Source organism: Schistocerca piceifrons, chromosome 8 (genome assembly GCF_021461385.2).
Source record: "Schistocerca piceifrons isolate TAMUIC-IGC-003096 chromosome 8, iqSchPice1.1, whole genome shotgun sequence".
Classification (NCBI taxonomy): Eukaryota; Metazoa; Arthropoda; class Insecta; order Orthoptera; family Acrididae; genus Schistocerca; species Schistocerca piceifrons.
In genome coordinates this window covers 9,042,072-9,330,429 of record NC_060145.1, presented here as the reverse complement: position 1 = coordinate 9,330,429, position 288,358 = coordinate 9,042,072, and the positions used below count along the sequence as shown (strand labels likewise).

The following is a 288,358-nucleotide window of genomic DNA, read 5'->3' as shown; positions in this document are numbered from 1 at the left end:
ACACAACAGACCTCCGCCCTGTCCTCCAACGAGCATTCACTTGACACAATTGAAGTCGCAAATGGCGATGGGTTTGGTGTGAGTGAAATGTTCGCTACAGGGCGTCTGGATCGGAGTTGTCCTTGAAGTAACCGATGTGTAACAGTTGGTTGTGTCACAGTGGTGCCAATTGTTGCCCGGCTTGCTGCTGCAGACGCAGTGCGATACGCCGGAGCCATACGCCGAACTCGACGGTCTTCCGTATCGCTACTATCACGAGGCTCCTAGATAACAGAACGCAGCATGTCATTCTCAATGGAGAGAAGTCTTCCGAAGTAAGAGTGATTTCAGGTGTGCCGCAGGGGAGTGTCGTAGGACCGTTGCTATTCACAATATACATAAATTACCTTGTGGGTGACATCGGAAGTTCACTGAGGCTTTTGCTGTGGTGTATCGAGAGGTTGCAACAATGGAAAATTGTACTGAAATACAGGAGGATCTGCAGCGAATTGACGCATGTTGGAGGGAATGGCAATTGAATCTCACTGTAGACAAGTGTAATGTGCTGCGAATACATAGAAAGAAAGATCCCTTATCATTTAGCTACAATATAGCAGGTCAGCACCTGGAAGCAGTTAATTCCATAAATTATCTGGGAGTAGGCATTGGGAGTGATTTAAATGGAATGATCATATAAAGTTTATCGTCAGTAAAGCAGATGCCAGACTGAGATTCATTGGAAGAATCCTAAGGAAATGCAATCCGAAAACAAAGGAAGTAGGTTACAGTACGCTTGTTCTTTCATTGCTTGAATACTGCTCAGCAGTCTGGGATCCGTACGAGATAGGGTTGATAGAAGATACAGAGAAGATCCAACGGAGAGCAGCGGGCTTCGTTACAGGATCATTTAGTAATCGCGAAAGCGTTACGGAGATGTTAGATAAACTCCAGTTGAAGACTCTGCAGGAGAGACGCTCAGTAGCTCGGTACGGGCTTTTGTTGAAGTTTCGAGAACATACCTTCAACGAGGAGTCAAGCAGTATATTGCTCCCTCCTACGTATACCTCGCGAAGAGACCATGAGGATAAAATCAGAGAGATTAGAGCCCACACAGAGGCTTACCGACAATCCTTATTTTCACGAACAATACGAGACTGGAATAGAAGGGAGAACCGATAGAGGTACTCAAGGTACCCTCCGCCACACACCGTCAGGTGGCTTGCGGAGTATGGATCTAGATGTAGATGTACAAATATAGCTCTCTATGGTGTCTAGGCGGCGTCTGAGAAAAGTAACTGATTTTTATCTACTAATGTTTTTATTTTTTGCAAACGTCAATATTGTCCCCGCTAAAGTAGTTCCATTTGGCAGCAACAAACCGGCGGAATCGTCGTCCCAATCTTGGTTACACCGCTGAAAGGCTACAACTGGTAGGGCCTTTTAACATGTAGGTTACAGTCCTTTCAATGTTCTACAAGGTCCCATAATGTCGCCTTTTTGGGACATTTTTTAATTTCTGGAAAAGAAAAGTCACAAGGACTTAGATCAAGTAAATAGGGGAGCTGTGGAACAACACTACTGCCCTTTGAGGTAAAAACTTCCGTGATGGAAGTGGGCGTGTGACGTGGGACGTTGTCATGGTGCAGCATCCACTTGTCTGCAGTGTCCAATCTCGCTCAGTCCGCCCTCTTCTTGAGTCTTTCAGCGGCATCTTTGTAAAACACTTGGTTCGCAGTTTGCCCTGAAGGGAGAATTATTTATGCGCGGTACTTCCACTGTAAAAAAAAAGAAAAAAAGTATTGGCGGCCTAACTTCCCCGAATAGGGGCCTCCCGGCCAACGATGTCTTACGCTAATTTCATTTCAACATTGTTTCAATCTTTGATTTGCTCATTCGAGCTGTCTTCGGTCGAGGAGATGACTTAATGTGACACTCCTCGTTCTGCCGCTTTGTTTCAGGGCTTAGCTAAAAATTTCAGGATTTGTCACTTGTCATCACACGACTGAACCACTCGTAGTCATTGGCAGTCTTCTCAACAAGATCAACGAACGCACACCTTTTTTTCTCGATTGTCCTTGTGCTCTGTTCCGAGGTTTTTTTTTTTTGGCAACATTTTGGCACACAGCTTTTGCATGGGCAAATCTTCGGTCAAAATTTCATATAAGATGAAAGCATTTAAGTTTATTATGTCGCCCATCACACTTATTATTAAACGTCTGTCTGGTCTCACAAGAGGACGCACACGTTTTTATAGTTGAACGTCTTCCTGAGCGAGGTTCATCATCAACGTGTTTTCTGTCTTCCAGAATGATTCGTGCCAACGAAAACCTTGTGTTCATGATAAGCAATGTTATCCTTAGGCCTGTTCAAACTTTAGAAATGTCACACTAGCGCATTCCCCAAGTTCAACACATAAATTGACGGATAATGTTGCTCTAAATTTCGCTGTTCCATTTTCGTAACATACAACAAAAACACAACTTCGGTGATAGTGCTCTCCGATATTCACGTGATGGCTATACGGAGCTGAAACTCGCTCTGTGCATCTGGAAGGGATGGACACGCCGGTCTACCCAAGTAGAAGAACACAGCGTTGCCAGATCGCTCACCGTCTCCTCACTCTCATTACTTTTCTCACGCGCCTTGTATATAGTCCACCTGCATCCAGTGCTGGTTACTTTTTCTCAGGTAAAAGTTTCATTTAGAAAGCAAAGGAAAAATATATTCTACTTCTTACGGAGGATAAAGAAAGGATGCGAAAAGAACAGTTAAATGTCACATACAAAGGTATCGTAACAGACGGAATAAACCAGAATTCGTAATTCAGTGAAGGTGCGAAAGATTGTTATGGAAACGGCATTGAAATGCTGTGTAAAGAGTGCGGTGGAAGCCATATTACACGTAACACTGCAAGATCTTTCGGTATATACCTATATATAATAGTATATGAAGTTCCATCAGTATTCTGCGATCTATGTAGTCACTCGTTCCATGCCTCAGTACCTGTGGCTCTCATGGTCCCACAGGGACCCCGACAAACTAATTAAAATAATAGATACGTATGTCACACTACAGTCTTGTATGCAGCAGAAGCCTCTCAACAAATCCAAATCTCCTATATCCATTCTACACTAATTATATTACATATTTATTCTATTTTTTGCCTCTTACTTTGTGTCCGTAACATTGAATGACATGAAAGACTACAATAAAAGACACACCACTAATGCTGGAATCAGATGCTTTCTTATACATGGGAACTTCCTTTGCCCTGTATTGTGATGTGAAGGTTGTCTTACAAGCATGTGTAGGCTGCTGCAGCACATCACACTTATCTTGGTATACAATATGTAGAGAAATGTGTACGTAAGGCGTAAACCAGGAGAGACGCAGAGTCTCTCAAGACGCTTCTACCTGATGTGCCCGGCAGGGGGGAGGTTTACACTGCCTGGGGGGCCTTCAAGAGTGGCTGTAAATCACACATTATCTCCTTTTATCTCCTCAAATAAGAGCCGCTTGTCGATTTCTTAGCTGCCAGAAGCTGTAAGCGTACAGTTTTGTTCTTCTTGTGACATATGTTACTATTTCGTCCCCGTTTGTAATATTCAATTCTTGTTACTATATCAAGAATGGAAAAAGTGGTAGAAGCCGACCTCGGGGAAGATCAGTTTGGATTCCGTAGAAATGTTGGAACACGTGAGGCAATACTGACCCTACGACTTATCTTAGAAACTAGATTAAGAAAAGGCAAACCTACGTTTCTAGCATTTGTAGACTTAGAGAAAGCTTTTGACAATGTCAACCGAAATACTCTCTTTCAAATTCTGAAGGTGGCAGGAGTAAAATACAGGGAGCGAAACGCTATTTACAATTTGTACAGAAACCAGATGGCAGTTATAAGAGTCGAGGGGCATGAAAGGGAAGCAGTGGTTGGGAAGGGAGTGAGACAGGGTTGTAGCCTCTCCCCGATGTTATTCAATCTGTATATTGAGCAAGCAGTAAAGGAAACAAAAGAAAAATTCGGAGTAGGTATTAAAATCCATGGAGAAGAAATAAAAACTTTGAGGTTCGCCGATGACATTGTAATTGTGTCAGAGACAGAAAAGGACTTGGACGAGCAGTTGAACGGAATGGACAGTGTCATGAAAGGAGGGTATAAGATGAACATCAACAATAGCAAAACGAGGATAATGGAATGTAGTCGAATTAAGTCCGGTGATGCTGCGGGTATTAGATTAGGAAATGAGACACTTAAAGTAGTAAAGGAGTTTTGCTATTTGGGGAGCAAAATAACTGATGATGGTCGAAGTAGAGAAGATAGAAAATGTAGACTGGCAATGGCAAGAAAAGCGTTTCTGAAGAAGAGAAATTTGTTAACATCGAGTATAGATTTAAGTGTCAGAAAGTCGTTTCTGAAAGTATTTGTGTGGAGTGTAGCCATGTACGGAAGTGAAACATGGACGATAACTAGTTTGGACAAGAAGAGAATAGAAGCTTTCGAAATGTGGTGCTACAGAAGAATGTTGAAGATTAGATGGGTAGATCACATAACTAATGAGGAGGTATTGAATAGGATTGGGGAGAAGTTTGTGGCAGAACTTGACTAGAAGAAGGGATCGGTTGGTAGGACGTGTTCTGAGGCATCAAGGGATTACAAATTTAGTATTGGAGGGCAGCGTGGAGGGTAAAAATCGTAGAGGCAGACCAAGAGATGAATACACTAAACAGATTCAGAAGGATGTAGGTAGGTTGCAGTAGGTACTGGGAGATGAAGAAGCTTACACAGGATAGAGTAGCATGGAGAGCTGCATCAAAGCAGTCCCTGGACTGAAGACCACAACAACAACAACATATCAAGAGTAAATTTGTATTCTTTCTATGGGCTATTACAGTTCGGGAGTCCTACTTTTACTGCATACTAATAGCATTTCCTCTAGTATCTGCTTTATCTTTTTACTATAAGACAATAGTATTCTAAAGTATGGGTTTTGAGGTCGAAAGGATGGACGGGAGCTTCTTCTGAATGTGGAAAATTTTTAATTAATGCAGGTAAGTAGGAAAAACCATCCTTCAGTGTTAGACCACAGCATCAGTGATGTGCTACTTGACACAACCACGTCGATTAAATATCCAGGCGCAACGTTGCAAAGGGACGTGGAATGGAAGGAGCACGAAAGATCGATTATTGTGAAGACGAACTGGAGAATTCCAGGAAAGTGCAGCTCGTCGATAAAGGAGCTGCGTACACCGTACTTGTACTGCACCTACTCTGGGGTACTGCTCCACCGTTTGAGATCGCCATCAGATGTGATTAAAGGAAGGTATCGCAGGAATTCACAGTGTAGATTTCTTACCGAAAGGTTCCATTCTCACTCGCGAATTGCCGAAATGGTACGTGAACTCAAATGAGAATGCCTAAAGGTAAGAAGACGCTTTTTTCGCGAAACACTATTGAGAAAGTTTAGAGAACCGGCACTTCCGATAGATCACAGTGTGATTATACTGCCAGCAAAGAACATCCGCGTAAACACCGCGAAGATGAGGTAAAAGAAATTAGGGCTCCTACCGACGTATACAGACAGTCGTTTCTCCATCTCTCGATTTGCGACTGGAACAGGAAACAGAATAACTTGAAATGGACAAGGTAACTTCCGCCGTTCACCGTGTGGTGGCTTGCGGAATATCTGCATCTACATATGTATTACGCAAGCCACCGTACAAGTGCATGGCGGAGAGTATGTTGTACCACTATCAGTCTGTTCCTTTCCTGTTCCAGTGCAAACAGAGTGACGGATAAACGACTATCTATAAGCCTCTGTACGAGCACTAATTTCTCGCATGTTATGTTGCTGGTCATTACGCGAAATGTACGTTGGCGGCAGTACAATATATCTACACAGTTCTCTAAATTTCCGCAGTAGTGCCTAACGAAAAGGTCATCACCTTCCCTTCAGTGATTCCGATTCGAGTTCACAAGGCAACTCAGTAATACCTGCGTATTAATGGAACTCACCGGTAATAAATCTAGCAGCACGCCTCTAAATGCTCCGATGTCTTCCTTTAATCCGACCTGGTGAGGATTCCAGAGATTCGAGCAGTACTCAAGAATGGGTCACACTAGCGTTCTATAAACCGTATCCTTCATATATCAGCCACATTTTCCCAAAATTCTCCCAAGAAAACAAAGTCAAGTATTCGACTTCCCTGTTATCAACCTGATGTGCTCATTCCATTTCATATCGATTTGCAACGCCACGCCTAGATATTTAATCGATGTGAATGTGTGAAACAACGACCTACTAATGCAGTATTCGAACATCACATGATTGTATTTCTTACTCATCCGCATTGCCTTACATTTTTCTACGTTTAGGGCTAGCTGGCATTCAGCACACTAACTAGAAATTTTGCCTAAGTCATCTGGTATCCTTCTACAGACACCTAACGACACCTTCCCATGTACAACAGCATCATCAGCCAAGAGCAGCGGACTTATGCTTACCCTGTCCGCCAGATAATTTATGTAAACAGAAAATAACAACGGTCCTACTTCCCTGGGGCACTGCCGACGGTACCCATCTCTCTAACGAACATTCACTGTCGAGGACTAAGTACTGGGTTCTGTCACTTAAAAAGTCTTCGAGCCACTTATGTATCTGGGAACATAACCCACCTTTGTCAACAGTCTGCCGTGCGGCACCATGTAAAACGCTTTCCGGAAATCTAGGAATATGGAATCTGCCTGTTGTCCTGCATCTTTTCTTTGTAGGATATGATGTGGGAAAAGGGCAAGCTGAGTTTCGCACAACAGATGCTTTGCAAATCCGTACTGATTTGTGGAGAGAAGCTTTTTCGTCATAAGGAAGTTATTTACAATCGAACTCAGAATGTGTTCGAGAATTTTGCATGAAACCGATGTTATGTCCTCTGTTTCTTCCTCCTCTTTCTCCTCCTCCTCCTTCTTCTTCTGCACTTCGTGGATTAGGCATTCTTGCCCATTCCGGCTACACAGATTTCTGCAGCGTGTCTTCGGTCATCCTCAATCCCTTCTTCCCTTGGCATGTAATCCAGTACTGTCTTGCGAAGTTTGGTATTTTCCATTCCTTGTATGTGATCGGTCCAAATGTATTATGTAATATTTTATTTTCTTCTGAGTCTACATTAGGCTGTTTCTTACTCTCATCATTTCGTATCGTATCCATCCACTTACATTCTAAAATATTCTTTCTGTCGATTTTATTTTACTCATTTACTTTTGAGTCGACATCTAGGCTATGCTGCCATAAAACAATGTTAATAAACTCGTTACTTTATATAATTTCATTTTCGTCTTTTTTAACTTTAGTTTTAAAATTTGTTTGAATGGTCCCAGGTATACGTTGAAAATTGCTAACTTCTTGCTCAATATCCTTTCACTATAAAAACTTTTGTCACAGTCAAGATATTTGAAATTCGATACTTGTTCTAAACTATTGTTTTCTGCCGCAATCTTTGATCTGCCTGGATTCTTGTATCTGAAAGCAATAATTTTTATCTTGTGAACTGAGATTTTAAAATTAAAAAATTTATAGAAATTGTTTGAAAGATACATGCATTTCTGTAACTGTATCTTATTTAGTTGAATCGTTACTTGATCATCTGTAAATAGAAGCGTACTCTTTGATAATTTAATTCCTGTATCCACTAGCAATTTCCATTTCTTTAAAATGTCGTCAATAGAGTAGCTGATAAGCTGCACCATTGTCTACATCCTGCATTTACTAGCATCCGTTCACTTCTTTTAATTCCCTTGTCTAAGATAAGAATATTTATACAGACTCATTATTACCAAAATTAGGTGTAGTGTATAGCTCTCATTTTATACCATTTACCATAATTTCATTCGATTTATACTGTGAAACGTCCTTCTTTCCTCTATTATTTGCCTAATGGTGAAACTATTATCCATGGAAGATCTCACTCTCGTAAGTCCACTAGCCGGCCGGGGTGGCAGAGCGGTTCTAGGCGCTACAGTCTGGAACCGCGCGACCGCTACGGTCGCAGGTTCGAATCCTGCCTCGGGCATGGATGTGTGTGATGTCCTTAGGTTAGTTAGGTTTAAGTAGTTCTAACTTCTAGGGGACTGATAACCTCAGATGTTAAGTCCCACGGTGCTCAGAGCCATTTGAACCATAAGTCCACTATACTCTTCTCCTAGCAGGCAATCTGCAATAGTTTTTAATCTGTTATTTTTTATTGTGGAACATATTTTATACTCTGTATTTATAAGACTAATTCCTCTACAATTTTCACAATTTCTGCGATCTCCTATTTCGAGCTGATTTTCAACTAGAGCTGTTGGCTAAGAGTATGTATGCAGATACTGATGTACATGAATATCCACAAATTAACTGTCACAAGCTGCTATAAAAAATAATCACCAAGTTGTCTTGCGTTAAAAAAGTCAGATTGACTTAAACCTAGATTCCTCCGCTGGCCGTAAGTCCGCTGCAGAGCGTGAGAGCTACAGCTGTGGAGAAATTCCAGTCTTTTGCGCCTGGAGTATTCTGTAAGTCATTAAGAAAAAGGCGAACCGAAATATCAACACATATTCCTTGTCAGCGGACCACATGGGCCATTCAAAACTGCGACTGCTGTGAGTTCAAAACACACGAGATAACTTAGGGATATTGTGCAGATCAAGTGTCTACATTATTATACAGCGATTTAGTTACTTTGAGAGACGCACTGACAAATATTTGAGGTTAGGCGCCGATCCGTTTCCGTCTTAACCAAAAGTTTACGATGCTCCCGCTACTCGATACGCAGCAAGGAGATCACACGGGGAAGATAGTTTTTGCGAATCGTTTCAATACGAGGAACCTTTAGGACTCCTATAGGATACTTAGTTCAGTGCATTAAAAGGTTAAATGAAAGACTGGAGCGCATTGTGGACAGAACACATTAACTGCGATACCAAACTATAACCTTCCTTCCTCTTACTTTTATGAAAGACACAATATTTAGGGAGTTACACGTTCGAGGGATATGTGACATAATGCATGTGTGCATGGTCATAATGTCAGTTCAACACCCTGAGGAAGACCATTTGCAACAGTTACCACCAGTGGCGGAAACATTGTAGAATTCTGCATATTGACAATGCGGTCACATACCCTGATGATTTTGTTTTGACAATGACAACGGCCGCGAAGGCCTTGCCTTCTGTTCTTTATTACTCTATTGGCAAACTTGTAACACCAGAAAGAACATATAGAAACTGTAAAATGTATCTGACATACGACCTATGGTATGTCCAGTAGAATAAAAAAAATATGCAGCTCTCAACATTCAAATATCAATAGCTATCACTCAATCGATATATCATCAGAAATTCCTAACACAGAGCTCTTTTGTTCTTTAATCTAAATTCTGTCTCGTTAAAAGTTCTTTGTGATGTAACACAACGTACATTTTCAATTACAGCAAACAGTTTCTCGAAATTTTCTGTTTCTTACCGTACCAATCACTTTACATATATTTACTCTATCAGTTGCCATCTCGCAATTATAATTTACTCTTTCGATTTCCTTTTTCGAAACCATTCCTAACGTTGATAACATTTATTCAAAGACGGTCATCTTTTGTTCGCAGTGAATTAATTCCATCATACTTTATACGAAAGCACAGTTTATTTTAGAATTTTTTTTATAAAAGTCTGTTGAAGCGATTGAGCTATCCCAGTCGATTCAAAGTCAAAATTCCTCGGTTCATACAGTAGTTTCTCGCGAACGACAACATTTTTAGCTATCTGAATTAATTAAAATGTCAGTACGAAAACTCCGATTACGTTTCAGACCCGTTTTGCAGACGAAATCTGATTCCAGATCCATATTCCCCCAGAACAAATGCCATCATTTAATATACAGGGCTGTAAAATGTCGTTCAGTTTTCATTTTGGTACTATTTTGTTAACATTTCAGTAATTTCTTATAATTTTTAGCTGGCTGCTCACAGTGTATTGTAAACATTATTCACAGGCACACAGAACAGGCGCTCTTTGATGCATCCCCTTTTCCATTAAGAATCAATGATTTGCGCAAAAAAAGAGCCTTCAACCTAAATTAACCATATATAGAATGGTATGGGGATCAATTCGTTATTACAACGTAAAACTCTCCCGAAGATCGAAAAAAGTGACGTCACGATCTACCTAGTTAACTCCGCTGAAGACGTGCAGGTGTATGGCACATGTGCTACATGTGTAGCTAGCAGTGTGTTCCTCTGACATAATCTTAGGAGCCGGCCGGTGTCGCCGTGCGGTTCTAGGCGCTTCAGTCTGGAACCGCGTGACCGCTAAGGTCGCTGGTTCGAATCCTGCCTCGGGCATGGATGTGTGTGATGTCCTTAGGTTAGTTAGGTTTAAGTAGTTCTAAGTTCTAGGGGACTGATGACCCCCAGATGTTAAGTCTCATAGTGCTCAGAGCCATTTTTGAACCATAATCTAAGGTGAGAGAACTGATATCAACAATCTTGAATATTCAAACTGTCTCTGTGTTTGCATGTTTTAGGCTGCAAGTGATAAATAAACAAACGTTACGCAAAGATTTTCGTTTCATCCATAATACATGAGGAGAAAGAACGAGGTCAGAGCTCTAAAGTACAGGCGGATCCATGAAAGATGCAGCTCTACATATTTGTATTTATGCCAGTAACTGTTAGATAGATCGCAACACACTGAGAATGCGGAAAATAATAAAAGGTGACATTCGACAGACGTGGCAACCGAGTTTGAGATACAACTTTTTTTGCCCAGAACGGGCAGAAAGCTGCATTTCGACACCCAGTGGAGGTCGAAATCACTGTAAGCAGCATTTGTTGTTGTTGTGGTCTTCAGTCCACAGACTGGTTTGATGCAGCTCTCCATGCTACTCTATCCTGTGCAAGCTTTTTCATCTCCCAGAACCTACCGCAAACTACATCCTTCTGAATCTCTTTAGTGTATTCATGTCTTGGCTCCCTCTACGATTTTTACCCTCCACGCTGCCCTCCAATACTAAATTGGTGATCCGTTGATGCCTCAGATCATGTCCTACCAACCGATCCCTTCTCCTAGTCAAGTTGTGCCACAAACGCTTTCCTTGCCATTACCAGTCTACATTTTATATCCTCTCTACTTCGACCATCATCAGTTATTTTGCTCCCCAAATAGCAAAACGCATTTACTAATTTAAGTGTCTCATTTTCTAATATAATACCCTCGGCATCGCCCGACTTAATTCGACTACATTCCATTATCCTCGTTTTGCTTTTGTTGATGTTCATCTTACATCCTTCTTTCAAGACACTGTCCATCCCGTTCAACTGCTCTTCTGAGTCCTTTGCTGTCTCTGACAGAATTACAATGTCATCGGCGAACTTCAGAATTTTTATTTCTTCTCCGTGGATTTTAATGCCTACTCCGAATTTTTCTTTTGTTTCCTTTACTGCTTGCTCAATATACAGATTGAATAACATCAGGGACAGGCTACAACCCTGTCTCACTCCCTTCGCAACCACTGCTTCCCTTTCATGCCCCTTATAAGTGCCATCTGGTTTCTGTACAAATTGTAAATAGCCTTTCGCTCAGTGTATTTTACCATTGCCACCTTCAGATTTTGAAAGAGAGTATTCCAGTCAACATTGTCAAAAGCTTACTCTAAGTCTTCAAATGCTAGAAACGTAGGGTTGCCTTTCCTTAATCTACGTATTTTCTAAGATACGCCATACGGTCAGTATTGCCTCACGTGTTCCAACATTTGTACGGAATCCAAACTGATCTTCTACCAGTTTTTCAAAAAAATGTTCAAATGCGTGTGAAATCGTAGGGGACTTGACTGCTAAGGTCATCAGTCCCAAAGCTTACACACTACTTAACCTAAATTATCCTAAGGACAAACACACACACCCATGCCAGAGGGACGACTCGTACGTCCGCTGGAACCAGCCGCACAGTCGATGACCCAGTTTTTGCATTCGTCTGTAAAGAATTCGTGTTAGTATTTTGCAGCTGTGAACTCTGTCAACACCTGCTTTCTTTGGGCTCTCAAAGCCTGAGGGTATTTGGCCTGTCTCATACATCTTGCTCACCAGATGGTAGAATTTTGTCAGGCCTGGCTGTCCCAAGGCTCTCAGTGGTTCTAATGGAATGTTGTCTACTCCCGGGGCCTTGTTTCGACTCAGGTCTTTCAGTGCTCTGTCAAAGTCTTCATGCAGTATCATATCTTCTATTTCATCTTCATCTACATCCTCTTCAATTTCCATAATATTGTCCTCCAGTACATCGTACTTGTATAGACCCTCTATATACTGCTTCCACCTTTCTACTTTCCCTTCTTTGCTTAGAATTGGGCTTCCATCTGAGTTCTTGATATTCATGCAGGTGGTTCTCTTTTCTCCAAAGGTCTCTTTGATTTTCCTGTTGGCAGTATCTATCTTACCCATAGTGAGATCTTCATCCTTACATTTGTCCTCTAGCCATCCCTGCTTAGCCATTTTGCACTTCCTGCCGATCCCATTTTTGATACGTTTGTTTTTCTTTTTGCCGGCTTCATTTACTGCATTTAAAAATACAAATTCTGTCTTCGTCGTCGCCGAGACAGAGACACTGTGTGGCGGACTGCGACACTGGGAGTATCGCGGGCACCAGAGCTGAGCCGTGCGGGCCGGTGCTCGCCGGTGCTGCCGCCGCGCGGCGCGCCAGCGCACTAGGGCAGGGCTCGGCTCGGCTGGGCGGAGGACGCGATTCGTTTATTTCGGTGGCGCTGGCGCTGGCGGAGCGCACCTACGCGACACGGCCGCTATGAATAGAGGCGCGACGTGTCCGGGCCGTATCGGGCTCTCCGTGTCCCTGTCCCTGTCGCCGTGGCTGCAGGCTGCAACTCTGCTCTGTGACCGTACTCTCAAATTTTCCCAGTCCCACCTCTAATGGCAGGTGTTTACTAATCTGGAGCAGCACCAGATGAAGCATGTAAGTGAACATTCAAGTGCGTACATTGAGGTGGCAAAAGTCATGGGTACCTCCTAACATCGAGTCGGACCTCCTCTAGACCAGCGTAGTCATACGACATGGAACTCGATATGACATGGAATTAACGAGTCCTTGGAAGTCCGTTGCTGCCTCTGCAGCCGTCCATAACTGCGTAAGTCTTCCCGGTGCAGGATTTTGAGCACCAACTGACGTCTCGATTAGGACCCACCAGTGTAGGCTGGGATCGACGTCGGGCGATCTGGGTGGCCAAATCGTTCGCTCGACGTGTCCTAAATGTTCCGCAAACCAGTCGCGAACAGTTCTGGGCCAGTGCTGTGGGGAGTTTATAACAATCCCTCCACTGACAGTTAATTAGTTCAAAAATTATCACGTCGCTCACTCGAAATATGATCTTTTTATAGCGCAACTAAAAGGTCTTTAATGTGGAAGGTATTGCTACATCAATTGATTACAGTCACTGAAGAAAATTAACAATAACATCACTTACCTTGTATTTGAATTAAACGAAGATCTTGCTCTGGCTTTGGCTCGTAATTAAAAATGTTGTCTAGGTAGCGTGACTGTCGCCGTTGCTGTGAAAGGGGCTCGGATGTGAATTACGCTCACTTGAAGAACTTAGGAAGACAATCTTTCAGGATTAATCTGATGATTTATGTTTTTCATTGCAATGTGCTTCATACTTTTTGAAAACAATTTTCACTTGAAAGTAGCTCTTGACACTCACTTTTCACAAAAATTCACATTTATTAAACTTTTTATACTTTCGCATGTTCAAAACATTACTTCATCATACAATTCCGCAGCCGTTACTGCTCTTAATAAAACGCACAATATTTTTCATTGTCCACAACTCAGACTCATCTTTTCATTTCCAACACAAAATCAAGACTGTTCATATTCAATACAAAAACGTGACTACTCTGTACGCTTCCGCGCCAAAAGTCACAAACCACCCTCAGAGATAACAATAAGTACAAAGATATTCACACTAGATATTATATCGATTTCGACATCTCAAAATATCGACGTACATACATATAAATATGAAACCAAATTTGAATAGAGTGAAAAATATGAGACAACGTACAAAAATATTCATTAATGTACGGTATCGTAAAATAAGGTTGGCGGGTGGCAATGGTTTCGCAAATAAAGAACCATTACAAGTTGTCACCCATAAAAATTACATCTACAGATGGCTGGAGATGGTCTCAAAGTAGCCTCATAGCCATTTCTAGTCAGTGAAATCAATGAGCTACTCAGCTGGTGCAGAGGGTCCTGTCCATTCCATGTAACACCACCAGCTTGTAGTGCCTCACTGAAAACCTTGGTCCTCGGCTTCGCGGGATCTCCGCCACGCTCCAATCCTACCATCAGCTCTTACCAACTAAAGTCACACTCATCTGTCCACGCCACGGTTTTCCAGTCGTCTAGGGTCCAGAGGTGTACGGTCCAGCCGATATGGTTATGAGCCCATGAGAGGCGCTGCAGGCAACGTCTTGCTGATACTAAAGGCACTTGTGTCCGTCTTCTGCTGCCGCATCCATTGACACCATATTTCGCCGCACTGTCCTAAGGGATACGTTCGTCGTACGTCCCACCTTGATTTCTGCGGTTATTTCACGCAGTGTTGATGGTCTGTTAGCACTGGCAATTCTACGCAAACGCCACTGTTCAGGGTTGTTAAGTGAAGACCGTCAGCTATTGCGCTACTCATAGTGAGAGGTTCTTTTATTATTTATTTATTTATTTATTGTTCCGTGGGACCAAATTAAGGAGAAGTGACCATGATCATGGAAAGAGTCAATACATGAAATTATAACACGATAGTAGAAACATATAAAATGAAATATAAGAAACATATTCAGGCGACAAGTTGTAAGTTTAAATAAAGAAAATCAACCCTGTAAGACTGGAATTTGCTTAATTCTTCAGCTCTTCCAGGAGCTCCTCCACAGAATAGAAGGAGTGAGCCACGAGGAAACTCTTCAGTTTCGACTTTAAAGCGTTTGGGCTACTGCTAAGATTTTTGAGTTCTTGTGGTAGCTTATTGAAAATGGATGCAGCAGAATACTGCACTCCTTTCTGCACAAGAATCAAGGAAGTGCATTCCAAATGCAGATTTGATTTCTGCCTAGTATTAACTGAGTGAAAACTGCTAACTCTTGGGAATAAGCTAATATTGCTAACAACAAACGACATTAAAGAAAATATATACTCTGAGGGCAATATCAGAATTCCCAGACTATTGAATAGGGGTCGACAAGAGGTTCTCGAACTTACACCACATATAGCTCGAACAGCCCGTTTTTCAGCGAAAAATACCCTTTTTGAATCAGAAGAATTACCCCAAAAAATAATACCATATGACATAAGCGTATGAAAATATGCGAAGTATACTACTTTTCGTGTTGAAATGTCACTTATTTCAGATACTGTTCTAATGGTAAATAAAGCGGCATTTAGTTTCTGAACAAGATCCTGAACATGGGCTTTCCACAACAGCTTACTATCTATCCGTACGCCTAGGAACTTGAACTGTTCCGTCTCGCTTACAATATGCCCATTCTGTCTGATCAAAATATCGGTTCTTGTTGAATTGTGAGTTAGAAACTGTAAAAACTGAGTCTTACTGTGATTTAGCATCAAATTATTTTCCACAAGCCGCGAACTTATTTCATGAACTACATTATTTGATACTGTTTCAATATTACACACAAGAACCTTCACTACCAAGCTGGTGTCATCAGCAAACATAAATATTTTTGAATCACCTATAATACTAAAAGACATATCATTTATGTAAATAAGAAACAGCAGTGGCCCCAGCACCAACCCTTGGGGAACGCCCCACTTAACAGCGCCCCATTGGGACTGAACATCACTACCACTCTCAATATTGCGGAGAATTACCTTCTGCTTCTGTTCTTAAAGTAAGAGGCGAACCAATTATAAGCTGTAATGCTGAAATTTGGTATTCTCCACTCACGCTTGACGCTGTGGATCTCGGAAAACTGAAGTCCCTAACTATTTCCGAAACGGAATGTTTCATGCGCGTTCAAAGTCTGTTAGTTCCCGTCGTGCAGCCATATTCATGTCGAAAACCTTTTCACATGAATCACCTAAGTACAATTGATAACTTCGTCAATGTCCTTTTATACCTTGTGCGTGGGTCACTACTGCCACCTGTATATGCGCATATCACTATTCCATGACTTTTGTCACCTCAGTGTACGTGAATACGTATCGGGAACCTCTGTAGCCTCTTCATCAGAATAGAAACCGCAATATCGCAATGTAAAGTATTTTCCTTTCTGGCAGATAAAAGTGAGAGAAACATTAAGACTTTGATAAAAATGTGTAATACTCTCATAAACGCTTGCTTCAGGAACGACGCGCTGCAAATACAATGGCACGATGTGGTTACTAATATTACAGCTTTAGACACAATCAAGCTTTCTACCGTACTGAATTACCATCACTTAAATTCCCTAGCCATCGCACTTCACAACCCTCTGATGTATCATACGCTGGGGACTTTTGACCATTGTCATGGCTTGAAGACCGTGAATATAGTACAATGACTTCCACGCTAGAACTGGTAATGAATGTTAATTCGTGCTACGTAAAAACAGATCTGCAGTTTCGGCTCGTGGAGAGTAAAATACTTAAACGACACGACGCGATAAGGAATCGGTCGTTCTGCCTTGGAACAACGTGAGCACATTTTCCTTGTACATCTTTCCGAAAAGAATAAGATTGTCAAATAAAATTAATCTGGTAGAAACAAAAGGTTAAAACAACAGCAGACATCACTATTCATGAATGAAATGATTATTATTCCATAAATGAGGTAGGTGTTACACAGGAATCGGGTGATAGTATAAAAGTGAGCATCGAGAGGAGGGAGGCCGAGCTCCCTAAGACATCGCTTGATACTTTTTTTTTTTTGCAAATGATGATTCCTTCGTAAAATAATAAAAACACATCTTTTTATACTTTATGATACGCTTCAGGCGCCAGACTTCGATGTGGTGTTATAACTTCTCTCGTGATTGTATCATTCCTGTTAATCAAGGGTGGCGCGATTAAAAGGTAAGTTCAAACAGATTTTTCTCTATTAATACTTAAATAATAATATTAAATAGTAGCTGAACCAGGGGGAGTGGTTAATATTCAGGGGTATGACAGGAACGATCATTCGAAGCAAGGAAGTCCAGTAAACACGGGCTCTGAAATGAATACGTTAAGAGCTACGAGATCTCGTTCAGTAGAAGAGCTGAGTTTCACAGTAGTGAAAACGAACAAGTGCTCATAGCTCTTAAGTCAAGCATCTTAAAGCATATCTTTACTAGACTTTTTTGCTTCGATTGATCGATCTTGTCATATCCCTGAATATTGACCACTCCTCCTGGGACACTCTGCATACTGCCAACTCGGAAATAATTCTCTGCCCTGTTACACTACCACTCATTTTAAATAATGGTTGCCAGCCTCGCTTTGATCCGCGATACACGCTTAATCTCTTCATTATTCCGGCCTCGCGGGGTAGTCGTGCGGTCTGAGTCGTATTGCCACGGTTCACAAGGGTCCCCTCGTCGGAGGTTCGAGTCCTCCCTCGGGCATGGGTGTGTGTGTTGTTCTTAGCGTTAGTTTAAGTTAAATTAAGTAGTGCGTAAGCCTAGGGACCGATGACCTCAGCAGTTTGGTCCCATAGTCCTTACCACAAATTTCTTAATTGTTCCGAAATCAGTAATTAAAAGCCCTGCAGCTATCTAGCTACTTTCAGAAAACATGCCGACATTCCACTGCCGGCCCGAGTATATTGACCATCAACAGCTCGATACGCCGCCTCTAAGCGGCTACTAGCAGCTGTTGGGATGATCACCAGGACCGAACAGCAATTCAGTTCCGTGTCATAGGGAAGGAGTCAAGCTAAAACATCACTATCAAGTATTCACGGAGACGAATATAATTTATTGGCTTCTAGCATGGGCAGTGAAATGAAAATGAGACAGACTATATAACGAGGATAGTGCGTAGGTGTTTGTGTAGAAGTGCCCTCTATCGAGAATGAGGAAGCAACAGAGAGCTGTTACATTTGTTCGTTAGACGTGATATACGTGAGGTGAGGGAGTCGTGTGTGCGTCCCGCTTCACTGTGGAGGCCGGGAAGAGGAACAGCGAGGAGCAGTGCTGTTTTCGTGTGTGTGTGTGTGTGTGTGTGTGGAAGGAATGTCAGGAAAGAAAATCCATGCCCGAATATCTGCTGTCTATGGCGAACACAGTGTGTGACGTGCGCGTGTTTGTGTGGAATAAACGATTTCGAGAAGGCTGTGTGTCACTGAGAGACAGCAGTCGGTCGGAACAGGCTCACCGTGTCGTTACCCCTGCTGTCATTGTGTAAGTAGGCTGTTTAGGTTTTTATGCTAGCAAGGCCACGTAGCGCTCTGTATGAAAATCACTGGATGTGCTGTGTGTAGGCTGTGGTTGGCTTGCATTGTTGTTGGCTGTTGTAGTGTTGGGCAGCTGGATGTGAACAGCGCGTAGCGTTGCGCAGTTGGAGGTGAGCCGCCAGCAGTGGTGGATGTGGGGAGAGACATGGCGGAGTTTTGAGAGCGAATGATCTGGACGTGTGTCCATCAGAGACAGTAAATTTGTAAGACTGGATGTCACGAACTGCTATATATATTATGACTTTTGAACACTATTAAGGTAAATACATTGTTTGTTCTCTATCAAAATCTTTCATTTGCTAAGTATGCTACCAGTAGTTAGTGCCTTCAGTAGTTACAATCTCTTATTTAACTGGCAGTATTGGCGCTCGCTGTATTGCAGTAGTTCGAGTAACGAAGATTTTTGTGAGGTAAGTGATTCATGAAAGGTATAGATTATTGTTAGTCAGGGCCATTCTTTTGTAGGGATTACTCAAAGTAAGATTGCGTTGCGCTAAAAATATTGTGTGTCGGTTTAGTGTTGATCAGAATAGGTAAAGAGCGAAATGTCTGAGTACGTTCAGTTCTGCTCAGCTGTTTGAAAAGCAAATAATGTAAGAGGGTTATCAGCACAGTAATTCATTAATTCTTCTAAGGCGACCTTTCAATTGCAGCGGTGGATGTTGCTGCAAGAAATGACCGACGGCGGACGGTAAAAGGTATTCGGCTCGAATTGGACATCAGCGACGGTACCGCTCACGCGATGAAAACACAGAATCTGAAGTTCCGGAAAATCTGTGCGCAGTGGGTTCCCCACAGCTCGACGGAGGAGCAGTTTTTGAGCGGAATGTCAACATCACTGCGGCAGCTGGAACGACCGTTTCCTGCCCCGCACTGTCGCGGGGAACATGGTGTCATCATTTCGAGCCAAGAGTGGAAGCACAAGCATTCAGCCCCACCGAGAAAACCCGACACCATCCACGCCAGCTCCGGGAGAGTCGCGATGACTGCAAGGGTCAGCTGCTCTATGACTTTCTAGGACACGGACCCACAAGTGAGGACAGCGGTACGTGAACACTTTGCGAAAATTGAAGCGAAACGTTCAGGATCGTTGGCGGAAAACTTTAAAAATTTGAGGTAAGATCTTATGGGACCAAAGTGCTGAGGTCATCCGTCCCTAAGCTTACGCACTACGTAGTCTAACTTAAACTAGCTTACGCTGAAGACAGCACAGACAATACACACCCATGCCCGAGGGAGGACTCGAACCTCCGACGGGGGGATCTGACAAGGCGCCATAGACCGCTCGGTAACCGCGCGCGGCTGAATGTTGACGGACTGTCGGAGGGTAACGCCCGCCCACATGCTGCGAAGGTTGTTTCGACTACGCTCCAGAAGCTTCGCTGCGAAGGCCTTACACATCCTCCATATAGTCTTCATCTCTCCCAATGCGATTTCCATACTTTTCGAGCCCTGCAGAAAGGTAATCGTGGCTATAGATTCGCTTCTGACGAAGAGATGCACGGCTGACTGCAATAATGATCCCGTAGAAAACTGTAAACATTCTTCCAAGAAGGCACTGACGCCCTTGTTTCACAGTGGGATAAATGCATTAACATTTATGACGATTACTTTTTAAATAATAAACAGTTTTCTTACTTTTTCCATCTGCCTCGTCTTCATTTGACTGCCGCTTCTGAAACACCACCTTACAGCTACCTACAGGCTTCACGATGTGATGTAACGGCTCTGCTTATACATAACGAGCATGCTCCCTTAAAGACAACACTCGCCTAGAAAACCGGGAAGATCATCCCGAAACCCACCCCAGCGCACGGGAACGCACTTTTTAAATCTCTTAATTTACGTACCGCTAGATATCACTCGGTTGATCACAAAGGATCATGTTCTCCAGACTTCTGAAATACGCTGATACACTGAACTCAGTATTCCGAAATCGACAGTGGCAAGAGCGCGCCGAGAGCAGCAAATTTCACGCAATTACCTCCCACCACGGACAACGCAGAGGCCGACGGCCTTCACTTAACCAACGAAACCAGCGACGTTCGCGTAGAGTTGTCAGTGCTAACAGACAAGAAACAGTGCGTAAAATAACCGGAGAAATCAATGTATGGCGTACGAGGAACGTATCCTTTAGAACAGCGCTGCGTAATTTGGCGTCAATACCTACGGCAACTGACGACCGACGCGAGTGCCTTTGCTAACAGCACGACACACCCTGCAGCGCCTCTCGTGGCCTCGTGACCGCATCGGTTGGACTCTAGACGACTGGAAAACCGTGGTCTGGTCTGATAAGTCTCGATTTCAGTGACTGTGGTGCAGAACTCTCAAAGGAATGGACCCATTTTGTCAACAAAGCACTGTGCCTGCTGGTGGGGCTTCATAATGGTGTAGGCTGTGTTTGCATGGGATGGACTGGGCCCTCCGGTCCAGCTGAACCGATGACTGACTGTAAATGGTTATGTTCGGCTGCTTGGAAACTACCTGCATCCATCCGTGGACTTCATACTCCCAAACAACGATGGAATTATTATGGATGGAAATGCGCCATCGGACCACAGTCGTTCCCTTTTGGTTTGAAGAACATTCTGGACTATTCTGGCGAATGAGTTGGCCATCCAGGTCGCCTGACATGAATCCCATCGAAACATTTATGGAACATAATCAAGAGGTCAGTTGCGGTTCTAGGCGCTACAGTCTGGAACCGCGCGACCGCTACGGTCGCAGGTTCGAATCCTGCCTCGGGCATGGATGTGTGTGATGTCCTTAGGTAAGTTAGGTTTAAGTAGCTCTAAGTTCTAGGGGACTGATGACCTCAGAAGTTAAGTCCCATAGTGCTCAGAGCCATTTGAACCAAGAGGTCAGTTCGTGCACAGAATCCTGCAAAGGCACCTATCATGGACGGCTATGAGGCAGAATGGCTCAATATTTCTGCAGGGGACTTCCAACAACTCATGTCCATGCCGCGTCGAGTAGGTGCATCACGCCGGGCGAGGATGTACGGCCCGTCAGTAGAAGGTATGCCATGACTTTTGTCACCTCACTGTGCACTACGAAAACACCACCTCGACCCCAGCTGGCAGATTCTACATTCCACGAAAACTGTCGGTCGACCTCGTTTCGCGAGCTGACAACCGCTCCAAGAAACTGTTACATTTGGGGCTTTCATTCAACCAGAATCAGGAGCAGAATGTAGACATTTCTTTTGGCCTTTTCCTGCTCCTACATCTACATCTACATCTATACTCCGCGAGCCACCTTACGGTGTGTGGCGGAGGGTACTTATTGTACCACTATCTGATCCCCCCTTCCCTGTTCCATTCACGAATTGTGCGTGGGAAGAACGACTGCTTGTAAGTCTCCGTATTTGCTCTAATTTCTCGGATCTTTTCGTTGTGATCATTACGCGAGATATATGTGGGCGGTAGTAATATGTTGCCCATCTCTTCCCGGAATGTGCTCTCTCGTAATTTCGATAATAAACCTCTCCGTATTGCGTAACGCCTTTCTTGAAGTGTCCGCCACTGGAGCTTGTTTAGCATCTCCGTAACGCTCTCGCGCTGACTAAATGTCCCCATGACGAATCGCGCTGCTTTTCGCTGGATCATGTCTATCTCTTCTATTAATCCAACCTGGTAAGGGTCCCATACTGATGAGCAATACTCAAGAATCGGACGAACAAGCGTTTTGTAAGCTACTTCTTTCGTCGATGAGTCACATTTTCTTAGAATTCTTCCTATGAATCTCAACCTGGCGCCTGCTTTTCCCACTATTTGTTTTATGTGATCATTCCACTTCAGATCGCTCCGGATAGTAACTCCTAAGTATTTTACGGTCGTTACCGCTTCCAATGATTTACCACCTATGGCATAATCGTACTGGAATGGATTTCTGCCCCTATGTATGCGCATTATATTACATTTATCTACGTTTAGGGAAAGCTGCCAGCTGTCGCACCATGCATTAATCCTCTGCAGGTCCTCCTGGAGTACGTACGAGTCTTCTGATGTTGCTACTTTCTTGTAGACAACCGTGTCATCTGCAAATAGCCTCACGGAGCTACCGATGTTGTCAACTAAGTCATTTATGTATATTGTAAACAATAAAGGTCCTATCACGCTTCCCTGCGGTACTCCCGAAATTACCTCTACATCTGCAGATTTTGAACCGTTAAGAATGACATGTTGTGTTCTTTCTTCTAGGAAATCCTGAATCCAATCACAAACCTGGTCCGATATTCCGTAAGCTCGTATTTTTTTCACTAAACGTAAGTGCGAAACCGTATCAAATGCCTTCCTGAAGTCCAGGAATACGGCATCAATCTGCTCGCCAGTGTCTACGGCACTGTGAATTTCTTGGGCAAATAGGGCGAGCTGAGTTTCACATGATCTCTGTTTGCGGAATCCATGTTGGTTATGATGAAGGAGATTTGTATTATCTAAGAACGTCATAATACGAGAACACAAAACATGTTCCATTATTCTACAACAGATTGACGTAAGCGAAATAGGCCTATAATTATTCGCATCTGATTTATGACCCTTCTTGAAAATGGGAACGACCTGCGCTTTCTTCCAGTCCCTAGGTACTTTACGTTCTTCCAGCGATCTACGATAAATTGCTGATAGAAAGGGGGCAAGTTCTTTAGCATAATCACTGTAGAATCTTAAGGGTATCTCGTCTGGTCCGGATGCTTTTCCGCTACTAAGTGATAGCAGTTGTTTTTCAATTCCGATATCGTTTATTTCAATATTTTCCATTTTGGCGTCCGTGCGACGGCTGAAGTCAGGGACCGTGTTACGATTTTCCGCAGTGAAACAGTTTCGGAACACTGAATTCAGTATTTCTGCCTTTCTTCGGTCGTCCTCTGTTTCGGTGCCATCGTGGTCAACGAGTGACTGAATAGGGGATTTAGATCCGCTTACCGATTTTACATATGACCAAAACTTTTTAGGGTTCTTGTTTAGATTGTTTGCCAATGTTTTATGTTCGAATTCGTTGAATGCTTCTCTCATTGCTCTCTTTACGCTCTTTTTCGCTTCGTTCAGCTTTTCCTTATCAGCTATGATTCGACTACTCTTAAACCTATGATGAAGCTTTCTTTGTTTCCGTAGTACCTTTCGTACATGATTGTTATACCACGGTGGATCTTTCCCCTCGCTTTGGACCTTAGTCGGCACGAACTTATTTAAGGCGTACTGGACGATGTTCCTGAATTTTTTCCATTTTTGTTCCACATCCTCTTCCTCAGAAATGAACGTTTGATGGTGGTCACTCAGATATTCTGCGATTTGTGCCCTATCACTCTTGTTAAGCAAATGTATTTTCCTTCCTTTCTTGGCATTTCTTACTACACTTGTAGTCATTGATGCAACCACTGACTTATGATCACTGATACCCTCTTCTACATTCACGGAGTCGAAAAGTTCCGGTCTATTTGTTGCTATGAGGTCTAAAACGTTAGCTTCACGAGTTGGTTCTCTAACTATCTGCTCGAAGTAATTCTCGGACAAGGCAGTCAGGATAATGTCACAAGAGTCTCTGTCCCTGGCTCCAGTTCTGATTGTGTGACTATCCCATTCTATACCTGGTAGATTGAAGTCTCCCCCTATTACAATAGTATGATCACGAAACTTCTTCACGACGTTCTGCAGGTTCTCTCTGAGGCGCTCAACTACTACGGTTGCTGATGCAGGTGGTCTATAGAAGCATCCGACTATCATATCTGACCCACCTTTGATACTTAACCCAGATTATTTCACATTCGCATTCGCTAATAACTTCACTGGATATTATTGAATTCTTTACTGCTATAAATACTCCTCCACCATTGGCGTTTATCCTATCCTTGCGGTATATATTCCATTCTGTGTCTAGGATTTCGTTACTGTTCACTTCCGGTTCTAACCAACTTTCCGTTCCTAATACTATATGCGCACTATTTCCTTCAATAAGAGATACTAATTCAGGAACCTTGCCCTGGATACTCCTGCAGTTTACCAATATTACGTTAACTTTTCCTGTTTTTGGTCTCTGAGGACGGACGTTCTTTATCAACGATGATAATGTCCTCTCTGGTAAGCCGTCAGGTATTTTATCGTTTCGCCCAAGGGGGGGTCCCTCTAACCTAAAAAACCCCCGTGTGCACGCCACACGTACTCTGCTACCCTAGTAGCTGCTTCCGGTGTGTAGTGCACGCCTGACCTGTCTAGGGGGGCCCTACAGTTCTCCACCCAATAACGGAGGTCGATGAATTTGCAACCATTATAGTCGCAGAGTCGTCTGAGCCTCTGGTTTAGACCCTCCACACGGCTCCAAACCAGAGGACCGCGATCGACTCTGGGCACTATGCTGCAGATATTAAGCTCAGCTTGCACTCCGCGTGCGATGCTGGTTGTCTTCACCAAATCAGCCAGCCGCCGGAAGGAACCAAGGATGGCCTCAGAACCCAAGAGGCAGGCGTCATTCGTTCCGACATGTGCTACTATCTGCAGCCGGTCACACCCAGTGCGTTCAATAGCTGCCGGAAGGGCCTCCTCCACATTACGGACGAGACCCCCCGGCAAGCACACCGAGTGCACACTGGCATTCTTCCCCGACCTACCCGCTATTTTCCTAAGGGGCTCCATAACCCGCCTAACGTTGGAGCTCCCTATAACTAATAGGCCCGCCCTCTGTGACTGTCGGGACCTTGCCGGAGAATCGGCCACTGGCCCAACAGGCGAGGCATCCTGTGGTGGCTCGGAAACGATGTCATCACCACTAGGAAGCACCCCGTACCTGTTGGAAAGGGGTAAGGCAGCTGCCACGCGGCCAGATCCCACCTTCGCCTTTCGGCCAGGCACGCGCGAGCCCACCACTGTCCGCCATTCACCCTGGAGTGATGGCTGACCGGTAAGATGCTCACTGCCGGAAGACGCAGCGACATCAGGGGTTCCATGTGATTCCAAGGCCACCGAAGTAGGCATAGGTCTCACCACAGTTGCCCCAACGCCACTACGAGCCGACGCCTGCGCCTCGAGCTCGATGAGCCTAACAGACAAAGCCTCCACCTGCCCCCGAAGAGTGGCCAATTCTCCTTGCGTCCGCTCACAACAACCACAGTCCCTACACATGACTATGTTTACCCTACTCTATACGGTGACAAATTCCCAAGATAATCTTCTGATGAGCTACTCTGATAATCAAGAAACACTCACTGAAATACGAGACGCGAAAACTACGCTAGGTTTTCCCAGAAAAACTATTTAAAAGCTAAGCGCAGCAAATAAGTACAAAAACGCTTTATACAAACAGTACTCGCTGCTGCTGGTGCTCTCGCTCTGGCTGTCACAAGACAACTGCTGATTCGAGTGACTAGTGGCTAACGGCCGCGAAACAAACAAAAGACGGTTTTAGGGCGCTTTCTGTTCTAAACGATCAAGAAAACACTAAGAAATCTAACACGAAAACTACGTAAAGTTTTATCAAGAACTGTTAGTTACTATGCAGAGCAGATAAACACAAATAGAATCCCTTCCTTAGTGGAAGGTCGTAAACAAAATGCAAAATAAACGCTTTATACAAACAGTACTCGCTGCTGCTGGTGCTCTCGCTCTGGCTGTCACAAGACAACTGCTGATTCAAGTGACTAGTGGCTAACGGCCGCGAAACAAACAAAAGACGGTTTTAGGGCGCTTTCTGTTCTAAACGATCAAGAAAACACTAAGAAATCTAACACGAAAACTACGTAAAGTTTTATCAAGAACTGTTAGTTACTATGTAGAGCAGATAAACACAAATAGAATCCCTTCCTTAGTGGAAGGTCGTAAACAAAATGCAAAATAAACGCTTTATACAAACAGTACTCGCTGCTGCTGGTGCTCTCGCTCTGGCTGTCACAAGACAACTCCTGCTTGTAGAGCTTGTGTAACGTCCTGCTGCGTACGAGGACCTTCACAGGATTCTCTGTAATCGATCTGGGAAAATACTGGCCATTGTGGGGATCTCACTCGACCTAGAGCGTGTGTCATACGCACAGAAAAAAATGTTCGTATGTGTGTGAAATCTGATGGGACTTAACAGCTAAGGTCATCAGTCCTTAAGCTTACACACTACTTAACCTAAATTATCCTACTGACAAGCACACACACCCATGCCCGAGGGAGGACTCGAACCTCCGCCGGGACCAGCCGCACAGTCCGTGACTGCAGCGCCTTACACCTCTCGGCCAATCCCGAGCGGCGTATGCACAGACCACTATCCGTTTAGGGGGATTGGGGAAAGACCAACCCATCTCACCCCCACGTTGAACATCTCCTTTCACTGGATTCTAGCTCTGGTGGGGACAATAGCTACAGAGCACAGATATCAGTGGTCAGGAAACGAAACGGTAACCCCCTTTTTTTTTTACACATAACTATGTAAGGTGGCTACAATTTTGCACCTTACAAGCACTGATCTACATACTTTGCCATGATTTACAATCGGAATTCGGTATCAGTTGACAGGTTGTACATCGTATATATGAATATTTAAAGAAGAGTGACATTGTCACGTGCACCCTGTAAATAGTTGTTAACGCTTATTCCATGAAAAGTGATGGAGTGTCTTTATTATCAAAATGGCGTAATGAATGATTGCCTACACCAGCAGAGGTTGGAGCGCCAGTGGAAATGAAACGGCAGGCGTAACTCAGGCCCTGGGTGGAAAAACCCGCAAAGGTATGTTGGTCCTGCTTAACACGGGAAGTAGCCCAAGACGGACGATCGGAACACCTGAGCGCTGAAGCACAACACAGCGGCGGCCGGCCAGTTTTGTAGCAGTGCCAGAAGGAAACAGGATAATACGTCGGAAACTTGGAAAATCTTGGACGCACGAGAGAGCACGAGGAAACGTTACGTCGGAATTCATGCAGGCTGGGTCATTTCCGAGGATTTTAACTCTGAGAAGCGTACCATTGTGTGAATTCCTATTTACCGAGGATAGGTATTTCCTCGCAAACTTCCCGCACCTCTCAAACTTTCCGCGCTGGACGACAAAAGACTAAAATATGGTCGGTCGGCGTTCGGAAGAGTCTATACAGAGGGAGAATATTCCGTGGTTTCGAGAACATGATTCGCCTTCTGCAGTTACAAGGGAGGGGAGCTGAGCTTTGCTGGGAAGCCAGCGGTGGGGAGAAGATGTCTTCCGCTGTGACCGCCCGTGTTTGGTGGTCGCTCAGTATCAGCTTTTGTTGGTACAGGCGGACTTGCTGTTTTTGCTCTCAGGATATTTTATAGTCAGGACGGTTAGGCACTGTACTGTTGCGAACTTACACGATTCTGGACTTCGCCTCCTGCTAGGGAGTCATTGTTGAGTACGCAGCGTTCAGTGATTGAGAGCACTTCTTCTGCCTATACTCATGTTGAGACGTTATCTGAAGTCCGTCCTTGTGGCTGGGAGTTCGCGTTTCTTGTCGGTGGAACACAGAGAGGAGAAGACAGTATTAGATTATTCTAGTCAGAGGACCGCCTTCAGCCATCCTAGTGTTTGAAAGAGTTTTTATTTTATGGCTGGAGTTCTTCCACCGTTGCAGAGGTGTAGGATAACCGTCACTCCGACGCACCGGACGCAGTACACACGGTGGTACTACTAATTGCTTCGGCTTATTACGGCTATAAAGCTAAACAGCTGTGATCACGTAAGTTTTATTTCCACTGAGGTTGCACACCACTGTAGATCATCTTTGAAAAGTAGTCTCTTCTAGTGCTTGGTACGAAGATGATGTCAGTCATCTTGCGTTGTTTATATTGATCGCGTAGCCATAAAACGGGACAGATTTGGGCAATTTATCACTAATATTAGTTAGTAAATTCATTTGCGTCTCTTTAACTCCATTGGATATTGATATATAAACATTTATGATAAATGTAAATGGGTTTTAATCTACAATAAATGTATAAGCAGAAACAGCATTTATCTTTTTGTAGTTAATAGTTCCCTTAAACATTCATTTATGTTTATGTTGTAATTTATATGTTAAAGAGCAAGAAGGTGGAGATAATATCAGCATTAAAAGATCCTAACATCTGCTTCAGGGGGTAGTTAGACAGGGCCAAATCTTCATTTTTGCGTTCAGCATTTTCCGTTGCGCACAATCATTTTACACCCACCTTGAGTAGCATCTTGCAACTGAAGCACGACTGTTGGTTGTACAAGCAGTTCTGTATCCTTTTCCTTGTATACCCTGGACTGGACTGGACTGCTTAGAGGAGAAGGGGATTTGTGCATTCCTGTGTAGAATGCCTTATCAAATATGGGTGTCCAGCTTGCAGTTAAGAGTGTAGACTCCATTAGGAGTAACAATGCAGCAGATATGAGCCTTCGCTTTGGATTAAGAAATACCGATTCCTGTGCGGGTACAAGTACCAATAGCAACGGAACGCTCTACAAGGGACTGCTGAAGTTCAGAGTACGATGGAATACAAAGAGCTCAATCGACCAGCACCTCCAGATACCTTCGTTATATTTTCAGGCATTACGAAATGCTGTTATTGTTAACTAATATATTTACCCGCTGTCTGCATTTGCCTTTTATATCTCCTACCACAGCTTGTAATTTGAACTGATATGTTGTTTATCATCACTATATGTGGACTCAGTTCGTTGGCGTTAACTTGTGTGTACTTCACAATTTTCGTTGATACTACGTATCAAAATACTAAACAACTGGTAACCCACGAAGGTCGCGTCGATACGAGTTCTCCAGAGTCTCGCAAAAGCAATGGACTTAATTTGGAAATAGAAATCCCAAAAACTCTGCCACACGGGGTAGCCGCGCGGTCTCGGGCGCCTTGCCACGGTTCGCGCGGCTCCCCCCGTCGGAGGTTCGAGTCCTCCCTCGGGCATGGGTGTGTGTGTGTGTTGTCCATAACGCCAGTTAGTTTGAGTTAGATTATGTAGTGTGTAGGCTTAGGGACCGATGACCTCCGCAGTTTGGTCCCATAATACCTTACCACAAATTTCCAATTTTTTTCCAAAATCTCTGTACGGAGGGTAATGTCAGATGTAGTACAATGACTCGGATTTTACAGAGACCGGCACACAATTGGAGGATAGTGGAGTTTACGTTCATAGTTATTTTGAGAACTGGTGAATTCTGACATGTAAATTATTTTTCGAACATGATTGAAGGAATTCATCATCTTACTTTATTTTTCTATGAGTTACTTTTATTGTTTTATTTTTTCCTTAGATTGTTATTATTATTATTATTATTATTAAGCTGAAAAACATAAAGTGTTTCTGCATATACTACAGCTATCACGCTGCGTAATCGGAAAAGAAAAGGCAATGATCTGGCACCAACGCCCATACTCTCGACAGCTGAAATTTGGGTAATTCTCTTTCATCTTCTTCTTGGTTTTCCTAGACTTATCCTGCATTTCCATTGGGTCGGAATGTTAATCCGTATTTGGCAACGTTGTGGTAGACGGTTGTGAATGACTTTCCTATCGCCACGCCTCGCCCGGCCCCCTCATGTGACGGAGTTTGTGTACCCCACCCGTATACGTATAGGGTTGCTCATGTCGAAGCGAGCGAAAGTTTTCTAAATGTTAGCGAATCGTGTAGCTGAGGCTGTACCTGGGTGCCGGTCGGTATTCAAGTAGCCATATGTGCGAAACCGCCTAAAAACCACACCCAGGCTGCCCGCCACACTGGCTCTCGTCGTAAATCCGCCGGGTGGGTATGTTAGGGGCCGACGTGCCTCCCCGAATCCCTGAAGTGGCGTGCGTAATGCTCTTCCATAACATGCATGTCCTACAGACGGTGGAGGGGGGGGGGGGGGGCATGGCATGTACAGTTGCGTCAAACCAGTCTTCCGACATCAGACCGAAACAATAAGTCCAACTCAAATTATCAATGAATACAGAAACAATAATACCACATGATAATAAAATATATGTATAGAATAATAATATACAATGTGGTTAGAACCCGTATGAAGAGACTGTAAAGCTGTTGCAAGGTAGACTGTGCTGAGAAATAATTGTTACGAAAAATTCGATACGTTGTGTAATTTCCGAGATGACTGGCACTGAAGTTAACTAATCAGGCCATTGCGCACGCACATTCAGGCGGCCCACAAAAGGTGTTCTTCTTTTCGTTTCCGAAGACTGAACTAGAGAGTGATACGAAAACTGAATATGGGACGGTAGAAGGGATCGAACCCGAGCCAAAGGCCGAGCGGCCGTGTGTGCTGTCACCTACGCTGTGAGAACAACTGACGTTTATCGCATCTGGCGGGCCAGTGGAATTTCAACGCACAATCGCCAGTTTGGCTAACTACAATGCTAATTAACTCGGAAACGGGGCAACCCATCGATTTTTTTTTACAATTACTTATCAGCACAACCTCTCCCGCAACAAATGGAAGCTTCTCACGCTGTTTCCTGACCACTCTGTATAATCACAATAATTGTTGCTATTATTGTTTCAGAATGAATATTTCACTCTTCAGTGAAGCGGGAGGAGTTTGAAATTTCCTAACACATTAAAAGTGTTTGTGTTGGAGTCAGACTTGAACCTAGAGCCTGACATTCAAAGAGCAGTGCTCCGACCAGAGATTACAAACTAAAGTCATCTTGTGATGCAGATAACGGAACGTGAGAAATGGATTCTCCCTTAAAAAAAAAGGTGTCATTGATAAACGTTCTTCTTGCCCAATAAAGAATTCTTAGGAACCAAATTGTTCTTGAAGCGCAAATGTCTTCTAAGAAAGCAAAATTACTACCCAAAATAAGATCTGGTAGGGAAGTAAAACTATTTTCAACAGTTTTCGTAAAAAATTCATAGAAACTACAGTAATTATGAAGATAAAATCTTATTGTGAACTAAAGATTCTTTCAGAGACTAGAGATGTTTTGGAAAGCAAAATATTTTTATACTCTAAGATTTTCTAAGAAAATTAAATCTTTCTGTTGACGGTCCTCTCGTTTACTCGAGAAGAATTATTTAAATGCTGGATCCGTAGTGCGAATGCAAATGAAAGACACAGGCAACACTTTACCTACGGAAGGGCTTCTTTCTTCTCACTAATCAAATTAGGCCTACTGTTGGACCGATGATCTTTTTGCATCAGACGTCTTCATGTACCCCATCGAGCTAGACGTAGTATTATGTACTCACCATGCTCTTAGAATGGTTGGCTGAATACATAGTTTATTTACCATCCTCGTCCGACTGACAAGGGAACCACGCCTACTCGTCATCACCGATTTCGTCCAAATTTGTCGAACACCCAGGGCCGGGCCAGTTATGAAAGTGACAGAAATGGGAGCTCCAGATGACCAAAAGTGAAAAAAAGCAATTCTAGCTCGAATCTGGCGAAGCATGAGCCACTTATGTGAGCGAAGTTTCCAGGCAGCGGTTGGGCAGCGTAAAAGTTACTGACAATTAATCGGAGGGTCGTGTGTTCGATGACTATGGGGAAACTCTTTCTCCTATTTTTAATTTTGTCATCACTTACTCTATAAACAAGCAGAGATAATGCTCAGTATATTTTATTTGATGTAATTCAACCTTTTTTGTGCAGAAGAACAAATAACTTCTGTTAATTGAGTCGTGGAGAGGACAAAGAAATCCAAAAACATGCAATGAGATTTTTCAAGAAGGAGGATTGCCATTGTGTAGTACTAGAGTGATTCCTCCTATAATGCACACCGCTAGGACAACCTTGCTATGTACATATTTATCTTCAGCTAAAGAATGCGACTAAAAAGCTTCGAAACTGCTCTTATTTCTTCAAGAGTGAGAAAGAAATCACTTGGCGAGAAGACTGCATCAAAGTACGTTCCATTGTATATCAGCAGCTAACCTCACCTATATTTGGAGAAATTGCGCATTATGCTTAGTTTACTGCTAAATTATGCGATGAGAGACTAACCTTTTATGAATGTGAACCAAGGTCATTTTTGTGTGAAAACTTTAAAACATCAATGTAATTGTAAAAATGCAGCGTTTATATCGTGTGCAAGATGCTGAGAAAATTACTGCTTGCCCCGTTGTTACGCTGAATGTAACCCAAGCACAGTAAATCATCAACTCTAAAGTAATGAAAGTATCTCATGGAAACTGACTGCTCTTTGATCCAAAACCGCTAAACATTGTTTCACGATCAGTGGTTTCGACAGAAGCTTGCTGTCATCATTTGATCTACAAACGTAATAAATGTTAAATAACATTAAAAGGGGAATTTTATAATCCTATAAAAGAATTTTCCAGAAGATGGGTAATCAACTTTTTACTTTTTTGTTTTTTCATCCATTTGGGCGCGGGCGGCAGGGGAGTTAAGCTGTCAGCGTTACAGTTCTCCGCTCTTCCAAAGATGGACAATTAGAAAAAAATGAACATATATACATTTTAAAAACCCATCGCAGAAAGGTGAAGTTGTTCTGATAAAAACACTGAAGCATTACACTTCCACTTCAAATCTGAAGGACCTGCATTGGGTGAGAAGTATTCTTGGAGGAGTGTGTATGTTCAATGGGGTTGAGGAGTGTGGGTAAAAAGTAGCGGTCTGATAGGAAAACTATGGAGAAGATAGGTAGGAGTTGAGATGGAAAGTGTGAAATACAGTCGGTGTAAAAGACAGAGGGTAAAGAATAGCTTGTTGTGTGGGTAGGGCAGTGGTTACAAGAGGAAAGGGGTGAGGATTGATGGCGAGGGAAAACGAGAGAGGAGCTCTAATAGAGAGTGGCACAGGTGAGGATGAGTTGAAGTTGTTAGGAGGGATAAATGTTGGGGTGGATCTCATGGTCTGGGAGAGGGAGATGGTTACGTTGTGCTGGGATATGATATGGAGTCTGTGTACGTGTAGGGATAGAGGGACGTGTTTGTGAAGGCATGGAAGCATACCAAGATCAGTGATCAGAGGGGAGACAATGGGCTGATAGGAATCTAGTTTGTGGATAGCACAAGAGATGCGGAGGTGATCGACGTGAGCGAGCAGGGGTGGAAATTTCTGGAGATGGCAGAGGCTCCAAGTGGGGGAAGAAACGAGTGCGGAAAGCGAGACGGAGTATATACCATTCGAGAATTTGGAGTGTATAAAACTTTGGTGGGATGGACATCGATGTAACATTTGCATAACAGAGGATGGGTTGGATCAGGGTTTTGTAGGTCATGAGAATAGCGGAGATGTGTAATCCCCAAGTTCGTTCTGTTAGTAGTTTTAGCCTATTTTGGCTTTCTGATTGGTGGTTAGTAGGTTAGTTTTCCACCTTAAAGCCGATCAAGGGTTAGTCCAAGGTATTTTAGTGCATTAATTAACTAGAGAGGACGGTTGTAAATGGTAAAGTAGAAGTCATGGAGGTGCAAGGTGTAGCTGCTTTGTCCTAAAATTAATGCCTGGGTTTTGAAGCGGTTGATCTTGAGGAGCCATTGGTTACAAAAGGAAGTAAATTGATTTAGGTAGATTTCGAGGAGTCGTGGGATTTCTGGGGTGTATGGTAGAGGGCAAGGAAAGCATACTGAACGAGGTAGATTGGTGGTGGTTTGAGAGTATCAGCAGGGTAGGGGAGATAAAGGAGAGGAGAGACGATGGAGCCTTGTGGCACTCCTGCAGTGGGATGGGGAGTATGCGAACTGTTACTTTTAATAGTTACAGAGGATGGGTGATTAGACACGGAGGATGTATTAAGGTGGACATAGTTAACTGAAAGTTTGAAAAGGAGACCGGAATGATTGTGGGCTTTTTCTGTGCTGAGGGAGACAAAAGTAGCGAATTTATAGGAATTCAGTTGGTGGGATAGGAGATGGTTGAGGTGTAGGAACTGTTCATCACAGGAGATATTACGATGGAGCCAATAAACCAATTATTATTTTTTATTTGTTCTGATTTCATTCCGCTTGCCCCATACGGGCAGGGGGTAGAGGCTGGCAGTGGCACAATCCGCCGCTCATCAGCCGAGTGATATATTGAATAAAAAGATGAAAACAATACATATAACAGGTGATAAAAAGGACATAAGAGCATAAGAAGGAGAGACAGTGGGGGCTAAAATATTCACTTACATGGAGACGTTAGTGTATGACAGTTTAAAAAAAAAGCCCACATAAAGATAAAAAATGCAGCTGGCGATTCGTGGAGCACATAATATACATGGAAGTCATACACACAGGTTAAAACTTGCCGACATTGTTAAAACACACCAGTACATTGACACTTCAAAACCACTGCACGAGACAGAACACACATGACGAAGAGTAAAAACTGAAGGGAGGGGCTTGCCAAGGGAGGGGAGGCCTGAGAGGGGGGGAACGGAGGGGCAGAAGGGGGCAGCGGGGGAGGGGGGCTGGAGAGGAGGGAGGAAAAGGAAGGGGGTCTGGGGCCCACCAAGGGGCAGGAGATGGGAGGCGAGGGAGAGGGAGAGGGCAGGGAAGTCAGGAGGGAGTGCACAGACATGGAAGGGGTGCACTAGAAACGGAGGGGGTGTAGGAACGAGGAAAAAAACCGCTCAGGGGAAGGGAAAAGAAGGGGTGAGAGAGCCCTGAGGAGGGGGGGGGGGTTAGAGTTGGTAGGAGGGCTAGATAACAGGGCAAAGCTCATCATATGGGAGTGGTAGGCACTGGAAGTTGCATTGAGAAAGGAGGTGGAGGGTGTGGAGATGGAGAGAGGGTGGGATACCATGGTAAAGTCGTGGCAACAGGCTGGAGGTTGAGAGGATAGAAGACACTAGGCGGTGGGGGGATTGAGTCTGTGAATGATGTACAGGGAGCAGATGTGTTAGTCAAAAAGAGGATGAGGTCGTAGAGGATCGGTATGGGGGATGGGAGGTGGATATGGAAGGCGAGGTGAAGTGCATGGTGTTCAAGGATTTAGAGGACTTTATGGACTGTGGGTAGGCAGAAATCCAGGCGACACTGGCATAAAAAAGGCTGCGGTAGATCAAGGACTTGTAGGTGTGAAGTATGGTGGCAGGACGCAGTCCCCATGTCCAACTGGACAGGAGTTTCAGGAGGTGGAGTCATTGTTGTGGGCTTTGTGCTGGTTTGTAATGACATGGGGAGACCAGGTTATTCCCCATGGAACCCCCCCACCCCCAGTCAAATTTAATTGAAACTTCAAAAGATTATTGCGGGTCTACTAATTCAATTTGCCAAACCCAAATTATGTAGAGCCGGTTGGCAACACTATGATATTTGATGGTCGCGATACATCTTGTCTGGCACTATCAGGTTGGCATCTATCACTGTTGTCTTTATTGCCTTACATTGACTCTTGCCAATGATCCGTCGACGTCTGAGCTGTTGTATGCCTGATGGGCCAGTTACTAATTGTTTTGCGTTTTTTCACTTCCTTTTCGACGCTGTTGCAGCTCCCGTATTGGAACAGCAGTGGATCTTTTACGCTTTTGGATTCCTTTTGACGTGAGCTTTCCTTTGACTCGCGTTTTCTATAATTACCATGATATCTACGATCAGCAGAAAAACGTTCCTATCGCAGCACAAAAAAGACGAATATTTTCCTTTTATTTCAAAGACTCTTACTGAAAATGGGGTGCCACCTGTCTCATTGTACCGTCCTCAGCACCTTTAAAACTTTTCCAAAAAATTGTGGCATGCCAACATGTTTGAGCTTTTGTTAACAAACAATTCACCTCAAACTCCCACAAGCTCCCATAACTGTAAGTCGCTCACAACCACACACTCCCAGTTGGCTCACTCTATGCGCCCAACTCATTGTCATCTCATTGTGTCTGTCACTGTCTGCTGTCTCACAGCCACAGTCCCCTTCGTTCTGTTCTGCTACTACTGTCTCTTCTCACTCTCACTCTTCCCCTTTTGCTCTCTCTCTTATTGTTAATCTCTCATTTCTCCCTTTCTGCTGCTGTTGTCTCTTCTCACTGTCACAGTCTCTCTTTCTTCGTCGTTGTAATTGTCGTATACTCTGTCTCTCTTTACCACTGGCTCTCACCCATTTCTTTATTCCTCCTCCTCCCCCCCCCCCCCCCCATCCCTTTCTCCAGCTGTCTCCTCCACTCTTTTCCTAGCGCTGTTCTGTCACCGTCAACTGTGTTCCAATTCCACTGTATCCCTCTTTTTCTCTCACACTGCCATTGTTTCCTTTGCTCTTTCTATAACACAACCACCATCTACTGTCATCCAGTATTTATTACTTTTCCGTCTCATTGCCACTGCCACTGTCTTCTTCTCTCTCAGCATAAAAACGCACGAATATGTTTGCATGCGAAAATTTAGGGGGAATTTTTTAAAGGTGCTGAGAATAGTAACCTGAGGCACCTGAAACTTTTCAGACAGCCTTTTAAATAAACAGGAACACATTCGCATTTTTTGTGCTCCGATATGAGCATTATTGTTCTGGTTCCCTTCTTTTCCCTGCTCCAGCAGGGCATGTAACTCTTATGAAACGAAACGTACTGCTCAGTAAAATTTACATAGTTTGCTTAAGTGAAACTGAAATAACGCTAAACTAATTTCAAAACTCAGACCGGATTTTACATGCAAAAAAATCTGGCATGTGCTTCCGTAACACAACACGGGGTTCCCAGATGATAACTGAGAACACTTTACAGCATATTTCTCCGTGCTACGTCACTTCATAAACTAGGTATTCGCCTCACACCGAAGTTAACGTGCGTAGTTTACGTGTACAAGCAGAGTAACTTTGAACATCTGTATATCGGAAACGGATAAGGATATCAAGAAAATTTTCAAAGTTGTTCGAGGTCGGGGTCTTAGGAATATACTACAATAATTTCAGCCATGTGCTGTGCATACCGGTCTTGGAATCCCCGGCTGGGTTTTTGGTCCACTGGTGACAGCGAGAATATAGTAAAAAAACCTTTTAGTGGGGTTTTCCGAGGAACCTCACATGAACAAGTGGTGCTTCGAAAAGTCCCATCAAGTCCACCGTAGACCACATCGAATTCGAAAAGAACCAACCGATTTGCTCCATTTAGCCCAAGGGTTATCCAAAACACTTGGCGCTGCCTTTTTATCATCAACAAACGTAAGGTACGAGCACCGGAAAAACCCGTTTTTATGCAAAGCGTTTTGGAACATATTAGATACGCATGCCGTCGCATGTACATCGATTCATCTGAGATGAAAAGCAAGAGCTGCCTGTAAAAGTGGACTGGTTGACGAGTGTGGTCCTGGCGGTTCCACAGCAGCCCTTAAATCTGCGGCGAGTATTTTGTCACGTGACCTGGCGCGGTCAGATGTTTTTTTTTTTTTTTTTTTTTGGTCATCAGTCTACTGACTGGTTTGATACGGCCCGCCACGAATTCCTTTCCTGTGCTAACCTCTTCATCTCAGAGTAGCACTTGCAACTTACGTCCTCAAATATTTGCTTGACGTATTCCAATCTCTGTCTTCCTCTACAGTTTTTGCCCTCTACAGCTCCCTCTAGTACCATGGAAGTCATTCCCTCATGTCTTAGCAGATGTCCTATCATCCTGTCCCTTCTCCTTATCAGTGTTTTCCACATATTCCTTTCCTCTCCGATTCTGCGTAGAACCTCCTCATTCCTTACCTTATCAGTCCACCTAATTTTCAACATTCGTCTGTAGCACCACATCTCAAATCCTTCGATTCTCTTCTGTTCCGGTTTTCCCACAGTCCATGTTTCACTACCATACAATGCTGTACTCCAGACGTACATCCTCAGAAATTTCTTCCTCAAATTAAGGCCGGTATTTGATATTAGTAGACTTCTCTTGGCCAGAAATGCCTTTTTTGCCATAGCGAGTCTGCTTTTGATGTCCTCCTTGCTCCGTCCGTCATTGGTTATTTTACTGCCTAGGTAGCAGAATTCCTTAACTTCATTGACTTCGTGACCATCAATCCTGATGTTAAGTTTCTCGCTGTTCTCATTTCTACTACTTCTCATTACCTTCGTCTTTCTCCGATTTACTCTCAAACCATACTGTGTACTCATTAGACTGTTCATTCCGTTCAGCAGATCATTTAATTCTTCTTCACTTTCACTCAGGATAGCAATGTCATCAGCGAATCGTATCATTGATATCCTTTCACCTTGTATTTTAATTCCACTCCTGAACCTTTCTTTTATTTCCATCATTGCTTCCTCGATGTACAGATTGAAGAGTAGGGGCGAAAGGCTACAGCCTTGTCTTACACCCATCTTAATAAGAGCACTTCGTTCTTGATCGTCCACTCTTATTATTCCCTCTTGGTTGTTGTACATATTGTATATGACCCGTCTCTCCCTATAGCTTACCCCTACTTTTTTCAGAATCTCGAACAGCTTGCACCATTTTATATTGTCGAACGCATTTTCCAGGTCGACAAATCCTATGAAAGTGTCTTGATTTTTCTTTAGCCTTCCTTCCATTATTAGCCGTAACGTCAGAATTGCCTCTCTCGTCCCTTTACTTTTCCTAAAGCCAAACTGATCGTCACCTAGCGCATTCTCAATTTTCTTTTTCATTCTTCTGTATATTATTCTTGTAAGCAGCTTCGATGCATGAGCTGTTAAGCGTAATTTTGTCCATTTTTGTGAGTACTGATTTCGTGACCGTTTAATTTCGTAAAAATATAACAAACCTCCTTCAGTCACAGATTCCGACTTTTATTTCAGTACACATTGCATTTCGAGACCGGAATTCTGGTGTTCAGGTGCTTCGTCAGTCTACCTCAGTTATTAGGAACAGGTATTATTAATATGCTTCCAGCAGTGATTACGTAGTTTTTTAGTAACAGTAACTACTGGCCATTAAAATTGCTGCACCACGAAGATGACGTGCTACAGACGTGAAATTTAACCGACAGGAAGAAGATGCTGTGATATGCAAATGATTAGCTTTTCAGAGCATTCACACAAGGTTGGCGCCGGTGGCGACACCTACAACGTGCTGACATGAGGAAAGTTTCCAACCGATTTCTCATACACAAACAGCAGTTGACCGGCGTTGTCTGGTGAAACGTTGTTGTGATGCCTCGTGTAAGGAGGAGAAATGCGTACCATCACGTTTCCGACTTTGATAAAGATCGGATTGTAGCCTATCGCGATTGCGGTTTATCGTATCGGGACATAGCTGTTCGCGTTGGTCGAGATCCAATGACTCTTAGCAGAATATGGAATCGGTGGATTCAGGAGGGTAATACGTAACGCCGTGCTGGATCCCAACGGCCTCGTTTCACTAGCAGTCGAGATGACAGGCATCTTATCCGCATGGCTGTAACGGATCGTGCAGCCACGACTCGATCCCTGAGTAAACAGATGGAGACGTTTGCAAGACAACAACCATCTGCACGAACCGTTCGACGAAGTTTGCAGCAGCATGGACTATCAGCTCGGAGACCGTGGCTGCGGTTACGTTTGACACTGCATCACAGACAGGAGCGCCTGCGATGGTGTACTCAACGACGAACCTGGGTGCACGAATGGCAAAACGTCATTTTTTCGGATGAATTCACAGCATCATGATGGTCGCATACGTGTTTGGCGACATCGTGGTTAACGCACATTGGAAACGAGTATTCGTCATCGCCGTATTGGCATACATCCGGCGTGATGGTATGAGGTGCCATTGGTTACACGTCTCGGTCACCTCTTGTTCGCATTGACGGCACTTTGAACAGTGGACGTTACATTTCAGATATGTTACGACCCGTGGCTCTACTGCGAAACCCCACATTTCAGCAGGATAATACACGACCGGATGTTGCAGGTCCTGTACGGGCCTTTCTGGATACAGTAAGTGTTCGATTGCTGCCCTGGCCAGGACATTCACCAGATCTCTCACCAATTGAAAACGTCTGCTCAATGTTGGCCGAGCAACTGGTTCGTCACAATACGCCAGTCACTACTCTTGATGAACTGTGGTATCGTGCTGAAGCTGCATGGGCAGCTGTACCTGTACACGCCATCCAAGCTCTGTTTGACTCAATGCTCAGGCGTATCAAATGGTTCAAATGGCTCTGAGCACTATGGGACTTAACATCTATGGTCATCAGTCCCCTAGAACTTAGAACTACTTAAACCTAACTAACCTAAGGACAGCACACAACACCCAGCCATCACGAGGCAGAGAAAATCCCTGGTCCCTGCCGGGAATCGAACCCGGGAACTCAGGCGTATCAAGGCCGTTATTACGGCCAGAGGTGGTTGTTCTTGGTACTGATTTCTCAGGATCTATGCACCCAAATTGCGTGAAAATGTAATCATATGTCAGTTCTAGTATAATATATTTGTCCAACGAATACCAGTTTATCATTTGGATTTGTTCTTGGTGTAGCAATTTTAATGGCCAGTAGTGTATATAGTGTGTGTGTATGTTTAAGCATACTGTGACTAAGAACACGTAACCATTGCTGGGAACAGAGCAGGTTTTGAAAAATTTATGCAGACCGATTAAGCACCTAAGATGAGCCCCGAGGCAAGAAACGAAATGCGTAGTGAATAAAAAAATACGATTTGTGTCTGAGGGCGATTTCTTTTCTTTTTCACGAAAACATAATTATATTGAGTAGTACGTCGATACTGTCGACCGTATTACAAGAAAGACAATCACCATTTCTCATTATTCAGACAGGATTTTTGACTGACGCCGCTCCTAATCAGAACACCCTTTCTTTACAAACTCGCCTCACAATCTTTTCATCTGTATCAATAATTAATATTCTTCGTCTCATTACAGCCGCGCCTTGCCTCCGTCGGAGGTTCGAGTGCTGCCTCATGCATGGGTGTGTGTGTTGTCCTTAGCGTAAGTTAGTTTAAGTTAGATTAAGTAGTGTGTAAGCCTAGGGACCGATGACCTCAGCAGTTTGGTCCCACAGAAACTTACCACAAATTTTCGAAATTTCTTCTCATCACATTTCCCGTGCTTTACTGAATGTGTACATTAAACTAATAGTTTTTATCCATGTAGCGGCACTTCTCTAAATTCTGACTACCTTCGTTCGACACCGACGATTCACTGATTACATCAAAAGGCACAAAAGCGTCACCGACTGCATCAAAAGGCACAAAAGCGTCACAGACTGCATCAAAAGGCACAAAAGCGTCACCGACTGCATCAAAAGGCACAAAAGCGTCACCGACTGCATCAAAAGGCACAAAAGCGTCACCGACTGCATCAAAAGGCACAAAAGCGTCACCGACTGCATCAAAAGGCACAAAAGCGTCACCGACTGCATCAAAAGGCACAAAAGCGTCACCGACTGCATCAAAAGGCACAAAAGCGTCACCGACTGCATCAAAAGGCACAAAAGCGTCACCGACTGCATCAAAAGGCACAAAAGCGTCACCGACTGCATCAAAAGGCACAAAAGCGTCACCGACTGCATCAAAAGGCACAAAAGCGTCACCGACTGCATCAAAAGGCACAAAAGCGTCACCGACTGCATCAAAAGGCACAAAAGCGTCACCGACTGCATCAAAAGGCACAAAAGCGTCACCGACTGCATCAAAAGGCACAAAAGCGTCACCGACTGCATCAAAAGGCACAAAAGCGTCACCGACTGCATCAAAAGGCACAAAAGCGTCACCGACTGCATCAAAAGGCACAAAAGCGTCACCGACTACATCAAAAGGCACAAAAGCGTCACCGACTACATCAAAAGGCACAAAAGCGTCACCGACTACATCAAAAGGCACAAAAGCGTCGCATTGCCAACACTACAGTGTACAACCACAGAACTTCACCTCGATAGATGCAGTGGTCAGAGGTAAATTTGGTTAAAACTCGCACACTTGACTCATATTCTGGAGGACATGCAGCCATCAAGACAAATGCCGCGATGTTTCCTTAGAAAAGCGCACGGCCGATATCCTTCCCCAGTCTTCTTTAATGCGAGCTTGTACTCCGTATGTAATTAGCTAGTTGTCGACGGGACGTAAAACTCCAGTCTTCCTTTTTTTGGTTAAAACTGGGACGCTCCGGTATGTGGTACTAGCTAATTCGTAACCAATTAACAAACAGTATCACCTTTTTTTGTCCGCTTCCGTAGCTGATAGGTCAGCAGGAGTGACGACATGCCGGGGACAACGGATTCGGTTAGCAGTACTGCCACGGATTTTTGTTTTTCCTGGGTGGAACGTGCTGCCTTCAGCCGCCTGAACAACTATGTGACCGTGTGTTAGCGGCACCAGATCTGCCAACACAACAACGGCGGGAAGTGCTGTGCTCTGACCCCTATCCCTCCAGAACGTAACGACTTCTTTTTTTTACTTTTTTTTATTTTTTTAACGAAGGATGGGGTCCGTCCACGCCCACACCAACGTGGAGACCAAACCAAAAGTTCTACTGTCACCTCCGTATAACATGTTAGTTTTTGAATCAGGAGTCACAGGATGCGGGCTGTGATGTTATCCATGCGTCTGGGTAAGATTACTCATTAACATGGTCCATCAGGAGATAGAAAGTGGACGAAAACGATCGAAGGGTAGCGGTTGTAAGGGCAGAGGAAAAAAAGTGCCAAGGCAAGCGCCAAGGAAAAAAAAAACCTCTGCGACAGTAGGACGGGTAGTGAGGGCAGTAGCGGCTCGCTATCTGCGACAGTGCATGCAAGGTGTGGTTGTGTTAGTGCGAGGTATGGTGCATCGTTACCTTTGTCGTTGCTGGAGCTCGTTGTGGGGCTTGCTGCGTCCCTGCAACAGTTCAAGGTCGTTGTAGATTAGTGGGCGATCGGTCATAGATCGGCTCACAGACGGTGTAGGGTGTGTGTGTGGTTGGTTTGCGTGCTGTGTACAGTACGATGTCTCTGCGGTTGCCTGTTTTTCGGCGGGTCGAGCATCTGGGGTTACCAGTAGTAGCTGTGTTGCAGGGGCTCGCCAGTACTGTCGTGTTAGCGTGCTGTGGACCATACATGTTTAGTTCCTAGCCAATAGTGTTTTTGGTCTGTTATGCTTTCATCTACGGTTGTGGTCGTAGCTAGCCAGAGAAACGATAAACGGGTTGCGCGAGTGTCTCCAGTTATTGTACAGTCGTGTGGAAAGTTTTTAGAATACCTGCAAGATGGTATTTAGCCGATATTCCGGGTGAAGGTCCGCGATGCGTGTGTAGCGCGGAGCGTTACTTATGATTTTGAGTACTTTGTTCTGTATGAGCTGCAGACGGCGCAGGAGAGTGGGCGCAGCGTATCCCCAGACAGGGGCTGCGTACGTCATCAGGGGTCGAATAAGTGTCATGTACATGGACCTAGACACCCTCCTGTTCAGTGTGCTACGCCTGTTAAGCATAGGGTAGAGTTGTTTGAGCCTCGCGTTTGCTTTGTTCGTCACGTGTTGAATGTGGTCCCCCCAGAGTAGGTTGTGGCACCACTGGCTGATGTACGACACGGCGGTCGATCGGACCCTATTGGCCAGTCTGTTATAGATTGGTTTCTTAATTTTTGCCATTTACATTACATTGTACACTGCTGGCCACCGTAAATGCAACACCCTGGAGGAAGCATCCGAATCAAGTGAAATTTACACCATGAGTTTGCAGCGATGAGATATGCAACTGATTAGAATTTCAGCGCAGACGCACATCACGCGCGCCTGTGGCGCCACCTCATAGCGCCATTTAAGGCTTGGCGATTTCGACGAGTGTACGTTCGGCACGTGTGTTTACCTTGTGGTTGTTTCACAGGACGATCAGTTATGCCTCGTAGACAACAGGGAACATCTTTTCATCAAGTATCCGAGTTCGACAGAGGAAGGATAGTGGCTTACCGAGATTGTGGATTATCATACAGAGAAATCGCTAGTCGTGTTGGACGAAACCAAACAACTGTAATGCGGATATGTGACCGTTGGATGCAGGAGGGTACGACGGACCGACGTGGTCGATCTCATTCACCTCGGTGCACCACTGCACGTGCTGATAGGCAAATTGTGCGCATGGCAGTGACGGATCGCTCAGTGACATCCCGAACCATAGCACAGCACATTGCGTCTGTAACGCATCATCCAGTGTCTGCGCGTACCATTCGACGCCGTTTACAGCAGAGTGGTCTGTCCGCAAGACGTCCATTGCTTCGTCTACCATTGACGCAGAACCACAGACGTCTCCGTCGCCAATGGTGTGATGACAGGCGGATGTGGACGGCAGAATGGAATGACGTTGTCTTTACTGACGAGGCACGCTTCTGTCTGCAGCACCACGATGGTCGGATTCGAGTGTGGAGACACCGTGGAGAGAGGATGCTGGACAGCTGCATTATGCACCGCCACACTGGTCTTGCACCGGGTATTGTGGTATGGGGCGGTATTGGATATTACTCTCGCACGCCTCTAGTACGCATTGCCGGTACTTTAAATAGCCGGCGCTACATATCCGAGGTGCTGGAGCCAGTTGTCCTTCCTTACCTTCAGGGCTCAGCCACAGCCATATTTCAACAGGATAATGCGCGACCACACGCGGCACGCGTTGTCCAAAGGTTCTTCGTCAATAACCAGATTGAATTGCTTCCCTGGCCGGCTCGCTCTCCGGATCTTTCGCCTATAGAAAACATGTGGTCCATGGTTGCTCAACGAGTGACCCAGATTACATCCCCAGCTGCCACATCAGATGATCTTTGGCAACGTGTGGAAGCTGCTTGGGCTGCTGTACCCCAGCAACACATCCAATGTCTCTTTGACTCAATGCCGAGACGTGTGGCAGCGGTGATCTCCAACAATGGCGGCTACTCTGGCTACTGATTTTGGCAGGAACCACATGTCACAGACGTCTGTAAACGTAATCATTTGATACTTGGTCAACATGTTACCTACAAAATAAATTTTGTTGGGCTACCTCTTGTCTTTCTTGGTGTTGCATTTACGGTGGCCAGCAGTGTACTTCACAGAATTCATTGAGTTTATGATTTTTCTTAGCTCACGTCCCTAAAGGTGGGCACTCCTGGTGCATAGGTGTCAGTTGAGATAAACCAATAATTTTACCCTCAGAACATCTTCACTCTGTTTTTCAGTTCCATAGGATTCCGCCAATTAATCTCAGTTTGTAATCTGCCTTTGCACACACACACACACACACACACACACACACACACACACACCGACGCACTCGTACACATTCTTGTATTAGCTAGGGAAGCTGCAGTAAGCGCTGAAGGGAGCGGTCATTGGCGGCGGTGGAGACGCGGATTGGATAGCGTCTCCTGTTCCCAGATGGTGGCTGTGAAACGAGTGCGGGCGCGAGTATATATATACTCACACACACACACACACACGCACACACACACACACACACATGCGAGCTCGGCGGGCCGCGCTTGGAAAGCCATTACGCGTTATTTACGAGCCTCGCCGGCGGCCGCTTAAATTAAGTCAGGAGCGCCTAATTAATTTATAACAAGCGGCGCTCATAAAGCGAACAAACAGGCGGAAGGCTGGAGTGATTTATCCGGCCAGGGGTGATTATTTCTCGCACCCCCGGCTCGCATTGTTTTGCCCCGCGCCTCCCTCGCTGGCTGCTGCGGATCGCGGGGAACGCGCCGCATTTGTATCAATTACCTCCGCTCTCCTCCGTGTGCCTGTTTGTGTGTGTGTGTGTGTGTGTGTGTGTGTGTGTGTGTGTGCGCGTGCGTGTGTGCGTGACACGCCTCTTCCGGAGGCTGGGAAGCCGCCACGCCAGTCAAACACAGTTAGTGCTTCTCCAGAGTCGAGAGTGTCACGGGCAACGCCCACGAGTACTTGCCGTGAAAGACGGCTTGTCTAAGCAGTTCTGTAGGCGTAGAAGATACGGGATGTGAGAACACGCTGTAGCAGTGTTTGTGGTTGACAAAAACGTGAAAACATGCACTTTTTATACTTTACAGCGTCATGTCAGATACATCGTTATTCAGCTAGATGTCTCTAAAAGCCGGCCAAAGTGGTCGAGCGGTTCTAGGCGCTACAGTCTGGAACCACGCGACCGCTACAGTCGCAGGTTCGAATCCTGGCTCGGGTATGGATGTGTGTGATGTCCTTAGGTTAGTTAGGTTTAAGTAGTTCTAAGTTCTAGGGGACTGATGACCTAAGCAGTTAAGTCCCATAGCGCTCAGAGCCTTTTTTTTTTTTTTTTTTTTTTTTTGTCTTTAAAAATTCTCCAGATGTTCTCTCTACCACTCCTTCACTGCTTTAAAAGCCTTCCTTACAATAGGTGAATTACTTACAATACGTACGAATTACTTACGATACGTACGAATTAGCTTGTCGACAAAGCTGTCGAAATTAATACTACTACGAAAGAAACAAGGATACATATATATTCTTCATCTTATTTTTCATAGCAATATCTCCTGTTTCCATGTTATTCTGGATTAGGCAGTGTTCTTGGCAGAGGGTGGTCGGATCACATTCCTGTCACCAACTTCCCCCCCCCCCCCTCCCACCCTTCCCTCCCCCTCCCTGCCGCCAGACTGAATTTACGTACCCCATCTGTCTGTCTCTACATTTACCCCGAACGTTTTCGAAAAGTTTGCGAACCGGGTAACTTAAACCCCATATTGACCTCGTCGGATGTGTGAAACCTCCTAAAAACCGCATCCAGGCTGGCCGGAACACCAGCCCTCGTTGTTAATCCACCGCATGGATTTGATTCGGAGAAGATGAAGCTCCCCGAATCCCAGTAGCGGCGTGGTAACGCGCGCGGCATTCCACGCGGATCAGAGGATGCATGTACTGACTCGTTATTTTCGGAAAGGCTTCAGATAAAAAGTGGTAAGGAATAAAATGTGTTACACTCCTATGCGGTGTAGGACCAACTGTAGGCATAGTCGGGTAATCCACTCTCTTTTCGCAAGGTGGAGTGTAGTAACTGGGCTTGTGGCACACGTAAAAGAAGTCAGACTCAGCAACGGTGAAATCCAGAGCTGCTCATTGTAACTACTAACATTTAATTTGTATGGGTTCTATGTTAAAGAGGAAGGGAGGGAAGTGGATGAGTATCTCTATGTCGAAGTTGTTTGCAACTTTCAGAAGGTGACCATAACTCCGTTCGATGATGGGTAGCGGCAATATACGAAAGTGAAAAGAAACTGAATATATCGGTTAAAGCAGTGAACGTGCGCTATCTGATAGCCATCACATGCAAATAAACACGAAGAAAAGTGAGGTAATAACAATGATAATAGTATCAAATAGAAAACAAATGCCTAGTGCTCTGCAGAATATTATTTATTTTGTCACGAACTGGCTTTCGGCTTCTTAAGTTCTCTTTACACCGAAGCGAACTTACGGGAACGTTCAATAGCGAACGAAGATTCACTAAATGCTTGGCGTGCGTGAGCAAATGCATTCGGCTCGCGTTCGGTTCGCATACGCTTGTGTTCCCTTGTTTTCCATTCGTTGTCGGTGGAATTCTCCGAAGAGAATGTAATGTTGCTGTTAAGACACTATAGATCTGATATGTCCTTCTAGGATCCAACACATCCAAAGAACGAATGCACAAGGAGAAGAAATGTGATTGGTAGTATATTGTCGAGCCGCTTAAGGTGCAACTGGGGACGTGAAAACCGATACATTATTCATAAGTAAGTCGAAACAAGGCCTCGCGAGTAGACATCATTCCATTAGAACTACTGACAGCCATGGGAGAGCCAGTCATGACAAAACTCTACCATCTGGTGAGCAAGATGTATGAGACAGGCGAAATACCATCAGACTTCAAGAAAAATATAATAATTCCAATCCCAAAGAAAGCAGGTACGGACAGATGTGAAAATTACCGAACTATCAGTTTAATAAGTCACAGCTGCAAAATACTAACGCGAATTCTTTACAGACGAATGGAAAAACTGGTAGAAGCCGACCTCGGGGAAGATCAGTTTGGATTCCGTAAAAATGTTGGAACACGTGAGGCAATACTGACCCTAGGACTTATCTTAGAAGATAGAGTAAGGAAAGGCAAACCTACGTTTCTAGCATTTGTAGACTTAGAGAAACCATTTGACAATGTTGACTGGAATACTCTCTTTCAAATTCCGAAAATGGCAGGGGTAAAATACAGGGACCGAAAGGCTATTTACAATGTGTACAGAAACCAGATGTCAGTTCTAAGAGTGGAGCGACATCAAATGACAGTGGTTGGGAAGGGAGTGAGACAGAGTTGTAGCCTCTCCCCGGTGTCATTCAATCTGTATATTGAGCAAGCAGTAAATGAAACAAAAGAAAAATTCGGAGTAGGCATTAAAATCCACGGAGAAGAAATAAAAACTCTGAGGTTCGCCGATGACATTGTAATTCTGTCAGAGACAGCAAAGGACTTATAAGAGCAACTCAACGGAATGGACAGTGTCTTGAAAGGAGGATATAAGATGAACATCAACAAAAGCAAAACGAGTATAATGGAATGTAGTCGAATTAAGTCGGGTGATGATGAGGGAATTAATTAGAAAATGAGACTCTTATAGTAGTAAAGGAGTTTTGCTATTTAGGGAGTAAAATAACTGATGATGGTCGAAGTAGAGAGGATATAAAATGTAGACTGGCAATGGCAAGGAAATCGTTTCTGAAGAAGAGAAATTTGTTAACATCGAGTATTGATTTAAGTGTCAGGAAGTCGTTTCTGAAAGTATTTGTATGGAGTGTAGCCATGTATGGAAGTGAAACATGGACGTTAACCAGTTTGGACAAGAAGAGAATAGAAGCTTTCGAAATGTGGTGCTACAGAAGAATGCTGAAGATAAGGTGGGTAGATCACGTAACTAATGAGGAGGTATTGAATAGGATTGGGGAGAAGAGAAGTTTGTGGCACAACTTGACTAGAAGAAGGGATCGGTTTGTAGGACATGTTTTGAGGCATCAAGGGATCACAAATTTAGCATTGGAGGGCAGCGTGGAGGGTAAACATCGTAGAGGGAGACCAAGAGATGAATACACTAAGCAGATTCAGATGGATGTAGGTTGCAGTAGGTACTGGGAGATGAAGAAGCTTGCACAGGATAGAGTAGCATGGAGAGCTGCATCAAACCAGTCTCAGGACTGAAGACCACAACAACAACAACAACAATAGTAGTAAAGGAGTTCTGCTATTTGGGGAGCAAAATAACTGATGATGGTCAAAGTAGAGAGGATATAAAATGTAGACTGGCAATGGCAAGGAAAACGTTTCTGAAGAACATAAATTTGTTAACATTGAGTGTATCTACATCTACATCATTACTATGCAATTCACATTTAAGTGCTTGGCAGAGGGTTCATCGAACCACAATCATACTATCTCTCTACCATTTCACTCCCGAACAGCGCGCGGGAAAAACGAACACCTATACCTTTCTGTTCGAGCTCTGATTTCTCTTATTTTATTTTGGTGATCATTCCTACCTATGCAGGTTGGGCTCAACAAAATATTTTCGCATTCGGAAGAGAAAGTTGGTGACTGAAATTTCGTAAATAGATCTTGCCGCGACGAAAAACGTCTTTGCTTTAATGACTTCCATCCCAAATCGCGTATCATATCTGCCACACTCTCTCCCCTATTACGTGATAATACAAAACGAGCTGCCCTTTCTTGCACCCTTTCGATGTCCTCCGTCAATCCCGCCTGGTAAGGATCCCACACCGCGCAGCAATATTCTAACAGAGGACGAACGAGTGTAGTGTAAGCTGTCTCTTTAGTGGACTTGTTGCATCTTCTAAGTGTCCTGCCAATGAAACGCAACCTTTGGCTCGCCTTCCCCACAATATTATCTATGTGGTCTTTCCAATTGAAGTTGTTCGTAATTTTAACACCCAGGTATTTAGTTGAATTGACAGCCTTGAGAACTGTACTATTTATCGATTAATCGAATTCCAACGGATTTCTTTTGGAATTCATGTGGATCACCTCACACTTTTCGTTATTTAGCGTCATCTGCTACCTGCCACACCATACAGCAATCTTTTCTAAATCGCTTTGCAACTGATACTGGTCTTTGGATGACTTTACTAGTCGGTAAATTACAGCATCATCTGCGAACAACCTAAGAGAACTGCTCAGATTGTCACCCAGGTAATTTATATAGATCAGGAACAGCAGAGGTCCCAGGACGCTTCCCTTGGGAACACCTGATATCACTTCAGTTTTACTCGATGATTTGCCGTCTATTACTACGAACTGCGACCTTCCTGACAGGAAATCACGAATCCAGTCGCACAACTGAGACGATACCCCATAGGCCCGCAGCTTGATTAGAAGTCGCTTGTGAGGAACGGTGTCAAAAGCTTTCCGGAAATCTAGAAATAAGGAATCAACTTGAGATCCCCTGTCGATAGCGGCCATTACTTAGTGCGGATAAAGAGCTAGCTGCGTTGCACAAGAACGATGTTTTCTGAAGCCGTCCTAATTACGTATCAATAGATCGTTCCCTTCGAGGTGATTCATAATGTTTGAGTACAGTATATGCTCCAAAACCCTACTGCAAACCGACGTCAATGATATAGGTCTGTAGTTCGATGGATTACTCCTACTACCCTTCTTAAACACTGGTGCGACCTGCGCAATTTTCCAATCTATAGGTACAGATGTATCGGTGAGCGAGCGGTTGTATATGATTGCTAAGTAGGGAGCTATTGTATCAGCGTAATCCGAAAGGACCTAATCGGTATACATTCTGGACCTGAAGACTTACCCGTATTAAGCGATTGGAGTTGCTTCGCAACCCCTAATGTATCTACTTCTAAGAAACACATGCTAGCAGCTCTTCGTGTTTCAAATTCAGGAATGTTCCATTCGTCTTCCCTGGTGAAGGAATTTCGGAAAACTACGTTCAATAACTCCGCTTTAGCGGCACAATCGTCGGTAACAGTACCTTCGGCACTGCGCAGCGAAGGTATTGACTGCTTCTTGCCGCTTGTGTACTTTACATACGACCAGAATTTCTTGGGATTTTCTACCAAATTTCGAGAAAATGTTTCGTTGTGGAACCTATTAATGGCATCTTGCATTGAAGTCCGTGCCAAATTTTGCACGTCTGTAAATTTTAGCCAATCTTCGGGATTTCGCGTTCTTCTGAACTTCGCATGCTTTTTCCGTTGCCTCTGCAACAGCGTTCGGACCTGTTTTGTGTACCATGGGGGATCAGTTCCATCTCTTACCAATTTATGAGGTATGAATCTCTCAATTGCTGTTGCTACTATGTCTTTGAATTTGAGCCACATCTCGTCTACATTTGCATAGTCAGTTCGGAAGGAATGGAGATTGTCTCTTAGGAAGGCTTCTAGTGACATTTTATCCGCTTTTTTAAATAAAATTATTTTGCGTTTGTTTCTGTTGGATTTGGAAGAAACGGTATTGAGCCTAGCTACAACGGCCTTGTGATCACTAATCCCTGTATCAGTCATGATGCTCTCTATTAGCTCTGGATTGTTTGTGGCTAAGAGGTCAAGTGTGTTTTCGTAAACATTTACAATTCGCGTGGGTTCGTGGACTAACTGCTCGAAGTAATTTTCGGACAAAGCATTTAGGACAATCTCGGAAGATGTTTTCTGCCTACCACCGGTTTTGAACAAGTATTTTTGCCAACATATCGAGGGAAGGTTGGAGTCCCCACCAACTATAACCGTATGAGTGGGGTATTTATTTGTTTCGAGACTCAAATTTTCTCTGAACTGTTCAGCAACTATATCATCGGAGTCTTGGGGTCGGTAGAAGGAGCCAATTATTAACTTAGTTCGGCTGCTAAGTATAACCTCCACCCATAGCAAGTCGCACGGAGTGTCTACTTCGACTTCACTACAAGTTAAACCACTACTGACAGACAAACACTCCACTACCAATTCTGCCTAATCTATCTTTCCTGAACACCGTCTGAGACTTCGTAAAAATTTCTGCAGAACTTATTTCAGGCTTTAGCCAGCTTTCTGTAACTATGATGGTTTCAGCTTCTGTGCTTTCTATTAGCGCTTGAAGCTCAGGGACTTTCCCAGCACAGCTACAACAATTTACAACTACAGCTCCGACTGTTCCTTGATCCAAGCACGTCCTGTATTTGCCATGCACCCTTTGAGATTGCAGCCCACCCCGTACTTTCCGGAGGCCTGAGGCCTTATAACCTAAAAAAACCCCCAGTCCACGCCACACAGCCTCCGCTACCCGTGTAGCCCCCAGCTGAGTATTGATTTAAGTGTTAGGAAGTCGTTTCTGAAAGTATTTGTATGGAGTGTAGCCATGTATGGAAGTGAAACGTGGACAATAAGTAGTTTCGAGAAGAAGAGAATAGAAGCTTTCGAAATGTGGTGCTACAGAAGAATGTTGAAGATTGGATGGGTAGATCATATAACTAATGAGGAGGTATTGAACAGAATGGGGGAGAAGTGGAGTTTGTGGCAAAACTTGACTAGAAGAAAGGATCGGTCGGTAGGACATGTTCTGAGGCATCAAGGGAACGCCAATTAGTATTGGAGGACAGCGTGGTGGGTAAAAATCGTAGAAGGAGACCAAGAGATGAATACACTAAGCAGATTCAGTAGGATGTAGGTTGCAGTAGGTACTGGGAGATGAAGAAGCTTGCACAGGATAGAGTAGCATGGAGAGATGCATCAAACCAGTCTCAGACTGAAGACCACAACAACAACAACGTTCATAAGTTAAAGACACAAAGAAGTTAATGACATTACCTGCCAGTGGGCAGTGATTTAAATCAGTGGGGAAAGTTGAAAATTTGTACCAGACCGGGATTCGAACCCGAGTCTCCTTCTTACTAGGCAGATTCGCTGACCACTGCGCGATGTCGACACAGTGGTCATGGACCTGCATACACTACCCTAGCACACCTCCCGTCATACATAAGTTCTCGACATAGTCATACACTACCGATGTAGTGCCCCTTGCCCATCATCCTCATTACTCACGGCATTTCGGCGATTCCCGTAAGAGTTGGAGTGTGGTGTCCATCCTCACTGAAGTGAAAATTGGCCGCCCTCGCCTTGATTATATACATGGTGTCTGTTCTTTCGAACAAATCAGCCGCGTCACTTAGGTTCATGGTATTTGTAATTAGTTTTTTAAGATAAATAAAAGTGGTTTGCTCGGGATCACAGTATGTATTCTCTAATACATTATATGGCAGACATTGTTGAATAGCCAGTATGACGGCTGGTATGTGTCATGAGAGACAAGTTACCCCTGCTCCCCTATGTTAGCCTGTATCTCAAAGCAATCATTTAGTGGCTGGCTCTGAGCACTATGGGACTTAACATCTATGGTCATCAGTCCCCTAGAACTTAGAACTACTTAAACCTAACTAACCTAAGGACATCACACAACACCCAGCCATCACGAGGCAGAGAAAATCCCTGAGGCCGCCGGGAATCGAACCCGGGAACCCGGGCGTGGGAAGCGAGAACGCTACCGCACGACCACGAGATGCGGACAATCATTTAGTATCAGCTGGCAGACAACATTGGAAACTGTCGCCTACAGCCGTCCTGATGATCTTGTCAGTTGATGGTTGGAGAGACGACATCAATGTTACAGACAGTCTGCTTATACCAGTGATGTTGGCCACTGATGCATCGTGTATATGGATCGTGATAACCCCTTTACCATCAACTGAGACCTGAAGACAGCGCACTGACGCGCCGAAACTGATAGCTACACAGTAAATAAGATCATGAGGACGGCTGTAGGCGTTCCATATTCTTACAATAGTGAACGGTCATGGTCCCCCAGATTTCCAGTCAAAAGGATGGACACATACAGAAACATTATAAATGGCGACAAGGGTTACCCTTTTTGTAAAATATGGAACGTGATTTTTTTTTTACGCTGTACGTTCGCGACTTATAAAACGGCCGCCGTTCACTGTATGACTGTCAGAAAATGAAATGAAATGGACTGGAGAGTTCCTAGATAACAGTATGCAGCATGTCATTCTCAATGGAGAGAAGTCTTCCGAAATAAAAGTGATTTCAGGTGTGCCGCAGGGGAGTGTCGTAGGACCGTTGCTATTCACATTATATATAAATGACCTTGTGGATAGCATCGGAAGTTCACTGAGGCTTTTTGCTGATGATGCTGTAGTATATCGAGAGGTTGTAACACTGGAACATTGTACTGAAATGCAGGAGGATCTGCAACGAATTGACGCATGGTGCAGGGAATGGCAATTGAATCTCAATGTAGACAAGTGTAATGTGCTGCGAATACATAGAAAGTAAGTTCCTTTATCATTTAGCTGCAATATAGCAGGTCAGCAACTGCAAGCAGTTTATTTCATAAATTATCTGGGAGTAGGCATTAGGAATAATTTAAAATGGAATGACCATATAAGATCAATCATCAGTAAAGCAGATGCCAGACTGAGATTCATTGGAAGAATCCTATGGAAATGCAGTCCGAAAACAAAGGAAGTAGGTTACAACGGGCTTTTGTTAAAGTCTCGAAAACATACCTTCACCGAAGAGTCAAGCAGTATATTGCTCCCTCCTACGTATATCTCGCGAAGAGACCATGAGGATAAAACCAGAGAGATTAGAGCCCACACAGAGGCATACCGACAATCTTTCTTTCCACGAACAATACGAGACTGGAAGAACCAATAGAGGTACTCAATGTACCCCCCGCCACACACCGTCAGGTGGATTGCGGAGTATGGATGCAGGTGTAGATGTAGATGGTTCTGTTCCGGCGAGATTAGCAAACAACGTTTCCGCCTGAAGATGGCGGCCAGATGCACAGCTGAAATACTGGTTCTAGATGACCGTATGATCCGGCTGCAGAGCCATACAAAAATATCAGTAGTTAACATGACGAGAAAGTCTACGTAGTCGCAGGAACTGCTGGTGTTTCGCGATGGTCCTGTCCCTGTGTGACGTCCTTAAAGCAGGCATCTCACTGAAGTATTGAACCTGGCGCTCATTCGTAAAGCAACTGTTTGCGATGTATGCGTTTGATTTTTACCCAGAGATTACAGTGCTAAATAAAATTATGAAGCTGCTTTACACGCGTAATGCATAACACGTCCGCGCTGATGTATTACAAGCGGTCAATCAGTTCTTCTTGTCCTCGACGTAAATTGATGTTCAAACATTAGTAACGAACTGTTGCACACAAATACTACTGCGCTATTTTTACTTTGAAATACTATGTATATAAATCAAAGAAATAGTTTTGATAGTGATGATTCGGAATCTATTCATTATCCTTTAATAGCCCCTCCTTCACTTTAATGAATTGGAAGTTTCAATTCCAATTATTTATCTACCTCGGATCAAATCAGAACATTGGCAAGACGGACGACATTCACAATATTCCAGTTAAAGCAGTTTTAGGTGTTCTAATTAGACTTCCCCCCCCCCCTACCCCGCCACTTGAGTAGAACGCACGGAAGTTAAATATGACCTCGTTAAACTTTTAGAAACGTCCTTCTTTGTGATGTTGCTCAACTTGCGCCTCACATTGGCTTGAATGTTGAATGTCGGTTATATTGTCAAAGCTTTCCAAAACGTTTTGGAGAATGTCTTGAACACTTGATTAAGAGATGGAGCTCCGTTTCAATTTGCGAGACAACAACGTTGACACACTGCGGCACGACGTCCACCACTTACTCCGCCTGCTCACAACCGACTGGCGGCTTGCGCATCTGTTGTTCACAGTTGTTAGTTGAAGCAGACACCGGAGTTACCGCTCTGGCGCCGTTTGTACGCCAGGAATAAAACCAGCCTTGTAAGTTTTTGGTTGGACAATGTTCGGCCTTGACGATCTTTCAGCACTACCTGGAAGACTGGGAAGTAGTTCTGCAGAATCGTGGCTACAGTACGTTACCTCTGTCACTGGGGAACAGTCCAAACAGTGGATGCACATTCCTTTTTTTTTTTTTTTTTTTGTTTTGTTTTTTGCTCGCAGAGGAAGTTTGGCAGCAGAATCGACGAGACTAATGCATGAATGTACCGTGACACCACAGGTTTGTTATGACATCCAGAATGAGATTTTCACCCTGCAGCGGAGTGTGCGCTGATATGAAACTTCCTGGCAGATTAAAACTGTGTGCCAGACCGAGACTCGAACTCGGGAACTTCGCCGTTCTCACGGAGCTCATGGACAACTGGCTGAAGCTCCAGGTGGCACTATTCTCTCATGAAAGGATAAAGAAGCTGACGATACGGTTTGACGAATATATGAAAACCGCGAAGAGTGAAATTTGCACCCGTACTAAAACCTGTGAAATCCGTGTCCAGTGTTCCTGGGCTAGAACGTTAAGTCGCGGCTCACCTGCACCCCGGGAGTCCTAGACCACCAGAAATGCTCCGTTTGTCCGCAGTGAGGTACAGTGCCGTGCTGTCCGAGCCACGCCGGCGCTGCCATGCAAATGACCAACATCGCAAAATCGTCCTACTGCCGGAGGAAGAGCCCTTCCTATGGTCTGCATAACGATCTGCGGTACGCCCTTTCACATTCTCACATTACATTACATTGATTAAATCCTGTTTCTTCTTCTTTCGTGATGCCCATTGTATATCATTATGACAAATCATCTGATTTCGTTGTCACCTTAAAAATTTCTTTTAGATGTTACGTAAGTTATTTCATGAGCCATGCTCTGTCCACGTACTTAGTATACAGTTTTTAATGCTCATTTATCTTCTACTTCGTAATAATGACAGTCATATGCATAATTGTAATTATAAAGGAAATTATGTTCGTGTTTGGAGTCAGATATGGAGGACGTGGACATGTAGCGCTGAAAGTGGGAAGAAAAGCTATGTGGAGCTTGTCAGTTACATATGCGAATAATCCTAGTTTTATGTTATTATGAAAACGCATGTTACCTACATTACACTTACCATACTAATCCAAGGGTATGGATATGTCTTATTTTATACAAGTCGCAATCAAATGAAAACGAGAGGATTAGAAAAAAAGTAATTAAGCTGTTTATTATCCCAAAATTTGATCATACATTTATCCCACTATGAGACAAGACGGTCAGTGCCTTCATGAAAAAAATGTGTGCAGTTGCGTACGGGACCACGACTGACGCAGGCGTGCAGCTCAACCTCCGAAGCAAATCGACAGCCACGAGCCGCGCAGGACTAGCCGAGCGGTCCAGGCCGCTGCAGTCATGGACTGTGCAGCTGGTCCCGGCGGAGGTTTCGTTCTCCCTCGGGCATGGGTGTGTGTGTTTGTCCCTAGGATAATTTGGGTTAAGTAGTGTGTAAGCTTGGGGAATGATGACCTTAGCAGTTAAGTCCCATAAGATTTCACACACATTTTTTTGAGAGCCGCGAATGTCTTTCTTCAGGGCTCCAAAAATACGGAACTTGTATGGTGAGAATCGGGACTGTAGGGAGGGTGTGTAAGGGCATCCCAACGAAACTTCTGCAGCATATCAGAAGCATTCTTGACAACATGTGGGTGGGCGTTATCCTGAACCAGAATGGTGCTGTCCATCAGCATTCCTGGGCTTTGGACGTGGTGGTGCGGTTCAGTTTTTGCAAAGTGTTCACTTGCGTTGTGCGTTTATTATGGTGCTGTGCTGCAGTGATCGGCGGACCGTTGCAGTTAAGGAAAAGAGGCATTGCGACGTCCTCGGGGATGACGTGCTTGTTGTCTCGACTAAGCTGCAGACGTTTCGCTGGGAAGCCCTTATACATCCTCCACAGAATCCCTCGGCAAGCGATATCCATATTTTTGGAGTTCTGAAGAGAGAAATTCGTAGCCGCGGATTTGTTTCACACGGGAAGGTGTGCGCCTGCGTACAATTACAGTCACGCAGGCAACCCCTAACATTTTTCCTGGAGGATTCAAAATGGTTCAAATGGCTCTCAGCACTATGGGACTTAACTTCTGAGGTCATCAGTCCCCTAGAACTTAGAACTACTTAAATCTATCTAACCTAAGGACATCACGCACATCCATGCCCGAGGCGGGATTCGAACCTGCGACCATAGCGGTCGCGCGGTTCTAGACTGTAGCGCGTAGAACAGCTCGGCCACTCCGGCCGGCTCCTGAAGGGACTGACTTCCCTGTCTTACAGAAGAATGAATGTATTAACACATATGGCGATTATTTTTGAAATAATAAACAGTTTACTCATTTTTTTTCATATGTCTTGTTTGCATTTGTCTGCCTCTCATATATTGAGTTTAAAGGATGCTTTGTCAAGCAGAAGACAAACGATTTCTAAATCCGTGTTTGTAATAAGGTTTTTATCTTTTTCATTGCAGTTTGGAAGACGCGGTACCAACAAGCAAACATCACCTACATGACAAATTTTACGGAGAAAAAAGCACACTTGCAAGATACCAGTCGCAGCAATCGATATGGGCTATAATTCGGATAGTTCGCAGATATCACCCTGGATGTACAGCTTTTAGACTTTCGGGAACACCGGTTGTTTGTAACTTGCTCCGCCCCCACTGCAGCGGCTGACGCCCGAGCGCCAAGTACTGTACAGGGGAGGGGAGGCAGAAACCTGAGCTGTCCTAACCGCAGGATGCTGAAGGCGATGGGAGAGGAATGTGCAGAGAGCCATGTCTGTCCATAGTGGTTTGAAATATTGTTGGAGAACACGTGTTACTCCGAGCGAAAAATAACAAGTAATATAAATACGTAACATATCAGCCTCATCCACGTATACGTTCTGTAGTATTTTAACAATATTCTGTAAATATAAATTCGCCTCAAAATCAAAATGAATAAACGTAAGCGAGTGAAGAACTGTCACGAAATGTAGTCAATGATTTTCGATTATCAATTTAATGATGCCAACCTCGTTGAAGAATTGCGCGTCTCTTGCTAATGTACTTCACTTTAAGAGTTCCAGCTTTAAAATCCAAAGAAAATAAAGAACAAAAGCAAAATAAAATAGAGCTGAAGTACGTATTCAATGACGCATTCATTCATTTAAAAAAAAATGGTTCAAATGCCTCTGAGCACTACGGGACTTAAAATATGTGGTCATCAGTCCCCTAGAACTTAGAACTACTTAAACCTAACTAACCTAAGGACATCACACACAGCCATGCCCGAGGCAGGATGCGAATCTGCGACCGCAGCAGTCACGTGGTTCCGGACTGAGCGCCTAGAACCGCACGGCCACCACGGCCGGCTCATTCATTTCAGCCGTTGGAACTGCATTTATAAATCGCAAAATAATTAAATAAATAAATAAATAAAAATAAAAATAAACAACTAAGCAAAGAAGTCTCTAGCTGCAGCTACAGGTGAGAAAGCGTGTTTTTTGACACAACGGAACAGAAGTTCACAAGCTTCGTACTCTCTCCACTGTACAGCACTTCATGATCGGGCATTAAGCGACTGCAGTGGACAGTGAGATTGACAAGCAGTTGGCGGGCAACTTCAGAAGTTGTATATTCAGAGGATCATAACTGCATACTACCGGATTAGCGGCGCAAATAATCACGCGAGATCGATTGCTTTGGGTGATATCCAGAAAGTGTGCGAGTTTTCTCCTTAAAACGTGAGGTGAAGTCTGTAATGATTATTTGTAAATAACAATTTTGTGATTGCGTCCGACATAAGACGGAAAGAAATTACAGTGTGCTCCGATTACAGTTCTTGAACGAATGCATGCTGTCGCGGCGATATCCACTAACGAAACATTTCCGGGTCGTGTCGAGTGGTAAACTCCCCACCAGCTTGCTGCCATTGTCAAGTGGTTGACTGTCCTGTGAATGCTGCTGCCGTGCTTATGGAGCCGAGCTGCCGCCGGTGACGTCACTGGTGCTCAGTCCCACACCGTGGCGCGCCCGCCGCTTCCGCTTCAACTGCCCAATCACAGGATCACAGGCCGTAATACCGTACTCAGCTGCAATCCACTGTCTTCGTTAAGGGTGCTGTCCGATATTTTGATTTCCATTGCTTCATTTATTACGCTGTCCCAGTAGTTACTTTCGTTTAGAAATATAAGACTCGTCCGTTCTCTAATGCATGTTCCGCTACATCTGATTTTTCGGGATAGCGTAGGCGGTAAAGCGTTACATGTTTTACGCGGTGCACTTCAATGGTGCCGACAGTCTGCCCGACATAAAACTGCCCACACCCACAATGTATTTTGTATATTCCAGGTGTTCTGAGGCTTACATCCTTTTTCACACGCTTCATATGTTGCAGAATCTTCGTTGGGGGCCGGAAGACCATTTCGATTTTATGTGTCGTCAGGATCCGGCTAATCTTCTCTTTCCTCGATCCACAAATCGGGAAAAGACTCAGTCTTCTTCGTGTCTTCTTCGGAGGCCTTCTGCTGTCGTGGTTTAGATGAAACTACTTCAGAAATTTGTCTGTTATATCCGTCTTCCGCTAACCACTTGGCGTCGCTTGAAACCCAAGAATATTGTTGTGTTGGCAGAAGAGCCAACACCGTGTTATGGATGGAGGCCGAAATGCACGCGTTTTAGCTCACGCAGGCTGGCGTGAGGAGGGAAGGACTATGCTGACATGAGATCTGGAACATGACAAGGAATTAGAATTCAGAAAGCAGGCGGAATTAGTTTGATACTTAACTTTAATCTGTTAATGATGAACGTCGCTGTTGACGGCACATGATTCACAATATTATTTGTTCAGAATACAGTCTTGAAGTAATTAGTTGCAGTAACTGAATATGGCACTTTGCTAGGTCGCAGCAAATGACGTAGCTGAAGGCTATGCTAAACTGTCGTCTCTGCAATTGAGACCGTCTGTAGACAGTGAACCATCGCTAGCGAAGTCGGTTGTACAACTGGGGCGAGTGCTAGGAAGTCTCTCTAGACCTGCCGTGTGGCGGCGATCGGTCTGCAATCACTGATAGTGGCGACACGCGGGTCCGACGTATACTAACGGCTACCACCTAGCAAGTGTGGTGTCTGGCGGTGACACCACAAATATCTTATTAATTACGTGTGTAGTTCGACCATTTGCATTTCTGTCTATGAGTGCACACGTAAAACTCCTCGGGTCTTCTACCTGTCGGGCAAGTTGCAGAGTTCGACAGAGGGATTAGGGGTGCTCTCATTCGACCTTTTCTAGGCGCCAGCTTCACTGAGCTGAAAGGTCATAGGGCACAGTGCACACGACAGCAGTAAGACAGATATTTGAAGTACAGATCGCATATGAACATTGTCTATTGTTTTCTTTGTTCAGTACACTGTTGGAAGTTAATTTATGAATAGCCCTCGCAGTAAACGACGACCAGCTGCACTTACGCGGACGGACCTAGTTCCTGGTGTACTGTCCAGCTAACACTGTGATGATACGACTGATTCCGTGGGAGTTTCGCCAGCCGCCGACTGACGCCCCCGTTGTGGTGCTGCAGCGTGCCTGCAGAGCGCGGGCAAGGCCAGCTGCGGCGACTTCGGCGGCAAGGCGGCCGTCACCTCTTCCGGCGGCGGCTCCCCGGAGGCGGAGGACTGCGGCCGCGCCAGAACCGCCGCCGCCAAGGACGCGCCGGAGGCGGCGAGGGCGGGGGCGGCGCCCGTGCACCCGAAGCTGGCGGCGGCGGGCGCCGCGCTCGAGATGAAGCCGCTCTGGGACGAGTTCCACGAGCTGGGCACCGAGATGATCGTCACCAAGGCCGGCAGGTGAGCGCCCGCAACCTGTGCACCGCGCGCCGCTGCTCCCCTCCCACCGTCTCCCTGTCCCGTGCTTCAGCAACACCTTGCAGGAGCTACCCGTCTGCTAAGAAGCCGCCAATCGCAATTTCGAGGGGGCCTTCAATAAGTAAAGCAGCACATTTTTCGCTCGCAGTTTTGGTTTAAAAAGCCGGAACTTGTTGTGGGACATGGTGTAATACTCCCGCTTCATCCCCTACAGTTTCATGAAGTTCCGACAGGTGGCAGCGCTGTACGTAGCCTTCAAAATGGCACCTCTAAAGGAGGTGCGTTCCAAACAAAGAGCTCTCATTTAGTTTCTTTTGGCGGAAAACCAGAGTGTCGCAGGTATTCGTAGGCGCTTGCAGAAAGTCGACGCAGGCCTGGCAGTGAATAAAAGCACGGTGAGTCGTTGGCCAAAGTAGGCATAAAATTTTTCGCGTGAAGAGTGTGTGTATCCTAATTTCAACATTTCTTATTAACAACTGCAGAAAGCCCTTCCCTTTTCTTCTAATTGCACCAAGAAATCTTTCATACGTACGAGGGTGAGAGGATCGTTTGTCCCAAAACTCTTAGGAATACCAAAGCATTTTCCACAAAGCGCATTACCCACCCTAAAAAGATTAAAAATTAGCAAAATTCGTTAATTATTGTTTACTTATACTAATAATAAGCTCTTTAAACAGGTATTGATGGGAAAGGAGGATCCAGATCCTGAAAACATCTTGTAGCTCACTTAGCAATGTCAACACATTTTCAGTAACGTCTAATAACAGGCTGTGGGAACTTTATGACCACCACAAAAAAATTAAAAAATGCTACTTTCATTAATTGTTGTTAATCTGTACCCACAACATACTACTTGATGGGATACTGATGTATAAGTAAGGTCATGAACCTGAAAATATTGAGTATGACATTCATTAAAGAAAGTGGCACTGACCACTAAACTTAAATTTTTCGGTTAAGTTTGACTGAAAAATTAAAACATTTATGGAACCTGGTAGAAGAATTCATTACAACAATAGATTTCTTTCCGACTTTTAAATTATAAAGCAAGTGAGAAGCTTATAATATTTTCAAGAGGTGGGCCGGCCAGTGTGGCCGTGCGGTTCTAGGCGCTTCAGTCTGGAACCGCGTGCCGCTACGCTTGCAGGTTCGAATCCTGCCTCGGGCATGGATGTGTGTGATGTCCTTAGGTTAGTTAGGTTTAATTAGTTCTAAGTTCTAGGGGACTGATGACCTCAGATGTTAAGTCCCATAGTGCTTAGAGCCATTTGAACCATTTCAAGAGGTGGGAAGCATCATCGCGAGAATGTTGCACAAATCTGTCCGATTTCCCGCTTGCCGACCGGCTGGACACAGCTGTCACACCTGCGGTGTTGGACGAGCGGAAACTCTTGTTCAAGGTGGCCGACGGGTGACAATCAGACACTTCGCTGATCAACAGGACCTCTCTGTTGGTAGTGGTTGGTTGGCTGGTTTAAAAGAGGAGGGAAGGGACCAAACTACGAGGTCATCGGTGTCTGTTGGTAGTGCTGACACGCCCGGGAGTACGAATGGGTGGGGGACCCTTTAAACTGGCTGCCGAGAAGTGACCGTTTCTTGACCGTGCGCCCTGTCCACACCACGTACCTGGTAATCCCGCGGCGGTCGTACTGTTCTGCTCCACACGCTGTTGGCTTGCCTGAGATTATCTATTGAAATACACAAGCGGGTTTAGTGGAGCCACCAGGCCCCCACAACCGCACGAGAGGTCGACTGTGAAGAGCGGACAAATTGAATAGCTGGCCGGCGGCCATTAGAGAGGTAAACTGACGCGCAGAGCTCGAATGTTTATACATCGCTTTTGGTTATAAAATGCCTTCCCTTGAGTTAGGTCGCAAACATAATGCCTCATTTAATTACGTTACTACAATATACTTTTTAATTTATGAACAACTAGTCACTGTTTATGAATTTATTTTACGTACTACATGGAATCTGCCGTAGCTAAAAGTTATGTACTGGACCCCTAGCATTTTTCGCAGTTCATTTTCGATAGATGTACGCAAAATGCATCAAAATACTCGAAGATTTTCCCACTATATTAACAGATATTTTCTGACTCTACCTTGCTTTAGATTTTATGACAAGAAGTGCGTTATATATGGCATAGTGCTTTGGCAACTTACGACCAAATTATCAAGTTTCAACCTAACCTAGACCATGAAAACACTACCGATCAGCCAACTTTCTTCAAAATGATCAGAACATATAAAATGGTATTTCTGTCGGTCGGAAATCTTGCCTCCTGACAGCGTGTAACTATTTTTGCAACAGCTGTGGTTTTGAGAAAGGAAACCTGCAAATAGACGCACAGACATTATGCTAATACCGTGTTACAAAAACATTTGTTAAGCAAGTGCACTAACATACAAAACAATTTAAAATATTCACATACCTGTGAAATGTAATATTCGTTCCTTTCTCGAATTTATTTGTACAATTAATCGCTGCACAACTCTTCACCACTGTACTTCTTTTGACTGGAATGTACAGACAGTAGAATTACGAGTAACAAATACTGTATGTACTCCCCAACAAATATACAATGTTGAATCAGGGTATTCATGAACAACAATACTACGCAACACATCAGACTACAACCACTGTAATGGCGTCCAGCCGAAGGTTCAAATTATCCCGCGATTGCAGCGCCATCAGTGAGTCTAGTTATTTTTACACGGTCTTTGGGAGCCGCTCAACGTTAAAACACGACACTGTTCTACGTCTTGTATGAACAACTATATTCTCAGACGACTAAAGGAAAATCCCAGGTTGCACTGTTTACATTCTAAGTCATACATGTTTATCCCAATTAACAATCTTGATGGTTATCTGTCAACAATATCACTCAAGATGAGCGTACACGTAACCGACACGACGCGGGTGATTGTTGATGATGCGGAAGCCGAATCATCGAACGAAAGTTCTTACGCTCGTCACACATACAGATGTCTGGTAATAGTCCTACTTGACACTAGTAACGATATAGTACTGTTCGTAAAGTTAATTTTTTTCAGTTTCTTAGTTCTCAGTTGTACGAGCGTGCGCTAACCGTCGCGGCGCGGCTGATTGTTGATAATGCGGAAACGCGATGACCGAACGCACGTTCTTACGCTCCCTACAAGACACTGGCACTTAAATGATCTCTTTTATGGTGACTAATTTCTACTGATTCACATCAGTTCATTCTTGGAGACTGATCACGGCGCGGATGATCGATGCTGTGCGACACGCAACGAGAGGATACACAAATACGTTATCGGCGGCACTGCCCATTTCGTCATTACTTCTTGACGCACTTTCCTCTGAATCACTTCCATATTTCATCACTTTACTCTAATAGCATTTATACCAACACTTCGACTTCCATACTAACAATCCTTCTTACATACAGAGCTATCCACAACACAACATAACAGTTCCGTGTCCCGCACACGACTCGACAGACGCGACTGCCCGCAAAGATACTCCGCAACTAAGCCAGCGATGTGACAATACGCTTACACACTTATCCACGAGTTGGAATATTCAGAGGTGTGTACACGCTGGGTTGCCCGCCTTCTAACGGAAGATCATAAAGAGCTACGAAGAATCATCTATGCGGAATTGCATGCGCGTTACAAGGCTGATCATGACAATTTTTAGTAGAACATCGTCACAGGCGATGAAACGTGGGTTCACCACTTCGAACCGGAAACAAAACGGCAGTGCATGGACTGGCGCCTCTCCTCCCAAGGTAAAGTTCAAAGCCGCTCCGTCAGTCGCTAAAGTCATGCCGACGGTATTCTGGGACGCTGAAGGGGTTATTCTGCTTGTTGCCCTCCCACACTCTGCAACGATCAACTCTTAATCGTTTAGTGCTACCCTCAGCAAACTGAAGAAACGACTTCAGTGTGTTCCTTGGCACAAAAATGAAAACGACATTCTGCTCGTCCGTTACAGCGCAAGGCCTCACACAACTCTGCACACACAACGTCACTGGACCGTTCTTCCTCATCCACCCTACAGCCCGGACCTCCCGCCTTCCGAGTTCCATCTGTTTGATCCAATGGAGGATGCATTTTACGGGAAGCACTACGTGGGTGATGGGGAGATTATCGATGCAGAAAGACGTTGGCTCCGACGTCGAGCAGTAGAGTGGAACCGTGCGGGAATACAGGCCCTTCCAGTAGGGTGGCGCGGGGGCGCTGCATTGAACGTGCGTCACGTTCAATAACACAGTCTTGTAGCGCAGTGGGGAGTAATATGGTATACAGGGTGTTACAAAAAGGTACGGCCAAACTTTCAGGAAACATTCCTCACACACAAATAAAGAAAAGACGTTACGTGGACATGTGTCCGGAAACGCTTACTTTCCATGTTAGAGCTCATTTTAGTTTCGTCAGTATGTACTGTACTCCCTCGATTCACCACCAGTTGGCCCAATTGAAGGAAGGTAATGTTGACTTCGGTGCTTGTGTTGACATGCGACTCATTGCTCTACAGTACTAGCGTCGAGCACATCAGTACGTAGCATCAACAGGTTAGTGTTCATCACGAACGTGGTTTTGCAGTCAGTGCAATGTTTACAAATGCGGGGTTGGCAGAGGCCCATTTGATATATGGATTAGCACGGGGCAATACCCGTGGCGCGGTATGTTTGTATCGAGACAGATTTCCAGAACGAAGGTGTCCCGACAGGAAGACGTTCGAAGCAATTGATCGGCGTCTTAGGGAGCACGGAACATTCCAGGCTATGATTCGCGACTGGTGAAGACCTAGAACGACAAGGACACCTGCAATGGACGAGGCAATTCTTCGTGCAGTTGACGATAACCCTAATGTCAGCGTCAGAGAAGTTTCTGCTGTACAAGGTAAAGTTGACCACGTCACTGTATGGAGAGTGCTACGGGAGAACCAGTTGTTTCCGTACCGTGTAAAGCGTGTGCAGGCGCTATCAGCAGCTCATTGGCCTCCACGGGTACACTTCTGCGAATGGTTCATCCAATAATGTGTCAATCCTCATTTCAGTGCAAATGTTCCTTTTACGGATGAGGCTTCATTTCAACGTCATCAAACTGTAAATTTACACAATCAACATGTGTGGGCTGACGAGAATCCGCACGCAATTGCGCAGTCACGTCATCAACGCAGATTTTCTGTGAACGTTTGGGCAGGCATTGTTGGTGATGTTTCGATTGGGCCCCATGTTCTTCCACCTACGCTCAATGGAACACGTTATCATGAGTTCATACGGGATACTCTACCTGTGCAGCTAGAACATGTGCCTTTACAAGTACGACACAACATGTGGTTCATGCACGATGGAGCTCCAGCACATTTCTGTCTAAGTGTTCATACGCTTCTCAACAACAGATTCGGTGACCGATGGATTGGTAGAGGCGGAGCAATTCCATGGCCTCCACTCTCTCCTGACCTCAACCCTCTTGGCTTTCATTTATGGGGGCGTTTGAAAGCTCTTGTCTACGCAACCCCGGTACCAAATGTAAAGACTCTTCGTGCTCGTATTGTGGACGGCTGTGATACAATACGCCATTCTCCAGGGCTGCATCAGCGCATCAGGGATTCCATGCGACGGAGGGTGGATTCATGTATCCTCGCTAACGGAGGACATTTTGAACATTTCCTGTAACAAAGTGTTTGAAGTCACGCTGGTACGTTCTGTTGCTGTGTGTTTCCATTCCATGATTAATGTGATTTGAAGATAAGTAATAAAATGAGCTCTAAGATGTAAAGTAAGCGTTTCCGGACACATGTCCACATAACATATTTTCTTTCTTTGTGTGTGAGGAATGTTTCCTGAAAGTTTTGCCGTACCTTTTTGTAACACCCTGTATAAGATGCGTGAAAACTTGACACGTTGAGTGATGACTATGAATGATGCGGAGATGACACGTGCTCGTGTGGGACAGAGTCTGAACTGATCTTCGTTGTGTGTCTGCAACTGGCCAGTTGGTCAATCGTGCAACATCCAGATCTGTGGCTCAGTCGGATGTGAGAGTGGTCAGTATTGGAAACCTGAGTAAAATCAACCTGTTCTCAGAAAAAAAATTTTTGCATTACTTATTGAACGCCTCTCGTACTGTAGTGTCTTCCACTCTACTAGGCTCTTCTTTGATGAAGATGCGGACTTTCAGCGATGATACAAAGGGGCTTATGTATCAGTTAGAGAAAGGCAACATTGTTCCATAAAAGAGATGAAAAATGTACCGCGCCTGCTTGTCATTACCTATCTCAGCCAAAGTTTTGGTATATATACACGACATGGCCGGAAATGAAAGTGACGGAAGTTGGAGCTCCAGCTGGCCAAGCGTTTAGGAAGAACAGCATTTTTGGCTCGAGCCGGGCGAGGCATGGAAGTCTCCGTCGCTCTCTACATGATTAACGATGTTTACTTATTTCTTATTATGAATCTTACAACTTTTAGTACAACGCAGTCTGAGGCAACGAACAATCGTATCAGTACAGCATTACAACATTTCATTAGAAGAGGTCCAAATAGTTTTCCATCCTTCACGTAAACTACAAATTTTACAATCTCTCTTGTGGTATTTTTCATGCAAATGGTAGCAGAAAATTTAGTTTTCCATAAACATTTTTTGTTTCTTATATCTTTAGTGCTTTTTATATCTTTACGGTGTATACCTGCAGAAAACTGACAAACATTTGCATCATTTCTCCCAAAATCCATCGCCTTTTACTCTGTACATTTATCTCTACTGTGAAAGTAGAACATTAATAGTATTCATACAATGGCGATGTCCTTGAGGACAATATTATGGAAATGAAAGAGGATGTAGATAAAGATGAAATGGGAGATAGGACACTACGTGACGAGTTTGACAGAGCACCGAAAGACCTGAGTCGAAACAAGGCCCCGGGAGTAGACAACATTCCATTAGAACTACTGACGGCCTTGGGAGAGCCAGTCCTGACAAAACTCTACCATCTGGTGAGCAAGATGTACGAGACAGGCGAAATACCCTCAGACTTCAAGAAGAATATAATAATTCCAATCCCACAGAAAGCAGGTGTCAAGAGATGTGAAAATTACCGAACTATCAGTTTAATAAGTCACAGCTGCAAAATACTAACGCGAATTCTTTACAGACGAATGGAAAAACTGGTAGAAGCCGACCTCGGGGAAGATCAATTTGGATTTCGTAGAAGTGTTGGAACACGTGAGGCGATACTGACCCTACGACTTATCTTAGAAGAAAGATTAAGGAAAGGCAAACCTACGTCCTAGCATTTGTAGACACAGAGAAAGCTTTAGACAATGTTGACTGGAATACTCTCTCTCAAATTCTAAAGGTGGCAGGGTAAAGTACAGGGAGCAAAAGGCTATTTACAATGTGTACAGAAACCAGATGGCAGTTATAAGAGTCGAGGGGCACGAAAGGAAAGCAGTGTTTGGGAAGGGAGTGAGACAGGGTTGTAGCCTCTCCCCGATGTTATTCAATCTGTATATTGAGCAAGTAGTAAAGGAAACAAAAGAAAAATTTTGAGTAGGTATTAAAATCCAGATACAAGAAATAAAAAATGGCTCTGAGCACTATGGGACTCAACTTCTGAGGTCATTAGTCCCCTAGAACTTAGAACTAGTTAAACCTAACTAACCTAAGGACATCACACACATCCATGCCCGAAGCAGGATTCGAACCTGCGACCGTAGCGATCTCGCGGTTCCAGACTGCAGCGCCCAGAACCGCACGGCCACTTCGGCCGGCAAGAAATAAAAACTCTGAGGTATTTGTATGGAGTGTAGCCATGTATGGAAGTGGAACATGGACGATAAATAGTTTGGACAAGAAGAGAATAGAAGCTTTCGAAATGTGGTGCTACAGAAGAATGTTGAAGATTAGTGGGGGTAGATCATGTGACTAATGAGGAGGTATTGAATAGGATTGGGGGGAAGAGAAGTTTGTGGCACAACTTGTCTAGAAGAAGGGATCGGTTGGTAGGACATGTTCCGAGGCATCAAGGGATCACAAATGTAGCATTGGAGGGCAGCGCGGAGGGTAAAAATCGTAGAGGGAGACCAAGAGATAAATACACTAAGCAGATTCAGAAGGATGTAGGTTGCAGTAGGTACTGGGAGATGAAGAAACTTGCACAGGGTAGGGCAGCATGGAGAGCTGCATCAAACCAGTCTCAGGACTGAAGACCACAACAACAACAACAACAACATGCGGATAATCACCCTGAGAACTCGACCTTCAATGTCTTGTTGAGAGAAATACGTTGCTGAATTTACAGTATCTCTCTCTCATTGAGTGGCAGTATAGCTGGTAACCAGTGCATGACTTCAGATATCAAATACGTAAGAATTTATTTTGCTTTAAATTAAGAAGTAATTGTCTCTATACATTTTAATCGGTATGCTTGTAACAACATGCTTACTTAATATATTACAAAACACCACGCATAGAAATAGGGTTTTCCGGTGCTCATATTTAGAGCTATATTGGTGACGAAGAGGTGAGGTCAAGTTTTTTGGACAGCCCTCTGGACAGAGATCATCTGTATACCCAATAGGAGTATCGCCTTAGGGTCACTATACTACAGGGTCAAAGTTTGAATGTTACACACTTGCTCCTACGTAGGCGGATGGAGCAAATCGATTGCTTCTTTTTGCATCTGGTATGGTCTACGGTGCGCTTGATGATACTTACGGAGGCACGATTAGTTCATGGGCGATTCCTCGGAAAACCTCACAAAGAGGGTTTCTTTACTACACTTTCGTCGTCAGCGGCGAAACAAAACCCAGTCGAGGATTCCGAGACGGCTATGCATAGCAAATAGATGAAATTTTTACGATATATTCTTAAGATCCCGATGTCGAACACTTTAGAAAATTTTATATTTATTTTTATCCCTTTCCAAGGTACAGAGGTTCTAATTTTCCCTACTCGTACAAGTAAAACGTAAGCGAAAACGTAGTTTATAAAGTGACGTGGCACTGCCAAATATGGTATAAAGTGTCTCCGTTACCTTTAGGGAACCCAATCTTGTAGTACTGAAGAACATGCAAAAATTTTTTTGCACATAACATCCTATCTGAGGCGTCAAATTAGTTTAGGGTAATTTCAGTTTCACTTAAGTAAACCACTTACATGTTACTGCCCAATGCATTTCTTTTCATATCAGCGATATGCCCTGCTTCAGAAGGAAAGAGGAGGAGACCAGCGGAAAATGCTCCTATCGGCGTAAAAAAAGTGGGAATGTGTTCGTTTTTATTTAAAAGACTCTGACTGAAAAATGGGATACCAGCTGCCTCATTCTGCCTTCCTCAGTACGTTTAAAAATTTTCCCGAAAATTTTACCTTGAGAACATATTCGTGCCTTTTTATGCTGAAAGAGAGGAACACAGTGGAAGTGACAAAGAAACGGCAAAGCAATAAATACTGGAAGATACTAGACAGTGGTATCGTTGAAGGAAGAGCGAAGGAGATAATGGCAGTGTGAGAGGAAGACAGTGGCAGTGGAACATAGATTGCAGTGACAGATCAATGTTACGAAAGGAGTGAAGGAGACAGTGCCAGGAGGGGAGGAATAAGGAGAAAGAGAATGTGGTATTGGATGAGAGCCAGTGATAATGCCAGACAGGATAAATGACAATGAGGAAGGGAGAGATAGAGACAGCAGCGGCAGGAAGGAAGGAATGAGATATTAGCGGTAAGAGAAAGCAGAGGGTGACAATGACAGTGAGAGGATACTGTAGCAGTGGGACAGAACCAACGAAGGAGACTGTGGCTGTCGCACAGGAGACAATGACAGAGAGATACAAAGAGGTAATGACAGTGAGTTGGGCTGAATGAGAAAACACAACTGGAAATGAAAAGGTAAGAGGCTACTTACAGTGGAGGACTGGTGGATGTGAGTCAGTTGCAGTTAAGCGAGCTTGTGGGAGTTTGAGGTGAGCTGCATGTTACAAAAAGGGCGAAATATGCTCGGATGGGAAATTTTATAGGTGCTGAGGAAAGTAGAACTAGGCAGCTGATACCCCAGTCAGGGTCTTTTAAATAAACAGTAACATATTCACGTTTTTTGTGCTCCGAAAAGAGCGTTTTTCCTCTGGTATCAGTTCATTCTTGTTGAGTACGTCCTGAGTAGACTCGTCATTTCATCAGTATGGCATTTTTGAGCAGACACGGTTAACTCGCTAAAGAGAGGTCTTCTACGTTTGCAGCTCTTAGTTTTACGAATTACAACTTTTGCACGAAAACAGAGTCTGTGACTAGAATATAACTAAATTTGCTGATAACCTTGTCATGTAATGATTCGGCAAAACTGTCATCTTTTTTGCACCCTAGTTTTCAAGCGCTGAAAGAAGAATGTTAGTAACAAACACGTAGGGGGAAGCTAAGCACCCTGGCAGGGTGAGCTAAATGAAGCTTATCTGTTACTACGTGGGGAAGAACCGAGCAACATGCTTCTGTTTTCTACTAATGATTCAATATAAGTGTGGCCACATGTGTGAGTGTCAGTGATTAATACAGAATAAAGGAATGTATCTAATGATTTTTAGGAGGATGTCTGTTATTTGAAAGAAGATTTTCATCACGGAATTGACGTAATAACTAATGTTCCTCATAAGTAGGGCTGATGGCCTTGGTTAATCTATATTCTGGTGACATGGTATTAGCTAACCACCGAAATGATTTCATGAGGAATTCAATTACTACATATTCACGCAGGAGAATCGTACGAACGTACCGTCATTTGAGCATCAGACTGACTTCCATATAGACGACGTAATAATAAGTATCCTTGGCGTAGAAAGATTTGAAAGCAAATACGTCACCAGCTCAGAACGGAATCCGAATTATGTTTTATAAAGAATATTTTGCGGCACTGACTCCTGATCTAGTGTGGATCTACAGCGAATATCTCGCCCAGAGCAAAGTTCCAAACGATTGGAAAAAAAGCGCAGGTGGCTCCAATATATAAAAACTGTAAAAGAAGGGACCCAAAAAATTACAGACCAATGTCCCTAACATCGGTTTGCTGCAGAATCCTTGAAGATGTTCTCAGTTCGAATATCATAAATTTTCTTGAGGCCGAGAAGCTTATGTCCATGAATCAGCATGGTTTTAGAAAGTATTGCTCGTGCGAAACTCAGTTTGCCATTTTTTTCATATGATATACTTCGAACTATGGACGAAAGGCAAAAGGCAGATTGGCTGTTAACGAAGTTCCAGACATGTGAAACATGTTCACAGATATGAGAGTGGCTCGAAGACTTGTTAAGTTATAGAACCCGATATATTATCTTCGACAGCGAGTGTTCATCAGACGAGGATATCGTCAGGAGTGCCCCAGGAGGTGTGACAGGACCGCTGTTGTCCTCTGTATACATAAATGATTTAGCATACGGGGTGGGAAGGAATCTTTAGTTGTTTGCTGACGATACTGTAATATATTTTGAGATGTCGAAGTTGAGTGGCTGCAGGAGGATACAAGATGACTTAGACAAAATTTCCATACGGTGTGACGAATGGCAGCTAGCCCTAAACATGAAAAAACTGTAAGTTAATGCGAATAAGTAGGAAAAAGAGCCCCGTAATGCTCGGATACAGATTAGTAGTGTCCAGCCTGACACAGTCATGTCGTTTGAACAGCTAGGTGTAATGCTGCATGTGAGGACTGTGGTAGGGAAGGGAAATGCTCGACTCCTCTTTGTTGGGAGAATTTTAGGAAAGAGTGGTTCACCTTGCGAGGTGCTGGGGCTAGCAGTGTATTTAACACTAAATTCTAGAATCTACACATGTAAATGATGCTCTAAGCCCCCCCCCCCCTATTCTAACTCCGACTTTTGCTGTTGCACAAGGATTAAAAAATATACGCGAACTGACTGTAATCAACCCTGCAACTGGAGTAGAAAAGAGTTTGGCACCTGCAATAATTTAATTTGATAAATAAGTTAAATAAAGGAAGGTTTCATTAATGTAGTGAGAAATGATGGGTTGCTCTACCGATTAACAGAATGAAAGTTCTGTCCAAAATAACAATATGATTTATTAAGACTAAACACAAAATAATAAACAAAAACACATGAAACATTTATAATACATCAAATTGGCTCAAATTGGATACACAAACAAACGCTGTGAAGGTGAAGTTGTCCCTAAACTAGATTGTGAGGTTTATGACGAAGTGGTATGTGGAGCCAATTCCTTGCCACTCAAATCTTAAGAGAGACACACAGCTAACCCAACATTAATTGCTGCTACTCAAGACAGAACAAAGTTAGAAAAAGACGAACAGGCGCACTCTGCTGGGCTCTGATTATCATCTAGGAAAATCCCTATCTGCCGGTGCTGCGGACATACATTACCAAACTGTCTTCTTAACTGCCAGAACACGATCTGGCGTACCGGAGGCGACGGCTGGTTGCTTCGACGTCCTCGACCGAGAGGGGAGAGCCGACTACCTACAGCACCCGTACAGGCCGAACACACAACATTCCCGCCCCCACGACAGTGGCCGTGGTTAAACGTTCCAATTAGCAACTCCAAAACCGGCGGAAAATTCCACTCCATTGCCGGAGCACTACCATTCCACCAATGGACATTCTTGGCGCCAATTTCTGCGCTGATTTTGCTACGTCACGGAGCTATGTCCTGAGCAAGCCAATCACAGTTACTATTTTGCAGAAAGCGCGGGAGTTTTCCCACCACAACTGCCTGGGTACACAAGTCATTCCCACGCCTCGCTGGTAGCCCGCCAGAAAGTGTTTTCGCTAAGATTCTGCGAAGTAACGGAACCTCTAGCCCAGCCGCTATTTCAGACCCCTCCGGGCATGTCTTTTGACAATGTCGGCGTCTGCAAAGCATTCACTCGACTTCCTCACACCCGTCGGCTTAACCCTTTCCAGATCAGGAGAGCCCACCTGTCATCGGACCACCCGGGTGACGAGAGACGCTGCGTGGGAAGTCCACGTGTGAAGGAACAGCGACCCTTCACTGCAAGCAACTAGAGAGGAAAATCGTAAGATAGAAATATGAGAGGGGGCTCATGCCACCTCTCAACCTGTAAAGGAGATCGCATATAGGACGCTGGTGCGACCTGTTCTTCAGTACTGCTCCAGTGATTGGGATCCGTAGCAAGTCAGGTTAATAGAAGACATCGAAACGAGCCAGTGGCTGGCTACTCCATTTGCTACCGGTAGGTTAGAATAACGCATCATCGTTACGGAGGACCCGTTCGGGAACCCAAATGGGACTCCCTGGACGGAAGGCGACGTTCTTTTCGAGCAGCACTATTCAGAAAATTTAGAGATCCAGCATCTGCAGTTGACTATCAAACGAATCTACTGGCGATAACATACACAGCGCCGGCCGTTGTGACTGAGTGGTTCTAGGCGCTTCAGTCGGGAACCGGCCTGCTGCAACGCCCCCAGCTTCGAATCCTGCCTCAGGCATGGATCTGTGTGATATCCTTAGGTTAGTTAGGTCTAAGTAGTTCTAAGTCCAGGGGACTGATGGCCTCAGATGTTAAGTCCTACAGTGCTCAGAGCCATTTGAACCATTTTTGGACCGTTTTGAACCATATACAGAGCGTAATAAACACAAATCTACACGAAATTAGGGCTCATATGGAAGCATATACGCAGTCGTTTTTCTTTCGTTCTCTTTGCGAGCGGAACAGTTAGTAGTGGTTCAGGGTACCCTCCGACATACGCTGCACGGTGGCTTGCGGAATATCTATGTAGAGTAGTTGTAGATTTAATTCAGAAAAATCTATGCACACGAGAAAAAACTAAACACAGTAAATACCTTTATTGAAAATAACAAGAAATACATGACGCACTAAACTCTCTCAAACAAAAAAAAAAAAAAAATCGCTCTGAGCACTATGGGACTTTAACTTCTGAGGTCATCAGTCCCCTAGAACTTACAACTACTTAAACCTAAATAACCTAAGGACATCACACACATCCACGCCCGAGGCAGGATTTGAACCTGCGACCGTAGCGGTCGTGCGGTTCCAGACTGTTGCGCCTAGAACCGCTCGACCACTCTGGCCGGCTAAACTCTCTCAGTTACAAGTAATACATGTATGGTGAATTCGCAAGATTCTGGGAAACACAGGGTAAAAGAGGCGCTACTTCCAGAGGTTCCAATTGAATCGACTTTAAATGATGAGGCAGAAATAATTGCGTTACCCACGGTATTAAGGAGAGGTTTGACATTCACCAGACTCAATACGTGCACCGATTAAGTTACTAACTAAATGTACTGTAACAAACGTTGAGTCCCGAATGGCGAAAGACTTTAAATGAAACATTGAAAATCATGACTACGACAGTGAAACGACAGTAATTTGGTCGCTAGGTTTCTAAATTTTACTCCAAAGAAATCGGGTACCAGGGCCAGCGCTTACTTGTTTGACCTAGCAGAAGAGAGAAAAATTTACACACTACACCCCTCCTCTCGTCTCATAAACCTTAGAAAGAGCCACGCAACATATTACCAGACAAGGAGAGCTCTATTCTTGGCGTTAACCTAGCAGACATGAGCAAATGTTCGTTTCTCTTCTGCCACTCTGATTATTTCTTCGAAAGCGTCTTAACTCTTGCCACGACATTGGTAAACACTTTAGGTGTTGGTACGTCTGCTGGAGAGCGTAATTTCCTACTTAATCAGCAGGCTGTGAACTCTTGACTGGGGATAAACGATGACCGTCAATTTCTGAGCTGTCTCTTCTAGACTGCTGCCATGGCAGCTGTTAATAAGTGAAGTGTCCCGCCCGGCGCGTACTGCCAAAAGCGAACAATGATGAATGCCGGCCGGGCTAGTAAAGCGACTGCCGAGGGCAGAAGGTTCCGCGGAGACTCTGCTGTACACATAACGTGAGCTTTCTTGTCTGCAGAGCGCAATTCGCACGTGAAACTCGGCATTCCGAATATTACCTCTTACGAACGAAGAATTATAATTTCAATAAGATCTTGTTCCTTGACCTGTTCAGAGCGGTATCGAATTGTCTATCTAGACACTGTTAAAAGAAGTTAATTACGAGGATGACTGAAATTACTTCTCCTTACACTAAAATTACTGGCGCAAAACAGTCCAAACCGACTTATGGTCACAGCCGGCAGATGTCTCAGTCTAAGTACGATTAGTGAGAATACGCCAGCACCTTCCCAAGTTCCTTTTATTAATCTGCCTCTTTGTCGTCCTTTGTCGGTTTGGATTTTCATATTAACAGGATTAGGAAAGGAGTCAGAAGTGCGGCCATAGATTATCATTTATGAAATATGCAAACCCAAGGAATACAATGACACGCTTCTTTTTGAGAAGTTGATTATATTCGTGAAAATTTAGCAAGTGGCAAAAGCCAATGAACAATTTTGAAAAGTAAAAAGGTATGACAGGGTTCTGACAGATCTCCCCCAATGATTTTTGGTTTTCTTCTTTTGATATATGCTCTAATGGGCACAGTGGAAGAAGAAGAAGAAGAGAGAGGTTAGAGGATCTTTTGCCGGGACATACAGACTGTATCAGTTTGGCGTCCAATTAAGACAGAGATAACTGATGTAGCCTCTCGACATAGGCACCACTACACCACTCTAGTGTTACAGACATGAACAAGATCTCTGAAACATGATAGCAGTTATTTGTTTGTGGCGAAGACGATGATGGGTGTCGTCGAAAGCTCCAGGTTTTCTCCATATCTGATGTGGCAAGAATACCTTTTTTTTTTATACGAGGCGCGTTTGAAAATAAGTCCCAGTTTAAAATATGGCCGCAAGAACTTGACTGTTGCTGTACTGCACAAGCTCGCAAACCACTTTGAACTGTTTGGTATCAACAAACGCCATTACGGTGGCTTTCTCTATATGAACGTTTATTTATACGTGTTTAAAGCGGGCCAGGCGATTGAAAATGCCGCCGCTTGTGAAATATATGTTGTTAGTTGGTTCTTAAATGGAAGAGAGATTAAAGCTGCTCATTAGTGCAATGTATGGCGAAACGGTACGAATGCTGGAATGGTCATAAAATGGTATAGAACATTTAAAGATGGCCGAACAAATACGAATGATGAGAACCTAAGTCGGCGACCGTCAGTCATTAGTGATGACCTGGTGCACAAAATCGATGAAAAAATTCCAGAAGACAAATGCTAAACAATTTAGCTACTGTCTCATGTTCTGTATGAAACTTCCACCTAACTCTTACAGTATCGCAAATTAAGCGCACGATTGGTTCCAAAAATTCTGACTGACTTGTACAAAATCGATAGCTCAACCAATGCAATGACTTTCTTCCAGAGGTACTGTGTCGAAGAAACATTTTAATCAACCAGATTGTGACAATAGACGAAACATGGGTTGCTCATGTTACACCGCAATCAGAACAACAGTCCTTGGAATGGAAGCATTAAATTTCTCCCAAGAAAATGAAGTTGCAGCAAACAATTTCAGTCCGACAAAACATATGTACTGTGTTTTGCGTTAGGCAGGCTGCTTTGATCGTCGATTTTTTGCTTCGGGGTGGCAACGTCAATGCAGACAGTTACTGCATGATCTCAAAGAACCTATGCGACGCAATGCAAAAGAAAAAGCGTGGAATGTTCATTCGAGGGATCGTTTTGCTGCACGAGAATGACTGTTTCCATGTGGCTCTCCGCACTCAAGATGCTACCGCGTCATATGAATGGAAACAATGTATTACCCTCCTTACAGCCCTGATCTAGCATCTTACGACTGTTATTTGTTCCTTCATATAATTAAAGACTTTGCCGGTCAGTGCTACATCTATATCTACATGGTACTGTGGAATTCACACTGAAGTGCCTGGCAGGGGGTTCATCGAATCACTTTCGCATTGTCCACTGTTCAATTCTGTAACAGCGCGTGGGAAGAACGAACACTTAAATCTTGCCTTGCGAGCACTGATTTCTCTTATTTTATCACTTGCTCATTTCTCCTTATGTAGGTGGGTGTCAACAGAATATTTTCGCATTGGTAGGAAAAGCTGGTGACTGAAATTTTGTGTAAAGGTCTCGCGGTAACGAGAAACGCCTTTGGTTTAGTGACTGCCGCCGCAACTCGAGTACCGTATCGGTGGTACTCCCTTTATCTCATGACAATACAAAACGAGCTCTCCTCCTTTGGAGTTTTTCGATGTCCACAGTCAATCCTATCTGATATGGATCTCATACTGCGCACCAATATTCCGAAAGAGGACAGACAAGCGTAATGTAGACAGTCTTATGACATCTTCGAAGTGCGAAGTGTTCTACCAATGAAGCACCTCCCCCCCCCCCCCCCCCAAAATTGCCCGCATCTCGTGGTCGTGCGGTAGCGTTCTCGCTTCCCACGCCCGGGTTCCCGGGTTCGACTCCCGGCGGGGTCAGGGGTTTTCTCTGCCTCGTGATGGCTGGGTGTTGTGTGCTGTCCTTAGATTAGTTAGGTTTAAGTAGTTCTAAGTTCTAGGGGACTGATGACCATAGCTGTTAAGTCCCATAGTGCTCAGAGCCATTTTGAACCATTTGAACCCCCCCCCCCCCCAAATTATCTACGTGACTGTTTCAATTTGAGTACGAAGTTAAATTGACAGCTTTCAAATCTATGTGATTTATGATATAACAGTAATTCAGTTGATTTCTTTTGGCACTCTTGTGAATGACATCACACTTTTCATTGTTTAGCGTTAATTGCCACTTTTCTACACTATGTAGACATCTTGTCTACGTAAATAATTTTGCAAATTGTTTCGATCTTCTGATGACTTTACTAGACGGTAAATGACAGCATCGCCTGCAATCAGTCTATGAGTTCTTATATTGTCTTCTAAATCGTCTGCATATACACTGAAGAGCCAAAGAAACTGGTACACCTGCCAAATATCGTGTAGGGCCCCCGCGAGCACGCAGAAGTGCTGCAACACGTTGTGGCATGAACTTGACTAATGTCTGAAGTATTGCTGGAGGGAATTGACACCATGGATCGTGCAGAGATGTCCATAAATCCGTAAGAGTACCAGGGGGGGTGGAGATGTCCTCTGAACAGAACATTGCAAGGCATCCCAGGTGTGCTCAATAATGTTCATGCCTGGGAAGCTTGGTAGCCAGCGGAAGTGTTTAAACTCAGTGTTCCTGCAGCAACTCTGTAGCAATTCTAGACGTGTTGGCTGTGGCATTGTCCTGCTGAAATTGTGCAAGTCCGTCGGAATGCACAATGGACATGAATGGATGCAGATGATCAGACAGGATGCTTACACATGTGTCACCTATCAGAGTCGTATCTAGACGTATCAGGGATCCCGTATCACTCCAACTGCACACGCCCCACACCATTACAGGGCCTCGACCAGGTTGGATAGCCCCTGCTGACATGCAGTGTCCATAGATTCATGAGGCTGTGTCTACACCTGTACACGTAACTGAAAGCGGTTGCTCTTGGAATGTTAATTAACAAATCCTGGATCGTAATCTTGTTACGTTTAACTACTATTCTCATGAAAATGTGAGTATCCATGATAACAGAAGTTTCGTTTCCGAAAATCAGCTGCTGTGAAATTGTTTCACAATTCGATAAATAACTCAAATAAAAGTAAGAAAAAAATAATATCGAGACAGGAAGAAACGAACTGCCAACAACACATTTCTAAACGTAATACTAAAGAGCAACCGCCTTCAGTTATAAATCTTGATTATTAAAATGCACGATGCGTTTCGAGCCCTGGGTGCTTTGATAGCCTACGTCAACTTAACATTTCGTTTTATTCTGGACTGTTTCTGGTAGAACATTTTGACACAGCACATTTTCGAACTGAATTTGACTTATGTTCGAAAATGTGCAGTTGCAATTTCACCTATGATTCCCCCCCCCCCCCTCTCTCTCTCTCTCTCTCTCTCTCTCTATATATATATATATATATATATATATATATAGTGGACCATTGAGGGCGTGTTCGGGCCATTTTTAAATTAAAATACAGAACGTAGGTACGTTTGAACATTTTATTTCTATGTGATACATGTACCTTTGTGAACTTATCATGTCTGAGAACGCATGCTGTTGCAGCGTGATTACCTGTAAATACCACATTAATGCAATAAATGCTCAAAATGAAGTCCGTCAACCTCAATGTTCACACATGCATTGACAATGCGCTGACGCATGTTGTCAGGTGTTGTCGGTGTAACACGATAGCAAATATCCTTCAAATTTCCCAACAGAAAGAAATCCGGAGACGTCAGATCCGGTGAACGTGCGGGCCATGGTATGGTGCTTCGAGGACCAATGCACCAGCCATGAAATATGCTATTCAATACCGCTTCAACTGCACACGAGCTATGTGCCGGACATCCATCTTCTTGGAAGTACATCACCATTCTGTCATGCAGTTAAACAACTTGTAGTAACATCGGTAGAGCATTACGTAGGAAATCAGCATACATTGCGCCATTTAGATTGCCATCGATAAAATGGGGGCCAATTATCCTTCCTCCCATAATGCTGCACCATACATTAACCCGCGAAGGTCGCTGATGTTCCACTTGTCATAGCCATCGTGGATTTTCCGTTGCCCCATAGTGCATATTATGCTGGTTTACGTTACCGCTGTTGGTGAATGACGCTTCGTCGCTAAATAGAACGCGTGCAAAAAATCTGTCATCGACCTTTTTCCCCTGTGCCCAGTGGCGGAACTGTACACGACGTTCAAAGTCGTCGCCATGCAATTCCTAGTGCATAGAAATATGGTACGGGTGCAATCGATGTTGCTGTAGCATTTTCAACACCGACGCTTTTGATTCCCGATTCTCGCGCAATTTGTCTGCTACTGATGTGCGGATTAGCCGCGACAGCAGCTAAAACACCTACTTGGGCATCATCATTTGTTGCAGGTCGTGGTTGACGTTTCACATGTGTCTGAACACTTCCTGTTTCCTTAAATAACGTAACTATCCGGCGAACGGTGCGCACACTTGGATGATGTCGTCCAGGATACCGAGCAGCGTACATAGCACACGCCAGATGGGCATTTTGATCACAATAGTCATACATCAACACGATATCGACCTTTTCCGCAATTGGTAAACGGTCCATTTTAACACGGGTAGTGTATCACGAAGCAAATAGCGTTCGCACTGGCGGAATGTTACGTGATACCACGTACTTATACGTTTGTGACTATTACAGCGCCATCTGTCACTAAACGAAAGAAGTGGTCCAACTAAAACATTGATATTTCTTTACGTACTACACGATTATGTAGTAAAAAATGGGGGTTACTATTTTAAAAAACGCAGTTGATATGCGTTTGACCTACGGCAGCGCCGTCTAGCGGGCCAACCATAGCGCCATCTGGTTTCCCCCTTCAAGCTACACGAGTTTCGTTCGTTCTTTGTCATTTTTTCGTTTGATGCTTATTTCGTGAGATATTTGGTTCGGTCACTATAAATGGACCACCCTATATATATATATATATATATATATATATATATATATATATATATATATATATATATATATAAAAAGTGGGTATTTGTAAACAGACATTGTCCAGAAGCATACACCTATGACTATAAACAGCCGAGAAGTAAACGACATGTAAACTTGATGTAGACTGTCAAAGTATCTGAAGATGAGCCTCCAGAACTCGGAATGCATTTTAATAAAATTACGGTTTGTGGTTGAAGGCGGTTGTCCTTTATTGTTACGAATGTGATACAGTCATGGAAGAAACACTGCAAACAATGGGTAAAATTCAGTACGATTTACAAATTTGAATGCTACTTACTGACGTAGAAGAGACGCTACAACGAAAACGGGGTATGTTTCGTAGATAGGTGTTCCCAGAAATTTTCTAGGTCGATTTTTTTTTCTTACCAAGCCCATAAATCTGTAGACATGACATGGTATAGACTGAAACAGGGATTGAAAAGCCATCAAAACTACAATCCATCTTCTAACAACCCTACCACAACAAAGATCAAAATTTAATACTGATTGTGGTGTTACTCACGCTGCTAAATACTGCATTTTCGGGCAACAACGAAGTTATTGTGTGGCAGGTGTCATTAGAGCACAGTTAATAAAGTCGTTTCATTTAATAATGAATAAATTAGGCACTCATCTTTTCGTGTTTCCCACGCTGGTCCCGTTGTAAAATCATGGCTCAATCGTCGAAAATCTAGGTGGTGGTGATTCCAAGCTCGGAGGCAAAGAGGCCTAGGTTGTATCTGCTATATTCAAAACTTTTATAGATGCGCTTCACAAACCATTCTTGAAGATTAAACATTTGCAGGACAATGGTGATGTAAAAAAGTAATCAGCACTCCGAATTTAAGTTACACTTCTTTTTTATTGCTTTTGTTGCAGTATCACGTAACACGCAAAACATCACTTCACAATACAAAACATACTTGAAAACATCGTCCTCACTGTTAAAGTTCACATTTTATAAGCTGACTACGTTATGCGTCTTTCCAACATGACGTCCAAGACTTGATTTTTTTCAAGGTCCGACTCTCTAACAACTAACTGCTTACGCGCCCAAAAATCAAGAGCTACAAGTACGTCAAAGATCATAGTAACAGAAGAAAGAATACACATAAGAATAATATCATTGCAATACAAACATATCGATGTATCAAAGTACCACTACACTAATGAAATCAAATCTGAATGTTGTCATAGAAATGTTAATTATTCTACAGAAACACAGTAGAATATTGCTGGTATGGAGAGGTTCAGGTGAGGTGCCGTAATGGTTACGTAATTAAAGTACCATTACAAACTCCAGAAAGCACTGGGAACATACGAATCTGGGGAGACCCGTGGCAAAGAAATGGCATGGCTGCTGCCCAGCCAGTCAGTTGCGATATCATCCGTGACCAATCTCTCTCTCTCTCTCTCCCCCTGTATATGGGCTCTCCAGGGCTGATACAGCAGCAGCGGCTGCGGCGCGGCCGCTGTGGGTGGCCGGGCGGTCGCGCACAGCGTGTTTACAGCCCACTGCTGCCACTGCTGCTGGCCGTCACTCGACGCCATCGCTGGAAGCCCAGACCGGCGCGGCCCCGCCTGCTCCAGACGCCAACTCCCCGTCCCGCGCCGTCTCTCCAGCCGAGCAGTAACGCGCCGAGCCAGCGGGCAGGCAGTGGTCCTTTTAACGACAGACGTCAGCGAAATAGAGAGTCTGAACCAAATCAGCAAAACAGGTATCTCGCGACGTCAGTCTTGTACGAGGCGCGTCTTCGCCGTTCTAAAACGAAATAAAAATCAAAAACACCACAACTCTATTTTTACATGAGAGCCTTGTCCATTATCAACTTCCAGTATAATTTTCACGCATATTAACGCACTTACTGTGCAGCGTCAGCAGCTTCTGAAGTCCATCCTCATACACTAGTGGCCATTAAAATAGCTACATCAAGAAGAAATGCAGATGATTAACGGGTATTCATTGGACAAATATATTATACTAGAACTCACATGTGATTACGTTTTCACGCAGTTTGGGTGCATAGATCCTGAGAAATAAGTACCCAGAACAACCACTTCGGGCCGTAATAACGGCCTTGATACGCCTGGGCATTGAGTCAAACAGAGCTTGGATGGCGTGTACAGGTACAGCTGCCCATGCAGCTTCAACACGATACCACAGTTCATCAAGAGTATTGACTGGCGTACTGTGACGAGCCAGTTGCTCGGCAACCATTGACCAGACGTTTTCAGTTGCGGAGAGAGCTGGAGAATGTCCTGGCCAGAGCAGCAGTCGAACATTTTCCGTATCCAGAGAGGCCCGTACAGGACCTGCAACGTGCGGTCGTGAATTATCCTGCTGAAATGTAGGGTTTCGCAGGGATCGAATGAAGGGTAGAGCCACGGTTCGTAACACATCTGAAATGTAACGTCCACTGTTCAAAGTGCCGTCAATGCGGACAAGAGGTGACCGAAACGTGTAACCAATGGCACCCCATACCATCACGCAGGGTGATTCGCCAGTATGGCGATGACGAATACGCGCTTCCAATGTGCGTTCACCGCGATGTCGCCAAACACCGATGCAACCATCGTGATGCTGTAAACAGAACCTGGATTCATCCGAAAAAATGACGTTTTGCCATTCGTGCACCCTGGTTCGTCGTTCAGTACACCATCGCAGGCGCTCCTGTCTCTGATGCAGTGTCAAGGGCAGCCGCAGGCATGGTCTCCGAGCTCATAGTTTGTGCTGCTCCAAACGTCGTCGAAATGTTTGTGCAGATGGTTGTTGTCTTGCAAACGCCCCCATCTGTTGACTCAGGGATCGAGACGTGGCTGCACGATCCGTTACAGCCATGCGGATAAGACGCCTCTACGAGGCCGTTGGGATCCAGCACGGCGTTACGTATTACCATCCTGAACCCACCGATTCCATATTCTGCTAACAGTCATTGGATCTCGACCAACGCGTGCAGCAATGTCGCGATACGATAAACCGCAATCGCGATAGGCCACAATCCGACCTTTATCAAAGTCGGAAACGTGATGGTACGCATTTCTCCTTCTTACACGAGGCATCACAACAACGTTCCACCAGGCAAAGCCGGTCAACTGTGTATGAGAAATCGGTTGGAAACTTTGCTCATGCCAGCACGTTGTAGGTGTCGCAACCAGCGCCAACCTTGTGTGAATGCTCTGAAAAGCAAATCCTTTGCATATCACACCATCTTCTTCCTGTCGGTTAAATTTCGCGCCTGTATCACGTCATATTCCTGGTGTAGCAATATTAATGGCAAGTAGTGTAGAACTCTACCGACTCATTTTCTAACCATTCATCCGCTAACGTTTTCCTCCTAGATGATCTGAAATTGATTCCGTATTTCTAGCTTTCGAGCTTTTGACCCCGTTCTTCACAGGCGACTTCTAATCAAATTTTGTGCCTTTAGAATGTATTAGTTGTGCTACTGGATTCGTGGTTTCTTGCCCGAAAGATCACAGTTAACAGCAACTGACTGAAAGAAATCGAGTGCAGCAGAAGTGATACGTAGCGTTCGCCGAGTGTCATAGGCCTCTGCTGTTCCTCATACACTGAAGCGCCAAGGAAACTGGTATAGGCATGCGTATTCAAACACACAGGTATGTAAACTGTAAGCCGCGTGGTTAGAGGCACCATGTCACGGATTGCGGGGCCCCTCCCGCCGGAGGTTCGAGTCCTCCCTCGAGCATGGGTGTGGGTGTCGTTCTTAGCATAAGTTAGTTTAACTAGTGTGTAACTCTAGGGACCGATGACCTCAGCACATTCCCTTAGCATCATGAATGCGACGTTACGTAATGATGTGGAACGTGTCAGTTTACCATAAGTTTTCGTTAGACACAATAATTTTTTTTTTTTTTTTTTACAGTTACTACTTCATATCTAAGAATTCACCTATTGAGTTGAAGGTGTTGTCATTCAAAAATTCTATTACTTTTCTTTTAAATGTTGGTTGGCTATCTGTCAGAGTTTTATTACTATTTGGCCAATGACCAAACACTTTTGTGGCAGCATAATTCACCCCTTTCTGAGCAAAGTGAGCTTTAATCCAGAACAGTGAAGATCATCCCTTCTTCTAGTGTTGTAGCTATGCACTTCGCGATTATTTCTGAATTGGAATGATTTATTAATGATAGATTTCATAAGTGAATGTATGTATTGCGAAGGGACTGTGAATATCCCGCGTTCCTTAAATAAATGTCCGCAAGGTGGTCTCGGGTGGCCTCCAGCTATTATTCTGATTACACAGTTACGTGCAATGAATACTTTCTCTTTTAATGACGAATTGCCCCAAAATATGATGCCATATGAAAGGAGTGAATGAAAACAGGCATAGTAGGTTAATTTACTGATATGTTTATCACCGAAATTTGCAATAATCATAATAGCATAAGTAGCTGAACCTAACCGTTTCAGCATATCATCGACGTGTTTCTTCAAATTCAATTTCTCATCAATGCACACACCCAGAAATTTTGAGTATTCTGCCTTAGAAACAGACTTCTTTTCATAATCTATATATATCAATGGTGTTACGCCATTTACTACACAGAATTCTATATACTATGTTTTCTCAAAATTTAGTGAGAGTCGATTTGCAGACAACCACTTAATAAGTTTCTGATAGACATGACTGATAATTTAACTGCCGGCCGCTGTGGCCGAGCGGTTCCAGGCGCTTCAGTCCGGAACCACGAGGCTGCTACGGTCGCAGGTTTGAATCCCTAGCCTCGGGCATGGATGTGTGTGATGTCCTTAGGTTAGTTAGGTTTAAGCAGTTCTACGTTGTAGGGGACTGATGACCTCAGATGTTACGTCCCATAGTGCTCAGAGCCACTTGAATTTTGTAATTTAACCAACGAGGACATGGGCTTCCAATTGAGGAGCGTGAGGCGTGGGAGCCAATACGAAGTTCCATTAAAGCAGAACGCGACATGAGGACGCGCGATGCGACAGGCGCGGCCGGCGGAAGCAGACGGACACACTCCTACTGCCCCTCCTCAGCGGCGCGCACCTCCGTCACCGAGCGCGGGGGGGCGAGGCGAGGCCCGACCTCTGAACCGGAAGGCCAAAACGTTGCCAGCACACAGCAGACACATCTTTCCATCAGCACCGCCTGACAACGGTGTGACGGTTATTCGCCGACAATGTCCTGGACCTTCGACGGCTCTATCCGGCGGTACGCTCGAGATCCTTGGAAAACCATATTTTGTCTGACATCTTGGATATTCGGGATTCCAGCCGGATGTTCGCGTCGTTCTCGCACGATATTTCAACAGCGTGCCTCGCTGTCTTCTTCTTCAGGTGCTACCTGAGACTGGTCCTTGGGTCGATCGAGTCCTACGCACACTGACTTATACCTACCAGCCAGCAGTTGCCACCATCCGGCACAGAAGAATGGAGTGCTCAAAACACTGGTCCACAGAGCACAAACTCTGTCAGATCCTGACAGTCTGGCCACAGAAATAGAACACTTACAATCAGTGTTCAGCAGGAATGGGTACTCCTCTAGAGATATCCAGAAGGCACTTCAACCTGCTAATCGGCCAAAGGATCAAAAAGAAGAACCAGAAGAGGCAAAGAAGATGGCATACCTGCCATATGCCGGACCTATCTCTGCCAAGATCAGCAGGATTCTCCAGAAGTATGACATCAAGAGCATATTTTGCCCACCCACCAAAATTGGGGCTATGCTGAGGAATGTAAAAGATGACCTGGGGCTACGCAAGCCAGGTATTTACAACATACCATGCCAGTGTGGGATGTCATACATTGGCCAGACCACCAGAACTGTGAACATCAGGTGTAAAGAACACCAGAGACGTACCAGACTCAGGCAGGCAACTAAATCAGCCATAGCAGAGCATTGTCTGGAACTTGGTCATTCAATGGATTACAATGACACCAAGATTGTGACACAGACCTCAAGATTTTGGGACAGTGTCATTAAAGAAGCCGTTGAGATTAAGGTCACACACAATCTAATCAACCATGACTCGGGATACCAAATCAGCACTGCCTGGAATCCAGCGCTTGAGCTTGTGAAAACTCAACGCAGGACACTCCGGGATTCTACAAGAAATAGAAGTGGAGACCGAGAGAACAGCCGTGAGACAAGGTGTCTGACATTGGAGACCAGATCTGACACACCCCAGATCATGAACTCGACTTCAGAAGACGGCCAGGCCGGGCGCGGACGGCGGAGGGAACACCGGCGACCAGAGAGGGACAATGTAGCCGCGTCTGGCGGGCGCGGACCTCAGACGGAACACACGACGCGGCGCGGACCCATTAGGGAGCGGCCAGCACGAAACAGAAGTGGAAATCACAGTAACAGTCAGGAGATAGAGTACCCAACATCTCAGACCGGGTCTGACACACCTCAGATGATAACCACATCCGTTGAGGACGACCAGAACGGGCGCCTACGGCAGTCGGAACATCTGCGACTGGAGGGGTCCGTTGAAGCCGAGTCTGGCGGTCGTGGACCACAGATGGAACACTCGACCCGGCGCGGATCGATTAGGGAACGCCCAGCTCCTCCCAGGCATAAATACTGGACTCGATCGACCCAAGGACCAGTCTCGGGTAGCACCTGGAGGAGACAGCGAGGCACGCTGTTGAAATATCGTGCGAGAACGACGCGAACATCCGGCTGGATTCCCGGATATCCAAGATGTCAACAGATCGCCGGGAAAGCATGAAGAATTACATATTTTGTCTGTTTGTACGTACATGTCTGCGGTTTTCATACTCACTGAAATTCCCGCCTAACAGCACCGTAGCACGCCGCTACAGGAGGCAAACCAAAAATGGGCAGCCCGTTGATTAAGTCGTGCTGTAATTCGCTTGGTTTATCAGAAGGGGAAGAACTCAGCAGCACTGCAAGTTTATACAAGTTTACGGTGACAATAAATAAATAAAAAATGGCTCTGAGCACATGGCACTTAAATCTGAGGTCATAAGTCCCCTAGAACTTAGAACTACTTAAACCTAACTATGCTAAGGACATCACACACATAATGCCCGAGGCAGGATTCGAACCTGCGACCGTAGTGGTGGCGCGGTTCCAGACTGTAGCGCATAGACATTTTCAGTGCGGTGAGATAAGTTAGAATCACCAGGAACGAAGTAGCAGGATATCTTATTGTGAAGAAATGGGGAGTGCAAGAGAAATGGAAGCCCGGCGCCCGAAGACAGGCATATCACACAATCGAGGGAATAACGGGAAAACTGAAAATCGCTCAAGAATCGGCTTTCAATATTTTGTACGGAGTTTTGTTCAGGACAAAGGGCCGCCGAACACCGGGATGATGTTGCAGCTGTGTCGAGCCAGTCCAAATAACTTCCTGAGCCGCGTGGGATTAGCCGAGCGGTCTAGGGCGCTGCAGTCATGGACTGTGCGGCTGGTCCCGGCGGAGGTTCGAGTCCTCCCTCGGGCATGGGTGTGTGTGTTTGTCCTTAGGATAATTTAGGTTAAGTAGTGTGTAAGCTTAGGGACTGATGACCTTAGCAGTTAAGTCCCATAAGATTTCACACACATTTGAATTTTTAACTTCCTGAGCCAGCCAATCACCATGAACCACTGCTGCCTGTCTCACTGTAACCCCGAGATAAACGGTCGAAGCAAGTGGCGGAAACGTATAGATTCACAAAGCCGAAAATGGCGAAAACTCAACCACTTTCGGGCAAGAGGATGCTTAGTTTTTCTTTTTGTGACCACCATGATGTCATCTAGTGTCAAAATCGACACAGCAGCTTAATAGTCGTGACAGGGTACGGAAGACCATCAACAAGAAGCGTGAAGGGAAACTGTCAAAGGCTTTTTTTTTTATTCATCGCGTCAGTGCCCCACCTCATTCTCCACAGGGCACAGTCACGTATGCTGCTTCTTTGGGCTATCAGATTTTGTCTCATATTCGTTTTCCTTATATGGAGCCCATTGACGTCTTACTCTTTCCTCGGATGACGAAACCTTCAGTATGCAATAAGACAATTGATTTAAAAATATCTCCTAATCCGACAATATCGATATTTAAAAATGTATCATTATCGGCGCTCGATATATCGGAAATACTATCGATGTGTCCACCAGCTTAGCTGAGTGACGCCGACGCGGTAGCACAGCGTCTTTGGTCAGAGAGCTGGCTGGTCTCTGTAATGAAGAAACCGAGTCAATGGGCCAACAAACGAACTTCAACGGCTGTCATGTGACGTCCGCCACGAGCAAGTACAACGAACAAAACGCCAAAAGAAAAAAAAAGTGGCAACATGCATGCCTCCCATGCTGCGGGCCCGGGTTCAATTCCCGGCCGGATTCTACGTCTACATATCTACATATGTACTCTGCTAGCCACCAAGCGGTGTGTGGCGGAGGGCACAATTCGCGCCAAAATCATATTTGCCCCCCTCTATTCCACTCACGGTTCGCGCTAGGGAAAAACGACTGTCTGAACGCCTCAGTACGACCTCTTATTTCCCTTATCTTTGAATGGTGATGGTTGTGCGATTTGAAAGTTGGTGGTAATAATATATGCTCTGCATCCTCGGTGAAGATCGGATTTCGGAATTTAGTGAGCAGCCCCGTCTGTTTAGCGCGCCGTCTATCTGCAAGTGTGTCCCACTTCAAACTTTCGTTGAGATCTGTAACGGTCTCGCGATGGGTAAATGGACCAACCACGAATCTTGCCGCTCTTCTTTGGACCTTCTCAATCTCTTGAACCAGGCCCAACTGGTAAGGGTCCCATACAGACGAACAATACTCCAAGACTGGACGAACTAACGTATTGTAAGCTGCATCGCTTCAGGATTCCACCAATAAACCGCAATCTAGAGTTCGTCTTGCCCGTTACTTGTGTAATCTGATGATTCCACTTGATATCATTTCGAATAGTCACACCCAGATACTTGACGGACGTTACCGAATCCAAAGACTGATCATTTATTTTGTACTCGTACATTAATGGGGATTTACGCCTTGTAATACGCAGTAGGTTACACTTACTAATTTTCTGAGATAATTACCAGTCATTATACCACGCATTTACTCGTATTTTCTGCAAGTTCTCATTGATTTGTTCACAACTTTCGTGTGATACTACTTTCCTGTAGACTACAGCATCATCGGCAAACAGTCAAATGCCGCTTTCAATACCATCAACCAGATCGTTTATGTAAATCGTAAGAAGAAGCGGACCTATTACGCTGCCCTGGGGCACACCTGAAGTTACGCTTGTTTCTGTTGAAGTCACCCCATTCAGGACGACATACTGCTCCCTGACTGTTAGAAAACTTTCTATTCAACCGCATATGTCATCGGATAGACCGTAAGCTCGCAGTTTTTGGAGCAAGCGACAGTGCGGAACTGAGTCGAACGCCTTTCGAAAGTCGAGACATATGGCATCAACCTGGGAGCCGGTATCTAGAGCCTGTTGTATATCATGCGCAAAGAGGGCCAGCTGTGACTCGCTTGACCGCTGTTTCCTAAAACCGTGCTGGTTTCTGCAGATGAACTTCTGAGAGTCTAGAAAGGTCATTATGTCTGAACACAAAATGTGTTCCATGATTCTACAACAAATCGATGTCGGTAAAATTGGCCGGTAATTATGTGCATCCGTTTTTATACCCTTTTTATATATTGCTATGACCTGAGCCTTCGAGATTTTCTCCGCTCGTGGACTGGGTGTTGTGTTGTGTTGTCCTCGTCATCATTTCATCCTCACCACCGGCACGCAAGTCGCCCACTGTGGCGTCGACTGAAATACGACTTGTACTCGACTGCCGGACTTCCCCGAATGGGACTTCCCGGCCAACAATGCCACAATCGGATTTCATTTTTACTATCGATATATCGACAGAAAAAATATCGACTTACCCGCTAAAATGATATGGGTTGCACACTGTAAATATACGGCCAGTTTTAGAGCTGTATATTCAAGCATCGATTTACTGTTAGATATTCCGTACATCAACGAGCTAGGAGCCTGCTTATCCCGCTTGGAGCAAGGACTGAAAGAAAAACGATGCACGTTCACACTTGGCGACAACCACTTTAGTAACAACGGTAACCGCATACAAGTGGCACCATAAAAGGTGTCCGATGGGTCCATCGTTCGGTTTCGTCACATACTGGATTTTTCTGGAAAACTTCATGTCGACTTCTCTGTTTTTTTTTTTTTTCTGCATACTCCAGCGACCTAGCAGCTGTAGTGTCAAAAGTGCGTGGTGGAGTTAACCGTTGCAGTTTCTGTTGCAAGCGCCGAGCGCCGATTGCAGCAACATTTCCACTAACTCGTCTCCGCCCACCGAAAAGACAATTTTGTCATTTAGATTTTTGTTCATCACTTTCAGCAACTGTTTTTGAAGAATGCCGATGTGAAGAAACAGCACACTAGTTGCATTAAAAATTGTTTTTCAACGCAACTGGTGTGCTACTTCCACATCAGATATTTTATGAACAGCCCAACTATGAAGGTGTTTCGGGTCAGCACCTTGCTCTCCCGGTCGTCGCCGACTTTCTTGACCTACCTTGGAGCTCCTCAGCTGGAATCACGATGCTGAGTGCACCGTATTTCAGTCCTTCCACCAAGGAAAACACCTTGTTGGTACCAGGAATCGAACCCATGGCAGTCAGACTTGCTGACCAGTGAGCTACGGAGACGAACTAACGATATTAAGAGTGTGTTAAATTATTAGTGTAAAGCTTTTATATTACACTCGAGAAGAATACAGAAATAACAGCAGAAAACGCAATAGACTTTTACGAAATGTTCTGAAGTCGCCATGCTGCTATTTTAGCGTCTTGGATCACAGTTTACAAATGTTCAAATATGTGTGAAATCTTATGGGACTTAACTGCTAAGGTCATCAGTCCCCGAAGCTTACACACCACTTAACCTAAATTATCCTAAAGACAAACACACACACCCATGCCCGAGGGAGGACTCGAACCTCCACCGTGACCAGCCACACAGTCCATAACTGCAGCGCCTAAGACCGCTCGGCTAATCCCGCGCAGCTCACAGTTAACACAGAAGTAATAAGGTCTAGCATCTAAAATCCAGTGGACAGAAAGAATGTTAGAGGCAGAACACAATCTCATGTTGGACAAGTATGGAGAAAGAAATCGGCCGTGTTGTTTTCGAAGGAACCATCCCAGCGTTCGCCTTAATCAGATTGAGAACTCTGAGAAACTTATATTTCAATGACTAGAAGGGGCTCCTTGTTCATCCCGTCCAAAATGTAACTGGCTGGTTCAATACGGCACTTCCCAGCCGTATGGCCTCTCGCACGTGATAACCCGTACTTGTGCGTGGACAGGTTGGGAGAAACGCAGTGAATCTGTCGACTGTCTTGGCAAATTTTGATGGTCTTATTCTCGGTCGCCACTGTGGTGATGTTGGAGATCATTTTCTTACGAATAACGCCTCTCATTTGCACCTTGTTGAGGAAAGAATGTGCGATGAAACTTCCGAAACGTTTCTAGACCAACCATAGGTGAAGAGCTCATCACGTAGATCCCAAGCTCTAAATATGGGTATCTGTCCGATCCTAAATTTCCACTGCCTTTTCAACATGGCCTCTCGCATTGTTTTAAACCTGAATCTTGTCTCTAGCAACTTGATTTTTGAATGATGTTTCAATAACACCTTGCTACTTGATTTATTCACCTTTGGGAAGACTAATTATGATATAAAATGGGAAGTAACTAGAGCTCTAGAATTGGTCGTACAAATGTCTAGTGCGCAATTTATTTTATAATAAATGTCCTGCCTTTCTCCATGACCCTCCCAACAAATCTGAGTCTTCTGATCACATTGCCTGCTACTGATTTTTGGCGTTCGTCCTACTTCATATTGCTTCTTACTACTGTCTCTGAACTATTGAAACGATATGACGAGCTCCAGAAGTTCACCTCTAAAATCGGAGTCGGATTCTGTCGGGCTTCCTATTCGTTTTGGGCATCATTCACATTTAACGGGAGCCATCTTTAATTAAACAGAGTGAAGATGTAATCCAACAGTTTGTGGAATTCCTTACGATCCTGCAAACAACGAAACTTTTGTATGGACAACATCATTGTCAGGAAACAGTCTGATAATGTTGCTGATACTTTCTGAGAAATCATTTATATAGGCTATGTTGGGAACATTAGACATCCTATTACTTTTCCTTGGGACATAATCGATGTTATTCTTCAGCTATTATTGGTTTTACATCTTGAGTTTACAGATTACTGCAATTTAATTAAAGAGAATAGCAGGAAGCTCAAGACGGAAAAGCAATAATAACTGATTTTAGCAGCTGCTGCGTAAGATGGCTATGATAACAAACATATGATGTTACTCTTGTTTCTGGTGAACATTCGCGATCCGTTGTAATGTACTGTTTTATGCTACTCAAAATTCCATCTAACCAGTCACGTGTCTGTGAAGGTACTCTGTATGATAGTATCTGGGCTACTGATTGATAAAAGGTTTCGAAAATGTAGGAGGTATCTATTTGTTTATCTGCATCTCATATTTGCAACTTATGTTTCTCTGTAGTGGTTCATCTTGAATCCGTGCTCATTCTTTTCAGATGAACTTTTCGCTAACGAAGCTTGATTATCGAATTTCATTTCTATCTGCTACCAGAATTTGAGTATTAGAAGTACTTTCTGTCTCGAAGACAATACTTTCGATACGTGCCTGCAAGCCAGGTTCTTTAGCTTTAACGTTCAAAGAGTCCACATGATTTTGCGTTGTACCGACAAGTCTCAACAGTCTTCTTCGAAAGACGTCATCGTCGTCTTTGATTGCTAAAATCTGGTTCTTTATAAAATTCACTATGACTCAATCCCTTTATCCAATTTCAAGCGAAATGCATCGAAATATTTGTGCTTCGACACCTGTCAAAATTTTTAGTGGTGTTCAGAGAGGCGGTTAAACTTCAACGTGATGAATACTGTTTCAGAGACGTTGCTGAAACTGTACGCTTAGATTAATGTACAACTGTCCACCGCCGATAGCTGAGTGGTCAGCGCGACAGAATGTCAATCCTAAGAGCCCGGGTTCGATTCCCGGCTGGGTCGGCGATTTTCTCCGCTCAGGGACTGGGTGTTGTGTTGTCATAATCATCATCATTTCATCCCCATCGACGCGCAAGTCGCCGAGGTGGCGTCAAATCGTAAGGCTTGCACCCGGCGAACGGTCTACCTGAAGAAGGCCCTAGTCATACGACATTTAATGTACAACTGCGACCTGCGTGCTAATGATTGTCTAACACGCTCAAAACAACAAAATATTGCACGAGTAATCTCTGCAGCTTCACACAAAGTAATAGTCCGCTCATCTGGGGTGTCTTCCGGTCGCTCGTACACCAAACACTTCATTCCCCCCCCCCCCCCTCCCCGTCCTCAGAAAGAAATGGCTGTTTAAACACCGTCTCTGAACATACCAAGCGTCAAAATCTTGGTGGAGCGTTACCGGGGAAACCTATAACATCTTTCACACATGAAAAAGTTTTTGTTTTTATTTCTCCTCAGAACTCTAAAATTTTGTATGGCTTATCACTGCGTCCACACTAAGCAAGTACAATACCGTGGACTAATAAAGATGCCGTCGTTTGCATAAACGAAGGAGAATGAGAGACGGCCAAACCGTAGCATGTTGTTCATGTGCGTGCGTGTGTGTTGCAGGCGGATGTTCCCGACGTTCCAGGTGCGGCTGTTCGGGCTGGACCCCTCCGCCGACTACATGCTCATGATGGACTTCGTGCCGGTCGACGACAAGCGCTACCGATACGCCTTCCACAGGTGAGCTCGCTGTCTCTACTGGGGTGTGTTGGAGGAGCGCTGAAAACCCACGTCAGCACTGAAAATAAAAGTTTATGAAGTAAATCCAACGCGAAGAAAATTTTGAGTCCATATTAAATTCCTCTCGAAGATGTAGTCGCGAAATGCAAAGTACGTTTCAGCGCACAAGAAAAATTTACATTTTTCCGGTGGACAAAGAAATAACGCAATTAAAACATCGAATGCATTTATTACGACTTCAGATCTATTTTCGCCGACACGTGGAAATGAATATAGTTTGGAACACAGAGCAGTTGGAGTTTTCATAGATAGAAATATGGCGTCTGATATCAATTAACAGACAGTATGTAGTCAATTAACGTACGTGATGTAGAATTTCCTGAATCTAGACGATAACTTGTGGGGTACGACGCGGCTGTTCCTCATTACCACCTCTGTTTAACATGTAAGTCACAGCAATTTTAAGACGGCGGACACAGTATCATAATTCAACTCCAGTCTAATAACAAATTGCATACTATGCCACATACAGACGATCGGGCTCTGTTTCCTAATATCAAAGATAAATTACGATACATGATTCTCCAAAAATGGTAGCCTACCGAAAACTTTCCGGCTTTTTTTTTTTTTTTTTTTTTTTTTTTTAAGTAACGTACCATGGCATAGAAACGGCATATTTTCGTAGTAAGCAAGTTTAGATACGAAGGACATCATACACGGCACTTTAACTTCGGGAAGTTGTAATCCAGTATGACGTCTACTCTCTCAACTCCTCGAAAATGATAGCACTGGATACATTGTGTTTCTGCAGGTAAAACAGAAGACTGGCAATACTTGTTTCAATGCTGATTCAGTGCTACACAGGGTGCTCGGGAATTCCCGTTACAAACTTCTAGGATTTGTAGTAGTGTAGTAGTAAGTACATAATATTTTGAATAGGAACCCATGTCCGGAAACGTATCGTTTCCGTGCCACAACCATTTGAAAACATGTTGGTAACGCGACCACTTTTGCAAATAATTTATACACTACTGACCATTAAAATTGCTACACCAAGAAGAAATGCAGGTGATAAACGGGTATTCATTAGACATATATATATTATACTAGAACTGACATGTGATTACATTTTCACGCAATTTTGGTGCATAGACCCTGAGAAATCAGTACCCAGAACAACCACCTCTGGCCGTAATAACGGCCTTGATACGCCTGGGCATTGAGTCAAACAGAGCTCGGATGGCGTGTTCAGGTATAGCTGCCCATGCAGCTTCAACACGATACCACAGTTCATCAAGAGTAGTGACTGGCGTATTGTGACGAGCCAGCTGCTCGGCCACCATTCACCAGACGTTTTGAATTGGTGAGAGATCTGGAGAAAGTCCTGGCCAGGGCAGCAGTCGAACATTTTATGTATCCAGAAAGTCCCGTACAGGACCTGCAACATGCGGTCGTGCGTTATCCTGCTGAACTGTAGGGTTTCGCAGGGGTCGAATGAAGGGTACGGCCACGGGTCGTAACACATCTGAAGTGTAACGTCCGCTGTCCGAAGTGCCGTCAATGCGAACAAGAGGTGACCGAGAAGTGTAACCAATGGCACCCCTTACCATCACGCCGGGTGATACGCCAGTATGGCGATGACGAATACATGCTTCCAATGTGCGTTCACCGTGATGTCGCCAAACACGGATGCGACCATCGTGATGTAGTAAACAGAACCTGGATTCCTCCGAAAAAATGACGTTTTGCCATTCGTGCACTCAGGGTTCGTCGTTGAGTACTCCATCGCAGGCGCTCCTGTCTGTGATGCAGCGTCAAGGGTAACTGCAGCCACGGCCTCCGAGCTGATGGTCCATGCTGCTCCAAACGTCGTCGAACTGTTCGTGCAGATGGTTGTTGTCTTGCAAACGTCCCCATCTGTTGACTCAGGGATCGAGACGTGGCTGCACGATCCGTTACAGCCATGCGGATAAGATGCGTGTCATCTCGACATCTAGTGATACGAGGCCGTTGGGATGCAGCACGGCTTTCTGCATTACCCTCCTGAACCCACCGAGTCCACATTCTGCTAACAGTCATTGGATCTCGACTAACGCGATCAGCAATGTCGCGATACGATAAACCGCAATCGCGATAGGCTACAAAGTCGGAAACGTGATGGTACGCATTTCTCCTCCTTACACGAGGCATCACAACAACATTTCACCAGGCAACGCCGGTCTACTGCTGTTTGTGTATGAGAAACCGGTTGGAAACTTTTCTCATGTCAGCACGTTGTAGGTGTCGCCACCGGCGCCAACCTTATGTGAATGCTCTGAAAAGCTAATAATTTGCATATCACACCATCTTCTTCCTGTCGGGTAAATTTCGCGTCTGTAGCACGTCATCTTCGTGGTGTAGCGATTTTAATGGCCAGTTGTGTAATTCGTGACCCAGTACATTAGTTCCACTCATTTATAACCAAAGAAAGAGAAAGGAAACTTAATTAGTTTTCACAAACAATTCCAATTCGAGTTTGCGGCGTTTCCTTAGGGCACCGCACTCACGTCTCCTGACGGTGAAGGTACACCATTTCTCGAAGCCGTTGCGTAACTGCGGCGAAAAGGATCTCCGATGAAGTCGGACGTTGTGGATAACGATCTTGATGAATCCGACAAACATTTCTTCCATTACCGTGAGCTTCGCCATGTAGATGGATCATGTCGAAGTATTCTGCATACGTGTACTCAACCATATTGCTTTAACACTCACAGTCACTTGAATGAGACTCGAACCAGGTGAGAGAGGTAGGAAAGACGTCAGATGACTGAAGCTGATACGACATAAGTACCACCTGCCGTGATTACCCTGTGCACACCTACGTAGCAAACACGTTTTCAAACGACTGTAGCACAGGAAACAGTACGTTTCCAGATATGAGTTCCTGTAGAAAATATTATGTACTCGCTCCTCTGTACAAGTCCTAGAAGCTTATATCGGAAATTTTCGAACGCCCTGTGTTAATTGCATTGAGTAATGAAGTCTGCGGTGGTACGCTGATGTGTAGCATACCCCTCCATGAGACTGAAAGGTGCTTATCTGGGTGTGAGTCGGTGAAGCCAGCGAATGTTTTATGAAAGGTAGCTACTTGGTAAACAAAGATTATATTTTATATTTACAGAGTGATCTGTCTAGATTATATTGATAGGTGATAAATTGGCTGCGATCTGGCGAAGACGATAAATGTGTTTTCAACAGAAGCTTTGACATTAGTGCCGTATGGATTAATTTCTGCAGCATAATGCACATGACGACACAGTGACGTTTGCATGACCTCTTGTGTCCTATGCACTGCTTAGCTGACAGAAGCTAGCAGAGTAGACGCCATATTGGATTACAAGTGTATAAATTAAACTGCTGTACCAGGGGGTTTTCGTGTATAAACTCGCTCGGTGTTTCTGTGTAATGACGCATTAAACATTTGTCAAGAACGTCCGTAGCCGCATCGTAATACGAGGGTTGGAACTTAAATACTGGCAACTATTTATTCACAACCGATGCAAAAGAGTTACATGTTTGCACCTGTTACTGTCCTTCAAAGGAGTCACAAGCGTTGTGTAGAACCCGTTGCCAGCGATGTGGAAGGCGTAGTATGCCGTTAGCAGAGCCTGTTCTGTTGATGGTGCGAATGGAGCGGTCTACTGCCTGTCGAATCTCTGGAACAGTTCTGAAGCGAATGCCACGAAGTGGTTCCTTCATCTTCGGAATGAAATCAAAGTCACAAGGACTTAAGTCTGGGGAGTATGGTGGATGGTACAGCACTTCCCAGTCCCATCGACCGAACAGAGCAGCCACAGCTTGCGCTGTATGCGCCCGCGCATTGTCGTGCAAAATGGTGGGTGGGTTGCGCAGAAAGTGTCGCCGCTTGTTTCACAAAGCTGGTCGCAGGTGTCGCTCCAAAAACTAACAGTAATACTGTGCATTGACGGTCTGCCGTAGAGGAACGTAATGCGTTAGGATAACGCCATCACAGTCGTACACGAAAATCACCATAACTTTCACCATACTGGGGCTCTGACGCACTTTCGACAATCGCGGCGACCCATAATGACGTCATTCGTTGGACTGGCGTTTTAATTCTGGCTTGTGCGATGTCGCCCATGTGCCATCCAGTGTTACGATACGGCGTACGAAAGCATCTCCTTCACGCACATAGCTTTCCAAGTGCGTCTGAGCAGCGTCGTAACGCATCCATTTCTGAATTTCCAAGTGATGCTGAACCCACCGTGATGCAATTTTTCGCATACCCAGGCGTTCCTTCAGGTTCAAATGGCTCTGAGCACCGTGGGACTTAACATCTATGGTCATCAGTCCCCTAGAACTTAGAACTACTTAAACCTAACTAACCTAAGGACATCACACAACACCCAGTCATCACGAGGCAGAGAAAATCCCTGATCCCGCCGGGAATCGAACCCGGGAACCCGGGCGCGGGAAGCGAGAACGCTACCGCACGACCACGAGCTGCGGACTTCCTTCAGGATGCGAAGGACAGTCGTATGTGCTAATTCGGTTTTGTGGGCGAGCTGACGAATCGTGTGGCGTGGATCACTGTCCACTAAAGCGACAATAGCATGCACTACTACTTCAGAGACGCTGGGACGACCTGCCCGATACATGTCCGTCACAGTTAGCGGACCTTCGTTGAAGCTTCAAATGGCTCTGAGCACTATGGGACTTAACATCTGAGGTCGTCAGTCCCCTAGACTTAGGACTAAAAACTAAACTAAATTCCACCCGAACAGGACATGAAGGTCGAACGGTACCGACCGGCCGCCGTGTCATCCTCAGACCATAGGCGTCACTGGATGCGGATATGGAGGGGCATGTGGTCAGCACACCGCTCTCCCGGCCGTATGTCAGTTTCCGAGACCGGAGCCGCTACTTCTCTATCAAGTAGCTCCTCAGTTTGCCTCACGGGGGCTGAGTGCACTCTGCTTGCCAACAGCGCTCGGCAGACCGGATGGTCACCCATCAAAGTGCTAGCCCAGCCCGACAGCGCTTAACTTCGGTGATCTGACGGGAACCGGTGTTACCACTGCGGCAAGGCCGTCGGTCACACTTAGGACTACTTAAACCTAACTAACCTAAGGACATCACACACACCCATGCCCGAGGCAGGATTCGAAGCTGCGTCCGTAACAGCAGCGCGGTTCCGGACTGAAGCGCCTCGAACCGCTCGGCCACAGCGGCCGGCCCTTCGTTGAAGGCTTTTACCCAACGTGCCACTGTTCTGTACGGCAATGCCGAATCCCCGCACGCCTCCTGAAAACCTTAATGACACTGTCGTGCTCTACGACCTCTGGCACAATCAGTCTTGATCGAACTCCGTTGTTCCTGTTTCGAAAGCATAGTGACACCGTTAACGTTAGACCGCTCGCTCGCGAGTGACTGTGTTTCGCTCGACTGCGCGCACGCCGGTGACGTGGGTCGGGCGAGTCCATTTGCTCGGAGGTAAGGTTGGTATGTCAACAACGTGTGCTATCAGCGACAACAGTAGATTCCATTGCATTGTGTCTCCACAGCGGTGTTGCCACTATTTGAGTTCCAACCTACGTAAATGAACGGGGCCACATAAGTGGTAGTGATCCTCCAGACAGTGAGCTGTGCTTGTGTGTGTGTGTTGGCAGTTCCAGCTGGGTGGTGGCGGGCAAGGCGGACCCGGTGTCGCCGCCCAGGATCCACGTCCACCCGGACAGCCCCGCATCCGGCGCACAGTGGATGAAGCAGGTGGTCAGCTTCGACAAGCTCAAGCTCACCAACAACCAGCTGGACGACAACGGCCACGTGAGTAGCCGCCACACGCCACGCTTCTGGAGTAACGCGGTACACGGTGAAGCGGTACTCCTAGAAAAGCCCTGCCAATATGTCGTATGAAATTGAACAGCAGCCTGCCAACAGGGAGTGTCAAAAACTACAGTGGCACCAACTTTGGAGATTATAGGCCGTTTATTTACTGATAGTGTGGCATTATTACACAACATACCAATGAAAATATAGTAAGAATAATATTTATAAAGGATCATCTAGGTTACAAATACAGTTGTTATCTGAATTGTCAGTCCTATTCAGGAAATCTTAAAATTATTCCGTGCACGCACTTACTGAACATGCCTGAACTGTACGCTGGACTGCCTGCCTTTCGCCTGCACAGTGACACGTGGCAGGTGTGTTTAGTTTCTGTTTACAGAGGGTCGAGTCACATTAATGTGAACACCACCTACGCTCGACGCCACGGTACACTCACAGACGGAAGGTGGCATCACTACATCTACATCTACATCCGTACTCCGCAAGCCACCTGACGGTGTGTGGCGGAGGGTACCCTGAGTACCTCTATCGGTTCTCTCTTCCATTCCAGTCTGGTATTGTTCGTGGAAAGAAGGACTGTCGGTATGCCTCTGTGTGGGCTCTAATCTCTCTGATTTTATCCTCATGGTCTCTTCGCGAGATATATGTAGGAGGGACCAATATACTGCTTGACTCTTCGGTGAGGTATGTCCTCGAAACTACAACAAAAGCCCGTATCGAGCTTCTGAGCGTCTCTCCTGCAGAGTCTTCCACTGGAGTTTATCTATCCGTAACGCTTTCGCGATTACTAAATGATCCTGTAACGAAGCGCGCTGCTCTCCGTTGGATCTTCTCTATCTCTTCTATCAACCCTATCTGGTACGGATCCCACACTGCTGAGCAGTATTCAAGCAGTGGGCAAACAAGTGTACTGTAACATACTTGCATTTCCTTAGGATTCTTCCAATGAATCTCAGTCTGGCATCTGCTTTACCGACGATCAACTTTATATGATCATTCCATTTTAAATCACTCCTAATGCGTACTCCCAGATAATTTATGGAATTAACTGCTTCCACTTGCTGACCTGCTATTTTGTAGCTAAATGATAAGGGATCTATCTTTCTATGTATTCGCAGCACATCACACTTGTCTACATTGAGATTGAATTGCCATTCCCTGCACCATGTGTCAATTCGCTGCAGATCCTCCTGCCTTTCAGTACAATTTTCCATTGTTCCAACCTCTCGATACACCACAGCATCATCTGCAAAAAGCCTCAGTGAACTTCCGATGTCATCCACAAGGTCATTTATGTATATTGTGAATAGCAACGGTCCTATGACACTCCCCTGCGGCACACCTGAAATCACTCTTACTTCGGAAGACTTCTCTCCACTGAGAATGACATGCTGCGTTCTGTTATCTAGGAACTCTTCAATCCAATCACACAATTGGTCTGATAGTCCATATGCTCTTACTTTGTTCATTAAACGACTGTGGGGAACTGTATCGAACGCCTTGCGGAAGTCAAGAAACACAGCATCTCCCTTCGAAGCCGTGTCTATGGCCCTCTGAGTCTCGTGGACGAATACCGCGAGCTGGGTTTCACACGATCGCCTTTTTCGAAACCCATGCTGATTCCTACAGAGTAGATTTCTAGTCTCCAGAAAAGTCATTATACTCCAACATAATATGTGTTCTAAAATTCTACAACTGATCGACGTTAGAGATATACGAGTAGGTCTATAGTTCTGCATATCTGTTCGACGTCCCTTCTTGAAAACGAGGATGACCTGTGCCCTTTTCCAATCCTTTGGAACGCTACGCTCTTCTAGAGACCTACGGTACATCGCTGCAAGAAGGGGGGCAAGTTCCTTCGCGTACTCTGTGTAAAATCGAACTGGTATCCCATCAGGTCCAGCGGCCTTTCCTGTTTTGAGCGATTTTAATTGTTTCTCTATCGCTCTGTCGTCTACTTCGATATCTACCATTTTGTCATCTGTGCCACAATCTAGAGAAGGAACTACAGTGCAGTCTTGCTCTGTGAAACAGCTTTGGAAAAAGACATTTAGCATTTCGGCCTTTAGTCTGTCATCCTCTGTTTCAGTACCACTTTGGTCACAGAGTGTCTGGACATTTTGTTTTGATCCACCTACCGCTTTGACATAAGACCAAAATTTCTTAGGATTTTCTGCCAAGTCAGTACATAGAACTTTACTTTCGAATTCATTGAACGCCTCTCGCATAGCCCTCCTCACATTACATTTCGCTTCGCGTAATTTTTGTTTGTCTGCAAGGCGTTGGCTGTATTTATGTTTGCTGTGAAGTTCCCTTTGCTTCCGCAGCAGTTTTCTAACTCGGTTGTTGTACCACGGTGGCTCTTTTCCATCTCTTACGATCTTGCTTGGCACATACTTATCTAACGCTTTATTTGTTCATGAGACCCAGAAAATATAGATACAGGCTCCCAGGTAGACGCTATTTTCCTTGACTTCCGGAAGGCGTTCTATACAGTTCCGCACTGTCGCCTGATAAACAAAGAAAGAGCCTACGGAATATCAGACCAGCTATGTGACTGGAATGAGGAGTTTTTAGCAAACAGAACACAGCATGTTGTTGTCAATGGAGAGACGTCTACAGACGTTAAAGTAACCCCTGGCGTGGCGCAGGGGAGTGTTATGGGACCATTGCTTTTCACAATGTATATAAATGACCTAGTAGATAGTGTCGGAAGTTCCATGCGGCTGCCGGCCGCGGTGGTCTAGCGGTTCTAGGCGCTCAGTCAGGAACCGATCGACTGCTACGGTCGCAGGTTCGAATCCTGCCTCGGGCATGGATGTGTGTGATGTCCTTAGGTTAGTTAGGTTTAAGTAGTTCTAAGTTCTAGGGGACTGATGACCACAGATGTTAAGTCCCATAGTGCTCAGAGCCATTTGAACCATCCATACGGCTTTTCGCGGATGATGCTGTAGTATACAGAGAAGTTGCAGCATTAGAAAATTGCAGCGAAATGCAGGAAGATCTGCAGCGGATAGGCACTTGGTGCAGGGAGTGGCAACTGACCCTTAACATAGACAAATGTAATCTATTGCGAATACATAGAAAGAAGGATCCTTTATTGTATGATTATATGATAGCGGAATAAACACTGGTAGCAGTTACTTCTGCAACATATGTGGGAGTATGCGTGCGGAACGATTTGAAGTGGAATGATCATATAAAATTAATTGTTGGTAAGGCGGGTGCCATGTTGAGATTCATTGGGAGAGCCCTTGGAAAATGTAGTCCATCAACAAAGGAAGTGGCTTACAAAAGACTCGTTCGACATATACTTGAGTATTGCTCATCAGTGTGGGATCCGTACCAGGTCGGGTTGACATAGGAGATAGAGAATATGCAAAGATGAGCGGCGCATTTCGTCACAGGGTTATTTGGTAAGCGTGATAGCGTTACGGAGATGTTAAGCAAACTCAAGTGGCAGACTCTGCAAGAGAGGCGCTCTGCATCGCGGTGTAGCTTGCTCTCCAGGTTTCGAGAGGATGAGTTTCTGGATGACGTATCGAATATATTGCTTCCCGCTACTTATACCTCCCGAGGAGATCACGAATGTAAAATTAGAGAGATTCGAGCGCGCATGGAGGCTTTCCGGCAGTCGTTCTTCCCGCGAACCGTACGCGACTGGAACAGGAAAGGGACGTAATGACAGTGGCACGATAAGTGTCCTCCGCCACACACCGTTGGGTGGCTTGCGGAGTATAAATGTAGATGTAGATGTAGAGGGTATAAAGCGTCTGGCGGGGAGGGGGAGGGGGAGGAGAGGGGAACGCGGAAAAGAGTGTAGTCGGTGTCGTAATGCAGAAGTGGCTCGGTTTATATGTTGGCTTTTGGTCCAAGGATGGAAGCATTCCCGAAGTGTCTAAGTTTGTAAGCTGTTCGCGTGCCGCCGTGAATGGCGAAAAGGCACTATGCAAAATAGCTGCCGAGGTAAATGTGATGCAGCACGGGCCGTAGGCGGCAGCCGTCAGCTACGGTTGCGGAGATACGCGCGGTCGAGCAACTGATCACCAAGGGCCTAGCAACAGTGTCTCGTCAGCGACCGTCCAGGGAACATTGTTGCGTGTGGACCTCCCCTGCAGGCGCCTGGTTCACGCATACAGGCCAACCGCTGTCCACCAGCGACGAGGGATTGCTCGCCATTACGACAGTTGGACGTCGACGGAGTAGCGCTAGGTGGCCTTTCAGATGAACCACGTTTCATACTCCATCGGACACATGAGCTTTGGCGCGTACGGAGTGAACCGTCCATAACCATATGCGCTGCAACAATCTTCGGAAGGGTGCAAGACGGAGAACAGAGCGTTATAGTCTCGGGAATGTTTCCGTGGCATTCTCTGCGTGATCTCATCATTATGAGAGGCATAATAGATGAACACGTGTATGTATCTATCCTTAGGACCATGTCAACCCCTACATGTAGTTTGTTTCTCCTCCTAAGGATAGCGTTTACTAGCAGTACGCCGGCCGCTGTGGTCGAGCGGTTCTAGGCGCTTCAGTCCGGAACTACACGGCTGCTACGGTCGCAGGTTCGACTCCAGCCTGGGGCATGGTTGTGTGTGATGTCCTTAGTTAGGCTTAAGTAGTTCTAAGTTCTAGGGGACTGATGACTTCAGATGTTAAGTCCGATAGTGCTTAGAGCCATTTGAACCACTTGAACTGGCAGTTCAGTGCAAAGAGCCACACAGCTCGCTGTGTTGGTGCGTGGTTCGAAGAGCACCGACATGAGGTTACTGCACTGCGCTGACCACACTCAACACTCTGGATTTAAACTCAGCCGAGAATCTGTGGCGCCAGCACTGTCGGCATGTTGGCGCCGTAACATCCTCACACGAGAAACCTGCCGCCGCTGGTCAGGACACTGGAGTCTGGATGGCTCCGCAACCCTGTCACTGCCTTCCAGAAACCCGTCGTCATGCACGTCTCGCAGTGCTCAGCGCTGCAAAAGATGGTTATCGAGGCTTTTGACAGGTGATCACTTTAATGAGTTGGGCAGTGTACAGTGAATCCGCACTTTTGCCACGGCTGGCACTAATTCCGTCTAGAATAACCCAGGAATTTCTTGGTAGGTGGAAGCCAGTTGAATTTCAAGAGATACATCGGAATTTCTTGACATCGACAGCACTTTATCGTCGAGAATATTAACGATAAAAAAGTGTGATTTCCGGTGACATGTCCAATAAATATTATTTTTCTCTTTTCCATTACTTTTAATAATCTTCCCTTTTCGCTGCAATCCGCTAAGAGCTCAGTGTTGATTTTTCTTTCGATCCACCTCGTTCTTGTAATTGTGCAGCTTATCTAGATTTCAGCAGCTTCTAATCGATTCACTTCCAACTTAGCCAGAGTCCAACTTTCACTTCCACTGAGTAGGTAGTTGATGTATAGCAGTTTGAGAAACAGACTGTCCTATTCCATGTGGGCGGTCATGTCAGTTATGAATGGGTTCTGAACACCACTACACAAACTAATTAGTACAATGTAATTGGACACTTGTTTATTCGAACACACATATAGTCATAGCATACAGTTCAGATTAGACACATGTATGACTCCGTACAGGCTGCGAGACAAGCCCCAAAACAAAAGTCACTTCCAGAAGTAAACACCCCTCCGGAGTCAGCTGACGCAGGTCTGGTAGCTGCTGTCTTCAAACTGCTGCCGAGCGCGGTTTTCGGACTGCGTAGCTGATGATGAACTCCTGATGAGCTCTTGATGATCTGGCATCTGCTGAGGACGAACTTGGTACCAAGAATAAGGATCGCGATTAATTTAAGGAAGAGACATGGAAGGGTGGCCCAACTTGATGCGTCTTTTGTCGTTCCCCGCAACTAGATCACAACTGTGGCTGATCCCACAATAGGACTTGGATATAAGTTGAACAAACATTAAGTAAAACACATCAAAATGCGTACATCTCCACTGGTTATTCTGCTGTCATAGAGACAAGATACGGCCAAGCTGCCCAAAGGCTGCCCACGTGTAAAACCGAAGCAACAGTAGTACTTCACTGACTGGCCACAAGCCTGTTCTACATAAATAATGTCAAGTATTTGAATAAAGTAACGGGTCACTAAAATACATTTAAAATGATAATGAAAAGTAAACCCTTAATGTTTTAAAGAAAATAAGAAACTCAGTGCTCAGTTTGCCCAAAGGCTTCCATCACACGCGCTGCAGGGCCTTACAATAACAGAAATACTGGGCCAATTACTTACTAATCCCGTGACACCCCCGCCGTCACACGATACCAAAAGAATAACAACAAGCTACTCAACACCAGGCTGTAACTGGAGATCCGCAGAACCGCGTGTCACCTGCCAACACTTAGGCCTCGTGCGATGACGGGAGGACCGCCCAAACATCTACATCTACACGATTACTATGCTATTCACAATAAAGTGCCTGGCAGAGGGTTCAATGAACTAGTTTCATGCTGTCTCTCTACGGTTCCACTCTCGAACGGCACGCGGGAAAAACGAGCACTTAAATTTTTCCGTGCGTGCCCTGATTTCTCTTATTTTACCGTGATGATCATTTCTCCCTATGTGGGTGGGTGCCAACAGAATGTTCTCGCAATCGGAGGAGAAAACTGGTGATTGAAATTTCATGAGAAGATGCCGTCGCAACGAAAAACGCCTTTGTTTTAATGATTGCCACTCCAATTCACGTATCATGTCTGTGACACTATCTCCCCTATTTCGCGATAATACAAAACGAGCTCCCCTTCTTTGTACTTTTTCGATGTCATCCGTCAGTTCCACCTGATGGGGATCCCACACCGCAAAGCAATACTCCAGAGTAGGGCAGACAAGCGTTGTGTAAGCAGTCTCTTTACTAGGCCTGTTGCACCTTCTAAGTGTTCTGTCAATGAATCGCTGTCTTTGGTTTGCTCTACCCACAACATTATCTATGTGATCTTTCCAGTTCAGGTTATATGTAATTGTAATCCCTAAGTATTTAGTTGAATTCACAGCCCTCAGATTGGTGTGACTTATCGCGTAATCGAAATTCAGTTGATTTCTTTTAGTAATCATGTGAATAACTTCGCACTTTTCTTTATTCAGGCTCAATTGTCACTTTTCGCACCATACAGATATCTTATCTAAATCATTTTGCAAGTCGTTTCGATCATCTGATGACTTTACAAGACGGTAAATGACAGCATCATCTGCAAACAATCTAAGACGGCTACTCAGATTGTCTCCTATGTCGTTAATATAGATTAGGAACAATAGAGGGCCTATGACACTTCCTTGGGGAATGCCGGATATTATTTCTGTTTTGTTCGATGACTTTCCGTCTATTACTACGAACTGTGACCTTTCTGACAGGTAATCACCAATCCAGTCGCACAACTGAGGCGATACTCCGTAGGCACGCAGTTTGCTCAGAAGACGCTTATGAGGAACGGTATCGAAAGCCTTCTGGAAATCTAAAAATATGGAATCAATTTGACATCCCCTGTCGATAGCACTTATTACTTCATTACACAGAAGGGAAACGCGTCCCTGCGCCGGACCAACACAACAGCAGCAGCAACGCGTCAACCACTGCCGGTGCGAGGCTGTCAACATACAACAAACAACAAACAGCAAAAGTAGTTTGATAAAAGTTAACATACACAGTGACACTTAAACCGGACAATTGAAAATTCGTCTAGCAAAACTTCAGTGTGGGACCGGCCCGTTCATAACATTGCAAGTTAACCTTCCAAGCATTAACAAGAAGCAATGTACAAGGTCATTTAAAAGAATAATTACATAATAATTCAAACAAGATTTAAAAAATCGTGGTTTACGTTTATTGGGGCCTCTTAGGGACTAATAACCACTGTAATTAGGATACGCATCAACTGGTAGATGGCCAGTTACACTGCACAACTGTAGCGAGATCGGCCCTTCAGCACAGAGTAAGAGAATGTGCAAATACGAGCACGCACGCACGCACGAACCACACGCGCGTAGCTTCAGTGTGAGTGCACACAACAGGCCAAAACCAATAACTCGACCCAGGGAGGACCATGAGGTACACAACAAACAGAAATTACAATCAGTTGTATCAAATACTCAATAATAACAATCGATGATTTCTAGTAAAAGATGAACATTGCACAATACTAGTTTTGCGCATATAGAAACCTCCAGATCGAGACACACAACCGCGAAGGCGTCACCGAAAGATATAAAGAAACTAGATTCCTGGCTGACTCTCACCGGGCAGAATTAACAATCTTTAAGTGCAGTGCTCATTGCAGGCCGGTGTGGCCGTGCGGTTCTAGGCGCTTGAGTTTGGAACCGCGTGACCGCTACGGTCGCAGGTTCGAATCCTGCCTCGGGCATGGATGTGTCTGATGTGCTTAGGTTAGTTAGGTTTAAGTAGTTCTAAGTTCTAGGGGACTGATGACCTCAGATGTTAAGTCCCATGGTGCTCAGAGCCATTTGAACCATTTGAACCAAGGTCAACGGTTCCTAACTCGCTGTAATCGCCAGCACGCCAATTACTCAGCCACACCCGCTCAGCTCCATGTCCGACACATCACTCGCCACCACACAGCCCCAGAGGGTGCACACGTAACGTAGCAAAGACGATACGACGAGGGCCGGAGTCGATGGAGTGCTCGCAGAAGTGGCGCCAGTACGATCTCTCGCGCGCCCTCGCGGAAGCCACCACGCTCAGACCTCGCGTCGAATTGCCGGCCGGCTCCGCTGGATGATGAACTCTGGCGCTTAGTCGCTGGCCCGCGGGATACAAAGCTGCGCGGGTTAGTACCCTGAATTCGTGCGAGTGGCTGTTGCTGCTGGTGGTAATGTGCACCCTGCTTGTTGGCTCCTCAAGTCTGGTGATGTTACCGTGTTGTCGGATTCGTGCACGTGATGAACCGCGACCAAATAGTGCAGCCGTCGCTGGCGAACGCTGTGGACGACCGCCGAAGTTCCTGCCGCTCTTGGCCTCGCCTAGACATAGCTACGCTAACACGCAGTAGTCGCGGCAGGTGGACTACCTGGCAGGGGCAATGGCATAGCACACAACAGCACTTCATACAAGTTCAGAAAAGAAGTGGCTATCACAGCTAAATGCAGAGAAGGAAAAGAGTAATGGGCCAAAAGAACTTTAGGATAAAATAAGTAGAATCAGGTCTTCTTTCATTCGATTAGGATTTTCTGGAATGGTTCTTCCTGGTCACAACTGTCAATGAAATGTCCAGCAGTTTTGGCCAGTGTTGCCTGCTGCTACAGACTGAATTTTACCTGGCGATGAGAGCATCACTTATCTGCAGGGTTTGTTTGTAACGCTCAACAGGAATCAAAACTGGGGCAGTTCATTCTGTTGTCATGTGAACAAGGATAATTTACCGGTAATATCCATCAGGTTGTTGTATCCATCTTTTAAAATGTTGAAATGTGTGTCAAATCTTATGGGACTTAACTGCTAAGGTCATCAGTCCCTAAGCTTACACACTACGTAACCTAAATTATCCTAAGGACAAACACACACACCCATGCCCGAGGTAGGACTCGAACCTCCGCCGGGACCAGCCGCACAGTCCATGACTGCATATCCGCCTTTACTTACTTCTTAGAATTCGCCAAACTACTTCCGTGCTCCATGTACCATTTCCCAGAACAGTTGTTGTCATTATAGCTGCAATTACGCCTTGCATTCCTGTATGTCCCCTGGATCATTTCTTTATTTTTGTGTCTTTTCTATCAGTCTTCAAAATGTATGTTTTCTTACCCCCCCCCCCTTCCCCCGGCCGTCCCAAACCCCACCCAAGAACAACCCCCAGTGAGTGGTTTCCGCATCAAAAGCCTGTTTCACAGCCACACATCAAGACATCAAGAATGATAGCAAAAACTTATGCGGTAATCCGAACTGTTATAGGTACGTGTATCTGATACCGTCTGATATCTGCCATCATGTCTACTTGATAAGCACCCCAGACGCTTGAGCGTTATTGTACACTGACAGAAATAAACGCAACCTTTAATCTAATTAATGCAGAGTAATGAAATTTTGGAAATACGTATGCCTAGGAAAATATTTAAGTGATGGCAGCATAACACCCCCCTGCTTCCCGGGATTTGCGAAATTACAAGTTGACAATGACCGTGAATTATGAATTTTGACCCGCGTCGGGATAAGGCATCCGAATCCGAAGTAAATAATGATTATTCCGCGGGAAACAGGAGACGTTATAACTTGATCGTTATCGAACGAGTAATTTCATTCAATAACGATCGGTAAATGAAATAATGGAAATAATTTGGAAATAAATTTTGCCAGTGGAAATTTTGCCGAAAGAAATGATTAAGTTGTAAAAGAAATTAAAAAATCGGTCGCCAGCTCAACTGATGAGCGACAGTACTGTTAAGTACGTGAATAATTGTGCCAAAAATAAAGTTTACCTCTTTGTAGCGCAGCAGGTGGAACGGAAACTTTTACGTAAGTGCTGTGTCAGGCTCAGTAGTCATATAAAACAATGTCATAACAACCTAACTACACTTAAACATTAATGGTTAACTTTCAATAAGTATTTTGATAATTATTTTGTTCATAATTTGTCAGCTAAGTGCAATGCTGACAACACAGATAATCATCTGTCGAAATTTTGAATAATAGACTGTCATTCTGTCTTTAAAATTATGTACTTTGCACAGTTTAATCTACTGATAATGAAATATATTGACAATAATTGATTAACTATCTTTTGAATGATAATAATAATTGATTCATTGGGGGATTATCAGGTGGAGTAAGCTTTATAGTTTCATGAAATATCCTTGAACTAACTTCAGCTGAATATGCATTGAAATAAATCTTAATAATCAAATTTATTACTGCAGTCTATCATTAAGTTACTACGGTTGGCGTAAGCTTATTAAGTGCAACAATTAACTACGATAACCAGTCTGAAATTTACTCTTCACCGTGTATGCAAATAATTTGATAATTAACATATTTTCTCTTGATAATGGCGTGACACACTCGGTTCAGTAAGGTGAGGTTTGGAAGGAATCTACTTGGTGTTGTTGTCGGGTGGAATGTAGCTACAACACTTCGATTATAAAGTGCTTGTTATTAACTGTTCAACTTCAAAGAAAAGGACAGTCACTGGCAAGCATTCTACAATTTTATCCTCTACGAAAATTACGTAGATCTTACTTCCCTTGTTGTCGGTGGATCGACGGCAGTCCACGGCAGCGACACAATGTGGCAGCGGGCTTTTACTGTTGCGACTTGCACCCACAGTGCGCTTCACATTTAAGTCCTCGTTTGTTCAGCGCTATGCCCATTAATCCATAATAACTTGCCCGGCCATGCTTCCAGATATGCCGACCATTCCTTTCCCGTCGTACTTAGATCCACACACTAGCCGTTAGATGTAACACAGCTAGGACGAGCAGCATTCGACTGTACGTCTTACTCCGAACACATCGTCACTGCTACTACTAACCGCTGGCGCGCTCCCGCGCCCAGCGGCACGACTAAACAATCTCTCTGACTTCAACGTTAACTAAATATGCCCTGACTTGCCCGTGTTAAGTATTATACGAGGGGCGTTCAGAAAGTAAGCTCCGATCGGTCGCGAAATGGAAACGACTATGAAAATCCGATAAAGCTTTGCACAGATGTGTTGGGTAGTGTCTCTAGTATAACCCCAGTTAGCATCACGTCGCTCTTCTCATTTCTGAGCTCGCAGTGAGTGCGTAAAGATGTCCAGAAAATAGTGTCTGCCGCCAAGTACGAGGGCCTGGTGAGAAATTTCGCCTGAAGCTATGCAGCTAACATTACATAACTGTCGTGCTGTTTCTTCTTCAAGACAATTCTCAGCCGCATTCTGCAGGGGCAATGAAGATGCTCCTGCATCGTTTTCAAATGGAAATGTGAGATTACCCACAATACAGTCCGCAATTGTCTCCCCCTGAGTTTCATCTCTGGTCGCATGAACCGCTGTCTTTGAAGACAACATTTTGACACAGACAACGAGGTGTAGGCCAGCGTGGAGAATTGGCGGAAAGCACTGGCGGCTGCCTTCTATGATGAGGCTATTGAAAAGTTGGTACAACGCTATGACAAAAGTCTAAGTCAGAACGGCGACTACGTAGAGAAGTAGCTGAAAGGTGTAGCTAATTGTTACAAGTAAAACAATTCTGATGTTCACTGTGGTTTCAATTTGGCAATCAATCGGTGCTTACTTTCTGAACAGGCCTCGTATAATTTAAACATATTATTTACAATACATATTTACACTAGACAATACCTCGTATACAAACAGTTTCATGTGTTAAGTAAGCGAAAAAAATCATAGCAAGGACTGCGTTGTAGCGCCACAGCAATATTGCAGGTAACCTAAGCGCGAGATGAATCATTGGAAGTGTGAGACTCTGGTACATTAATAACTGGTGCAACCACCGGATTGTTGAGTGAATGCAAGCACGCAGATGGGCATGTAGTTTGTTGTACAGGTGACGAACGTCTGTCTGTGACACTGAGTTCCATGCCCGTTGTACGAGTATTTGGTCGGTCAGTAGAGAGACGGATAATGCTATTTGTGGATGGCACTGTAGTTGTCGTCCGATGGTGTCCCATATGTGCTCGACCGGGGACACATCTGGTGATCACGCAGTCCAAGGCAACATGTCGACACTCGGCAGAGCATTTCTGAATACGACAGCGGTATGGGGGCGAGCGTTATCCTGTTGGAAAACCCCCCTGAAATGCTGTTCGTGAACGGCAGCGCAACAAGTGGAGTCACCAGACTGACGTACAATTCTACAGTCAGGGTGTGCGGGAGAACCACCAGATTTCTCCTGCTGCCACACGAAATCGCACCCGAGGCTAACTGGTAGCAGGCCGCAACTGGCCTCCTTTTGACCAACACACGGCCATCACTAGCTTTCGTCAGAAAACACAATAGATTCCCACTTTACCCTCTAATGAGCTCTCGCTTGTGACACCACTTCAGTACCAAATGGCGATAGTTTGGTGTCAGTGGAATGCACATTACAGGGAGTCTGGCTCGGAGCTGTCCCTGAAGTCGTCGATTTAAAAGAGATCCTTGTTTGACTGCGGTGCCAACTGCTGCTCAGACTGCTGCTGCAGATGCAGTATACGATGCGCCAGAGCCCCAAGCCGAATGCGATGGTCTCCCTTCTCGGTAGTGCCATGTTGCCGTCTGGAGCCCAGTCTACTTGTTCTTGTGCCAACCGCTGCCAGAAATCGCGTACAGCGGCTACAGTCCTGCCAAGTGTTCCTGCAGTACTGCAGAAGGAATATACAGCTTCTCGCAGCCCTACTGCATGACGCGTTGACAGTGGCGTCTTTCTCGCCTTAAAGGCATTCTTGGCTGATATCAGGTAATTAACGCTCACGGCCGTCACAGCGTGTATGTAAAGCAAACATGATTTGCATCCTCGTAGACGTTCTACTAGCGCCACCCTTATGCGACTGGTGCGAAATTTGAACATACATTCTTTCAGATGTAGAAACACGTCTACCAACTTTAGTTCGTCAGCGTGTTTCTAACACTCAACATGAATGAAAACTTGGACAGTTCATGTTTTTCTTACGTGTGCCAGGATAATTCCATCGCAACATCCATTCGCCTGTCCACATTTCCCTCCCACCTCACAGTTGCTCTCATTATAGCTGTAATTACGTCTTGCACCCCTGTCTGCTCCATGAAACGTTTCTGTTTTTTTATGTCCCTTTTACTAACCTCCAAAATTTATGTCGTGTCCGCCCCCCCCCCCCCCTCCGAGGGACCCACAGTTAGTAGTTTTCTCGCGTTAAAAGTCTATCTCACAGCCACACGTCAAGACTCAGAGTACAAGCTTATAGGCTCAACACAGTTTTACAACAGCAACTGTATTTGAAAACGTTTGACATATCCGTCGTGTCGACTTGGTAAGGACTCCAAACGCTTGAGCATTATTGTACAACTGATGGCACTAGGAAGACACGAACGAAGTCTAGTGTTTAATGTCCCGTCATCAGAAGCGGGGTACAAGCTCGGATTAAGGGCGGATGGGGGAGGTTACTGATCTTGCCCTTCCCTTGCAAAGGAACCATTCCGTCATTTGCCGGAAGCGATTAAGGGAAATCACGGGAAACCTGAATCAGGATAGCCAGACGCGAATTTGAGCCATCGTCCTCCCGGATGCGTGTCCAGCATGCTAATCGCTGCGCAAGTCCACTCGGTAGGTCGCACTGTCGTCTCGAACATGGCTTGCTTTAGAGGTGCACTGAACATTTTCACAACCCTACCGACATCTCTCACTCTTTCATTCTCCTTCACTACTACTAATTTCAGTTTCACACCAGTTAGTAGTGTTACTCTTAGTTATGTAACAGAAGTGAGACTCTTTTAACTAGTAATTTCATAATCGGTATACTGTCTGTTTCTTTTCCTTTGTTATGTGCACTGTCTTCCATTTGTGTATATTCCGTATGTATAAGAAGCAGTCAAATGGAAAGCGAACACCCACCACACCGTGACCGTGTAATGGTTCTATACAAAAGTAATCGCCACTCGTGTTGAGTCATTTATTCCACAGGGAGACGAGACGATCAATTCCTATTCCGTAGAATGCGAATGGCCGCTGATAGATTCACAACCACATCCACTCTTGGACGTCCTCATCGTACTGAAAGCGACGTCCACGAATCTCTTTCTTCAGGTCACCAAAGATTTGAAAAGCTTAAGGTGAATGATCCGGGCTGAACGATGGATTCACTGTATTTCGCAACTAAACCACCGAAGCGTAGCCTTTGTCTGATTGCCAGTGTGCCGACGGCAGTTATCCTGGAAAACAATGATTCCTCTACTCGCAGAGTTTCTGAATGTACAGGGTGAGCACAAAGTCCTGCCCTGATTATAACAATTTATTATAGAATAACAGTTTGACATAACAATTTACATTCGATGCCGTTACATATGTTAGTGTTAATAGTTTTTTTTAAGACCACTTACGTTACTAAACCTCCACGTGTGCTCCATTGGTAGTTCGGAGAATATCGAGGCGGTATTCCAGTTCCCGCCAGGTGTTTCGTAACCACAGCAGCTTGTATCCTAGCCTTCAGTTCGTCGACGTCAGCAGCTGGTGTGACGAAGACTCTGTCCTTGATGTAGCCTCAGAAAGAAAAGTCAAGCGGCGTAATGTCTGGAGAGCGGGGTGGCCAGGGTGTCGGACCGTTCCTTCCAATCCACCTATCCGAAAATGTTTCATCCAGTTAATCATGCACTATCAAAGCCGTGGGGGGTGCTGATCTTGCTGGAAAATAATCCATGGTTGATATTCTTCTGTCTGTGGGGCAATGAACTGTCGCAAAACGCCTAACTATTTGTTAGCGGTAATTGATTTTTCCGCAAAGAAAAACTGTCCAAAAACATTGTTATGCATGAGGCCGCACCAAACATTCACTTTTTCGCTGTCTCGCTGTAACTGTACAGCAGCATGGGGAGACTCTGAACCCCATATACGGACATTATGCCTATTTACCATTCCACTGACATGAAAGGTGGATTCATCGGTAAAGCATATGCGATTTAAGTAATCGTCAGCGTCATCAATCGTGTTGAGAATCTCAGTTGCAAATTCAGCACGTGTCAGCAGATCATTCGGTTGCAAGGCCTGCACGATTTGCACTTTGTAATCATGCAACCTAAGCCTTTCATGAAGAATCTTCACCACACCTGCTTGCAGTATTTGAAGTTCACGTGATGCTTGACGCTGCCTGTTTCGTTAAACATTCCATACCATCGCTTTATTCATTTAACGACAGGATGGCTGCGTCCATAAGAAGCCTGAAATTTACGCTGAATACACACGTTGCGCTTTCTCCTGCTTCTACGCCGTTTCGCCAGCAACTAACGTGACCTAACAGACAGCGTCGGTGTTGTGGAGCACTAGCGCCATCTATTGGTGGTCACAACAACTAGTAACACTTAACCTATGTAACGGCATCACATGTAACAATATGTCAAACGGTCATTCTGTCATAAATTTTTATGGTCAGGGCGAGAGTTTGTGCTCACCCTGTAGAACGACAATCATTGTGCAGCGCTGTGAAGACGCTTTGCTGAAACTGCACGCACTGTGAAGTCCAATCGCTCAGGAAGGCTGTTGGAGGGGATCATGCTGTTGCACGAGAACGCTCGCTCTCGCACTGGCATTCGGACAAGGCTACGTTCCAGCGACTTGGTTGGGATGATCTGCAACATCCTCCTTCAGACCGAATGTTTCACCGTGTGATTTTCACATCTTTGGAGAAGCATGCGAAGACGTCGGTTTCAGTCGGACGAAGAAGTGCAAGAGTGGGTCCGGTTGTGAATCCGTCAGTGGCCTGCTGCGTTCTGCGAAGCAGGAACTGATTATCTCGTCTCCCAGTGGGATGAACAGAGTAATGCGTGTGGTGACTACCTTTGAACTGAACCGTTCCATGGTTCCGCTGTGGCGGGTGTACGGTTTTCGTTTGACTGGCCCTCACAACATCAGCTGGCATCTATTACACCAAGTGGAGGCCTACCATATAAAAGCAGATACCAGGCTGAGATTCAGCAGAACGAGACTAACGAAATAACATTACTTACAGGTGAAGTAGCTTGTAGAACATTCATTGGACTGGTATTTGGCACTGATCTTCAGACTGGTACCCTTATCTAGTAGGATTAATGGAGTGTGTGTGTGTGTGTGTGTGTGTGTGTGTGTGAGAGAGAGAGAGAGAGAGAGAGAGAGAGAGAGATATTATTTAATATAGAATGGTGCCATTGCTCACGGGCCAGGTGTCACAAGAAGCAGCAAGAGAGGCATTCTATTCTATATCACGGAGACGCTAACTATTACAATTCCTAGAGCGTAGATTCTAAGAAGGGTCAAATGGTTGAAATGGCTCTGAGCACTATGGGACTTAACATCTATGGTCATCAGTCCCCTAGAACTTAGAACTACTTAAACCTAACTAACCTAAGGACATCACACAACACCCAGTCATCAAGAAGGGTCAGGTGACATATTATTGTTTATGAAACTTCCTGGCAGATTAAAGCTGTATGCCGGACCGAGACTCGAACTCGGGAGCTTTGTCTTTAACGGGCAAGTGCTCTACAGACTGAGCTACCCAAGCACGACTCACGACCCGTCCTCAGCTTCAGTTGTGCCAGTATCTCGTCTCCTACCATCCACACTTCACAGAAGCTCTCCTGCGAACCTTGCAGAACTAGCACTCCTAGAAGAAAGGATATTGCGGAGACATGGCTTAGGCACAACCTGTGGGATATTTCCAGAATGAGATTTTCATTCTGCAGCGGAGTATGCGCTGATATGAAACTTCCTGGCAGATTAAAACTGTGTGGCTAAGCCATGTCTCCACAATATCCTTTCTTCCAAGAGTGCCAGTTCTGCAAGGTTCTCAGGAGAGCTTCTGTGAAGTTTGGAAAGTAGGAGACGAGGTACCGGCAGAACTGAAGCTGTGAGAACGGGTCGTGAGTCTTGCTTGGGTAGCTCAGTTTGTAGAGCATTTGCCAGCGAAAGGCAAAGGTACCGAGTTCGAGTCTCGGTCCGGCACACAGTTTTAATCTTCCAGGAAGCTTCATATCAGCGCACACACAGCTGCAAAGTGAAAATCTCATCCTGCATATTATTGTTTACCCACACCACTCGAAATTAGAAAAATTGGAGCACACGCGGAAGCTTGCCGGTGTCGTTCTTCTTACATACGATTCGCGAACAGAACAGGAAAAGTGTGCAGATCCTACGGACGCGATAAGTGCTCTTCACCCGCCACACACTGTAAGACGACTTACAAGGATAAACCGTGGACAGAAACAGTCTGAACAGTTTGTAAGGGTGATACGGGGTAGCTTCTGATGAGAAATAATTGTTAAGAGAAAAACTGGATACATTGCGCTGTTTCCGAGTTAATTATCGTAGAAGTTAGCCAATCAGGCCGATGCGCACACAGATTGAAGCGGCCCGCTATATACACTCCTGGAAATGGAAAAAAGAACACATTGACACCGGTGTGTCAGACCCACCATACTTGCTCCGGACACTGCGAGAGGGCTGTACAAGCAATGATCACACGCACGGCACAGCGGACACACCAGGAACCGCGGTGTTGGCCGTCGAATGGCGCTAGCTGCGCAGCATTTGTGCACCGCCGCCGTCAGTGTCAGCCAGTTTGCCGTGGCATACGGAGCTCCATCGCAGTCTTTAACACTGGTAGCATGCCGCGACAGCGTGGACGTGAACCGTATGTGCAGTTGACGGACTTTGAGCGAGGGCGTATAGTGGGCATACGGGAGGCCGGGTGGACGTACCGCCGAATTGCTCAACACGTGGGGCGTGAGGTCTCCACAGTACATCGATGTTGTCGCCAGTGGTCGGCGGAAGGTGCACGTGCCCGTCGACCTGGGACCGGACCGCAGCGACGCACGGATGCACGCCAAGACCGTAGGATCCTACGCAGTGCCGTAGGGGACCGCACCGCCACTTCCCAGCAAATTAGGGACACTGTTGCTCCTGGGGTATCGGCGAGGACCATTCGCAACCGTCTCCATGAAGCTGGGCTACGGTCCCGCACACCGTTAGGCCGTCTTCCACTCACGCCCCAACATCGTGCAGCCCGCCTCCAGTGGTGTCGCGACAGGCGTGAATGGAGGGACGAATGGAGACGTGTCGTCTTCAGCGATGAGAGTCGCTTCTGCCTTGGTGCCAATGATGGTCGTATGCGTGTTTGGCGCCGTGCAGGTGAGCGCCACAATCAGGACTGCATACGACCGAGGCACACAGGGCCAACACCCGGCATCATGGTGTGGGGAGCGATCTCCTACACTGGCCGTACACCACTGGTGATCGTCGAGGGGACACTGAATAGTGCACGGTACATCCAAACCGTCATCGAACCCATCGTTCTACCATTCCTAGACCGGCAAGGGAACTTGTTGTTCCAACAGTACAATGCACGTCCGCATGTCTCCCGTGCCACCCAACGTGCTCTAGAAGGTGTAAGTCAACTACCCTGGCCAGCAAGATCTCCGGATCTGTCCCCCATTGAGCATGTTTGTGACTGGATGAAGCGTCGTCTCACGCGGTCTGCACGTCCAGCACGAACGCTGGTCCAACTGAGGCGCCAGGTGGAAATGGCATGGCAAGCCGTTCCACAGGACTACATCCAGCATCTCTACGATCGTCTCCATGGGAGAATAGCAGCCTGCATTGCTGCGAAAGGTGGATATACACTGTACTAGTGCCGACATTGTGCATGCTCTGATGCCTGTGTCTATGTGCCTGTGGTTCTGTCAGTGTGATCATGTGATGTATCTGACCCCAGGAATGTGTCAATAAAGTTTCCCCTTCCTGGGACAATGAATTCACGGTGTTCTTATTTCAATTTCCAGGAGTGTATAATTAGTGTCAGCTGTTCTCACAGCGCAGATGATAGCGCACGAGACTGCTTAGCCTCTGGCTCGGGTTCGATCCTTACTTCCACCCCATGTACAATTTTTGTGTCGCACTGTTGTTCCCCTTTTATATCGCTCTCTTGTTCGGCCATACGAAACCAAACGAAGTATGCATTTGGCAACATAGTCTCTCGCGGGCCGCTCGAATTTGTGCCCGCTACGGCCTGATTGGCTAACTTTAATGCTGACTAACTCGGAAACGGCGCTACGTATCTTTCTTCTTAACAATTATTACTCAGCACCCCCTACCCTGCAACAACCTTACAGGCGTTTTAGACTGTTTCTGACCGTCCTGCGTCAGGAAGTGTAAACCTAGATCCTTCTGAATCTACTTAGTGTATTCATCTCTTGGTCTCCTTCTACGACTTTTACCCTCCACGCTGCCCTCCAATACTAAATTGGTGATCCTTTGATGCCTCAGAACATGTTCTACCAACTGATCCCTTCTTCTAGTCAAGTTGTGCCACAAATTTCTCTTCTTACCAATTATATTCAATACCTCCTCATTAGTTATGTGATCTACCCATCTAATCTTCAGCATTCTTCTGTAGCACTATATTTCGAAAGCTTCTATTTTCTTCTTGTCTAAACTATTTGTCGTCCGCGTTTCACTTCCATGCATTGCTACACTCCAAACAAATACTTTCAGAAACGACTTCCTGACACTTACATCTATACTCGATGTTAACAAATTTCTCTTCTTCAGAAACGCTTTCCTTGCCATTGCCAGTCTACATAACTTCCTGACACTAAAATGGTCTGATGTCAATGTAACTTCGTACACGTACAAAACCATTGCGTTTATGTAAATGATTAGAACTGCAATTCCGTGGACTGGCAGAATGGGAAGCAGAAAACATTAATGTTGTTCGTGTTTAGTGTAGTTTACAGCCCTAGTAGGGTATATAAGAGGCGGAAAAACTTGACACGTTGAGTGATGACTATGAATGATGCGGAGATGACACGTGCTCGTGTGAGACAGAGTTTGAAGTGGGCCTCGTTGTGTGTCTGCAACTGCCCAGTTGGTAAATCGTGCAACATCCAGATTTGTGGCTCATTCGGATGTGAGAGTGGCCAGTGGTGGACTGCGTGGGAACGTGGGGGCAGGTCGTCAAGGCTCTACTCGATCGCGTCCACCACCTCAACGAAGGGTCGCCCTATTGTGCACCAAGAATATTTGTCACATCTGTGACTGGCATCAGAGAACAGGAGAGGCAAATGCCGGGATGGCTCCTTTGAAAGGGCACTGCCGACTTCCTTCCCCATCCTTCCTTAATGCGATGAGACCGATGACCTCGCTGTCTGGTCTCCTCCCCCAAACAACCCAACCCAACAGGTAAGGCACTTCCTGCAACATTCAGTCACTTCCAGCACTATTGGTTGTAGAATGGTAGCAGCTGTACCACGGAACTACAGTGCCGTGCATAGGAGGCTGCTGTCAGCGTTGTGTCGGCTGCTGTGGGAGTCAGTACCGCCACAAACAAGGGAGGAGAGAAGTTGCGGTGTCCGGTCGCAGGAATCCAAAATGATATGTACATTCTTTCTTCTTTCTTTCGCTTACGCCATAGTCCCGCAGCGATCGCAGGGTCGGCGTGGTTACAACGGATTTGGCAAAGTTAGTGTTAAGGATGGCTGGAGGATGCCCTTCCTGCCGCCAACTTCCTCACCCCCCCCCCCCCCCCACCCCCCAGGGACGGAATCAGTGTACCCCAGCTGTCTGCATCTAGTGTAAATCGTGCAATAGTGCGGACGTGTTTCAAATGTCTGCGACGCTTGTAACTGAGGCGTAACGTGGGGACCAGCCCCGTATTAACCTAGCGGGATGTGGACAACCGCCTAAATACCACATCCAGGCTGGCCGGCACACCGGCCCTCGTCGTTAATCCGTCGGGCGGATTCGGTCCGGGGCTGGCGCGCCTACCCGAGTCCAGGAAGCAGAGCGTTAGCGCTCTCGGCTACCCTGGCAGGTCCAAAATGATCTGTACATATCTCTTCCAAATTAACACTTTCTTTCAGATAAGAAAGGAAACATAACTGCGCTTCCTATTATGAAGTGCCTTGATGTGCTTCCTGTGCCTCCTACATGCAATAGTTTACCCACTATCACTACTCGCAGAACGCAGTCTAAGTGTCGTCTTCTTATTACTCAGTACTGGTGCTGTCGAAGTCTGCGACCGAACAGGGTGGACGAGCGGTGGGCGGCTGGTTAAGCCGGCGTTGACAGGGGGCGCTGAGCCCTGTCATTGTGCAGGTGTGGCGCTGCCCGCTCTTTCCACTGGCGCGCAGGTCACCGCCTTCCTGATGACGTTTCGCGGCGCTGCGCTAGTCTGTATGCAATCGATGCTTTGCGACTGCACGGTTAACACCACGGCTGCGTTTAGTGTGTTACCGAGACCGCGAAGCGTGGACTGCTTACGAATGGCGTAAAGGTACGATTCTGCGCTGCTCCAGATGACCGTCGTTGGTGAGCATGTCACCGACCTGGGAGAGCTGGCAGTCTTCCCAGGTTATTAGGAGGTGAAGTGGTGTGGCGTGATGGTGTGGGCAAGTGTCGGGAACGAATTCAGGTCACCGCTGGGAGTCATTAAAGGAACTCTGACGGCTCAACGGTATGTCTCGAACTTCCTGAGTCCTCGTGCGTTACCTCCCATGTGACAGTATTATGGTGCCGGTTTTCAACATGACAATGCCCCTCCACACTTGGCACACGTCTCTATAGCCAGCAACATCCCCAGATCGGTCGCTGATATAAAATTTGTGCCACCAGCTCAGCTGTCAACTCCACAGCAATCAACAACATCAAGGACGCGTTATAGCAGTTGTGGCCGAGCTTGCTTCTAGAGGGCATACAGTGGCGTTGTGGCCGTCTTCCCAACCAAATCACTACGTGATACTGACAAATGCTCTCATACCACCAAGTTGTTTGCGAAAACATGTCTCAGATTTTATACTCACTGAAATAACGTGACATATCCTACCAACCAGTGAAATTTCATTTCGTTCCCCCTCTTCTGGTGGGTGCTTCACTTTTTTTTTCTTTTTTTTTGCAGGCAGTGTTGCTGTAAGGATATAGAGGCACATGGACATAGCAGTGCTACGGATGTGGTATCCCCACAGTAACTGTTTCGTAGGACCAAGTTATATACGTAGGCGTACCAACACACGAATGGAAAAACTGGTAGAACCCGACCTCGGGGAAGATCAGTTTGGATTCCGTAGAAATGTTGGAACACGTGAGGCAATACTGACCCTACGACCTATCTTAGGAAATAGTTTAAGGAAAGTCAAACCTACGTTTCAAGCATTTGTAGACTTACAGAAAGCTTTTGACAGTGTTCACTGGAATTCTCTCTTTCAAATTCTGAAGGTGGCAGGGGTAAAATACAGGGAGCGAAAGGCTATTTACAATTTGTACAGAAACGAGATGGCAGTTATAAGAGTCGAGGGGCATGAAAGGGAAGCAGTGGCTTGGAAGGGAGTGAAACAGGGTTGTAGCCTCTCGCCGATGTTATTCAATCTGTATATTGAGCAAGCAGTAAAGGAAACAAAAGAAATATTCGGAGTAGGTATTAAAATCCATGGAGAAGAAATAAAAACTCTGAGGTTCACCGATGACATTTTAATTCTGTCAGAGACAGCAAAGGACCTGGAAGAGCAGCTGAACGGAATGGATAGCGTCTTGAAAGGAGGATAGAAGATGAACATCAATAAAAGCAAAACGAGGATAATGGAATGTAGTCGAATCAAGTCGGGTGATGCTGAGGGAATTAGATTAGGAAATGAGAGACTTAAAGTAGTAAATGAGTTTTGCTATTTCGAGAGCAAAATAACTGATGATGGTCGAAGTAGAGATGATAAAAATGTAGACTGGCTATGACAAGGAAAGCGTTTCCGAAGACGAGAAATTTGTTAACATCGAGTATAGATTTAAGTATCAGGAAGTCGTTTCTGAGAGTGTTTGTATGGAGTGTAGCCTTGTATGGAAGTGAAACGTGGACGATAAAGAGTTTAGACAAGAAGAGAATAGAAGCTTTCGAAATGTGGTGCTACAGAAGAATGCTGAAGATTAGATGGGTAGATCACATAACTAATGAGGAGGTATTGAATAGAATTGGGGAGAAGAGGAGTTTGTGGCACAACTTGACCAGAAGAAGGGATCGGTTGGTAGGACATGTTCTGAGGCATCAAGGGATCACCAATGTAGTATTGGAGGGCAGCGTGGAGGGTAAAAATCGTAGAGGGAGACCAAGAGATGAATACACTAAACAGATTCAGATGGGTGTAGGCTGCAGTAGGTACTGGGAGATGAAGAAGCTTGCACAGGATAGAGTAGCATGGAGAGCTGCATCAAACCAGTCTCAGGACTGAAGACCACAACAACAACAACCAACGAGGACAGAAATAGGTTCGCCTGCGGCTAGTATACGGCCACGCGGCTCTAGCTGTGTAGGGGCGCGGTCGGTCCGCCTTGGTTGGGGCGGCTCTCCAGCCACTCCAGCACCTGCTCTCGCCAGCCTGACGGCTCCTCCGGCAGCGGCTGTGCCGAGACTCCGTGCCCTGCGACTCGTCACGGCTGACAGCCCCGGAGTTCGGCCCGCTGAAGCCTGTAGAGGGCCGGCCGTGACCGCCGGCTTCGCACGCTCTCCCCGCGTACACCGAGGTGTGGCTATTTGTGGCCATCTCAGGAGTAGCAGCTGGCTAGCTATCGCGCGTGTCACTCGCTACGAACCACTAGGCCACTCAGCGTAAAGAAAAAATTAAATTCTCTGCGCCTCTCCATAACTTTGCAAGAACTAAAAGGAATGATAATTGAATGGACACCATAGCTGCAAAAAGGCGTTGATATACTTCATTAGGGACGTGCTGAAAATGTGTGCCCAGACCGGAACTCGAACCCGGGATCTCCTGCTTACATGGCAGCTAGGGTGTCCACTTAATTATCATTTCATTCTAGCAAAGCTGCATGGTCATCAACGGTAACTGTTCTTTCGGGAACAGATCCTACCGTCATATATATTTGCAAGAACTAGTCAGAATAAAACGAACACCAACTTACTATGACGACATACCTTCAGGCATCCAGGGTATCGATCATACGCATTGAAGCGCCAAAGAAACTGGTATAGGGATGCGTGTTCAAATACAGAGATACGTAAACAGGCAGAACATGGCGCTGCGGTCGGCAACGCCTACACAAGACAACAAGTGTCTGGAGCAGTTGTTAGATCGGTTACCGCTGCTACAGTGGCAGCTTATCAAGATTTATGTGAGTTCGAACGTGGTGTTACATTCGGCGCACAAGCGATGGGACACAGCATCTCCGAAGTAGCCATGAAGTGGGGATTTTCAGCACGACTATTTCACGAGTGTACCGTGAACATCAGGAATCGGGTAAAACATCAAATCTCCGACATCGCTGCGGCCGGAAAGAGATCTTACAAGAATGGGACCAATGACGACTGAAGAGAACCATTCAACGTCACGAAAGCGCAACCCTTTCGCAAATCGCTGCAGATTTCGATACTGGGCCATCTACAGGTGTCAGCGTGCGAACCATTCAACGAAACATCATCGATATGGGCGTTCGGAGCCGAAGGCCCTCTCGTGTACCCTTGATGACAGCACGAAACAAATCTTTACGCCTCACCTGAATCCGTCAACATCGACATTGGACTCTTGATGATTGGAAACGTGTTGCCTGGTCGGACGGCGGTCGAATTGTATGGATGTGTACGGGTATGGAGAGAACCTCATGAATTCATGGACGCTGCACTTCAGCAGGGGACTGTTGAAGCTGGTGGAGACCCTGTAATGGTGTGGGGCGTGTGCAGATGGATTGATATGGGACCCATGACACGTCTAGATACGACTCTGACAGGTGACATGCACGTAAACATCCTGTCTGATCACCTGCATCTATTCATGTCTATTGTGAATTCCGACGGACTTGCGCAATTTCAACAGGACAATGCGACACCACACACGTCCAGAATTGCTACAGAGTGGCTCCAGGAACAGTTTTCTCAGTTTACATACTTCCCCTGGACAGTAAACTCCCCAGACATGAACATTATTGAGCATACCTCTGATGCCTTGCAACGTGCTGTTCAGAAGAGATCTTCACCCCGTCGTACTGTTACGGATTTGTGGACAGCCCTGCAGGATTCATGGTGTCAATTCGCTCCAGCACTTCTTCAGACATTAATGGAGTCTATGCCACCCCGTGCTGCGGCACTTTTACGTGCTCGCGGTGGCCCTACACGACATTAGGCAGGTGTACCAGTTTGTCTCTTCAGTATATATATACATGTATTGAAGTCAGGAAGAGGCTAAATTAGACAAATCTCATAGAAAATGTTGTTGTAGGGAAGACGAACCAAAGTAAGTGTCTATTGAGAGCACACGCTGAAGGTACAACAAATCCATGAAAGAAACTGGTTACCCTCTTAGCCTACATTTGTCTGTCCTCTAACAGTTCATTACTGAACAGTATAGTTTCTTTACCTGTTAGCATTGACAAAAAGACATCGCAAAAGATTAAATAACGGCTCCTCCTATTGTGTTATCACGAAGTTTGGGAGGAGAGTCTCGGGTATGAAAATCATTAATGCGAATGCATTTTTCATAGCTGCGAAATGTTTTCACGAACTTTGAATCAGTAGCTGTCGAGCCCAAATGCTGGAATATGTTGCAGGCTGCCACTTACAAAGGGAGGAAGGATCGTCGAGAGAGAGAGAGAGAGAGAGAGAGAAAGAGCACGCACGGTGAGATGTTGATTTCTCCCACAAGCTACTTGAGAGTTGGTTGGTTGGTTGGTTTGGGGAAGGAGACCAGACAGCGTGGTCATCGGTCTCATCGGATTAGGGAAGGATGGGGAAGGAAGTCGGCCGTGCCCTTTCAGAGGAACCATCCCGGCATTTGCCTGGATTGATTTAGGGAAATCATGGAAAACCTAAATCAGGATGGCCGGACGCGGGATTGAACCGTCGTCCTTCCGAATGTGAGTCCAGTGTCTAACCACTGCGCCACCTCGCTCCGTACTTGAGAGTTAAGGATAGGTGTGTGGAGAGTGTTTCAAAAAGATTCATTCGATTTCGCAAGACTGTGTCTCTTGTATGAATGAAAATAGAAACTTAGCGCTGAGTTCAACTTTCGCACATGACTACAAAGTTTTTCTTTTCTTCTTTTATTTTTTTTTTTTTTTTGCTAATAAGCATGTGATTTTACATTCTTGTGTGTTTTACAAGCATACATACACACTGCTGTGACAAAAGTCATGGGACAGCGGTAGGCACATATACAGAAGACGTTAGTATCAAGTACACAAAGTACGAATGGCCAGTGCATTAACGGAGCTGTCGTTTCTATTGAGGCGATTTATGTGAAACTGTTTCTGACGCCATTATTCTCGCGCGACGGTAAATGAGCAGATTTTGAAAGTGGAATGGTAGTTGGAGCTAGACGCATGGGACATTCCATTTCGGAAATCGTTAGGAAATTCAATACTCATAGATCCGCAGTGTCAAGCGCGTGCCGAGAAAGCCACATTTCGGGCGTCACCTCCCACCACGGACAACGCAGTGGCCGAAGGCCTTCATTTAATGACCGAGAGCAGCGGCGTTTGCATAGAGTTGTCAGTGCTAACAGACAAGCAACACTGCGTCAAAATAACCGCAGAAATCAGTGCGGGACGTAAGAAGAACGTATCCGTCAGGACAATGTGGCGAAATTGGGCGTTAATGGGCTATGGCAGCATACGGCCGACGCGAGTGCCTTCGTTAACAGCACGTCACCAACGACACCTCTCCTGGGCTCTTGAACATTTCGGTTGCATCGCAGACGGCTGGAGAACCGTGGCCTGGTCATACGAGTCCCGATGTCAGTCGGTAAGAGCTGACTGTAGCGCCAGAGCGTGGCGCAGACCCCGTGAAGCCGCGGACTCAAATTGTCAACAAGGCACTGAGCAAGGTGGTGGTGGCGGCACCATTATGGTGTGGGATGCGTTTACATGGAATAGACTGGGTCCTCTGATCCCTCTGAACCTATCATTCCTTGTAAATGGTTATGTTCGGCTGCTGCCTGGATATCATTTGGAGCCATTCACGGATGTCACGTTCCCAAAGAACGATGGGATTTTTATGGATCACAATGCGGCAAGTTACCCGGCCACAATTCTTCGCGGTCGGTTTGAAGAATATTCTGAACAGTTCGAGCGCCCGACATGAATCCAGTCGAGCATGTATGGCACATGATCGATACGTCAGTCAGTGCACAAAATCCTCCACTGGAAACACTTTCGCGGTTATGGACGCTGTAGAGGCAACGTGGCTGAATATTTCTGTGGAGGACTTAAACGGCTTATTGAGACCATACCCCGCAGAGTTGCTACACTACGCCGGACAAAAGGTGGTCCGAAGAAATTTTAGGAGGTACCCCATGGTTTTTGTCACCTCAGTATACAAAACTTGGATACTTTTTAGAATTCCATTTAGAATCAAAGTTTCCACTAACTTATCTCTCACAAATTTGTGTACTCCACGACTTGAACGAGCACAGTGGGGCGACCTGTGGATTTTCCATTACTTAAACATCAGTGTCTTGAAACTGCTGGTGCTATCGCCTAAGTCTTTGAATAGCACGAGGTGCAGTGCCATACTCTCCGTTAAAATTACACCCCACAGCTGTAAGTGCACTGCACCTGCTTAAAAGCAGAACATGAAGATCCTTTTCTTACTGTTTTGTCGCCATATCTACTCAACACATATTAGCAACGAACGAGCGAACAAGTGAGGTGCCTGTACCATGTAGACCCCTATCGGCGATGTCATGAACTTTTTACAACTGGTACCAACATAATGGAATGTAGTCAAATTAAATCGGGTGATGCTGAGGGGATTAGATTAGGAAATGAGACACTTAAAGTAGTAAAGGAGTTTTGCTATTTAGGGAGCAAAATAACTGATGATGGTCGAAGTAGAGAGGATATAAAATGTAGACTGGCAATGGCAAAGAAATCGTTTCTGAAGAAGAGAAATTTGTTAACATCGAGTATAGATTTAAGTGTCAGGAAGTCGTTTCTGAAAGTATTTGTATGGAGTGTAGCCATGTATGGAAGTGAAACATGGACAATAACCAGTTTGGACAAGAAGAGAATAGAAGCTTTCGAAATGTGGTGCTACAGAAGAATGCTGAAGATAAGGTGGGTAGATCACGTAACTAATGAGGAGGTATTGAATAGGATTGGGGAGAAGAGAAGTTTGTGGCAGAACTTGACTAGAAGAAGGGATCGGTTGATAGGACATGTTTTGAGGCATCAAGGGGTCACAAATTTAGCATTGGACGGCAGCGTGGAGGGTAAAAATCGTAGAGGGAGACCAAGAGATGAATACACTAAGCAGATTCAGAAGGATGTAGGCTGCAGTAGGTACTGGGAGATGAAGAAGCCTGCACAGGATAGAGTAGCTCGGAGAGCTGCATCAAACCAGTCTCAGGACTGAAGACCACAACAACAACAACCAACATAAAGTTTTAGTTTCGATTCAATTAAGTTGAAATTCACTCCAACTTTCTTTTCTCGTTCATGCGTAAGACACAGCTCCGTGAAATCGGATACAACTTTTTCAGACAACCTGCGCTTTGGAACTGGTGCCGTGCGCGCTCGGCCTGCGTTGTAACGCACTCTTTCCGCACATCGACGGCGTTTCTGCAACATAAATTGTCCACCTACCTCGATAGTGCTGCAGATCTGCACACGTAACTCCTGACTGCAGCTACTTAAGACATCTCAGAAAAGCAGTGTTGAGGAAACTGAGATTTCATAACTACACGTCGGAGACCGCTATAAGTACAAAAAGCTGAAAATAGTCTTGTGAAGAATAGATCGGAAATGGGTTACTGTTCAAATTTCTAAGTTCAAAGGTCCTTTTAAACTTGCATTAGGATGTTTTTATTGCTATTAAGCAAGATCATCAGCCCACATGTGTTCAAATCATTGAAGTTCCTGTTCACAGTCCACGTCACACTCAAACAGCCAGAACTTTTCCTATCCAATTCCGAAATCATTTACGAGAGTAACACAGTCAATAAACTGCTATCTACTTCTGCACTGAGCATTCAGTGATTGTCTTTAAATAAAATTTTTGCTCGCCATAAATACACAGTAAAAAAAATCATTTACTTAGTACCGCCACGCTTTTAGTTCAAAGTTTACACACGCGATTTTCTCTAGAACAAAATATCTCTCGACTCTTAAAATTTCACAAATAGTTAATGGTAAACACGAACTACCTTTATCACTGTACCGAAACGCGGAAGTCACAATATCACTTGACTGTACAGAATTACGGCCAATCAGAACTGACTTTCAGGGAGCGGCTCGCGCCAAAATCTAGCAAGAACCAACCACTGCTCTCAGCTCATTGACGTCATTAAAATAAGCAACTCAAAACTCCCTTGTTAAACAAATAAAATGAAATAAACTTTAAGCTGTACTTTATGTCTGGAATTTAACTATATAGTCGCGAACTTTCTGGCTGTCTCTTACATATTGAAACATGCTTGGACATCCGTCATCCACTAGTAGGAGAACCACTGGTGAATTCGTTCCCACGATACAAAGTTGGAACACTTGCAAGTTCCTAGAGAGAATTACAAACTGAAAGTTTAATACTGGCGAATGTCCCACATACACTCATACAAGTACTCTCTTTGACACTCACCCTAACACAAAACATAAATATCTACTTGAAATTCTTAAAGTTATTACTACAGCAAAATTACGAAAGGTTTTCTAAAATGAGAACTTTCCAAATTTGAATCTAAACACTGAAGGTGTTATCATATCTTTTCAAATAGTTACAGTTGGTGAACTATTAACATATATGTATTGATTTAGTTTTCTAAGTGTCTGATAATTACGTTTTTTACTGACTTTTCTTTTTTTCGTTTTTGTAACTTCCAAATTATGACAGTTATTGACTACAGGTCTTGACAGATTGTTCCTTTACACAATAGAACGTTATGAAGTTCCTCGGGCTATTTCTAGATCAGTTATTAATTTTTATAGTTCCAGAGAATGTAAATACTCTGTAAGCGCCTCTCCGCTACTTTCACACGCTGCAGTCACGCCATATGGTCATGACGCACGTCTGCAGGACACAGCTCGCCCTTTGCAGATCGTATAAGATTCTGACTGCTTACACTGGAGCCCACATACATTCATACAAGAACGCTTTAATAGACAAATTGGCTATCGCGCCCTAGTTGAGACGCCTCAGCCCGACAAGTTACATTTGATGTGGCAGAGTTATCGTGTAGACAGAGAGACAGCAGTGGTTATAGGAGGCAGACACTAACGGACAGTCGAAGCAAAAGTTGGAAGGAAATCAGTGTGATGAAGGAGAAGAAATACGAAGAGAGACTTGAAAGAGAATTTGGAAGGAGGGAAGAAAGGGAAAGGTGGAAAGTAGTGAAGGAGTAGGAGAAGGTCAGTGAGGTCGGGAGCAGAGGAGAGCAGCGTGTCGGAACGCCGGCCACAGCGGCCCTTGAGCCCTGCAGTAGCCGCCCTGCGCCCTCAGCAGCAGGCACTCCCGGCGCATTACCGGCGCCTGACAGCGCCGCTCCTGTCCGACACTCTCGAGCAGTCCCTGAGTGGCCCACCCGCCGCGCCGTGCGGTGTGAGTTTCTCGGGAGCGCAGCTGCGCCTCCCGCCGCCTACTCGGCTACCCGCAACCCACCCCGCCTACACGCGGGTTGAGTGCACAGCCGTTTCCGTGTCTGACGCGCTTTCCTAGCACAGCGTTCATTGCTGTCGCTTGTGAACACACTGAATAGCTTGTAGGGAGACTCATAAAATTTTAATTGTCGCCTCTAAAATAATTAGGTTACGTAATTAATTGTTTTGTTTTGTTAGCAGGAACATCTCTTTACATACAGGTATCCCACCATTAGAGAAATAAGGGAAAAGGTAGTTGATTGAATTGTGTAATCAAATACACGTGACAGGAAAATGCCCAAGGGACTTTACAGAAAGTATCTTAATACCTATAGAAAAGAAAAAGAACAGCAAAAAGTGCGAGGAATATAGAACAGTGAGCCTGATATCGCATGCAGCCAATGTCTTGCTGAGGACGCTCAACAGAAGGCTATATGGAAAGCTGGTTTGCGTAATAGGAGATGAACAATTTGGTTTCCGGCGAGGAGTGGGAACTAGAGATGCCATTGGGTTACTGAGAGTGATAGGGCAGAGGTACACAGGGAAGAGAAGTAAGGTGTATGTTGTGTTCACTGATCTTGAGAAGGCTTTTGGCTGTGTCAGGTGGGACAAACTGATGGAAATCCTAAGGAAACATGGAGTTGACCGGAGGGATAGACTGCTAATTAGAAATTTATGTTTGAACCGGAGAGCAGGGGTAAGAATAGGAGGCATGATGAGTGAAGAAATTGAACTGGGAAGAGGTGTGAGACAGAGTTGTTGTTTATCACCAACACTGTTCAATATATATCTAGAGGAAATTATTAGTGAAAGTTTTGATGGAAGGAGAGGAGTTTGTATAGGGGGTCGGAGAGTGCAGTGTGTAAGATTTGCAGACGACTTGGTTGTGATGGCAGAGAGTGCATGGAACAAATGTTGGATGACCTAAACACAAAATTAGAAGAATGTGGAATGAAGATTAACAGGAATAAAACGAAAAGCATGGTAATTGGAAGAAAGGGGACAAAATGCCGTAAGAAAATAGGGGGAGAGGAAATAGAACAAGTGAATAACTTTAATTACTTGGGAAGTGTAATAATGGATGATATGTATTGCTCAACAGAAATTAGGAAAAGAATTGCAATGGCAAAAGAAGGATTCAAGAAGAAACAGAAATTACTTTGTGGACATGGAACAAATGTTGGATGACCTAAACACAAAATTAGAAGAATGTGGAATGAAGATTAACAGGAATAAAACGAAAAGCATGGTAATTGGAAGAAAGGGGACAAAATGCCGTAAGAAAATAGGGGGAGAGGAAATAGAGCAAGTGAATAACTTTAATTACTTGGGAAGTGTAATAATGGATGATATGTATTGCTCAACAGAAATTAGGAAAAGAATTGCAATGGCAAAAGAAGGATTCAAGAGGAAACAGAAATTACTTTGTGGACCACTAAACAAAGATCTGAGGAAAAGACTTGCCAGATGTTACATCTGGAGCGTTGCACTATATGGTGTGGAGACCTGGACATTGAGGAAGGAAGATGAAAGAAGATTGGAGGCACTAGAGATGTGGATATGGAGAAGAAAGGTAAAAGTGAAATGGGGCGACCGAGTAAGGAATGAAGAAGTATTAAGAAGAGTTGGAGAAGAGAGGAACGCGCTGAAAGTCATCAGAAAGAGAAAACGGAACTAGATTGGACATTGTTCGAGGAGGGACTGCTTATTGAAGGAAGGAATAGTAGGAATCGTGGAGGGAAAAAGGGGAAGAGGAAAAAGAAGATATCAAATGTTGGACGATATCAAAGGAGGCAAATATTCAGAAATGGAAAGACTGGCTATGGACAAACAAAAGTGGAAGAGGCTTAACCCATGACAAGACCTGCCGTAAGGCAGAATAACATACTACTGTCCCTCCACCACTGTAACGTAGTCTACCGCTAGACGAGCCAAAAGAAAATTGCGCAGCCATTCTCCACTTTATCAGCAGGCTACATGATAAAACAGGTGAAGCACTTACAAGAAGAGAAGGAAACTAAATGGCACGGGTTAAGAGGATATGTTATGTTATTCTGGTTATTACAAAACTGAGTCAGATCTACAAAGAACTTGGCAATATGAGCCAACTTATCAATACGACGTTGCACTGCCTCTGTCCTGGATGCATGCAGCGAATGGGTTGAGAAAGTTGCATCATCTCTTGACACAAGCCGTCCAACAACTGTTGTAACTGGTACTTAATACCCTGAATACTGTCACAGGGATCGAGCCGGTCTCACACAAGTTCTATCTTCTTGGTACCTTGCTGGCCACGGAGTACCGCTATATCAGGCAGACACTTCCTAGAGATACATAGAGATACGATCCCTTTGCGGAAGAGCATTGTTCTGTCGAAAAATGGCTCCATGATACTGTAGCATTAGAGGTAACACATAAGGCAGCGGGCCGTCCTCAAAGTACCTTTTTGACGCCAGAGTTCACTCAATCACTACCAGCTGCGACCTGCAGTCATACCCGATTGGTTCCGACACCACGACGCCAGGACTAACACCGCCTCTCCAAAACGCCAGAAGAATGGGACCTCTCCACAGGTCGCCATCATGGTCATCGAGGGCAGTACGGAACCGCTGTTCATCGCCGAAGACAACGCCACATCATTCATGAGCAGTCCATGCTTTCCAGTCACGGCCCCGCTCCAGACGTATCCGTTTGTGTTACAATGTTAATGACAGACTGCGCATGGGTTGCTAACTCCCTGGTCCAGTTCCTGCCAGTCTCTAACCAACACTGTTGGACGGCACAGAATGTACCAGGGAGTCCTTTACGTGTTCTCGGATGGGATGCGCAAATGCGGCGATCCTCCCTCGTGATGGTCAGATATGCTCGACAAGAACTTTGATTTCGAGAGTGTCTGCCCCCACGTTCCCATGCAGTCCAACATCGGACCACCATCAGATACGAATGTCCAAGAAATCTGGATACAGCACGATTCGACCAGCCGGCTAGATAGAGATCGGCAGCGAGGCTCCTTTCAAAGTGTGTCTGGTGGTGGTGATGTCTCATGCGAGAACGCGGCATCTCAGCGTCCTTCGTAAACATCACTCAACATCCGACGATACCCGCTCCCCTTACATTCAGGGTGAGTCAGTAGGAAAGGTACATCCTTTGAGGGGTGACAGTATTAGTGATTCTGAACAAGAAACTTCATATGGACGTATACCGTATTCCGAATGGTTTCCGAAATAGAAGACATTTAATAGCACTTCTGTACGTTTTTCTTGAATAACTCGAAAACCGCACCCTCCAGCGGAAACGTGTCGCAGTACAAAATTAAACTATGCTAAATTTCCAACAAAAAAGTCGTATTCATTTTTTTCTATAGAACTAATGGTTTGTGCGAAGAGAGCGCGAGAATGTTGAAAAACTCGCACGACGCGCATGCGCTGTAGCTTACTCAGTTTTGTAGGCAATTTGAGGTAGTTTTCTGACTTGACAGACCACAAGTGTCCCGTATCAAACTGTTCGTCTCAACTTGCTACCTCAATATGCTACCTCAGTTCTAGAGAAAAAAATGAATACGACCATTTCTGTAGGAAATTTAACATAGTTTAATTTTGTACTGCGACACGTTTTCGCTGGAGGGTGCGGTTTTCGAGTTATTCAAGAAAAACATACAAAAGCGATATTAAATGTGTTCTATCTCGGAAACCATTCTGAATAGGGAATACGTCCATATGAACTTTCTTCTTCAGAATAAGTAATGCTATCACTCGTGAAAGCATCTACAATATGTGATCAAAAGTATCCGGACACCTGGCTGAAAATGACCTACAAGTTCGTGGCGCCCTCCATCGGTAATGCTGGAATTCAGTGTAGTGTTGGCCCACTTTTAGCCTCGATGACAGCTTCCACTCTCGCAGGCATACGTTCAATCAGGTGCTGGAAGGTTTCTTGGGGAATGGCAGCCCATTCTTCACGGAGTGTGCACTGAGCAGAGGTATCGATGTCGGTCGGTGAGGCCTGGCACGGAGTCGGCGTTCCAAAACATCGCACAGGTGTTCTATAGCATTCAGGTCAGGGCTCTGAGTAGGCCAGTTCATTGCAGAGATGTTATTGTCGTGTAACCACTCCGCCACAGGCGCTGCATTATGAACAGGTGCTCGATCGTGCTGAAAGATGCAATCGCCATCGCCGTATTACTCTTCAACAGTGGGAAGCAAGAAGGTGCTTAAAATATCAATCTAAGCCTTTGCTGTGATAGTGCCACGCAAAACAAGGGGTGCAAGCCCCCTCCATGAAAAACACGACCACACCATAACACCACCGCCTCCGAATTTTACTGTTCGCACAACACACGCTGGCAGATGACGTTCACCGGGCATTCGCCATACCCACACCCTGCCATCGGATGGCCACATTGTGTACCGTGATTCGTCACTCCACACAACGTTTTTCCACTGTTCAATCGTCCAACGTTTACTCTCCTTACATCAAGCGAGGCGTTGTTTGGCATTTACCGGCGTGATGTGTGGCTTATGAGCAGCCACTCGACCATGAAATCCAAGTTTTCTCACCTCCCGCCTAACTGTCATAGTACTTGCAGTGGATCGTGATGCAGTTTGGAATTCCTGTGTGATGGGCTGGATAGAAGTCTGCCTATTACACATTGCGACCCTCTTCAACAGTCGGCGGTCTCTGTCAGTCAACAGAAGATGTCAGCCTGTAGGCTTTTGTGCTGTACGTGTACCTTCACGTTTCCACTTCACTATCACATCGGAAACAATGGAGTTAGGGATGTTGGGGAGTGTGGAAATCTCGCGTACAGACGTATGACGCAAGTGACACCCTCTCACCTGACCACATTCGAGGTCCGTGAATTCCGCGGAGCGCCTCATTCTGCTCTCTCACGATGTCTAATGACTACTGAAGTCGCTGATATGGAGTACCTGGCAGTAGGTGGCAGCGCAATGCACCTAATATGAAAAACGTATTTTTTTGGTGGTGTCCGGATACTTTTGATCACATAGTGTACCTTTCCTCCTGACTCACTGTGTGTACCGTTCCGGGCCTGGTAGTAACACTAAATAAGGACAACACCTCTGCAGTCCGAAGGCCGTTCTACTGGGCATAGAGATTTGCAACTCCAGTCATCACATACCGTCGCACGGTGAGCTGCGGTTTTGTTGTCAGACATTTTATTTTATCGTCAGTTTGATGCCTTTCTCCAACAGACCCACTCCCGCTGCGTCAAGTCTTGCTATCATTTCCCTTTTCAGTGTCTACAGCTCTGCCGCATGTGATACAGCGCTCTCCGTAAAGCCCGTTTACAGTTACTTTCCTGCACCTTCGAAGATATTGCCATTCCGTAATACTGAGTGGAGAGGGTTAGTTATGACCTTTAGATCCCTTACATTGTCCTGTAAGTCTTGGACATCCTGACATCCGCTTTCAGAGTGACAACCAACTACAGCTACTAACAGCATCAACATGTATGGAAAGAATGCATGATGAACACAGTGCTGTCTTGTAAATTCTTTAATCACAACCGGTTTCGGTCGTGGACTATCTTTTCAGTGGAAAGACATCTTTTGCAAAGGCAACATCATATGACATTCATGCTTTTAACCATGAAAAAAAGAACACTGATGACTCGAAAAACGTGAGAAAAGTAATTACTCAGCATTACAGGACTGCCTCAGATAGCAAGAAGTCTATTTGTTGTTGTTGTTGTTGTTGTTGTTGTCTCAACCAGTGCTGCAATACTGAGTACTTACTTTTCTTACGTTTTTCGAGTCATCAGTGTTCTGTACTACATGGTTAAAAGCATGAATATTATGTGATGTTGCCTTTGCAAAAGATATTTTCCCACTGTGAAGACAGTCCATGACCGAAGCCGGTTGTGAATAAATAATTTACAAGAGAGCACTGTGTTCATCAGACGTTTTTCCAAGCACCTAAATGCGGTTGTATTTTTTAATAAGTTCCATCTCAGTTTTTAAATTACACCTTGTTGTAGCTATGACCATAAACTTTTTTGTTACCATCATCGACTTCAGAAATGCTGTCTAGGTGTGACAGCAGGTTGTGGTACATTCGTTATCTCAATTTTTATTGACCGTACCTGTATTCTGCCCAGTGAAGCAAGGATATTGTCCAGCTAAGATACGATAGTTTGTTACTAAACTACAGTTATGTCTTATGGTAAAATGTTACTATTTTAGTTTATCGTAACTAAGAATTGCAATACAAGTTAATACAAGTATATAACCGCAGAGACTATTTGTTGTATGTTACGACATTGTAATAATTTTCTAATCAATTTCTATGAAATATCATCGCATGAAATTACTATTATTATTCATTCAAGTTTCTGTCACAAGTGTATAAAATTTCTTGGTGATTAGTAGTTTCAAACCTTAACGTTGACTCTGAAACAGCTACCTGCATGTCAAGTGTGCCTTAGAGCTAAATTCCGCTGATGTACTTGCATGGCATCTTCATAATGCAGATCGATATAACAAATGTGAAATGGCCATATTTGTTATGTACATGTCATGCAAGTATACCCGTGGAATTATGCTCCAACATATGATGTGCAGGCAGTGGTTTGAGAATTGACGCTAGAGTTCGGAACTACTCACCATCAAGGAACTGTACGCAGCTTGACAGAAACCTGACGTGTTACGGCGCGGAAACGCTGACCAGGGGCCATTTGTGCAGCCAATGGAACATCTGACTTGCTGTAGCTCTGTTACAGTCTATTAACCTAGATTTGAATGATGAACCAGAGCTGGTGCCTAGCCAAATTGTACGAATCGATTAATGACGCATGCCAAATGGGGCTGAAATTAATGCTCAACTAACTGCACCAATTATAGTGCACCGCTCGGATTTTATGTGCAAAAACATTCAAACAATTTGTGTTTCCTGGGGGGAGTTCGAAGAGCTCCACTTCTATGCTTTTATCGTATAGGAATCGATTCAAATGTTGCAGTGAGGTGGGTAATAGGATAAAGTCAAAACGAATTATTCGTATCCAATAATCTTTATCGTTTTCGAGGTAAATGTATCACGTAAAATTTGATCTTACGTGAATTTAATGCGTGGAAACGGTTTAAAGTGATTCAAATAAATCAAAATGCAATCTTAAGATAAAACTGAAAACTTGCTTTCAAAAATCTATCTTCATTAGGATTTTACTTGCAAAAAAACACGTTGTTCTGAGTTTTCCTACGCGGGCCAATTATATATTTGTAACTTGTGCATTCGGTTCAAATTTTGTAAGAAGGTAGGCAAATACATGTAATTAACGTTGGTTCTGTTTTGTGAAAGTTTTATCCATTGCCCCGATACAAGCAACATGGTTTGACAGATAATAAAAATAACCTATACCAAATTAGTCGTCGCCCGACTCAACAAAAATCTACATCGGTAGCCAAGCTATGGCGGTCTAACATCAAAATAGTGATAGAGTAAAAAAAAAAATGGAACCAGAATGAAAAGTGCTTCTGTCACAGCACAGAAAAAGGTGAATATGTTCTGGGCGGAGTTAGGGATTTAAAAGAAGGGAACTAGCTTTTCGGGTTATCTGGCAGCTTCAGTAACATTTAAATCAAAACATCTCGACATGTTCGCGCTTTTTTACGAGTTAACGCTACTTCTCCAGTGCAGTGAGCTCTTTTAGCTGCAAGATGTTGGCACAACAGCTGAGTTCCTGATGTCATGCCCAAAATTCAGAAGATTCACCAGCCACAGTTAACCATGTATAATTTCATGTGACTGAAGAGCATACATGGCTAGATAAGGGTTTTGCGTGGGGCGGGGGAGGGTAAAACTTTTGGGGGTGAATTTATTCTTGCGGGGGGGGGGGATGACATGTCTATCATCTTACTTTACTCGACACGATGCATTATATTAAATGACACGGATACCCGTACAAATAAGTAAAAAAGCGCGAATATGTCAAATATCTTTGAAGCTGCCAGATAAAGCATAAAGGTAGCTCTCTTCTTACACGCGGTCCAGTTCTCGCTTCCCGGCACGGGATCCCGGGTTCGGTTCGGGGTGGGGTCAGGGATTTTCACCTGCCTCGAGATGGCTGGATGCTTATTTTGTCCTCATCATTTCATCATCATTCATGAAACTGGCGAGATTGGGCCGAGCAAAGGTTGGGACTTTGCGAGGGCGCTGATAACCGCGCAGTTGAGCGCCCCACAAACCGATCATCACCATCATCATCATCATCTTCATCTTCATCATCATCGTCATCTTCATCTCTTCTTTCACACCTCTAATTCTGTCCAGCACATAATCGCCTTTTTGCGCTACGATGGGAGTATTTTTCATTCTGGCAAATAATAACTAATTTAAGGTGCTGGTCCTTTTATCAACACAGTACTGGAACTACATGAAATTATTATGTTTATGAGATCATGCCTCCCACACGCGAGGGGCATGAAAAGATACGCAGACCGTTGTATGACTGTATACTTTGTTTTTCCAATATTTACTCCGTACTCCACGTTTAAGCTTGGGGTAGTCCCTGGCGGCGCCTAGCTTCTCGTGGACATTCCGCAGCACCGCTAATGTGTGTGTGTGTCTGTGTGGTGCAGATCATCCTGAACTCGATGCACCGCTACCAGCCTCGCTTCCACGTGCTGTACCTGCCGGCCAAGGGCGAGCCGCCCAGCCACGGCCGCACAGAGGACTTCAAGACCTTCATCTTCCCGGAGACCAGCTTCACGGCCGTCACCGCCTACCAGAACCACCGGGTACGTCTGCGACAGTGGTTTGTCAAGTCTGGTAAAAAATAAAAAAAAAAGGTTTGTTTCGTCAGCAACTCACCTTACCTCGCGATGTAAACTCCTCTGACGGATATACACTTCGGCCAGAGATCATCCAGCTTTTTCATCCCATCGGAAAAATCGGTTCTGTCAAACTCTGCAGAATACTCGTTGACTGCGACTGATGTTTCCTCATTTGATGAAAATTTCTTCCCAGCAAGCCAAAGGTTCATGTTAGGCAACAGGAAGAAATCATTTGGGGCTACGTCTGGTGAGCAGGGTGGATGAGGAATCAGTTCACGGTCCAAGTCATGCACTTTAGCCACTGGTACTGCTGATGCACTATCCTGGTGAGGAGCACTTCTTTGCGTGCCAGCCTTCTTTTTTTCGGCCAACCCAAATTTCAAACGATCCAACTACGAAGCATAATAGATTCCAGTCAGGGTTCTGCCTTTCTCCAAATAATCTATGAAGACTGTTCCTTGAGAACCCTAAAAAACGATGGCCACCTCCTGACAAGGTGCAAATTCGTCTTTTTCACCTTCATTGCACTTTCACAAGCCTTTGTCCATTGTTTTGACTGCCATTTTGACTCTGGTATTTAATGATGGACCCAGATTTCATCGACAGCCACAAATAGTTGCAAAAAGTCTTACGAGTTGCGACTAAATTGCCACGCATTGTGTAGAAATGCTCCGCCGTATGCGCTTTTGGTCGACTGTGAGCAATAGCGGCATCCACCTCGCGCACTGCTTCTTCCTATCCATTTCTCCGTTCAGGATATTGTTCACTCATTCAGTTGAGATACCTACATTCTCAGGAATCTCACGAATCTTTATTCGGTGGCCTGGCGTTACCTTATCGTAGCTTTTATCAATGCTGTCCTTTATGGTTACCTCAATTGGACAGCCGCAGCGTCCTTCGTTTTCGGTGCTTATCCGACCGTGACTAAATTCATTATTTCAAAATTAAATTGTCTTCAATGATGTTGCAGAGTCCGTGTGAACTTAATCAAATTCTACTGTTATTTGTCCGGCAGTCCAACGATTCAAATGACAATGCTTAATAACAGCACGAAACTCTGTTTCTCCAATTCCAATCGTAATCGACACAAACGGCTGTCAACAATGAACTGTAAGCTGTTTAATGTTCAAATGCTTTATATGATCCTTGAGATAATCGGGCTTATCACTCATGAAGGAACAACAAAAATGTTCCTTTCTTCCATGCCAGTTTACCAGAATGATCAAACCACAGTAACACTGCGTCAACGTCGTACTAAACTGAAAGGTAAAGCAGTCTGCAACCAAGAGGTTGCACTGAACAACACGGTTGTCTAGCCCAGTTGGAGGTGGTATGCCCTTACCTACCACCGCGGTCTGAACTTACCCATCCATTTATAGGAGGACATAGACCAAGGATAACGGTGCAACTTAGCACTTTTCTCTTTCGTGGTACTATCCAAACGTTTCCGAAATTTGAAATTTGCGCGAAAGTGTTGAGAGTACTCCAGAACACTGCTAGCTGTCTCTCCATACATCTTTATTGTGCCGGTCTGATAGTGACTTTCAGCCGACTGGTCGGTTAGTTGTTGCTGTGCATATTTCCACTGTCGGGTTTGCGTGAGTTGACAGTTACTCGATGGCTGACATGATAGAGCAGTATTTCTGTATAAATTTTCATTTCATATTTGGGAAAAAACGATGCAAAAACTCACCAAGTGCTGAAGGAAGCTATTGGAGACTTAGTCAGACACAGACTTACGAAAGCTACAAGGATTAAAAAAGAAAGGGTTAAAGTATACTGAGGATGACGACCGTACCGGTAGGCCATCAATTGGTTTCACACCAGAACATGTTAAGAAAGTGGTGAATCTGATTCCGCAAGACCGTATATGGGCCATCCAGTCCCTCTGCAACACGTTCGGAACAAGTTACGGTTCATGCGCGCATATTCCATCAGAAAATATGAATGTGCGAATGATTGCGGCGAAGTTTGTATCACAGTTGCTTCAAGACGATCAGATGCAACATCGCGAGGAAGTCTCCAGGGAACTTAAACGACTGCTTGGAGACGATCCAAACTTTCTCTCAGAGGTATTCACTGGTGATCTTTGCAACATAGGAGTCCTTCCTCAACTCGGCCTAAAATGTCATACAAAAGACCCGTCGAGAGTAACGTTATATGTTACTCTTTTCAGGACTTTTTTGACCGAGCTGAAGGACTCTTCCGTTACGACGGTCACCAGTGATCGCCTCTGATAAAAAGTTTGGATTATGTTGAAGCAGGTGTTTAAGTCAGCCGTCCTAAAAGTAGAGGGGGGGGGCGCATCCTGGGTGTGGGGGAGGGGAGGAGAGAATAGCAGAGGGGGACGCCGGCTTTCACTGAAATACACTCCTGGAAATGGAAAAAAGAACACATTGACACCGGTGTGTCAGACCCACCATACTTGCTCCGGACACTGCGAGAGGGCTGTGCAAGCAATGATCACACGCACGGCACAGCGGACACACCAGGAACCGCGGTGTTGGCCGTCGAATGGCGCTAGCTGCGCAGCATTTGTGCACCGCCGCCGTCAGTGTCAGCCAGTTTGCCGTGGCATACGGAGCTCCATCGCAGTCTTTAACACTGGTAGCATGCCGCGACAGCGTGGACGTGAACCGTATGTGCAGTTGACGGACTTTGAGCGAGGGGGTATAGTGGGCATGCGGGAGGCCGGGTGGACGTACCGCCGAATTGCTCAACACGTGGGGCGTGAGGTCTCCACAGTACATCGATGTTGTCGCCAGTGGTCGGCGGAAGGTGCACGTGCCCGTCGACCTGGGACCGGACCGCAGCGACGCACGGATGCACGCCAAGACCGTAGGATCCTACGCAGTGCCGTAGGGGACCGCACCGCCACTTCCCAGCAAATTAGGGACACTGTTGCTCCTGGGGTATCGGCGAGGACCATTCGCAACCGTCTCCATGAAGCTGGGCTACGGTCCCGCACACCGTTAGGCCGTCTTCCGCTCACGCCCCAACATCGTGCAGCCTGCCTCCAGTGGTGTCGCGACAGGCGTGAATGGAGGGACGAATGGAGACGTGTCGTCTTCAGCGATGAGAGTCGCTTCTGCCTTGGTGCCAATGATGGTCGTATGCGTGTTTGGCGCCGTGCAGGTGAGCGCCACAATCAGGACTGCATACGACCGAGGCACACAGGGCCAACACCCGGCATCGTGGTGTGGGGAGCGATCTCCTACACTGGCTGTACACCACTGGTGATCGTCGAGGGGACACTGAATAGTGCACGGTACATCCAAACCGTCATCGAACCCATCGTTCTACAATTCCTAGACCGGCAAGGGAACTTGCTGTTCCAACAGGACAATGCACGTCTGCATGTATCCCGTGCCACCCATCGTGCTCTAGAAGGTGTAAGTCAACTACCCTGGTCAGCAAGATCTCCGGATCTGTCCCCCATTGAGCATGTTTGGGACTGGATGAAGCGTCGTCTCACGCGGTCTGCACGTTCAGCACGAACGCTGGTCCAACTGAGGCGCCAGGTGGAAATGGCATGGCAAGCCGTTCCACACGACTACATCCAGCATCTCTACGATCGTCTCCATGGGAGAATTGCAGCCTGCATTGCTGCGAAAGGTGGATATACACTGTACTAGTGCCGACATTGTGCATGCTCTGTTGCCTGTGTCTATGTGCCTGTGGTTCTGTCAGTGTGATCATGTGATGTATCTGACCCCAGGAATGTGTCAATAAAGTTTCCCCTTCCTGGGACAATGAATTCACGGTGTTCTTATTTCAATTTCCAGGAGTGTATATATATTTCATATTATGTAAGAAGACGACTTCCGGTGCACAAATACCGCTAGCGTCAGATTCTCATTTCCACGAACCAAGCTATTAAGATGGCTCGCCGTTAATTTGCTGTCTTATTTCACAAGAACTGCCCAACAGATGTTGTCAGCAGGAATGGTGAGAAAAGTCACCAGTCATATTTCATCGCACAGTCCCAGTCACCGATCATCTTCTGGGTTACCTACTTACCAGACATTTAACAACCAATAATGACAATAAGCCGCTGGACAATGTGTCCGTTATTTCTTTGTAACTCTGACTACAACAACAGATTGTTCTCGGTCGTTGTGACTGTCCATTCGATTTCTGCTAGACTTCAGGAGTCTTGTGTGTGTGTTCAGTGGAAATAGTTAACCGGATTTAAAACAAAGTGATATAAATTTCGCACCTTGCCATGGGTAAGTCGCAGTGGTAAAAAGAGATCCCATGGAAGTGCTTCAGCGAATGCTTCTTGTCCTTCGAAAGTATACAGTTGTAATAAGGAAACGTATTCGAATTTAACCGAAGTACATTCTTGTTTTTCATCTTCCTCTGTTCCTATCGGCAACGTTAGTTCTAAACGTAAAACCAAAGCGCGTGAATGTGAAGCATTCTTTTGAATAATGAGGAACGATAACAACGTGTTACTTGTTTGGGGATTTTAACTAACGATAGCAAACAAAACGTCCAGGCCATGTAGATAAACACATCGCATTTTTGAAGCATTGTGAACAACAAATAAAAGGAAATGTTAGATTTATCGAAAAACAGGAATCAGTTCTTAACAAAGACCTAAGAGCATCCCTGCAAAATGAAATCACCACACATTACTGGTGAGACATTACGTGCCCTCGCATCCGTCATAAGTGTGCGAAATTATGCAAGGAGAAATGTTTGGAGAGACACTGAAGTCGATACCACTCTCGCTTGATATCGTTGCTCGATGCTGACATGAAAAAAAAAAAAAAAAATGTGTGTCAAATCTTATGTGACTTAACTGCTAAGGTCATCAGTCCCTAAGCTTACACACTACTTAACCTAAATTATCCTAAGGACAAACACCCACACCCATGCCCGAGGGAGGACTCGAACCTCCGCCGGGACCGGCCGCACGCTGACATGAAAAATCAACCTGATGGCAATGCTGATATTTGAAATCTTTCCTGCATCTTGTTTTTGTACGTTGCTATTATGAAAATAAAATGCACAAGGACTTCGTAATTTGTAAACCTCTGGAAGGGAGAGCTACAGGCGGAGACGTTTTCTTTATTCTGAATTCCTTTCTTGTTGACAACAATCTGTCACGGACAAATTGTGTTGGAGTATGTACCGATGTGGTAGCAGCATTTACTGAAATGAAGAGTGGTTGCAGCCAATTAGATATCTCCTGTTAATTTTGTTGTCTCCATTGGTGAAACATACTTTGTAATGCAACGTTTATGAACCACTTACAAAATATTAAGTACGGCAAACAGAATAAAGTTGAAGAGACATCCCGTGCCTATATCACTACGCCGCTAATTGCACAAAGAATGAGTGGAGACACTGGGATAAATATGGCAGAAGTAAGTTGTATCTTGGTCCGAAAATACCGTGTAAGTCATCGCCATTCCTCACTTGTATTTTTTACAGTATTATTCCGTTTACCAAAACATGTCCAAAGCTCTGGGAGGGAACTTAAATCGATTACGTGGCTATCGCCTGTCTGGATACCGTTACTGAAGCAGATGTAGGTCGGGATGCATAAAACGTCGTTGTAGGGGCAGCTCAATCGCCATGTACATGTTTTGAAAAAAATTTTCATGAACAGTTTGTCCCTCCTGGTCAGACGATCAATACGGAGTCGTATCACGATGTTCTAAGACGTTTGAGGGAGGATATGAAGATAAAATTTTCGCAGAACTGGTGTATCAACGACTGGGTACTGTCACATGACAGTGCACTGTCGCTTACAGCCCACAGTAGTCAGCAATTTTTGACTAAAAACAATATTGCAGTTTCCAGAATGAATTTTCCACTCTGAAGCGGAGTGTGCGCTGATTTGAAACTCCTTTACAAAAAAAAAAAAAAAAAAAAAAAAAAAACACTCCGTCTGCAGGCCATGAGTGGCCTACCGGGACCATCCGACCGCCGTGTCGTCCTCAAAGACGATGCAGATAGGAAGGACGTGTAACTGTGACTGTCTCATGTCACCGCAATATACTTTCTTCCAGCTTCAATGTATTCTTTCTACCTATCCGCTCGTTCCTCTGCATTTAGCAGTGGAATTCCCGTTGCACTCTTAATGTTAGCACTCTTGCTTTTAATTTCACCAAATGTTCTTTTGAATTTCCTAGATGCGGTGGCTGTCCTTCCACAATCATTTCTTTTTCGATTTCCTCACATTTTCCATGCAGCCATTTCGTCTTAGCTTCCCTACAATTCCTATTTGCTTCATTCCTCAGCGAATTGTATTTTTGTATTCCTGAATTCCTGTATTCCTGAATTTTTGTAGTTCCTTCTTTCATCGATCAACTGTTAGCCATGGTTCCTTCGCAGTTACCTGCTTTGTATCTATGTTTTCTTCCCAACTTCTGTAACTGCCGTTTTCAGAGATTTCTATTCCTCTTCAAATGTCCTGCTTACTGAGCTATCTCTTCCTGCCGTATCTAGAGCCTTAGAGAACTTCAGGCATATCTCGTCATTCCTCAGTGCTTCCGTATCCCACTTCTTTGGGTATTTATTCTTCCTGACTAATCTCCTAGAATTATAAGGCGTCTTTTCCCTACAGCCTGGCCGTCCAGATCATCTGATCTTAATCCGTGTGACTTTTGGCTGACAGGTTATCTGAAGGAAGTTCCGCTCAGTGGCCCAATTACGAACGTAGCTGAATTGAAGGTACACATCGCGCAACAAGTTTTGAACATAACCCACGTGACACTCCGATATGTTGTGGAACATGCTGTTCCTCGATATCAACTTGTGGCAGAAAACGGCGGACAGCATGTTGAACATGTCTTTCGCCAATTTCCCGACGATTAGAAACCGATGTCATTTTGCTTTTTTCACAATTTTTGGCCCAATGACAATTAAAAACCGATGCCGGTTTGCTATTTATCTGAATTTTTGGCGTCAGGATAGTTAAAAACCGATTTTATCCGTCCGATGTGGTACGACCGTGGCGTGTTAGGAGGGGTTAGCAGTGCCACATGCCACAACTGTTGACTGCCAAACCTTTGCAGCCATACACGTTGAACAGTACGGGTAGTGTAATGTGTAATTCAAACTACAGCTGTCGTATTGCTATTCATCCGTCGTTTGTAGCCGACCTCATTTACGTTAAGACTCTTACAACGCCATGTATTCGTAAAATCTTCTTTAAATTTTGTTTTGAGCCATGACGTTTACCACTGCGGCGTTAATAACGCGCTCTTCAAGTCTGACGTCATTCTGAGCAGTGGTTCTCTTTCTACAGTGTTTTGAACCAGGAACTTTAGTTTTGGACACCCTGTACTTGGGAAGCTTTTGGATATTACCTGTCTGTAAATCATTGTTAGAAGTGAAATAAGTGGTAAGTAACAGAAAAAGTCTTACTGCGACAAACGATTGAATCTTTAATGTTCCGAATTGTGGTCTGACACACACTTTGCCAATATTTTATTCCAGTTATTTTTACAATAGATCTCTACTCTAAATAACAATAGACTTTGCTCTTTAAAATTTTCAGAAATTTTTCGCTGCCACTTTTATCCACTTCTCTTCGAGCTTCCTTGAAGTAAAAAGAAAGTTATAATGTATTGTTGGATGAGACACCTCGAACGGTGAATTCAGTCATGTAATCAGAAACAGTCTTATTCCGCCCCGTTGAATGTCTCTTTTCCTCTCGTTCTATAAGAGCTGTGTTTTAGGAGTATCTGCTGAGTGTAGGTAGCTGTAGTCGGTGTGTGTTTAAGTTGGTATCAAGCTTGTGTTGAATTATGATGATGGATAGGAAAGGCTGGAAACCAGTTTCAGCACATAGTCTATACATCTTGAATGGCAGCAATGGGATCAGCGAGCTTAACATCCCCATCCAAGGCAGAGGTTATCATCAACAGTGTCACATGCCTTTCGTCCACGAGACACTGCAGACAGACTAAAAATTTAATCCACAACATTGACTTTTTGTTCGCTGCAGTGGTTTCTCTGACATTCTTCTCCTCCTTCTCCACATTAGCTCATCTTTCAACTTTCAGTAATGCCTTTGCTCAAAAAAAGAGTCCTAAGAAATGCTGTGTCGTTGAACTTTTGATTTTATCAGTTATATTAATCGTTGTACCTTGGTTGGCATATTTCTACTGTAAATATGATAAAAAGCTAGCCACAGAGTAATACATGTTTCTTATGGCTGCATTTGAAACCGTATGGAGAACAATAGCTCTTACTTCAGAGGAAATGCTTTGTACCAGTTGTACGAAATAGGTCTGTGTTCGTTACACATGCCACCAAACTAGGGAAGACCGGTAATTCTACATTATACATCAGAACTTAGAAACTTCAGACACTTCGTTGAATGTCTATTTCGTAAAGAACAGTGAGATGACTGTACATCATAAACGCAGTAACCTTGAACATCGTCTACTGTACTAGAAGCATTGACTCGCTGGTCTTATTGTTAATGTCCAGGTGTTTGTAAACACATCTATAACCTCTATGCACAGTGCAGCAGGCCACGTATATCAAATTTCCGGGCATGACTTCCGATTCGGCACACAATTTCAATCTACCAGAGCGTTTTAAAAACACTCCAAACTGCACTAAGGGTTTCATTCAAAAAATGGTTCAAATGGCTCTGAGCACTATGGGACTTAACTTCTGAGATCATCAGTCCCCTGGAACTTAGAACGAGTTAAACCTAACTAACCTAAGGACATCACACACACATCCATGCCCGAGGCAGGATTCGAACCTGCGACCGTAGCGGTCGCACGGTTCCAGACTGTAGTGCCTAGAACCGCTCGGCCACGCCGGCCGGCCAAGGGATCCATTCTGGTACTTCTTTATCACTTATAACGAACTAAGAATTAGATGCTGAGTCTCGGTGATAAACTTTGTCTTTTGTTAACTGTCTACCTACGACCTGCTCTAACATAAAAGCTTAGTGTAATTAACGGTATGAATCTCTGTATTCGAACTGCGGCCTTCACTTACTACTACGTGGTAAACTGAAGCAGATACAACTCCAAAAAACGTCAATGTAGCCGTTGTAAATGGAATTATAACTTCCGAAAGGCGTTGAACTGAATCGCATCGAGCGAGGTGTCACAGTGGTTAGAGCAATAGACGATCGGGAGGACGACGATTCAAATCAGCGTGTGGCCGTCCATGTTAAAATTTTCCGTTATTTCGTTAAATCGTTCCAGGGAAATGCCAGGATGGTTCCTTTCAAACTGCTCGGCCGAATTCCTTCCCCATCCTTGAAACATTCTGAACTTGGGCTCCGTGTCTAATGACCTCGATATGGACGGGTCGTCAAACCCTAATCTTCCTCGCTTCATGAACTAGAAAAAAAAATATCGTGGCTGATGACGGCCTATCACTAACAAAATTATTTCTTGCTCTTCATCATATTTTTTGTACTGTGCTCTCTGAAGTAGTATACAGTCTCGATTGAGCGTGACAATTTATTAACTAGTTTCGAATGGCAAACATCCATTATTCTGTTTCCTATACCAAGACAAGGTGTATATTACTGACACTAAGTTTCAAACACATCTCACGTAATGGAAGTGGCTGCAGGCTTCCGAACACTGGTTTCACGCAGCTCTGCACGCTACTCTATCCTTTGTAGGTCTGTTCACCTCCTTACAACTACTGCGGCCTACATCCATTTGAAGCTGATTACGGTATTCATCTCCAGATCTCCCTCTGCACTTTTTACCCCCACACTTCCCTTCAACACTAAATTGATAATTTCTAGTTGTCTCAGAATGCCTCCTATCGATATGCATATTTTTTAAATCAAGTTTTGCCGCAGATTTCTTTCCTCCCCAATTCTTTTCAGTACCTTTTCATTAGTTATGCGATCTACATATATACTCGTCAGAATTATTCTCTAGTACCATATTTCAAAAGTTTCTATTCTCTCCTTGTCTGAACAGCTTATCGTCTAATTTTCACTTTCGTACATGGCTACCCTCTAAGTAAATACTTTCAGAAAGTACTTCCTAACACACTGCTCTTTTTCAAATATCCTTTTGTTCCTATAGCCAGTCTGCGTTTTATGTAATTTCTGCTTCAGTCATCATCAGTTATTTTTCTGCCCAAATAGCAGAACTAATCTACTTTTAGGAACTTATTCCCTAATATAATTCTCTCAGCACTGGCTGATTTGGTTCCACAAAATTCCAATCCAGAGCACCGTAGCTGGCTACCATTTGTAATAATCATGCCATTAAGACATATTTTGCACTGCGGGCTCCAAAGAACAATAGTCATTCCAGTATAGTTGCTTTATTTTGTTCATATTCATCTTATATCCTCCATTCATTGTACTGCTATTCCAAATCCTTTACTGACGCTGACAGAATTACAGTGTCATCGCTAAACCTCAAAAATCTATATTTTTTTCTGCCGCAACTTTAATCCCTCTCCAAATTTTTCTTTGGTTTGCGTTACTGTTTGCTCTATGTACAGTTCGAATAACATCGGGGATAGGCTAAAAAAACCTGTCTCACTTCTCTCTCTTTCGTCCCCTTCGACACTAATAACTGCCGTATGGTTACTGTACAACTTGTAGATAAACTCGCGCTCCCTGTATTTTATACCCACTATCCTTTACATATGAAAGTACATCTACATCTACATCTACATCTACATTGATACTCCGCAAGCCACCCAACGGTGTGTGGCGGAGGGCACTTTACGTGCCACTGTCATTACCTCCCTTTCCTGTTCCAGTCGCGTATGGTTCGCGGGAAGAACGACTGTCTGAAAGCCTCCGTGCGCGCTCTAATCTCTCTAATTTTACATTCGTGATCTCCTCGGGAAGTATAAGTAGGGGGAAGCAATATATTCGATACCTCATCCAGAAACGCACCCTCTCGAAACCTGGCGAGCAAGCTACACCGCAATGCAGAGCGCCTCTCTTGCAGAGTCTGCCACTTGAGTTTATTAAACATCTCCGTAACGCTATCACGGTTACCAAACAACCCAGTGACGAAACGCGCCGCTCTTCTTTGGATCTTCTCTATCTCCTCCGTCAACCCGACCTGGTACGGATCCCACACTGATGAGCAATACTCAAGTATAGGTCGAACGAGTGTTTTGTAAGCCATCTCCTTTGTTGATGGACTACATTTTCTAAGCACTCTCCCAATGAATCTCAACCTGGTACCCGCCTTACCAACAATTAATTTTATATGATCATTCCACTTCAAATCGTTCCGCACGCATACTCCCAGATATTTTACAGAAGTAACTGCTATCAGTGTTTGTTCCGCTATCATATAATCATACAATAAAGGATCCTTCTTTCAATGTATTCGCAATACATTACATTTGTCTATGTTAAGGGTCAGTTGCCACTCCCTGCACCAAGTGCCTATCCGCTGCAGATCTTCCTGTAATTCGCTACAATTTTCTAATGCAGCAACTTCTCTGTATACTACAGCATCATCCGCGAAAAGCCGCATGGAACTTCCGACATTATCTACTAAGTCATTTATATATATTGTGAAAAGCAATGGTCCCATAACACTCCCCTGTGGCACGCCAGAGGTTACTTTAACGTCTGTAGACGTCTCTCCATTGATAACAACATGCTGTGTTCTGTTTGCTAAAAACTCTTCAATCCAGCCACACAGCTGGTCTGATATTCCGTAGGCTCTTACTTTGTTTATCAGGCGACAGTGCGGAACTGTATCGAACGCCTTCCGGAAGTCAAGAAAAATAGCATCTACCTGGGAGCCTGTATCTAATATTTTCTGGGTCTCATGAACAAATAAGGCGAGTTGGGTCTCACACGATCGCTGTTTCCGGAATCCATGTTGATTCCTACATAGTAGATTCTGGGTTTGTTCTAAAATTCTACAAGAGATCGACGTAAGAGATATAGGTCTATAGTTTTGCGCATCTGCTCGACGACCCTTCTTGAAGACTGGGACTATCTGTGCTCTTTTCCAATCATTTGGAACCCTCCGTTCCTCTAGAGACTTGCGGTACACGGCTGTTAGAAGGGGGGCAAGTTCTTTCGCGTACTCTGTGTAGAATCGAATTGGTATCCCGTCAGGTCCAGTGGACTTTCCTCTATTGAGTGATTCCAGTTGCTTTTCTATTCCTTGGACACTTATTTCGATGTCAGCCATTTTTTCGTTTGTGCGAGGATTTAGAGAAGGAACTGCAGTGCGGTCTTCCTCTGTGAAACAGCTTTGGAAAAAGGTGTTTAGTATTTCAGCTTTACGCGTGTCATCCTCTGTTTCAATGCCATCATCATCCCGTAGTGTCTGGATATGCTGTTTCGAGCCACTTACTGATTTAACGTAAGACCAGAACTTCCTAGGATTTTCTGTCAAGTCGGTACATAGAATTTTACTTTCGAATTCAATGAACGCTTCACGCATAGCCCTCCTTACGCTAACTTTGACATCGTTTAGCTTCTGTTTGTCTGAGAGGTTTTGGCTGCGTTTAAACTTGGAGTGGAGCTCTCTTTGCTTTCGCAGTAGTTTCCTAACTTTGTTGTTGTACCACGGTGGGTTTTTCCCGTCCCTCACAGTTTTACTCGGCACGTACCTGTCTAAAACACATTTTAAGATTGTCTTGAACTTTTTCCATAAACACTCAACATTGTCAGTGTCGGAACAGAAATTTTAGTTTTGATCTGTTAGGTAGTCTGAAATCTGCCTTCTATTACTCTTGCTAAACAGATAAACCTTCCTCCCTTTTTTTATATTCCTATTAACTTCCATATTCAGGGATACTGCAACGGCCTTATGATCACTGATTCCCTGTTCTGTACCTACAGATTCGAAAAGTTCGGGTCTGTTTGTTATCAGTAGGTCCAATATGTTATCTCCACGAGTCGGTTCTCTGTTTAATTGCTCGAGGTAATTTTCGGATAGTGCACTCAGTATAATGTCACTCGATGCTCTGTCCCTACCACCCGTCCTAAACATCTGAGTGTCCCAGTCTATATCTGGTAAATTGAAATCTCCACCTAAGACTATAACATGCTGAGAAAATTTATGTGAAATGTATTCCAAATTTTCTCTCAGTTGTTCTGCCACTAATGCTGCTGAGTCGGGAGGTCGGTAAAAGGAGCCAATTATTAACCTAGTTCGGTTGTTTAGTGTAACCTCCACCCATAATAATTCACAGGAACTATCCACTTCTACTTCACTACAGGATAAACTACTACTAACAGCGATGAACACTCCACCACCGGTTGCATGCAATCGATCCTTTCTAAACACCGTCTGTACCTTTGTAAAAATTTCGGCAGAATTTATCTCTGGCTTAAGCCAGCTTTCTGTACCTACAACGATTTCAGCTTCGGTGCTTTCTATCAGCGCTTGAAGTTCCGGTACTTTACCAACGCAGCTTCGACAGTTGACAATTACAATACCGATTGCTGCTTGGTCCCCGCATGTCCTGACTTTGCCCCGCACCCGTTGAGGCTGTTGCCCTTCCTGTACTTGCCCAAGTCCATCTAACCTAAAAAACCGCCCAGCCCACGCCACACAACCCCTGCTACCCGTGTAGCCGCTTGTTGCGTGTAGTGGACTCCTGACCTATCCAGCGGAACCCGAAACCCCACCACCCTATGGCGCAAGTCGAGGAATCTGGAGCCCACACGGTCGCAGAACCGTCTCAGCCTCTGATTCAGACCCTCCACTCGGCTCTGTACCAAAGGTCCGCAGTCAGTCCTGTCGACGATGCTGCAGATGGTGAGCTCTGCTTTCATCCCGCTAGCGAGACTGGCAGTCTTCACCAAATCAGATAGCCGCCGGAAGCCAGAGACGATTTCCTCCGATCCATAGCGACACACATCATTGGTGCCGACATGAGCGACCACCTGCAGATGGGTGCACCCTGTACCCTTCATGGCATCCGGAAGGACCCTTTCCACATCTGGAATGACTCCCCCCGGTATGCACACGGAGTGCACATTGGTTTTCTTCCCCTCTCTTGCTGCCATTTCCCTAAGGGGCCCCATTACGCGCCTGACGTTGGAGCTCCCAACTACCAGTAAGCCCACCCTCTGCGACTGCCCGGATCTTGCAGACTGAGGGGCAACCTCTGGAACAGGACAAGCAGCCATGTCAGGCCGAAGATCAGTATCAGCCTGAGACAGAGCCTGAAACCGGTTCGTCAGACAAACTGGAGAGGCTTTCCGTTCAGCCCTCCGGAATGTCTTTCGCCCCCTGCCACACCTTGAAACGACCTCCCACTCTACCACAGGTGAGGGATAAGCCTCAATGCGGGCAGTATCCCGGGCAACCACAGTCGTAGTCCGATCAGGGGATGCGTGGGACGAGCTGGCCGTCCCCGACAAACCCCCATCCCGACCCCCACAGTGATGCCCATTGGCAACAGCCTCAAGCTGTGTGACCGAAGCCAACACTGCCTGAAGCTGGGAGCGAAGGGATGCCAACTCAGCCTGCATCCGAACACAGCAGTTGCAGTCCCTATCCATGCTAAAACTGTAGTGCAAAGAACGTCTGAACTAATCTACAGAGAGCGCAAACAAATCGACAAAATTTAAACGGTTATTAAAATACAAGATTGCCTAGTAAATGCAGTAATGCTGCTACTTGCGCACTGCTGACACTGCTCGGCGGCGGAAGGAGACTAAGCGAAATTACACTATTCAGGTACTAAAACACGATGCTACACTCTCAAATACTATAATACGCCCGAAATTTATGAATTAAACAATGCAAGAACCAAAAACACGCAAAGAAATTAAGAATTAAACTATGTAACAAATGAGTGAGCTAGGAGTATACGACTTGCTGCTCAGCTGCTTATCCAACGGCGGCAGGGAGCACACTGACTGCGACCGACCGACACTGTCCGTTCAAAACAAAACAGTAGACAAACGACTACGCGAATTTACACTATTCAGGTACTAAAACGCGATGCTACAACTCTCAAATACTATAATACGCCCGAAATTTATGAATTAAACAATGCAAGTACCAAAAACACGCAAAGAAATTAAGAATTAAACTATGTAACAAATGAGTGAGCTAGGAGTATACGACTTGCTGCTGCAGCTGCTTATCCAACGGCGGCAGGGAGCACACTCCTGTTACTAGTTACTAATGCCAATTGCTTTAGATGTAACTACACCTCTGTCCATATGTACGTGACTTGCTATACGTATTCACTACACTGTGGCGTCCACAGCTGCTCATAGTTATCACGACCAGGTGTCTCCCATTTTCCACCTTTCGAGTTTTTTGTATGACATTCTGACCATCTGCTGTTACTCCGGGTTACCAGGGAAATTACACTCTAAGGGGGAAGAAATGGCGCACCATGAAGGAATTATCCAAAAGGAACCCTAACAGCATAGCGATACACCGGTGATACTCTACACCCCATTTTGTTGCCCTTCATGGCAAGCTATGCTGGGCTTATACTTCAGCAAGGTAACGCCCGACCGCACACAGCGAGTGTTTCTGCTACACGTCTTTGTGCTCCCCAAACTCTTCCTTGGCCAGCAATTGGACAGAATCGGGCACTACATCCCTCAGGGAGACATCCAACGAATTTGTCAATCAGTGCCAAGCTGAATACCTGCTTGCATAAGGGCCAGAGGTGCGCCAACGAGTTGTTGACTTGCCCAATTTGTGAGGCTCTTTCTCTTTAATAAATTATCCACGTTTTATGAAATTTTACTCAATATTTTTGTCTGTGCATGTACATCAAATCTACCGATCACCGTTCCTTTTGGATAATGCCTTCGTTGTGGGTCGTTTATTTTTGTCCTAGAGTGTTCAAACATTTTTGAAGGCTAGGCCACCAAATTACTGGCATCATTAAAATGTAGTTTCTCGCAGTTTCCAGGGAACTAGCGAACATAAAATTATAAATACTGGCAGGAGGTAACACTGGAACTACATGTCGCCGGCGACTGACGCAGTCCGAGGAAACAATTTTTTTTGCGTGCTTCAGTTTATTATATGTCCATAACGTATATTATGCTTAAGAACCGTGTACAATTAACTTAGTTTCTAGTCTTCTTGGTGTTTACTCTTATCTCGATTTAATTATTGTTAATGATGTACGGAATAAAACAATAAAGTGCAAACATGTCAGAAAGTAACGTGTTGTATAATTCATACCAAACAGGCAATTGGGTTTCCTGACAGTAGTAGTTTTACTTCACGGTTTCGGCTTTACTCCATGTCCACCCATGCTTATTAAATTAGATGAACTCTCTATGTTAAAGTGGATAGACATCCTTTACCGCTTTTGCTGCAGATTTGTCAGTTGCAATATCTTGCCATGTTTTGTTCCGTAATTATATTTGCTACTGCAGTGATGATAATGAAGGTTTTGTCTTGTTTCTATAGATAACGCAGCTAAAGATCGCCAGCAACCCGTTCGCGAAAGGATTCCGGGACTGCGATCCGGACGACTGGTAAGTACTGTGTGTGTACGTAAACTCCCCCTTTGCGGAGCAAACGGACAGGACGGATTACCTCCTACGTCGTCATCACCTGAAATTCTTATTGTTCGAATTAGTTGTTATCATACTGTGGCACTCGCAACATGCTTGATGATGTGTTAGTCTCAAACATGTGACTTTTAAATCAACAGTATAATGGTGAAAAGCCGATGAGTTCGGAATGGTCTTATATCAGGTTTCATCAACATCTTTCGGAATCAAGGTGTGTTGCAAACGGCTCTGATGGAATGTCCGAGCAATCGGACTCGTCGAATGTGAAACGTCCCCTTTTTAAAACAATTATACATGACTGTGCTCATCCTGACACACAATATTTTTGGCGCAACGCAATCTGACTTTCAAAAAATCCCTACAAAAGAATGGCCCTGACTAACATTAACCTATACCTTTCACAAATCACTTACCTCACAAAAGCGAGCGCCACTACTGCCAGCTAAATAAAAGATTCAAACTACGGAAGGCCCTAACTACTGATAGGCATAGTTAGCAAATGAAAGATTTTAATAGAGAACAAACAATGTATTTACCTTAATAGTCATAATTTATATAGCAGTTCATGACAGTCTTACAAATTTCAAAACTCCGCCATCTCACTTCCCCACATCCACCACTGCTGGCGGCTCACCTCCAACTGCGCAACGCTACGCGCTGTTCACATCCAGCTGCCCCTGCCCAACACTACAATGGCAGACAACAATGCAAACCAGCCACAGACTGCACGCAGCACAGCCAGTGATTTTCCTACAGAGCGCTACGTAACGTTGCCAATAAGAAAACATAAACAGCCTACTTACAAATGTAGAAGCCACGACCGAGACAAACAAGAGACCAACCCCAGTCGCGTTTGCTAACAACAACAATAATTACATATATATTATATATAATATATTATATCTATTATAATTATAATAATAAAAATTCAGAGGACACGTCTAAATTAGAAGTACGAGAAAATTTTATTTCTACGTACGGAGGGAGAGCAATGTTCACTATTTCTGCGGTGTCCTAGGTAAACCACATCACACATCATAAACTGCAGTGGACGAAGCAATGGAATAAAAAATACAAAATAGGCAATGCAATGTCATAGTTTCAATTCAGTTAGCACGTAATGTAAGTAGTTCCTCTGTGTCATTTACGACTGCACTGAGGTGAAAAAAGTGATGAGCTCCCTCATAATATCGTGTCTAACCTCCTTTTCCATTGCGATGTGCGGCTGCTCGACGTGGTATGGACTCAAGTCGTTGGAGGTCCCCTGCAGGAATACTGAGCCATGCTCCCTCTATAGCCGTCCATATTTGCGAAAGTGTTGCCGGCGCGGGATATTATGCACGGACTGACCTCTCGATTGTGTCCCATAAATGTTCGGTGGGATTCATGAATGGGAAATTGTGTGGCCAAATCATTTGCTCGAATTGTCCAGAATGTTCTTCAAAACAGTCGCGAACAATTACGGCTCGGTGACATGGCGCATTGTCATCCACAAAAATTCCATCGTTGTTTGGGAATATGAAGTCCAGGCATGGCTGAAAATGGTCTCCAAGTAGCGGAACATTACGATTTCCAGTGAGTGATCGGTTCAGTTAGACTAGAGGCTCCAGTCCATTCCACGTAAACACGGCCCGCATCCTTATGGAGCCACCACCAGCTCGCACAGTGCGATGTTGACAACTTGGGTCCATGGCTTCGTGGGGCCTGCGTCACTTCTTAACCTTATCATCAGCTCTTACCAACTGAAATGGAGGCTCATCTGACCAGCTGACGATTTTGCAGTCTCCTTGCATTCAGTATAAACTCTCACGAGCCTAGGAGAGAGGTGCTGCAAGCGATGTCGTGATGTTAGCAAAGCCACTCGCGGCGGTCCTCTACTGCCATAGCTCATGAACGCCATGTTTCGCTGCACTGTCCTGACGGATACATTCGTTGTACGTCCCACATTGATTTCTGCGCTTATTTCACACAATACTGCTTGTCTTCTTGCACTGTCAACCCTACACAAACACCGCCGCTCTCGACCGTTACGTATAGGCCGCCAGTCACTGCCTTGTCTTTGGTGAGAGCTAATACCTGAGATTTGGTGTCCTCAACACACTCTTAACACCTTGAATCTCGGAATATTGAATTCCCTAACGATTTCCGAAATGGAATATCCCACGCGTCTAGCTCCAGTTGTTGTTGTTGTTGTGGTTTGATGCAGCTCTCCATGCTACTCTATCCTGTGTAAGCTTCTTCATCTCCCAGTACCTACTGCAACCTACATCCTTCTGAATCTGCTTAGTCTATTCATCTCTTGGTCTCCCTCTACGATTTTTACCCTCTACGCTGCCCTCCAATACTAAATTGGTGATCCCTTGATGCCTCAGAACATGTCCTACCAACCGATCCCTTCTTCTGGTCAAGTTGTGCCACAAATCCTCTTGACCCCATTCTATTCAACACCTCCTCATTAGTTATGTGATCTACCCATCTAATCTTCAGCATTCTTCTGTAGCACCACATTTCGAAAGCTTCTATTCTCTTCCTGTCCAAACTATTTATCGTCCATGTTTCACTTCCATACATGGCTACACTCCATACAAATACTTTCAGAAACGACTTTCTGACACTTAAATCTATACTCGATGTTAACAAATTTCTCTTCTTCAGAAACACTTTCCTTGCCAGTCTACATTTTATATCCTCTCGACTTCGACCATCATCAGTTATTTTGATCCCGAAATACCAAACTCATTTACTACTTTAAGTGTCTCATTTCCTAATCTAATTCCCTCAGCATCACCCGACTTAATTCGACTACATTCCATTATCCTCGTTTTGCTTTTGTTGATGTTCATCTTATATCCTCCTTTCAATAGCTCCAGTTACCATTCCGTAATCCAAGTCTGTTAATTCCCGTCATGCGGGCATAATCACGTCGGAAATCTTTTCAGATGAATCACCCGAGTACATAGACACCCTTAACATAGACAAATGTAATGTATTGCGAATACATAGAAAGAAGGATCCTTTATTGTATGATTATATGATAGCGGACAAACACTGGTAGCAGTTACTTCTGTAAAATATCTGGGAGTATGCGTGCGGAACGATTTGAAGTGGAATGATCATATAAAATTAATTGTTGGTAAGGCGGGTACCAGGTTCAGATTCATTGGGAGAGTGCTTAGAAAATGTAGTCCATCAACAAAGGAGGTGGCTTACAAAACTCTCGTTCGACCTATACTTGAGTATTGCTCATCAGTGTGGGATCCGTACCAGATCGGTTTGACGGAGGAGATAGAGAAGATCCAAAGAAGAGCGGCGCGTTTCGTCACAGGGTTATTTGGTAACCGTGATAGCGTTACGGGGATGTTTAATAAACTCAAGTGGCAGACTCTGCAAGAGAGGCGCTCTGCATCGCGGTGTAGCTTGCTCGCCAGGTTTCGAGAGGGTGCGTTTCTGGATGAGGTATCGAATGTATTGCTTCCCCCTACTTATACCTCCCGAGGAGATCACGAATGTAAAATTAGAGAGATTAGAGCGCGCACGGAGGCTTTCAGACAGTCGTTCTTCCCGCGAACCATACGCGACTGGAACAGGAAAGGGACGTAATGACAGTGGCACGTAAAATGCCCTCCGCCACACACCTTTGGGTGGCTTGCGGAGTATAAATGTAGATGTAGACAAGTGACGACTCCACCAAGGCACTGCTCTGTTATACCTCGTGTATGCGATACTACAGCCAGCTGTATACGTACATATAGCTACCCCCTGACCTTCGCCATCTTAGAATATTCTACTGCTTGTAGCCGTACGTTTTAAGCAATCATACGAAAACGCGATCGGAACGCCTCCAGAAATTTGTCTCAAAATTAGTAACATCTGCTAACAATGGGTGGTCATCAATCTTTACCGGGAGAAAAATAGGTCGCAGATGAGATCGTCAAATTTGTTACAGATGACAGTGAAAAGTTTTAGCGGGAAAATGACGCAGGAAACCAATTTCTTTGGCACACTCATCCATTACTAGTGAGAGCGTGCACCCTATGCTGACCAAGCGGAGACGGCTGTTGATGGTACACAGGCGAGGCGAAGACTGCTCAGAGACATGTCACAAACATGCGAGACTCCACGCAAAGGACTGATTAACGCTGTGGAAGCTTGCGGTCCTAGCAGTGAATCTAAAGACGACGAATTCCCGTGTTACTACTGAAAAATGTCCAATGTGACAGAGGAGGCAACATGTGGCTTCCCAGTTACAAATTAACTACAGTGGTTGTTTATCATCGCAGGAAGCCAAAGAAACCTATGTAAATGAGAATGCGGTGATGAATTTGGGAAAACGAAACAGATCATGATGCTAACTTCTAGTTCGTGGTAATCCTAACTGACTAGAGCTGCTGTCTGTGCTCACCATTATCATCGGTACGATGTGAGCAGGGCGGTGGCACTGTGGCTGCCTGCCATCAAGTACGACGCACTGCCAAGGGCTCCAACATTGGACCCTACTCTGCTGATGGAGTAGACTTTCTTTCCAGTCAGTAAAGAACTGACTACACCTTTATTCTCGCCACGACTCTCGCCAACCAAACCCCTTTAAAGTCATATCAGCTGTTCAATGGCGTGATCGTTTCTTGAGCTAGTTTTGCATCACAGTCCCTCGAAAAGCTAAAAAACTGCACTGACGTCTAGCCGCCCAATCTGTCTCTCCTGAATATGTAGCACGTCAGAGCTGTGTTTCCATGTTTTTTGCGAAAGATGGAAGACGTTTATCAGCTGAATGCACTTCCCTTACCAAGTTACACACCCCTGTCTTCTGCCAGCAGAGTTCTGACACCCGGAGTGAATGCTTTCAGTTCGGCCGTTCAAACTGGATACGTGCAATAAACTACACAACACGTCATATGCCAGTATGACACTGGCTGAGGCAAATTTCCCAACACAGTGTGAGAGCAGCTGTAGCTGTAGCTCCACCCACTCACTGTGTTCCTTCCCCCCCCCCCCCCCCCCCCCCGGAAGCTGCTTTCACTACGCCACTTCTGTGCCGAATCTGCAGGGCTCCTAAATCTCCTAAATTCTGAAGCTCACCCAGAAAAGCAATAAATATAACTTCCACCAGGTTAAATTAAACAATGATAAAAAGGAGAAATGAAGTCACTGCATACAACCTCTGTAATCTCATTAATCCATCTAAACTTCTGTAATGAAATATCCTGCCTAATTCAAATCCATTCGGATTATTTATCGTAAATAAATGAAAAGAGATGAGTCGAACGGATTGCTGCTCTTCAGTTGAATCTGCCGTGGTCGCTACGTGCTCTGAAATGACCTGCTGCATCTCCCCGCTCTTACTCCTCCTTGTGATTTACTACCACAGCACTGCGTCACGTGCGGTAATCAGCATGTTTACAAAATGGATGCGAGTAAAGCAGTTCCTTTAACTCCGTTAGCGATTGTCAAAGAATGGTGGAGACAATTGGAAGAATATTCTCGACTTGTTGATGACTTGGAAAACGTATTGCTGGTAGAGGAATACCACATGTACTGTACAATATTCTTAGATAATAGAATAAATTATTTGTTAATTGAAATTCCATCGCATTTTCGGTTTTAATTGAATGTACACACCTCAACAAAAGTTAGGAATATCATAGAGTTTACAACAATGACTTCTTATAGTGCGCCCATTGAGGTTTGTACAATACCGATTTAACAAAATAAATATAATTCCTTCTGAAAACAAGAATGATTTTGGTTAGTTATAAAAAATCATTATAAAACGAAGCAGGCACCCTTCTAAGTGTAAATGTCGAAAACGAAGACAGTAGAAAATTTTATCTCATGTTGATGATTATCAGTTATTATGATGTTGATGATTATCAGATTATTGAATATGTGCTCCCCGCACACAGATGGGTTCTTCCACTCTGCGAGGTATGCTCTGGGTGAGACCATCAAGTTTATCTTGTGGTATGAGGTCCCATTCCTCAATGGAAACTTCAGGGACGCTCTGAAGATTGTCAGGTGGCTACGGACGCTATTCAATGCCCACTTTCAACAGGTCCCATGCATCCTCAGTTGCATTTATGTCTGGGGACTGTGTTGGCTACTGCATCTGGCTGATTTAGCGTCCTTGAAGATAGGGTGCTGTCTTACGTTCTCATCGACTAGGATGACGTTATCACCGACTTCACATCTTTAGGGCCTTGTAATCGTTTATAGCACCTCTTGGAGTACCGGAGACCAGTCAAATTGCCGTAGATGGGAGTTACAGGAGGCCGCCGGCCCCATCATTACTGCCGCCCAGCACATTACAGTTCCAACTGCAAGCCGATGGACTGCCTGAACGTATCAGAGTTTCTGGTGTCGTCTAGCGCTTCTCCAAACCGTAACCCGTCTGGTGTCCGGCCGCAAACCACTCCTGGAATCGTCAGCAAACATGACAGCACTCCACTCTGCAATGATCCAATGTTGATGTGCAAAACAGCCCAGGTCCTTCGATTGCACCAGTTCCGCTAGTTCAGCGCAAAACTTCTCATGGGTCTTCTGGAATGAAGACCACCCTGACACAATCATCTACGCGCTGTTTGGTCTGAGATATGAATCCTTGTTGCCCAGGAGAAGTCATTTCCAATATTTCTGGCAGTTGATGTTGGGCGTCTTCGAGTGCGACAGTTGGAGGAAAGATCCTGCATTGGTGTTCTCATAGGAGGACGGCCACTGCGACGTCTATCATTCACATCTCCCGTCTGTCTGTACTTTCTTCCCACCTTAGACACACCACTCTGAGTGGAATATAATCGATCCGCAACATCTTGCTGTGTACGACCTACTGAAAGTGAAGCCACTATAGTGACTCTGTAAAAGCCTTGTATGCCTCTACATGGCATGTTACTGCAATGCTGAACACAAAAGTGAATGAAGCTGACGTTGACACTGGCCAACTCATGGTGTGGCTCTGCGGCAGCGGTATGTTCAAATGACTGGGAAAGGGCCACCAAGCATGCCAGTAATAAACATCGTCCAGCGTATAGGCTTTAACTGCATAATTCGTGAAGTGCCTAGTTCAATGACACCTCTAGTATGGTGAACTAGATTTTACGATACAGCGTGTAATGTCAGTTTTCGCACATAGTGGAGCAATTTATGGCTTTTTAATTGGCGTTATTACCTGTCACTTTAAAGATCACGCAATTCCCCAAGGTCAAGGTCAATGTGACCCCCTCCCCTACCCTCCTCCTTTTTCAGGCAATTGAGTGACTGGGAAAAGCTGGTGGAAAAATGTCGGTAAAGAGTGTGTTCAATGACATCACTATCAAAAATGGCGGCGCAAAAGTGGCAGAAAAGTGGTGAACTCTGACATCACTATTGCAGATAGTTGGTGGCGCTGCAGTCGCTTAACCCCACCAATTAGCCGAAGCACCTGGCCCTACTGGCCATTCGGCTTTAATGTTCTGTTCACCACAGCGGCAGCTGTCACACAATGACATGCCAGCTGCACCGGCAGAGATCAGGGGAGTAATGTCACATTCGAATGTAAGTTTTATTATTAACTAGTTCCTCTCAGTGTTCAGTGTGTGTATATATGTTAATGTCACAAATACGTTTCCAGTTTTTCTTCTTTTACACAGCACTGTAGCCCCTGATTCACCTGTAGCTGTCGCACTGTAGCAGGACACGGAACTGTTTGGATGTCTATATGTCAGAATTCCAAGAACGACAATTGTTCAACATTCAAACAGTCATTTGTTACTAATATGTCAAGCAGTATGTCTCGGGTAGTCGACAAAAACTTTATATTACATCGCAGAAATGTACTGTCCGTTTGAATGTTAAACTGTGTGGTTATTTCTGCAAAATTGTGATATAATTGCGTCCGTTCATAGGATGAAAAGGCTACCTTCATGTCACTAAACTGCTGCTACCAGAATGATGAACTCATAATTGGAGAACATGGCCACAATCGCCCGATTACTCCACTAATGCTCAAATTTGCACGTTAAAGAGAATTGTACATTAATAGGTAAGGCATGCCATCGTGATGTTTATGTTGGTAATAGTGACAACTCAAAGCCAGGCAAGAAGAGTTGGTTTACATCCTGCTGAGATGTATTGCAGGCATGGACCCGCTGCTGCCGTGGTGTTGGAAAACAGATGTGTGCTAAGTCAGGTAGAGTATCAGTGTGTAGACAGTGGAGATGTAAATGGCTGCCTGTCCTGGCCACATAGATGTGGTAGGCCGTTGGTGCACTGTTGCAGCTTCATGAGTGGTTCAGGCAAAAGACACTTGAACAATTCTGTGTCCCACTCCAGCTAGATCTGCCTCAGGGGCTGTTGTACTGTGTAAAGTAGGAACAAAATGTAAGTATTTGTGACGTTGCACACACTTACACAGTGAACTATGAAGGGAAATGGCTGACAACAATACTTACATTTGAATGTGACAGTGGTATTCTTATTTTTATTCTACTGGAGAGGGGCGGGTGACTGATCTCTGCTTCATGGTGTTGAACCTTCAACTATGATCGACAGATGGTTAGTAGGTCTGGACGCTGTGGGTGGGTGGTGGGGATGAGCGGCTGCTGCACCACCATCCTACTGCCATAGTGATATCATACCTCGCCATTTTCTGCCTTTTTACCGCCGCCATTTTTCATTATTACGTCATAACCGGCATGTTTAATGATGTCATAGTTATGACAGCTTTTCCCCGCCACCAAATTGCCTGAAAAGAAGGGAGGATTTGAGGAGGGGTGACCTTGAACTTAACTGTGTTCCAGGAGGCGACCTTGAAAGTAACAATTAATGAAGCAAATTAAAAATAAATTTTGGCAGGACGTACATTGCTCCACTACTAACATGGCATCTCCTAAGTTTTGTTTGTGTTGTGAGGCCTATGCTGCTTCTTATTGGCCATATTCCTCTGCATGAGCCAAATATGTGACATGAAGTTCCTATCTTCCACACTCTGCAATGTAGTGGAATATGGAATTCCATGCCGTGACGTCACCAGACCCTTTCAGGCCTGATGAGAGAACAGTTTAAGACCCAGCTCCGTGGTGGGAAGTGACCGCGAGAGCCGTCCGTCTGTCTCAGTCCTCACTTGCAGGGTCCACGCCACACTCCGTGGCCACGTGACCTGGCTGTCGTCCACTGGCCTGCAGCTCCCCCGCCCACGCTCACTGCCATCCCCCGACTACCCCTCCTCTCCTGCACAGTGCAACAGTGTTATGTACGCATCTAGTTTTAACTTCCATGCCTTTAACGATGCCCCTTTCAAATGTGATTACAATTTCTTTACTACATTTCATATTACTGAAGCATACAAATTGGTATCACAAAGGAACTGAATTTCGTTAAACTAGAACAGATGTTTGAAAAATATAAAACTTTGTCGCTGACAGGAAGTGGCTCATTTCCAAGTTCAGGACAATCGGGAAAGACTAGAGAGAGAAGTGGGGACGCACCCAGGTGTTAACAGCTCCACATTCTTGACTCACCATCCGACATATGTCACTCGCCTTCGAATGGTTGTATGAGCGTCTGGCTACACATCTGCATCCAGTTTTGCTGATTTAGATTTCCCAAGTGCCAGCCAAATCGCTTCATATCACAGCAGACACCCATCATGACACAGCAACTGTCACATAGAGAGAATATGAGACAAGCAATCGAATATTTCTTTAAAATGTTATTGTCGTACAGTACACGGGTACAGCTGATGGTCTACAACTAAGAAGCGAAAAATCTAACAAAGGGGAACATTGAGTACGAATTACGATTTTCCCTGAAATTCATAGATTTTGAGGACGTTTTTGACTTGACTGCTAACTAATCTGTGCTAACAGCCCTTCAGAAACGAGATACTTACGTCAAATTACTAAAGAATACATACCGGGCGTTTTAAAATGTGTCTAATATCCTTGCAAGAGACCAAAACTAGAAAAAAAATCCTATCAACGTATGTCTGGAGACAAATACGGCTTTACAGTTTACAGTTTGCACACGGAACTGAGGTGCCAGAGATGGGTACGTTCAGTTGAACGGTTAGCAAAATGATGAAGAGACTCATGTAGAGATTTTTCACGTTAATCACTTAAATATATTACTAGACAAATGTATACCCGAAATTTCACTACTTTACATTAATAATTTTTTAATGTTGCGAGTTTTTTCGTCATTATATATACAACAGATTAAAGTCTAATAAGTGTGGTCATGTGTGTTTTATATGAGGTGGTTCTAGAAACAAACAGACAGGGTGACACACACACACACACACACACACACACACACACAAGAGAAAGAGCAGGGGGGGGAGGGAGTAGGAGAGTTCTGAAGCCCGAACTCCCCTGCAGTAGTAGTTGCCGGTGCGACAACAGACGGAGCAGCCAGCTGAGTGTTTGGTGACGCATCTCAAAGGCACGCCGCCAGAGCGAGAGGACCTGGTCTGAACCGGGCAGGCGTCGCGTGACGGGGTGGGGTGTTGTCTGGCAGACAGGTCGAGCATTCCAGAGATGGGCCGCGAGTCCGTGCCAGGCTGTTGCCACAGCGGGCGTAAACGTCTCTCATTGCGTAGCGGTGTCGTTGCTGTCTGGCAGCATGCGTCATACCCAGAGAAAGAGTGTATCAGAAAGGCAGAACCACGTTATCTATTGCTCCTTGCGATACCACACTGAAGCACACACTACTGATCAAAATTATCCGCGGCCCCAGGCCCCCAACGTAATGCGGAATCGACCATTAGATCTCATCAGAGGCGGGCCTGTGAGTAAAAAAGGTGGCATCCAGCCTACTACTGTCAGCAGCGAAGCAGAAACAGACGATTAGGTCGCCCACGAGAGCTCGGTGGCTCTAACGTGGACTACTCAGTGCGTGTCACGTGAATAACAAAACTACGAGGGCGATTTCAACCCTTCTAATACTGACTCAAATGGCTCTGAGCACTATGGGACTTAACTTCTGAGGTCATCAGTCGCCTAGAACTTAGAACTACTTAAGCCTAACCAACCTAAGGACATCACACACATCCATGCCCGAGGCAGGATTCCAATCTGCGACCGAAGCGGTCGTTTCTGATACTGACCAGGTCGACTGTTTGTGACGTGAGTTAAGTGAAAACGCGAATAAACAACTCCAGCGAAACCAAGACCATTCAGATCTCATGTATGCCCTTCTGATGAACAGGCACTGTCCAGGATTATGGAGAGATGACTGTAAAAAATCACATGAAATCTGCGGAAGGAATCTCTTGCGAGTTCCAAAGTGCTACCACTATTCCAGCTAGCACAATGACAGCGTGTAGGGAGACAAAAATATTACGGTACAATGATGGGGCAGCTCCTCATAAGCTACACTAGACTTTAGTCAATGTTGAGCAACGCTTGAGGTCTACACCTACATGTACGTGACAACTCTGCAATTCACGCTGAAGAACCCGGCAGTGGGTTCTCCGAACCATCTTCAGACTATTTCTCCACCCGTTCCATTCTCTAACAGCCTGTGGGATAAATGAACACCTCAATCTTTCTGTACAAACTCTGATTTATTTTATTATGATGATCATTTCTCCCATGTACGTTGTCGACAGTAAAATATTTTCAAATTCGGAGGAGAAAGTCGGTGACTGAAATTTCATGAAAACAACTCGTCGCAACGAGAAACGCTTTTGTATTAATGATTGCCATCCCAACTTGCTTATCACATACATGAGACTCTCACCTGTTTCGCGATAATACCAAACGCTATGCCCTTCTTTGAACTGTTTCGATGTCCTGTGTCAATGCTATCTGGTTAGGGTCCCTTACAGGACAGCAGCGCTGAAGCAGAGGACGAACGGACTTAGTGTAGGCAATCCCTTTAGTAGACGTGTTGCTTCTTCTACTTATTCTGGCAGGAAAACGTGCTCTTCGATTTTCCTTCCCCAAAAAACTATCTATGTCATCGTTCCTACTTAAGTTGCTCGTAATTGTTATTCCTAGGTGTTCAGTCTAATAGACAGCCTTTAAATTTATATGATCTATCGTTTACTCGAAATTTAACGGATTTCTTTTTGTACTCGAGTGGATGATCTCTCACTCCTCTTTCTTCGCAGTCAATTGCCAATTTTTGCACCATTCAGACATCCTCTCTGAGTCATTTTCCAATTGGTTTTGATCTTCTGATGACTTTGCTAGACGATAAATGATAGCTTCATCTAAAAACAATCTTAGAGGACTGCTCAGATTACATCCTAAATTGTTTATGTATATTAGGAGCAGCAGAGGGCTTAAAACACTTCCATGGGGAACGACGGCTATCACTTCTGTCTTACTCGATGATTTTTCCACCGATTATTGTGAACTGTTACGTTTCTGACAGCGAACGACGAACACAGTCGCACAGCTGCAAGGTACTCCACAGAAGTCTATTGTTAAGAACAGAATCGAAAGCTTTTTGGAAATCTAGAAGCATGGAATCAATTTGAGATCGTCTGTCGATAGCAATCATTACTTAGTGAAACTAAAGAACTAGGTCTGTTTCTCAAGAACAGTATTTGCTGAAGTCGTGTTGACTGTGTGTCATTATCTCGTTCTCCTCCGGGTAATTCAAAACGTTCGAACACAGTATATATTCCAAAATACTACCGTAGATAGAGGTTAGCGATATGGGCCTGTAATTCAGTGGATTACTCTCATTTCCTATCTTGAGTACTGGTGTGACGTCTGCAACTTTCAAGTTTTTTGGTACGGACCGTGCGACAGACTGAGTATGCGGCTATTGTATCAGTATAGTCTGGTAGGGATCTTATTGTTATGCTCTCTGCACCGGAAGACACTGCAGCTCCTTACAATGAATTTACAATGAAATGAACACCCTTAGCTGCTTACAGGCGTTGACATACGTCAACGGGGACAGATGAAAATGTGTGCCCCGACCGGGACTCGAACCCGGGATCTCCTGCTTACATGGCAGATATGGCAGACGTGGCACATATTTTCATCTGTCCCCGTTGACGTATGTCAACGCCTGTAAGCAGCTAAGGGTGTTCATATCATTGTAAATTCATTGTAACGAGCTGCATGGTCACCGATGGACATGCCCGAAAGAACAGATACCAGCCGGTCGGAGTGGCCGTGCGGTTCTAGGCGATACAGTCTGGAACCGAGCGACCGCTACGGTGGCAGGTTCGAATGCTGCCTCGGGCATGGATGTGTGTGATGTCCTTAGGTTAGTTAGGTTTAATTAGTTCTAAGTTCTAGGCGACTGATGACCTCAGAAGTTAAGTCGCATGGTGCTCGGAGCCATTTGAACAGATACCATCTTAGTAAATATATAGTTAAGGCTCACCGGCCACTTGACCATCTTCTTCTTTTGTGGGAATGCACAAACAGTGCCCGAACTCTTACGGGAATCGGCAACGCGCCGCGAGTAATGAGTATAATGGGCGGGGGCACTACGAATGTAGTGCGGGACAATACGTTGAGAATGTGGGTTTCGCGGGAGACGTGCTCAGAGATAAGTCCCTGCAGGCGCACTGTCCTCTGTGCCCTCGGTGGCTCAGATGGATAGAGCGTCTGCCATGTAAGCAGGAGATCCCGGGTTCGAGTCCCGGTCGAGGTACACATTTTCATCTGTCCCCGTTGACATATGTCAACGCCTATAAGTAGCTAAGGGTGTTCATTTCATTGTAAGACTTACCTTTATTAAGTGCCTTAAGCTGCTTCGCTACACCTAGGATGTCTACTTCTAAGTTACTCATGTTGGCTGTTGTTGTCGATTTTAATTTTGTAATGTTTACTTTGTCGTCTTTGGTGGAGGAATTTAGGGAAAAGGATGTGGTGGGAATACCAACGCCACTGCACAGTGGACGATTACAAATGAGTAATTTCGAGTGATGAGTTACGCTATGCCCTGTGACAGTCCTATGAAGGCTTTGCTTTTCTGGGGAATGACTAGAGAACGCTACCTGCCAACGTGTATACTGAAATACGGAGTAGGTGGTATTTGTCGTGGTTAGGGTGTGTTTTACTTTTTACGCTTAAGAAAACGCAAGGTGAGTAAGGATATGGACACATTTTACAATATTGTGAACTGTGAACAGTAGAGCAACAGTTCGGAGTCCATGAGTGTATTAGCATGAAAATGCACACTGTCGTAAAAAGTCACCTGCGAGGCAATGTTCTGTCGACAGTGGCACTCAAATGGACTGGTCTTCTCAGAGTCCCGACCTCAGTCGAGTGAAACACCTTTGCAGTGAGTTAGAACGTCGAGTTCACGTATTACATCACTACTTATTTTGGTTTCGGCACTTGAGGGATAATGGCCTGCCATTCCTCCACAGCCATCAGTAACATCACTGAATGCGTACCCAGCATGGTTCAAGATGTCATAGAGGCAAAGGTGTCCGGATACTTTTGATTAGAAAGTGTCTGTTCCTTTGTCTACCTCAAAGGGTGGAAAAAGCTGTTGGAGATCCGACCTCTTCCAGAGCATAGTACTTCTCTGCGAGATTAACAAGCACGCTGATAGTGGGACAGAGGGCATCTCGGGTGGTAATATTTGGGAGAATATTTCCACTTCGAGCATTTCCGACAACACCAAGGAAAATTTCCTGTAAACTTTGGTGGGAATTGGGCGTGGAACACAGTCGTCCACAAGGGGAGCGGGGAACAAGGGGGGAATCTGGGGTACAAGCTTCCTATTAATTACAGAATTCTCTGGAATTTCCAGCAATAGCCGTCAGCGATGTTACTAAACTGCAGAAGAACATAGCGGTGTGAGACGGGAAGCACTATGACTCGCAATGGCTACCTGTTTTGGATTTTTTTTTTTTTTCGTGCTGTTCATGAGAGCTTACGCTGATTCCTTCGCGTGGTAGCACTGTCGACACTAATCTATAGTCACGACAGATGCGTACCTTTACAGAACAGTGCTGAAACACACTCGCGCTCATAAATTAAGGATAATGTTGTTACCTGGTGAAACAACTCTCTGGTGGGGGGTTTAAATCACCTCGGGGCATGACCATGCGGTGCATTTGACCTGCGGTCGTCACACGGTGGCGCTGGCAGCAGTTCACATACGCAGAGGTGTGTTGATGCATGTCAGAGTACGGTGCAGCGAGTAAGTGTGCAGACGTTTTCAGACATGCTAATGGTGACTGTGTGTTGAAAATGGCTCAAAGGACACATACTGATGACGTTATGAGGGGTAGAGCACTAGGGCGACTGGAGGCTGCTGAAACACACCAGGTCGTAGCACGGGCCCTCTGTGTGCCACAAAATGTGATCTAAGATTATGGCGACGACTCCAGCAGACAGGAAGCTGTCCAGGCGCTACAGTACGGGACGTCCACAGTGTACAACACCACAAGAAGACCGATATCTCACCATCAGTGCCCGCAGACAGCCACGGAGTACTGCAGGTAGCCTTGCTCGGGACCTTACCGCAGCCACTGGAACAGTTTTCTCCAGACACACAGTCTACAGACGACTGAACAGACATGGTTTATTCGCCCAGAGACCTGAAAGGTACATTCCGCTGACGTCACAGGAGAGCCCGTAAAGCCTTGTGTCAAGAACACAGTACACGGTCATTGGAACAGTGGTCCCAGGTTATGTTCACGGACGAGTCCAGGTACAGTCTGACCAGTGATTCTCGCCGGGTTTTCATCTGGTGTGAACCAGGAACCAGATGCCCACCCCTTAATGTCCTTGAAAGGGACCTGTATGGAGGTTGTGGTTTGATGGTGTGGGTTGGGATTATGATTGGTGTACGTACACCCGTGCATGTCTTTGACAGAGGAACTGTAACAAGGCAGGTGTATCGGGACGACATATTGCAACAGTACGTCTGCCTTTTCAGGGCTGCAGTGGGTCCCACCTTTCTCCTGATTGATGATAACCCACGGCCCCATCGAACTGCCATCGTGGAGGTGTACCTTGAAACAGAAGATATCAGGCGAATGGAGTGGCCTGCCTGTTCTCCAGATCTAAACCCCATCGAGCACGTCTTGGATGCTCTCGATCGACGTATCGCTGCACTTCTTCAAACCACTGCGACATTTCAGGAGCTCCGACATGCACTGGTGCAAGAATGGGAAACTATACCCCAGCAGCTGCTCGACCACCTGATCCAGAGTACGCCAACCCGTTGTGCGGCCTGTGTACGTGTGCATGGTGATCATATCCCATATTGATGTCGGGGTACATGCGCAGGAAACAGTGGCGCTTAGTAGCACATATGTTTCGGGACGGTTTTCTCAACCTATCAACAATACCGTGGACTCAATGATCTGTGTCGTGTGTGTTCCCTATGTGCCTATGCTATTAGCGGCAGTTCTGTGTAGTGCCACGTTGTGTGGCACCATATTCTGCAATTAACCTTAATTTATGAGCATGACTGTAGTGTCACCAATTTTTCCCCTGTCTCTTCCTAGCACAGCTCTTTTCGGGTTGCTGCAAGGTACCGATTCAGCTCTGTGAAGCGTGGATCCCAGTACAACATAATCATGGCACCGGTCTACGTGGCTGTCTTTCGTCCTCCCTCACTGCACAACGGATTCCCAACAACAGTTTACCGTTTGTCCGTGGACAAAGGGAATCTATGATTGCTTGCAAATTCTACATTCAGTTTTCCACGGCGGAGCTATTGCGATAGACTCTGAATAACGCAGCCTTTGTACTTAATCTATGAGTCCAAATCTTTCAGTCGAAACAGGAAGCCCCATTTTATGCCCTACAAGAGAGAGGAAAAGTGAACATTTTCAAGGCCGAAAATCTGTCCTTTCCGGAATCGGAAGCTCCTCACCTCAATGGGGCGTAACAAGGCGCCTAGTGCAGTTGTAATCGTAGAGCTACAAATTCTGCCATCCAGTTGGCCTGACTGCACAGTACTGTGACAGCCTGGAGAGAAGAGGAATGCTTTGGTTGAATCCTAGACTGTTAAATGTCGATTTCACCAGCCAGTTTAGGGTGGTTCTGGAAAATTTGTCACCATCTAGTCGGTTAAGGGGCGTAGACTACGCTTTACGTCAACAAGTCAAAGAACGTACTTTTCAATATACATTTTGTTAAATTTTAGTTTTGCCAGTATAAAAAAATGGAAATCATGTAAGCGTTGAAATAAAGTCATTAATGTGCTCAGGCGTGTTTTGTAAGCAAAGAAAGTGTTGCAGATGACTGAGATCTAACAGGGAATTTTTTTTTTCTTTCAAGTTGACAGCCTATTGCTCCATTTCTAACAGTATTAATTTTGGGTACTTTTCTTGATGTTTAACAGGATTTTGACAGTCGTTCAGACTTTTATGTGTTAGATTTTTAATTTTCATTTCATAACACATTTTAGGGCTATCAATAAACTGTAAACATTTTCAAGCTATAATTCAAAGCCCCTAGAATTTGATCGATTAAATCACATGAGAATGAAATTTTAGAGTTGAGTCAAAAAGGTGACATACTAATTCATAGCAGTACGATTCTATATGCTTACCTTTAAAATATCAAACAATATATCTTAAAAATATTAATTAGATAACCACCAATCGTTTGAGGGTTATTCTTGTCAAATATAGTTCCCGGGCCGCATCACGCTTTCTCTCTCACCGAATCATTTACAGAATTTTGCCCCCTCTTGGAAAAAATTCTGCGGACACCCATGGCATGGGAGCTATTTGTATTTTATATTTGGACAATACGCTTCAGACAAATGCATGCAGGCGCCTTGTGTCTTTGAGGGTCTGTTCATGTATTTAACAGAGTAAAGTCGTTGATTCATTCAACACGTGCAGTGTAGGTAAATTTCTTTCTGTGGTCATCCCTGCCAGTTGCTCAGCTTTCCACTGCACGCATAGAAGCGATAAAACTAAGGAAATTTTTGTTTTAGTTTCGATTTCAGGAATTGGCCCATATACGGTAAAGTTGCGTTAGTCGTACCACAGCCTAAGTCGTACTCAAGTAATATCTAATCCCACGTTTACAAAATGCGACATCAAGTGATGTAAAACCAAACTAAATAAGCGTGCGAATAAGGAAAAACAAGCGAGCGGACCGTTGGCTGTCGTGACACAAAAATAATTAAGAAATAAGTTTGTTCGATTGTTTACATTACATTCTATCGCACATTTGTAAGTAATATCAGACAAGAATGTTATGATAAGAAAATTGTTTTGTGTCACGTCTATTTTCGTGATACTCTAACATTCATTCCAGCATAATCAAACGATAGAAAACTTGGAGTTTAAGACCGTAGATCTGGTTTCAAACGGTAGAGGTAATCCTACCTAAGTCTACCAATGTGGATTCATTAATCATACTGGCAAGACATAGGCACTGGTAGTAATTACATACCAACTAAAAATTATTTGTTTCAGCTGATCAATATGATAAAGGGAGCGAACAATAAGCGGAGGCAAGAAGATATGGGAGAGCCTTTACTGAAACATCGGAGTAGTGAAACTGTATTTAATGAAGCATGTAGAAGATATAATATACCGAAGCCTACACTGCGTCGTCATTTGAAGGGTGTAAATAAAATGTCAAAATTTGGAAGACCTAATGATATGACAGCAGATATGGAAGCTGACTTACCACAGTTTATAATTAATTTAGAATCTGGCTTCTTCGAAGTAACTATAATTGAATTAAGGACTCTTGCCTGAAAATTTTCTGAGATAATCATCTACGCTTCGCTTCAATAAATAGATAAAGATAGCTGGTAAAAAATGGTATTACAGGTCTATCAAACATCATCCCACTTTGTCCTTGCGATTTCCCAAAGCAATATCGTTGGAGCGAAGGAAGAGGTTCAATAAAGAGCATATTACTGTCGACCAAATATATGACATGGATGAAACTGCATATCCACAGTTCACAAAGCATCTAAAGCGATTTCCCCGAGAAGGCAAATACTGGATGGGAGCAATTACAAGCGGAGAAAGAGATCTTACAACGACATGTATGTGCACAGCGAATTCAGGCGGCGAATTCATACCTGCAGTGTTAACATTTAAACGAAGAAGAACGAATTATGTCCTAAAAAGAGGAGCTCTACCAAGAACAGTATTTGCATGCTCCACAAGTGGATGGATGACATCGGAAATATTTCTCCTATGGCTATAACATTTCATAAAATGTACAAAAGTAGAAAAAAGGACCTGAAGGGCATAGTACACACACCAAAAGTTTAGAGGTAATTCAGCTGTAAAATTAAGAAATATTTTAATGGTATCTGTGTACAAAACAACTGATTTTTGCCACGCCAATTTAAGCAATTTACTTTCTTAAAACTTGTATTGTGTTTCCTATATATTCTCTCGTTACGTATGTAGGTCAGAAATCAATCCAACATATATTTCGAGGCATTTATTTAGTTACCATACAGTCGGAAGCAACACCTCTAAAGTTAAACAAATAATAAACATCGAAATCTCAAAATCAGTTACTCTTCCAAGTAATAAACAATGCACTTCACTGGTCTGTTTCTTCTTGCCACACGTATATCTATGGACGCAACGTTACGTTTATAGTTTGTAATTTGTTACTGTGACTTTTGTTACATTATTCCATGAACTTATTATGTCGTCATCGCTCACTTATTATCCTTAGTACGACTTACACTATAGGGAGTACGAGTTAGGAAATCAGGCTCGTTAATCCTAATGAAGATCCAGCTTTGTAAATGGTTGAAAACTGATTTTGTGAAAAGATTTTTGTATTTGTGTAGAAATTGGTTGATGCTTGAAAAATGAAATTTCAGTGTCCGCAAAACGAATTGTATTATTTAAATTACCATGCCATGTACAGTAATTTACCGTTAAGGGGTATGAGTTGAGCAACCTTACCCTAACATAAGTTTATTTCACTCGTTCCAAATTCAAAACGTATGTTAACGGATAATTACTGTTTGAAAAAAGTAAACTTTTTCTAGAACGTTCCTTTCTACGCTCTCTGTTCCTCTCTGACAGTGTTGTATTACACGTGTGTTCTACATATTTTTGCCGCGCGGAATTAGGCGAGCGGTCTCAGGCGCTGCAGTCATGGACTGTGCGGCTGGTCCCGGCGGAGGTTCGAGTCCTCCCTCGGGCATGGGTGTGTGTGTTTGTCCTTAGGATAATTTAGGTTAAGTAGTGTGTAAGCTTTGGGACTGATGACCTTAGCAGTTAAGTCCCATAAGATTTCACACACATTTGAACATTTTTTTTCTACATATTTTTGTATGTTTCTGTACTGAATGTCGATTCCAAACTGAATTTTCGAGACTGTGTCTTTGTCTTGTGAATGTTACTCAGCTGAACGTCTGTAACAGTGCTTGATTTCTAAAATTTTAGTTGCCAGAACGCATTCTTCAATGACACAACCTATCCCCCCAACACACCCTTCGCCCCAGACGTAAAAACCTTAGGTTTTTAAAACATAAATCCTTATAGTTAAAACAATAAAACCACAACATTTAATGTAAACAACAGGTGCTACCCTCTGTTCTCGTAGTAGTGTGACTTTACTGCCGAGTTCTTCTCGACACATATCGGCACAAGTCGATAGTCTTCGCGACCAGGACGTCATGTTTTCAACTAATGCCAGCTGCAGCTTTCTGACATTTGCATCGTAGCTGCTCGGTAAACATTTGTCCAGTATTAATTAACAGAGGATTTAGCATTTAGCCATGAACGATTATTACGTCACGCACAAACACTATTTCCTGAAGAGTTAGAAAAACTGCAATGCAATGTGACATGAGACACTGAGTTAGATACTTAGTAAATGTTTAAAATGTCATTTGTGTTCTACTTATTGAGTTATATTATAACTGGATTGATTTAAGTTTACATTCATTATTACAAATAAGCAACAGAGTTGAACACGAAAATCCCTAAGATACGTGTCAGTGGCAAATTATGGTTACGTTGCCAAACAATACACGTGTACTGTTTTAAGTCTCCTGAGCCAACTTCTTCCAATGAGTCAAAAATAAATTAACTTGGAGGTGCCGGAACACCGTTGAGTCGCAATACGGCGGAAATTAGGCCCTGGTCTGAAGTTCCAGTATTTTCATCTATAAACGCCACTGACACTGATTGCAGACGACACGTATTATGCGTTTGACCACTACAGTCAGCGATATTTCGTTTCTGGCCGTAACTAGACATTAAGTGTCTGATGTCATTGCCTTTCGAATTATGTAAACCGACGGAAAAAAATGCAACACCAAAAAATAATTGATATGGAATAATGAAATTTAGGTAATACATTAGCCTAGACAACATGTTTAAGTGATTAACTTTGCAAGATCACAAGTTAATGTAAGTGCGAGATAAGCCACTGCAACATTGAACTGCTGGTACATTAATAGCCGGTGTAATCGCAATAATGTAGATTGCAAGCATGTAAACGTGAATGCATTGTGTTGTACAGGTGACGGATGGAGTTCTATGCCTGTTGACCTTGGTCGGTCAATACAGGGACCGTTAACGTTGTTTGTGGATGACCCTGGACTTGTCATCCGATGATGTCCCATATCTGCTCGACTGGAGACGGATTTGGTGATCGAGCAGGCCAAGACAACATGCCGACACTCTGGACAGCATGTTGGGTTATAACAGCGGCGTGTGAGCGAGCGGTGTCCTGTTGGAAAACACCCCCTTGAATGCTGTTCGTGAATGGCAGCACAGCAGAGCCAATCACTAGATCGACGTATAGTTTCCCAGGCGTGGGGTAACCACAAGGGCTCTCCTAGTATTGTACGAAATCGCAGCCCACACCATAACTCCCGGTGCAGGTCCTGTGTCTCTTGCATGCAGAAAAGTTATTTGCAGGTCCTCAACAGGCTCCTCCTGACCACATACGGCCATCACTGGCACCGATGAACCAGCTTTCATCAGAAAAGGCAACAAGACTCTGCTCTAGCCTACAATGAGCTCTCGCTTGACACCACTGAAGTCGCGTATGGCGGTGGTTTGAATTGAGTGGAACTCGGGGCGTTTGTCTCGGAGCTGTCTTCTTTTGAGCACTATGGGACTTAACATCTGAGGTCATCAGTCCCCTAGAACTTAGAACTACTTAATCCTAACTAACCTAAGGACATCACACACATCCATGCCCGAGGCAGGATTCGAACCTGCGACCGCAGCGGTCGCGCGGTTCCAGACTGAAGCGCCTAGAACCGCCCGGCCACACCGGCCGGCGGAGCTGTTATTGAAGTAACCGAGTTGTAACAGTTCGTTGTGTCACCGTGGTGCCATCTGCTGCTCAGATTGCTGGAGATACAGTACGATGCGGCATGGCATACGCCGAACACGATGATCTTCCCTCTGATTGGCTACACTTGGCCGCCCGAATCCCGCTGTTCTTACTACCGAATATTCTCGCGAACACCGCTGCCAGCAGTCATATACAGTGGCAACATCCCTGCCACGTTTACCTGCAGTATCGCAGAAGGAACATCCAGCTCCTCGTAGCTCTGTCATACGACCTCTTTCAAACTCACTGAGGTGCTGGTAGAGCGTCTTTGTCACCTGAAGGTATTCTTGCCTAACATTGTAACACCCCACCCGTCACTTATCTGGTTTTGGTCTGTGTTCACCCCCGGTAATTGACTAACAGATCAACAGAGAGTGCAAAACTGCCGCAATATCGGATAACGCAAAGAAAGTAATAAGGCCCTGTGACTCCTGATTGAACTGCGGTGGCACTGTTGACATTAATTGATTCAGAATAGATCACTTTTAATTAAAAAGGGGTGCACATTGATGTTATATTCAGCTGTTGAACACCAGATGCAAATGTTGAACGTAAAATTAATTTTAAAGAAAAACGACTTGGGATTTCAACTACTTGATTGAAAACAGATGCAGTCGATTAGCACAAATTTATTTTAGCTCCAGACCTTCAATCATCACATTACATCACTCCCCTATCATGTAGTGGTAATAAATTGCTTTTACGTGGAGTAAAGCACAATAAATCAAAATTAATTCCTATCGACTGACCCAGGCGTAATGCGAAGTGAGAGTAGAATTCCCCAATACACGGCCCATGGAACCCTCGTGGAAACTTTGCCGACTTGATCCAACAAATTAATCAGTGGCCGGAGCGGGTGGAATGTCACCGAATACAGCGTGGCGGAGCGGTGTCGTTGTGAGGACGTCGGCCGGCCTCGTGGTGCTGCAAGGCTGCGCTCGTCTATTCACTCCTAGCTATCTTGCTCAGTACATAGTTGAACCAGAACTTCCTATCTCCAAGCTCAATCGTTCCATTTGCTAAGTCCTAAAGCGCAGAGATGCTCACTCTTTCTCAGGCAAGCTGAGTAAAGAACGCCACGTCCGCACTCTAGGCAAGCTCGGAACGGAAGACCTCTACAGAGACTTCTCCCAGTCCGCTCTTCGCCTCGGTTTCCTCTCCAGCAAAATCACTTACGCCAATTGCAGCGCAAGTCGCGTTAATTATGTGTCGCTTCCCAGCACCGACCAATGCCTGCTCTGGGAAGTGGACAAATTCCCACAAAATTTCCCTTCCTCTCAACATCTGCTCTTTAGCTCCTCCCAGGCCACCCATCAAGGTTAACATCTGCACAAAACACCATTTTTTCCGGAATTCTGACTCCCAGGAGAGTACTTCAAATTCCTCGGTCCTACGTTCCCATTGGAGGCCGGCGTATTTCATTCTGTCGCTCTTCACCTGATTTACTTCAGACTCTGTGGACCGTGAATTCAGTGTGAAGTTGCTATAGTCACAAACACGCATATTTTGACCTCTGTTGACCGCTCCACGTAGCTTTGCGCCTCTTTCCCGCATGTTTCACTGAAAACGGGACGACGGACATTTATCAACAGGCGTACAAGTTCTCCGTCTGCTTTCCGGTACACCAGCATGGAGTCGGAGTCAACCACCCACTCACTGTCACTCATCTTAAGGCGGCTGGAGGCCGCGCACCGTTACCTCTTTCTCAGAGCTTGAGCTTGAGCCGCCCTAAGCTGCCTATTGTCGCTTCCCTTAGCCGCTCCCCCGCTGGCCACAGTCACTCGAATACTTCCCTGGGATAGACTAGCCTCCAGTAAATCGACACGTTTCCATAAAGTTTTCATGTCGTGTGAATTACTTTAAAACCATCACCCGACATTAATTATTGCAATACGTCCATACAAGATGCATTGGGCCTTGACAGTCATTTTTGTTCAGCCCTACTGTTCACTCAACGTGAGTTGGGTGATCTTTAATGACTTCATGTAAGGGGCATAGTTCTTACCATCTTACAAAAGCAAACCTGATCGGCATTCTCTCTGTACCTCTTATGTGACATTTGAATGGACATCATCTTTCAGATGTAGAAAAACGCTTACCAACTTTCATTTACATAGCACAACTCCATCTTGGAGTTGCCATTTTTTTTCGTCGGTGCATTACTAGCTTATAACATGCACATTTGTTTTAATGACATAAAGCATAGCGCAGAGTTACTCAGTTTCCTTCAATGTCGTCACAGTATTGCTTCTCCATGTTTTCTGTCCCTCTGATCATGTTAGCTGTTGTCTAAATGAGAACTGTCCGTTTAGAGTACCGGATGGTACTACAATAAAGGGTAACAAATGTATTCCCGTAGTAGCAGATCGCGTTGATTTAGAGACGGAAATAAGCAACCAGTTCAAGGAGAATTGTTTTAACTGTCTGACGTTTTTCACCTAGAAACCTCAGCGAAGTACAAATTCGCTGCGAAAGCAATTGGGAGTTTCACGGTTGAATTAAACGCAGTGCAAGCTCTGCTGGCGAGAAAAAATTTTACTAAGCTAAAACAAACGTGAGGAGACAAAGGCAAGAAGCGTTCATTGAATTCAATGGCAAAATCTTCCGATCTGTCGAATATTCACCAGAAGTTCCGATGTTGAGCAAGGCTTGTTGATTGTACTCACTGACTCTGCTGGCAGCGACGTGGACGATGCCACAGAGAGGGACGAAATACTGAATTCAGTCTTCCGAAATTGTTGCATTGTAGAACTTCGTAGCCGGCCGCTGCGGGAGAGCGATTCTGGGCGCTTCAGTCCGGAACCGCGCTGCTGCTACGGTCGCAGGTTCGGGCATGGACGTGTGTGATGTCCTTATGTTAGTTAGGGTTAAGTAGTTCTAAGTCTAGGGGACTGATGACCTCTGATGTTAAGTCCCATAGTGCTTAGAGCCGTTTGAATCATTTAGAACTTCGTAATACGGTACCTCGGTCATCGCACAAACACCGAAATGCCAAATACGCTTTCTGCTACTCTCTGTACACTGTGTTAAAGGACTGCTCTTCAAGCAGCAGTTCATTGTAGGCCGTTTCAGCAACAAAACGTTGCAGGCGACTGGAAGAAAGAGCCCTCATTTGCGCTTTGAAGAAGGATCAACTGACAGATGCACATAATGCACATCGGTGACGTCAGTTGGTTGTAGAGCTGCAGAAAATGTCTTATGTCTACTGACTTACATGTTATGATAGGGATTCGACGAATGGCGCTCTCGTGAATTTAAGTTTGCTGTATTCGTCCATGAGATGAAGAAGACCGCAGGCAGCTCTGCCCATGTGGTTGCCGTGTCTCTCGGCTTCCGGGAGGCATTCGATGCATTTCTACATCGCGATCTTGTGAATGTAATACGATGTTACAGAACGTCGGGCCAGGTTAGCGTCCTTATTCAGCACTTCTTCGCAAGTAAAACGCAAGACGTAGTTCTGGACCGGGCGAAGTCGACAATAAAAACAACTTTGGACGAACTACAGCGGAGTGTTATAGGAGCGTCGCTGGTCACGACGCATAGTAATTACCTGGCCGAAACTTCGCGAACTCCATCATGCAATTTCTTGGATGACGGTGTGCAACGGGAGATAACTGCAAGAAAATGTGAGCAGACGTACAGAAAATTCATAACTGATACAGGGGCTGACGGTTGACTTTCAAATGAAATATATGCAACATATTTAGCACAAGTTGGCGGAAAGACCCACTACTGTTCCATTTATGATTAGCGGTTAATTACTAGAAACAGCAACAAGCGCAGAATATCTAGTAATTTTCGTCCAGGGCTGCCTAAAATTGGACGAGCAAACAAAACCATTTGTAGGGAGGGAATGTGTCAGTGTGTAAGATTCATTAGAAGAACCGTACAGGAAAGAAATTCGCCCACGAAAGAAGTAGCTTACAAAACACTTGCACGATCTATTTTCGAGTATTTCTCATCAGTCTAGAATCCTCACGAGATAGAATTGACTGAGAAGGTACAGAAAATTTAAAAAAGAACCGAACATTTCCTCAGAGATTTTATTTTAGTATGCACGAAAGCGTCATGACGATGGTCACCATCTGAAGTTTAATAGTGGTGTTGGCATTATGCATCACGGGGATCTGACTGAAGAAAAACCAGGCCACAAATTAGATCTTTCCACCTAACATAACCTGAAATGACTGTGGCGGTGAGAACAGAGCGTTTCCAGCAAACACGGCGTCTCTCGGAGTCCTTCCCAGTGAGGGGGACTGGCCACCGGCTACCTTTACTCCCGCACAGCCAGGTGACTGGCCGTAGCTCCGCCCACAAGATGGAGGCTGCGCAGGTAGAAGTCTCGTGCCGTAAGCGAACTTCCCACTTCGTCATTCATGAAAGGTTCTCGCCAGTCATCGACAGCAAGATGTCCACTTAAATGACTTAGAGACAGAATCCTTAGGGAACGCATGACTACGGTTACAGCAGCTCAGCAAGGCTTTGCGGAGAGTAATACGTAAGTAGGGGCCAGTCAGTAATACGGAAGACTAGATTTCATTCCGAGGCGATATTCTGTGTTTGCTATGGTAGTATACCTTCTCCCCTCTTTGACTTTATTACTAAACTATCATCGTATCCACCAATAAGAACAATGAAATGTCTATACATATTTAACAACAAAACACAGATTTGTAACTATTTACACTGCATGAACGTTCAACAGGTCAGGCTATAAAAGGATATCGGAAGACTCAGTCCAGTGGAGCGTCTCTTCGGATGCTTCATGTACATTTCAGCACCAGCGAAACGTCAGTTAGGGCAATCATATACAAAGTGGCTCATTGTATGAATATCACCACAGGCACACGTACTGCCCGTACAAAAGCTCACTTTTCCGCGTTGTAATTGTACACACTTTCTCTAGGGCAAAATCTATTAAGCTGTATCTACGTCTGCCTAGGATGATGAAAGCCTGGAAATTTAACAGTTGGGTTGTCAATATGTTGGTGTTCCCGTATTTTCGTGCCTTGGCACGTTTCTATTCAGCGTCCCGGTTGAACCCAGTGGAGAGCATTTGGACTCTACTTCATGTATTGTCGGTCTTCTGGACTCGAGGGGTTTCCTGGGCAGTGAGAACAAATCTTCCGGGAGTTGCCGTAGCTCCACCCACTGCCTGCGACACTGTTCAAACGACACCGGGGATATTAGGGTACAACTCATCTATGTGCAACGATGTCATACTTAGATTCATGCCGGGGAGGGGGGGGGGGGAGGACATTTTGAACAACTGTTGTACCTGTAGCAGCTTTTGAAACTTGCGCAAGGAAAAGGAATCCATTATTACAGTACCGTAGACTTAGATATCTCTGACATCGAGTTACGTGCGCCGTTACTAGTCCATGAACAGAGAATATTATCTGAGGATATTGCGGAGTATTCATTGGGAATTTTGTACGTGATGATCAGGATTGGGCAACATGAAGGACATAATAAGTGTCACATAAAAACACAAATAGCTATTTGCTGACTAGACACCGATGTCCAGATCTGGTATCCATTTCGTAGAACGACGTGTGACTTCTGCAAAGTTATGAGATCATCTGTGTGGTGTCACCGCCAGACAGCACACTTGCTAGGTGGTAGCCTTTAAATCGGCCGCGGTCCATTAGTATACGCCGGACCCGCGTGTCGCCACTATCAGTGATTGCAGACCGAGTGCCGCCACACGGCAGGTCTAGAGAGACTTCCTAGCACTCGCCTCAGTTGCACAGCCGACTTTGCTAGCGATGGTTTACTGACTAAATACGCTCTCATTTGCAGAGACGACAGTTTAGCATAGCCTTCAGCTACGTCATTTGCTACACCTCGCAAGGCGCCATATTCAGTTACTATGTATACTGAACAGATAATATTCTGAATCATGTACCGTCAAGAGCGACGTTCATCATTAATGGATTACAGTTAAGTATCAAACTAATGACGTCCGCTTTCTGAATTCTAATTCCTTGTCATGTTCCAGACCTCACGCCAGTATAGTCCTTCCCTCCTCACGCCAGCCTGCGTGAGCTAAAACGCATGCATTTCGGCCGCCAATAGTAACACGGTGTTGGCTCTTCTGCCAACACAACAATCAGTACATTTTCTTATACGACACACTTTTATTATATCGTCGAGAGCGTGCTCAGATTCTCCATAATCACAATTTGGTCTGTCGGTAAGTCACAATTTATAAAGCACGGTCTTGAATCTTGTGTAACTGCTTCGCATGCGATTAAGACTACTCCAGTCATTTCTTAGGAAGTTGAGAGATCAATTAAGAGGTGATTATCACTAACTTCACCCAGTCCATTCTTCATGCGTTTATTAGGTTACAGGTGGTCTGTCCTCTTACGTAGCTCTCTCTTCCTGTGTTGCCTTCCGTGATTTCAGGCGTGTGTTTGGTATACTCATTACTACATCTTGAATAAATAAACTTTTTGCCATTCCTTGAAACTTGCTCTTATGTCGCCTTAGCTTTGGTGGAGCTATGTTACTGATGACGGTTAATCACGGTATCGGAGTAAACGCTAATGTATCGGTGATTACACGCACGGTTTCGGGAAGCTGTACGTCCACCTAGTCGGTATGGTGACGTCCTTGCCAGACAGCTGCACAGTGTTCTCCAGTGGCCAATACCATTGACGTTACTACTGTCTGCGGTGTGAATGCATCTGCACCCCAAGACTGATTGTTGGTAAGTCATTTAAAATCAAGAACCGACTACCCCGAAGGTGAGCTCTCGCACCATTATTATTCAAACTGCACACTAGAGATATGACTTATTTAGTGAAGAAAAACATTGGATACGCTGATGATTTGGCCGTAGCAGTGCAAATCAGATGTCTTGAGGAAGGGGCAAGGATCAACAATAAGTAGTATAAAATTGTTAAGGCTTTCGTGGCCACTTGTTGACAAACTGCCTATTGGCTTCTGTCTCGGGTTCTTCGGCCGACGTTCATCTAATGATTTTTCTGACGTTTCGCCAGCACAAGTGGCTGGCATTGTCAAAGCTCCATCCTCCATTGCCGTTGGTGAAGTGGAGCCGAGCTCGCGGCCGCAGACTATATGTACCTGGCGAGCCAACGTCCGAGGGCTTCTCCGCGGTCATTTCCGGTTCGGTTCTCTTGCTACCTGCGACGGTCGTTCGCTGCAGTACGGGAAGCCAGGATCCGTTTACCTTAAGGCTTTCCTCTTTCTTGTTCAAACTGTTCGCGTGTTTTTGTATTTCTACAGCTTCTCTGAACAAGCACGCGTGATAGTGCTTCTCTACAGCCAGAACCTCCGTGTCGGCGAATTTTATTACGTGGTCGGTCTCATTCAGTGCGTGCTCTGCCACGGCCGATTTCTCCACCTGCCCCAACCTGCAATGTCGTCTATGTTCTTTGATCCTGGTGTTAATTGATCGTGCAGTCAAAACCGACATAAACGTTTCCGCATGTGCATGGTATACGGTATATTCCCGACATTGCAAGTGGGTCTCTTTTCTCCTTCGCCGATCTAAGACACTCTTTGATCTTCCTTGTCGGTTTGAAAATCGTCTTTACGCCATGTTTGCGCAATATACGGCCGATTCTGTCCGTCACTGTGGGAATGTATGGCAGAAAGGCCGTCCCCGACATTTCTTTTTCTGGTTCCTTACTTCGCCGAGTATACCGTATACCATGCACATGCGGAAAAGTAGTATCTACAAATACTAATAAGGGAACCTCCCCATCGCACCCCCCCCCTCAGATTTAGTTATAAGTTGTCACAGTGGATAGTCCTTGAAAAATTGAACACAGATCAATTGAGAAAACAGGAAAAAGTTGTGTGGAACTATGAAAAAAATAAGGAAAATATACAAACTGAGTAGTGCATGCTCAAGATAATCAACATTAAGGTGAGTACCAGGTGAGTAGAGCTGTGGTCCTGTGGTTAGCGTGAGCAGTTGTGAAACGAGAGGTCCTTGGTTTAAATCTTCCCTCGAGTGAAAAGTTTAATTTTTTTATTTTCAGACAATTATCAAAGTTCAGGCACACACACACAATCAACTTCGCTATCCAAAATTCCAGGACATGTTCAGATTCTTTGGACATATGCAGGATTTGACGGTCTACACACGGAAAAATTTGAAAACGTTAAAAACATATGTTTTGACAGAGCACAGGGAAAACTGTGCGACTGTGAAACTGTTGCATTCATTTGTTGCAGTTTATGTGACAAAGTCTTATGTTTTCATCACTTTTTTGGGAGTGACTATCACATCCACAACAAGAAAACCTAAGTCGGGCAAGGTAGAAGAATCTTTTTACCCATTCGCCAAGTGTACAAGTTAGCTGAGTCGACAACATATTCCTGTCATGTGACGCACATGCCGTCACCAGTGTCGTATGGAATATATCAGACGTGTTTTCCTGTGGAGGAATCGGTTGCGATCAAATGTTTTCGGTTCTCATTGGAGAGGCACGTCCTTTCGTCTACTAATCGCACGGTTTTGCGGTGCGGTCGCAAAACACAGACACTAAACTTATTACAGTGAACAGAGACGTCAATGAACGAACGGACAGATCATAACTGCGAAAATAAAGAAATTAAACTTTTCGGTCGAGGGAGGACTTGAACCAAGGACCTCTCGTTCCCCAGCTGCTCACGCTAACCACGGGACCACGACGCTCCTGATATCACATTGTCCTTTATGTTGCCTATCTTGCACATAGACTACTTAGTTTGTATATTTTGCTTATTTTTTTCATAGTTCTACACAACATCTTCCTGTTTTCTCGATTGATCTGTGTTCAGTTTTTCAAGGCCTATCTACTGTTCCAACTTATAACTAAATCTGAGGGGGGTGCGACGGGGAGGTTCCCTTGCAAGAAGCAAGAGACCTGAAAAGACAATTGTGTGTGTGTGTGTGTGTGTGTGAGAGAGAGAGAGAGAGAGAGTCGTCTTTCTGTGCTCCATCGCCACGGTCCACTGAGGGCGGCGCTTGTTGTGTTGCAGCGGCGTGGAGGTGCTGAACCAGCTGCAGCTGGGGGCGGCGCAGCAGCGGCTGGCGGCGAGGGCGGCGCCGCCCACGGGAGCACAGGGCCACTTCTCGCTCAAGGAGGGCGGCAGGCACGGTGAGTCCGCAGTGGCGAGCTGCCGCGTGCAGCGGGCAGAGGGCGGCGGGGCTGTGCAGGTACCGGCTATGATCGGTCGCTTCGGGCGTGGACGCAGAGGCTCCTCACGTTCATCTACATCTACATCTACATCCACACTCCGCAAGCCACCTGACGGTGTGTGGCGGAGGGTACCTTGAGTACCTCTATCGGTTCTCCCTTCTATACTAGTCTCGTATTGTTCGTGGAGACAGAGATTGTAGGTATGCCTCTGTGTGGGCTCTAACCTCTCTGATTTTATCCTCATGGTCTCTTCGCGAGATATACGTAGGAGGGAGCAATATACTGCTTGACTCCTCGGTGAAGGTATGTTCTCGAAACTTCGACAAAAGCCCGTACCGAGCTACTGAGCGTCTCTCCTGCAGAGTGATCCACTGGAGTTTATCTGTCATCTCCGTAACGCATTCGCGATTACTAAATGATCCTGTAACGAAGCGCGCTGCTCTCCGTTGGATCTTCTCTATCTCTTCTATCAACCCTATCTGGTACGGATCCCACACTGCTGAGCAGTATTCAAGCAGTGGGCAAACAAGCGTACTGTAACCTACTTCCTTTGTTTTCGGATTGCATTTCCTTAGCATTCTTCCAATGAATCTCAGTCTGGCATCTGCTTTACCGACGATCAACTTTATATGATCATTCCATTTTAAATCACTCCTAATGCGTACTCCCAGATAATTTATGGAATTAGCTGTTTCCAGTTTCTCACCCGCTATTTTGTAGCTAAATGATAAGGGATCTATCTTTCTATCTATTCGCAGCACATTACACTTGTCTACATTGAGATTCAGTTGCCATTCCCTGCACCATGCGTCAATTCGCTACAGATCCTCCTGCATTTCAGTACAATTTTCCATTGTTACAACCTCTCGACACACCACAGCATCATCTGCAAAAAGCCTCAGTGAACTTCCGATGTCATCCACAAGGTCATTTATGTATAATGTGAATACAACGGTCCTCCGACACTCCACTGCGGCACACCTGAAATCACTCTCACTTCGGAAGACTTCTCTCCATTGAGAATGACATGCTGCGTTCTTTTATCTAGGAACTCTTCAATTCAATCACACAATTGGGATGATAGTCCATATGCTCTTACTTTGTTCATTAAACGACTGTGGGGTACTGTATCGAACGCCTTGCGGTGTGGTACGGTGTGTGGTCAGACTAGATGAGCCATCACCACCAAGAACAGTGCAGTTCTGAACGATATTGCGAGACAACGTCAGTCTCACAAAAAGGATGAATGTAGTCTCAGCGTTAAGGAGTTGGCGGTGGCCTTTGATTCTGTTAATGGCCAAAACAATTTTCATAGTAGACGTTCTTATCGTAAGTTCCATGCAAATTCTACATACTGTTCGGAACCAAGAGAATAGGAAAACATCGGCCAGGTGTGAGTATCACTCGCGCGGTGAGGGTTCCGTAAAACTTAATCGTAAAAAAATAGAGAATTCATCCATGCCGAGATCCGAGGATCTGCACTATTTTTGCCTGTTATCGACATTGATAGTGGCAAGATATGGTCCCAGGGATTCCAAGACATTCGAGAGTGTTTCAATTTCAAGTTTGAAATGGGATAGCAAATGACAAAAGAAGTATTTTTTCGTGTGATTAAAATTGTTCTATTTTTTTTTCTTTATTATTCCATTAGAATATTGTAGTCCTGAGTCGAAACAAGGCTCCGGGAGTAGACATTATTCCATTAGAACTACAGACAGCCTTGGGAGAGCCAGTCCTGACAAAACTCTACCATCTGGTGAGCAAGATGTATGAGACACACGAAATACCCTCAGACTTCAAGAAGAATATAATAATCCAAATCCCAAAGAAAGCAGGTGTTGACAGATGTGAAAATTACCGAACTATCAGTTTAATAAGTCACAGCTGCAAAATACTGACGCGAATTCTTTACAGACGAATGGATAAACTGGTAGAAGCCGACCTCGGGGAAGACCAGTTTGGATTCCGTAGAAATGTTGGAACACGTGGGGCAATACTGACCCTACGACTTATCTTAGAAGAAAGATTAAGGAAAGGCAAAACTACGTTTCTAGCATTTTTAGACTTAGAGAAAGCTTTTGACATTGTTGACTGGAATACTCTCTTTCGAATACTAAAGGTGGCAGGGGTAAAATACAGTGAGCGCAAGGCTATTTACAATTTATACAGAAACCAGATGCCAGTTATAAAAGTCGAGCGACATGAAAGGGAAGCAGTGGTTGGGAAAGGAGTGAGACAGGGTGGTAGCCTCTCCCCGATGTTATTCAATCTGTATATTGAGCAAGCAGTAAAGGAAACAAAAGAAAAATTCGGAGTAGGTATTAAAATTCATAGAGAAGAAATAAAAACTTTGAAGTTCACCGATGACATTGTAATTCTGTCAGAGACGGCAAAGGACTTGGAAGAGCAGTTGAACGGAATGGACAGTGTCTTGAAAGGAGGATATAAGATAAACATCAACAAAAGCAAAACGAGGATAATGGAATGTAGTCGAATTAAGTCGGGTGATTCTGAGGGAATTAGATTAGGAAATGAGACACTTAAAGTAGTAAAGGAGTTTTTCTATTTGGGGAGCAAAATAACTGACGATGTTCGAAGTAGAGAGGATATAGAATGTAAATTGGCAATGGCAAGGAAAGCGTTTCTGAAGAAGAGAAATTTGTTAACATCGAGTACAGATTTAAGTGTCAGGAAGCTTCTGAAAGTATTTGTATGGAGTGTAGCCATGTATGGAAGTGAAACATGGACGATAAATAGTTTGGACAAGAAGAGAATAGAAGCTTTCGAAATGTGGCGCTACAGAAGAATGCTGAAGATTAGATGGGTAGATCACATAACTAATGAGGAGGTATTGAAGAGAATTGAGAAGAAGAGGAGTTTGTGGCACAACTTGACCAGAAGAAGGGATCGGTTGGTAGGACATGTTCTGAGGCATAAAGGGATCACCAATTTAGTACTGGAGGGCAGCGTGGTGGGTAAAAATCGTAGAGGGAGACCAAGAGATGAATACACTAAACAGATTCAGAAGGATGTAGGTTGCAGTAGGTACTGAGAGATGAAGAAGCTTCCACAGGATAGAGTAGCATAGAGAGCTGCATCAAACTAGTCTGAGGACTGAAGATCACAACAACAATTATTCTGTGCTGTGAAACATTTCTTCTAGCCAAATTTCATGATTATACGTCAAGGGGAAGCACCGTATAAGTTTTAATGAGTGGTTTGCGAGTATCAAAATATGTGACACAAATGGCAGAATCGTCTGACTGTATTGACTTACAAGCTTAACATTTTTAAACCTCCAAAGTACTATAGACCTCAGTATGTGACGTAAATTTCGAGTTGATGCGATTACCCGTACCTGGGAAGGAGGAGTCTTAAAAGACGAACGAACAGAGTGACAGTCTGACAGCAAATAAAAAAATAGTTTTCTTTCTTCTGATATTCGAGGGGTGTTCGGAAAGTGAGGTCGGATCGGTCGCGAATTGAAAACCACAGTGAAAATCATAAACTTTTTACTGGCGATACTTAGCCACACGTTGCAGCTACCTCTCTAAATAGTCGCCCTCCGACTTAGGCATCTGTAGTGCCGTAGTACAATCTTTCCAGCACCCTCGTCACAGAAAGCAGCCACTTGTGCTTTCCACCAATTATCTACACTGGTCTGCCTTTCGTTGTTTGTTCCAAAATGTTGTCTTCGTAGCCAGCGGTTTATGTGAGGAGAGATGAACAACGGAGGGAGCCAATTAAGGGCTGTATTGTGGGCGATCGAACACTTCCCATCGAAAACGCTAAAGGAGCGTCTTCGTTGTCTCTGCAGAATTCGGCTGAAAATTCTCTTGAAGAAAGAAGTGCATGACATTTATGTTATGTGGGCTGCATAGCTTCAGGCGAAACCTCTCACCAGATCCACATACTTGGCGCGAGACACTGTTGCTTTAGGCATTTCTGCGTGATCACTTTGCGCTCTGAACTGAAAAAAGCGGCGTGAAGCGATCGACAGGCACACTAGAGAAACTGCCCAACACATCTGCGCAAAGTTCCATCGGATATTCGCAGTAGTTTCCATTTCGCGCCTAATCGGATCTTACTTTCCGAATACACCTCGTAATTACATGCGAACGATTTTCGGGTTTTTTCTTTGGTTTTACTGTGAAACCTTGTTTCTTATCAAATATCAAGATTCTAGAGCAACGATAGGTTTTGATGAGTAAGTCTGCGAATATCAAAATATGTAACATAAATGGCCGTCCCTTTTGAGTGAATGTCCGCCCCGATAGCTGAGTGATCAGCGCAGCGGTCTGTCACGCCAAGGAGCCCAGGTTCGACTGCCGGCTGGATCGGAGATTTTCTCCGCATAGGGACTGGGTGTTGTGTTGTCCTCATTATCATTTCATCATAATCAGTGGAGGACAACAGGAAACCACCACTGGAATCACTTCCCTAGACGCTCATGCGGTGGACCTCTGACGAGGCTTCCCCCATGACAAGACCTGCCGTAAGTGAATGACTTAGAAGCTTGGAATATTTACGCCGTGAACGGACCATAGACCTTAATATGTGGCGTGAACTTGGGCTTGATACGTCTACCCGTTCCTGACAAAAAGGGTTCTTTACAGTCGGACAGACAGAGGGACAGACACACAGACAGATAACAAAGCGATGCTAATAGGGTTCTGTTTTTGCAGACTGGGGACGGAACCCTAAAAACTGAAATAACAAAAAAAATATCAACAGTTATTTGGTCATCAGGTTATGTCAGTACGAACAGAAGAACAGTATTTAGCAAACAGTCTGTGATAAGATATGTGTTAGGACATCAGGGAATAACTTTCTAGGTACAATAAGAAACGAAGGACGATTAGGGATTAACAGTCTGTTGACGAAGAGGTCATTAGCAACGGATCAAACCTCTGACTGGTTAAGAATATGGATGAAAATCGACCAACACCCTTTGATTTCAGTATCTGCGTTGAGTGATTTAGAGAAACCTTGGAGAACCTAAGTCTAGTTAGCCGACGGAGAACTGAACTTCCGTCCTCCCTATTGCGAGTCCAGCGTCTTACTTCTACGCCACACAGCTCGGTCCCTCAGTGGTAGAGGGAGCTGAGCAACGCATAAATTAAATCAGCCGGGAGTCTACATTATTCTGTACGTTATGTTATGGTACTGATTACCAAATAACGTTGAAAGAATACACTTTCCTTACTCAGTGGCGCTGCCTGTTTCACTGTCGATACAGCTATCATCGAAAAGCTTTTCTCAACGTCTGTCTATTTCCTTATTTGTACACAATGTAGGCTTTTTCTTTGTCGGGGTATTGTGAAACCTAAATTATTATTGGCTAAACGTCTTGGATCTTTCTCGAGGAGAATTTCCGTACGCAAAATATTAAGTCTTCATGCAGTGAACAATATAGTCAAATATAGTGAACAATGAAATAAAGACTAAGAGGACGCAAAATCACTTAACTCACTGCAATAACGTGAGTGAATACGGTGACAATAGCGCATCTTCTGATGTTACCAACGACGCCACGCTCCACGTAAAGCGAAAATTTTTTTAGAAATATTTCATTTGCTTTTGGTCTACATACCATGCAACTATCAGCAAATTAAATTAGTAGTACGTCTGATGATTACAATAAAATCAATACGTACAAAGCACACAGCAGTCAATAATTATACATGGTCTTTCACATTTCCTAACACAGTCTTCTAGGGGTTGTGGGGGCTCTAGTAGGTAAAGTTCTGGTGAGGAATCCATGTTCGGAAATGTACCGTCTGTATGTAAGATAAGTTTGAAGGTGCGATCACTTTAAAGTGTCCCTCCTCAAGGTGAGCACTCAGCGAGACAGTGAGCCCTGGCCTGTGTGCTCTGTCTGAGCCCACACTTTGGATTACTCGTCGTCGGGTTCTCCTCTATGTGACGTGACGAAGGACTTACTCTTCGAAGTCGAGAGTGCAGTGCGTCCGTTAAGCTCCACAGTAACCCCTGTGAATTGGGTACTTACCAGTTTGTCACAGTCCTTGCCGTAGTTGGACGAAAATGGTACGTGACTTTATAACGACAACAGCGACTGCCGACAGTGCCCTCTTCTCAGTTTGTGTGCGTACCGTGCAAAGCGAGATTTGAAAGTGATCCGAGCTTCAACTTATTTTGTAAGGTAGCTATAATTTCGCATCTGCATACACTACTGGCCATTACAATTACTACACCAAGAAGAAATGCGGATGATAAACGGGTATTCATTGGACAAACATATTATACTAGAATTGACATATGATTACATTTTCACGCAATTCCGGTGCATAGATCCCGAGAAATCAGTACCCAGAACAACCACCTCTGGCCTTAATAACGGCCTTAATACGCCTGGGCATTGAGTGAAACATAGCTTGGATGGCGTTTACAGGTACAGCTGCCCATGCAGCTTCAACACAATCCCACAGTTCATCAACAGTACTGACTACCTTCTTGTGATGAGCCAGCTGCTCGGCCACCATTGACCAGACCTTTTTAATTGGTGAGACATCTGGAGAATGTGTTGGCCAGGACAGCAGTCGAACATTTTCTGTATCCAGAAAGGCCGTACAAATGGTTCAAATGGCTCTGAGCACTATGGGACTTAACTTCTATGGTCATCAGTCCCCTAGAACTTAGAACTACTTAAACCTAACTAACCTAAGGACATCACACACATCCATGCCCGAGGCAGGATTCGAACCTGCGACCGCAGAGGTCGCGCGGTTCCAGGCTGTAGCGCCTACAACCGCTCGGCCACTCCGGACAGCAAAGGCCGTACAGGACCTGCAACATGCGGTCGTGCATTACCCTGCCGAAATGTAGGATTTCGCAGGGATCGAATGAACGGTGACCGAGGTGACCGAGACGTGTAACCAATGGCACCCCATACCATCACGCCAGGTGATACGCCAGTATGGCGATGACGAATACACGCTTCCAATGTGCGTTCACCGCGATGTCGCCAAATACGGATGCGACCATCATGATGCTGTAAACAGAACCTGGATTCATCCGGAAAAATGACGTTTTGCCATTCGTGCACCCAGGTTCGTCGTTGAGTACACCATCGCAGGCGCTCCTGCTGTAATGCAGCGTCAAGGGCAAACGCATCCACGGTCTCCTAGCTGATAGTCCATGCTGCTGCAAACTTCGTCGAACTGTTCGCGCAGATGGTTGTTGTCTTGCAAACGTCCCCATCTGTTGACTCAGGGATCGAAACGTGGCTGCACTATCCGTTACAGCCATGCGGATAAGATGCCTGTCATTTCGACTGCTAGTGATACGTGGCCGTTGGGATCCAGCACGGCGTTCCGTATTACCCTCCTGCCTCTACCGATTCCATATTCTGCTAACAGTCATTGAATCTCGACGAACGCGAGCAGCAATGTCGCGATACGATAAACTGCAATCGCGATAGGCTACAATCCGACCTTCATCAAAGTCGGAAACGTGATGGTACGCATTTCTCCTCCTTACACGAGGCATCACAACAACGTTTCACCAGGCAACGCCGGTCATCTGCTGTTGGTGTATAAGAAATCGGTTGGAAACTTTCCTCATGTCAGCACGTTGTAGGTGTTGCCACCATCGCCAACCTTGTGTGAATGCTCTGAAAAGCTAATCATTTGCATATCACAGCATCTTCTTCCTGTCGGTTAAATTTCGCGTCTGTAGCACGTCATCTTCATGGTGTAGCGATTTTAATGGCTGGTAGTGTACTTTTCAATGATTTAGAAACGGAATTAGGTATCCTTTGATATGTTGTACATCCTGTGTATGAATACTTAAAGAAGACTGACATTGTCACGTACACCTTGCAAATAGTTGTTAACGCTCATTGCATGAAAGGAGATGCCTTTATTATCAAAATGGTGTAATGAATAATGGCCTATAATAGCAGAGGTTGGAACGCCAATGGAAATGAAACGGCAGGCGTAACTCAGGTCCTCGGTGGAAAAGCCCACACAGGTGTGTTGGTTCTGCTTAACACAGGAAGCAACCCAAGACTCGACGGTCGGGCCACCTGAGCGCTGAAGCACAATACAGCGGTGGTCGGCCAATGTGGTAGCGGGGCCAGAAGGGTAACCGGATAATACTTCGGAAACTGAAAATCTTGGATGCAGCAGAGAGGAGCGAGGAAACGTTATCTCGAAAATCACGAAGGCTGGGTTATTTCCGGGGATTTTTACTGTGAGAAGGATACCATTGTATGAATTCATAATTAATGGGTATAGGCATTTCTTTGCAAACTTTCCACACTGGACGACAAAAGACTAAAAATATGGTTGTTCGGCATTCGGAAGAGTCTGTAGAGAGGGAGAATATTCTGTGGTTTCAAGACACGATTCGCTTTCTGCAGTTATGGGGGAGGGAAGCAGAGTTTTGCTGGGAAGCCAGCGGTGGGGAGAAAGAGATGTTCCGTTTTGAGCGCCCATTTTTGACGTTCGCTCAGTATCAGCTTTTGTTGGTACAGACTAACTTGCTGTCTTTGCGGTCAGGAGATTTTATAGTTAGTGAATGGATAGGCATTGTACTGTTGCGAACTTATACGATTCTGGACTTCGCCTCCAGGTAGGGAGTCGTCATTGAATACGCAGCGTTCAGTGATTGAGAGCACTGCTTCTGTCTATACTCACGTAGAGACGTTATCTGAATTCCGTCCTTGTTGCTGGGAGTTCGCGTTTCTTTTCTGTAGAACACAGAGAGGAGAAGACAGTGTTAGATTATAATAGTCAGAGGACCGCCTTCTGCCGTCCTAGTGTTTGCAAGAGTTTTATTTTGTGCCTGGGGTCCTTCCATGGTCGCAGACGAGTACGAGAACCATAACTTTGACGCACCGGACACAGTACATACGGTGATATCGCAAACAGCTTCGGCGTATTAGGGCTATAAAGCTGAACAAGTGTGAGCACGTAACTTTTATTTCCATTCAGGTTGCACACCACTGTAGATCATCTTTGAAAAGTAGTGTTTTCTAGTGTTTGGTACGAAGATGATATCAGTCATCTAATGTTACTTATATTAGATAACGTAGCAATAAAAAGGGGCAGATCTGGGCAATTGGTCAGTAGTATTAATTAGGAAATTCATTTGTGTCCACTGTACATTGACATGTAATCATTTTTAATATATAAAAGAGGTTTTAATCTACAATAAATGTATAATCAAAATGGACATTTATCATTTAGTAGTTACTAATTCCCTTAATCATTCATTTATGTAATTGATGTGTTAAAGAGCAACCAGGAGGAAATAATATCACCATTAAGAGATCCTAATATCTGCTTCAGGGCGTAGAGATACAGGTCCAAATCTTCATTTTCGCGTTCAGTATTTTCCGTTGCGCACATTCATTTTTACACCCGCCTGGAGTAGCATCTTGGAATTTTACATCCAAACGGTATGTTTCTGGACATGGGTTCCTTATCTAAACTTTATCTACTAAACCCCTGAACAACTCCTAGAAGCCTGTAATAGAAATCGTGAAACATTCTATATATGTAGGTGGCACTCTCTCAAAAACTTCATGATTATTTTGTGAGATTTTGTGTATTCAGATGTGTTTCAATTTTCTGAGTCTCTTGCAGGAAGTAACTGGCTGTTCGCCAAATCACATATACGACAACAATATGTTCAAAAATGACTCTGAGCACTATGGGACTTAACCTCTGAGGTCATCAGTCCCCTAGAGCCTAGAACTACTTAAACCTAACTAACCTAAGGACATCACACACATCCATGCCCGAGGCAGGATTCGAACCTGCGACCGAAGTAGTCACGCGGTTCCGGACTGAGGCGCCTAGAACCGCTCGGCCACCGCAGCCGGCAACAATATGTGATTTGAGTCATCTTATGACGAGAAATTTCGTGAAGAAGTTTATTTTTTGTTTATTTATCAGGTTCCATGGAGCCATGCAGATCAAAGCTGACCGATAAAGGTGGCACAGTTGTTAGCAAGCTGGACTCGCATTCGGGAGGACGACGGTTCAAACCTCCGTCCGGCTTCCAGATTTAGGTTTTTCGTGATTTCCATAAATCGCTGCAGGCAAATGACGGGATCGTTCCTCTGTAAGGACTCGGCCGATTTCCTCGCCATCCCTGACACAATCTGACCTCGACATCGACGGGACGTTAAACTCATTCATCCTTCCTTTCTCTGATCCAAAGCTGTTTGTCATGGAACGAGTCAGTACATAGTTCACAGAACGCTAACCAAAAAATTTATAGACAGAAGAACTGAAGAAGTAATGAAACACGTTAAAATTGTGAGAGTGTGTATGAATAAATAACGCATTACAGAGAAACGTTCCCTACAACTGCGAGGAACTCCTCAATGTAATAGGAAGAGTGTGCCAGAAATAAAGGTTTCAACCTTGAATTTGAATACTTGTCGTTTGTTATTCATTTTCTTCAGAACTGCTGAAAACCTATATAAATGAAATCTGCTGCATACTGCACACCTTTCTGTGCAATGTTTAAGCAAGTATTATCCCAGACGTTATTATTTCACGCCTAGTGTTCACTATACGAAAGTGTAAATTTCTACTGAATGAGTCTTTATTGTCAACAACGAAACTCATGATGGAATACAGGTACCGTACAGAGACGGAAGAGCTATAATTCCGACACAGTTGAACAACAGCGTACACGAATTTCGCTAACTGACACTCCAATTCAGTCTGACTGCCCTTTTCTGGCATAGGAGTATTCGCGTTTCAGTGTCAGAGACAGCGGAGATCATTTTCATAACGAAAATAACGACATTCAGTTACTGCACAAGATTTTGAACGTGATACTTCCAACAAGGCCTTCCGTCTACCTGCATTATTAAGAATTTAAAGTGGTCCGCTTCACTGACTGTTTGACCACCTTGTGATAGTAAAACTTCGCTATGGCAAGAGCTCCGTGGTGGAAACGGTATGCACTGCATTTTGTTAGAGTTAAGTGTTAATATGTTCTTTGATGTTACTAAATACTTTAAAAGCTACATCGTCTGTATTACGTTCTACGTCTTTTCCAGTTACACTTGCGTCATCTGCAAATAGAAAAATTGTTGAGTCATTTATGTTTAATGGCAGATCACTGATACAAATCAAGGAACCTTGGCATCCCCTACTTTATATGAGCCCAGCCAGACTCAAACCTCTTCTCTGTTAACATTGGAGGACAACCTTCTTCTTTCAACTTTGCAGGTGTGAAGTGAACCATTATTCAGCTTTCTCCGTTATCTCATAATTTTCCAACACATGCATAGCTATTATATGGTCCACAAAATCACATGTTTTTGTTAAATCAAACAAAATACGTGCTGTCCTCAACCTCGATCTGCTAGTGCCTCACATGCAGAAGCCTAAATTCCTTTTCTGCGCTTGATAGGAATTGATTAGTAAACATTTTACGTAAGTCTTGTGGATCACTAACAATTTCATTGTCTTATAAAATACTTCCTTCACGGTTGCTCATGTACTTTCAATTTTCTCAAGAGAGCGTTCTATTCTCGAGGTATAATGTATTTTTTCTTTTTATACATTGCAGTATCTTCTGTAGTGAAACTCTATTACATGGATCTTATATCAATTTGTGATGGTGCAGTTAAAGTGCTTATCTCCCTGAAGAGGTACCCACAAGACGATCTGGAGTGAACACCACGTATTATTCTTACTGCTCCCTTTTGTACTGTCAACAGTTTCTGTCTAGGTGATGAGGTACCTCAGAAAATCATTACACAAGACATTACTAAGTGAAAATATGCAAAATATCATGACATACGACACGGGTGGAAAGCTGCACGACTGTTGGGCACCAGTTCGACGCGTACAACGCTCTAAGGCAACTGTTGTGCGTTTTTCAAGGGAGTGATCAGTAATGTGTCTAGTGACCGTACGTTTGTTGTTTTAAACGTTAAGCAAAGAAGAGCTTTCCCCAAGAAACAATAATTTAAGACAGAGAGGAATTAAAGACTTTAGCCACCCATGGGTACTGACTTATACTAGTGGCGCAAGATGAAAATTTGTAATAGTCTGAGATTCGAACTCGGGTCTCCGGCTTAATAGGCAGTTGTGCTGACCAGTACGCCACCGAGACACAGAGATCACACGGTGGGTGCAGGATCAAAATGGGATCTGTTCTTTCGGACACCACATCAGTAGTGTAGCGCAAAAGTTGATAATTTGTGTCTGACAGTCGCCACTGTGTCTAGATGGCATAGTGGCCAGTGCAGCTGCCTAGAAACCAGGATACCCAGATTCCATCCCAGTGCGGCACAAGTTTTCAACTTGCTCCGTTGATATAAATCAATGCCCACTGGGAGCTAATGCCTTTAATTCCTTTGTGTCTTGATCCATAGTGGCTGCAGGATCAGAAGGGGATATGTTCTTTCGGGCATGTCCGAAAGAATGGACAACATACTTACTAACAAGAATTCAGTTTTTTAAATAAAACAGTAGGTTATACCTAAGCTATAGGACAAAATGTAGATGCTACTGCCAGGATAGGAGTAGGAGTTTTGGGTTCGAGTACCGTTCTTTTACGCATTTTCGTGTTACAACATATTTTCTACACTGACGTTTCAGAAAAAGTATAAGCCTGAAAAATCAAATTCCTTGCAATCGTAACTGGTGATGAAATATGGCTGTAAATATAGACCCTGAGGCGTCATTCATGCTCTTAGGCGTTTCCAGACGAAGTGAAATATATGAAACATGATGTGTGAACAAAAGAATGTTGTGCACATTCTGTTCAGCAAGTCACACATCAATTCCATTCTACACATTCTACATCTACATCCATACTCCGAAAAACCACTGCGAAGTGCATGGTGAAGGTACATCCCAAAGTACCAGTCATTAGGCCTTTTTACCGTTCCACTCATTCATGGCCTCTGTGAGCGACGTAGTTAGTCTAATGGTGACCTCGACATCCCTATGTGAGCGATACGTAACGAGTTGTAGCGAATTCCTAGATTCATGACTTAAAGCTGGTTCTTGAAGTTTTGTAAGTAGGCTTGTCGGAATAGTGTCCATCTTTGTTGTTGTCTGCCGGTTCAGTTTCTTCAGTATCTCTGTGACACTCTGCCATGGGTCAAACAAGTCTTTGACCCTGTGCTGCCCTTCATCGCATATGTTCAATATCCCATGGTCTAGGAGTCTAGTAATCAAAATGTTCTGGGTCTCGGGATTTATCCCAACCACTGCTGAAATTTTGAATAAAAACCAGCGGCCTTGTCATAAAGGGCGAAGAAACAAACAGAGTTTCAGGGCAACATTCTGCCCTTTGGTTGGGAATCTGCCTCTAAAAGCTGGAAGTATTAGCAAAGTTCAACAGCATGAACTTGCAGAAGGAACGGAAATCACTGCATTAGATATCTATAATATGTATCCACAGGACTCTACAGGACGTAAGGTCTGTAACTGAAAGTGACATGAGGATCTCTTCGTTGGCAAAGAATTCCGGAACGCTCGGGGGAGGGGGCCTGTCAAAGGCGAGAAAAGCAAAGAAAGGGTAATATATCCGGACTCGGAGTATGGAATTTCAGAAGCTTGAACGTGGTACGGCAGCTAAAATACCCGAAAAGCGAAATGTTAAGTCTCACTGTGGATGTGGCGGGGGTCAGTGAAGTCAAATGGAAAGAAGATAAGGATTTTTGGTCAGACGGATATAGGACAGAACCAATAGCAGCAGAAAATGAACCCCACGGAAGAATACGATTAACGATGTTTAATGCTTGCCGTGTCGGTAGAACACCGATTCTAATAAAACAATCATACTTACTTTTCCTGTAGTTTGTTTAAATCGCACCGAGTGGCTGTTGGAGCAGCCTCTAATGATGAATCAAAGGAAATTACTGCATGCATGCCCAGCCCTAAAGTATTGTTCTTCACATCACATAATTTGCTGTCAAATGTACAGTTTGGTTTTAGAAATGGTTTAACAACTGAAAATGCTATATTCTCTTTTCTCTGTGAAGTTTTGGAAGGATTAAATAAAAGGTTGCGAACTCTAGGTGCTTTCTTTGATTTAACGAAGGATTTTGACTCTGTTGACCACAAAATATTATTGCAGAAGTTGGACCATTATGCAGTAAGGGGAGTAGCTTACAATTGGTTCGCCTCTTACTTTAAGAACAGAAAGCAGAAGGTAATTCTCCGCAATATTGAGTGTGGTAGTGATGTTCAGTCCCAATGGGGCACTGTTAAGTGGGGCGTTCCCCAAGGGTCGGTGCTGGGGCCTCTGCTGTTTCTTATTTATATAAATGATATGCCATATAGTATTACAGGTGATTCAAAAATATTTCTGTTTGCTGATGACACCAGCTTGGTAGTGAAGGATCTTGTGTGTAATATTGAAACAGTATCAAATAATGAAGTTCATGAAATAAGTTCGTGGCTTGTGGAAAATAATTTGATGCTAAATCACAGTAAGACTCAGTTTTTACAGTTTCTAACTCACAATTCAACAAGAACCGATATTTTGATCAGACAGAATGGGCATATTATAAGCGAGACGGAACAGTTCAAGTTCCTAGGCATTCGGATAGATAGTAAGCTGTTGTGGAAAGCTCACGTTCAGGATCTTGTTCAGAAACTAAATGCTGCTTTATTTACCATTAGAACAGTATCTGAAATAAGTGATAGTTCAACACGAAAAGTAGTCTACTTCGCATATTTTCATATGCTTATGCCATATGGTATTATTTTTTACGTTAATTCTTCTGATTCAAAAAGGGTATTTTTGGCTCAAAAACGGGCTGTTCGAGCTATGTGTGGTGTAAGTTCGAGAACCTCTTGTTGACCCCTATTCAATAGTCTGGGAATTCTGACATTGCCCTCACAGTATACATTTTCTTTAATGCCGTTTGTTGTTAACAATATTAGCTTATTCCCAAGAGTTAGCAGCTTTCACTCAGTTAATACTAGTCAGAAATCAAATCTGCATGTGGAATGCACTTCCTTGACTCTTGTGCAGAAAGGAGTGCAGTATTCTACTGCATCCATTTTCAATAAGCTACCACAAGAACTCAAAAATTTTAGCAGTAGCCCAAACACTTTTAAGTCTAAACTGAAGAGTTTCCTCGTGGCTCACTCATTCTATTCTGTCGAGGAGCTCCTGGAAGAGCTGAAAAATTAAGCAAATTCCAGTGTTCCATTTTTGATTTTCTTTGTTTAAACTTACGAATTGCCGCCTGAATATGTTTCTTATATTTCATTTTATCTGTTTCTACTATCGTGTTGTAATTTCATGTATTGACTCGAGCCATGACCATGGAGACTTCTCCTTAATTTGGTCCCACGGAACAATAAAAAAATAAATAAATGACATAAAAAAGCGGGATATTCTGCGTTAGTAAAACAAGGGAGCTGCACCAAAAGTTCGCCTGCTGCACATCGTTAACGGTCGACAGTCAAGAGCATTTAGTGGTAGGGAAGTTCTATGGCATGTGCAATTCAGTGGAGTGTAAGTGTGGGTGGGATACTCCAGTAGCACTTGGTTCAAGAACTATGCCCCTATTGTCTACAGATGTGCCCTTACGTAGCTAAATCACCGAGCTATGAAGAGTCGTGACGGGACGTATGGCTGGTTTGTCTGCTGTCTGGGGCTGCGACCACCAGGTGTCGTGTCTGTGTCTGAGACGTGTCAGGGCAGGCTCCGCTCCGCCGACAACCCTCCATCAGTGGGGGTGGGGGTGGGGGGTGAGGTGGAGGGGGGAAGGGGGGGGGACACAGGCCGCCGCTGATAACCTAACAAGCGACGCCGGCAGCCCTCTAGTCTGCTAGCCAAAGTTCCGAAATGCGAGTGTAAGCGAGGCGTGACAGGCATTCAGTCAGAGGCAGCAGATGTTCAGCGCTCTGTCTGCACGACCGCTTGTTGCTAAATGTCGCGCCTCGACACACACTACACGGGACTGACGTTATCTTTCTTCTAAGGGGCCACGAAGAGTGCAGTGGGAATTCCACTGTTACATGCAGAGGAGAGAGCGGAGTACACTGAAGGCCTCAGTGAGGGGGGGGAAGACTTGTCTGCTGACGTGGCAGCAGAAGAAATAGGAGTCGATATAGAAGAAATAGGGGATCCAGTAGTAGAACGAGAATTTAAAAGAGCTTTGGAAGATTGGAGATCAGATAAGGTTGAAGGGATAGGTGACCCGCCAGGATAGCCGAGAGCGCAAACGCGCTGCTTCCTGGACTCGGGCGGGCGCGCCGGTCCCGGATCGAATCCGCCCGGCGGATTAACGACGGGGGCCGGTGTGCCGGCCAGCCTGGATGTGGTTTTTATGCGGTTCTCCATATCCTCCTAGGTGAATACCGGGCTGGTCCCCACGTCCCGCCTCATTTACACGACTCGCAGACATTTGAAACACATTCACAATCTTTCAAGATTTACACTAGATGCAGACAGCTGGGCTACACTAATTCCGTCTCGGGGGTATGGGGTGGCGTGCAGGAAGGGCATCCGGCCACCCCTTCAAATTAACCATGCCAAATCCGCACTTAAACCTGGGCGCAATGCGGGATAAAGGCAGTAGCAAAAGAAAGAAAGGCTGAAGGGATAGGTAACATCCCATTAGAATTTCTAAAATCACTGGAGGAAGTGGTAACAAAATGACTATACACGTCGGTGTGTAGAATGTGTGAGTCTGGCCATATACCATTACTGTCTATGGTTCAGAGTGCTGGGCGATTTCAGAGAAGAACCGCAAGACGATTGTGGCTATAGAAATGGACTATGTAAGATGATCATCAAACATCTCCCGTTGGCAAAATAGAACAAATGAGGACGAACGGAAAACAATCCACAAGAAGGCTCCAATAATGGATGAAATAGAAAGCAGACAATTTTTGTGGTTTGTAGACTTAATGTGAATGGGACAAGAAAGATATCCAAACATATATTTGAATATGGACGAACAAACAAGATAAACATGAACACAAACTTTATTTATTTCTGATTTAACTGTTGAGGATATGTTCCATACTCCGGTTCATTCTTATTGCTGCGCTACACCCCTACCAAGCTGCTTTGCTAAGGAAACCATTAGACTATCTAAGCAAGTCTCCACAGCTCAGTCATTCTTTCATTGCCACTGACGTCTCCTCCAATCAAGCAATCCTTATCTGTCAGACAGTTCAAACTTCACGGTTCGTTAACATTGAGTACCGGAATTTAACACCTTTCCTGCAAGTGTACCAACAGTCAGCAACTCAGGAGTGAAAATTATAAAAATAACAAACTAACGTATGAAAATGGTTCAAATGGCTCTAAGCACTATGGGGCTTCACATCTGAGGTCATCAGTCTCCTACACTTAGATCTACGTAAACCTAACTAACCTAAGGACATCACACACATCCATGCCCGAGGCAGCATTCGAACCTGCGACCGTAGCAGCCGCGTGGTTCGGACTGAAGCGGCTAGAACCGCTCTTATTCATTTTGAAGTTTTTTTGGTCCAACTAGGTGGAGACTTAAATCATTTTTCGTATTCAGGTGTTTAGTCTCTTTTTTGGGATATCGCTCGTAGAAAAATATCCAGTTCTTCATTGTGTGTCACTAAAATACAGCTAACAATAAAATTTATCATGTCCATCATTGTAAAGAGGTCGATAAAAGCTCTAGAACACATCAAACACTATAGAATTATTGAAACACATATGTGGGAGTATACACGGTAATAAGCTTACGAAGTGCGGCTGTAAAATAAGAGGATGCAAAAGCCGTGAACCATGAAGCCTTCTCAGCCTAATGCGGCGCCTCTGGTATCTATAGACAAATCAGTTTTGCCATGGCCTTTGTACAAGAACTGCTATTTTGTTTTGCTGGAAAGATGACAAATATAATAATACAGAAACGAAATGTAGTCACATGAACGTTGGGTAAACTGCTACTCAAACCTGTCTCGTACTAAAAGAAGTGTGTGACAAAGACTGCACATCACGTACGCTAGTTTCGGAGTGGTTCAAGCGTTTACAAGACGATCGGGAACACGCTGAAGACGACTCACGTCTGGGACGCCCTTCAACATAAAAAACGAGTGAAAATGTGGAAAAGTATGTGACTTGATTCGATCAGTCTGTAATCGATTGTTGAAACTCTAGGAATTGACAAAAAGAATGCATATGGCAAATTTTACACAACCGATATAACATGAGAAAAGTGCGTGTGAACGTAGTGCCGAAAATTCTCACCATCGAACAAAAAGAAGCTCGTGAAAATGTTTGTACTGACACTCTGAATACCATTGAAAATGTACTAATGTCTTGGAAAGCGTGACAATATGTCATGACTCTTGGTTTTTTCACTTATGATGCAGAAACGAAGTACTAGTGCAGTCAGGTCCCACTGTAGTGTGTTCCGTAAAATCAGCGTGCTCTGAGAGTGATCCGAGGATAATCCGCGGCGGAGTTTTTCGTGCGCTGGCCTAATCAGCAGATGAGCTGGCCTATCAGAGTTGCAGGCAGTGAAGAGATGCGTATTCGGCGTCCTGTGGCAGCCGCTGCCGAGCTCTGTCTAGGAGCGGCTCGCCACGGCCGGTTTAAACGTCCCTCCTGTCGAGATATGAGCGTCGTCTTCCTTATCGATTATACCAGTGGTTCCCAACCTTTCTTAGACGATTGCCCCTGAGTGCAGTCAGACATAAGCTAGTACCCGAGCCCTGCCCCCCACACCCCTCCGCTTTCTGTTGCCCCCACCCTCCACAACATTATCAGCAAGTTTAACACGTAACTAAACCGTAGAGTGGAAGACTTTTCTTGGAACACTTTTATTTTTAAAATGATGAAAGATGGATGATATTTATTGTGTGTGTGTGTGTGTGTGTGTGTGTGTGTGTGTGTGTGTGTGTTGTATGTATGGGTATAAGCGTGTTAGAAGGAATGACGAAGGAATCTGTGATCTACCCATAGTGAGGGTAGACGCTAGTTACAAAACATGCTTCCCCCGCATTACTTCTCTTCATTGGGTGCGCCGGCCAGAGTGGCCGAGCGGTTCTAAGCGCTTCAGTCTCGAACCGCGTGACCGCTACGGTCGCAGGTTCGAATCCTGCCTCGGGCATGGATGTGTGTGATGTCCTTAGGTTAGGTAGGTTTAATTAGTTCTAGGTTCTAGGGGACTGATGACCACAGATGTTAAGTCCCATAGTGCTCCGAGACATTTTCTTCATTGGGCCAAAAAACTTGACCTGCAGACTACAACCCCATTTAAAATCAACCAAGTTAAAATGTGTGCAGTATACTTACTGTTCGTAAATCACTCGATTGCTGAACTCCTTACTTCTGAACTTGCAGAAATTCGATGACTTCAGGCTGTTAACAGTTTGCGTCTGACCACAGCCACTAATAATAATAACAATAATAATGTTGTGGACAGCACTACAGTAGCCCTCCATGCTGTCAATTAATTCATTTATCTGTTTCGAAGCGAGTAATGAAGCAATTTATATACTACTGCAGGTACTGTCTACAACTTGGAGAAGACATTTTCTTGAGATATGTAGCATTTTTACGAATATGGCTGACCTTTATCAGCAGCGATGTACGGTACAAAGCACATTATATGTGTGTGTGGGTGGACTGTGTGAGGAACTTCTAACCTGCAGCGCATTAACGCCACAAATTGAGAAAAATTAATTATTGGTATTTACTATTAAAAACAACGTTGATCACTATTTATTTATTAAGGTGACCGGTTTCGACCACTGCTGTGGTCATCTTCAGACCACTGAGTAGGAACCTCTTTCTGCTGGAGAATCACTAGTAGTGATTTTCCAACAGAAAGAGGTTCCTACTCAGTGGTCTGAAGATACCACAGCAGTGGTCGAAACCGGTCACCTTAATAAATAAATCGTAATCAACACTGTTTTTAATACTAAATATTTGTAACACATTAATCAATGTCACTCCCATAATGTATTCAAAAGTAATTAATTTTTGGTAACTTATATAATCAGTATTAGAGTCTTACAAAGTTGCGATAATAGTGATGATCTCTTGAAAATAATTTAGTTTCGTGGCTGAAATAGAATCGAAGCATTTAGCTTTTTATGCCGCAGAAAATTTTGTTTTATCGCTGAAATGGTGATTACCCCCACCTTGTGTAACACCTACAGCGCCTCTCGGTGTTGAAAAAACAAAAATAGCTCCCAAATTAACTCCCATGTCCTTAAATTATCAATTCACCAAATGACCCAAGTCCCTCCACAAGTAGCAATTACGAAAAATAAATAAAAAACAAACAGAGGGAAATATCTAGCATATAAAGCAAAAGAAAAGAAAAGGAAAATTTAATTATAAATTTTAGAAACATGGGAAAGGGGAAAAAACTGTAGAAAATATTAAAATATTAGTTATTCCAATACGTAAGAAAATCAATATATAGTCATAGAACGTAGGTCTGGGACACCAAAGATAGTGTTTGTTAAAGTATAAATAGCTATACGTTGTAATTACGATACTCCAGTCTCTAATCTGTTCTAGTTCGGGAGTTATTTAGGACGTACAGCTTTAGAGAACAACAGTTGGGACTTTATTAAACGGGGATCGGGAATAGATCGTGACGAGATTATTTTTGAGGATTGTCAATTCAAGACTTTAATTTGGACATTTATCAGATTAGATAAACGGGAAGGTGAACAGTAATCTCTTTGGCTTTAAAAATGTCAATTCATGTCAATATTTAAACACTTTACTGAATTGGGAATTTTAACCGGATTCGGACTTTGAATTGTGATAGTGGGAAATTTTAACTTTTAGGCGACTAATGATCATAGTTAATGACAGCTTGCAGATATTAAATAGAAATAACTTATTTACCGATAGTGACAGGATATTATCTAACATCTCTGATGCTAACGGGAATCCTACTTAGACATCTAATTAAAGAACTTCTTTGAATGAAATCGTATGAGTGAACCTATTTATTAATAATTCTTGTCAATAAACTGACGTTGTTAATTTGAAACATAATACAAGTCTTAAACATTAATTTAACTTAGACTAATAAACGTTAAGGTTACGTGATCTATGCCAAGAACAAACTAGCGGTTCGTAACTAAAACAATTGAACGAAAGGTTAAAGTATCGTCGTCTGTAAAGATTAGTAGTAAAGCTACTAAAGAGTTTTTGTCTCAGAGTTGGGAAGACTATACGTGTACTGACCCACGTTTGGGTTTTAAAAGTAATCAAACTGATACTTAGGCGGGACAATATTAAATAAAAGTAAAACCCTTCAATGACAGTCAATGTGTAAAAAAATAAAATCAAACTTTCACCTATTAGACGAAAAAGCGAAAACAGAAAAAGGGCTGCTACAGTTGGGAACAGCTGGAATAAACGGTTGAAGTTCCATGCCACTGGCGGTCTGTGTGAATGGCGCCCGTTGCGGAGTGTTTTGACGTTCCGTTGCGTCCCGTGACGTTCATTGCGGGTGGACGTATGCTCGCCAGCTGCCCGTCTCGGACAGGGCAGCGCGTAGCCGCAGGTGGGGTGGGAGAGCTGGCGGTGTACGCGGCCGCCCTAATGGGGAGTGAAATTCGGCGACGGTCGGGGTTCTGGGGGATGGTGGATGCGAGGGGGAGGGGGGGGGGCGGAGGAAGCTCATTAATCACGCGAGCAGAGCCGGCCGCGACAGGCGGCGGCGGAGGCTACAAAAACACGGCACGGCGCCATAATGCTGGCCAGACGCGCATTCCTCAGGCGGCGGCGGGGAGCAGCCGCGCCGGCCTAGAGCTCGGCGGCCCGTTGACGTCCAGGTCAGCAGGGCCAGGCCACTGGTGGTCTAATAGCGAGACGGAGGGGAAGGAGGCGTAATAGCGGCAGTCACCACAAGTGATTTGTTAGGTAGAGCCTTCAGAACCACTCTTAATGGTAGCCAGGTATGAAGTCACCAATAGAGTGGGTGTAATAGATCAATACGTAGTTTACTGACTGACAAAAAAGGGAACCACCCAGAAGGGCAGCACAAGGCGGAGGTTCACGAGTCGTGATGTTATTGAAGTGATTGCCAAATCGAATCAAAATTTAGAAAGAATGTAGGCGGTATGAGCCCACTTACGAGCACGAAGTTGGACCCCGTCTGGCCCAGGTGCATGCACCCCGTAGACTGTGATGAGTGATCAAATGGTTCAAATGGCTCTGAGCACTATGGGACTCAACATCTGAGGTCATCAGTCCCCTAGAACTTAGAACTACTTAAACCTAACTAACCTAAGGACACCACACACGTCCATGCCCGAGGCAGAATTCCAACCTACGACCGTAGCGGTCGCGCGGTTACAGACTGTAGCGCCTAGAACTGCTCGGCCACTCAGGCCGGCGGAGAGTTCCCACACGGATTCTTGTACAATACCAGTGGTAGAACACTATAGAACAATACAAGCGGATACATTTACTATGTGGATTCTGACCAGTAACGAGACAACTGATCATCACAGATTATGTTCAAAATGACCACCTGCAGCGGCCACTGCTGCACACGTTCTAGCATTTCACCTGAGATGTCCGAGCACGCTGCACTGATATGTTGTTGCATATCATTGGCTGTAGCTGGTATGTCCTTGTAGGTAGCGTCTTGCAGTTTTCCCCGGAGAAAAAAAGTCCACAGGTGTCAAATCCGGGGAAGGGGCCGGCCGAGGTACAGCTCCTCTGCTTCCAGTCCAACGATTTGGAAACAATTCGTGAAGAAATGCTGTAGTTCTTCGTACACTGTGGGCTGGACAGCCACCATGTTGGTACCACAGGTTCCTCCTAGTCTGCAGAGGGACGTCTTCTAACACCCGTCGAAGATGGCCTGTTAGGAGGCTCCGATACTCCCTCACGACACGTTTCCCCTCCATGGATGTCTACCTTCCACCTGATGGAGCTAACGGGATTGTCAGCAGACCAATAGCGCATGTTTCGGCGGTTTACCTGGACGTGATTGGTAAATGCGGCTTCATCGCTAAACAGGATACACGATACTTCTAGAGTATCCTGTCTCAATGCATATGTACAGAAGTTAACACGATACTTACAATCGTTTCCCTGCAGCTCTCGAAGGAGAGTGACACACACACAGTGGTTACGGTTACTGCAAGCCACACCACAAGTTGGGAAACGGGGCCAAATTTCTAGTCGTTTACTGTCGAGTTGAGATTTTCACATATGTTTTATTCGTATCTTACAGAAACTAGCAGTACGGCAATAAACAGCCTTTTAAAACACGCCGCTAACGGCAGTCAAGTAATTTATAGCAATACAATAGTTTAAATTAAAAAAAAACACAGAAATTAGCAGTACGACAATAAACTACCTTTCAAAACACGCCGCTAACGCCAATCAAAGTAATTTATAGCAATACAACAATTTAAAAAAATTTAAAGAACATTAGTAAACAGGCTACTAAAGTAAATACAGAACTTTGTTAATAAGGTACAGTGAGGTAGTGAAGCTGCCAACACTGCCATTAAAAAAATTAAACAGGTCGCAGCAAACACACGATTAATGGCAATAAAAGGAATTTACAAACTTGGAGGAATTTTAAAAAAAATGTAAACAAATGGTTCAAATGGCTCTGAGCACTATGGGACTTAAATGCTCAGGTCATCAGTCCCCTAGAACTTAGAACTACGTAAACCTAACTAACCTAAGGACATCACACACATCCATGCCCGATGGAGGATTCGAACCTGCGACCGTAGCGGTCACGCCGTTCCAGACTGAAGCGCCTAGAACCGCTCGGCCTCACCGGCCGGCAAAATTTAAACAAAAGTGTCCTGGAATATCATTAGAACATAACAGATATGACGGACCCGTGTAAGGCGGCCACAAATCACCCACTCAGGGATGCTCAGGCTAGACAGAATACTGACCAATTTGAATACGCCGGTAAACACAATTGCCACTCTCAGGCTGGTCACTGCACCGGCTTTTAGCCAGAGAAAACTTATAAGATGGCTTAACTTGCTGACAGAATTAGAGCTAACCCCGTGCAAGGAAACATTACACCACACAGTCCTGAACGGGCGACCACATGATCAACCAACAAGAAGCATGAATTTACTCATAACACACGACAGAATAGCGAAACAATTAAACTGCCAAAACTACACCTCCCATCGGACAGTAACGAGAGGAGGAGGAAAGATTACTGTCTTCAATTGCACCGGTGCCAGGGACAGGAAATCCGGTGGCCGGAGGCCACAAAGCAAAAGAGACGCTGGTTACACAAAATTATTACTTAATAATTAAACCTTCCACGAACTTAACTTGCAATTATGCTCGAACAGGCAGTACACGACCTCCGATGGCCAGGACCCACACATCCGACCGCGCACGCGTCGCCGGCGTACCCGACACGCCACGGTCACGCGACAACACGCTCTGTCACCGGAGTTCACGTCTTCTCTGCAACGTTGACGGGTAGTGACCGCTCCTTCGTGTTAGATGTCTTCTTTTTAAATTCCACTGTTGAAACGGAGGACTAAAAGAAGCTTGTTAACGTCCCACCAAGGCGAAATGAACAGCAACTACTCGTGGGGCGATTCTGTATACAACCAACCCGCGGGGAGCTCTTCCGTCAACTCGACCCGCTCGTTACACACAACCGACACACATCACGTGGCGACTCGGTACAACAGACCACGCCTGGTCCGCGCTGGAGAGCCACACTGCCCTGCCGTGTCCAGCAGACTCTCTGCGCGCAACGCCCCTACTTCCGCGCCAAAACACGAGGTTACAACAGGTCAAAGATCTCACTTACTCCATAGCAGTTTCCCGGAAGCAAAAACGCAGATATCGGTAGCAGAGGGAAAAGACAACCAAGCAGCCACTTAATGACAGACAACATATCAAACAAACATGTCGGGGGAAGAAAAGGAAAACCAATACAATCTAATCACAAGGTGTAGCTCGAGTCGATACACGGCTCAGAGAGATATGTGATAGGGATGGAACCTACGTCGATGGAGAATGTAGAGGACGCTTGTCTGACCCATGCCACTTCCTGGTGCGATGGCGAGGGAGCTAACGAGCGGATTAACTGCAACAACAGCGAGAACGTCAATCTCCCCCTCTTCTGCCGTCGCTTACTTCCTTCTGTTACGTTGTCTAGGTGTTACACTGTCACTGTCACATAACTGGATGAAGAGGTGCCGATATGGTAGGCGTCTATTGGACTATCCTGTCGTATAAACCGTACAAGAAGGAACTGCATTCTTCCTGCACCCTCCATACGTCATGAGTACGTCGGCTTTTTCTCCATCGGCAAATCCCATCGCCCACTCACGAAGTACTGCTTGAACTCACACACACTGAGTATCAAGTCGCAGTGCAATCAACAAACACACAAGCACATTGTAGGAAAACGTAATAGCATTGTACCGAGTAACTACATAGATCGAATGGTACAAACAAATATTGGTGTGGAATCGTTTCGAAATACGATGTCTCGTAAACGATTCGCTCTAGAATCCTGCAACAAACACCACTGACATTATAATTTACCCTACTTTTAGTTTGTTAATCTCGATAGGCATACTTCATTTAAAAAAAAGTATGTGTGTGCCCAAAAAATGTATTTTCTAAGTATTATTACGATCTGTTTATTGACTAACAGTACGAGCTCCTGACTATCACTCCATTCCGTGATAACCGTACGCCAATAGCATTTTCCATTTCCGCAATATTTGCGGTTCAAGTTTTAGGTGATTCACCGCGCATACACTGACGGATAAAAATAGCAATGCCAAGGAGTTGCGAGACGTAAACTATTGTGTTGGCAGAAGAGCCAACACCGTGTTACTAGACGAGGCGGAAATGCACGCGTTTTAGCTGACGCAGGCTGGCGTGTGGAGGGAAGGACTATACTGACGTGAGGTCTGGAACATGACAAAGAATGAGAATTCAGAAAGCGGACGTAATTAGTTTGATACTTAACTTTAATCCATTAATGATGAACGTCGCTCTTGACGGTACATGATTCACAATATTATCTGTTCAAAAATGGTTCAAATGGCTCTGAGCGCTATGCGACTTAACTTCTGAGGTCATCAGTCGCCTAGAACTTAGAACTAATTAAACCTAACTAAACTAAGGACATCACACACATCCATGCCCGAGGCAGGATGCGAACCTGCGGCCGTAGCAGTCGCGCGGTTCCAGACTGAAGCGCCTAGAACCGTAAGCCTCATGCACAACCAGCATTGACAGTGTCTGTATTGTCCGACCAAGTGCAACAGGCATGGAACTCCATCCAGCAAACTCACATCCGGCACCTGTAAGACACGCTGCATTCACGTTTGCAAGCTTGCATTCAACATTCTGCTGGTTAAACCGGTTATTACAGTACCAGCATTTCACATGTGCAATGCCTTATCTCGCACTTACATTACACTGAGATCTTGAAATTTTAGTCACTTACATATGCCACCCAGATAAATGTATTCCAGAAATTTCATTACTCTTTATTAATTACTTTTTGGTGTTGCGATCTTTCTTTTTTCTAATCAGCTTGTTTCACCTTCTTCCTCCTCTTTGCCTTCTCCCGTTTCTCTTCAGAGTCGCCATTTTGTTATATGGGTTTCGGCAATTTTACTGACTGTTGATGCCTGTGTGGTGTCACCGCCAGACACCACACTTGCTAGGTGGTAGCCTTTAAATCGGCCGCGGTCCGTTAGTATACGTCGGACCCGCGTGTCGCCACTATCAGTGATTGCAGACCAAGCGCCGCCACACGGCAGGTCTAGAGAGACTTCCGAGCACTCGCCCCAGTTGTACAGCCGACTTTGCTAGCGATGCTACACTGACAATTACGCTCTCATTTGTCGAGACGATTGTTAGCATAGCCTTCAGCTACATCACTTGCTACGACCTAGCAAGGCGCCATTACCAGTTTATATTGAGATTTTTATTAATGTATCAACAAGAGCGATGTTCGCTAATTATGGATTAAAGTTAAGTATTCCAGCAACAATGTACCTTATTGGCTATATTAATTACATTTAACTGTTCCAGACCTCAAGCCAGTCAGCGTGTAATTAAACGCGTGCATTTCGGCCTCCTCTAGCAACACGGTGTTGGCTCTTCTGCCAACACAGCAGCCTGGAAGTCCTTGGTAGCTCCTCCCCCCCCCCCCTGTCATTCCTCTAGGATGGAAATGTGTATCTCATAGGTCTGCGTCTAGAGTCAGTCTCATGTCGAATAAAAAGTCTTCCGCTCAGGATGTTAAAATCCTCTATCAATAGGTCTCGACCGGTTTCGCATTTTCAAAATGCATCATCAGGTAATCTACGTGACCAGAATTTTGGCTGTAGTTGCCGTTGTTTCAAAGTTACATTCTGAAATCTGATGGTCAAGTCGGAGAATGTTTTCTGTTTTTTCTATGTGTTTATGTAACGTGTACAGTACATGAGGCAGGTTACCAACCCGCTATTTAGGTAGCTGTATGTGGGGAACCTTCTAAAAGCCACATCCAGGCTGGCCGGCTCACGTCATCTCATCGGTAATCTACGATTCTACGAGGTGGATTGAACTGAGGCAGGTCTGTCTTCCCGAATCATTTGCAAAACGATTTAGATAACGTACTTGTACAGTGCGAAAACTGGCAGTTGACCCCAAATAATGAAAAGTGTGACGTCATCCACATGAGTGGGCCGGCCGGAGTGGCCGAGCGGTTCTAGGCGCTACAGTCTGGAACCGCGCGACCGCTACGGTCGCAGGTTCGAATCCTGCCTCGGGCATGGACAAGTGTGTTGCCATTAGGTTAGTTAGGTTTAAGTAGTTCTAAGTTCTAGGGACTGATGACCTCAGCAGTTAAGTCCCATAGTGCTCAGAGCCATTTTTTGAACCACATGAGTGCTAAAAGGATTTCGTTAAACTTCGTTTATACGATAAATCAATCAAATCCTAAGACCGTAAATGCAACTAAATGTCTAGAAATTACAATTGCGAACAGTTTAAATTGGAAAGAACTCATAGAAAATGTTGTGGGGAAGGTGAACCAAAGACTGCGTTTTATTGGCACAATACTTACGAGATGCGACAGATCTCCTAAAGAGACTGCCTACACTACGCTTGTTCGTGTTCTTTGCAGTGCTGCTGCGAAGTGTGGGATCCTTAGCAGATAGGATTAACGGAGTACATCGACAAAGTTCAAAGAAGGGCAGCACGTTTCTATTATCGAGAGCTAGGGGAGAGAGTATATGGGGTGGACATCATTAAAATACAGTAAAGGCGTTTCTCCTTGCAGAGTCATCTTCTCACGAAATTTCAATCACCAACTTTCTCCTCCGAATGCGAAAATATTTTGTTGAGGAAGATATAGGCGTTCATTTTTTCCGTGAGGTGCTCAAGAGTGGAATAACAGAGAATTATTGTAATGGTGGGTTCGATAAAACCTCTTCAAGACACTTACGTATAAGCAGAGTAGCCATGTAGATGTAGATGTGTAAGAGGATGTGGTTTCAATAAATCTTCAATACACTATTGTCTTGAAAAAGGCATGGTTTCATAACACGCAAGTTGCAACATTAAAACAACCGAACACGAAAATCCATTAAACTCAAATGTTATGTTTCCCGTCATTTTATTACAGGAAATCGTACCAAAACGACGCGTTTTCGAGAGATCCTTAAGGTGGTGCTGCTTCGAAACAACATACATTCACAGGACGTAAGTTCTGAACCTATCACATATGGGCTGCGACTGCAAACAATGTAATTCCATATGGTATCTCCTAAGTTCTGCTTGTGTCGCAGAAAGCTATCTTGCATCTCATTGGCTGTGATCTTCTCCACGAAGCAGAGCAACTGATATGTCTTTTTCAGTCCTTCGTGCTTCGGAATGTTTTGGAGCGCGAGATTCTGCGTGTTGTGACGCTAGAACGCCCGAGCAGCTCCACGTCAACAAACACTCCCACGCCTCGTGTGAGGACAACTTTTGCGCGATATTTGACACGGAAGACAGGTTGGTGACATATTGCTCCTCATATGAACGCAGGAGCCCTTGTGAGCGAACTTGGATTAACCCTTCACTGCACTGCGGAACTATCTTTTCAAGTCCAAATAAGAGACGCTAGCATCATTTTGAACCGCGAGACAGGGTTAAAGTACTCACTGCTCGAAAGATAAAGATTAAAGCCCTGTAGTTACCTAACTACGGTCTGGTACATTCTGAGATCCGACCACTGCGCTGGAATATGTACACTGCCAACAGTTCATACACCACCTCAAGCTGGATCCCAGCAGCTAGCGTCAGAAGTCTCAGAAACACTCATGCAGCGTAATGGAAACAGAGACACGCGAAAAGGGACTATGATTCATGTTTTTCATTGGAAGAAAAGAATCTTACTGTCGTCTATCAGACCTCGCTTCGTTTATTGAACACCACCGATGGCTAGCTACTGGATTCACGACCTGATTTTGGTAACACCTGTCACTACCGAGGACATATACCTTCACGGAATCGCAACACTACTTGATCCAGTCGTTGTAAACCCCATTTGAAAGAAATTAATTAATTATCCTGCGTGGATAGTCACTTCATTCTTCCATCTGTCAAAATTCATGTAAAATACGGCGCTAGATACTTCTCCTTTACGTAAGTAACCTCCATAACACTACCAGATTTTCCAGTCACGTAGTGGGAATGATGTTCCCTGCCCGTGCATCGCCTTGCAGATTATAAACAATACGTCTTGTCAAAACGTAATCCAGGAGGCACACTAGTCCAGTGTTGTGAAGACGGTTGCCCGTAGGTGAGGTGTTATGCCTCGTAACAGGCATGCATAAAATTAAAACATCAAATTTCGAACGGTTAGAGTTCAATCTCCTGTTTTTAGACAATCGTCTTCTAAAGGGTGGTCCGTTGATAGTGACCGGGCCAAATATCTCACGAAATAATCGTCAAAGGAAAAAAAACTACAAAGAACGAAACTTGTCTAGCTGGAAGGGGGAAACCAGATGGCACTATGGTTGGCCCGCTAGATGGCGCTGCCATAGGTCAAATGGATATCAACTGCGTTTTATTTTTTAAATAGGAATCCCCATTTTTTATTACATATTCATGTACTACGTAAAGAAATATGAATGTTTTAGTTGGACCACTTTTTTCGCTTTGTCATAGATGGCGCTGTAATAGTCACAAACGTGTAAGTACGTGATATCATGTAACATTCCGCCAGTGCAGACGGTATTTGCTTCGTGATACATTACCCGTGTTAAAATGGACCGTTTACCAATTGCGGAAAAGGTCGATGTCGTGTTGATGTATGGCTATTGTGATCAAAATGCCCAACTGGCGTGTGCTATGTATGCTGCTCGGTATCCTGGACGACATCATCCAAGTGTCCAGACCGTTCGCCGGATACTTACGTTACTTAAGGAAACAGGAAGTGTTCAGCAACATGTGAAACGTCAAGCACGACCTGCAACAAATGATGATGCCCAAGTAGGTGTTTCAGCTGCTGTCGCGGCTAATCCACACATGAATAGCAGACAAATTGCGCGAGAATCGGGAATCTCAAAAACGTCGGTGTTGAGAATGCTACATCAACATCGATTGCACCCGTACCATATTCCTATGCACCAGGAATCCATGGCGACGACTTTGAACGTCGTGTAGAGTTCTGCTACTGGGCACAAGTGAAATTACGGGACGATGACAGATTTTTTGCATCCGTTCTATTTAGCGACGAACCGTCATTTACGAACAGCGGTAACGTAAACCGGAATATTATGCACTATTGGGCAACAGAAAATCCACGATGGCTGCGACAAGTGGAACATCAGCGACCTTGGCAGGTTAATGTATGGTGAGACATTATGGGAGGAAGGATAATTGGCCCCCATTTTATCGATGGCAATCTAAATGGTGCAATGTATGCTGATTTCCTACGTAATGTTCTACCGATGTTACCATAAGATGTTTCACTGCGTGACAGAATGGCGATGTACTTCCAACATGATGGATGTCCGGCACATAGCTCGCGTGCGGTTGAAGCGGTATTGAATAGTACACTTTATGGCAGGTGGATTGGTCGTCGAAGCACCATACCATGGCCCGCACGTTCACCGGATCTGACGTCCCCGGATTTCTTTCTGTGGGGAAAGTTGAAGGATATTTGCTAGCGTGATCCACCGGCAACGCCTGACAACATGCATCAGCGCATTTTCAATGCATGTGCGAACATTACGGAAGGCGAACTACTCGTTGTTGAGAGGAATGTCGTTACACGTATTGCCAGATGCATTGAAATTGGCGGACATCATTTTGAGCATTTATTGCATTAATGTGGTATTTAAAGGTTATCGCGCTGTAACGGCATGCGTTTTCAGAAGTGATAAGTTCACAAAGGTACATGTATCACATTGGAACAACCGAAATAAAATGTTCAAACGTACCTACGTTCTGTATTTTAATTTAAAAAACCTACGTGTTACCAACCGTTCGTCTAAAATTGTGAGCCATATGTTTGTGAGTATTACAGCGCCATCTATCACAAAGCGAAAAAAGTGGCCCAACTAAAGATTCATATTTCTTTACGTACTACACGAATATGTTATAAAAATGGGGGTTCCTATTTAAAAAAACGCAGTTGATATCCGTTTGACGTATGGCAGCGCCATCTAGCGAGCCAACCATAGCGCCATCTGGTTTCCCCCTTCAAGCTAGAAGAGTTTCGTTCTTTGTAGTTTTTTCGTTTGACGCTTATTTCGTGACATACGAGGGCAGTTCAATAAGTAATGCAACACATTTTTTTCTGAAACAGGGGTTGTTTTATTCAGCATTTAAATACACCAGGTTATTCCCCAATCTTTTAGCTACACGACACTATTTTTCAACGTAATCTCCATTCAATGCTACGGCCTTACGCCACCTTGAAATGAGGGCCTGTATGCCTGCACGGTACCATTCCACTGGTCGATGTCGGAGCCAACGTCGTACTGCATCAATAACTTCTTCATCATCCGCGTAGTGCCTCCCACGGATTGCGTCCTTCATTGGGCCAAACATATGGAAATCCGACGGTGCGAGATCGGGGCTGTAGGGTGCATGAGGAAGAACAGTCCACTGAAGTTTTGTGAGCTCCTCTCGGGTGCGAAGACTTGTGTGAGGTTTTGCGTTGTCATGAAGAAGGAGAAGTTCGTTCAGATTTTTGTGCCTACGAACACGCTGAAGTCGTTTCTTCAATTTCTGAAGAGTAGCACAATACACTTCAGAGTTGATCGTTTGACCATGGGGAAGGACATCGAACAGAATAACCCCTTCAGCGTCCCAGAAGACTGTAACCATGACTTTACCGGCTGAGGGTATGGCTTTAAACTTTTTCTTGGTAGGGGAGTGGGTGTGGCGCCACTCCATTGATTGCCGTTGTGTTTCAGGTTCGAAGTGATGAACCCATGTTTCATCGCCTGTAACAATCTTTGGCAAGAAATTGTCACCCTCAGCCACATGACGAGCAAGCAATTCCGCACAGATGATTCTCCTTTGCTCTTTACGGTGTTCGGTTAGACAACGAGGGACCCAGCGGGAACAAACCTTTGAATATCCCAACTGGTGAACAATTGTGACAGCACTACCAACAGAGATGTCAAGTTGAGCACTGAGTTGTTTGATGGTGATCCGTCGATCATCTCGAACGAGTGTGTTCGCACGCTCCGCCATTGCAGGAGTCACAGCTGTGCACGGCCGGCCCGCACGCGGGAGATCAGACAGTCTTGCTTGACCTTGCGGCGATGATGACACGCGCTTTGCCCAACGACTCACCGTGCTTTTGTACACTGCCAGATCACCGTAGACATTCTGCAAGCGCCTATGAATATCTGAGATGTCCTGGTTTTCCGCCAAAAGAAACTCGATCACTGCCCATTGTTTGCAACGCACGTCCGTTACAGACGCCATTTTAACAGCTCCGTACAGCGCTGCCACCTGTCGGAAGTCAATGAAACTATACGAGACGACGCGGGAATGTTTGAAAATATTCCACAAGAAATTTCCGGTTTTTTCAACCAAAATTGGCCGAGAAAAAAAATGTGTTGCATTACTTATTGAACTGCCCTCGTATTTGGCCCGGTCGCGATCAATGGACCACCCTGTATAGTCACGACAGTTCTAAACTTGAAACGTTAAGAAACACTCTCTAAAACTGTGCACGGTTTAGAAATATACCAGCTCGCATAATTTTTCTCGGGCGTCCCTAGACGGCTAGCGAGAACAACCCCTCTCGGACACATGCGAATTCGTGTAGGCTGCGTGTGGTCTGTGCGCATTCCCCGGCCCTTCCGATTTCGACTCTTAATGACGTCTTTTTACGACTGACGTAAAACTGCAACCGTGACTCTATCCGGCCATTTCACGGTGCGGAAATGCCAACACGCCTTTGATACTTTCTGCGAGCGAATCGTATCGCCCTGTAGGCACAGATGCTATAGGTCTAGTAATTAGTAAACTTAATGAGGCGGTGCGCTCCCGTGACTGGTAAGAAAGGGAGCCGACCGTGAAACATCAGACTATGTTCCGGCAACGGTGCGTATCAAATGCCGACGACTGTTTGTTCTTTCCGGTCGTAGCATTTTTATGTAGAAGTTTGAGAAGATAAAACATGTTGAAGGAAAGGAAATTACTTCGAAGAATAGTATACTCATCGGCACATCATTCGAATCCATGTGAAGCAGAGCATACTACGCCATTGCGCTATAAACGGCGATGGCATGGGGACCCACAGCAGCGTCAGGTTCAACACAACACAGACTAAGGATCTCAAAATGGTTGTCGCAAGAGTGAAGGTGAATGGTAAGAGAATTCTGCAGAAATATTGAGATACGGAACAATTACAGACTGTGCAGTGAGGGCATAAGTCAGGAACGATGTTTGAATAAGGAAATGATTGACCAAGATTTATTTTTACCAATTGCTGAAAGAGTTAACTAATGTGGTGCAATCAATAGGAAGGCTGTACGAGAACAATTGGTACCAAAAACAAGAAAATGCAAATAATGAGTGATAAGTCAAAGGAAAGAATTGCAGGTGTGTTATTTCGTTTAATTATTTACGTACGACTTAACTTCAAGAAAAGATCGAGGCACTCAAGCTGAGCTCACCATCAACTTAAAGGTGACCCAGAGCAGGTTTTACAAGTGTGTAGCAACGGAATTCTTCCAAGGTAAAGATTCAAGTGTTTCAGTGATCAAACTTAAAAGTTTCCATGCAGCACATTCTTTCACTAACATACTAGAACAGTCATGTAATGTCACAGGAAAGCATATAAAAATCTGCTGCAGAAATGAACATTTAAGAACCAACAGTTAAAAGTTCATAGTGTAATAAAGTAACATTACGATATATCTGGCTTCACATGCCAGGATTTAACACACAAAAACGGTATAAACAGCTTTTTATTTTTTTCTCGCATTTATACACATAGAACACACACTTTTATCATCATACTTCAGACGTAGTTTCCGATGAAAACAAATACGTAAGTCAAAAATGGTTCAAATGGCTCTGAGCACTATGGGACTTAACATCTGAGGTCATAAGTCCCCTAGAACTTAGAACTACTTAAACCTAACTAACCCAAGGACACCACACACATGCATGCCCGAGGCAGGATTCGAACCTGCTACCGTAGCGGTCGCGCGGTTCCAGACTGAAGCGCCTAGAACCGCTTGGCCACACGTAAGTCAGTCACATGGAAAACACCTCACTGCATCACTTCATGAGTGGAGCTAAAATTGTGTAAAACTGTGAGCGAACATTTCCTTAAAACGTTAACACTCGCAACAGTTACGGAGTCACATTTCGCAAAATAATAGTTGCTGTGTTGTTGTACGATCTTCCCTCATTCGTTCCTGAAGTACAGTTGTAGAGATTCAGTATGTGACTAAAGCGTAGCGGATTGGACCACTTTCGTGGAAGGCGGAGAGTGAGACCACTGTGCCTTTTGAGTTTGGACTACTGCAGTGCTGATGTACCGAAAATTATGTAGCAGGACCACATATGGCCGTTGTCAAGTGCACATGTTATTACATTCCGCTGTGTTTTAACCGCTTTCATTCCGATTTCGATGACGAATAAGAGGACAACGTAACACAAGAAAGTAACTTCATATACAGGAAAATATAACTTTATAAGTATTGCACGAGTTCCACATATGAATGGTGGAAATGGAAGTAGTTCTAAGTGTCACATCTCACATTTGTCAGGACAATTAAAAAATAATTTATCTCTTTTTGTGCATAACACCACTGCAAAATATAATGAAATTAGAAAATAAATTACTTAATAAGATCGTTCTAAGTGCCATTCCAGGAAAGTGACTGGTTCTAGGTACCAATAAGACCGTTTTTGTTTCAGTAGTCATAAATACAGCAACACTACATTTTATTTGTGGCACAAGAGAATAACAAAATTAAACTGAAGGAAAAATTTCTCAGTGTTACTTCTGTTTCTTACACAACGCCATTCTTCGTATGAGGTGTCGCAAAGTTTTACGTGAAACTGCCTGGGCTGTTGAGGACGGAATGGCAACATCAACAGGTCTTTCTGTTTTCCACTCATAAACATGGATGCTGTTTGGTTTGAAGTACGGCATTGCAAGGAAACCTTTTTGATAGCTATTTTAGATGGATGTGTCACTTTTTTCACACTGAATTTGGAGATCTTATACACCTGCATTGCCAATAATGTTACAGCGGTATCTTTAAACTCAAAGGAATCAGTGGTATGCACTGGAATTACAAGAAATTGGTTCACAGCTTTAGCTGACTCAACATCATGTTCACGTGTTACGGAACAAAGGCCTTGCGTACATTTCTTCGTTTCTCTATAACTGCAATATCTCTGTTGCAGCTCGAAAAGTGTACCCACCCACTTAAAACCTATCTGTATTATCTCTTCAAACAATCCTAGGCGAAACGGAAGAGACTAGGACGCATGGCACTTGGAACTCCATTGGAAAGTACCACTTGGCATACAGACCAAGAGCCGTCTAGTAACAAAAATTTGAAATATTTTCCCCATCATTTGGCACCTGGAACAAGTCTAGGGACATGGACCTGAGTAGAGAGAACACAATTCCGCCGAAAGCGCGTTTACTGAAAAATAAAATGACACTTAGAATGTTTTATACCTCCATTCTTTATATTATTTCAGGAAAAATGCTAATTTAGGACGCTTGTGAATCTGCTGGTCATAACTATCTGACTCAAAGGGTAAGGAAAAAAAGTATAGATGTGACGATGAGTAGGAAAATCTGATTCTAGTTCCGGTCTCCCACAATTTCATTTTTATTTTATTTATTTATTTTTGTAACTTTATATTCATTGAACTACAAGTTCACAGTATCTCAACGAGTTGTAATGACATCATTTCATGTCATTACACTTTCATTCGTATGTTTCCCACCAGCCTGTCTATTTCATTTCAGTTCATTTAACTCCTTCCTCATGAAATGAAATGAGCGTAAGGCATCGTTGGCCGTGAGGCCCCCATTCGTGGACGTTCGCCCGCCAAGTGCGAGTCTTATTTCAGTCGACACCACATCTGTAACAACACAACACCCAGTCCTCGAGCGGAGAAAATCCCGTACCCGGCCGGGAATCGAACCCGGACCCGCTCGCATGGGAGACGAGTACGTTACCACCCAGCTAAGCAGGCGGACTTCCTTCCTCATAAATCGCTCCGTTCCTCACAAGGGAAAATCCCCATCATACCCCCTTCTCCCCTCCCCCCACCTCAGATTCAGTAGAGAGGTGGCCCAGTGGATAGCCAGTCAAAAAACTGAACATAGACTTTGTTGTTGTTGTGGTCTTCAGTCCTGAGACTGGTTTGATGCAGCTCTCCATGCTACTCTATCCTGTGCAAGCTTCTTCGTCTCCCAGTACCTACTGCAACCTACATCCTTCTGAATCTGCTTGGTGTATTCATCTCTTGGTCTCCCTCTACGATTTTTACCCTCCACGTTGCTCTCCAATCCTAAATTGGTGATCCCTTGATGCCTCAGAATATGTCCTACCAACTCGTCCCTTCTTCTTGTTAAGTTGTGCCACAAACTCCTCTTCTCCCCAATTCTATTCAATACCTCCTCATCAGTTATGTGATCTACCCATCTAATCTTCAGCATTCTTCTGTAGCATCACATTTCGAAAGCTTCTATTCTCTTCTGGTCCAAATTATTTACCGTCCATCTTTCACTTCCATACATGGCTACACTCCATTCAAATATTTTCAGAAACGACTTCCTGACACTTAATCAATACTCGATGTTGACAAATTTCTCTTCTTCAGAAACGCTTTCCTTGCCATTGTCAGTCTAGATTTTATATCCTCTCTACTTCGACCATCATCAGTTATTTTGCTCACCAAATAGCAAAACTCCTTTACTACTATAAGAGTCTCATTTCCTAATCTAATTCCCTTAGCATCACCCGACTTAATTCGACTACATTCCATTATCCTCGTTTTGCTTTTGTTGATGTTCATCTTATATCCTCCTTTCAATACACTGTCCATTCCGTTCAACTGCTCTTCCAAGTCCTTTGCTGTCTCTGACAGAATTACAATGTGATCGGTGAACCTCAAACTTTTTATTTCTTCTCCGTGGCCGAGCGGTTGTAGGCGCTTCAGTCTGTAACCGCGAGACCGCTACGGTCGCAGGTTCGAATCCTGCCTCGGGCATGGATGTGTGTGATGTCCTTAGGTTAGTTAGGTTTAAGCAGTTCTAAGTTCTAGGGGACTGATGACCTGAGATGTTAAGTCCCTTAGTGCTCAGAGCCATTTGAACCATTCTGTCCCCTTTTTTCCGTGATGGGACGACTGTAATTCAGGTTCGTGGTGCCAGCTACACGAATGAGAAGTTGTGGCTCCAAGGTCTGGTGACCGGACATTGTCTCGGATATCAGTGCGCTGGACCTGCAACCCTCCATACCGCAACCCAATGCTGTACCGCAGAGGATAACACGGCAGTTCCTCTGGTCGAGATCGCGGAGTGAGTTTTTGGATTGGGACGGACACTCGGCGACGTCCGGAGCGCGCCGTGTTGTCAGCAGAGAGCTACGTGTGTGGGTGTGTGGCCGCTGTCTGAAGGCAGCCTAAGAGGCAACACGGCCAGCCCGGGGTGGCCCACGATAAGGCGCCCCCCACAGCCCCCTCGCTCCGTCCCGCCGCCGAACTCTCCAAGTGGCTGCACTCACGGCGAACGTACGACAGCGCTCTTAAAGTCGCTTCAGAGAGCTTCTCACATTAAGTCCACACACTATGTGTTTCTGTATGAAATCTAAATTTAATTCCTCTCTAAGTGTTTCTGTGTGAAATTTAGCCCAAATTTACCTCCCACTCTATAAAAAGTCTCCGTATTACCAAAACGACGAAGCGTGTTTTTCAGCTGAGGTCCGTTTTGTTGCAGACACTAGTAGTTCGCGCGCATACCGCAACGAGCGAGTGCGTCATGTACCGGCATGCCTCGGAAACAACCGTGCTCAGCTTCAGCTCTGTAGCTTGAAACGCCCCCTTTGGAAAATTATTAATAACTGTGCTGATAAAACGTCTCACGTTATTTGATTTTCAAACAGCTGAGAAAAACTGAACGTACTCTGACATTTCTCTCTTTACTTATTCCGATCAACACTAAACTGACACACAATATTTTTAGCGCAACGCAATCTGACTTTCAATAATCCCCACAGAAGAATGGCCCTGACTAACAATAACCTATACCTTTCGTGAATCACTTACCTCACAAAAATCTTCGTTACTCGAACTACTGCAATACAGCGAGCGCCAATACTGCCAGATAAATAAAAGATTCAAACTACTGAAGGCACTAACTACTGATAGGTGCCGGCCGAAGTGGCCGTGCGGTTCTAGGCGCTGCAGTCTGGAACCGCGAGACCGCTACGGTCGCAGGTTCGAATCCTGCCTCGGACATGGATGTGTGTGATGTCCTTAGGTTAGTTAGGTTTAACTAGTTCTAAGTTCTAGGGGACTAATGACCTCAGAAGTTGAGTCCCATACTGCTCAGAGCAATTTTTACTGATAGGTATAGTTAGCAAATCAAATATTTTGGTAGAGAACAAACAATGTATTTACCTAAATAGTGTTCAAAAGTCATTATATATATATATATATATATATATATATATATATATATATATATATATAATCAGTTCATGAAATCCAGTCTTACAAATTTCCTATTTCCGACGGACACACGTCCAGATCGTCCGCTCTCAAAACTCTGCCATCTCTCTCCCCACATCCACCACTGCTGGCGGCTCACCTCCAACTGCGCAACGCTACGCGCTGTTCACATCCAACTGCCCAACACTACAACAGCGAATATTCCAACAATGCAAATCAGCCACAGACTGCACACAGCACAGTCAGTGATTTCCATATAGAGCGCTACGTGGCGTTACCAACAGTAAAACCTAAACAGCCTACTTACAAGCTAACTAACCTGTACGGTTCTTTTCTGTGCTTTCAAAATGTTTAAGACTATCAGCTCGCCCGCCGCGTGTGAGGTTCGCTCAGTGGTATGGTTTTTGTCACCAAGGAACCTGTCTGCTGCAGGAATTCATCGACAGATTTGCGAAGTGTACGGTGATACTGTTATGAGTGAAAGCAAAGTGCGTAAGTGGGTACGAAAATTCAAAGATGGCTGTGACAACGTCCTTGATGAGAACCCCTCCGGTCGCCCTTCTTTGATTACAGACGATTTGGTGGCTTCAGTAGAAGCGAGGATTTGTGAGAACAGGCGCTTCACAATAGCAGGTCTCTCAAATGAATTTTCTGACGTGTCGAGATCAGTGCTTTAGAACATTGTTTCTGAACACCTAAAGTTTAGGAAACTGTGCTCCCTTTGGGTCCCAAAACTCCTAGCAGAGGACGACAAAAACGAAGATTTGAGTGTGCGATGAAGTTCTTGACTCGTTATCACGTGGAAGATGACGGTCTCTAAGTCAGATCGTAACTGGAAACGAAACATGGGTTTCGCATATGACGCCCGAATCGAAGCAACAGAGCATGGAGTGGAGACACACACACACACACACACACACACACACACTCGCCTGTAAAGGTGAAGGCCAAGCAGACTTTGTCCCAGCACAAATTCATGGCGTCGGTGTTTTGGGATAGGCATGGTGTTTTATTGTTCGACTTCATGCAACGAGGAACCACTATCAATGCAGAGGCATGCTGCCAAACCCTGACAAAGCTACGCAGAGTGATTCAAAACAAAAGACGCGGCACGCTGTCAAAGGGAATTGTCCTACTCCATGACAATGCAAGATCTCACACTGCAGGTCAGACCCGCGGTTTATTGGACAGTATTGGCTGAGAGGTCTTAGATAACCCACCCTACAGTCCTGGTCTTGCGCCGAGCGATTACCATCTGTTCCTCAACCTCAAACAACACCTCAGTGGCAACCGTTACAATGATGATGACGGCGTGAAAACGGCAGTGAACTCTCGGTTATCGGAGCAGGCGGCAACTTTTTATGAAGTGGGTATTTAAAATTGGTTCAGAGGTATGATACGTGTTTCAACAAACTTGCCAACCATGTCGAAAAATAGTGAAGCATGTACTTTCTGAAAATAAATTTACTTTTTTGAAATAACCTTTCGTTGTGTACTTATGTTGAAACAGACCTTACTTAAAAAGCACGCCTCATATGTACCCACAAACTGTTATCCAAACTCGTATGCTAACCTTTGACTAAACAGAACCTAATTTGAACTGAACTGTAACTTGTCTGAATACAACTTGTCTTTACATTAAATGCGCAACTGGAGTAAAACAATTGTCTAGCCTTAATCAAAATTTCCACTTACCTCGCGTCTTGACAGCATTTATGCAGATTTCTGGAAAGCCCAACAGCAAGGAGGCAGCGGCTAAGCTAAATTTCTATTTTTAAATAAAATTTCGAAAAAATATTCAAACTGGTGCGTACTAGATCGTGAAATGTGGTAACGCGTAATGATAAACCTTCTTTAAACAGTGGGTGGGAAGAGTAACTGTTCCTATGAAATGATATTCCAAGAAAACGAGTTTAGAATGAAGTATGTATTCAAAAAGATAGAGTAAAACTTCGCGTGACCTTCACACACAACGTTGGTGTGAATAGTACTATAATTAACATAGTGAAAATGATTTAAAAAGGGTACAACGTTAATAGAGAATTTCCGTAAAAACCAAACAGCTTATTCAGTTGATATGCAAATGCATGACTCAGGAAAGAGGGGTGGTCTGTCTCTTAGCTCTGAGCAAGTGAACAGTTAACTAGCTGACAATAATCATTCCGACAAACTAGCTGCGCAGTGCTGGGTCTTACATCAAACTTCTTCTCTTTAAAAAAAAAAAAAAATTATATTGTTTTCGCCTTTCAGTATATACATCATATTCATCCTTGGTATCCTTTACAATAAATCTTTCTTGCCTTTCTTCACCTAATACATACAATCACAAGTCTACACAGCACCACTGAATACGTCCATCACCCAGCACACTTCAACTAAGAATCTGTCAGACTGCGCAGAGGAAAAGACTATGCCGCGACAAGACCAAAGATTGTTTAACAGTGACATAACTTCCTCTCTCACTGACGTGCACGTCGGTAACTTACAATAATCAAAATGACATGCCCACCTTACAGCTTTAGTGAGACTGATACCAACCGTGGACGGATGAAGTGGTCACGTATGCAGATGATTTACTAAGAGACCAGCTAGGAAAGGAATCCAGTAGAACAATTCACGCTCACATAGAATTGTGTAGCTGTAATAAACTCGAGATAGGGGAAAGTAAAGCAACAAACACGATAGTTAAAGGGTTCCAGGACCCCCCCACCCCAATTAAGATTGGGGACACAAACATCAAACGAGCAATCGTGGCACACTGTCTTGAAGTACACACAGATGAAAAATTGTATTTCCATGAACACACAAGGCTAATAACAGACAATGCAGAAAAAGTTGTACACAAACTGGCGAGGCTAAATTCAAGCAAGTACAGATTCCCTCTGTCAGTTATACGGATACACCACTATGCCCTCTTTGTATCAGTACTGAGCTTTACAGGCAGTACATGGGCAAATATACTGACCGTAGGTACCAACAAGGCGTCGATCAGGTGTGGACAGAGTAGTGTTTTGAACATACTATCAGGGCGTTCGAGACCACTTCAGCAATAGCACTGTGCGTGGTACTCGGAATATACCTAACCGATATCACCATCAGGCATCGGATTGCAATGTACTGGCGACGAGTGGCGCGACAAGATGAGGTAAACAAACATACCTGTGCACCTTTACAAACCAAGCGCCAACTTAATATCTAGCGGATGGATAAATGGCAAGATGAGTGCTACGCAGGTGATACGGATCGCAGAGTACATGATTTACTCCTAAATATAAGGATATTGTTAAGAATGAAACACATCAATCCCAGCGGAAGTACGGTGCACGGAGCTTACTCCACACACGTAAACTGCGTGAGTCTGAGACAGACCCCTACATGTACATGTGGGGGATAAGATTCCATTCAAGGCACAGTCTTTTTCTGCGAACAATACAGAAACATCAGTGATATCAAGACTGCAATAACTCAGATCCCTGTGTATACACAATAATTAGAAACGAAGAGCAGTGGATCTAACTCGACACACTGGCAGACAATGTCTCCAAAGCTACATATGAAGAATAAATACGAACAACAGCACACAGAACACAAACCTGTATACGACCTCATCATGGATTCCTTATGAAGACACGGAAGATAAAGGAAGTGACGACTAACCTACAACAATACAACTTTGAACAATTGACGTACACAGAACATAGCCGAAATTAGTGCAGGCGAAATATCGCAATACTACACTGTAAACATGTTTATACGTGAAAGAACGTGCGTATTGTCGCAAAAAAGCATTATAAGCATGGAAAATTCACCTAGCATAACACTGATAACGAGTAAGTGTACTACTAATAATAGACTAACCGACACATTTTCGCAGTCTCTCCAGCCACTGCACAGTGGCTCTTCTACTACTAATACAATTGTAAGAATTGCGACTGGTGGTCGAAGCAAATGTTCCAATGTATTCACTCCTTGATGTAGTACATGAGCGGGAGTCAAATGTTCAAATGGCTCTGAGCACTATGGGACTTAACATTTGAGGTCATCAGTCCCCTAGAACTTAGAAGTACTTAAACCTAACTAACCTAAGGACATCACACACAGCCATGCCCCAGACAGGATTCGAACCTGCGACCGTAGCGGTCGCGCGGTTCCAGACTGAAGCGTCTAGAACCGCTCGGCCACCGCGGCCTGCAGCAGGAGTCAGTAAGTACGAAAGAATGCTCAAAATTTATGGGTGTACATAATGAAAACCCGAACTGGAAGAAGCATATCAGTGAGCTCCTCAAACAATTTAGTTCAGCAACTTTTGTTATCTGTACAATTGCTGATATAAGAAACAGGGGTGTCAAGCTCCTGACATATTTTGTATATTTCTACTCAGTGATGTCATCCGGAATAATTCTGTGGGATAAACCACCACTTAAACAGAAAGGTATTGATTGAACAAAAGCGAGCAGTATGAATAATATATGGTGTTCCCCCATGGACGTCATGTTGATACTAAGGCTGTCAGTATCTCAGAGAGCAGTATCAAAAATTTTTGATCATGTGGCCGATAACATACTGTCCGCCCAGTAGTGAAGAAAGTTTTAAATCTAATTTGAAATCATTTCTCTTGGACAATTCCTTCTTATCTGTTGACGATATATATATATATATATATATATATATATATATATATACAGAGAGAGAGAGAGAGAGAGAGAGAGAGAGTGGGGGGAGGTTTTTTTTAGTGTAGAACTAAAAGTAATAATTATGAGTAGCATGTAAACTGGTTGGATCCTCACCATTTCGATAAAAGAATCGTTCACATGATTTATGGAACATGCAACCAACAAACTAACTAAGGAGCTGCTTGCGAGAGAAGTAGCAGCACCAAGGTCAAACAAGCTGACAAAGACCGAAAGAGCGATATGCGAACCCGTGTCACTCCATTCTGCATCCAAATGACAACAATGGCAAAGGGTGACACGGCGGCCAGTTGGAGCTCAATGGCCATACAGGGGCAGTAGAGAGAACTTCAAGGTTACTATTTGTAGGTACTATTCTAATGACCCCTTACACATAGTTTCAAGATTGTATCCATGTTTTGCGTATGTGACTCCCAGAAGAAGATTTCCTAGCTAAATATGGAGTACATTTAGAATAGCATATAAATATAAGGCACTGTCTGTTACACGCTGAAGGCAGAACTTTAAGGACTCACTGAAGCCGTTGAACTTAAGTGGAGATGGTGTGATTTGGAAAGAAGTGAGTGATCTGCTTGCTACTGACTGCCCTTAGCTGGATCATCAACCTAACCTGCCAACCTTTTGTTCCCTCGACCGCGGTGGCATCGGGCTTCTCCACATCTAGCAGACATTTCGGTATGTAAATAAAAACTAATCGATTTAGGGGAACTGAGGGATGACGCAGACCAGCAGACAGACAGATAGCATACATAAGTTACATGTATTCACCAAAACAAAATACCTGAAATGAGAGGTAGCCTGTTACATGGTATAAAAGATCGATCCATTTACAACAAACAAAATAACATAACTCGAAAACGTTTTGCTGTAGGTCAAGGTAACCAATAAAATACCGCTCAACAGAAGGATGAAACTTGAAAAACCCGCCCAGCCGCCTGAGAGTTTGTGCTAGCAGAAAATCACGAAGAAAGTTGGGAACTTGAAAGTAAAAGTGAAATAATCAATAGCCATGAGATCTGCGTTTGAACAAAAACCCAGACAGGGGCAACACGGCTAGCTTACCGCATCAGCTTGGAAAAATTCGCTGCGCTCGTCGACTCAGACGCATACAGCTCAACGTTTGTAAAAATCTCACAGGAAATCATTGAGAGTATATTATTCGAAAACTTCGGCGCTAAACCAAACTGCTCGGTTCCTTATCTTATCGAGTAACGCAAGCAAACTCATGGATATCGAAAATGGTGGAAACGCGCTCTCTACTGGTATACAATGCGACCACAACCTAGCACTGCGACGAAATGGGCAGCCCACAGCGACTCTCCTCACTTTTGTCAATTCGGATGCCCTTCCGCAGAAGGTATCCAACACCAAAAAGAAGTCCTCGCAGTCAGCATGACAGGCAGTGGAGGTAGCAGCATGTTCTGACCAGTGCCACTTCGGGAACTCGGGAGACAGAAGTGGCACCAGTTCTATGAAAGTGGGCAGGCCTCGTATCCTTGCACGGCCAAGTAGCCTTGGCTTGAAAGTTAAAGTAACAGTCCGGAACCTGTGCAGAATTTCACCATGTTGTCCACATTTAACACTAATTAATCTGTGGTCTTGTAAATCTCCCCGCCTCCACCAGTCGACAGTTCCCTATTCAGGCTGGTCATCGGTGGTCTCAGAATTCTGGGAAAACAGAGTTTTTTTTTGTCATCAGTCTTCTGAGTGGTTTGATACGGCCCGCCAAGAATTCCTTTCCTGTCCCAACCTTTTCAACTCAGGGTAGAACTTGCAGCCTACGTACTCAGCTATTTCCTGTGTGTATTCCAAACTGTCTCTTCCTGAAGAGTTTCTACCCTCTACAGTTCCCTGTAGTACCATGTGAGTTATTCCCAAATGTCTTAACACCTCTCCTGTCATTCATTCCCTTCTTCTTGTCAGTGTTTTCCACATATTCCTTTCCTGTTCGACTCTGCAGAGAACCTCTTCATTCACTATCTAATCAGTCTGTCTAATTTTCAACATTTTTCTATATCATTGCATCTCAAACGCTTCGATTCCCTTCTGTTCCAGTTTTCCCACTGTCCTTGTTTCACTACCATACAATGCTGTGCTCTAAACGTACATTATCAGAAAGTTCTTCCTCAAATTAAAAGCCATGTTTGATGGAAGTGGACTTCTTTTTGCCAGTGTTAGCCTGCTTTTTACGTCCTCCTTACTCCGTTAGTCATAGGTTATTCTGCTGCATAGGTATCAGAACTCCTTCACTTCAGCTACCTCGTGATCACCAATTACGATGTTAACTTTTCCATTATTCTCATTTCTGGTACTTCTCATTGCCTTCGCCTTTCTTCGATTTATTTGTAATCGATATTCTGTACTCATTACACTGTTCATTCCATTTCACACATCGTGTAATTGTTCTTCACTTTCAGTGAGGATAGCAATGTCATTAGCGAATCTTATCATTGATGTCCCGTCACCTTCAATTTTAATCCCCCACTTGAACCTTTCTTTTACTACCCTTCATTACTACTTCGATGTTTAGAGTCAACAGTAGGGGCAGAAGACTACATCCCTGTCTTACACCCTTTTTAATCCGAACATTTCGTTCTTGGTCTTCCATTCTTTTTGTTCACTCTTGATTCTCGTACAGATTGACAAATGCTATGAACATGTCTTGATGTTTTAGTCTAGCTTCCATTACGAGGCGCAACCTCAGAATTACCTCTCTAATGCCTTTTTCTTTCCTAAAGCCAAACTGGTTGTCGTCTCACAGATCATTGATGTCCCGTCACCTTCAATTTTAATCCCCCACTTGAACCTTTCTTTTACTACCCTTCATTACTACTTCGATGTTTAGAGTGTACAGTAGGGGCAGAAGACTACATCCCTGTCTTACACCCTTTTTAATCCGAACATTTCGTTCTTGGTCTTCCATTCTTTTTGTTCACTCTTGATTCTCGTACAGATAGACAAATGCTATGAACATGTCTTGATGTTTTAGTCTAGCTTCCATTACGAAGCGCAACCTCAGAATTACCTCTCTAATGCCTTTTTCTTTCCTAAAGCCAAACTGGTTGTCGTCTCACAGATCCTCAGTTTTCTTTTCCATTCTCGTCAACAGCATGAATGCATCACATCTTAAGCTGATTGTGCGATTATTCTCGCACTTGTCGGCTCTTTCAGTGTTTGGAGTTGTGTGGACGATGTTTTTCCCAAAGTCTGATGCTATAGTATAGTACCAGTCTCATACATTCTACACATCAACGTGAATACCTGTCTTTTTTCCACTCCCCCCCCTCTCTCTCTCCCCCCCCCCCTCCCCCAATGGCTTTAGAAATTCCAGTGGAATGTTATCTGTCCCTTCTACCTTATTTTACTTTAAGTCTTCCAAGCTCATTTAAATTCTAATACTAGATCCCCTATCTCTTCCCTATCGACTTCTGCTGCTTCTATCACTTCAGCTGACAAGTCGTCCCCGTCATAGAAGACTTCAATGTACTGATTCTACGTAAGCGCTCTGTCCTCTGGATTTGACAATGGAATTCACGTTTCACTCTAAATGTTACCACCCTTTATTTTAATTTCACCGAAGACTACTTTGACTTTTCTGTATACGGAGACAGTGTAAGTAGGCTGTTTAGGTTTTTATATTGGTAACACCACATAGCGCTCTGTATGAAAATCACTGGCTGTGCTGTGTGCAGTCTGTGGCTGGTTTGCATTGTTGTTGGCTATTGTAGTGTTGGGCTGTTGGCTGTGAACAGCGCGTAGCGTTGCGCAGTTGGAGGCGAGCCGCCAGCAGTGGTGGATGTGGGGAAGTGAGATGGCGGATTTTTGAGAATGGATAATCTGGAGGTGTGTCCATCAGAAACAGTACATTTGTAAGAACGGATGTCATGAACTGCTATATATATTATAACTATTAAGGTAAATACATTGTTTGTTCTCTATTAAAATCTTTCATTTGTTGCATTAATTGCAATAATAATGTATTAGTGTCTGGAATCTGTTCCTCTATGCTTTTCGGCAGTGCATTTGCACCGGTAACATTCACATTTTGACAAGCAGAAAATGTGTCTTGACTTATTTGAGAAAACGGTGAGGACGCAAAACCTGAATCTACAGTATTTCCAAGATTGTGTCCTGTCATTTCGGATTCCTGAGGCGAGCTGTTGCCGACCGATCGATCGATAATGCTTCCCTGTTCACTAATTGTTTCACTGCCTACACCATTGTTTGCAGCCCGCTCCATTTCCCTATGCACAATTACCAAATTACTACTTTGAACATTAGTTAATTCATTACTCGGCGGCGCTAACACACTGCTTTCGTCTTCACTGTCATTTCTCAGTTTACTTTGGAGCCTAGTATTACGTTTTTCACACGCCATTATAGTCACAATATTTCACACGACAACACAGAGAATCACAATTTGAAGAGCAAAATAAGAAAACACATTAACATAGCATTGAAAATAATATCTCGTTAATTGCAAGCGCAGCTGCGAAATACTTGGTGCAAATCTACATGCATACCACAACTGTTTTACTGTACAAGAATGAAAAACTACAACTACAAACGAAAGTCTCTCTACAATTACGTGCTAGCAATAAACAAACGCTGCACTAACTACACAAACTACAAGAAAAAAATCAGAAGATTCCAGTGAGGTATCCTCGGCTAAGGGTCGGCATATGAAACGTCCCCTTTGAAAAATTAGTGAATTACTGTGCTGGTAAATCCCTTACGTTATTTGATTTTCAAACAGCTGAGCAGAACTGAACGTACTCAGACATTTCGCTCTTTACCTACTCTGATCAACACTAAACTGACACACAATACATTTTTTTAATAATCCCTGCAAAAGAGTGGCCCTGACATTAACCTATACGTTTCACAAATCACTTACCTCACAAAAATCTTCGTTACTCGAACTACTGCAATACAGCGAGCGCCACTACTGCCAGCTAAATAAAAGATTCAAACTACTGAAGACAATAACTACTGATAGGCATAGTTAGCAAATGAAAGATTTTAATAGAGGACAAACAATGCATTTACCTTAATAGTCATGATATATATAGCAGTTCATGACATCCGTTCTTACAAATGTACTGTTTCTGATGGACACACGTCCAGATTATCCATTCTCAAAAATCCGCCATCTCTCTCCCCACATCCACCACTGCTGGCGGCTCGCCTCCAACTACGCAACGCTACGCGCTGTTAACAGCCAACAGCCCAACACTACAATAGCCAACAACAATGCAAACCAGCCACAGACTGCACACAGCACAGCCAGTGATTTTCATACAGACTGCTACGTGGCGTTACCAATATAAAAACCTAAACAGCCTACTTACAACAGTCCTTTCGTCATTCATTTCTTTTTAGATTTTTTCGTATTTTTCACGTAGTCATTTCGCCTTAGCTTCCCTGCACATCCATTTATTTCATACCTGTTGTTGTTGTGGTCAGACCTGAGACTGGTTTGATGCAGCTCTCCATCCTACTCTATCCTGTGCAAGCTTTTTCATCTCCCAGTACCTAGTGCAACCTACATCCTTCTGAATCTGCTTAGTGTATTCATCTCTTGGTCTCCCTCTACGACTTTTACCCTCCACGCTGCCCTCCAGTACTAAATTGGTGATACCTTGATACCTGAGAACGTGTCCTACCAACCGATCCCTTCTTCTAGTCAAGTTGTGCCACAAACTTCTCTTCTCCCCAATTCTATTCAATACCTCCTCATTAGTTATGTGATCAGCATTCTTCTGTAGCACGACATTTCGAAAGGTTCTATTCTCTTCTTGTATTTCTGTACTGCTGAATTTCCGTGAACATTTTTGTATTTCCTTCTTTCGTCGATCAGCTGAAGTATTTCTTCTGCTGACGTCATTGATTTGTATTTTCACAAGCAATCAGAATCTCTGATCGGAAATGTAAATGTAGTTTAAGCTGCAACTCCTTCTTTGTCAGGAGACCGGAAGGGGCTGCAGTTGCGCTTCTGCACGTCATACGTGTGTCAGGGGAAAACCTCCGAGTTACAACAGCACGCTGATGACATTTTCTTTGCGGGTGTATTTCTCTTTTCATTCCGCTTCGGGTGACAGCCACAATTCCTAAAAACGTTGCGTTTGCCGTACAATGTATGACAATGGTGCAGGAAAGTCGCTAGCGTGAGAGTGACTTCGGGAGCCAGTGTTCAGTCGCGGCTCCGCTAGCGGCCGCGGGACAAAGCGACCCGTCGGGCCAGCCAGCAGCGGAAGCGCCGGAGCGAAGTGAGGCGAAGTGCGGCTAATTTGTAGCGGCGCGCGGTACACGGCGGCGGAGCGCGAAGCGCGCGTCCCAAATGTCAGGCCCGCAGATTTAGCGCGCGCCGCGCTAACGACCCTCGCGCACACAGCCACGCAGCCGCGCCGCCGGGGTGCGACCAGACGCCGCGCCGGCCTGGACCGCCTATTTATACGACAGCCGTCACGGAGACGCGGCAGCCCGTCCCCAGTCCTGCGGCGCACCGAACGGTGTGAATCCCTGCAGGTGGAGAGCTGCTCACGGCGCAGGAGGGGGCACGGCATGTCGCCAACACCAAACCCAACTTGTCACGTGACGCTGCTGCGACGCTGTACTTGGCTGCACTAAGCCTGTAACTTTAACTGTACACCTATTTGCCCTGTTTTCACACGTTTACTCATTGTTGTTTGTTGTCGTCTTCAGTCCTGAGACTGGTTTGACGCAGCTCTCCATGCTACTCTATCCTGTGCAAGCTTCTTCATCAACCAGTAACTACTGCAACCTACATCCTTCTGTATCTGCTTACAGTATTCATCTCTTGGTCTCCCTCTACGATGTTTACTCTCCACGCTGCCCTCCAGTGCTAAATTTGTGATCCCTTGATGCCTCAGAACATGTCCTACCAACCGGTCCCGTCTTCTGGTCAAGTTGTGCCACAAACTCCTCTTCTTCCCAATTCTATTCAATACCTCCTCGTTAGTTATGTGATCTACCCACCTAATCTTCAGCATTCTTCTGTAGCACCACATTTCGAAAGCTTATATTCTCTTCTTGTCCAAACTAGTTATCGTCCATGTTTCACTTCGATACATGGCTGCACTCCATACAAATACTTTCAGAAACGACTTCCTGACGCTTAAATCTGTACTCGATGTTAACAAATTTCTCTTCTTCAGAAACGCTTTCCTTGCCATTGCCAGTCTACATTTTATATCCTCTCTACTTCGACCGTCATCAGTTATTTTGCTCCCCAAATAGCAAAACTCCTTTACTACTTTAAGCCTCTCATTTCCTAATCTAATTCCCTCAGCATCACCCGACTTAATTCGACTACATTCCATTATCCTCGTTTTGCTTTTGTTGATGTTCATCTTATATCCTCCTTTCAAGACACTGTCCATTCCGTTCAACTGCTCTTCCAAGTCCTTTGCTGTCTCTGACAGAATTACAATGTCATCGGCGTACCTCAAAGTTTTTAATTTCTTCTCCATGGATTTTAATACCTACTCCGAGTCGGCCAGTGTGGCCAAGCGGTTAAAGGCGCTTCATTCTGGAACCGCGCGACCGCTACGGTCGCAGGTTCGAATCCTGCCTCGGGCATGGATGTGTGTGATGTCCTTAGTTAAGTTTAAGTAGTTCTAAGTTCTACGGGACTGATGACCTCAGAAGTTAAGTCCCATAGTGCTCAGAGCCATTTGAACCTACTCCGAATTTTTCTTTTGTTTCCTTTACTGCTTGCTCAATATACAGATTAAATAACATCGGGGAGAGGCTACAACCCTGTCTCACTCCCTTCCCAACCACTGCTTCCCTTTCACGTCCCTCGATTCTTATAACTGCCATCTGGTTTCTGTACAAATTGTAAATAGCCTTTCGCTCCCTGTATTTTACCCCTGCCACCTTCAGAATTTGAAAGAGAGTAGTCCAGTCAACATTGTCAAGAGCTTTCTCTAAGTGTACAAATGCTAGAAACGTAGGTTTGCCTTTCCTTAATCTATTTTCTAAGATAAGTCGTATTGCCTGACGGGTTCCAACATTACTCATTAGTAACAGAAATTGTCCTGAATCGTTGCTGTTATGGGTACAAGCGAATTTCGTCAAACGAGGAACAACTATTTTTCGCAGGGAAATACCACAAAGATCTTACTGTAATTACCATACCAGTAAGACGCGTATGATTGTGTTTATAGAAATCGAGGCATATAAAGGCTGTTTTCTTTTCTTCCTAATTTATTGGTTTCCGGAACGTGCCCATACAGCCATCTCGAAGTAGTGGAACGGTCAATTATGACGATACGAACGTGAGAACGAGGCCCTCGTGGAAGACAGGCTGCGGCGCCAACGTCACAGCAAGTGATGCTGCAGGTCTTACGAATGACAGCAGTCGCCTTTGGCGAGGAGCGAGTAGCTGTTTAAGACGAATTGAATAATTCTTGCTGCTAGTTTAAATGCATGCGAGCTCTATAAAGGACACGAGAAGGTGAAGACCTTCAGTTGGTAACATTTCAACAACGTATCGATATCCCGTGTGTCCTGCACAGAGGCGGGCGCACGCGAAATGTGCCGGACAAACCGCCTAGTGTGACGTCACAAGTTCGTTGCGAGGCCCATATTTCTCGTGGGCCCCGGTGGGGACGACGCCGCACCCAGCCCCGAGAGGAGAAAATCTCCGACCCGGCCCGAACCGATCCCGCGCCCCTTCGGTTAGCAGTCCGACGTGTTGACGGCCCAGCTTATCACGGGTTAATAACAAAGGGCCAAATATGAGACTGTCTGGCCATACGTTTGCAAGACGAGCGTTACATAAATTCGGTACAACCGAGCTATGTGGCGCAGTGGTTAGCACGCTGGACTCTCAATCGGGAGGACGACGGTGCAAACCCGCGTCCGGCCATGCTGATTTAGATTTCCCCTGATTTCCCTATTTCGCTTCAGGCAAATTCGTGGGTGTTTCCTTTGCAAGGGCACGGCCGAAATGCTTCCCCATCCTTCCTTAATCCGATGCGACCGATGACGTCACTGCTTAGTCCCATCCTCTAAATCAACCAAACAGCCTAAATTCGGTAGCGCGGTGCAGCGCTGTCACTCAAACTCAGTTATAGTCATTTTGAGCAATTTCACCTTGCAGACAGAATCCGACAATCTGGGTCCTCTCCTCCGGATTACACAGATCCCAGGTTTTAAAGTACTTACAAAAGCAAACTTAAGTATGGGTACCAGTGGCTCGGAGAATACTTATCTTCGATTAATATTTTAATTTCGCTGAGAACGAACGAAAATTAAAAAGGTTGTCCCAGGAGGTAAAAACGGAAGAACTTTGTCGGTGAAAAATATTTCAACATGTGAAAAATCGCCTTTTCCTGCTTGTCATATCTTAAGATTTGATGTTTTCGATCAGTTTCAGTTTATCGTACTAGAAAATAATTCCCCAGTGCCGCCTCAGTATGATCTATTAAAATAGACACGGCAATAAAATCAGGTGCAATCCAAAACCTAAGAAATATAGGCGGCTATTCCTTCTTTTCCTAAAAAAAAAAAAAAACAGGTAATAGTGACATCCGATCTAATAACACTAGTCATGAGCGAGCGAAATATCCTTGACTTTATCTCTTAAAAGCTTGAAGCGAATTTCGGTACAGACATCAAACGTAAGTTACTAAGATTCCTATGAAACGCATGCGCAGAATTAATGGTAGATCTGTAGACACACGATCAGGTCACATCAATGTGACCACCACCTGCGTTCAAGTTCCTATAGTTCCCTTTTTTATAAATGGATTCGGACTGCGGCTAGTCGAAGACATGAAAAAAGTCAACACCGGCAGCCGTAATTTTATTAATTACGTTATTTGATTTGACTGCCAATTTCGGAACCTCGTTGTCTCCATGGTTAGGCCCTTATGCACGTAGCTATAGATAAAGCACCTAAACGTCTGTGCTACTGTAGGGATCCCTAATTTCAACAGGTTTCTCTATAGACGTGGACTCTCCACACCTGTAACGACAAGAGTGAAAGCATTTCGGAGACGGCTAAGTTTGTAAACTGCATATCGTGCGTGGCAAAAGGGCGCTATCCGGAACCGGAGCGGAGGCGACTGTGGTGCGGAAAGGGCGATGGAAGACAGGGCTGAAGGACGGCTGCGGAGATGAGAACGGATGAATATGCATACTGGTCTTTAACAAGTGTCCACCCACACGAGCCACGGGTGTCTCGTCAACGAGTGGAGACAGGTGGCATTTGTAGATACACACGTTTTATGCTCCATCGGACAGAAAGCAAACGCCCTGCAACAATCGTCGGAAGGGTGCGTGCCGAGGAGGAAGCGTTAGGGTCTGGGACGTTCCGCATCTTGCATGATGGTGTGGAGTGTCATTGGGTACCCAATACCATCAAACTCTAGTTCCCATACTCAGTAACGCAGACAACTCCCATTACGTGCATGACGTACTAACGCAGGTGGCTGTACCCAGTCTTCATGATTTCCGTGACGTTATCTTTCAACAACGTAACGCTGGACCAAATGTTGGCCTTGCTGTCTTGACCTGTGTTGGACTTGCTGTCTCGACCTACCTTGATACAGGCGCTGTTTCGATTGTTCCCCTGGCTAGTACGTTCTCCAGATGTGTCACCTACTGAAGACATCTGGTTATGGATTGGCGAGAGAATGGTACGCCGCTGTTCGCCAGCCACTACCATTGATGTGCTCCGCCACAGAAATGAAACAACACGTGATGATGAATCCACGTCTTTCATCGAAGCTGAGTTTGGCTCGATGCCCACCTAGGTTAGAGATGTTGTTGCTGCCGCAAGTCATAGCTCTGTGGGGCCTAATTCGTACCCCGTACATCCATAAATTACCTACAAACTTAATAGTTCATTCTTTCCATTATACTGTCTCGCGTCCGTCGGCCGTCGTAGTTTGATTATTATTTACTACAGAAATTGATTGGTAACGGTGATTGTTGCCGACTTACGTGGTGGGCCTTAATCAGAATGATATTTCATTCAATTTTGATTTACAACTAAATGCTTTTGTGAAGTTCTCTTTTTTAACAATGTTCATCTTCAGTGGAAATATTTTATTACGTTAATGAACGTTAGACTCGCTGAATCTTAAAACATGAAGTTGAACAACGGGATAAATTTTTCATATTAATTTCCTCGGCTAGTCAGCTCACTTTACAGCAAAAGAATCTTTAGTTATTAATTACAGTTGCGGCCCACACACGCGCGAGAGTATTTTTTCTTACCTCCGTTAACCATTGCGTCGTAGTCGGAGTCCTGGCTCTGGCTCTCGGCTGTGGTACTCAAAATAAGAATCTTAAAGCTACGTATTTTCTGCAACGTCGGGTGACTGTGGAGAAAAATGTATATTATGTTAATAGCGGGCGAGTTTATCGCTTCCGCTAATTTTTATAGGTTAATATAGCCATATAATGGCGTCGTTGGCTGCATCGGCCGCTGCGATTGTTGCACTGCAAATTACTCGAATGCAGATTAATTCAAGGGAGGAGGACATGAAATCGGGACCACATCTTACAAATTAAAAGTGCACAATAAAATCAATATATTATCTGCTTAATTAGTACAAAGATGCTTACATTTGCCAGCACTCGCAAGATGTCCGTCTACACGCAACCAAGACAAGAGAAGAAGTGAAGACGACTAAAAAATTAACAAAAGAGCGTATCTTGTCGTCTCTTCAGATAATTTTGTTATATGTATTTGCCCTCGTAACTTACACAGAGAAATTATTATAATACGGATACATGAGAAAAATGCATATTATTCCATCTTTTAAATGCCTCTTCTTTATAAATACTGTTTTTTTAAAGTCATTTCTTATTATTTCACTCGGGGACGTTATAACTGTACATGCACATTTGTGCAAGACGACATTGGGCTAAGGGTAATCATATATTGTGCCGCCGATCTGAAGTGAGAGAACCCATTCGACATGCAGATCGCCGCCCTACGACTCAAATGTATTTAACGAAATTTGCGCGAGGGAAACGGAGGGAGTCTATGGTGCTGTTCTTGCTGAATTTCATAGTGCTGAAATGAAATGTCGTGTGACTAGGGCCTCCCGTCGGGTAGACCGTTCGCCGGGTGCAAGTCTTTCGATTTGACGCCACTTCGGCGACTTGCGCGTCGATGGGGATGAAATGATGATGATCAGGACAACACAACACCCAGTCCCTGAGCGGAGAAAATCTCCGACCCAGCCGGGAATCGAACCCGGGCCCTTTGGATTGACAGTCTGTCGCGCTGATCACTCAGCTACCGGGGGCGGACTTCATACTGCTCACTGATACGATATCCAAGGAGGCGGAGGTGGAAAGATAGAAGCGACCCAACGTGCGACAGTGATCTGCGGCTGTTCGTCGATCTTTTCTGCGGACGAAAGTGAGGCCTCATGTTCAGAAAAAACAAAACAAAACAGAAGGACTAGAGATATGACGTTCGTATTCGCAGGACACGTACATTAGTATGTTCTCCAGAAATGATTAGCATTTAAACCATGTCGGCATCCACGTCTCAGGTCAACATCGATATCGTGGTGCAACATCATCTACCGGTAAAATGTGCCTATGGCTCTCGTTGTCGCTGTAAACCAAAGGTACAATGGATCAATGTGACTCGAACAGATGTGCAGTATACTTGGGAAGGCAGGGGAACCAGATCTGTCATTGACTATATAATAACAGATCAGAAATTCAGGAAGGCTGTGAGGGTCACACGTGTATTCAGGGGATTCTTTGATGACACTGATCACTATTTAATCTGCAGTGAAATTGGTATTGTGAGACCGAAAGTTGAGGAGGTCAGGTCCATATGTAGGATGATAAGACTGTAGAAACTTCTGGATAAGGAAATGAGGCACAAGTACATAACAGTGATCTCAGAAAAGTACCAGATAGTTGAATGTCGCAGAAGTATGCGCGAACGGTACCGTCGAATCAGTGAGTTTGAAAGAGGGCGCATTATTGGCGTGAGAGAATGTTATGCATCTAGCCAGGAAATTGCTTCCCGCGTGGGACGAAGTGTTTCGGCAGTGCAACGGGTGTGTGCAGAATGGTTCACGGAAGGCCGTTGAACACAAAGAGATTGGTCAGGTCGCACCAACCGGACCACCCCACGGAGAGGGTCGACGTCTCTTCCGAATGGCACTGCAGCACACATCTGCGTCCTCCTCGGCTCTGGCGCAAGAGTGGAACACATCGTACGCTACCAGAGGCGACAGTCAGTCGCCGTTCATTACTGCATGGGTTATGTGCGCGTCATGCACTTCTCCACCAGCCTTTGATGAATCTGCAGAAATGTACTAGACGGCAATGGATATGGAACGACGTTACCGAGGACCGGAATAGCGTTAGATAGTGCTGTCGGATGAATCCAGGTTCCGTCTGTTTGAAAATGATGGTCACGCTTCCATTCACTGTAGACAGCGGGAGTGGCATCACCGTGACGGCATTCTCACAAGACATACAGCACCAACTCGAGGCCTTATCGTATGAGGTGCTACCGGTTACAGCCAAAAATCACAGTTGGTACGAGTCGAGGGCACTGTGACCAATGTAACCTTCGTGACTGACATCCTGCGAGCCATAGCCATACCCCTTCTGCACAACACACCGAACGCCATTTTTCAGCAAGACAATGCACGATCACGTGTTGCTGCACGAAGACGTCTCTTCTTGTTGTCGCAGGATGTCAGCCTTTTGCTCTGCCCCGCCACTTCACCAGACTCGTCGCCGATCGAAAATGTGTGGGATGTGTTGAAACGAAAGATACAGCGCTGTGGTCCATTGCCAACCACCACAGACGAATTTCGAACCAGGTGAATGGAGCATGGATGGCTACACCACAGGATCCCATCGCGCCTTACGCGCTAATGCCATCACACGTGGCAGAAGTTATCAGGGAAACAGGACACATGCTATACTTAGATGACTAAAATACTAATTGTGGTGTCACCGCCAGACACCACACTTGCTACGTGGTAGCTTTTAAGTCGGCCGCGGTCCGTTAGCATACGTCGGACCCGCGTGTCGCCACTGTCAGTGATTGTAGACCGAGCGCCGCCACACGGCAGGTCTAGAGAGACTTCCTAGCACTCGCCCCAGTTGTACAGCCGACTTTGCTAGAGATGGTTCACTGACAAAATACGCTCTCGTTTGCCGAGACGATAGTTTACATAGCCTTCAGCTACGTCATTTGCTACGACCTAGCAAGGCGCCATTATCATTTGCTATTTGTCTTGTGATGCATGTACCGTCAGAACGATGTTCACCAATTATGAATTAAAGTTAAGTATTCCAGCACCAACGTACCTTATTGGTTATATTAATTACATTGTCCTGTTCCAGACCTCACGCCAGCCTGCGTGAGCTTAAACGCGTGCTTTTCGGCTACCAATCATAGTGGCTTGGCTGTCTTGCCAAGCCACAGCACTAATCATTTCTGTAGAACATACTAATGTACATGGCCTCTGAATATGAACGTCTTATCTCCAGTCGGTCAAGTTGCTCTGTTTTTTTCTGAACATAAGTGTAGCTATAATCACGTGAACAGAGACTGAACAGAAAGTGTGGGAGAAAATGGAATCTGATGCCTTGTTTTATTTTCAGGACGCGTATGCTCCAATGTTTAGCAAAACTTAGAAGCTAGCAGGCGAGACAGTGGCTTCCACCCCAACAGCCAGTGGTTTTCTGCCCTTTTTTATTCAGCCGTTAATCTATGACATGAACCGCAATGACACTATTTCACTCAATGGAACATAGCTGATACTACATGCTGCTCTGTAGAAGACTCTCCAGTAGGGCTAATGCAGTCTCTTCTGTCTCTCAAGCAATTTCCAATCTATTCGTAACCTTGTTTCGATATTCCTTACGAATGGTTTTTTTTTTCCTCGTTAGATGACTACATTGCGACACTGAACCGACAGCTTTTAGAAAACCAAGAAATATCAAATGCCGCTGGTTACCTCTATCCTTGCCGTTGATGGTATCGTCTGTGGGGAGCACGAACACAATGCCTTACGTCATTTTACAAAGTCAATCCGAGAGAGAACTCTGGAACATAGCGTATGCTCACCGCTCACTACGACTGGAGTGTAGAATCTACATCCTAACAGGCTGTGACCCAGTGTTTTCTATCATGGTGGTTAGTAAGGAAGTTCGGAACATGGCGAAGGCACTGGAGGTGCGAATTTTCTTTAAAACTGAAGGATCAGTGGAAATGCGGAGAATAGACTAACCACACGGGCGATGAATGCTAGTGAAATATTCATAAAGTGGAACGAGAATGAAACTGTAACCAAAGTAGAAGTCAAGAGTCGTAAACCGACTTCAGAATTCAAGGCAAAATCCTAGCAAAACTTGGCGGAATATAGACAAGACACCTGGAAAGCAGTAGGGCCGGCCACCCAGGTTGCTGCCTTGCATCGCGGAACTCGTTCCATGCACTTCCGTATCGCCTCCTAATCAACAAAATACGAGTGTACGAAATATCTGACCAGCTTCGCTAGAGGACTGAAGAATTCCTAGCAGCACGTCATTCATAATGGAGGTGTACCCCAAGCGAGTGTTATAGCACCGTTACTAATGACAATATACATAAATGACTAATTGGATACTGTCGGATACAGAGAAGTCGCAACGCTGCAAAAATGTGTTGGAATGCAGGAACACCGACAGAGAACCACCGCTTGGCGCAGAGATCGGCACTTTGACCCTCGACGTATGCAAATACACTGAAGCGCCAAAGTAACTGATTTAGGCATGCGTATTCAAATACAGAGATACGAAACAGGCAGAATACGGCGCTGCGGTCGGAAACGCCAAGTCTCCGACATCGCTGTGGCCGGAAAAAGATCCTGCAATAACGGGACCAATGACGAATGAAGAGAATCGTTCAGAATGACAGAATTACAAGCCTTCCACAAGTTGCTGTAATGCTGGGCTATCAACAAGTGTCAGCGTGCGAACCATTCAACGAAACATCATCAATAAGCGCTTATGGAGCCGAAGACCCACTCGTGTACCCTTGATGAATGGACGACACAAAGTTTTACGCCTCGCCTTCGTACATCAAGATTGTTTCAACTCTGAACTTGGCCAGCACTTTCCCGATACGGTCCGTAATATTGTGGATGAATGGAAGAAAAACTTCAGACCCACCAAGAAGATTAGTGAATGCTTAAGATCGGCGAAAGATGCACGACACCCTTTAGCTACTCCTGATGTGTATAAGATTCCGTGTAGTTGTGGGAAGGTTTACATTGGAACCACAAAAAGAAGTATCAATACTCGCCTAACTGAACACAAGGGGAAATGTCGACTGGGACACACGGACAAATCGGCTGTAGCGGAACATGTTTTTGAAACGGGTGACCATGAAATAAAATTGAGTGAAACGAGCGTGCTAGCTAAGACATCGCATTATTATGCACGTATGTATAGAGAGGCTGTAGAGATTTTTAAACACCACGATAATTTTAACAGGAAAGAAGAAGGCTTGAAGTTAGATAAGATATGGCGATCGACTTTGTACCAAAGGATGCGACAATCGATTACCTTCGATCGAGAGTAATGACGCCAGCCAGAGATAGTTTTACTGTTGACAACACGTGACGAGTGGTGGCGCCCTCTACACGCTCTATATAAACAGAACCTCCAAGGCCTAGCAGCCAGTCGTAGACTCACCTCAGATGATGTTGCCCGCAGCTGGCAACGAAACGTCAGGGAGAAGTATTTCTACTATTGGACCACGGCCTCTTAGCCCGAAAGTTTTAGTACCGCACTGTTTGTAATGGAACTTTTATAAGCCTGTGTCCTTATTTATTGGACATGGTACTTTCCTTTTCGTGGACGATGCAGGAAATGTGCGTTTTAATAAAGCTAACGTGGGAATTTTACGGGCGCCCGTTAAAGTAAACAGTGTGATTAACGAACTGGAAACACCCCACAACTGCCGCTAGAGTGCGTCGCGATACCGTATACCACGCTGGGGCCCACGTACCGTACGCACGAGTCGCACCGTTCCAGAGCGTTAAGCAGCACGTTGAACTTGGCACACTCAACGTTAACGTTGGACAGCACGGTCCGTGTGCCGACGGCTTAACAGCAGTATCCACAGCGACTCGTCCAACTTGATAACGTCAGCGTGAAGTGTTGCGTTGTCCATTAGGCTGAGCCGCCTGTCCTGAGGGCGGCAGCAGCAGCAGCAGCAGGAGCGGTAGTTGGCTGGCGTCGCCGTGTGCGGTCCTCCTCTGGGGTCCCCCTTTGTGGCGCCGGCCAGGGCGGACGTTAAAGAGCCGGGCAGCAGCTGTCCGCTTTACGAGCGCAGCAGCCAGCCAGCCAGGCAGCCTGCCACCCGGGGCCGCGGAGCGCCCGGCTCGCCTCGCGATACCGCACACACCCGCCGCTTTTTGTCTCCTTTAATTCGCTCTGCTGACGGAGAAGGGCACTGCAGAGCTTCGGCTCTGCCGACACCCCCGGGATAACAAGGCCGCCCAGCAGAGTTAGTGACGTCACACTAAGCGGCCCATAGCCGACGCAGCAGTCCACGGACACCTCCGTACAGACGCGCCTGGTGCTAACAATCTTCTGTCCGTCATACAGAAAGGAGCGAACTATAATTCGAACCGAAGACCAAATTATATATATTCTTGTAAACAGCATAAAGGTTCATAACGAAATACCGATTACATATACGGGCAGGAATAAGTTTAATCGATTGAGGAACTTTGCCACTATTTTATAATTGTCAGAACACTATTTGGCTTTAAAACTCGCATACAGGTGGTGACAAATGCCAACTGTCAACAGGACTTAACATTTTCAAGCTATTACACTGAAAGTAAATTATCTTAAACACTGTCATACATAGCAAAATCCTCACAACTTTCGTTTACAATAAGGTAACAAGAGTTCGCTTTATCTCATAAAACACATGACTATTGTGAATTTACTCATATGTTCATGGTGACAGCTCTTTTCAAGAAATTTTACAAGTGTATCCCCAGTAATAAAGAATGGAAACAAAAGATAGATATCAAATATTCTCCTTTTAACATAGACATCACTGAACACAAGATTCTGTCTTGCACTGTGATACTAAGGGACTGCTCTTTCCTTTAAGAAAAGCCTGACAATTTGAAGTTCACTCTGTTATTGAAGATACACTTCTTGAAACAATATTAAAAATGTTATGAAAGGTAAGGAAATGAAACCCAACCAAGTGCATTACATGTAAGAATGTGAGCAAAAGGCTGAGGCTCTCTTTACTTACCATATTCAATCTCTCTACAGCTTATTTCCTTTTCCACGTAGAAATCACCAACTCAAAGTCTCATTATTGCTGTCTGTTACTAACAAAGTGCTTTTCTGTTTAGAAAACCTGAAAATTTGATGTTCATTGTGGCACTGAATATAAACACTTTTCAGAGGAGTTCTAGAGCCTATTCCTGCCCGTATATGTAATCGGTATTTCGTTATGAACCTTTATGCTGTTTACAAGAATATATATAATTCGGTCTTTGGTTCGAATTATAGTTCGCTCCTTTCTGTATGACGGACAGAAGATGGTTAGCACCAGGCGCGTCTGTACGGAGGTGTCCGTGGACTGCTGCGTCGGCTATGGGCCGCTTAGTGTGACGTCACTAACTCTGCTGGGCGGCCTTGTTATCCCGGGGGTGCCGGCTCTACACAGACGTGCCGAAACGTTAGCGCGAATTATATCAAAATGTTAGAAGTAGTCACAATCGAGCTACAGTATCCCATTACAAACAGTACTGTAAGCTGCTTAAAAATGTTATCCGGAACGCAAAGAGTATGTGGTATGCAGATAGAATACCTAATTTACAGGATAAAATTAAAACCACATGGTCAGTTGTTAAGGGAGCGTCTGGTCAGCAGCACAAGGTCGACGATATAAAGTCAGTTCCCAATAAAAATATTTCTGTTACTGATAAATCAGGTATGTGTACAGTATTTAACAATCATTTTCTGTGCATTGCTGGTGAATTGAATAAAAATTTAATTTCTATAGGAAATCATACAGGGCGCAAAAGGTATTCACGACATGTACAGAAACCAGACGGCAGTTATAAGAGTGTGGAGCATGAAAGGGAAACAGTAGTTGGGAATGGAGTAAGACAGGGTTCTAGTCTTCCATATGTCACTCAATCTGTACATTGAAAAAACAGGGAAGGAAACGAAAGATCTAGGCGCTCAGTCCGGAACCGCGCGACTGCTACGGTCGCAGGCTCGAATCCTGCCTCGGGCATGGATGTGTGTGATGTCCTTAGGTTAGTTAGGTTTAAGTAGTTCTAAGTTCTAGGGGACTGATGACCGCAGCTGTTAAGTCCCATAGTGCTCAGAGTCATTTGAACCATTTTTTTGAAACGAAAGAAAATCTTGGAGTAGGAATTAAAGTTCAGTGAGAAAGGCAAATGCCTTTCCGAGATTGATGTCTGAATTACTCCTCTCTGATACAGACAAGAGGAAAATTGAGTCAATAATTAAATCACTGAAGACTAAGGACTCTCATGGTTATGATGGAGTGTCTAGCAGAATATTAAAGTACTGTGCTGCACATGTTAGCCCTGTATTTAGCCGTATTTGTAATGTTTCCTTTAGCAATTGTCAGTTTCCTGAGCGATAGTAGTAAAGCCGCTTTTTTTAAAAAGGGAGAAAGGGATAATGTATATAATTTTAGACCTATTTCTATGCCATCAGTGTATGCAAAAGTAATTGAAAAGGCTATGAATGTAAGGATAATTCCTCGTTTTATATCACACAATTTGCTATCAAGTCTACAGTTCGGCTTCAGAAGTCGTTTAACAACTGAAAATGCTATATTCTCTTTTCTCTGTGAGCTACTGGATGGGTTAAACAAAAGGTTTCGAACGCTTCGCATATTTTCTGATTTAACTAAGCCATTTGACTGCGTTGATCACAAAATATTGCTCCAGAAGTTCGACCATTACGGAATACGGGGAGTAGCTCACAGTTGGTTCACCTCTTACTTTAGCAACAGGCAGCAAAAGGTCATTATTCACAGTGTTGATAACGGCTATGCTGTGGGGTCTGAGTGGGGTACTGTCAGGTGGGGGGGTGGGGGGGAGGGTGCCCCAGGGATCAGTGTTGGGGCCGCTCCTGTTCCTTACTTATATAAGTGATATGCCCTCTAGTATTATAGGTAACTCTAAAATATTTTTTTGCTGATGACACCAGCTTGGTAGTAAAGGATGTTGGCTCGGTTTCAAGTAGTGCAGTACATGACCTCAGTTCATGGCTCGTAGAAGACAAACTAACGGTAAATCGCAGACTTAGTTTTTACAGTTTCTAACACACAATTCAACAAAACCTGACGTTTTAATTTCACACAACGGGCATATGATTAGTGAAACTGAACAGCTCAAATTTCTAGGTGTTCGGATAGATAGTAAGCTGTGGTGGAAAGCCCACGTTCAGGATCTTGTTCAAAGACTTAATACTGCCATTTTTACTATTCGAACGGTATCAGAAGTGAGTGATCGTTCGACACGAAAATTAGTCTACTTTGCTTATTTTCATTCGCTATTGTCGTATGGTATTATATTTTGGGGTAACTCTTCCCATTCTAAAAGGATATTTTTGGCTCAGAAACGGGTGGTTCGGGCAATAAGTGGTGGTAGTTCACGAACCTCTTGTCGACCACTGTTCTCGAGTCTGGGTATTTTGACACTGATCTCTCAATACTTATATTCCTTATTGTCGTATCTTGTAACCAATATTAGTTTATTCCCAAGAATAAGCAACTTTCACTCGGTTAATACTCGGCAGAAATCAAACCTGCATTTGGATCGGACTTCCTTAACTGTTGTGCAAAAAGGTGTGCAGCATACTGCTGCATCCATTTTCAATAAGCTGCCACACGAATTCAAAAATCTTAGCCGTAACCCACGCGCTTTCAAATCGACACTGAAGACTTTCCTCATGGGTCACTCCTATTCTGTCGATGCGTTCCTTGAAGAATTAAGCTGATTTTTATTGTATTGGTGATAGCGTTTACTTGAAACTTATGGACTGACTTTTTTAAGGTTCATGAACATTTATTTTTATCTGTTATTACGTTTATGTTGTAATTTCATGTACTGACACTTTCCATGACCATGGAGATTCGCTCCTCAATTTGGTCCTGCGGAGCTTGACGAGTAACAAATGAAATACATAAATCACACTGAGGTGATAAAAGTCATTGAATGTCTCCTAATATCGTGTGGGTCGTTCTTTCCCGGCGTAGTGCAGCAGCCCGACGCGGTATGGACTCAGCAAGTGGTTGGAGGTCCCCTGCAGAAGTGCCGAGCCACGCTGCCGCTATAGCCGTCCGTAACTGTGAAAGTATTACGGCTGCAGAATTTTATGCACGACCTGACCTCTCAATTACGTCCCATAGAAGGTCTAGGTGATTCATGTCGGGCGATCTGAGTAACCAAATCATTCACTCGAGTTGTCCAGAATGTTCTTCAAACCAATAGCGAACAACTGAGGCTCGGTGACACTGCGCATTGTCATCCATAAAAATTCCACCTTTGTTTGGGTACGTGAAGTCCGTGAATGGCTGCAGATTCTCTCCGAGTAGCCTAACGTAGCCATTTAGATTCAATGATCGGTTCAGTTGGACCAGAGGACCCAGTCCATTCAACGTCAACACAGCCCAGGCCATTAGAGTCACCACGAGCTTGCACAGTGCCTCGATGACACCTTGGGTCTACGGCTTTGTGGAGTTTACGCTACACCCGCAAACCTACCATCAGCTCTTACCAACTGAAATCGAGACTCCTCTGACCAGGTCGCGGTCGATGTCGTGCTCTTACCAAAAACACCTCGCGTCGGTCGTCTGCTGCCATAGCACATTAACGCCAAATTTTCCACACTCTCCTAATGGATACGTTCGTCGTACATCCCACACTGATTTCTGTGGTTATTTCAACCAGTGTCACATGGCTCTTAGCGCTGACAACTCTACACAGACGCCGATGCTCTCGGTCGTTAAGTGAAGGCCGTCGGTCACTGCGTTGTCCGTGATGAGAGGTAACGTGCCTGGTATGTGGTATTCTCTGCGCTCTCTACACACTATGGGTATCGGAATACTGAATTCTGTAACAATTTCCGAAATGGAATGTCTCATGCATCTAGCTCCAACTAATATTCAGCGTTCAGAATCTGTTAATTCCCGTCGTGTGGCCATAATTATTTTGGAAATCTCTTCACATGAATCACCTGAAGGCCAGTGACAGCTCCGCCAATGCACTTCCATTTTACACCTTGTGTACGCAATACTAATGTCATCTCTATAAGTGAACATTGTTATCCCATGACTTTTGTTACCTCAGTGCATGACCAATAACTTAAAAGCGCGTTACTACGCCTTGGGAACGCAACAAGGCAGCGAATTCAATTTCTTCTTTTACCGTCAATTCTGACGTTTTAAGCCTACATTCCAACTTAATTTCTATACATGATTATTGGTTTGTTCGTTTACGTTTCTACAGTTATTCTTTTCAATAAATTTTACAATCCAACTTAGATCCTTAAAATTGTTTTATTATCCGGCACAGTCACACGATGTCAAGTTGAAATATTACAACAACAACAGAATTATTATTCTAACGTTTTTACTATCGGATATTCTTTATAGTGATTACCGGTTTCGTTCCGATTTTCAACATCCTCGTAACGAATGTAGTTGCAAAGCAACCGTTCAGGGTTATCCTACGCACATGGATCACATTATTGGCTGCACACACAACAAATAAAACTGACGGCTTACTCCGCACATGCATTCTATTTTAAGTCTCTACGCCTATCTGACTTAAACGGTAGAGGTTCAAAATGGTTCAAATGGCTCTGAGCACTATGGGACTTAACATCTGTGGTCATCAGTCCCCTAGAACTTAGAACTACTTAAACGTAACTAACCTAAGGACATCACACACATCCATGCCCGAGGCAGGATTCGAACCTGCGACCGTAGCAGTCGCGCGGTTCCGGACTGAGCGCCTAGAATAAACGGTAGAGGACCGACTCGTAATTTTACTCTCATATTGTGGATCATTTTGATAATATAGCACGTACACTAATATAATAATATTTATACAGTATACAGTTCATGATATTTAGCTGTGATAAATCGGACTGGAATCGTCAATCACCTGCAACGATAACACACTAGATTTAGCAAGAGAATCTAAATAGCCTCTCTAACTTCAACTCTAGATGCCTCTGTAAAGACGAGCAGTTTAGAGCAGGACTGAGTAGCCCCGTCTTAGTGGTGGACTTAAACGTCCAGACTGGGAAGGACAGGAGCTTCGAGAACATTGTCGTAGAGTACCGAGCTCACAAGAGAAGCAACACGACAAGTGGTCGCTCCGTGTATACATTACAATCGGGTCCTTAAATCAACGGCTTTCAAACATATTCTCAGGAAATCTAAGGCATGCAGATGTCTGGAGTGTTTCTACTGGATCATGTCGCTGTGAGCAGGAAGATTGGCAAGGAAATAACCAGTGTGAAGATGTTAAGTCCCATAGTGCTCAGAGACATTTGAACCATTTGAAACCCCCTAGCAACCGGAATACCAACCTACAAACAAAAACGCTACGAACTAATGCACCAACCTAACAGCAGTATCCTTAGCGACTAGTCCAACTTGATAACGTCAGCGTAAGGTGCTGCGCTGTCCCTTAGCCTCAGCCGCCTGGATGTTCCGCCTGTCCCCAGAACAGCAGATCACTACCTGCTACTCGTTCAATCAAATTTCGTTCCACTCATAAAGTACGGAAACAATAACGGCAATAAATCGGTTCCAAGATTCTGTTCATCTCGTCTGCGAGATATTTAGTCAGGACCCTCGCTAACAAGAAGGACGAAAACATAGTGGCATCAACTTCAGTAGGCAACCCCTACTATCGCCGGGGCCAGAGAGAGCAAACAGTGATAACAATAAAAAAACGTAAGATTCCTGACAACCAGGAAAAACTCCAGTCAAAATCATCAGAAACACCATGGGGCCGTACAACAAGGACGTCATTGACAAAATGTAGAGCGACTTCCAGAGGAACAACACCAAAGACATATACTGAGATACCAAACCTCATGTAGCTCAGAACTAAGCCCAAACATTGAATTGAGAGATCAGGTGGGAAATTGAAATTGCACGCCATCACACAGCACAATGTTTCAACGAACTCCTCAACTGAGAGGAAACTCCAAAGAAACTTCCGTTTGCGCATATGCCTGTGTCTAACCGTGATAGCAACCCATCACTAAAGAGGAGATTCAGATTTTTAATGTTTCCGAGCTCAAGTACTACAGGGCAGCACCGGAAACGGGATCATAGCGGTACCTTGGAAATGGGTACTTGAGACGTGAATCCACAGTATTTATGTTTTAGGAATTAGAAGTCAGAAGGACTTCCAGAAGACTCGAGATCTGCTATCATCCAACGGCTACACAAGAAGGGAGTCGGATCATACCTTAACAACTGCAAAAGAATCTGCCTCGTTTCTCTGTGACATTACTAGACTCCCGCGTATGATTCAGGAAGTCAGGACCAAGTACAGTGCACATTATGAACATCACATTCACCCTCACATAGAAGAACTTAAGAGCCTCACCTTGGGTTTCAATATTCGTGGCCTTCCAACTTGCCTACGGCTCAGGAGACAGACATTGCTTCCACACAGTAACTGGACTGGGCCAAGTCACCAAGACTTCGAAATTTAGGAAAGCGACGGTTACCAGTACGACGTCCAAAGTAAAATACAGAGAAAACTGTCAACAAATTTCGAGATCAGAACTGGCGTTAAACAAAGAGATCCTTATTTCTCTTGAGCTGTCTGCTGGATCACGTTATTCCCTAAAGGATAATGACAAAGATGACTATGATTTGAGAATGGGTTACAAAACGCAAAAGTTAGTAGTCAACTGTCCGGTCCTCCTACTCGACCTCAAACTTCTAGAATCCAGTGTAGAAGAAGCTACTTAGCAACGCTCCTCTCTCAATGATACAGCAGCTACGACTAATTTGAAGACAGTCGTCATCAAAGCAGGGTTCATCACAGATATCGGCGGCGCATCTGACCTTAACCCACTGCATAATACAGTAGCACAGAGAAATCCTTCAAATACATCCGGGTCTGGATAATCCCGGAAATCAATGATGACCTGACCGTGGACAAGAGATTGTACTGTAAGAGCATTTACGTATATAAATCCCTTTTTCGCAATACAAACCCCCGACACTACAAAACCGTAGTGATACTGTCAGCATTGTAATCGTGCGTATCAGAATACCCATACATAGAAAGGAACAACTCAGGAACTAGGCTCAACGATAGGAACATTCCAAGATAATTTTTGGAACCCGCGTAGAAAAATAGCGTATACAGAATCAGGCAGAGTGACGAACTTCACCAGTATCTCGAGTTCACTGCAACATCATTGAGAAAGAGGATGCAAATATGTTATGATCATGTAATCAGGGCGGACAATTGACGGCATATGATAAAAGATTTTCAGCAGTGTATGTGGACGGAAAACGACTAACGCCATGTCGCAAATCTAGTTAGGGGTACCCTAAAGCAACTACACTCCTGGAAATTGAAATAAGAACACCGTGAATTCATTGTCCCAGGAAGGGGAAACTTTATTGACACATTCCTGGGGTCAGATACATCACATGATCACACTGACAGAACCACAGGCACATAGACACAGGCAACAGAGCATGCACAATGTCGGCACTAGTACAGTGTATATCCACCTTTCGCAGCAATGCAGGCTGCTATTCTCCCATGGAGACGATCGTAGAGATGCTGGATGTAGTCCTGTGGAACGGCTTGCCATGCCATTTCCACCTGGCGCCTCAGTTGGACCAGCGTTCGTGCTGGACGTGCAGACCGCGTGAGACGACGCTTCATCCAGTCCCAAACATGCTCAATGGGGGACAGATCCGGAGATCTTGCTGGCCGGGTAGTTGACTTACACCTTCTAGAGCACGTTGGGTGGCACGGGATACATGCGGACGTGCATTGTCCTGTTGGAACAGCAAGTTCCCTTGCCGGTCTAGGAATGGTAGAACGATGGGTTCGATGACGGTTTGGATGTACCGTGCACTATTCAGTGTCCCCTCGACGATCACCAGTGGTGTACGGCCAGTGTAGGAGATCGCTCCCCACACCATGATGCCGGGTGTTGGCCCTGTGTGCCTCGGTCGTATGCAGTCCTGATTGTGGCGCTCACCTGCACGGCGCCAAACACGCATACGACCATCATTGGCACCAAGGCAGAAGCGACTCTCATCGCTGAAGACGACACGTCTCCATTCGTCCCTCCATTCACGCCTGTCGCGACACCACTGGAGGCGGGCTGCACGATGTTGGGGGGTGAGCGGAAGACGGCCTAACGGTGTGCGGGACCGTAGCTCAGCTTCATGGAGACGGTTGCGAATGGTCCTCGCTGATACCCCAGGAGCAACAGTGTCCCTAATTTGCTGGGAAGTGGCGGTGCGGTCCCCTACGGCACTGCGTAGGATCCTACGGTCTTGGCGTGCATCCGTGCGTCGCTGCGGTCCGGTCCCAGGTCGACGGGCACGTGCACCTTCCGCCGACCACTGGCGACAACATCGATGTACTGTGGAGACCTCACGCCCCACGTGTTGAGCAATTCGGCGGTACGTCCAGCCGGCCTCCCGCATGCCCACTATACGCCCTCGCTCAAAGTCCGTCAACTGCACATACGGTTCACGTCCACGCTGTCGCGGCATGCTACCAGTGTTAAAGACTGCGATGGAGCTCCGTATGCCACGGCAAACTGGCTGACACTGACGGCGGCGGTGCACAAATGCTGCGCAGCTAGCGCCATTCGACGGCCAACACCGCGGTTCCTGGTGTGTCCGCTGTGCCGTGCGTGTGATCATTGCTTGTACAGCCCTCTCGCAGTGTCCGGAGCAAGTATGGTGGGTCTGACACACCGGTGTCAATGTGTTCTTTTTTCCATTTCCAGGAGTGTAGAAACTGATCGCAACGTCATTCATGTAGAGATCAATACATATTTCTTTTCAGAACGATACGTACTTTCGGTCACTAACATTAGTAAAAGTGTATCCGTGGAATGCAGTGAAACGCACTCAGGAACAGAAAAACAAAACAAAAAATGGCTCTGAGCACTATGGGACTTAACATCTGTGGTCATCAGTCCCCTAGAACTTAGAACTACTTAAACCCAACTAACCTAAAGACATCACACACATCCAAGCCCGAGGCAGGATTCGAACCTGCGACCGTAGCAGTCGCACGGCTCCGGACTGAGCGCCTAGAACCGCGAGACCACCGCGGCCGGCAACAGAAAAACACTCGTATCGCCTACATGGAACCTCTGTCAAGCGGTGCGGTAACACAACATGTCCTATCAACTAATTGTCTATCACAACACACCCACGTCCACAGGGAAGGGCTCTTGGAATTCGCCTCCACAAGGGTTGACGGTTTTTATCGGACCACCAGTGTGAGTTCGGAGTGTCACTGATAACGTCGCGAGCGAATGTGGCTTCGATATACTGAGCCACAGTAGCTGGAGCACTGACAGCCGAAAAGAAAACATCTCTGTAAGCAGCTGTACCTCTGTAACCAATAACAATGTGACACGTGTTACGTGGAACGTTTTATTCGAATTGGTATATGGCACCGCCTCGTAAAATGTCTACTATTCCTCCACAAGTACCTTTTATGTCTGTGCAATATATATCGCATCACTTGTCTTGAAAACTGGATCCATATGTACTCTGTAATAGAAACAAGAGCCCGTGCTGTTAAGAATGAATCTTTCGCTTTGCAGCCGACGGTCCGCTGTTCTGAAACTTCGTGACAGACTAAAACGGCGAGTAAAAGGCACAGTTCTGGGTTTGAGTCCCAGTCAGGCAAGCAGTTTCAATTCATTAGGAACTTTCAGCTCAGTTGATGATATTTTATGTCCTTTTCTTAATATCCTTATTTCTTCTACATATTTATTAGGTTAGCTATAACACCGGTAACACGTAACTCTACTAAAGACATTTTGTGAACATTTCCTTCCGGTACTCTTGTTACACGCTATATATACGTGGTAGTAACCTTGGCTTCTTGGAAATAAGCGCTCTTTTCGCACACTAGCAACTATTAGATAACTATATGAAATAACACAACAAACAGTCTGTAATAGATAAATAGGAGTGGAATAAAACAACATTTACGACGGCTGATGATAAAAATAGTAGTGGTCACAATTTGTCGTTATTTTAGTACCGACACACAAAAATCTCTTGAGCGTACCTGATATCTGTTCAGATGTGAGATCAATAATTTTAGACGTATTGTCTAAGGAACAGGAGAGATTTGTCATGAAAACTGACCTTAGAAACAGACCCATGTTCAGAAAAAACAGAACACCTTGAACGACTACAGATAGGATGTTCATATTCACAGGACATTTACATCAGTATGTTCTACAGAAATGATAAGTACACTACTGGCCATTAAAATTGCTACACAAAGAAGAAATGCAGATGGTAAACGGGTATTCATTGGACAAATATATTATACTAGAACTGACATGTGATTACATTTTCACGCAATTTTGGTGCATAGATCCTGGGAAATCAGTACCCAGAACAACCACCTCTGGCCGTAATAACGGCCTTGATACACCTGGGCGTTGACTCAAACAGAGCTTGGATGGCGTGTACAGGTACAGCTGCCCATGTAGCTTCAACACGATACCATAGTTCATCAAGAGTAGTGACTGGCATATTGTGACGAGCCAGTTGCTCGGCCACCATTGACCAGACGTTTTCAATTGGTGAGAGATCTGGAGGATGTGCTGGCCAGGGCAGCAGTCGAACATTTTCTGTATCCAGAAAGGCCCGTACAGGACCTGCAACAGGCGGTCGTGCATTATCCTGCTGAAATGTAGGGTTTCGCAGGGATCGAATGAAAGGTAGAGCCACGCGTCGTAACACATGTGAAATGTAACGTCCACTGTTCAAAGTGCCGTCAATGCGAACAAGAGGTGACCGAGACGTGTAACCAATGGCACCCCATACCATCACGCCGGATGATATGCCAGTATGGCGATGACGAATACACGCTTCCAATGTGCGCTCACTGCGATGTGGCCAAACATGAATGTGACCATCGTGATGTAGTAAACAGAACCTGGATTCATCCGAAACAATGACGTTTTGCCATTCGTGCACCCAGATTCGTCGTTGAGTACACCATCGCAGGCGCTCCTGTCTGTGATGCAGCGTAAAGGGCAACCGCATCCACGGTCTCCTAGCTGATAGTCCATGCTGCTGCAAACGTCGTCGAACTGTTCGTGCAGAAGGTTGTTGTCTTGCAAACGTCCCCATCTGTTGACCCAGGGATCTAGACGTGGCCGCACGATCCGTGACAGCCATGCGGATAAGATGCCTGTCATCTCCACTGCTAGTGATACGAGGCCATTGGGATCCAGCACGGCGTTTCTTATTACCCTCCTGCACCCACCGATTCCATATTCTGCTAACAGTCATTGGATCTTGACCAACGCAAGCAGCAATGCCGCGATACGATAAACCGCAATAGCGATAGGTTACAATCCAACCTTTATCAAAGTCGGAAACGTGATGGTACGCATTTCTGCTCCTTACTCGAGGCGTCACAACAACGTTTCACCAGGCAACGCCGGTCAACTGCTGTTTGTGTGTGAGAAATCGGTTGGAAACTTTCCTGATGTCAGCACGTTGTAGGTGTCGCCACCGGCGGCAACCTTGTGTGAATGCTCTGAAAAGCTAATCATTTGCGTATCACAGCGTCTTCTTCCTGTCGGTTAAATTTCGCGTCTGTAGCACGTCATCTTCGTGGCGTAGCAATCTTAATGGCCAGTAGTGTATTTGAAGGATGACGGCCCGCAGGTTCCAAGTCGACTTCGATATGGTGGAGCAACACTATCTACTGGTAAAATGTGCCTATGGCTCTCATTGTCGCCATAAACCGAAGGTAGTGGATCAGTGTGTCTTGAATAATAGAAGCAAGAGATGCCTCGCAGATGAATGCTCGAACCGTACCGTCAGTTTAGTGAGTTTGAAACAGAGCGCACTATTGGCATGAGGGAATGTGATGTATGCATCCGAGAAACTGCTGCTCGTGTGGGACGTAGTGTTTCGGCAGTGCAACGGGTGTGTGTGTGTGTGTGTGTGTGTGTGTGTGTGTGTGTGTGTGTGTGCAGAACGGTTCACGGAAGGCCGTAGAACACAACAAGACGAGTCAGGTCGTAGCACCCAGATCACCGCCCGAGGAGGTCGACGCCTCATGCGAACGCCATTGCAGGACAGATCTGGGTGCTCCTCTGCTCTTGTGCAACACTCTAACAGTGTAACACGTCATACGCTAACAGGGGTGGCAGTCCGTCGTCGATTTTCTCGGCGTAGGTTAGGTGCGCGTTGTCCACTTCTCTGCCTACCTTCGACGAATGTTCAGAAACGTGTTAGATGGCAATGGCGTATTGAACAACGTCACTGGGGGCAGTAATGGCATCATATAGTGTTTTAGAACGAATTTAAGTTGTGTTTGTTTGAAAACGAAGGCCGCACTTTGGGTCGCCGCAGACACGGGGAGTGGCATCACAGTGGCTGCATTCGCACAAGACATGCAGCGCCACCTTATGGTGTGAGGTGCCATTAGGTACAATCATACATCACAGTTGGCACGTGTCCAGGGCACTGCGAGCAGTGTGACCAGCGTGAGTGACAGTCTGCGATCCGTAGCCGTGCCCTTATAGCATTTGTCAGCAAGACGATGTCTGACCACACTTTCGTGCACGAACACCTGTCTCCTTGATGTCACGGGGTGTCAGCCTTTTGCCCTGGCCCGCCAGACCACCAGACTTGTTGCTAATCGAAAGTGTGTGGGTAGCGACGGTTGCAGCGCTGTTGCTCAATGCCAACCGCCGCAATGAACTTGCGAACCACGTGGGTACAGCATGGATAGCTGTATCACAGGACGCCATTCGTCCCTTGTACGCGTCGGTGCCATCACGCGTGGAACAAGTTGTCAGGGCCCATGGCGGAGCCCCTGTGTCTACTAGGCAACAGGAAACTTGCTGAAGACAGAAACGCTAATCATTTCTGCAGAACGTACTAATGTACTTGTCCTGTCAAAATGAACGTCCTATCTCTAGTCGTTCAGGGTGTTTTGTTTTGTCTGAACATGAGTGTAAAACAGTCCAAACGTCATATTTATTTACTTATTTTACTAAGGTTTGAAGCCCCTCTTTTCGTTCCTCCGTGTATGCCATTTAAAAACTGGGTTGCTTTGGAAATCACCCTTGTGCAAACACAATAATTGTGTTTGCATAAGGCTGATTTCCAGAACAACCCAGTCAATTTATTTGTACAAAAGCATCTAACTGTTCAAATGGCTCTAAGCACTATGGGACTTGACATCTGACGTCATCAGTCCCCTACACTTAGAACTACGTAAACCTAAGGACATCACACACATCCGTGCCCGAGGCAGGATTCCGACCTGCGACCGTAGCTGCCGCGTGGAAAAACATCTCTTTTTGAACTGTTTTAAGATCACTTTTCATGCTCGATCGCTGCTGTTCCTTAGATACTACGTATAAAATCATTTATGTTTGTATACTTTCATCCTTAAATATGAAATGATTCTACCATTAAGTGACGAAAGGTTGGATCAACAAAAAGAAAGTATATTTCGTCGGATAATGTCCTGGCCACAAAAAGTAAAAACGGGAGCCGTCGTAGTGGTACAACGCGAAACATCACTAACACCGCAGTCGAAAGGTTGTTGTTGTGGTCTTCAGTCCTGAGACTGGTTTGATGCAGCTCTCCATGCTAGTCTATCCTGTGCAAGCTATTTCATCTCCCAGTACCTACTGCAACCCACATCCTTCTGAATCTGCTTAGTGTAGTCATCTCTTGGTCTCCCTCTACGATTTTTACCCTCCACGCAGCCCTCCAATACTAAATTGGTGATCCCTTGATGCCTCAGAACATGTCCTACCAACCGATCCCTTCTTCTTGTCAAGTTGCGCCACAAACTTCTCCCCAATTCTATTCAATACCTCCTCCTTAGTTATGTGATCTACCCATCTAATCTTCAGCATTCTTCTGTAACACTACATTTCGAAAGCTTCTATTCTCTTCTTGTCCAAACTATTTATCGTCCACGTTTCACTTCCATACATGGCTACACTCCATACAAATACTTTCAGAAACGACTTCCTGACACTTAAATCAATACTCGATGTTAACAAATTTCTCTTCTTCAGAAACGCTTTCCTTGCCATTGCCAGTCTACTTTTTATATCCTCTCTACTTCGACCATCATCAGTTATTTTGCTCCTCAAATAGCAAAACTCCTTTATTACTTTAAGTGTATAATTTCCTAATCTAATTCCCTCAGCATCACCCGACTTAATTCGACTACATTCCATTATCCTCGTTTTGCTTTTGTTGATGTTCATCTTATATCCTACTTTCATGACGCTGTCCATTCCCTTCAACTGCTCTTCCAAGTCTTTTTCTGTCTCTGATAGAATGACAATGTCATCGGCGTGCCTCAAAGTTTATATTTCTTCTCCATGGATTTTAATACCCACTCCGAATTTTTCTTTTGTTTCCTTTACTACTTGCTCAATATACAGATTGAACAACATCGGGGAGAGGCTGCAACCACGTCTCACTCCCTTCCCAACCACTGCTTCCCTTTCATGCCCCTCGACTCTTATAACTGCTATCTGGTTTCTGTACAAATTGTAAATAGCCTTTCGCTCCCTGTATTTTACCCCTGCCACCTACAGAATTTGAAAGAGAGTATTCCAGTCAACATTGTCAAAAGCTTTCTCTAAGCCTACAAATGCTAGAAACGTAGGTTTGCCCTTCCTTAATCTTTCTTCTAAGATAAGTCGTAAGGTCAGTATTGCCTCACGTGTTCCAATATTTCTACGGAATCCAAACTGATCGAAAGGTAGCGGGACAGAAATGTAGAAAGCTCGCGGAAGAAAGTCTTGGGACTCGATCGCAGCCGCACAACACCACGGTGGCTGATACTTGAACGAAAGCTGTGTACACTGCCTGTGGGGTTGCAAGGCGGACTAGTTTTGAAGCGTTCTGCGCGTCCTTCTCCAACAACGGTAGGCAGCAAGTGGGAAGCAGTGAGTGACACTCGACACGGATCGGCAAGACGGCAGCTGCTCTCCTCTAGAGTACATATACTGCAGCGTGGCCCCACCTCAGCGGCCTTTTTTTTTCTGCCTCCGACTGGTCCCGAAATTAAAACCACAGTCAAAATCTGGTGCAGCGTTCTGGAGATGTGTTGCGAAACGCCTCTAGTATGCTCACCTACCGCGTCACATCGTAGTTCTGAGCGCTCAGTGAACGCATAAAGGTGCCTAGAAAACACAAGAGCGTGCTGAAAAGTAATGTCTCCGAATTTTTTATTGGCAACTCTTAACGATTTTTAAACAAAATAAATTTATTAACACTCTACATATTTAGTCTTCATGACTACATATTTCCAGTCCGCTGCTGTTCGAGGGCTCTGCATTGTAGCATGTAGCATGTCGATGTGTAATGTTGAGAGGCACCCACATGCCTTGCTCATACTGTGGCATCAAGCAGTCAGGCCTGCAAAATGAGTGGTCTGCCAAGTACCGAGCGAGGTGGCGCAGTGGTTAGCACACTGGACTCGCATTCGGGAGGACGACGATTCAATCCCGTCTCCGGCCATCCTGATTTAGGTTTTCCGTGATTTCCCTAAATCACTTCAGGCAAATGCCGGGATGGTTCCTTTGAAAGGGCATGGCCGATTTCCTTCCCCATCCTTCCCTCACCCGAGCTTGCGCTCCGTCTCTAATGACCTCGTTGTCGACGGGACGTTAAACACTAATTTCCTCCTCCTCCTCCTCTGCCAAGCGAGTGGATTTATTCATATTTCTCAATGACTGATTATGAGCTCTAGTACCCACAGTGAAGCTACAAATTATTCTCCTGTTTGAATAATACGCAACGGAAACGGATAACGCACTTCTGACTATTAGTAATTTACACAACTCTGATTGTTCACTACGCACTGGCAATACCACATTTTCTTTCTTACCCAACGGGTTTGACCAACACGTGGCCATCGCACTGAATATGAATGGCGCACACATTATAAATCCTGGGTATCATGACTACACACTACTCGAAGAACAACGCCACCAATCTTATTCTTTTCACTGCCCTTTTTATTCCGATAATTTATATTATGATTCAAAGATTAAACACACCATTACATTTTATACAACAATTACACATGAGAAACTCCGTCCAGTGGGCATGGCTTTACATTGGAGATTCTCTATCTTATGGTCTCGTAATTATTTAACGCTACAGTGTACTTTCTGGATAGGATGGTGGATCTTTTGCTATATATCTCACACTTCGACTCTCACACCCATCATCACGAAAACTTCCTCCAGACCGAGCAGTACAAAAAGGAACATGCATAACCCACTGCCTCTGAACCTATCTTGCTACTGTCCCATGCAAACCACACATACTCAAATTACATGAAATAGATCACACTGGCAACATACATCACAAAGAATAGTCACAGCGTTAGAATCACTTCACTTTCAGCTTCCCCACTTCAATTAGTATTCATCCCAGTTTCACACGACACTGCCCCACTTCGTAACTTTTCTTTCCTACTACGAACTCTGGAGGATATGTGCACGTCTTCCTGTGCAATGCAATCCAAGTGGCGTTGCTGGATAGACGGCTGACTCACCTTGCTTCTCTCTCAGAGTATTAGAGTTTGAACCCAGCATCACACGGAAACATAACACGCAAAGTAATATTAAGAACATATTCGTCACACACGCGAGTCCTCAATTGATACCATGGACGAGTACTTCTCTTTATCCTTTGTCTCATACATAGATTGAGACTCACGCAGTACTCACCACATGGAAGTACTCGTCTCTAATTTCAAGTCCTGCACACGCCATTTCTTAAATATTTCCAACTTATAGTACACACGCCAGTAATTCAGCTTAACTTAAACACTCGGAAGTATATCAACTTATTGCTACACGTGGTTTCATTGTGACCGTTGGTCACTTCCGAAGATTACTACGATCCCCTTAATATTACCTGCCTGACATTTAATTCTCCCCACAAAAGTTCCTGAAACAGAGAAATTATTATTCCAAACTACTCTTAAGTATTCCACATGCATACCATTATCTCCACTCTTTTGACTTTACGGAGCACACCTAAGACAGGTCTTACCAACACAAGATCCAGCGCCAGAGTGCTGAAACATGGCCGTTCTCCAGGTCCTCTCACACCTCCGTCGAAGTGGGGGCGCACCATGTTATCGTATTGGTCAGCCACATTTCAAGCGCTCAAAGCTCAGGTAAATTTCATCTCTTTGGCTCCACCAAAGGTGACCAAAGGACCGTCCCCAAGATGATCATATATTGCCCATTCACCATCTGCAGTTAGCAGACGTCCATACATTCATTCATTTCGCAGATCTCACCAAATTGGATATAGGAATTTATTTTATGGGAGTGCACATGTGATCAATTAAATTAATAAATTGTCCTTCTTTCCTACACTGGTATCCGGCTTCGGTGCATTGAGTGAAATTGAGTTATTATTACAAAAAATATGTTGTTCTGACAAGAATAACGAAGAATGTTGTACCTATTTTCAATGTCGGGCGGTACTGTACCCTTTCAATGTAACTATGTCCGTGTGTGAGAAACAGCATGCTGTAATTGCGGTTTGAATTCGAAGAGTTCGTCCACAATGGATGACCATGTCCTACACCATGACAATGCCAGACCACGCACGAGTGCTGTGGCATCTACAACAATACAACACTTTGGATTTACTGTTATCGATCATTCCCCATCAAGTCCTGACTTGACTCCCATCCGATTTTCATCTGTTTCCGAAACATAAAGAACACCATCGAGGACTTCACTTTGATAGTGATGAAGCGGTGCGAGCAGAGGTGACGTCGTGGCTCTGCCAACAACGTCAAACATTACGGACTCACACTAAGAACAAACTGGTCTCTCGTTGGTAGAAATGTGTTCGTCGCCTGTGTGACTATATGTAGACATAAAGATGTAGAAAGATAATATGGTTTCTTTTACTTATAAAGGCTTTATGAGTTTTCACACACAAAATTCGTAAACATTACTTTTCAGCATGCCCTCTTAGTGTCTCCCGTCAAATGGGGTTTCACCTGATTTCAGGCAGCCCACATAATGCAGCTGTCATGCTCTTGGTTTTCCACGACAATTTTCGGCCGCATACTGCAGGGGGAGCGAGGACACTTTTGCAACGTTTACAATGGGAGGTGTTTGACCACCCAACGTACAGCCTCTTGATATTTGTCTCTTCGCTCTAATGAACCACTAGTTATGAGGACAGCGTTTTGGCACAGACAGCGAGCCGCACAACAACGTAGAGAAACCACAGGCGGCTATCTTTTATGATGAGAGCACTAACTAAACTCCACCCGAGCAGGCCATGAAGGCCCAACGGCACCGACCGGCCGCCGTATCATCCTCAGCCCACAGGCGTCACCGAATGCGGATATGGAGGGGCATGTGGTCAACACACCGCTCTCCCGGCCGTATGTCAGTTTCTCAAACCGGAGCCGGTACTTCTCAATCAAGTAGCTCCTCAGTTTGCCACACAAGGGCTGAGTGCACCCCACTTGCCAACAGCGCTAGGCAGACTGGATGGTCACCCATCCAAATGCTAGCCCAGCCCGACAGCGATTAACTCCGACGATCTGACAGGAACTGCTGTTACCACTGCGGCAAGGCCGTTGGCATGACGAAGGTAATTGGAAAGTTGATATCACGCTACAGCAAATGTCCGTCGGAACCGCCAAAACTGTCGTTTCCATTTCGCTACCGCTCAGTGGTTAAGAAAAATAATACCCAGGATAATCCATTGTTGTAGGCCACAACAGTTTGCAATGCTCGGGAACCTAAAAGGTGCTTGGTGCCTGTCTACAGCAGTGGTTCGCTATCCCCATATAGTGGTCAAATTAAATTTTGCATATTGCTTTATTGTCAACACTGGACATAGTAGAAAACGAAACTGATTTGTTCTGTAGCACACAGTCACGAGTAAACGAAAATAAGGAAGATAAGCACAGTTCCATTTGATAAACACAAACAAAAGCAAACACAAATCCTTACAAAAGGTTCCACTGCAAACACTACAGTTAGGCATACTCCTTACTAAACTATCCAGATAAGCCGGAGGGAGGCTGATACGCGTCTCACAAGAAAAGAGCGTTGTGCCCCACTGCTGTCTGACCCACGAAGAGTGATTCTGTGCCCACGCCGCGCGAGCCCCTCTACGAACTGACTTGGAGGAAGACTTCAGAGCGGTCTACTGGCAAGTAATCCCTGCTCATTGAGCCTGTTACTTATCATTTGTGTTGACATCTGCACTCCTGTGGCTGTTTGGAACTGCCACCATAGTCACCTCACATTGTACTGAAGGGGGGTCTACTTGCTGTTACACGCAGATACCGGTCTTGTATACATGTCTTTTTCTCTTCCACAGCCACTACTATCTCAATCCTGAAATTATCCTGTCGCAAGTAACTAGAGACATTACTTTGACTCAGAACGACATTCACTGCAATGTCTGCCTGTCTCATTTGCTGCCCCATTGGACTGACTATACGAAGCTTCTGGTCGTACTTTATTGTTGTCCAAACTATCCTGAAGCAACACAACTCTTGTGATGAGATGAGGCGTTTACAGGAGGCACAGTTTCCTTGGACTTCATATACTGCCCCTCACGGTAGACTCGTGGACTCTTTCCGCTAGAATTACATTACAAAGAGACAAATGTTTTGATATCGTAACGTGTTTCTGCATCACAACGTTCAGTTTTAAAGTTTCGGCAACATGCAATATTTATTTTGACTACGACCACTGTAGCTCTCTCCTTGCGCGAGTCAGCATCCGACTTCTCGCAAACTATTTTGGACTGTAACCCCATGGTTTTTTTTTCCGCAGACGAAGAATCACCGCCGCCGGTGCTGGGAGGCGGAGACGCCGCCTCCGCGACCGGCGCCGGGCCGCCGCCCCCGCACCTGCACCACGCCCACCAGCAGCTGCTGGCGCCGCCGCTGGGGCAGGCGTACGCGGCGGAGCTGTGCGGCGCGGGGGCGGGCTACGGGTCTGCGCAGCTGCCGCCCCCGGGCGCCGCCTCGGCGCAGACCGCCTTCCACCACCACGCCCACGCTCACCATCCACACCTCGGCTACCACGCCGCCGCCGCCGCCGCCGCCGCAGCCGCCGCCGCCGCCAAGGCGCGCTCTTCGGGGGGCGGCGCGGGGGCGGGCAGGACTTCGGGGGTGCCGAACGTGCACGGAGTGTCCGGGGTCCCCGGTTCGTACCCCGGCGCCCCCTACCCGCCGCAGGTGTTCTACCAGCCGGCCGCGCACCGCCAGACGGCCTACGACTTCGGGCCTCCTCGGTAGCCGACGGCTCGGCTGCCCTCGGACGCCTCTCCAGCACGCGGAGGAATTTCTGACTGTGATCTTCAAGTGCATCTGTCTTAGTGAAGTCAAACTCACTTGTACGCAACAGACGATTGAATTTTCGAGCAATTTGGTCTACGCCTTAGGTCTCCTGCAGATGCAGTGCTTCCACGCCCGGACACTGTACAACCCTCGTAAGCACAGGACCACTCTGGTACTACCCTGGCACTGTGCTAGAAACTGTTGTGTTTACGCTGACAGTTCACAGAATGACTAATGTTTTCTGCACTCTGCACCACTGATACCAATGCTTCCAATGCCTGCATGTACAGTGTATGATACTCGTCAGAAAGCCTTCCACTCTTACCTCCGTTTCCGGAGGTATTATGTGACGTCTATAGGCCATGAAAAAGGCAATAACTGAACAAGCTGGAAGAGCTTTGCCTTTACAGAAGAAGCTATGGATCATCATCTTATCTTGTAAATATGCTGTTCCTGCCCGGACTCTCAGACCTATTACTTACCAGATGTATGAAACACTGAAGCAGTCTCACTCTGAAGAAAATTAGGAAATGTAATGGATGCCGACCAGTGGCTAGGGTTCCCAATGTGCTTTCTCGTGAATTATCACAATTATTTCATCAGCCACCTCAAAACTAACGTGACTTGCCATCTTCCCCACTCGGCATCTCAGATCGTGGGTACGTTCTTCTTTACTAACTTGTATTTTTCGTCAAGACATAAATACATGTTCCTACCTTTTCAGCCACCCAATTCCTACTTTCCACACTTGTTTCCATCATGGACATCAGCGATGTAATCATCACTACAGAAGTGCCAACAAGACCACCAGAAACGGAGAACTGTCACCTACAGATACAGAGACGCTAGTAGTAATGGCGGAAATACACGAATGCGTTCGTCGGTAGATCCGGACATGTGCAGCGTTGGTGCTAGTATGTCATTCGCAAACGAAGTTGCCTAAGAACCACTATACCAACTGACCCGGCATTTTGGCATTAACCGCGTCGCATATTAGCTCTAACGTCTGTTTCCGTTGGCACTTTCATTTCTATTCCAAATATCCTCCCTTATTGCTTCTTCTATGTAGATGTCGGACAACAGTGGTGACAAACTACAGACCCTGCCTCACACACTCCTTTGTATGAATTTATCTTCCGTGAGCTTTCACTTTTATTACTGCCCAATTGGATGTTGTGTATGTTGTAGATTCATTGTCTCTCTCTGTACGTTATCATCAATCTTCTGACGTCCATGAAACTCTTATATAAAATGTACGTAAGAACATCTTATGTAAAATAACTAGTCCACTCTCAAACCGTCAGTTGAATGAGGAGATTATGTATTTCTTCCAGTAAATGATGCATCACATTTTTCAATATTTACTCTGTCTTGCAACTGAGACAGTCTCAACCGCGTGCTTGAGAATTCATATGACGTCAGTAGTCTTACGCCGATGTCAACTGCAGGATAGTAGAGCAGGATAGTAATGCGAGATTCCACAGAGCTTTTCAACTTCCGCTGACACTTCTTGGTCGCTCAGCAAACTGAGTGCCATTCCTTGCAAATATATTCAACTCGTTCAACATCCAGCTCCGTGACTACGTAACTGTACGTAGTCACAGATGGATTTACTTTGTATCTTTTATCTTTTTCTTCATGTTATACAGCCCTTGACACTACTCCCCGACGTCCTAAAATTTTTCCCAGAATTTTCCTTTGGAATAGCTATAGGGTTTCCTCATTTTTTTCTCAAATGTTAAAGCTTCATTTCGAAAAGAGCCACTATAGTAGATTGATGAAAGTGAGTTTTGAAATTCGCGCTGCGCGTTCTTTTTCTTGGGATTTTATAGTGCTCTGCCAGCATCTGCTAGGTGTACATTTGCTTCTACTGTCCTTAGTGAAGAGATTTACTAAGTATTTGAAGCTGTCAGCTCTTCTGAAGGTTACTTCTTCTACAGCGTAGAGTATGTAAATTATATTTTTCTTACTTGTTTCCGGATATTCCGTCTTCTTCTCACTAACACATCGTCTTGTTTTCTCGGAATTTTTGTGACAGTGTTCTGTTGTTTTGATTGTGTGTGTCTCGTACTTGCTTATAAACGAACCACAGTCACAGTACGAGCGTCTATTAATATTTTACACTCTGTAGTTGCATGCCTTTGTTGTCAGTTTTCGTAAATTTACCAATTTTCTCTAATATGAGATTAAATAACTTATCTGAGAAGGATTCTTTCGCCTCTGCCCAGTGCACATCTTAAATTTTCAATTGTTTCTGTTGCTGTCTTCATTCAGCCGAAAATTTCTCTACACACTTTTAAATATGAATAATTTAGAAGGTATTTCGAATTTACTCATGACATTTAGTAGCGTTCCATTTGAAAAGTACCAGCAGTATGTAGACGTGTGTTCTAAGTTCCGTTATTTGTCTCAGGGTGGACTGATGACCCACTACGGATCTGATTTTGCAGAAGCGACTTTGGGAGTCCCAGGCTCTTCCCCCAAGGTGATCAGATTGTTCAAAAGCAAATCGATTGAATTTGTGAGTAACATCAAGCTATGCGATTCCTCTACAGCTATTGCTTAAAAATTAATTTATTTTTGTATATATTTAGCAAATAATTACTGTTACTCAACCTGTAGGAAAGATTTCTGTCATCCACAGTCTTCCTAATGAAGGCAGTAGTTCTGACTCCAAATATGGTCCTCCATTTCTAAACAGCTTAGCATAAATCTGATTTTTGCCGCCTGTTCTGTTCTTATTTAGTTTCGTTGTTACTTGCTGTGTTCCGCTCAGTGATAGGGATGTGACTTGTGTGTCAGCTGTAGCTTGTGCTTAATACTTAAAGCGGCACCGAGTATCATCGAAACTGGGTAGTTGTCAAAAAAATCCTATGCACTTCTTGTACGTATCTTTTCATCGGACACTCTTATTCCCCTTTTAGTGAATTTGCTCAAAGGTTTCTTCATTTTGGGGGGTGGATTCATGAGTTGATCTGTCTTATTATTGGTTTCACGCGATCCGCCACGATTTCCTCATTTCCTCTTTCGTGTCAAACTCTTCATCTCAGAGTAGCGCTTACGCCAGACTTGGCCAATTATGTGTCGGATGTATTCTAGTCTCTGTCTTCTCCTATAGTTTCGACCGTCTACGGCTGTCTCAAGTGTCATGAAAGTTATTTCCTAAAGCCTTAAGACAAATTCTCTCATCCTTCCTCTTCTTTTATATGCCACCGTTTTCCGTACGTTGCTTCCTTCGCCAATTATGAGTCCACAGAATTTTCGGCGCTCTTCCACAGCACGGCGTGTCGAATGCTCTTCTTTCCCGGTTTCCCCACAGTCTTCCCTTCTATACAATGCTTGACTCCAGGCTTACGCTCCTAGTAATTTCTTTCTCAAGTCAAGATTGCTGTTTGATAAAAGCAGATTTCTTTTAGTGAAAGATACTGTGTTTGCCTGTACTAGTCTGCTTCCTGTATCCTGCCTACTTCGTTCGCCATGCATTATACTGCATCCAAGGTAACTTTTTCATATCATTCCTTTAACATTATATTGTCCCTTTCTTAGATTTCTGCTCTCATATTTCTTCTCTCTGGCACTTTTTCTTGGCATTTGTTTGGCGTTTTCTTTTTATGATTACTCTGGAAGTTTATTCGCCAATTTTCTTTCTCAGTCGCCTCCGTCAGTGTTCCACAGCCCGTTATTCATTATCAGCTGATCTGGTCGTTTTTTACGCGTAAATTCTATTTTTCGTTTATACGAAAATATCTAATGATGTTGTGGCTGAAAGAAAATTTTTGATTCGAAATTACTTCAGTCGGAATCCATCGTCACAGTTTTCTTGTTGCTTACTACCTTTTTCACGTTTTCTTTCCTAGCATATGAGTTGCCTCTCCTTTGTAAATAGGTACCCCAATTCATTCACTTTGTCTCTTTATCTTCTCCAGTCTTGATATTAAGGCCGTTATTGCTTTTTCTGTTACTTGTTAAGCTGGGACAAGAGAAATTTGTACCAAGTGATAATCCATTAGACTAGTACCATACAACTTATTGTAAGTTACTGAAGAAAGTGGGGATCTTGTAGACTTTAGAGACAGACATTTTATCGTTATTTGTGTTGTGGTTTTCAACCCAAGACTGATTTTATGCAGGTTTCCACGTTAACCTAGCCTGTGTAGACTTCAACTCTGCGTGACTATTGTAACTTAAATCCACTTGAACCTGCTTGTTACAACAAGCCATCGCCTCCATCTGTATCTTCGCCCCCACCCTCCCCCAAACTTACCTACGTTACTGAATTAATTATCCCTTCATATTCCACGATGCGTCCTATTGACGTGTGTCTTCTTTTAGTTTTTAGTTAAGTTGTACCATAAATTTAGCCTACGGCTAAAGTGCCGTCGGGCTTGGCTAGCACTTGGATGGGTGACCGTCCGCGTCTCCCGGCGCTGTTGGCAAGCGGGCTGCACTCAGCTCTCGTGAGGCAACCTGAGGAGCTGCTCCACTGAGAAGTAGCGGCTCCGGTCACGAAAACTGACAACGGCCGGGGAGCGGTGTGCTGACAACATGCCCGTCCGTATCCACATCCAGTAACGCCTATTGGCTGACGATGACACGGCGGTCGGACGGTGCTGTTGAGCCTTCCGAGGCCTGTTCGGATGGAGTCAGTCAGTCTGTCATACCACAAATTTCATTTATCGCCGATTATATTCAGCACTCCCTCACTAATTACGTCGTCTGCTCACCTTATCTTCAACGTTCTTATGCAGAACCACATTTCAAAATCTTCTAATCTCTTGCAGCCTGTGCTGCTTATCTTCCACATTTCATTTATGCTCCATATAAATACTTTCATAATGGTCTTCCTGACAGTTAAATGTACTATTTATTTAGTTTCCTATCACAGTTACGTACATGTTGCTTAATGGTGATTAGTTCCGAAAGAGTTCATTCATTTTCGGACCATTACATACGTCTTCATTACGTGATTGTAAAATAATCTAGCATAATATACAAAAATTTTGTTATATTCCTGCAACAGACGTTTGAACTATCTGTCCTTGGCACAACTGTCTGCCATACACTAGGTCAACTTAGTTGGCATGTTGGTGCTCCTTTATGCCAACGCAGTGTTGGATTACACATACGTTTAAATTTATATTACATGTTAAAATACTTCTCATTGACAGAAACGCTTTTGTTGCTACAACAAATTTGTATTTTATACATTATATAAGTCGACAATCGTCAGTCATTTCACTGTCAAAGGAGCAAAACGCCGCCACTGCTTTTAGTGTCACATTTCCTAATCTAATTACCAACATATCCTCTGATTTAATACTACCACACTTCATACATATGCGATTATTTTGTATTCAGGCCAAATGAGAAATGTGGCACCAAAATGGAGGTTTCCTAGAGTCAGAATAGGAATTCAGAAATATACTTTAGAAAGACACACACCACATGTTGGGTACTTCAGGCAGTATGAAAATAACTACTTCTTCCTTGCAGGCGCGTACTTGGCTCGGTTGATGCGAAGGCCTGTCAGAGGTCCCCGAATGTTCAGATCAACAATGCACCAACAGTGAATATTATCTCTTGGAAGTACTGTTGATCTGAACGAAATTTTGAATGTGGTTCTTCATTGGATTCGGCTACTATTTGTGAATAAGTGTGAAGTAATATTGCGGATAGTTTCTCGTTCATGAGCTCTACAGGTCTGATTGTCTTCCTGCTCCTGCCCACATTTTGAATCTTAAGTTATCCCGCAAACATGTTTCGTCCATATTGGGTATTCGAAGACGTATGTTTGCTTCAAATTCAGATGTGTACGTTCCACCGTAAAATATTCTCTGCCACATTTTTCTGTAGCAGAATACGTTACTTCCTTTTCTTCAATTTGACCATTGTGAAATTTCACATGAATGTTTAGACAAGCGGGAATTTTCTCAACACTTCATTTTCAAAGGTAGATGACCTGTGTGATAGGTATCATGTAGGTGACAGTTTTGTTAGCTTCAAATACGTCTGATATGAGAATGATATCGTGATGACATGGAGTTGCTCCCCCTAAGACTTGGAAACAGGGCAGCCGGCTATTGGCGCATACTTGTGACTGCTGTTATCTTCACAGGAGATAAAGTCGGCGTCGGAATGACGTGGCAGCAGCTGGCTAAGAGTGAGGGGAAAGTGAGGTTAGTCACGTTCAGCCATGAGTACCCATTCTCGGAAATAAGGAAAGTTAAACATAGTATTGTGTGGCTGACGTTTCTTATCTTTCTGCTATAGCTACCATAAAATCGTACAAACTTAAATTGGTCGCAGTTATTAAGTAATAAATTTCATTTCGCTTGTTGCTCAATTTTTCAAAACTCCAGTTCCACACCACAAACTCAGTTTTGCCGATAAGAAAATACTTCGACGAAAGCGTGGAAACAACAGTGGTAGTACGAGCGCGTTAACAGATGACCTTGGTGGTTGTAAAGTGCAGACAGCATTCGAAAAGAAGCTATGAATGGTGCAGTGCATGTGAGCTCGGTTGTTCAGAGCATGTGCGTTAACTTGGATTGTGGAACCTTTTGAAGTGCCTTATGCTGGCGTATCAGTCAGTGTCATGTGAATATAAGAACTATAATTGTCAATTAATATGTGCAAATAGTTGTTATTTATAAGGAAATAAATGTATATAAGTTATTTGCTTTATCTGTTTGGAACAATAATTGTGCGTTGCCTGCTGGCCACGTAAGTACAGCACATTGTTACTTTCTCCCCATTTGGTGCGCGCCTGCCACACCTGTTCATCTTCCATCACACCCTGTTATCCAACCTCTCCAACTTTCTATAGATTAGATTAGGTTCAGTTTTTGTTCCATAGACCCAAAAAATAAGATTCTCGTGGGTGTGGAACATGTCAGAAAGTATGACTTAAAAACCGTAAAATATTTCAGTATAATACTTACCAGCTGGATCATTTGTCAGGAGATTGTCAAAATAGGTGAGTACAATGCACTAAACTGGAACAGCTAATATTTACAGAATTATTACGCTGTCAGAATGAAACATTGTTAGGCACTATTAATAAAAATATCAACACAAAATACGTAATCTTGACTGTTGTGACCAAGTGCTCACAAAACTGAAATCTAACAGACATTTTTTCTGAAGTTGGCCTAACAGTCTCTGTTAAGATATTGACCTATAGAGTAGAAGGAGTTGCCTATCAGAAAGTCTTTCGGGCTCTGTTTAAACCGTGCTTTAACTGAAACCAAGTTTTTAATGGTTGCTGGCAAAATGTGTGCAGGATTCTACATATAAAATTTGTTCCTTCCAGTGATAACTTCATTTCACGTATTGGAAACGAGGGTCTGGATTCAGGATGCAGATCTGAAAGCTGATCTAGTCACATTAAGCACACTTTCGGAAAAAAGCGAGTAATGTATTCAACTTGTTCTGAATATAGGATGATAACCCCATGATGTCAATGTGCATAAAATATAACTGTTCCGTAATCAATCAATCAACCAGTCACAATGACTTGCTGGTGTAGCTTTGACATTTCAAATGGAAGCGATCCAGTTGCTTGACATGTCGCCGACACAGTGTTTATGTACATTCAGAAAGGACAACAGCATTGTATACCGAGAGATGCGTACGTGACAGTAAAGATCATGGGAGATTAAGACACGCTGACTAAGTTTATCAAAAGCTCATATCACAAACAGAAATGACACAGAAGAGACACGGGAATTGACTGGCAGGGTTGATGCAGCAGTCAGTGAAATACATCATTTTCCAGTTTGGGAAGAGAAGATCAGGCCTCCAATTCACATCATCATCACTTACAATTTCTGTTGTTACAACATCACGGAACACACACACACACACACACACTCATATATATATATATATATATATATATATATATATATATATATATATATACTCCTGGAAATGGAAAAAAGAACACATTGACACCGGTGTGTCAGACCCACCATACTTGCTCCGGACACTGCGAGAGGGCTGTACAAGCAATGATCACACGCACGGCACAGCGGACACACCAGGAACCGCGGTGTTGGCCGTCGAATGGCGCTAGCTGCGCAGCATTTGTGCACCGCCGCCGTCAGTGTCAGCCAGTTTGCCGTGGCATACGGAGCTCCATCGCAGTCTTTAACACTGGTAGCATGCCGCGACAGCGTGGACGTGAACCGTATGTGCAGTTGACGGACTTTGAGCGAGGGCGTATAGTGGGCATGCGGGAGGCCGGGTGGACGTACCGCCGAATTGCTCAACACGTGGGGCGTGAGGTCTCCACAGTACATCGATGTTGTCGCCAGTGGTCGGCGGAAGGTGCACGTGCCCGTCGACCTGGGACCGGACCGCAGCGACGCACGGATGCACGCCAAGACCGTAGGATCCTACGCAGTGCCGTAGGGGACCGCACCGCCACTTCCCAGCAAATTAGGGACACTGTTGCTCCTGGGGTATCGGCGAGATCCATTCGCAACCGTCTCCATGAAGCTGGGCTACGATACCGCACACCGTTAAGCCGTCTTCCGCTCACGCCCCAAGATCGTGCAGCCCGCCTCCAGTGGTGTCGCGACAGGCGTGAATGGAGGGACGAATGGAGACGTGTCGTCTTCAGCGATGAGAGTCGCTTCTGCCTTGGTGCCAATGATGGTCGTATGCGTGTTTGGCGCCGTGCAGGTGAGCGCCACAATCAGGACTGCATACGACCGAGGCACACAGGGCCAACACCCGGCATCATGGTGTGGGGAGCGATCTCCTACACTGGCCGTACACCACTGGTGATCGTCGAGGGGACACTGAATAGTGCACGGTACATCCAAACCGTCATCGAACCCATCGTTCTACCATTCCTAGACCGGCAAGGGAACTTGCTGTTCCAACAGGACAATGCGCGTCCGCATGTATCCCGTGCCACCCAACGTGCTCTAGAAGGTGTAAGTCAACTACCCTGGCCAGCAAGATCTCCGGATCTGTCCCCCATTGAGCATGTTTGGGACTGGATGAAGCGTCGTCTCACGCGGTCTGCACGTCCAGCACGAACGCTGGTCCAACTGAGGCGCCAGGTGGAAATGGCATGGCAAGCCGTTCCACAGGACTACATCCAGCATCTCTACGATCGTCTCCATGGGAGAATAGCAGCCTGCATTGCTGCGAAAGGTGGATATACACTGTACTAGTGCCGACATTGTGCATGCTCTGTTGCCTCTGTCTATGTGCCTGTGGTTCTGTCAGTGTGATCATGTGATGTATCTGACCCCAGGAATGTGTCAATAAAGTTTCCCCTTCCTAGGACAATGAATTCACGGTGTTCTTATTTCAATTTCCAGGAGTGTATATATAATGATCTAAAGTATCCAGACATGTGGCTGAAAATGACTTACAAGTTCGTGGCGCCCGGTGATGCTGGAATTCGATATGGTGTTGACCCACCCTTATCCTTGATGACAGCTTTCACTCTCGCAGGCATACGTTCAGTCAAGTGCTGGGAGGTTTCTTGGGGAATGGCAGCCCATTCTTCACGGAGTGCTGCACTGAGGAGAGGTATGGATGTCGGTCGGTGAGGCCTGGCACGAAGTCGGTGTCCTAAAACATGCCAAAGGTGTTCTATATGAGTCAGGTCAGGACTCTGTGCAGGCCAGTCCGTTACAGAGATGTTACTGTGGTGTAAACAGTCCGCCACAGGCCGCGCATTATGAACAGATGCTCGATCGTGTTGAAAGATGGAGTCGCCAACCCCGAATTGCTCTTCGACAGTGGGAAGCAAGGAGGTGCTCAAAACATCGATGTAGGCGTGTGCAGTGATAGTGCTACGCAAAACAAGGGGTGCAAGCCTCCTCCATGAAAAGCACGACCACACCATAACACCACCGCCTCCGAATTTTACTCTTGGCACCACACACGCAGACAGCTGACGTTCACCGGGCATTCGCCATACCCACACCCTGCCATCGGATCTCCACATTGTGTACCGTGATTCGTCACTCCACACAACTTGTCTCCACTGTTTAGTCGTCCAATGTTTACGCTCCTTACACCAAGCGAGTCGTCGTTTAGCATTTACCGGCGTGATGTGTCGCTTATGAGCAGCCGCTCGACCATGAAATGCAAGTTTTCTCACCTCCCACCTAACTGTCGTAGTACTTGCAGTGGATCGTGATGCAGTCTAGAATTCCTGCATGATGGTCTGGGTAGATGACTGCCTATTACACACCACAACCCTCTTCAACTGTCGGCGGTTTCTGTCAGTCAACAGACAAGGTCGACCTGTTCGATATTTCCGCTGTATGTGTCCCTTCGCGTTTCCACTTCAGTATCACATGGGAAAGAGTAGACCAAGGGACGTTTAGTAGTGTGGAAACCTCACGTACGGGCATATGACACAAATGACACCCAATCACCTGACCACATTCGAAGTCCGTGAGTACCACAGAGCGCCCCGTTCTGCTCTCTCACGATCCCTAATGACTACGAAGGTCGCTGATACGGAGTACCAGATACTTTTGAACACGTAGTGTGTGTAATAGCTTTGCCGCAGCGGTAACACCGGTTCCCGTCAGACCACCAGAGTAACGTGCTGCAGGGCTTGGCCAGTACTTGGTTTTGTAGCCGTGTGGGTCTGCCGAGAGCAGTTTGCAACTGGGGTGCACTCAACTCAGCCCTTGTGTCGCTCCACATCCACACCCACTGACTCTTAAAGGCTGGGGACAGTGGAACGTAAAGTGCCCTCCGCCACACACCGTTAGGTGGCTTGTGGAGTATAAATGTAGATGTAGGATGACACTGATGGCGGTCGGTCGTTTCGGCTTCGTGAGGTCTGTTCGGACGGAGTTACATATCTGAAATGAGTGTGTAGAAAATGAGGTGGCTGGCAGAGTGAGTCATAACAGTTATACGAGGTGCATTCAAGTTCTAAGGCCTCCGATATTTTTTTCTCCAGACTGGAAAGAGATAGAAACATGCGCATTATTCTAAAATGAGGCCGCGTTCATTGTCAATACGTCCTAGAGATGGCAGCACCGTACGGCAGATGGAATTTTACCGCCAGCGGCGAGAATGAGAACTGTTTTAAATACTTAAAATGGTGACGTTTTCCTTACTTGAACAGCGTGCAATCATTCGTTTTCTGAATTTGCGTGGTGTGAAACCAATTGAAATTCATCGACAGTTGAAGGAGACATGTGGTGATGGAGTTATGGATGTGTCGAAAGTGTGTTCGTGGGTGCGACAGTTTAATGAATGCAGAACATCGTGTTACAACAAACTGAAACAACCTCGGGCTCGCACAAGCCGGTCTCACGACATGATCGAGAAAGTGGAGAGAATTGTTCTGGGGGATCAGCGAATGACTGTTGAACAGATCGCCTCCAGAGTTGGCATTTCTGTGGGTTCTGTGCACACAATCCTGCATGACGACCTGAAAATGCGAAAAGTGTCATCCAGGTGGGTGCCACGAATGCTGACGGACGACCACATGGCTGCCCGTGTGGCATGTTGCCAAGCAATGTTGACGCGCAACGACAGCATGGATGGGACTTTCTTTTCGTCGGTTGTGACAATGGATGAGACGTGGATGCCATTTTTCAATCCAGAAACAAAGCGCCAGTCAGCTCAATGGAAGCACACAGATTCAACGCCACCAAAAAAATTACGGATAACCGCAAGTGCTGAAAAAATGATGGTGTCCATGTTCTGGGACAGCGAGGGCGTAATCCTTACCCATTGCGTTCCAAAGGGCACTACAGTAACAGGTGCATCCTACGCAAATGTTTTGAAGAACAAATTCCTTTCTGCACTGCAACAAAAACGTCCGGGAAGGGCTGCGCGTGTGCTGTTTCACCAAGACAATGCACCCACCCGCACATCGAGCTAACGTTACGCAACAGTTTCTTCGTGATAACAACTTTGAAGTGATTCCTCATGCTCCCTACTCACCTAGTGACTTTTGGCTTTTTCCAACAATGAAAGACACTCTCTCCGTGGCCGCACATTCACCAGCTGTGCTGCTTTTGCCTCAGCGATTTTCCAGTGGTCAAAACAGACTCCTAAAGAAGCCTTCACCGCTGCCATGGAATCATGGCGTCAGCGTTGTGAAAAATGTGTACGTCTGCAGGGCGATTACGTCGAAAAGTAACGCCAGTTTCATCGATTTCGGGTGAGTAGTTAATTGGAAAAAAAATCGGAGGCCATAGAACTTGAATGCACCTCGTACTTCACGTAGCATTCCACATTCGCATCCCTTATCGTAGCGTGCTAGACGTCGTTGAACAGCGTCGCGGGCCGCCAAGATGCAGGCACGCTACAGCCATCCTAGCCGTCATGGCAGCAGGTTTGTAGGTCAACGATTTCAACGTATTTGTGGCATCAAGGTAAATGAGAAGTCGGGGCGAGGTTTTATAAACTTTATTTGGAAACACTTACAAAAAGTGCTCGAAATTACGCCCTCCTGCTTGAATGCACGCCGTGTAACGACGCTGGGGTGACTGTCGCACGCTTTCAGACACTGCTGGCAGAGCGAAAACTATACTGGAGACTGCCATAATGCCCGCTGTCAACTCTTCATCAGTCTCAATGGGTTCTTCATGGCCAACAGATTTCTGGTGGCCCCAGAAGAAAAACTCAGTGAGCGCCAAATCGGGGGGAACATGCAGTCCACCGCGGCCTATCCAGCTCTCAGCAAAGACTTGATCCAAATGGATTCGCACTGCATGTGCGAAGTGCGCGGGTGCGCCATCGTGTTGGCACCACATTCGATGTCGCACGTTGAGTGCAACATGCTCCAAGAACTCTGGTAGAGTTTCTCGCTAAACGATTAAGTATCTGCTTGCGATCACACGCCGGGAGAACATGTATTGAGAGATCAGAATATCGCCTACGAAGGCAGCCCAGTGTTTACTGCGGAGCGAGCTTGGTGAAAGCGAAAAGAGGCGGAGTGCGGATTTTATTGTGGCTGTTGAACATTCCCTCTCGTGTAGAGGATGCCTCATCCGTAAAAGGCACACGGATGGGAAAGTCCGGTTGAACGGCACACCTTTGCAAATACGATTGGTAGAATTCAATTCGATGTGGAAAATCGTCTGGGTTAAGGGCGTGAACCCTGTGAAGGCAGTAGGGGTACAGATCATCTTCACGCCACACACGCCAAATACTGGAATGCTTTACCCCCATTTCCAGTGCAAGACGACGCGAACTTGAGGGTGCGTTTTCCAGGAGTGCTGCGGCGGCGTGGTTCTTTCTGTCCCTTTTACGACGGACCTGCACCTACCTGTGAACATTGTCTCAGCAGATCATCAGTAGGGAAGCCGAGTGAAACCTACTGTACTTCGACGTGAACCAGGCTGCAATTTAAGTCACTAATCTACGTTTCGGGAGAAAGTTTTCACACAAATGAAAGGTTGGAAATTTTGTCCTCAATTAATATATTGTGAAACTGCCAAGACCGTGCTAGTCTTAACACAGTCACTCACAATTCCTTTCACTCACGTTAGCAAGTTCATGGTGTTGCATTTCCCGAAAACGTAATAGCTACAAAAATACTGATTGTTTTAGATCGATAGTGCTCGCCAAATATTAAGTCTGTCGGTACCAAATGCAGTCACAGTTTTTAGCCACCGACCTGCTCAATACGTCACGCGGAATATATGTCTTTTCTCGTCACAAAATTCCCTTAAAAATTCCGAAATTTCTACACACACGTCGGAATAATTATGCCGTCACTTTCCAACACTTTTGATGTATGAAACACTGCTAGATCCGGCAACTTATCGTTTCCATCGAAACTACTACTGCACACGTCCGATCTCTATCATGGCTAGGCTTCGCCTCCTCTCTAGAATACTCTCAGTCTTCTCTACCTGCAGAGCAAGGCGCGCGAAGAATATTGCTTTACCATTGGTCAGTTTACTCAACAGCCAATAGGAAAACAACATTCTCCCGCGCCAATCCGCGCTTTTCATCAATAAGCAATCGCACAATGCTGCACTTTTTACCGACGTAATTATCTAATATGCTGAAGTTTTGTTTATGCATGAAGTTATTTACTGTTGTTATTTATCCCTAAATTAACTTTCCCTTTACCATAAACTTACTTTAGAAATCTATTCTACAACAATCCCCTTTGTCCATATCCATACTTCTTCGAAATATTGCCACACTAAATCCTACTACATAACTCGTTAAACAATTATCTTCATATTAACCTTAAACCACACTAACGCATCATTCATACTGCTAAAACACATTTATAACATTTTACATACACAAAAAGACATAATAGCACTTTATGGAAATACTAGAACAGTTTATGAAAAACATTCTATTACTTTAGTGCACTCTAGTGGGCACAATCGAAACTAAAATCACAGTCCCCCTATCCAATATTGACCTCTATCGGCTCATACACCAACTGCATGCGCGTCCAGTCTCGCGTCACCATCTGTCACTCTCCAGCTCTGAGACACGTCTCCCACTTAACCGCCTCCAAGGCAGGATCGTTATACGGCGCTACGCCTCAGTGCTAACGCGTCCTCTGCAAGCCCTGGTGTACGCACTGTGGGTTGACGACCGCATCCGTCAGCCCTTCGCACCTGTAACACAATATGAATACACAGGGTTTAAAACTAGGCCTTAAATGCACAGGTGCCATTACGAGAACGTACGTCGAGTGAACCTGTCTCTCCTAGGGACCCGTGGATGACAGTAAACTTGCGTGGATCCGGCACTCGACTATTCGCAAGCAGCCGAACTTACAAAGACTGGGCGGCGTGAACATTTCCATCCGCCACCCCGCAAGCATAGTGCATGTCTGCCCTTTACTGCAAAGAATAGCGCTCCATTTCCTATCCACTCGACACAGTAACAAACACAAGAGTGTCCCCATTCGGTGACAAACTGTCGCAGGGCGAACCAGACTTCGCAATGTGCAGAGGTGCTGCCCCCTCTATGCAACACCTATCAAGCAGGCATTTGCACAGCCAAAAATAGCGCGTTGATGTCCCAGTAAGAGGAGCAAAATCTGTAGTATTGACCCGCCTGAAATATCCGCGGCTACGTCGATTACAGTGTTTGCAAATAAAGGTTGTAAAGTTTCAAATCGACGTATTTTTTTACTTTGATATCACGAAGACCATGAAGTCGTTGCTCTGCAGATCTGCTCCCGTGACGGCTCCAATGAATGTTGTGTGCCTACTTATTGGCAGAGGGCGAAGCTGTCCAACGATGCCTAGCGCCGTACGCTATGGGATGCGGACACCGGCACACGTTGCTGCGTCAAATATTCTCGATATGGCGCATTCTACCAGCCTCTCATTTTCTACATTCATTTTAGATACACCCTGTATACAATGTGTATATACACTCAAGCGCCAAAGAAACTGGTATAGGCATAAATAATTCAAATACAGAGCTATGTAAGCAGGCAGAATACGGAGCTGGGGTCGGCAACGCCTGTATAAGACAACAAGTGACTGGCGCAGTTGTTAGATCGGTTACTGCTGCTAAAATGGCAGGTTATCAAGACTTAAGTGAGTCTGAACCTGGTGCTTTAGTCGCCGCACGAGCGATGGAACACAGCAGCGCCAAGGTAGCGGTGAAGTGGTGATTTTCCCGTACGATCGTTTCACGAATCTATCGTCAATAACAGGAATCCGGTAAAATATCGAATACCCAACATCGCTGCGGCCGGAAAAATATCCTGCAAGGATGGGACCAACGACGACTCAAGAGATTCCTTCAACGAGACAGAAGTGCAACCCTTCCCCAAATTGCTGCAGATTTCAGTGTTGGGCCCTCAACAACTGTCAGCGTGCGAACCATTCAGCGAAAGATAATCAATGTGGGCTTTCGGAGCCGAAGGCTCACTCGTGTACCCTTGATGACTGCACGACACAAAGCTTTTACCCCTCGCCTGGGCCCGTCACACCGACACTGGACGGTTGATGACTGGAAACATGTTTCCTGGTCGGACGAGTGTCGTTTCAAACTGTATCGAACGGATGGACGTGTACGGGT

At 44.8% G+C, this 288,358-nt stretch overlaps 1 protein-coding gene, 1 non-coding gene and 1 pseudogene across 2 annotated transcripts; 2 read left to right on the top strand and 1 right to left on the bottom strand.

Moving 5' to 3' along the window:
• Nucleotides 1-61,447: 61,447 nt before the first annotated feature.
• On the top strand, nucleotides 61,448-272,299 carry LOC124711489 (T-box transcription factor TBX1). Its single transcript, XM_047241598.1, has 9 exons — nucleotides 61,448-61,463; nucleotides 61,599-61,863; nucleotides 96,073-96,189; nucleotides 101,859-102,015; nucleotides 141,851-142,009; nucleotides 158,395-158,462; nucleotides 189,707-189,825; nucleotides 271,833-271,888; nucleotides 271,931-272,299. Exons 1-9 carry the CDS (start codon nucleotides 61,448-61,450, stop codon nucleotides 272,297-272,299), a joined length of 1,326 nt encoding a protein of 441 aa, XP_047097554.1.
• Nucleotides 101,168-101,285, bottom strand: LOC124712578 (annotated as a pseudogene).
• Nucleotides 172,017-172,091, top strand: Trnat-ugu. The gene has a single exon. It is a non-coding gene; the product is annotated as a tRNA-Thr (tRNA).
• Nucleotides 272,300-288,358: the final 16,059 nt, after the last annotated feature.

Excerpts from the sequence above, each read along its gene's own strand:
- LOC124711489 (XM_047241598.1), top strand. Across the intron at positions 102,016-141,850 it reads AGCTGGACGACAACGGCCAC|ATCATCCTGAACTCGATGCA; the intron begins GTGAGTAGCCGC and ends TGTGTGGTGCAG. Across the intron at positions 189,826-271,832 it reads CAAGGAGGGCGGCAGGCACG|ACGAAGAATCACCGCCGCCG; the intron begins GTGAGTCCGCAG and ends TTTTTTCCGCAG.